This window comes from Neovison vison, chromosome 8, assembly GCF_020171115.1.
Source record: "Neovison vison isolate M4711 chromosome 8, ASM_NN_V1, whole genome shotgun sequence".
Lineage (NCBI taxonomy): Eukaryota > Metazoa > Chordata > Mammalia > Carnivora > Mustelidae > Neogale > Neogale vison.
Genome location: NC_058098.1, coordinates 9,678,350 through 9,922,458, shown reverse-complemented (window position 1 = coordinate 9,922,458; position 244,109 = coordinate 9,678,350). Strand labels below are relative to the sequence as shown.

Below are 244,109 nucleotides of genomic sequence, written 5' to 3'. Positions count from 1 at the left end.
GCATGAACTCACTGCTTTCTCTGTGCTGAGGGTGTCACAGACAGGATCTTTAAACCTCCAAGCCCCCCACCCCCACCATGTGTAAGGATTACTATTACCCACGTTTCAGTTAAGGAAACTAGGCACAGAGTTTACTTCTAAAGTCACACATGCCACCACGGAAATGAGTTTGTCCCACACAAGTCTGATACTCATTACTGAGTCACACTGTTCCTTGGTCATTAGCGAAGGGCGGATTTGCTAAGGGACATTTTGGACCAAGATGAAACGCTGAAAAATGTCTCGTGACTCCCAGTGATAGGAGAGGGTGAAGGAGGGGCCCACATGGGGCATCTAGGCTGGGCTGAAAGGAGGATGTGTCTGAAGTGGTTCCTACTGTTCACAAAATTAATGGCGTCTACCCCGGTGACAGAGACAGGGACCATTCCTGTGGGACCCCTGGGCTCCGAGGAACACAGTATGGGAACCACAAAGGAGAGCACTCTGTGGACTGGAAACCAGCTCTCTCCACCTCCTCGCCCCGCGCTGCTCCCAGCCATCATCATCTCCCACCCGCGCCCCGGCAACAGACACCCATCTGCATTCCGAGCACCTCTTCTTACGTGATACAGGCTGTTCTCCACTTAATGGCCAGTATGAGCCTTTGAAAAGATTAACAAGACCACACCCTGTGCACTTAAAATTCCCCTAGTGCCTCCCATTACCCTGAGAATGAACTTCAGACTGCTCCAGCCCTGACTTGCCTCCCTGATCGCATCCCGCTCCCCCCCAACCCCCCACCGCACCCCACCCCACCCCCCTCCAAATCTGGGTTCCAGCCTCCAGCCATACAGGCTTTCTTGCTGTTCCCTGAATGTTCCAAGCACATCTCTCTCCTTAGGGCCTCCTCCTTCTGCCTGGATGCTCTTTCCCCCAGACATTCTATAGGCAGACACCATGCCATTCAGAGGGCAGTGAAAAAGACATCTCTTTAAAGACAAAGGGGCCATTCAGTCTGAATCAGCAAACCCCACCCTGTGGGTTAAATTGTGTCTTTTCCCAAAAATACATTCAATTCCTAACCCCAGCTACCTGCGAATGTGATCTCATTTGGAAAGAGGGCCTTTGCAGATGTCATCAAGTTAGGATGAACTCATTCAAGCTGAAGGCTGGAATCCAGTGACTGGTATCCTTATAGGAAGAAGAGAGGACATACACACACACACACACACACACACACACACACACACACACACGAGGAAGAAGGCCCTGTGAGAGCAGATGAAGAGACCGGAGGGCTGCATCCACAAGCTAAGGATGGCCAGGAGCCGTCGGAGGTTGGAAGAGATGATAGAGTATCCTCCCCTAGATCCTTCAGAGAGATCACGGCCCTGCTGACACCCTGAGTTCCAAGGTTTAGTCTTCGAAAAAGAGCGAAAATAGATTCCTCGTTTTCAGCCACCCAGTTTGTGGTCACGTGTGACGGCAGTCGTAGGAAATGAACACCCCCACCCACCACATAGGCATGCACACACATGTGTGCACGTGTGTGCATGTACACACATGCACAGTGCACATGTGTGTGCGCATGCATTTATATGCACACATGTGCACAGGTGTACGTGCATGTACATGTGCACAGCATGCATGCATACACATATACACATATACGTGCACACATATACAGTCACACACACATATGCACACACGCATACATACACATATACACACATGCATGCAGGCACGCGTATACACAATATACACATACATGCAGATACATGCAGATACACATACACACACTCCCCCATATCAGTATACACATATGCACATGAATAGACACGCATACACACATGCACATGCATGCACATATATGTGCACACACCTATACGTGTGCATGCTTCTGCATGCATACACTCACAAACCCACACATATATTTACATATATGCACACATGCATGCACAGCACGTGTACACATGTGCACGCGTTTCCATGCGAGTGTGCATACACAAAGCCATTCCCAGCTCCGTTCTCTTATTTGAGTCTCTAGCACTGGATGCCCTTTGAAACTATCTTGGCTATTCCCAGGGTCACTCGCTTGGCTTTTGCCTCCCGAGGGCAGACTCTGTCTCATTCACTGCTCTGTCCCCAGCATCTGGGACGGTAACTTGCACACAGTGAGTGCCCTCACAGTGTTGACGAAAATGAACTAAATGGCCAAGGGAGCCTCTAAGCGGGGGTGAGAATGAGGTGGGCCAGGAGGAAAGGGGTGGCAAGGCTGGCACAGGCCGAGGGAAGGCCCAAATGGCGAGTGTGCGGAGGAGAGGAGTGGGGATACACTGGCTCAAAGAACAGCACCAAAGAAGCATCAGTGGAGCCTCAGCCTCCAAGAGGCTTGAAGGACATGGACCCAAGACAGCCCCAATGTGTGGGAGCAAACCGGAAATGGTAGGGAGGGGGGCTGCCTAAAGTTACTGAGTAGCCCAGAGAGTCAAAGCAGAGGAAGAAGACCCCCGGCCGCCCACTCTTGCTCCCCATGTTGCAGAGGGCGGGGTCCTTTAGCCCCCACCTTCCGCTCACCGCCTTGCTGGGTGGTCCTGCACCTGGAAGCAGGGGACCCAACATCATGGGGCCCTGAAATACCAAGCTTGGGGCATCAGCAGGGTCTGGGCCTGCCCTCGAAATGCCCTGACCACTCCCCAGCTCGGTTTCCTCATCTGTAAGCGGGGATCCTATTCTATACCAGCCTCTTAGGGGGTTTGTGAGAAGCCACTGAGATGATATGGGGAAAGGGCTTGGCCACAGAGAATGTTCAAGAAAGAGAAAACAGGTCCCCTTGGTGTCGATGATCATTCAGCCTCGGGGAGCAACAGGGCAGAGTGGGTTGTGTCCAAGCTCCGTGACTTTGCCGCGTGCCCCTGGGGGGGTGACCGCACCTCCTTTTGCAAGATGGGCGTGGCAGCCGTCCGGCTGGTGTGAGGTTAACAAGGTGGTACAAGGGAGACCCTTAGGACAGTGCCTGGCACGTAGTTGGCAGCCACAAATGGTGGCTGTCATCGTGGTCTTTGGGGCCAGTGTTCTGCAGATGACAGCATGAAAGCACATGTCTGTTGGATGGCCCCAGAGGAATCCTGTTTGGGTCCGTAGCCTTTGGTGGGAAAACGTGGAAGTCAGAGGCCACCGTCATTGTGAAAAGGAGGCCAAAGAGAGTAAACGAAAAAGATGGCACAGTGCTTCAGAGTTTTAAGTCTTAGTTCCACGACCTTCTCAGATCAGATCACCCCCTACTGTGCATCACCCATTCATCCATTCATCTGTCCGAACATGCACTGAACACAAAAAAGTACCGAGGACCTACTAAGGGCCAGGCACTGTTCAAGGCCCTGGGGCCACAGGAGTGAACAAGACAGCTGTGGTTTCTACTTCCTGGAGTTGAAGTCTGAAAGAAGACACAGACGAAGCATGGCCAGTTACCCCAGTGTGACCAGCACAGGATAGGGCAGCACAGGGCGGGGGCCTCCAGGCCGGTCTGGGCGGTCAGAGCCTCATATCCCTGTTCTAACAAAGGAACAAAAATAGAAACCTGCCTGGCTTCTTCCGTGCGAGATGTGAAATACTCAGCCACTCATGTAAGTAGTCAGGGAGATCAATCCAATGCGAAAATGCCAGAGGAAAGCACTTGGTAATTGGTTTTTTAGTCTGGATTTTTCGGGGGTTGGGGGTGGAGAGTAAAGATTGAACTAATGAATTATACAGTAATAAGGACATCAATCATTTATGAAGTGGGTACTTTGAGGGTCATACTATTTATTAAAAGAGTGAAACTCTCCATAGATTAATAAATAATTGCCGTCCTCCCCCTCCAGGGGTCTCTGCTGCCTTTGGACCTTCCCGGCCACTCAGCAAACAAAGGGTTAAAACCTGGCCCAGCAGGGGAGTCTGCTGGGACCCTCGCCCCTGCTGTCCTGACTGATGCTCAGTTAGAACGATTACTCGATTACTCGGCATATTATGACGGTCGTCCTTTTCCACGTGGGGTCATTGAGACCTAGGAAAGCGGAGTTAACCTGCCTACGGTCCTACAGCTAACAAGTGGCAGAGCCAAGATTTGAACTCAAATCACCAGACCTCAAGCTATTAACTTCTCCACTGTAGAAGGGTCCTGGCCCCCATCCTAGACACAGAAGTCGACCTGGCCCTCTCCTCAGGGGGTGTACAATCCAGTTAAGGAAAGTTTGCCATAAAGGTGGTTGGAGGAGCTTCCGGGATAATGAGCGCTTCTCTCTGAAGTTCTAGGGAAAGAAGGAGAGGCCCGGAGGTGTTGCTGGAGGTGGGATGATGTGGGAGCAACAGAAGGGCTCAGCCGGGGGGGGAGTGGGGGGCCTGGAAGGGTCTCTGACCAGTGCAGGCAGAAGGCAGTGCTGGCTTAAGAGCCTCCCGGCCGCTCGGGAACTGTTCTTGTTCTAGTGGAAATGGAAACGTCGTGCCTCCGTTCCCCTGAGCCAAGGCAAGAAGCCCTCCTTGATTCACTCTACTCTTGAAACAAATCAGCTGCTGCCTCAGTTTCCCTGACTCTACGGATGATGCTTGTACCCTTCCCCTCCTTCCACACTGCTCTCTTTCCCTTCCAGGATTCATCAGAGAACACCCTGCCAGAAGAGCCCAGAACCAGGGTCAGGTCTGCCTCCGCGCCCTCATCGGTCAAACGGTGTTATAAAGAATTAAGAGTATATTAATGAGTTCCAGAGACAACAGAGCTTATGGTCAAGAGGCTGGATTCAAAGTATGGCTGCACCACTTCCCTGCCGGGCAGTACCTGGCCAGTTCCCGCACCTCTCTGTGCTTCACTCCCCATGTCCGTGAAGGAGACGGTAATTGTCCTCAACACACACGTTCGCATGCCAGGCACTGTAGGGCCAGCTTGCTGTGTGACTTCAGGCAAAGTAGCTCTCTTGGTCCTAAACTGTCAGGCAGTAATAACATTTAGCATGTTTTACCTCATGTTCAGCACAGAGGTGAGCGTTCCATGAGCGTGATTTCATGGGGCCCTCATAACATCCCCCCGCCCCGAGGCCCTCACCATCATATTCCTTTTTGCAGCTGAGGAAACAGGCTTTAGAAGACATGATCTTGCCCAACCTGTGCCATTGGAAAGCTCCAATTAGTTAAAAGTGTACCTCAAGAGATTTAAAGCACTGCATCTCTTCAAAGAATTTTAGCTGCGACATTCCATTTTTGTCACCATGTTGTTGTCATTTAGCATCTTCAAAGCAACAGGAATCACAGCTAATATTTGCCAAGTGCTGATCTGTGAGCATGAGACCATCGTAGGGGCTTTACCTCTGTTACCTCCCAGAATCTCACAGCAACTTGTAAGGGAGACATTATTACTGGTCCCATTTCACGGATGTGGAAACCGAGGCACAGAGAATTTAAGTCACTTGCCCAAGATCACGCAGTTGCAATGTGGCCAAGCAGGAACTCTAATCCAAGCAGAAGACTGGGAGTTTGGGTCTGGGAGGGAACAGAGCTCACCCTGGGTTTGTTAATTCCTAAAATACTTTCCATCATCCCACTTCAGATAAAACTGAACACACCTCTTTCAGATCTTCAGTTTTTCCCAGGACCTTGACCTGGAGCTGCACAGCAAGGTCAGTATTTTCTTACCATGCAAATATTTCTATTCACTATTGCTGACCCCACCCATCTGCAGGCACACTTCAGGTCTGTTCCTAGGATCACGGCAGCGTTTGAGTTTAAAGGGGCCCTTCGGTTGTTCCCCAGGGAGACCCTGATGCAGGACACAGCTGAAGCCACTCATGCTGTGAAGTGCTGTCTGTCATGCTGAAGCTGTCTGTGGTGTCTAGAATTGTATTCCATGTGCCCGCTGCCTTGGCATGCCAAGTGTGGTTTGCTGGGAACAATGTGGTACCCTGTCTCCCACATGCATACACACATTGGCACACTCATACTACAGCCCCTGCACACACGAGCTTGGCTTGGGGAGGGTAGGCAATGCACGTGCACGTCCAAAATACACACACTTCAAAACCTGGAGGGATGAGCAAGTTCGTAAACCCAGAGGAGAGGTGTAGCCACACCAATAAAATGTGAGGCTTGTGTTAGATCACACCGTAAAACAGAAGCCCAGTTTCTCCTCCAAGCTCTCTCTCCCTTTCTGAATAGAGCTCAATGCTGCATTAGTCTGTCCCCACCCCCACTATCATAAAATCAAACACCATTCTTCAGTACGTGTGACAGTAAAAGCCAATTTGTGTCCATAAGACATCTGTCTGTCGGCTGGCTGAGAGCATCACTTTTATAGATGCTGCCATGTCAGTGATGTCTTGTGACCAGTATTGTCATAGGCTTGACCCCTAGCAGAGGACAGGATAACCTGGTGCCCGTAAAAATGTTCAAAGCATTGGCAGGGTCTTGCTTTCAAAAGCACAACTCAGCTAAAATATATATATATAAGCCATTGAGGTTCACTGTGGCAAAGCACACCATTTACCTAACCCAAGGCAGTTAGCCTCACTTGGGTTTTTAAAAAAAAAAAAAAAAAAAAAAGAGCCCTTCAGGTTTATTTACTGAAATTGTCATTTCTTTTCCCCCAGAACTTTAATCAGCCACACAGAGCACAAAACCTACATTCAACTCCGATTTTATGACACGAGGCTAACTCCTCCTACGCATATTTATTTCACTTAACTCTTGCAGTCCTGCCCGCTGGGCAGTGCCCCCCGCCCCACGCGGGGCTGGCCTCTGGAAAACACATCGCATTGCCTGGTTCCCACTCTTAAAGCCCGCTTCATTAGCGTGCAGCCTAAAGCCCTCTGCAATCCCGGCCAGATGGCTATTTTCATATCATATTCTTATACGTCAAGCCCCTCCCGTAAGATCCCAATAGTGTGATTCCGGCGCTAACTCCAAGAAGGGGGGGAAAGACAGAGACATGGAAAGTAGAGTGTAATCAGATCGCCAAACAAACTGATGGTACATTGCACTTAAAAGAGGAGCCGGAGGACTGGATCCATTAGGCACATCAAAAGGGGGGAAAGAAAGTTGTTCAAATGCCCCAGGGCATCTGCTGCTCTAACTGTTAAAAAGCAAAAATCCTCATTCCTGTATCTATTATATAGTAAAATGTCAAGCGTGTTCCCCTAAAAGAAGAAAAATGTCTAAATGATGAGGACGATGATGATGACAATGACGATGGTGCTGGTGATGATGGTGATGGAGCGGAATGGCATCTGCTGTCAGCAGCCCGGGGCGGGAATGGTTAAGCAGCTGGCGGCGAGCAGCACGAATCTCTCCCACCGTCCCACGGAGGGGACAGTCCTTACGACAGACCTGCCTAGGGAATCCCGCCTTGAGATGCCTCACTGCCCCCGCAAAGTGGCCTCAAGCCGACTCCCCCCCATGCCCAGGTCTCCCCTCCTTGGCCAGGGCGAGGGCACCCCAGCCCCTGCCCCCCCCTACCTGCGCCCCTAGTAGACGGCAGTCCCCGGGCCTCCCCCGCAACCTCAGCCAGGAGCTGAAAGCGCTGCCCGAAAGGAGCAGAAGGGACAGGGCGGCGGTAGAGGAAAAGACTGAACCAGAAGGCGAGTCGCTTACCTTGGTCCACAGACCCCATGATGCGGAGGGGAAGGCAGTGCCCGGGTCTGAACGCAGCCTCTCTCTGCATCTGGAGGGGATGGGGCTCGGTGCGCCGCGGGAGAGGGAGAGCCGCGGGCCCGTCTTCCCTAAAGCATGCTCGCCGGCTGCCCTGGCCCTGGAGCCTGCAAGCAGCCCGGGAGCTGCGCGCCCGCTGCCTCCGGGCTCGGGCTCCCGGCTCCCGGCTCCCCGCTCAGGCTCGGTCTCCGGTTCCCGGCTCCCGGCTCCCGGCTCCCGGCTCCCGCTCCCGGCTCCCGCTCCCGGCTCCCGGCTCCCGGCTCCCGGCTCCCGGCTCCCGCTCCCGGCGCGGCTGGGCGCTCGGGCTTACTCGAGAGGGAACGCGACTTCCTTCCCCGCGCTCCGTGTTTATAGGCTTTCAATGCAGTAAAATAACGGGATTCCCTCACTGTTTCCTCCTGTTTATCCAGCGCCATGGAAACCGCTGGATCCCGGCCATCTCCAAAACTAAGGGCTTTCCTGCAAACTTCACACTCAGGAATCCATGACGTCGCCTCCTCCGCGGCCAGCCAGCTCCGTGGCTCCCTCGGCCGCCAGCACAAGTCCCTGATTGTTCGGGAGAGAAGTCGGGGAGAGGGAGTAGAGGCGGGCAGCGGCGAGCAGAAGTGGGGGGGGGTGCAGGAGCTCGGTGGCTGTCTGCAAGGATGGCCCAGCCACCCCTTCCCCAGCCCACGCAGCTCTTAGCAAACTGTGCCCCCACAACTCTAAAGCCCCCCGCCCCCGTTTTGCAAGCGGGGCCTCTCCCAGAGCGGGTTGCCCAGGGCTCAGAGCGATAGCCCAGGTGGTCAAAACCCCTGGACACTGACCCAGGGGCCCTTGCAGGTCTCTTGGGACCTCTCTGGCTGCCCCGATTTTTTGTGTCCGGGGATGGTGGGGAAGGGGGAGAGCAGGAGGAGGGGGAGGGGAGGAGGGGGAGGAGGGAAAAGAAATAAATAACGGTGCCTTGTGTCAACTCTCCAACTCCAAGATTTTTTTCTCTCGAAGAGTTTATTTTTAGATTCATTTAGAAAACCCAAGGTTTCCAGTGATGCTCAGAGGCTCCAGCAATACTGAAATGGCCAAAGAGACGCGGGAACCAGGCAACCCATGTGTTTACACAGGCTCTGAATAAACAGGAAAATAAAGGGAAGGGATGTCATGAACTTTGCACACTCTCCAGAAGAAGGTCCGTGGGATGCCACGCGTGGCTCCCACCAACGGGCAACGCAGACCCCAGTAGGCCTGAAGGAGGGGGGGGAGGTGCCGCTGTCAAGATGCTCTTTCTCGGTGCAGCCCAGCTAGGCTCTGTCACCTGCAACGCTGGGTGGGAGCCTCCAGGCCCACAGGAAAAAAGTCAGCTCTGAAAGTGGCCACTGCCGATACTGTCGGTCCGACTATGGGTAGCACCAAGGCTCGTGACTCATCTGCTCGCCCACCCCCTCACAGACAGACCACAACTTGAAGAGCAGAGAGGAGCTGGCTCCCTCCGTGGGACCACTCTGTTTTCCAGGCCTCACTGGGCTCTCAGACATGACCACTTCTGCCGCAGGTGCTGTCCCTCCAAGAGCCACTGGGGAAACCCCCCACCTCACCCTAGTGGCCTCCAGCCGTCAGACATATGGGCCACTGTGCGCCCCCAGGAGCAGCCACAGCTGCCCACCTCCTGGACTCCTGACCTTGCACTGCTTTACCTTGACCAGGGGGTCCCTCTCCCCAACCTTCCAAAAGGGAAACTGAGGCACACCAAGGGCAGAAAGACTTACCTCTTGCTTTATATGTCAAATACTGGCGTGCAGCCTGTAAGGCCCAGGAGGAAATTCTTCTCAGTGAGCCTCTTGAGGAAGTCCCATCCCCTGAGGACTATGCACCCCTCGTCAGAGGCAAAAACAGGGTGATCAACCATCCCGGTTTGCCAGGACTGAGCGGGTTCCCAGGACGCAGGACTTTCAGTTTCAGAGCTGGGAGAGTCATAGGCAAGCTGACACAAGCGGGTCCTCCTCGGCACGAATGAAACTCAGCACTCGACTTCCTTTTGCTGCTATCCGGTCATCGGGCAGACGGGGAGCCACTGTCTTCTGAGGATGATCACTCTGCTTAGAAATACTACAGAGAGCAAGCCCTAATTAGACACCTACTGTATGGCAGGCCCTGAGCGAGAGTTCCTAGAGATTCCTGCTCTGGACCTTCTGCAGAATAATACCCTGGCCCTGGGAGGGGTTGGCCCTACTCTGTCCGAGATGGTCGCCACTAGCCACATGCAGCTGTTAAAATGGAAAATAATTAACAAATAAAACATACACCTCAGTTCTTCAGTGCACACACCACATTTCAGGTGCTCCAATGCCACACTATTGGCTACTGTTTGCACACTATGTGCTACCGAGTTGTTCAGCACAGCAGCATGGGTCTCCCTCACTGTAGAAAGTTGTCAGGCAGCACTAGGTCAGATGAGCTGAGAGACAGGATAAAGGACAGTCTCTAGAATTAGGCTCTTGGCTCAGCCACAGATCCTTACCCATTCTATAAAACGGGGACACCATCAATGCCTAACTCAGAGTTGACATAAGAATGTGATGCAAAGAACAGTAAACCGTATGGTAAGTGCTTGAAATGTTTAATAAAACAAAACAAGGGGCGCCTGGGTGGCCTGGTCGGTTAAGCAGCTGCCTTCGGCTCAGGTCATGATCTCAGGGTCCTGGGATCAAATTCCCCATCGGGCTCTCTGCTCAGCAAGGAGTCTGCTTCTCTCCCCTGCCACCCCCCATTTTCCTCTTCCGCATGTGCTCTCTCTCTCTCAAATAAGTAAGTAAGTAAATAAATAAATAAAAACTTAAACAAAATGAAAAACAAAAACAAAACAAAACAAAAAAAAACCTGCCCATGGTCAAGTTGTGAACAATGCTTAAGCCAGGACTGAGGCTGTTCGACCCTGCAGTCTGAGCCCTTGACCTCCAAAAGCCTCCCTTTATTAAACAACTGCGCTGTCCAGGTCATGCAAGAGATTCTTTGCAGGATCTCATTGTTCCTCTCACCTTCCCAGCAGGCTTGATGCCGTATACCCCATTGACAGATGAGCAAACTGAGGCTCGGTGAGTCAACGTTCACATGACCAGCCTAGACTGGAACCCAACTCTGTTTGGCAGCAAAGCCTGTGTTCTTGGCACCACGGTCCCTGCTCCCAGAGGCCCCCCTGGGAGCCGAGGTCTTAGAGGCCAGAAGCAAGGCAGGAAACTAGCACGCTGGGCCCTCTTCTGCCAGACTCATTATCGGGGATAATTTTAGACTCCGTCCCACCCAGGCTCATGCCTCGGAGGCGAGTCCCCATCTCCGCAGGTGCCCAGCGCTGCTGAGAGGGGGCGCCTTTTGGAACTCAGCAGAAGTGGCATTAGCCACATTTTTATGGAACCCACTCTTTGTCACAGTTAAGCATTTTTCCCTTTTAAAGCACTTTCATACGGCAAGGATTGGAGCCGGGGGAGTCGAGGCTGAGTCACCTAATTTGCCCTTATGGGCTGCAGCTTTCGACTTCTTAGTTTAGCTGTTCGGTTCCTCAGACAATTTCTTTCCTCTCCCAGTGCCAGGGCAAGAAATATTTTGTCCTTTTGAACTGAACCACCCACTGTTTTTCACTTCTCTTGAGCACTCTCCCTTTTTTTAAGGGATGCTCCGAGGGGGGTGGGTGGGGAGCTTCCGCCCACTAAATTATCCACGAAAACTCCCAAAATAGAAGCTCTCAGCTGGGGTGGGAACCAGCCAGCATAGGAGGAAAAAGCGAAAAAGAAGCTGAATCAAAGCAAATAGAAGGAGTCCAGGTGGCCATGGGGAGAAAGGCCTGGGGAGACTACAAGGCATCTGGGCTGCAGGAGACCTTGAATCACCGGGGAAGCCTTTTATTAGACTCTCTGCCCCCCAACAGCTCTAAAAATAAGACATGCAGGTATTTGGGCTGAAATACCACTTACTGGTGCAGCCCCAGTGACTGATTCAACACGAGGAATATTTAGGAGGATTTGGGCATTTTCCCTAAAAACAGCTCCCCAGCCCTCCAGCTGCAGTTGGAGCTCAGGTGTCATCTCTCTCTACCAGTCACCTTGACCCTGGCTGAAAGGAAGACAGCAGGGGTGGGAGGGCACCTGGGCTGGACCGCCACAGGTCCCAGGCACTGAGAGCGGGCCGACACCAGGTGTATCGGCGAGGTTTGCGGCTCTCTCCGCCGCCACGGCCATTTACCGGGCACTCCCCCGACGGCAGGAATGAACTCACCAAATAGTCTCCACACCCCTGCGATCGTCATTTCACAGAGGAGGGAGCTGCGGTGCAGAGAGGTTCTGCAGCCTGCTCCGGGCTGCACAGCCAGTAAGTGGCAGGAGGGAGATGTGAACCCCAAACCGCCCGGCTGGAGAGCCTGTGTTCGGACCCACCAGGATGCCTCTCATTTGCTCTGAGAAACTGCCCCCTTACCCCTATTCACCTACCCGCCGACGCCACGCACCTGGTGCCGGTGAGCGGTGGTGGGAATGGGGCGAGGATACAACTCCAGGTCAGGGGCTTTGCCTTGAACTTGACTAAGAAGGCCCCAGCCATGCCAAGGGAGCACTCACCAGGGACTGTCCGAGGGGACGGAGAATGCCGGAGGCCTCACGGATGGAGGTCAGGGGCACTGGTGAGCTTTGCCTGGGTGCGTCCACCTCCCAGCTCCCTCAGCCAGGAACCTGGTGGCCGTCCTCCTTAACTCTGTCCCTCCCTCTGCTGCCACACTTCACCTCCTGCAAAGCTCTTGCATCCGTCCACCTTGCCTCCTCCCCACACTACAGTCCTGCCAGGGCACCCCCTATCTCCCTCCTCACTGCTGTCCCTGCTTCTCTCCTCTGCCTGCTCCCTACTTAAGTCCACGCTCCATGAAGCTTCTACACTCCAGAATCTAAATGGGGCACCATCCCGTCATTCTCCCCTGCTTAAAACCCTCTGTGGGGTTGTAATTCCCTTTTGAATCAAGTCCAGAATCCGATATGTGGCTTAAACACCTAGAAAACCTTCTCCACTCCTTCCAGCCATGGTGCTCACCTCTGAGCCTCCTGAGCCCCGTGTTCCTGCCCCCAGGAAATACTCAAAGCCCCATTCTCCTTTGGTCCTGCCCCAAGGCCCGGCCTTCCAGCATGCCTCTCTTTCTGGGCTCCTGTCCCCTTTCCTCTCTCCACTCAGGTCATTCCACTGGCCTCCAGGGCCTGCCCTGGAGCTGTACCTACCGCTCCCCGCAGCCGGGAGGGTCTGAGGACACCGCGTCTTCTAAGTGCAGGGCCCAGTAACGTAAGCACTCGCTCATTATACTAGAACTATCTTACCACTGCAGACAGCAGCTATAGGAGCTCCCAGATCCACCAAAAATGCCATTTCAGAGGCTCCCCAGCCCCCACCTGGCAGAGGTCCAGGCCAGCCTCCCCGAAGGTCCCAGGGTGCCCGCCTTGGAGAAGGGTTCCTGCCCTCATGCAGTCCCCTCCCGCCCTGTGCCGCTCTGGGATCTTGCCCTGATGGTGGTACGTGGGTGGCTTCCATGGCCAGGTCATAGAGACATGCGGTGTCTGCCTTGCCTCCTGGGTCCCTCCGCTGGGGCAGCCCGCTGCCATGCTGTGGGGACACTCACGCAGCCCCTGGAGAGCCTCCTGCCAATGGCCATGTCTTCAGATGATGGCGCCACATCACCCACCTGGGAAACAGAGATCACTGACACTCATTTTTTAAAGTTTAGAGGGAACGACCGATAGCTAACACAATGGCCTCTAAGACCTGGTCCTACCCACCTGTCCAACCCCATCTACCCCACTGTCCCATCCCAGCCTCCCTGCCCTGGCCCCACTGCGTGGCCCTTGTGCTGGCTTACCCCCTGCCCAGAACCCTCTGTCCCCCAATCCCTCATGGCTAGCTTCTGGCATCTTCTTGGTCCCCTATGAATGTATTCTTCTAAGACCCTGATCTTAGAAGTAGGGTCCAGCTCAACCCCACCCCACAAATCTCAACCCCAACCTCCTCTTGAATTTCTGTACAGTATTCACCACTTACTGTACATTCATCCAAGTCGTGGACATCTCCTCTGCCTCCCACCTAAAATAGGAATTCTACGAGGGCAGGAACTTTGCCTTATCCACTGCGATCTCCTCGGCACCCAGGATGATGCCCGGCATATGATTGGACCTCCCAAAGGTTTGTTGAGTGAATAATGTGCAATTATCTCCTCTGTTTGTTTGCTCTGTTGTGACTCATCTCCCCACTGGACTGGGAGGAGAGGGGCATGCCCAGCGTAAGTGGGGCTCCGAGTGACGTCTGGCACTGGTGGGTGCTCGGGAAACAGTCCCATCTCCTGTCTACAGAGTGAAGTCTACGTACTCACTCAGCGTCCTCACAGCAACCCTGGGGGGATGTAGATGACTATCCTCATTTTGCAGGGAAGGAAACTGAGGCACAGAGACTCCAGGCCACCAGATAGTAAGCATCAGACACTGTGTGAACTTGGACCACAGTGGACGACACCAGAGTCACGCCTCTAGATCCTCTCAGTGTTTGTTCAATGAATGGCAGGGAGGCCTGCCTGTCCGGCCACCTTCTCAGCTGGCCGAGGATCCCCTCACCCCATCACGTGGCCGAGGGGGTGGATGAGATGCTCCGTCGGGGCTGGCAGGGGAGAAGGAACGAGGCGGTGGCTGGACAGCTGGAGAGGCTTTCCCCGTTTCCAAGGGATGGAAAGGTTCACCTCATCTGGAAAGAACTCCCCGTTCTGTGGTCGTGGCAAAGAGCAAGGTGTCTCCCCTGCCTGGTTCATTTCAAAATACATTGTCTTGCTTTTAATAGCCTCTCTGATCTGCTCTTGGAGGCTCTCATGACTGACTGTTCCCAAAATAATACCCAGCTCTGCTTTTTCCAACTCAGAAGTGCTGAATCTTGCTACCTCCCATCAGCCGCTGGCTGCCACCGAGAGTCCTGGTAATCCCAGGGTCCCCCAAGCCGGAATGTGACCCAACAGGGAGGTTTCCAAGACATTTGGAGAGAACCCTGGACATTCCCTGCCAGCTCATCGGCCTGCTGACAACAAGTTTCCAGGGAGAGCCTGCCCCTCTGCGGGGCTCCCTCCACCGCTCCAAGATCGCTGAGCCGGGATGCGGCAGGAGGCCAAAGGCGGCCCTCGGAATGCCCCGGGGGCCCTCAGGGATGGGGAAGATTTTCCTAGAAGCTGGAGAGCTGACGTGGAGTGAGAGGGAATCGGCTTGGCTTGCCTTTCTCCTTCTGCGGGCAGAAGAAAAAGAAAGGGGGAAAAGGAAAGGTTTATCTCGTTTGCATTTTTCTGAGAGCTAAGCTGGAAAGAGTCAGGCCTTCCATTTGTTCAGAGGACTGAGGTGCATACAACTCGAATTTTACTCTTCATCCTTCAAAAACCAAATGGGCTCTCTTGTCGATTTGCTTATTTATTCAACAGACATTGTCACATACCTGCAATCTTCTGGGCACTGGGGATGCAGCTGTGACAAAAGAGAAGCAGAGGCTACCTCTCCAGAGCGCACAGTCCAGGGGGGAGATGGAACGTGAACACGTGAATACCGATGATACCGTTGCATGGCAATACGTGCCAAGAAAAAAACAAAGTCGAACAAGAAGCTAGAAAGGGATGGGGGAAGGGGATGATTTCAGCCAGGATGGTCAGGGAAGGCTTCACTGAAGAGCTGGCACTGAGCAGAGTGAAATGGCAGAACTGGTTATGCAGATAGCTGGGGAAACACACTGACAACAGCAGAAACAGCATGTGCAAAGGCCCTGAGGCAGCATTCTCTATGGCAGGGAGCCTGCTAGCACTGGAAATATTCACTACTTCATGCATTTGACAGGCTTTCTGGGCACCTGCCGTGTGATCGTAAACTTGCTGTTGGGGACACAGTGGGAAAAGAAGACAGAGAGTACGCCTCTTCAGGGAGCTCTCCATCCAGTGGGGGCAAGAGAGGTCAACACACATTACAAAGCAGGTTGCTAGTCCTGCTAAGGGAGAGGCTTGGGGAAACACATGGGAGAGCCATACGACTCATGGGAGAGCCATATAACCTAATCACGTCCGCCTTCACGATCAGTGTCATCTACATGGTGTCAATAACAGTTGCTGAAATTTAAGGTTTATTCTACACTTTGCCTTATTCCAAGTATTTGATATGTATTAACTCATCTAGTCTTTATAATCTCTGAAAGAAGTTCAAATATTTTCCCTTTCCAAAGATGATGAACAAGGTTAAATGGCTTGACCTAAGTCACATGGTAGAAAGGCCTGGAATCAAACTCTTAAAGGGTACCTCTCTATTTCCCCTTCTTCTCTTCCTGCTAAAATGGGGACTTGATGGTAGGTGCTCAAGCAGCCATTTTGGGGCCAAGAGGTTGTGTTAAGACAAAGCTGCCAGCTAGAAGGAGCTCGGGTCCCTGAGGATTGTGGGGCCTCCATATCAACCCTAGATCTCCTAACTGGGTTCTCTTATAAGAGAAAAAAAATATTTAACTTGGTTAGGCCACTGTTATTTGGGGATCTTCAATATAACAACTAAACTTGTCCTAAGCAATGTGGATTCCATTTTAAGAGTACAAAGATCTCGGGGCACCTGGTGGGGTAAGCCTCTGCCTTCGGCTCAGATCATGGTCTCAAGGTCCTGGGATCGAGCCCCCAATTGGGCTCTCTGCTCAGCGGGGAGCCTGCTCCCCCCCCCACCTCCTCCTGCTTCTCTGCCTACTTGTGATCTCTCTCCCTCTGTCAAATAAATAAATAAATAAGAGTACAAAGACCTCAAGTACAGAGACACACCATAACGCTATCACATATGCACTTCAGAAAGATGGTCAGAAGTGGGGTTAAGAGTCAGGCTCCAGAGCCAGCAGGCCTAGGTACCAACCCTAGCTCTGCCTCTCACTAACTCTGTGATCTTAGGGGAGTTACTTCACTCATCTGTACCTCAGTTTCCTCATCCACACAGTGGGGATAGTATTACCCAACTGGAGAGCTGCTGTGGGGCATTAGCACATGTGACGGTATTTAAAATAGCACCTGGCATGGGTCGCCTGGGTGACTCAGTCAGGTAAGTGTCTGACGCTTGGTTTCTGCTTAGGTCACGATCTCAGGGTTGTGGGATCAAGCCCCGTGTCGGGCTCGGCACTCAGCATTGGAGTCTACTTCAGATTCTCTCTCCCTCTTGCTCACTCTTTCCCTCTCAAATAAATAAAATCTTTTAAAATAAAATAAAGCAAATTAACAGTTGGCACATATGAGAGAGAGCTCTCTCCAGGAGAGCTAGAAAAGCATGCTGGAACTTGCAGGCACTGGTAGGCACCTGGGAGCCCCGAGAGATATCTGGAGCCAGCTCTGAGCCTTCATTTACAGTCAAGGGAAACGGAGAGAGAACACTTGGATGGGGGCAGTCACTGGAACAAAGCCGCTGGGCCGTGGGGAGCCGTACCTAGAGTGGGGTGCAGACCGGGCCCCGTTGCAGAAAGCCACCTCAGCACGACCCAGCCCAGGAAGCCATGCCTCGGAGCCTCTTCTGGAAACGGGGGCAGGCCCCGCGCCGGGAGAAGCACGCTGCACGTTCCCCACAGTGGGCTCTGTGGAAGATAAGAAGCCCAAGCTTCCTGAGGATATGCTCTAAACCTTCCCGCTGACTCCTCTGGGCTTGTCAAAATATTTCTTTGTGGAGCCATCCCTGTTTTTCCATTAATAAAAGTATTTTTGGGCTCCTGGCAACAATGAGTGAGTGTTACAAAAGAGGTCGGGCCTTCCAAGGTAAACACAGCTCATCCCAGGCCTGGTTGGTGGCTCTGGGCCACTGAGCAGAGGAGCCGCTGTTCGTGCTCTGGGGCTCCCTGCCTTCTGAGCCATGATTGGGTCCAGGGAGAGCAGACGCTGGGGCTGGCAGCCTCTGCAGGGAAGACAGAGCCTCATGCTAGAGCAGGGGCACAGGGCACTGCGGTTCAGGATCCCTGGCCTTTCCTAGTGCAAAGCACGCCCCGTCTACTTATATGAAATGCTGGCATCATCCAAACCAAACTTGAAGGTGGCAGTCACATCAGCAGCTTGCTGGACACAGCATGGGGGGCGGGGGGGGGCGTCACTGTGAAAGGCAACAGAGACGTTCTGCATTGGCTGATTGAACTGTTCACTTAAAACCTGTGTTTCATCACACACAAATTAAAATTTAGTAAAGCCGACATTAAAAAACAAATGCCAGCTTTCTGACTCAGGGTGCTAAGTCTTCCTGCAATTTCTTTGGTCTAAGTCAGGGGCTGACAAACTATTACCAGATACAGCCCCGCTGCCTGGTTTTATAAATAAAGTTTTATTGGAACGCCTGCATTACTTTCTGGACTGTCTATGGCCGTTGTTCACGATAAAACATCAGAGCGGCACGACTGACTTGCAACACAGACCATATGACCGATGAGATGAAAACGTCTTAAGTCTGGCCCTTCACAAAGTTTGCTGACCCAGCTCTAGAGAAAAACTAGGAGCTGAAGACTCCTTTAGATGCCTCTGTTTTCAGGATCGAACGCACCCAAACTCCCAAAGTCTTTATCCCCAAACCGCTCCAGTCCCCAGCTCACGTGCGTGCCTGGCGACTTCTCCCAGTGGCAGGCAGATGTGGGGAGAGCCAAGTCCTCTGGAAGATCTCTCAGTTTGCCCCATTTGGGAACCATTTGACGTGTCTTTAGAAGCGCCTTCTGCAGCCCAGGCTTTAACGTGCGGGAGCCTGAGCGGGTGAACCAAGCATCAAGAGGACGGTCCTCCCACAGAAGCCGGCCCGTGCAGCAGGAGAGGGCGGTGTGGCAGCACTCCCTGGGGAGGCTTTATATTCCACGAATTACATTTCTCTCTGTCCTTCCTCCCTTCCCCTCCTTCCATCTTTCTCTCCCTCATTCCTTCCTTCTGCAAAGACACTGCAGTCGACCGAATTGTTTACATGGGCCGGAGTCTCTCAAAGTGACTCTTTTTCATGGCACTGACTCACCCTGGAGGCAGGAAGCTGTGTACTATTGCATTGTCCTCGGCTGCAAAAGTAAAAGTAAAATGAAGAAACAAGATAGGGGCTGTGAGCAAAAGAGTCCAGGGAGGGCATGCCTCCCACCGCCCTGTCTCCTCCAGCCTGCAGTCAGACATGGAACGCAGGAGAAGACAATCTCAAGGTCCCCAATCCTGAACACTCCTGAAGCCCTGACTCAGCGGAGGGCGGGGGGATCTGGGGGCGAGAGGGACCTTGTGCCATGGCCTGCTGGGGGATCTTCTGCAGACAGGTCCTTCTAAATACTCACACATTTGCCCCAGCCCCTAATGTCCCTGCCCACTTCTGGAATAAGTACTCCAATTCTTACTGTGGGATCAGACCTTTTTGACTCTATTCCCAGCTCTCGGGGTAGGCAGAGGACCCGGGGCCAGCGAATCAGCATTCGGACCGATTGGCTCAAGTCAGTGAGAATCAGTCCCAGGACTTTAGTTTGAACTGTTAGAAAAGAGAACCCCACTCACGCATACATTCTCTCTTCCCTCCTGAGATGGAAGGATATTTGCCTGGAATCATCATCAGCTGCCTTGATGTCTTGCATTCTATATAGCAAGATGTCAGAGGATATAGGCAACATAGAGAAAGGCCAAGAGATTGAAAGAGATTAAGTGCTGCTGACAACATCTGAGCCCCTGGATCCAGCCATACCTGCAGCCACAAAAAACTTCATTAGCCTCTCATATATAAGAAAACATTTCTCTTTCACTTCAGCCACTTTGAGTTATGTTTTCTGTCATTTGAAACACCTTCTCTTTCATCTATATAGCAGTTTGAAACCGCTATATATCAAACTTCTATATAGAAGTTTGAAACCTGGGAATGGGGCCCCAGTTACTTGCTATCAAGAAAGACAAGGGCAAACTAAGGAAAATGCAGAGAAATGGAACCAGAGCTTTGATCATGCAATTCCTGAAGCCCATCTTGATGATGAGATCACACACTTCCTCTGAAGGCAGTCAGTTTAAGCCAGTTTGAGTCAGGTTTTGCATTACTTGTGGGCAAAAGTGTCCCAGGCAGCATACCCCGTTTTCTTATGTATAAGAAAGAGATGATCATACTTATCTCAACTAGCAGCTGTGAGGAAAGGGAACTCACACGAGGGCTCCAGCCCAGAGCCAACAGATGAAATAGAGGCTCTGTACATGGTTCCCCTCAGTTCCCTGACTTACTTCTTCCCGTCTCTCACAGCTGGCCGCATGCAAGGCACACTGGTGGTCATTGTCATTGCTGACTCTGGCGGGTCGGAGGGGACCCTTGGTGTGCAGTGGTCACGGGTTCCTCAGATGGATCAATGGCAACACTGCCGGGGTGGGGCAGGAGACTTCTGGGAGACCCCGGGTCGTGCATGCCGTTCACCCACCTGCTGACAAAACAGCCCCACACATCTCTCTCTGGCAGTCACCCTTTCCCCTCCCTCATCTGGACACTCAGACGGGCTTCATCCCCAATTGAAAGCTGGGTCACATGCAGACAAGGTGCCAGGCTCGCACGGAGCTGCCGTCAAGGGCTGAGAACCGCTGTGCCTCGAAGCAGATCTGAAAAGCGGTTTCTCATCAAAACCTTGTTTTCATATCACCTGATGAGCATCTCAATTCACCGCAGCAGGAGCGGCTGGGAAAGGGTGAAGTCAAAGAAAATCATCTTGAAACTTTTATCTCCAATCCCAAATGGGGCTTTCTCCTGTGTTTGTCGTAAATCTACATCATCTTCCCTTCGAGGTGCCTGTCCCTGCCCAGCAGAGCTTGCTTTGACATCTGCCGGGGCAGGGACACTGCCCGATCCTGGTGTGACAACACAGATGCACGTGACCACGAGCTGCAACCGGAATGAGATCGGGAACACCTCGGGCAGGAACCCATCGCAGAACAAGCCCGCAGAACGCTCTTTCCTACTAAGCACTGGTGGCGTCCCGGGGGACAGCACCACCGACGTCATCAGAAACTAGATTCTCCAAAAGACAGAGGATATTAAGGTTCTCAGGAATCAGAGAAATGTGATCTCTTGCTTCCTGGGCCACTGAGTGGGGGGAATGTAATGGGTGTCATCGTTATATAGTGAAATAGTAACATATCCTTCCAGGGGTGCCTGGGTGGCTCAGTCGGTTAAGCATCCAACTCTTGATTTCGGGACTCAGGTCAGGATCTCAGGGTCCTGGGATCGAGCCCTGCGTCGGCCTTTGCACGTCATGCCCTCAGCACGGAGTCTGCTTATCCCTCTCCCTCCCCTGCTTGTGTGTGCCCTCTCATGAATAAATACATAAATAAGATCTTAAACAGAAACGAAAAACATCCTCTCATAGACAAACAAAAGAGAGAGGGAAGGAGGAGAGAGGGGCTGGTGACCAAGGCCTAAGTCCATCGGCACCCGGAATTCCCCTGACCATGGGGATTGGTTCAAGGACAAGCATGTGAGCCAGGCCAGGCCGGGGTTCCAGCAGAAGTCTTCAGCTGGGCTCTGGACAGACTCACTCTTTCCTGCTGGAAAGGAAAGTGGAAGGATGTGGCCACCATGGCAACCGGAGGGCCAAGCTGGGGTAGAGTCAGCCCAGTGAAAGCGAAGCCAAGACACAGAGAGAGACCGAATCCCAGTCCCATTGTTTGAACCTCTTCATCCCTCTAGGTCTGAAGTCTGCCCCAGACTTTTCAATAATAAACTCCCTCTTTTTACTTAGACTAGTTTGTAAAGTTGCTCAGGGCATAGGCGAACTTTGAATTTCAGGTAAACAATCATTTTTTAGCATATCTTATGCAATAGTGGGGACATACTTAGGCTAAAAATGTATTCCCTGCTTCTCTGGAATTCAAATTTAATTGAGTGTCCTGGGTTTTATCTGGCAACCCTCCCGAGTTGGACCAGGTTAGCTGAACCCAAGAGGTGAGCTGGGCTTTCACGGAGGCCCAATCTTTAGTAAGACCTCTGAGATGCCCTCGGGCTCTGCCTCCCTCACACAGGCCAGCCCCAGGGCCCAACGGCAGGAGGGCGCAGGGCCCCCAAACTGATTTCCTTGGACTATGATATTCCGTGTGAGCAGGGACATGGCCGGTGAGGTGAAGGCGCATCGCCTGCTCACATTTGGAAATGTCCACTACATACTGAAGGTGAAGGCTGCCCCTGCCTTCTCTTGCGCCCTCCTTCCAGCATGACTCTACGAGGTGGCAAAAGACAGTCCTCATTTTAGAGATGAGTAAGCTGAGGCTCAGAGGTTTGTTTTGGTTTTGGTTTTTTTTAAGATTTTATCTATGTATTTGACAGAGAGAGACACAGCGAGAGAGGGAACGCAGGAGGGAAAGTGAGAGAGGGAGAAGCAGGCTCCCCGCTGGGCAGGAAGCCTGATGCGGGGCTCGATCCCAGGACCCTGGGATCATGACCTGAGCTGAAAGCAGAGGCCTTAACCCACTGAGCCACCCAGGCGCCCCAGGCTCGGAGTTTTGATGACTCTCACGGGGTCACACAGCTGATAAGTGGTGGAGCCATGTTTCCCCCCCAGGCCGTGTTCCAGGAGCTACACCTCCAAGCAAGAGGGACTGGGGCACGAGCTGCTCCCCAAAACTCCTTCAGAGGAAGCCATGGGGCTGCCCTCTGGATGGACTATGGGGGCTGGGGAGGTCTGAGTCACTGGGGCTGGGCTCAGCAGAAAACCGAGAGGGCTTCTTTCCCTTTGGACTTCAGGGCCTGGGCACAGAGAAAGGGGAAGGACACTTAATAAACTGTCCTCACATGGGCAGGGGCGCGCAGGGTGCAGTGAGACACTGGGGGCAAACACCACACCTCCAACTTCTAGCATGCTCTGCCCAGGCTTTCTGGCCCTTCTCCTCAAGGTCTCCTAATGTTCAACTTTGGTTTTGATTTTTTTTCCTCTCTGTTGTTACCACTTTAAAAAAAAAAAAATAAGGAAAGCAAGCAAACCAACAAAGCAAACATCTGGAAAGCTTTGTGGATAATGGCATCTTGGAGGACCCACCCTCCCCAGAGCTGGAGCGCAAATGCCCATGGGATGTGCAACTGGCCCCCAAATGCTCTCAGAGGAGAGACACAGGCCCCTCTGTTCTCCTCCCAAAGCTCTGTCTTCGCCTAGGGTCACATCCTTCCAAAATCACCACCACCTCCAAAGGGTAGCTCCCAACCCCCAGCCCCGACCAAGTGGCCAGCAGGCTGGTGGGGCTCCCTGTCCCTCGCCCGGCACACCCCACCCCAGCGACTTCCCTCCCTCCCACTCGGCTCTCTCCTTCCCACTCCACAGTCACTGCCTCGTCTAAGGCAGGTCTCAGGCCTCCTGCCCCACACAGAAGCCTCCTCCGCATCACCTCACTTCTCTTTCCACTCCCGCTGACCCCTCTCTCACCACCACTGCCAAAGGGTTCTTCAGCCTGGATGGTGCCACTGTTCCCCTGCTCCACGACCTTCACTGGCTCCCATGGCCTCCAAAATAAGTACCAGCTTCCTCCCTGCTGGGCTCAACCCTCCCGTGACGCCTACGTTGCTTTGGTTTCCAACTTCTTCCTCTTCTTTTGGGAATTCTGCTCTCTATTTTCTTGGGGGACAGGGTATGAGTCACAATCTCCCCCTTTGCATCATGTGGTTTGGGACTTCCTTCGGTCCCAGGTCCGGCAGGGGACTGCGCAGCCCAGGCTGGGCTGATGAGTGTGCCACATTCCCCTGAACCCAGGAGTTGGTTCAGGACTGGCCATGTGGCCCAGGGCAGGCCCGTCATGCCACCCCCTGGGCCTGGCTCGAACTACTGAGGTCTCTCTCTCTCTACCTCTGTCTCTCTCTCAGTGTTGCCAGCCTCAGGAGACACGGGCTGGGGCCCCCAGATGGCTCAGTGAAGCGTCCTACTCTTGGTTTCAGCTCAGGTCTTCATCTTGGGGGGGTCATGAGATTGAGTCCCACATCAGGCTCCACACTCTGTGGAGTCTGAGATTCTCTCTCTTCCTCTGCCCCTCCCTCTGATCTCTCTCTCTCAAATAAATAAATAAATAAATAAATTTTTTTTTTTTTTTTTCAAAGGAGAAGAAGGAGGAGAAGGAGAAGATGCTGATGGTGGTGGCGGTGCAGGCCAGGAGCTGCTAAGGGCCATCTTGCCACCATAGGGGAGGGCAGACCTGTGAGACCCAGAAAGAAGTGATCTTTAAAATATCTTTATGTCCCTCGATATAGCTGTGCCTGAAGCCAGTATAGCCATAGCCACTCAGTATATCTGTCTTTTTTTTAGATCTGAAATGGTTTGACGTAAGTTTCTGTCACCGGCAACTCAACGATATGGTTCCAACTTCCTTTGTTAGCTCTGCCGCCACTATTTTCCTGCACATCTCTATGCTTCTGAGAAAAGTACCTCTTGAACAATTAGCAGAATATCCCATGCTCCAGCCCGTGCCCTTGGTCCTGCTGTTCCCTTGACCTGAAACGCCCTTGCCATTCCACTGCGGAGCGGGACACAGATTCTCCTTCAGGCATCTCTCAGGCAGGGGCATCTCTTCCATGAGAATCACACCTGTCACTCCCTGGCCTCTCCAAGGACCCTCAAAGGACCTTTCTGTGCTCTCGAATTTACCACCCACCCCGGACTCCTGGTCACTTCCCTACCTCCTATCCCCTCTCAGAGAGACAGGGACTTAGATGACAAGGACTCAGCCTTGTTCAGCTCTTTCTGAGCACAATGAGTGACAAAGACCAGGAGCTCAGTGAGGTGTATTACACTTGTGATCACCTGGCAGGATACACCAAGAGTCACTCCCTGAAGCCTGGACCTTGGGACAGACATTCTGCCTGCCAGGCAAGTGTTCCTTTGGGGAGCCACTCTACCTCTACTCTTGTTCTGCAGCCTACACAGAACTCACCCCTCCTTTTTGGCTTCAATAACAGCACATGACCCAGAGCCAGCCCACCAGGGCATTCCCAAGCTCCCAGCCACAGAGATTGTCCCAAGTTGGTTGTGTGACCAACCAATGAGATTCAGACCTAGAACTTTTGCTGGATTCATGAGAGGGAGATACTTTGTGGACTGGGATTGGAAACTAGCGGAAAATGATCCTGGGCTGCTGGGGCCATTACATAGAGAGATTCTGCCTTAGAAAGAAGCAAAACAAAGTCAGGAGACAGAGGCAGATGCCTAGTATCATGTTCATCCTAGATCCAGCCATGCCTGAAGTCAGCCCTGGATTTTTAGGTACATGAACCATCAAGTTCCCAATTAATTGGGCTTCTGTCTCTTGCAACCATGAATCTCAGTTGATGCAGCTGTCCAGTTTTCTCTCCATCCTTAGGACTAACCCAGAGCACAAAAAAAAAATCCATAAATACTTAACCATTGACTAAGTGCAGGGCAGGCTTTCTACCCTGTCACAAGCCCGTCTCCATCCCTACCACATTCCCAGCTCTTAATCTAGCTAAGGTCCACCCATCCTTCAAGTCTCTGCTTAACTATGACTCCCAGAAAGATTTTTCTTAATACTCCCACAAATTAATTAAGTCCCCTCGCGGCCTCAAAGCGCTTCTCACCTAGCACTTCTCAGGCCGCTGTCTAACTGTTGGTGGGAGTAATTATTCTGTGACTGTCTCCCCCCGCCCCTCTCCCTGCAAAGCTACAAACTCCACCAGGTCAGACACCGTCTCACCTGCCACTGGGTCCTGGGAGCCTGCACAGAGCCTCGCACTGAGCGAGGGTTTAGTAAATCGACCCTCAACTAACGCCCTGGCACCACTCGGAATCAATGAAAAGAATACGTCCCACATGCTTCTCAACTTCAATAAAGATGGTGGGACCACCTCCTCCATGAGTCCCTTGTCTCTTGAAGAAGGGTTCCTGGGAGAACCGGGTTTGGGGAGGCTCGGAGAGAAACGGCCTCTTTGTGCAAGTCCACGGGGGTAGTTAGCATATTGAACTTGATCAGAGAGCCCAACACAATTTGTGATTCATTACTGCGGACCCTCACCACACCCCGAAGCAAACGTCAAATTTCACAGGTTTAATGAACTCCATACTTGAAATACATAGCCTGTAAAGTCTGATTTACACTGCTGTTAAAATCGCTGGTGCCTCAAAAGGAACGTGAAAAGTATATATTTGTGCACAGAGAAGGGGCTTTTTTTTTTTTTTTTAAAGACACTAATTTACTCCGAGGCATATAAACGTCCCCTAAAGCATTATTTCCATTGCAATATTTCTTTCAGCACCTCCAATTCAGTTACCAGCTTTGAGAAGTGTGGCTGCCTTAGGTCCCCGGAGAGTGGAAAAGTGCCACCATGTAATTGTCAGGTCTCTGGAAGGTAAGCGGAGCTGACAGCTGAGCGGGGGACAGCCCCCGAAAGGCAGAGCAGGGTTCACCTGCCACTATAATTAAACGTCGTTAAGTCAACACTACTGCCTGGCAAGATGACCTTTTTCTTTTCTTTTCTTTTTTTTCCCCCAGTGCAGCCACAAAGCCTTATTTCTCGAGTGCTCCCACCTGGTGTTTCTTTGCTCTCCAGGCCGGCCGCTAGCTTTGGCCCTTGTAGGTATGTTCGATGCCCGCGGCCGCTGAGCTACCTGGTGGGTGACAGATGGCCTCCCCCGCAGGTGTTCCACGGCGCAGGGGCGACACAACCAACCTTCATGGACAGCTTCGGGGTCAAAAAGGACCCCTGACCCTGTTTTCAAGCTTTTAGGGTCTCGGAGAATTCTGTGTGTGGGACAGAAGCCACGACCCCAGGGAGGGAAAACATGGGAGCCCACGCTGGGAGCCCACGCTGGGAGCCCACGCTGGGAGCCCACGCTGGGAGCCCACGCTGGGAGCCCACGCTGGGAGCCCACGCTGGGAGCCCACGCTGGGAGCCCACGCTGGGAGCCCACGCTGGGAGCCCGGATTTCCGGAAGAGGAGGGGTCAAATCTGATTGGTCTCGCTTCACCCCGCCTCTTGCCTGTGATTGGCTCAGGCGTGGGAGTGTGTCCCAGTCCTGGCCAATGGCAGTGTAAGAGGGAAGGCCGGGGAAGGTTCTCCAAGCTCATCAAAGGGATGGCCCAAAAGGCAGGTCCTCATTTTGGTAAAACGCCACCAGAGTGTCTGAGAGCCGCGCTGGTGTGGAAGTCTGCGCTTTCATTGGGCAGAGGAGGAACAGAAGCCTGGAGAGGTGAGGTCTTGAGCAGGAGTTCAGCCACAAAGCCAACACGACTGCCGCGGGGGACATGAATTATCCTTTGACCACCCAGCGTGCATTCGCCCTTGCTTCTTGGGAACACAGCAGCAATCCTTTTGGAGAATCACCTCTTGCCCGAGGCAGGCAGTCTGGAGAAACTGTTGGCCAAAATACCGTTGTGGGACCCGAGCTGAGCTCATGAGACTCTGCCACCAGGACTTTGACTTTTGAGTGATGCAAGATGGAGGGCTGGAGGGATGACAGTGCAGCTGGAGGTGACCCGTCTGGAGGTGCATCAGCTCCTGAGACCACCTCCCCAGCACATCCTGCTTATTGTCCGTTCCAGGCTGAAGTTCCAACCAGCCAGCCGCTCCTCATCCTGGCCTAATCCCCCCTCCCTCTTTCCTGCTTCACGTCTCCAGGACTGACGTCAGCTGGGTGCACGCACAGAGCTGTCCCTGATACAGGATGGCTTTGTATGTCAACGCGCCCTGCCAGGCACTTCCCACTTGTCACCACATCTGTTTCTTCCAACAAGTATTATCAGGGACGGGTCATTCACACACACACAGACCGGTGCCCATTTCACAGATGTAAACCCTCAGGCTCAGAGTGCAACATCTGCCCAGCTTGCTGTGGTTAATGAGTTGCCGGGTCTGGCACTGAAGTTGTTTCTTGCTGTCCCTGTTAGAGGAGTTTAATTTCCCTTCACCCACATGGTTACAATGAGGACTCAGTGAGATAACAGAAGTGGAAGTCACTATGCCATGGCATACATACCCCCATTTGGAAGCCACGTGGCTTGCCAGAGACTCTTTTTTGGGAGGTATTTCCTGAGCCCCGAGGGGGTTCTCTCAAGAATTAGGAGAGTTTTCTCATGGGTTGATCCAGCTACCAAAAGCCACAGCCCTGGACTGGGAGAAAGAATTCAGTCATAGTTGGGGCTGTGTGGTCTGGGGTATGAGCCACTTCCCTTCCCTAACCCCTCTGGCTATGGGAATCCATGAACCCAGGATCTGCAGTCTCTCAACATGACACACAGTGGGTCCACTCTTGAAACTGGCCTGGAAAGGTCAGATGACAGTGAGCTCTGGTATAATGGAGACAGGCAGGATGGGATGGGGGGAGGTAGTGCAGATGCCTTCCTGCACACAGTACTCACTTCCTGACACTTATAAGCCCCAGCTGCCATTGCTCTTCTTTCTATTCCTCAATACACTGAACCCTTTCTGCCACAGGGCATTTGTGCATGCTTTCCTCTGTCCTGAATGCTCTCTCCTCACATCTGTGAATGCTGGTTCCCTGTGTCTTTCAGATTCAAGCTTAAAATCCACCTATTCAGGTGTCTGTGTGGTTCAGTTGGTTAAGCATCTGCCTTCTGCCCAAGTCATGATCCCAGCATCCTGAGATCAAGTCCTGCATCGGGTTCCCTGCTCATTGGGTTCCCTGCTCCCTCTTCCTCTGTGTGAGGGCTCTCTCTCAAATAAATAAGTAAATAAATCTTTTTTAAAATTCCACTTATTCAAGGATACCTGGCCTGACCACCAAGTCTAAAATAGCCACACACACCTCATTCTGGTCAGTCTCCCTAATGGCATCCTGATTTAAATTCATTATGATATTTATCACTGTGAAATACACTTACCCCACTCACTTAATTCCTTTGTTCATCCCACATTTAATGAACACCCACAATGTGCCACCTTTTTTGAGGTTTCCCGAGCAGCATATAAGTCCGAGCCCTGTCCTCGCAGAGCGTACATATCCTCAGGTGGGGCTGGAAACGCTCTTAGAGTCCTAGGCGGCTGAGGACAAATACAGCTGGGTGAGGGGCTGGGGAGTGACGGGGCTGTCACATTAGATGGGGCGGTCAGCAAAGGGATCTCTGAGAAGGGACACGTGAGCAGGGGCCATGAATGTCGCCTCCACAGTGCCTAGAAGCTGCCTGGCGCCTAAGAGGCACTTGATAAAATACACAAACCATGGATATCAAATGGGGCCACCAGACTACTCAGGGGCTCTCTCCCTCCGGGTGATGACGTCTCCACAATGACTCACAGCTCAAGGCCTCTGCCCCCTCCTGGGGCTGACTCTGCTCATAATTAGAAGGTGGGAACAGCCACAATGACAGCAGCTAGAGAATGTGGCAAACCCCTGGGAACTGCCATGTCAGGGATGGAGGGAAGGAGGGTCCTTGGGATGACGAGAGTCAAATCAAGGGAGCTTTCGTTCGTCATCTTTGTTGGCATTTCTCAACCTCTTGTGACATGCCATGAAGGCATGCAGCTGGCTGGGGAGACGTGAAGTGGTTGCTTTCACAGGCGCCTTGAAGCTGAGGGTTGGAGCGGATTGCCTCTCAAAAGAGGCAACTGCTTCTGAGACAACAGGGCGGGGCTCCAATCGGGATCCCACCCGTCACCTAGGAGCTGTGTTAGTTACTGCATCTCTTAAAGCCTTGTTTGTACGAAAGATAACAGGTCTCCCTCTCTTCGAAAAGATTCTGAACGTAAAGCACTATGCATGTAGCAGAGATGCTGTTGACCCAAGACTCTGCAAGCCAGACTAAGAAGTGATGTAATGCAAACTCGAGCCACAGTGAAATATCACCACGCACCGACCAGAGGGGCTAGAATTAGAAACACTGGCAATAAAGAGAAGGAAACGCCGAGCTACAGGTGGTGGCCGGCAGGGCGGGGAGAGTTTCAAATCACATATTCAACAGTATCTTTGTATCCAAAATATATAAAGAACTCTCAGAAATCAACAATAAGAAAGCGACATACTTTTAAAAAGTGGGCAAAAGACATGAACACCTCCCCAAAAAAGGTATGTGGGTGGCAATATTGCACATGCAAAGACGTTCAATGTCATCAGCCACTAGGAACATACAACATACCTAGAAGAGGTAAATCTGCCAGAAAGCCTAAAGTAAAACCAGGGACAATGCCAAGTGCTGACAGAGGTATAGAGTCTGGGCCCCTCATGAGAGCTGGTACAAAATATTGGCAAGTTTGTTTGTTTGTTTTAAACAGTTGTTAAGATATAAGTTACATACTATACAACTCACTCATTTAAAATGTACTGTTTAGGCCCTCTGCTCAGCAGGGAGCCTGCTTCCCTCTCTCTCTCTCTCTCTGCCTGCCTCTCTGCCTACTTGTGATCTCTGTCAAATAAATAAATAAAATTTTTTAAAAATGTACTGTTTAGGATGCCTGGTGGCTCAGTTGGTTAAGTGTCTGCCTTCGGCTCAGGTCATGATCCCGGGGTCCCGGGATTGAGCCCCGCATCGGGTTCCCCACTCTGCATGGAGCCTGCTTCTCCCTCTCCCTCTGCCTGCCACTCCCCCTGCTTGTGCTCTCTCTCTCTCTGACAATGAACAAAATCTTTTTTAAAAATAATAAAGTATTCTGTTTAATGGGTTTTAGTGTATTCTCTGTTGTGCACCTGTGTGTCTAATTTCAGAACGTTTTAATCACCAAAACAAGAAGCTCTCTGCCCATTAGAGGTCACTCCTCGCTCCCCCTTATCTTCCCCAGCCCTAGGCAACAATGAATCTGCCTCCTGTCTCCATAGATGTGCCTCTTCCGGACATGTCACAGAAATGGAGCCAGCCGTATATACGTACAGCATGCGGCCGATGGCACCTGGCTTCTTGCACTGAGTGTTGTGTTTTCACCGTCCACCCATGCCGTGGCATGTGCACACGTCACTCCTTTATATGGTGGAACCATGTCCGTTGTAGGGCTAGGCCACATCTTGTTTAAGTATCCAGCAACTGCTGGACATGTCCACTTCTTTGCCATTGTGAAGAGCACCATTGTGTGGGCGCAATCCGACCTCAACCTCCCTGTGACGTTTTTCTCACCTCCCAAATGGGGATGACAACACCTGCCTCCCAGGATCATACGGGGTCGGTAGGGAAAGCTCTGCACAACTCTAAAACACCACAGGAAGGCAAGACTCACTTTTTTCCGTCAGGTTCCTGAATCTTCCAGAACATTCTCTTAAAACTCAATGACTCGATATCCCTGAGTGAGACATTCCAAAACGGTTCAAATGGTCAATTTTATGTTGTGTATATTTTACCACGATAACAATTAAAAAACAACCTCAGTGTTTACTGGGCCCCAACCATGGGCCCGGCCCTGGGCTGGCTAAAGATAAAACCAGCTGTCCCTTAGATCCGTACAGAGAGGAGCCAGTGAAGGGGCACCGCCTGCCTGGGCACCAGCCATCCCTCCCCCCAACACATCGCCTAGGCCTGTGGTTTCTTTTTTACAACTCAAGCAAAATTTGCCTTTTCCTCTATTACGTTAATGAATTTGCTGTTGTGTAAAGAAAAAATATGTGTTCAATGCCTGGCCAGTGACTTGCCTCCCATCAGCCTCCCAGACCAGAGTCAGTGGAGTCTTTAGGAAGTTTCCTTTCTCCCTTAGCTACATGGCTACCCCCAGCCGCAAAGGGGAGTGCGTGTCCCCAGGGAGGCCCAGGCCAGCCCCACGTGTTGCAGGCAGGTTCGAGTCCCACGAAGGGCACCGCTGGGAGAACAGGACCCGGGGTGGGCATTCAAAGGCAGAGCACCCGCAAGGCCAGTAAAGGTTAGTGGAAGGACTCAGGAGGAGACATTGCCTCTTTGCCCAAGGTCTGAAATCCCCTGTGAACTCTCTCTCCAGTTGGGGGACCTCGCTGTTCGAAGAACACAGGCCCATGAGTCTGGGAGTGAGGCCTTCCCCTACATGTAGCCCACCCTTGGCTCAGAGGTCCCCAGTGGAGGTACAGCGACAACTTCCTCCTCTTCCCCTCACTGCTGAGCCCTTGTTGCAGGTGAGGCACCCAGCTCAGAGAATTGTAGGAATCGGCACACCCCCCCATCGCTCAGCAAATATGGGAATTGGTACTCAAATCCGTCTCCTTTCCAGTTGGGTCCATAGCACGTGTCCCTAAGCTGCCTGTCCCCCAATTCTGGCACCTCGCCTAAAGCGGCATTGCATTCATTTCTATTTCCCCCTCGTATTAGGGCCCAGAGGAAAGGCTTCGGCTTCTCTTGGTGTCTTCTTCAAGCCTGAAGCCGTTTCAGAGCAGAAGTCTCCACGTCTGCACAAGTCAGTCCAGCAAGCAGATTCGTCCTGGTCTGATTTTCGCTAATTCTGGCGGGTGATGAGCAGCCTGAGAAAATGAGGTTAAGTTATGTGCATAGGGAGTAGCATCTTACACTCTAATTATTGGCCCTGTCTCTGAAGAATTCCTGAGCAACTCACCTCTTTCTTTGGGTCTGATTAATCGGTGGGGCCCATGTAAGCCCCCACCCCCCACCCCGCAGAATCAACAGGGCTCTGGATGTCATTAGCTACTCCAATTGCCTTTTTAAAAAATCTGTTTCACATAAAAGGACAAATGAGAATGAATATTTGCCCATCTTTAAGACACTAACTACATTCTTTTCCACAGCCTGTTCTCGTTACTCCTTCTTTCTTCGGGAGGAATCTGAACACAGCCTGGGCTCCCGCACGCAGGCTTCCTCTCCCAAATCAGACCCAAGCGGGCATTTTCTGGAAATGTGGCAACTTCAAAGAATGTGACCCCATTCATTTCTCTCTACCTGTCCTCCCTCCCCCCGACTCAGACTCACCTCCCAATTCTGAGGTGGCCTGCTTTCCAGGACTCGGATGAACCACTGCCAACTGCACCCCAAGCAGAACAGAAAGGCCTTGGTAATATTTGCTGGAAAAGCAAGAACTTCATCCAAGGACCAGCTTCTTCTCCCCTTTATTTAATAGCATCGCTTATGCCAATAAAATCACAAGAAATACCCGGGTGAGAGGGGGTTGATTCCAGTGGAAGGGGTGGGTCTCCCCCGGAGCCCTCTTAGACCACAGAGGTGGAAATGAGAACAGGCAGGGATGGGTCAGTGGGGCATAGTAGATGGCAGTGAAACAGGGCCTCTCAGACACAGTTCAAGTGCAGCAGGCAAACTTGAATGATGCTTGCCCAGTTGTTGGGATAGGGCTCCTTAGTCTGAATTCCATGGTCTGCAGGCCTTAACCTATGTCTCTGCCCTCATCTCCTCCATGCTTCCCCTTGGTCTTAGCACACCAGCCATATGCCCCTCTTTCTGCTCCTCCAAAATACCCAGCCCTGCCAACCCCAGGTCCTTTGCACATCCTACTGCATGAATGCTGCTTCCCCCAGACCTTGCCATGACTCCCTCCTCTTCATCCTTCAGGCTTCTGCTTCAGCGGGCCCACTCCCAAAGGGTGCCTCTCTGACCCTATCACTTTCTCCAGTCTTTCTGCCAGAAAAATACCCTCTGCCCACTGCTCACCCTGTTTTTTTCTTAGGACCCTAGAATCTGTATGTCTCTGTCTCTCGCACATCACACAAGGATGTAATCACTGTGAAGGCAGGGACTTCCCATCTTCTTCTCCACTGTCTTCCAGGCCAGAGAACAGTATCAAATACATTCTAGGTGCTCAGTAAATATTTGATGAATGAATGAACAAAAAAACCTATCCCACATAACCCCTGTCCCCCTTTCTCCTTCAGGATTCTGCAGTTTTCCTTGAAGAAAATTTAAAAACATTCCTGGGCTTATCTGGATTCAATAAAAGAAAAGAAAAGACTTTGCTCTTAAATCTCTTGAAAATGGACCACCGAGGCTTGGAACACCAAGTTCTTAGTGTGAGTAAAACAGAACCTGTAGGCTGAGTTCTAAGAAATGGGGCCTGCCTGGACGTCAGACACAGGTTGTCGAGTGAGTGACCTCACAATATGATTCAATTACCCCAGATCTTAATGGGAATGCACTTCAGAGTCCAAACCTCAACATGGAAGGCTGAGGGGTGGCTTGGCTTTGACGTTCCTAAGAGAAGGCAGGCTGAGAAGACGCTACGTCTTCCCATCCACCAAAGGGGGAGAGGGAGGGAAAGGGAGAAACCCCAGGATCGGGCGTGTTTGTCTGTTAAGGCTTCGGATGGAAACTGATCCGGGCATGCGTGATCCCCCAAAAATCTGCCAGCCCCCAGAGCGCTGCAGTTACCCTCCGACCACAGCCACATGGAGAATGAAATTAAATCCCACGGAAAGAGTTGACTTTTTTTTAACATTATGCAATGTTTGGGTGAAGGAAAGGGGGAGCTATCAGGGGAAAAAAAACCTCCTCTTTTTCCCAGAGTTGAGCAAAGCTATTTCTAGCTTTTAATGATACATTTCACCATCACTGCATGGGGAGTTTTGAGAGGCACGAAGACGGGGCTGTTCTTGTTATGTAACCCGTTTCAAGTAGGAAATTAGCAAGTCCTGAATGAATTCTGTTACTGTGCTCGACTTCTGGAAAGTTTGGAGCGACTACAGTTCTATTTTGAGGTGAGCAAATCCATCATTTATAGATCTCTTCACAAATACCGCCGGGCTTCATGTCACCCTGAAAAGTTTCATAACAAAAACAGTTAAAGTACTTGGGGTGTTGGAACATTTCGTCTCAAAACCTTATTAGCCTGAATAAGGAGTAGGGTAAGGCCTCCCCGTTGCCAAATATTCAAGAATACAAATATCCAAGATCAAATAAATATTCATCTCCCACACCCCCCCCCACCCCTTCAAACCCTAGTTTTTTTGTGCGTTTTTTTTTTTTTTAAAGCGAAGCCCAGCAAAATAGTCTGGTCAACAACATAAAAAGCAATGTCTGTTTTTGACGGAGCCGTTGGCCATGAAATCAGTTCTGAGCTATGAAAGCCGCGTCTTGAACAGAGCAGCTGGACGCGAGGACCTTCCTGGTTGTTGAAAACAGGAAACATAAAGGTCTTTCAATCTCAAGTTCCCCCTAGTGGCGCGAAGGGAGCAGTGTCCGCACGCCCATGGAATTTCACAGCCCAGGCGGCTACTTCGCGAGCACCCCACTAAGGAAAAGTACCGTGGGTCGGTCTACCCCGCTGGAGCCCAGGTCCCAGGGGCTGAGAGCACACGCCTCGGATCCGCTCCGAGAAGCTGCCACGGGACTGAGACGCTGCTGGTTTACGATTCTCTTTTCTATTCGATAAGCGGAGGAAGACCCTTCCAGCCAGTAGGAGGAAACCACCAGCTCACACCTCAAATAGCTCCCAATTAAAACATTGGGCTAGTTGGGTGTGTGCGTAGCTGGTTTCCTGAGATTCGGGCGTTCCCAACGCTGCGATCCTCTGGAAATGAAGAAAGTCTCCTGCAAATGATAACACAGACGCGTGCGGGAGGCAGGGGGATGGGGACCAGGGGGATGGGGATGAGGACTCTCAACCTTGGCACGCCGGACATCTGGTGCCGACTAATTCCATGTTGTGGGGGCTGTCCTGCAGCATCGCTGACTTCTCCCTCATTAGGTCCCTGAGCAGCCCACCCAACGGGACAACCAAAAATGCCTTCTGGCACTACTGTGAGTCCCTTGGGGGACAAAAGCGCCCCTGGCTGAGACGCACTGGGTGAAATGAATAAAACATGTCCTCTGCTTCGTACACAACAGCTTGCAAACCTCTTCTGCCTCAAACTTAGGTGACTGCGTTCCTTTTTTATTATGCTCAGCTAGCCATGGTGTAAGACGTCATTAGCACTGCTACAGCGCTCAGGGATTCATGAGTTGTGTGTATCACCCAGTGTTCGTCACCACACGTGCCCCCCTTAATACCCACAGTGACTGGATAGATTCCTCAATCTATCACCTGATTTAAAAAAAAAAAAAAAGTGGGACACCTGGGTGGCTCAGTGGGTTAAAGCCTCTGCCTTCGGCTCAGGTCATGATCTCAGGGTCCTGGGATTGAGCCTTGCATCGGGCTCTCTGCTCAGCGGGCAGCCTGCTTCCTCCTCTCTCTCTCTGTCTGCCTCTCTGCCTACTTGTGATCTCTGTCGAATAAACAAATAAAATCTTTTAAAAAATACACGAAAAATTTTAAAAATATTTAAAAAAAATTTTTTAAAGGTTTCTGAACTGATCAAGGACCGTGCGTATAAATAAAAAATGAATCTTATAAAATGCTCTTTTTCCTACTTCTATTGATCACTTTTGAAATTACCATGTCACCTTTTGTTACCATGTCTGTAACAGACAACAGTAGAGAATAAACAACAATGCATGGGTTGGGAATGGGATTTTTTTCTTTTTCCTTTTTCTTTTTGCCAAAATCGCAGTTAACTTTAACTGGAGAAAAAAAGCCACTTACACTTTTTGTACCGTGAGTTACACAGAAAACAGCATTATAATAAAAAGCCTTCATTTTGACACCAGAATTCATGGTTCCGCACAAATTAAAATGATCCCCCGGAGGCATAAAGTACACAAGCTTTATTGGGCAACAGCAACGGGCTCGGCTGGCAGACAATGAAAGAACCGCTCGGAGCACGCAGGATCACATGGGTATCGTCACAGGATCGAGAATTTAAATCATCTGGGAGTCCCTGCTGAATTAAAGCATCCTGTTCCAGAGCTGCTCTCTCATGACAAAATACTGTCCTGGTGAGAGTCTGCAAGGCGGATTACCCGTAGGGACCTACTAACGGGACGGCCACGGACTCCCAGGAGAGCTTACAGTTAGCCCCAGAGCGACAAAATCATAATTTAGCCACAGCTTTTTTTGTGCACCACCCCCAATTGCCCCTGCCCCCACCCCCAACAAATGCAGTATTCACTGACGGAACCCAGCGACCTGAACGGACAGCACCCGTGACCATGCGGTGACCAGGACGGGTCCACGGGTACAGCTGCCGCGGATCAAGGAGGTGCTGCGGAGCTCAAGGTCACTGGGGCGCTGCTCACGACATCATCTGCCTCTCCGCTCCATTCAGAAACATACACTTGTCCAAGACGAAATGAACATCATTGATGGAAATATTTCCCCATAAGTATACGCAACAAATTCCTTTACATTAAAGGAAAGGAGGAGAAATAAAATCGGTTGTATTTACAAAGCTCCTTGTAGGTTTCTTAATGAAAACAAAGCTGGGAGTAACGGGATTTTAATGCAAACCAAGCATCTCATCAAAAAACTGGAGATGACACAGTCACATACACACACGCACTTAACACACACAGGAGATTAAAGATAAAAAACAGCTGACAGGTGTTTGCCTTCAATAGGATGGAGCGGAAGCACATGTAGGTCCCATCGGCAATTTTGGCAAAGGTTTAAAATGCTGCCCCATAAAGGCATGAGGGCGTTCCCATCCCCACCCCAGTAAAAACAAAACAAAGTATAAAAGCAAAGTCTGGAGGAAGAATAGGCATTATTGTGTCAATTTCCAATGAGCACAAAACTCAAAATACATTCAAAAGTTGTCAGTGTGACCTTAACTTTCAGCAGAGAACACACCGAGGGAAGGGGTCAGCAGACATTCAAGATTACTAGGACACAAAAGGGCTTCACTTATTAGGGGAAACTGGCCTGGGACCCGGAGAACACGAGCTTCGCAGTGGGGGACATCCCAGCTCTTGGTCTCCCAGCTCCTGGCGGCTACAAACAGGTGGTTTGCCCCGATGTCAGGATGCCCCCGGGGATGCCCTCCAGGGCTCGGGAGCCACGTCTGCCACTCCGAGCAGCCATGGCCAATGCAACTGGCCTGGCCCAGCACCGCGGGCAACACGCACCTGTGCCCACACAGCTGCCAAACAAGGATCCACACTGTCAGGCACCAGAAATCACTGAAGATGGAGAAGCTCGTCTGGTCGTTTTCTTCGAGGAAGGAAGGGGAAAGGAGAAACCACAAACAGATCCCACGGTCCTCACGCACACACAACCATCGCCGCAAGATCAAGCAAAAATCATCATAAAACAAAAGTGCTTACTGGGACACAAACACATAACGGTGTCAGAGGGTCGGGGGGTTGTGATTTCTACTTTAAGGAGAAATATTTGAACAGCACTGATTGCGTGTTGTGGGGCCTCTGGCCTCGAATTAAATCAGCTATCACAGACTTAGGTCCCACTGAGGTCCAGGGTGAGGGGAAGGGGTCAGTGGTGTTTCTTAAATTCTTTCCAGATTGGGAAACCGAGAAAAAGGTCAACAGAATCCTTATGCTTAAGGTTAATGAACTCAGGAGCTTCCTGTAAAGTAGCTCGGGCGTTTGTCCTCCCCCACAACTAAGACAACCCGCGCGTGCCGCACTTCTCTCTGCTGGGATGAGGCGACCTGGGCAGGCGACCATCCTGTACTCTCACCGACTGGAGGCTCCCACCCTTTGGGGGCACACGCGTTCCTGGACACTCGAGGCCCCCCAGCAGGTGGTGTACGCAGGCTGCCCAGTGACGGTGGTCTGGGATCCACTTGGATTTCGGTCCCTCTGGCCCTTGACTGCCTCGACTAGAGTGTGGCTGAGACAACAGAACACGATTTTTCACAGCAAGACAGGCATCCATCAACTTCCGGGGGAAGGTCGGGCTGGAGGGCTTCTTCAGCCTCTCTGGAAAGCTTCCTTCCTGGGAGATGGCAAGCAGCAGTTCAGGTGTGGACTTTAAAAGTCAACTCACACACCTGGATCACTTGGGACTTGAGGGATAAAACCAGAGACCACCTCCCACTATCTGCTGAACGTCTGCCATTTCCTAGCAATGGTTCCTTAAGACCTACCCCAGGAGCCATCCCGTCTGTGCAGAAGGCCAGGATCGGGGTTTACAAACTCAGAACAGAACAACGTAAGACTTATCATCAGCCTTCCAAAAAGACAGAACCAAGTGTGAACCTCTGAGCCCCACACTCCGCTCCCCTCCCTTTGAAACTGGGAAACATCACTCAGGAAGAAGTCAGACGTGTTCGATCTTTCTGAGAGTTTTAGACCAAGGTCCTAGTCCCAAATAACTATTCACCCACTGCAACCTGTATTCTCTGTGGGTCTGTGCGGCAGGAATAGCCGGCATGAGCAGGCAAAGGTGGCTGCAGAAACGCACAGTCTTCACACAGAAGCACGTCAGCAGCCAGCTTACCGGTGCCTGAAACCTGCGGTCATTTTATGACGTTTCAAAGGGGCAGCACCCGTGCAGGAGCGTATGAAGAGTGCTCCCGGGCAAGGGGACCACCGCCTGCTCCGCCCACCCCCAGCTCCCCCAGAGCCGGCTGCCCGGAGGGTAGTGGGTGCCGCCACCAGCCGGAACCCGCAGCCCTGAAGCCCACACAAGCAGAAGGGGCCGAAGAAATTCATCCAAGTCCAAGATCTCGAGCATGGTCAGCTCTGGAAGATCAACGGGCCGAGCCCTGATGGCAGGCGCTGAGGGACTCAAAACCCCGAGGATGCCTTGCCCTGCCTGGTCCAGGCCTTGCACACCCCCTTCCTCCTCTGAAACGAGAAGCCACAGCTTTATGAGAAACACATGGGCGTGTAGTCTATCCCCGTGGGGCGGGGGGGGGGGATCGATACGGCCAGCTGTCTTTAAGTAAGTTCCCTTCGAAAGCCGTAGGCAGTGTGACAGACCCCGGACCCCAGGGCCCTGGAGCGGCAGCCCGGGCCTCCTCCCACGGGGGCTGCCCCCGACGAACGACGCACAGCAACATGGGAGATGCCTCTGCCTTAGTCATTCAGCCTCCTAATGGGAAACAGACCTCTATGGAGCAGAGAGCCCCCCGTCCCTGACCTTGCACTCAGGACTCGGACGGGCCCGGCCACATGTGCAACATTGTCTAAAGAATTAGTGGAGTCTCTTATCCGTCTGTCGACACATTGAGGAGCTGTTCAGTGGCACGTTTCCTGCTGCAACAACTCTGCTGAAAATGTCTGAGGGTGTCCTCAGCCGGCCGCGGGCTTGGTCATCGTTACCAGGTCCGAAGAAAGCAGGAGAACATCTCCGAAAATTCTTTGAGGAGGTGGCAGGTGGAGCTAAGTCGAGGGCTGGAGGTGTTGAGTCCGAGGGAAGAGGCCAGACTGGATTTGTGGCTCCCTCTGTCTCTCTCTCCCGCCTCTCCTTTGCTCTGTGTCACTCTGGGAAGCCGGGCGGCCTCGGAGAGCAGCGCGGCCTCGGACAGGACAAGCCGCATCTCCCCCTCGAGATGACTGCCTGTGTAACTTTCTACCGAAGTCACTGTCTTTCCCCACAAACCTATCCCAAGGGATTTTACATTTCTCCGGAGCCGGCTTTTAAGAGTGAGAAAGATGTAAAGAGTACACACACATGAGGACTGCTGAACACAAAAACAAAAACCCCTCTACGATCGTCAACTAGACAGAAACCCTTATCGCATGACAACAGAAAGCACGTCCTCGGAAGCTTGCCCAGTGACCCACGGATTAATCGTCAGCGGAGCCGCCGGCTTTAACATATGTACATTCGCTGCGGGCTGAACCGTGAGGGGCCCGAGCAGGCCCGCGGGGTCCCCTCCAGGGACCTCCCCGATCGTCCGGCGTCAGGACCCCACGCGGAGCCTCTTCGCGTCAAAACTGCACCTGTTAGCGAGGCCTGCACGACCCACAGGCAGCGGGTAAGAAAAACGCAACTTGAACTCTGCCCGGCAGGAGAGCGCCGAGGCCGCGGCGCCCTGGGTCGGCGCCGCCTACGACGTGAGCTTCGAGTAGCTGGGCGGGGAGAACCGTCTCCGCAGGTACTTGAGAACGTACAGGGGCAGGCAGCTGACCAGAGTGATCACGGACACCTTCCACAAGAACGACAGAGTGGCGATGAAGTACACATCTGCAAGCAAATGGGAAGACCGCGGTGAGTGGGCGGAATGTTCCGGAAGGCCTATGCGGCTCAGAATAGCCGGCACAGCTCTGATGGGGGTAAGTGAGGGCAGAGCTGTCTCTGCATGGGATCCTGTCACCGACACACGGCCTCTGGGCACTGGCCCTTTCCTTCGGCTCAGTCTCTCAGGGCCTGGACTCTCCCCGGCCCGTCCTCTCTCTGACCTGCTTCTGCGGCTGAATTCACGGACAGTCAGTGAAATGCTGTTTCCAGCACCAGGGAAAGAAAACCAGGGGCACAAACGATTCTTACGGGTGTTTCTGATGTGGAATCTGACAGCACGTCCGATTTTCTATATACACCCCACCGCCCAAGAGCAGAAAGGCTTTTCCCCTCATTTCCCTTCATTTTCCCTTTGCCTCTGGGATGATCACCAAAGCTACGGGCAGCCGGGCCTGAGGGCAGTGCCAAGCTGGAAACGGGGGGTAGCCTCCGGGGGCTTCCAGCTAAGGACGGGCGCCCCCATCTGCTGCATGACAGTAAGCCCGCAGTCCAGAGGATTCTGTGAGAGCAGAGCAGGGTTCATGGGCTTCCGCACAGTGGCACACAGGAGGGGGTGGGAGGCAGGTGGCTGGCACTGGCCACAGTCCCGCTGAGTGCCCGGCCGTGGAGCCCACACACAGCTGCCCATCCAGCCCGTGGCAGCTTCCCGAGGGCAGAGCTCACCACCCAAAGCCACAGAGCACACGACAGGTGCTCATGAAACCCATCCGGACGGACTCTCAGGACAAGTGTGAAACTCCTCGAAGATTTCACTTTTCGCAGATGTCCGTCTTCCCTTTACCCGAACCTGAAGGACCGTTTGCTGACTAGCAAGAGACGTCATTGGAGGGGTTATCAGGGAAAGGCGGAGTTTCTCCACCCTGTGATAAGGACACCTCCTGTGGGGCTATCCCTTATTCATGAGCAAGACCTGGACGTCTGACCTCTCCACAGCCCCCCGGAGCCCGGCGCAGTGACCGACTCCCTCGAGAATCCCAGCCAGTCTTTGCTGAACTCAATGGGATCCCTTCGAAGCCAGTTCACACAGTGTGCTTTTCAAAGGAAACCCTACTGACATCAAGCCGGAGAGGCTCTGTTCCAGGAAGCTGAGTCACAGCTGCCACTTGCCCCAAGGGGACGCCAGGAACAACATGGGGATCACTGAGTGCCAAGGCCTGCAGGACAAAGAGCTCAGGACGGGTCCTGGGGAGACCCCGAGACCCCGCGGCCAGGCTGCGGCTGCGGGGGGAGGGGAGGGGCTGGAAGGTGTCTTACCGATGAATTCGTGTAGGAACACCAGGGAGGCGATGTAGCAGGCCAGACTGAGCAGCTCGGCCACCGTCATGAGCCAGTGCCATGTCTGGATGGTCAGGGCCACCATCAGCAGCTCGGTGAGGATCAGCGACGTGAAGGAAATCGCCACGATGTGCACGAACTCGGACTCAAACAGCAGCAGGGCCCCGTACATGATGGTGCTCCCTGCGAAGGCAGAGGAAGCCGGCGTCCCACACGGTCCGGCCCACAGCCGCCACCCTCCCCCTCGACCTCCCCATCCGGGGCTCCCAAGGCTCCCGGGGCCTGCTCCCAAGCAGGGGCTCCTTTGTGTTTGTTTTCTGTTTAGACATGAAAGATGGCACTTGCCAAGTGGTGCTTTATGGAGGTTTGAAAGAGGTACCCTGTCCTGGTTTCCTATTTTCCCATTGGACTTGATATAATAAGGAGTCCAAAACTGTAGGGGAGAGGGAAGAGAGGATGAAGAGAGAGAAAGAGGAAGGAAAGAGAGAGAAGGAGGGAGGGAGGGAGGGAGATGGAGAGAAGAAAAACAGGAGAGACAGGAAAGAGTACATATCCGGGGTGGATGGAACAGGAAAGAGAAATTTAAACTTTATTATTTAAAATGACAGAGGCAAGCGGTCACAAAAAGGCAAATACTGTGGATATTCTACTTCTAGGAGGGATCCAAAGTAGCCACCTCCATAGAAACGAAAGGGAAGCGGGAATGGGGACAGAGCTCCCTCTTGCCGAGATGGAAACGTTCTGGGGCTGTTTTCTTGCAACAGTGTAACACTGTAAATGTACAACGTAACTCACCACCGGGAATACACTGTGTGCTAGCGAACTGTGCCCCTAAGAAGGGTTAAGATGGTGAGTCTTCGGTCATGTGTTATCTTAACCACCCCTCTCCCCCACACACGAAATGACAGAGGTAGCCCAGAGACACTCAGTGTCGTGCCCCTGTAACAAGGCGAGAAAGGAAAGTGGAGGAGGGTACGGGGCCCGTACCTAGCACAGCAGAAACCAAACCGATGATGCAGGGCCAGAGTATTACTGGATGCTAAACCCCAAAACTCCTCACACCACCGCCCACCACGCCAGGGTTCCAGAGGGAGGACTGACACGGCGCTTCCCTGCTCATTGTCTATGAAATTCTATACAGAAAACGTAGCTGCATAATCGATGCACATATTATACTCTGAGAGACTTCTTAAAAATGCCCCCCTCTATTTTTTAATGAAAATGCCCCCCTCTGTTTTTTAATGAAAATTTAACCTCCTGCCAACAAATTCACTGGTTTCTACACCTTCTGGTTGCATGCCCCGTCAGTAAGAGCTCCCAATACACAACGTGCATCTGTAAGTTCTATGTCGGTGCTTGGGCAGACACAGACAGATACCAGGACCATGACATAATTATATGCACATTATAAAACATACATAAATACAGAATTAAACACCAGAAGGGTCTGGATATTTTCTTCTCCTACAAGTCTTCCTACAGGCTCTGCAATCCAGGGGCCCTCTCTGGAGGCCGCTGAGGTAAACACATCTTTCAAAAACTAGAACTTGACCTCAGAAAAAGTATCAGAACATTCCAGAAAGTAACCACTTTTTGTTACGATGGCTTAAGCATCTTGGCAGGTTTTGAGTAGTATCCATTACCTTTTTCTCTGACTTGATCTCATGAGGCAGACGGCACCACCTCTCAGATCTACTGCTCTGCTGAATGTTCTAGTCCTCAGAACATGCTGAGCAGGGCCTCCCCTGGGGCGCACTGTCCCGCTCCTTAACCAAATTTTAGGGTTCCAGCTTCTTCCCTTCATGCTCTACAGACAACAGTCAGGTTGACCCTGAGCACTGCCTTACCTTGATAGATGCTAATCAAAACCCATATTAGGAAGGTCTTGTAGGACAACGGTCTTCCCTAAATGAGGAAGCGAGAAAGAACAGGTTACTACCGCGCTGGGCTCCTCCACTAACGAGGCAATCTGCCTGTTTTCATTTTAAAAAAAGGAGGGGTGGTCTTGCACATATCTGAACTCACTAGAGAAATTACATTTTTTAAAGAGAATTGATAGAAGGTGGAAATAAATCTGCTCTTCAGTAAAATTCCTTGGGGACCAATAAATCATACACCGACACACACCACACACACCACACCACAGGCAGCACGCACACACTTTTTGGAAGCGTACGCAAGGACGTTTCCAGGAGCAGACACCAGCTAAGGCTGGAGGATGGAACCATCAGGCACTTCTTTTTTAAGTTGTTAGTTGGTTTGTTCGCAACACACTGCAATAGTACACATATTGCTGTACTGTTCAATATTCTTTACAAGCGCAAATACTACTTTTTTAAGAAAAATAAAATAAAATTCCACGCCTTCCTCTACGAAACTAGCAGTTCCAGTCAGTGTGTTCAAACCAGATATGGAGGGTCTGTGTGAAATCAATTAGCAGTAGGGAGAGAGGGAGAGAGAAGGGGAAGGGGGGGAAGGAGTGAGGGAGGGAAGGGGGAGTCCAGTGAACCTTGAGGAGATCCTTGTAGAGCTCAGGATACAGCATGGCAACTTCCGACTTGACATCTTTGTCCAGGACCAGAGAAAACACAGGAAACATGGTGTAAATGGTGGAGTACCTGGGGGTGGGGCAAGGGAGGGACGGAAATCACCACAGGCAAGACCCAGCCGAAGGAAAATGAGCAATTCGTTTCTCCAGCTTCTGCAGCCCAATCTCCATCCATTCGTTCCTTCAACAACCACCCACTGCATGCCTGTTCTGTGCCAGGGCTGATTTTAAGCTTGGGAGATTCAGATGAAAAACTGATGGAAACATCTGCCCTCGGAGAGCTTTCATACTAGTCAGTGAGTCAACAGAGTTGGTAAACTACACCGTGTGTTGCAGGTAAGTGCTAAGAAGGAAACTCTAATGGAGGGGAGGGAAGGAGACATAGGGGTGGTGTCATTTTCGAGAGGGTGCCCAAAGGATGTGACATTTGAGTAAACACCCAGAGAAGGTGAGAGGCAGTCAGGCCCAAGTGGAGGGAAGAGCATCGCAGGCAGAGAGGCAGCATGTGCAAAGGCCCTGAGGTGAGAGTGCATCTTGTTTGAAGAACAGCAAGGCAGCCAGTGCAGCTGGCTGTATGAGTGAGAGGGAGAGAGAAGGAAATGGGAACAGAGAGGGACAAGAGGTCCTGTCATGGAAGGCCACATGCAGCCAAGCTCCGGGAGCCCCTGCCTACACTGTGGCATGTTCTTTTGTTTTTCTGGACCTAACAAAAGATGTCCACCCGTCCCATTAGAAGCAAGCAGAATTGCACTGTCCACTGTCAGAGTGAATGGGCCAACATAAAAAGAAGAAGGCAGGCAACTTTGGTAAGATTCTCCCCCAGGCCTAGCCAGCCTTTCTGTGCTCCGGCCCCTTCACGACCAGGAGCATGGCCTACTTGGGTCTCCATCTAGGGCGTGAGATACCCAAATTCCGCCCATCCGGCAATTCAAAGACTGAACACATTCTCCGAAGGATCACAAGACACGTCATGAATTCCAAGTCAGGAAAGGGGTTGGGTTTGAGGGCGGCAAGTGTCCCAAGGACACCCTAGTCTAGCAGGTCAGGGGCACGCAGCAGTGAAGCTCCATCAGGCACGTGCCCCCCCACAAAGAGATCAAGGCTCTGGGCCACCTTAGAGACCCAGCAGCAGAAGGTTCTACTGGGGTCCATGGCAGGGAAGGTACTTTCCAGAGCTCCCCTTTCACTTTTTCTAAGACCACAATGAAATCACCGAGTCTGAACCTTTGCTCTTGCTTTGATTGCTAATCACCGGTCAGCTCAGACTCTCCTGGGCAAGCATTTTTCCATCTCCAGGTCCAAATGGCCAAGGGCTATGAACCACAGACATATCAGACCCCACTTCCTCAATCTGGTTCCAGGCTTGTTAGTCCAAAAAAACTTGTGAGGGGCGCCTGGGTGGTTCAGTGGGTTAAAGCCTCTGCCTTCAGCTCGGGTCATGATCCCAGGGTCCTGGGACCGAGCCCCATGTCGGGCTCTCTGCTCAGCGGGGAGCCTGCTTCCTCCTCTCTCTCTGCCTGCCTCTCTGCCTACTTATGATCTCTGTCAAATAAATAAATAAAATCTTTTTAAAAAAACAAAAACAAAAAAAAAAACACAAAAACTTGTGAATCCGAGAAGATTCTAAAAGGCATCGCTGGCAACTTGGGGACTGAACAGCCTAGACAGTACGTTTCCTCGCTCATTTCTGGCATTTTCGAGAGCTTTCATAACAAATTAATACCCTGCCTAGATTTTCTTACCCAATGATGAGGAATCCTTGATAGAGAGGAACGGAGGCAAAGTAAAACACGGATGAAAAGACCGCCTGTGCCAACAAGAAAGGAGGATGTTAACATAAATTGTGACAAAAATCCCTACACTTATAAAGTAACAGTCAGTGCTTAACACAGCACAAACTTCCCCAGCACAGCTATGAGTGCTTTAAGGAAACCAGCTCATTCCACAATTACAACCACCTCATGAGGTCGGTACTGTTATCATCAACCCCTATTACAGATGACAACAGTAAGGCACAGAGAGGTTAAGGGACTTGCCCAAGATAACACAGCTCGTAAGTGATGGGAGCCAGGAGTCATTCCCAGGTGGTTTAGCACCAGGGACCACTCTCCGCCCCTCTGTGAACACTGACGTTAGAGGACACAGGCTGGACCCAGAAATACCCTGTGCGATCCCCATGAACCCCCAGAACCACCCAAGAGATCCAGTCCTATCTCCTGCATTTCACAGGAGGGGACTCTGAGCAGGTAAAGGGCACTGCGGGGCTCAATCCCAGCTCCATACTCCAGCTCCCCGGGGGCGGGGCAGCAGAGAAGGCACAACCCCTCTTACATGACACATTTTACCGTTTCTGGAAAGTTTTACAAAGAGCCCATAACCTGCTGCCTTTGTTAGACAAGAGCAATAAAGACCTTTCCAAACGCTCCCTGAAATGTCTGCTTCCTGACTTGGAAAACAGGAGCTACTGGCCGTGAAAACCAGGCTGGGGAGAGAAAATCAGACTTGACACTCCGTTACTTCCGTCTCTGGGCATCGACAGGCTCACGGAAGGAAAGTGGCCTCCAAAGCAAATTCCTAGGGGCCGAAAACCAAAAAGAGGCCAGAGACAACGACAAGAGGCTTTTCAAAAGCTGAATACGAGAGACAGCCCGAGCCAGCCTGGCGACTGGAAAGGTCGTGGCACCAGAGGCGTCTCGCCCCCCGATCACCTGCTGTGGGAGTTTGTCGGACACAGAGCTCGGAATGCAGGTGCCACCTGGGGCCAAGGTCGTGGGCAGCCCCAGCTGCACCCTGGTCATATTTCAGAACTGGAAGGTGAAAGCCGCCTTTCAAATGACTTTCCACCCCAGCTGGGCTGCAGCACAGAAAGGATGGTTGTAAAAACGTCAAGAATCTGGTGTTTCATTTTGTAAATCAACGTCAAGAGCCTCCTTGCCCTAAAAGGGCCAGGTGAGCCATAAAGCCTTCGTCGTGGAGAGAACACCTGAGGGGAAAAAACACTACGGCCGCATCTAGCAACGAGACCGACGGCAAGGTGCGGCTCCAAGAGGGACCTGTCCTCAGCCAGCCACTTTCAGCACAGTGGACAGCGAGATTTTTTTTCTACAGCCCCGAAGAACAATTTCCCATCCTGAAGTTTTTTCTAAATTGATGTTGAGAGCGGCAACATACAGGCTTTACAGAAGTCCGCTCGCCCAGCCCGGCTTCTGTGCGCCTGCCCAGCGGCGAGCAGATCAGTCTCCCAGGGACGGATCCAGAGCGCCACCCACGAGCTAACACAGAAGTACAGAGGTGGTCTGAGGAACCGTAACAGCTGTTTGGGTGTAGGTCACGTTGACCAAAAAAATCACTCTAAGGCTCCTATGTTCACAAATGCAATAGATGTTGAAAACCTAAAATGACCCCCAGAAGGTGAGAAAGAGGCCAGGAGAAGGGGAGAGTCTCATGTACACGAACAGCACCACTTCACTTCCTCAGAAAGGGAGGAAGCCTTTTATGTGGCAAGTAAGTGCCTTTCCCACAGATGAAAACATCCCCTCACTGGATACCTCGCCCTGTGGTTTTATGACTAGGGGAAAGGATGCCTTCAGCACCTGACGCCTTACAGAACTCTGCTTCTCCAAGGAGCCTCATCTGAGAGGCGAGGCAGGTCTTATCCTCCCATTTCACGGATGGAAGACTGAGACCCAGAGGACTCTCAAGGTCTCAGAGACATGTAGTGGTGTGGTCAGGAGACGTGGGTTTCAAGTCCCATCATCCCTACGTTCTCACTACTTAATTGGGATATTTTCACCCAACGTCCATGAAGGGGAATCAATCTGTCAATCGATTTTCAACACCTAAAATGTTTTCTTTCCCAACCCTTCGGCCTTCCTCCTAGTGCACACTTAATTGCCACAGACCGATGACGGATGTGAAAGGAGCCAGCGAGAGAGGAGGTGGGGAAAGTGCCCTGGAATTCTTTTGTGAGAAACAAGATGGGAACAAGATGTTACTCCCGAGAAGCTGAACAATGGGGCGGCCCAGCTGGACTCCCACTGTGACATCGGAGGACCCTCAGGGCCACAGGCTCTGCTGCGCCACCTGAGAGCCCACAAGAGCCGAGGCAGCGATCCAGGCCTCCCTGCATCGCAGGCACTCGAGGGGACACTGCGACCGAGAGCATGGGCTCTGGAGTCCCCGCCTGATACAGACTAACCCCCAAGAGACACTGCACGTGTTTCTCAGCCTCATGGAGCCTCAGGCTCCCCATCTGTACAATGGGCGCAGGCGACCATGAGGACCGTACGAGACGCTGCTCTGTGGACATGGAGCCAGGTGCCCGGGGTATCAGAAGAACTGGAGAACACAAGTTCTTCTCCTGCGGTCGTTCTCTGCTGGCCCTTTCGTGAACATCCGGAAAATCCAAGACCCGAGTATTTGCCCGCATCTCACTCTGCACGCTTCCCTCTGGCAAAAAAAATCCTAAGAACTCTGGGCAACAACACACCTCCCTCCTGCCAAGCACTGGCCGCTGCTCATGCTCACAGCCACCCCACCACGGTGAGGACGGCCTGCCCCAGCCACCAGAGGAAGGACCTGAGGCAATCCAAGGTCTGCTGGGCTGGAACGTGGCCCGGCGGGGATTTAAAACGGGTCAGGTGGGAAAATAAAGTCGACCCACCGACCAACCGACCAGGGAGGGTCACAGCTCCAAAGCACGGTCGAGTTCCAGGCCTTCTCCCTGCTAGCCCCAGGGAGGGTGAGCAGAGTCGCGCCGCCTGCCCCCCGCCGCCTGCCTGCCCCCCTCTTTCCGCCCCCCGCCCGCCCCCACCCACCTGCATGGTGCTGATGCAGAGGCTCCGGTGGATGACGAACTGGCTGAGGGCCGCCGAGCGTTTGTAGCTGTTGCGGCCGTGCACCATGAGCAGGCGGCCCAGGTGCTTGAACTGGGTGATGGAGAAGTCGGCCGCCAGGGACGCCTGCTTGCCTTCCTGAAAGCCACACAAAACGGGCACCGTCAGAAGCACCGGAGGTCAAGGCAACCACGTTTTTTGTTTTGTTTTGTTTTGTTTTCCACGGAAAAAGCAAGACACCGTAAGGGGATCTTTGGAAAACTTCAGCGAAGAGCTTCTTTGGTTTCGAGCTGGGCTCAGTAGGTGGTCTGAGTCTACGTGTGATTGAAAAAGAGGAATTTATTTAAATAAAAAACACTCTAAGTCACAGACAGTTATAATGTGGAGGTCAAAGGGATCTAGTATCGTGGGGGTGCGCCCACCCCGCAGTGTGCATCCAGAGCCAAGAATCCTCAGACATAGGCACCTTACGACGGTCTGTTCTCTGAGCGAACAGTAAGGCTGGGGGGCGGGGGCTGAGGGAGGAAAGGACGCAGGAGAGTGGATTCGCCCGATTCATGAGGCCGTGGGACCAAACGCACAGGACGGCATCTCTGGCCCTCACTTGGGGCCTCTGTGCTCCTGTTAAACACAAAGTCCTGACAATCCTGGGAACCCCTCTTCTTGCCTGTCACCATTTAGAAGTCACAAATTAGGACAGAGAGAACAGTAAAAGGCAAGCACAGAGATAATAAGGACACAAAGAGAAAAACTGTTGTAACACACCAACTTTTTAAAAATGCAGCTTTTACTGAGGGGAAGACCGCGCCACATTCTTCTCTGACCCCCAAGACATCAGCAGACAGCGTGATGACGGATGCTTTTACGGACACTGTGATGGCCACGGAAAAGTGACAAGTACATTCACGGTGCCCTGACGATACAGCAAAACACTCTGTTTTTAAGCGTTGGCACACGAAAAATCAGCACTCGTCATCTGTAAGACGGAGTGATGTAGATCCCCGACTCCCACATAACAACCTGACTCCCACATAATAAATAATACCAGGGGATCACGCTTCGTGGTTCCTTGTGCTTCATAATGTGAATCTAGGATTTTCAGAAGCATCAAAGCTATGTTTTGAGGGAAAAAGCAGCTCCAGCTAGCAGAGAAGAGTAGCTCCCAACCCAATACAATGACCTGACACCGTGGCCCCAAGCGGCCGGCAGCGGCCAGCGCCCCCGACGCCCCGCGCCCGCACTCACCTTCCCCTCCACACCCACACCACAGTCGGATTCCTGAATCATGCTGACGTCGTTGCCTCCATCACCTGCGGACCGCATGGACCGGAGAGAAAAGCCACGAAATTAGAGAGCGGCGAGAAACAGGATCCCCACATTTCATTCTTACTTTGAAGCAGTGTAGAAGTCTTTGGCCTTTCACCAAGCGCTTGCTTATTACTACAGCCTTTTCTGCCCCAGTCCATTTAACCACCCCACACCCCACAGCATCTCAGACGGAGCAGCTGAGCGTCAGAGGAACACCAGGTGACAGTGAGAGCCCCAGCCGTGGAGCGGCGGCAGGGGGACCGTGTCCACGCCCCACCCCTGCGTGGGAGGCGCAGAGTGCCACAGCCCATCAGCAGCAGTGACCGACTCGACGCTTACGGAGCCGATACTGTGCCCTGTGGCCAGCACTTTTGAAATCGACCCCTTTTTCGTCCTCATCAGCACCACCTGAGTACTTATGACCCCATTCTACCGACAGGAAGACGGAGGCTCGGATGGGGACAGGCGCCCAGGGGGCCCGGATCTGGCCCCACTGTGTGCAGTCCGCATCCCTCTGTGACGCGGCTTCCTGCCTCCTGAGCAAAGGAAAAGCAAGCTCAGGAGAAAAGCCCTGCAGCGCGCCTATCTCCTCTCACTCAGGGGGAAATACTAAAAATAATATCACAGCCAAGGTCTGTTGGGGGACAAGAGCATGACCTACGTGAAGGGGCCAGGACGCAGCAGCAGAGTCCACCCACCCTCGGAGAGAGGGATCCAGTGCATCCGTGGCCGGGGGAGGGCAGCGGGGGGTGGGCAAGGGGTGGGGACGGGTGTGGGGGGGGCACCTACCTACTGCACAAGTGAGCTTCCCGGTGCGCTCCTGCAGCAGCCGCACGATCTGGGCCTTCTGGGTGGGCGTGCAGCGGCAGCAGACCACGGCCGGGCACTGGCAGGCCAGCTCCATGAACTCGTACTCATAGTACTTGAGGCAGACCTGGGGGGGGGGAGGGGGAGGCGGAGGGGGTGGGTCACCCGAGGTCCCTGCCCCCCGCCCCCCCCACCCAGGGCAGGAAGGGAAGCACACTCCCAGGAGGACCCGGTGGGCGGGGTCCCCGCACCCACCTCCAGGGAGTCTCCAGAGATGACCAGGGCACAGTCATGCTTCCTGCGGAAAGCGTTCAGCTCGAGGTGGGCCTCGCTGCGGTTGGTCACCTGGAAGGGAACGGAGGGGTGGAGGGGGCCGTGCTCTCCGGAGATGGCAGAACAACAAACAGCGGCTTCCTGAAGCCGGGATGTAGACAATGGCCGCCCCAGCCCGGGACCCCCGCCCTGCCCCTGCCACCAGACCCAGAGCCAAATCAAACCGGGTTTGTTATGATTCTGCGGGAAGCGGGAGAGCCGCTATGCCAACTACTACCTTGCATTTCCCCCAGCACGGCTGTGATCCACATAGTAAAAGAAAAAGAGCTAAATGTGACCCCACTTTCATTGTGTGCCAGGCACTATGCTAGGCCCTTTCCATGGATTTTTTTTCCCCGTGTACATCTCCCAACAGCCCTACAAGGTGCGTAGTGGTAACAGCTGTCCTTCTGACGTAAGGAAACGAAGGCACAGCGAGATCCATGAGCCTGCTTCAAGTAACTCGTCTCGCGGACTGGGCAGCAGGCAACAGAAGCCAGGCCTCTAGCCGGGGGGCCAACTTCTCTGTACTGCACCAGACGGTACCCCCTACAGGCCCCGGGGACCCTACAGTGCTGGCCGAAATGACTCGACTCTGCTATCATAACACCACAGCAACCACAGACAACAGGTAAACAAGGGGGCATATCTGTGTCTAAATAAAACTTCCATTTGGGTGCCTGGATGGCTCATTCGGTTAAGCATCTGCCTTCGGCTCAAGTTATGGTCCCAAGATCCTGGGATCAAGTCCCATGACAGGCTCCCTGCTCAGCCAGGAGTCTGCCACTCCTTCTGGCTCTAGCCCTCCCCCCTGCCCCACCCAAGGCAGTTACTACACTCCTCTCTCCCCTCTTTAGGGTCCTGAGGTCACCCCGCGAACTGCAGCATCGTCCCCACGAGGCCCCAGTACAGACAACACTTTACCAGCCGAAAAACGTGGATGTCTTGGTTTCGGGTCACCAGGTGTGCGTTCTTCGCTGTGCACGTAGCCGTCTCCAGCTTGTCCCCCGTCAGCATCCAAACCTGGAACCACAGCAGAGAAGGGCTCTTCTGGGCCACTGTCCAAGGCCAGCCTGCAGCCCATGTTTGCTCAGTTCCCAAGAACATCGAGCTAAACTCCATTTATTCCAACTTTTTAAAAAAAGATTTTATTTATTTATTTGACAGAGAGAAAGACAGTGAGGAGGGAGCACAAACAGAGGGATTAGGAGAGGGAGAAGCAGGCTCTCCACTGAGCAAGGAGTCCAATGTGGGGCTCGATCCCAGGACGCTGGGATCATGACCTGAGTTGAAGGCAGATGCTTAACAACGGAGCCCCCAGGTGCCCCTCATTTATTCTAACTTATCTCGAGGCTCATGGTGTCCCCAACACACTGCAGGAATACCCCGCTCCAAAGGCTTCAGGACCCCAAGTGACCACTGCTGGGGGCAGTGAAAGCTGGTGCAACACTTCTAGAAAACCGTTTGGCCACACGCTTCCACAGACATCATGAGGCTCGGCTTCTGACCTCCTCATACCCCTTCCGGAAATTTTTCTTAAAACAATAAATAATTTCAAAGAAGGGGACAGCAGGATGGGTGAGGGTCACTTCCATGCCCTACAGGAAACATTGGTTTGTCACGTTACATGCGGTCTTTCTAGGTGGTTGGTGAAGCCAACGGCAAAGGTGCCGAGTTCCTCCGCCCTTCCCAACAGATCATTCTGCATCTCGCTGCCGTGGGCTCAGAGAGGGTAGATGACTTGCCCCAAAGCCACACAGCCAGCTCCCGTTCCAAACAGGCCCAGAATCCCCGTGTTCCCAGTCCAAACGGAATGTGCTTCCTGCTCTGCTGGTCTACCCATCAACCCTCTGCTCTCGCTGCCCCCAGCAGGGAAGGGCATGGAGTCACTGTACAAAGGACACGCTGGCAGTGGGGGAGGTATGGGAAAGCAAACGGCATTGGTTTCTAGAGCGTTTGCCGGGCCAGGTGCCCATCAGGTGCCATCCACGTTTGGTGCCTGTGACCCTCACGGTGACGTGCTGAGGGACGAAACAGAGCCCCAAGAAGCCAAGCCACTTGCCAAGGACTGCCGAAGTAGTCAGCGGAGAAACCGGATTCAAACCCAGGCCGTGCGACAGCCAGGACACGGGCACTGGGCCCTTTGGTGGGGGTGGAGGAGGGCCGTGGCTCTGGGCTTGACCCTGATGGGTGTCAGCCTCTTCTCTCAACGCCTCACCTGGCCGTTTAAAAAATGTATTCTTTTTAGTGATCCCAGTTTGGTGCCAGTGTTCAGGGTTTGCTGAAACACCAGGGAAGGAGCTGGGAGGCTCAAGTTCTAGAAAACCATGGGCAGTCACTGGGGCACGACAGTACGGACGCCCCATGTCAGGACAACCGGGGGCACTGCAGGTACGTGCCCAGACCTGAGCCCCAGGCCCAGCAGCACGCCTCCTGCCTTGCTTGGCCTTGGCTGCTGCATCTAGAACGGGGCCGAAGTGGGAATTCCAAACTCCCTCAGCTTCTGGCCTGTGAAGGACCTTACGCGAGGCCTGCCTCCAAACCCGCCCCTCCCCGTCCCTCCCCACCACACTCCCTTCCCCGTCCTGTCTGACCAGGGAAACCAGAAAGAGAAGTCCAGTCCACACTCTGGGATTAGAACAGCTTTTTGGCGGCGCCTGGGTGGCTCCATCACTAAGCGTCTGCCTTCAGCTCAGGTCATGATCCCAGGGTCCTGGGATCAAGTGCCGCATCGGGCTCCCTGCTCAGCAGGAAGCCTGCTTCTCCCTCTCCCGCTCCCCTTGCTTGTGTTCCCTCTCTTGCTGTGTCTCTCTCTGTCAAATAAATAAAGCCTTTAAAAAACAAAAAGAAGAACCCAGCCTTTTGGAGAGAACAGCTTTGAGGAGAAGCTCGGGATGGAGCCAGAAGCAGGAACTGGAAAGGCCCCAACTTAGAGAGACGAGGTCCACGGAAGTTGCCAGCGACAGATCCGAGGACCGTGGCGCAACAGAAGCGAGCCCTTCTGACTTCGGACTGTTTTTCCACAAGGGGGACCTTGCTGACCATTTCCTTGCAACGAACTAGGCCTCTGGCCCGGGGACACAAGACCGTTCACACCGGGGCTGCGCCGGCTGTATCGGCGGTGCGCGCGCCTCTGTCGCCCTCTGCTGGCCTCTCTGGATTAAACGCCGGGGTTTCTTCTCTTTTTTCTTTTTGGCCCCAAACCGTGTGAAGACAGCAGTTTGCTGGAACAGGCGGTCAGTCTGCGGGGCGGCCACTCCTTCCCCCAGAACAACGGGCAGATGGCCGGCCGGTGGCTCAACAAGAATGTGCCGGACACCCCGAGCCGGCAGGAGGGAGGAGGCGCGGCAGGCGGTCCCGCCTTCGTGGAGCCCAGTGCGGGGCGGGGGGAGATGTCCTCCAGAAACAGGACCCGAGGGGCGGGAGGGACACAGTGGCCCATGCCAGCCAGGGCCGTGGTCACTGTCCAAGCCCTCGGGTTCCTCGGTTCCCATCTCTTCCCCGCCCTCCTCTCTCATTTCTACGCTCCGCTGCGGGGACCATCGCGCACCTCAGCAGCTGGGCCCCAGGCCGGGTCAGCCTACCTTGATGCCGGCGTTCCTCAGCGTCTCCAGGGTGGGCCTCACGTCCGCCTGCAGCTGGTCCTCCACCCCCGTCAGGCAGAGCAGCTCCATCTCCATCTCCAGGCTCTCGATCACGGTGGCCACTTTGAGCGAGCGGTCGTGCACGCTCAGCTTGGCCTGGACGTAGCGGGCCTGCGACACAGCGGGAGACGCCGCCACTGCTTAGGGTGGGGAGGGGAACAGCCAGCGGGGGATGAACGGAGACGTCCAGCGTCCTTCCAAGTTCATCGGCCCAGATCTCACACAGGCCTGAGTACCACCCTTTCCTTTATACTTGCCTGCTGTGCAACGTCGAGCGAGTTGCTCAGTGTATCTGATTCTCGACCGTTCTCACCCGTGAAGCCGCAGTAACAGTCCCACCGGCCCCGGGTCATTGCAAGGATCGGAACGACTCGAGATCTCAAAAAGAGAGCACGTTCTCCCGCACACAGCACACACTTTGTGACTAAAAGCCCCTGATCACCCGGTTTTCTGAAGATGAAGTCTCACCTCCAAAGACCATGGACCCAACCCTTCCGTTTAGCCACTTTATAGGGTTAGCGAAGACGTGGAAGAAAAACAAAAATCCCCCAAATGGGTTGTTTCAAACACATGCTTTTAAACTTGGAAGGACAATTATCAGGGCTAGAATTCTTGCTAAATAAAACTCTGCAGAGAACTCAAGCACAAGGAAGAGACAGACTCAGGCATAGCTCCTTTGGGTGGGCCAGGACAAGGACCCCTGAAGCCTGTCCCCAGCCAGACCTCTCTCCCGGTCGGCGATATGCCCATGCACGTGCTAGGCTTTGTGCCAGGCCAGGACCCTCCCCTCAAGAAACACACAATTTATGGGACAAGAGGACAATAAACCACACATATTCATGCTGGAACCCTTGGCCATCAAAGTCAATGATCTAGTTCAACTCTTCACAATGTAAAGAAATGAGGGCCCCAGGGAGGTGAATCATTTTAAATTTTCCAGAGGCTACCCCATGTGTCCATAACTAACAAGTGCTGGGACGTAAGAGTGAACCAAACTGACGGTCGCTGCTCTGAAAAAAATTTTATTCTTCAGAGAAGAATGTTAGATGGAAACACAGAAACAAGGTCATCCTAGGTGGGGACTCCCGCAGTGAAGAAAGTGAGGCAGGAGATGGATGGTGAGCAGTGAGGTGGGGCTGCCTTAGATGGCGAGTCCGGGAAGACTTCTCAGAGGCAGTGGCATTTGAGCGGAGACCCAAAGGAAGCAAGGGAGCAGGCCATGGAGCTCTGTGTGGTAAGAGCGTTCCAGGCAGAGGAAAGAGCAAGTGCAAAGGCCCTGTGGCAGAAGGGAGCCTGGGGAGCTCAGAAAGGACCTCAGTAGGGCTACAGGAGAATGAGCGAGGGGGAGATAAGGGTAGGGCTGCAAAGAACAACAAGAAGGTCCCAGGACCGCTTACCTCAAAGTCCTGATACTGTTCCTCTGCTAGAGACTTTTTCGCCACCACCAGCACCCGCAGACCTTCTCGTGCCATGTTTCCACACTGCAAAGCAGACCACAGTCAGTGGGGAGGTGCACTAAGGGCTCCACCTCCAAGCTCCAGACTCTCATGGAGGAAGGCCGGATGCTACAGTGGACACAGGGGCTGGGGAAAGTGGCAAATCAGACTACGGCTTTCCCCTAAAGCAAACCTTCTCAAGGGAGGCCGCAACATGGCAGTCCATAGGCCACACAGAGGTTGTCTTTGATTGACACAGTGTACATTTCAAAATTTAAGTCAACGCTGTTAAGACTTCACAGGTAAGTCTGAATTTGAACCTCAGACGAAACTGCCCACACCTGCCCAAATAACCACAACCAGCGATGGATGAAAAGCAGCAGCTTCTAGGTCTTCCCAGAAAACAGTTGTCAAGGGAAGAATATTCTAATATGCTTAACATACAAAGTGCGACCCTGCTAGGAAAACACACCCCAGCCTGTTTCTCTTGACTCACCTGCCTGGCCCCCATTGGCATTTGAGTTTGCCACCCTCTAACTGAACACAGAATATTACTGAATGGAAAATGTGCCTTTTCCTACCTGGAGCAGAGAGAGAAAACAAGACCAGCCTGATAAAACTGGAGGGTTTCCTCCCTTCTGGCTGTGGCCAATTCTCCAGACCACGAACCAGAAGAGGCGGCCTGGGACGTGGTCCCCAGTGCTCCCCGCCCTCCTGGGACCGGCCTCCACCCAAAAGCCAGAGAGGAGCTGATTTCCCGCACAGGGCAGCCCGTTGAGCGCGGAAGAGGGTCTTGCCCTGCATGAGCCTTCAGATGAGAGCTGGCCCCAAGCAAACCCTCTGGAGACCCTGAGCAGAGGAGCCAATGAAGCTATGCCAGGATCCCGGCCCACAGAAACCACGAGAAATAGAAGCGTGTTGTTTGACGCTAAGTTCGGGGGCCACCTGTTACGTAGGCACAGGTGACAGGCGGAGCCCCATCTCGCTTTGCCACGCGAGAGGCAGCCTGCAGGCATGCCTCCGCAGCCCGGTTCTCACACCGCACACCCCGCTTACCTCCTCCTCCAGCCAGTCATTGTACTGCACGATGCCAGCCATGACGACATCCGCTCCCTTCATGTAAAACGTGATCTCTCCGGTGGATTCATCCTAGAGAGAGGGCCCGAGGGAATGAATACCCAAGAGGAACACCCATATTCCGCGCCTGTGCCCACTTCCCAGGACAGATGGCGTACAAAGTGTACTCAGCGGACGCCAGTGTTTTCTTACTTGGCTAAAGATAAAAAGCCAGAAAGGGGGGAGGGGCTCACTTTGGGGCAAAGGCCACAAGAAAACAGAAGAAAACTCAAAGCATTTGGAAACACATTAAATGATGAAAGCAAGATCAAAAGGATTTAAGGACTTTGTTTTTAGTTAGTACTATCCCAACAGGAACGGACTCCCACGCTGGAAGCGCATCTTAATTTACAGACGGGACTGCCAGGATCATCAAACTGTGATCTACCTGGAAACCTGGAGAAGTGAGGTCGTTACCCAGAGCGGGGTTCTCAACCTTGGCATCATTCACATACGGGCTGGTGAATTCCCTGCTGCGGGGGCTGACCTGTGCACTGCAGGACCTTTTGAGGCGTCCCCGGGCTGTCCCCACCAGATGCCAGCAGCACCCCATGGGGACAATCCGATGTCTCCAGACATAAATAAACATCCCCTGGGAAGCAAACTGCCTTCCCTGAGAACTGCCAACCCTGGTACTTGCAGACCCTTATGTCTACCCGAGGACCTAGCTAGGGACCAGATTACCCAGGTTTTCGTTCACACTGACCAGATTTTCTGGGGAGTAGGTAACACCATGGCCCCAGCGTCGAATGCTTAGACCCGACACCAGCTTTCAGCTGTGTGCACTTGGACATGCTTCTTCTTTTCTCTAAACCTCAGTTTTCTCATCTGTAAAATAGGAATACTAACAACTCTTAACCACACAGGCTGTTGTGGCTTAAATGATGTCACTTACACAGCCAAGGGCCGGACACAGAGACAGTGTCGGCTCAACGTCATCAGTCCTGCTCGGGGGACGGTAACATGACACACCCCTCGAGCGCGCTGTGTGTGGAGACCAAGGCTTATTAGCCCAGTGGTTCTCAGTGGAGGAGATTTTGCATTTACCCATATCTGGTGATCTTTTTGGTTGTCACAACTCAAGGTTGCGGATGCTACCAGCATCCAGTGGGTAGAGGTCAGGGATGCTGAGAAGCATCTCACAGGGCACAGGGAAGCCCCAGCCAGGAATCATCAGGTCCAAGCATCAAGAGCACCAAGGCTGAGAAATCCTGGCTTTGGAGAACGGCAGTAAAATCCCCGGTTCTTATTCCTTGACATTCCTTCCTTGGCAACCCCCATCACAGGGAGCCCGAAGGCAGGGGAGACGGGCAAGGGAGCGGAGCACGGCCCTTCCTGCCTCCTGCCTCCTGCCTAAATGCCGCCACCCCGGGAAGCCCAGAATGCGTGCCTGTGAACTCTTTACTACACGTGAAATAAATACCCAAAACCAAATTCTCAGTGTAAGTTTCCTGCTTCAAGACAGCTTTCTAATGCCCTGTGGTCACCGACAGTCTTCGAGAACGACACCCTTACTCCGGAAAGCACCTGCCTCTCCGAAGCGGAAACTCTGCGTGGTGCACGTTCCACGGATCACACCTGTGTGTGCCTGAGACTCGGGCCAAAGAGAACGGTGTGAAAGCACCCCAGGGCTCTTCCCCCTTCTCTCTTCACCCAAATGGTGCTTAACAACACAGGGATAGGAAATAGCTGCCCCCCCCCCGGCCGCCCCCAGCTTCCTCTCCTGCCGAGGGTGCTCGGGAGAGCTCGGCCAGCTCGTCCAATACAAACACGCATCCACCGTCTCCTCCCGTTATACTCATTTCCTCCCACCCGGTTCATCACAAGGTTACTTCGCTCTCATACGATGGCAAGACTATGCCGTAAATTCACAGGGAGCTGCTGTGTCGCACGGCATTGTTTTGGGGCCTCATCTTTTTCCACTGTGGTCTGATTCTGGCCCCTGTTCAAAGGCCTCTTTTATGCAAACAATGACAGGGGTATGATCTACAGCAATGATCGGCCTCCATCACTGCACGTGGGATGGCGGGGCGGGCGGGAGGGTGTGCAGTGGAACATCTGTACACAACAAAAACAAAGCAGGCAACGCAGCCTTCCTTCAGAGAGACGCGCACACTGGCCCCAAAGACGGAGATTCACGCCAAGACAAGACTTTGCTTTGTGAGTGCAGGAAGTACCTGCCAAGTACGGGCCATGAGCTTACACGTATTTTTGGTCGGGGGTGCGGGGGGATGAACCCACCAAGAGCACGTTCCTAACGGTCCACAGGCATGAAACCGAGATGTACAGCTGAGCTGACGCTTCCTCCCAGCAGATAATTGGGCTGGTGTCTTTAAATGACAGGAGGCTATCTGGGTGCATCAGACGGGAGCTGCGGGCCCCACACAACGGCCATGCAGAGGGGACCATTCTTTGTCAGAAGGCTGTCCTGGCCTCCACCCACGAGGTGACATCAGTGGCACCACCCTGCATCGGGACAACCCAAAGACTCTCCCAACCATTTTTTTTTTTTGCATGTCCCCTGGAGGCAAAATGGCCCCAGGACAAGAACCCCTTCGTTGGAGGAGTGGGAGAGATCTCTACAGAGTACAGAACCTGCCTACACGCTCTGCAGGCTGGCTTCCACCGTCAGAACCACAGACAGAGAGGGAGACAGGTCAGCAAACAAGAAAACTTAGCAATAATATGCATTTCATTAAAGACAGATGCTCATGGACTGACTTTTAGTAGTGAGAAATGAGAAACGTTAAGTTTTCAAGGAAAGGAATATTCAATGAATCATATTTTTGTTCCACCAAGCACCACGCACACATTAAAATCATAAAAATCACCTTTCACTGATACCAGAAAATGTTCACCATATATACTCTGTTCAATGCGGGGAGAATGTAGAAAGCCTTATGTGACATTCGATCCCAATTTCATAAAAATCTGTGTGGATGTTTATACTCCTATACACATAGAAAAAAAAACTGAGAGAAAATTCTCTGGAAAGGGAAGAGGGTCTCATCGTTCAGTGGGGAAAATAAAGATGATTAGAGCTTGAGGTCTTTCTTCGCATATGTATTTGTTCTGAACGCCTGAACTAAAGGATGGGTTGGTTTGTTTTTTGTAACCTTGGGAGGGTGCGGTGCGGTTTGGAAAATAAGGATTTGTCCACCCAACAAGCACCCCCTAGTGTTCCCGCTGTAAGAACACACGGGGCCACGGCTCATAAACCAGGACGTGGATCTGGGAAGGAGAGCCCTTCGGAGCGAAAGGAAGGATGGAGGAGGTTGCTCACTTATCCTAGAATGGCTGATACTGGGTATCTGGGGATGAGTCAGCCCTCAAATGACTTCAGCAGAGCCCATGGTCCTAGAACTTGAAAACATAAAAGCTGGAACAAAAGTAAATCCGCGGGAGATAATGACTCTGATTCACCAGGAAACACCCACCCACCTGATTTATGCTGCTGCTTCCAGGCCACGGATGTTCTTGACATCAGATGTGTGTTCAAGATACGGTTTAGAAGCCATGGGTCAGGCCAGGTATAGGCCCGTGGGGGAAGCAGCAGCAGCGTGGGACAAAGAGCTCCCTTCCCACCCAAAAGCTGCCAAAAAGATGTGACCTGTTGAGTCTCAAAGTACCTACTGGCATCGGGGACATAAAAACCCCTTGAAATGTGTCAATTTCCAAGCACATTCACACTGCATCACTGGGTCATCAAAATGCAGCTCATGAAGCTGTTTCTTCTACACAGAGAGGGGAGGCGGCTTCTTCAAGGGCTCCCAGTGACCCCCACCCCATGGTATCCATGCCCCGGAGACCTGTTCCCACTGAGCGGGGCGAGAGGGCACAGACCTGGTGACCTGCTTCTAGTTAGCAACGTGGGACTGAACCAATGGACGGCCAGTTCTGAGGTCACATGACAAAGACTGTGCCTTCCACCTTGTTCACAGGCTCCCTCGTCCCCTCCGACGAAGCCCGCTGACCCAGGAGCTGCCCTCCAGAGAAGCCAGTGAATGAGGTGGCCTCCCGGCAAAACAGTGAAGACCTGACGCCCTCAGTGCAGCAAGCGCAAGGGGCCGAGACCTGCCAACAACACTGATTTCATCCGGAAGCAGATCCTGCCCCAGCTGAACGCTGCGAGACCCCACGGGCCACAGGACCCAGTGAAGCTGCACCCAGATTCTTGGCCCAGAAACCCGGTGAGATACCATCTTCTGTTGTTTGAAGCCACTAAGTGTGGGGTGATCGGCTATGCAGCAACACTGACACACTATACCCCAATGTCACTACGGGGGCTCTAGGAGCTGTTCGACGCCCCTTGCACCACACCAGAACTCCCAGGTCCTCGTGGTTAAAGAACATGGACTTGGCAGCCACATGACCGCGGGCCGGGCCCAGCTCCACATTCTCCAGCGAGGCGAACCTTTGGAGACAGCTTGGCCACCCCACACCTCAGTATTCTCCTCTGTCAAGCACCAATCAGAATGGTGCTACCTTGTTGGCTTATGGGAAGAATTAACGAAATTATGCAAATCACTTAGAACAGCATCTGGCACGCAATAAGCATCATTAAGTGTAACCTAGCACTACATTATTTCTGTTCCTACAGCGACTCCTAGTACCTCTGCTACTAAGTACCCTGACCACCAACTACTGTACTACTAATACAGATTTATTATAATGGAATCTACAGCTCTTTGATTTTTTTTAAAAGATTTTATTTATTTATTTGTCTGAGATCACAAGTAGGCAGAAAGGCAGGCAGAGAGAGGAGGAAGTGGGCTCCCCACTGAGCAGAGACCCTGACGTGGGGCTCGATCCCAGGACTCTGAGATCATGACCAGAGCTGAAGGCAGGGTCTTCAACCCACTGAGCCATCCAGGTGCCCCCTTTGATTTTTTTAAGGCATAAAACGCTTAGGTAGATCGGGGCAGAGGGGAGCCTCATTTCTTTTTTTTTTTTTTTTAATTTATTTATTTGACAGAGATCACAAGCAGGCAGAGAGGCAGGCAGAGAGAGAGAGGAGGAAGCAGGCTCCCTGCTGAGCAGAGAGCCCGATGCGGGGCTCGATCCCAGGACCCTGAGATCATGACCTGAGCCGAAGGCAGCGGCTTAACCCACTGAGCCACCGAGGTGCCCCAGAACCTCATTTCTTCTTCTTTTTTTTTTTAATTCCTTTTTATTTTTAAAATTTTATTTAAATTCAATGCCTTGTTTCTTTTAAAAACAAAATTAAAAAGATGAGTCATATCCCAAAGTTGCCCATGATCTGGGCAGAGTTCTCTCCAATCAAGCCAAATGATGTGAAAAACCTTTACAAATGCCAAGGAACTATCCCAATACCAAAACAGGTCCAGATGGGACAGAGTCATCTGTATTTTTAAAGGTCTCTGGGTAATTCTGATGACCAGTCAGGTTTAAGAGTTACTGAACACGGTGGTGTCTGGAACACAGGGTTCCCAGGCTTCCTGGAATGGAGAGTGAGGTTCTCTGAGTAAAAGAACAAATGGTAAAACAAGACGGTGACAATATTTTAAAAGTCTGATGCCATCAAACAGTGGGGAGGATGTGGAGGAACAGTGGGACCAAGATTAGTACAAGGACTTTGGGGAAAAAGGTTGATGATCTCTGGTAGAGGAAAAGATGTATATACTGCCGGGCGCCTGGGTGGCTCAGTTGGTTAAGCGACTGCCTTCGGCTCAGATCATGATCCCAGAGTCCCGGGACTGAGTCCCACATTGGGCTCCCAGCTCCATGGGGAGCCTGCTTCTCCCTCTGACCTTTTCCCCTCGCAGGCTCGCTTTCTCTCTTTCTCAAATGAATAAATAAAATGTTTAAAAAAAAAAAAAAGATGTATATATTGCCAACCCAGCAACGTGACCTCTGAACACACTCCCCAGAGAAACATCAGCACCATGTGCAATGGAGAGCAGGATGGACAAGGACACACGTGGCTGTGCTGTTTCCAATGGCAAAACAAGTGGCAACTATCTAGAGGTGTATCAGCAAGAAACCCCAGCAAGCTGAGGGAAGAGAGGTGTAGGTATACAGTGTAACACTCTAAGGTGTAGGTATACAGTGTAACACTCCATCGTGGCTACAATTAATCACGGAGGGAAAAGAACATACACTCTTTTAAATGTTAAGAACAGGGGTGCCTGGGTGGCTCAGTGGGTTAAAGCCTTTGCCTTCAGCTCAGGTCATGATCCCAGAGTCCTGGGATCAAGCCCTGCATCAGGCTCTCTGCTCAGAGGGGAGCCTGCTTCTTCCTCTCTCTCTGCCTGCCTCTCTGCCTACTTGTGATCTCTGTCAAATAAATAAATAAAACTTTAAAAAAATAAATAAATGTTAAGAACACGAAGGGAGATGATGATGCAATGCCACTATATGAAGAATAAAAATACGCAAAACCATAACACGCATTATTTATATCCAACCATGTCTGATAACAGTATTTTAAAATTCCTTAAAAATTACGAACCTCTGCAGGAATGGAAGGGATGCACATCCAGGAAGGGCAGATGGGCCTTCCACTGAATACACAATGTTTTATTTCTTTAAAAAAAAAAATTTAAACTACAATACCTATAAAAACAGGGATGAATCTTAAAATATAAATTTGAACAAATGAACTCAAACACGAAAATGTACGGCATGATTTCTTTTAGGTAAGGAGAAAGTCTCAAAAAAAGAGATTGACCAGTGGTAGAAATTGGGAGAGTGGTTCTATCCCTGCGGGGAGAGGGATGCAGGTGACCAGGAAGGAGCACAAGGAGGCTGCTGGGGTAGCGAAGGCTGAGATTCTGACCCTTGCTCTGGATGCTGTCGCACGGGTGCCCTAACCATGTAAAACACTTGAGCTGCACACTTACGATGTCTGCACTGCTCTCTGGGGCTGCTGTATTTCAATAAAAATTTCAAAATATAAAAAAACAAAATTCGAAATAAATGCGACAAAAGGATGATGCCCGAAGGATCACTAAGTTTTTTCCCAATAACTTTTGTGATTGTACAAATGAAAACCATTTAAAATACTGAATTACAACAAGGGGGCCAAGACCACTCAACAGAGAAAGAAGACCCTGCAACAAGTGGTGCTGGGACAGCTGCGCACACACCAGCAAAAGAATGAAGTTGAGCCCCCACTTCACGCAGCGTATACAAAATTCATCAAAACACCCAAAATGCATCAATGACTTAAAGAGCTAAAACCACAAAACTCCTAAAAGAAAATACAGGGGTATGGGGCGCCTGGGTGGCTCAGTGGGTTAATAAGCCTCTGCCTCTGGCTTAGATCATGATCTCAGGGTCCTGGGATCGAGCCCCCCATCAGCCCCGTAGCGGGCTCTCTGCTCAGCAGGGGGCCTGCTTCCCACCCCCCCACTCTCTGCCTACTTGTGATCTTTCTCTCTGCCAAATAAATAAATAAAATCTTCTTTTTTTAAAAGGAAAGAAAATAAAGGGGTAAATTTTCTTTCTAAATAAAGGGGTAAATTTCTCTGTCAAATAAGTAAATAAAATCTTTTAAAAATAGGAAAACATAGGGGTAAATTTTCATGACCTTGGATTTAACAATAAATTCTTAGATACGACACTTAAGGGCAACGAAAGAAAAAACAGATAAACTGGGCTTCGTCAAAATCAGTGACTTCTGTGAATCAAAGGAATTTTATCAAGAAAATGAAAAGACAACCTACAGAGTAAAAGAAAATAGTTACCCAGCATCTCCCAGATGACATCCAGACTATGTAAGGAACTCTTACAACTGAACAACAGAAAGACAACCAAATTAAAAGGTGTGCAAAGGCCTTAGATACACATTTCTCCATGGAAGATATAAAACTGGCCAATAAGCACACAAAAAGATACACAACATTAAGTCAATACAAATCATAACCACAATGAAATATCACTTCCCAACCACAACAATGGCTATAATAAAAAAAAAATGGAAAATAAAGTGTTGGTGAGGATGTGGGGAAATTGGAACCTTCCCACGTTAGCGGGTGGGAATGTGAAACGGTGCCGTGTTACAGAAAACCATTTGGCAGTTTCTAAAGATGAAATTATTCAGCAAGTGGGTGATGGACCCAGCATGACCCAGCAATTCCACTCCAAGGTCTCTACCCAAAAGGACTGAGAACAGGTATCCAAATCCTTGCACGGGAGAGCTCACAGCGGCACGACCCACAACAGCCAAAAGTGGAACAACCCAATGTCTATCGACAACCAACGGACAAGCGATGACTCAGCCACACAAAGGAACGGAGCTCTGGTTCGTGCTTCCACATGGATGGATCCAGCACATTCACAGCTGAATGAAAGAAGTCAGACACCGCAGGTCACGTATCATAGGATTCCCGTTACAGGAAGTATCCAGAATCTGTTAACTTCTTGAGACAAAAAGCAGACGGGTGATTTCAGGGACTAGAATGAAGGACCAATGGGGAGTCACTGTATTTAAAGGGCATGAGGGCTCCTTTTGGGGTGATTAAAAATGTTTGGAAACTTGACAGAAAGGGTAGCTGCAGGGCACCTGGGTGGCTCAGTTAGTTAAGTGTTTTGACTCTTGATTTCAGCTCAGGTCATGATCGGGGGGTCGTGAGATCGAGCCCCGCACTGGGCTGGGCAAGGAGCCTGTTTAAGATTCTCTCTCTCTCTCCACTCCAATACCACCCCCCCCCGCGCACCCCGGGGCACGTGAACGCTCTAAAAAAAAGAAAAGAAAAGAAAAAAAACAAGTGGTGGGTGTACAATACTCAATCTACTAAATGCCACTGAATTATACACTTTAAAATGGTTCACGTACGTGAATTTCACCTCAGCAGACAGGTGTTTAAACAAAAGCGTACACAGCGAGGAATGCATTGTATCAAGAATGCCCAGTCCCCGTATGTGAGACCTTTCCTTCTAGAACTAGGTTAACCAGAAGCTGATCCACTATCTGAGGTCTCGTCCACTTCAACGGACCAAGAACATTCTTTCTGTTCAGGCAATTCGACTCTCTCGTTAGTCTGGACAACAGACATCATCGCCAGAAAGACGGTAAGAAAAGGTTAAGAAAGAACGCTGAGCTACGGGACGCACACAGGAGACTTGAGTTTTGGAATCACCTCGAGCCCCGAGTCCCGATGGGGGTAACTCACCCTCACGATGACGCCCATCCGCTTGCTTTCGTAGGTGAAAGGGAAGATCTGTAAGATGGTGAAGTTCAGGATCTGGTCGCCAGGGGTCCTCAGCTGCATGGACGACTGGTCTCGGCCCACCAGCGTTAAGCCCACACTTTCGGTCCACTGGACCAGGGCCACCTAAACGGGACACAGGGTCGAAGATCAGATACACCGCCAAGGGTCCCGGTTCAGAGGTCAAGCAAACGAACACCAAGGTGGGAGGGGTGCCGTGACCGGCAAAGCACCAGCTGTCACTGTGTCCCCGGGGAAGGCTGGGTCTCCCGGTGGGGACAGCATCGGTCGCTCTGGGCCGGCAGGCGCTGCCACTCGCCCAGCCGCCCTCCACACAGTAAGGCTCACCTTCTCTCCCAGACCCCAGAGAGGGTTACATGCTCCCAGGAGAGCACACAGGGTCAAGAGTGCCCCCTTCTGGAGGATTTGCACTGAGCCCACAGCAATAGCAGGGAAAGAGGGAGCAGTGCAGGTGGGGGGAGGGGGAGCCCCATGTTCACACTCTGCTCTAAGCTTCTCCAACACCCAACTAGGCAGGTGTCCACAGCGGGTCCCCACCAGGCAGCTCTGCCCCCTAGGGGACCCAGAGCAACGTGTGGGGACAGTTCTGGTCATCACAACTGGAGAAAGGGGTATGTGCCCCTCACACGTCCTGGTTCCTGCCCCGCAAGATGCTGCTAAACACCTCACAACACAGCCCCCAGGCCCCCAGCCCAGAATGCGGTACTGCCAATGGGGAGATAGATCACTGGTCTACGCAGGTGAGGAAGGTCACTAATTCAGCTGCACAAGGTGATGCTGGCAGGCAGCGGCATGGCCAGGCCAGGTAGGTCCTGGGTTTACCTGGTGCCCAAGCCCGCCTACCACACATGGCACCTCCCAGAGGCAAGGCTTCTATTGCCACCTGGAAGCTTCTAGTAACCTCAGTGAGGCTTGCTTCACTTTGGTCAAAGGCAGGGGGCTTGCGAACTCCAAGACGGGGGCCAGACTGGTCGTGCAAGGGAGTGAAGAGGACTGCGGGGGTGGGGGTGGGAGTAACAGGACCCGCGTCACATCCACAGGGGCAGTGACTCCCGTCACACTGAAGAAGGGCACTGCCCCAAGGGAACACAGCCCAGGAAGAGCCAGAGCTTCCAGCTTCTCAAGAAAAACCAGAGATCGGGACCTGTCCCTGAGATTTCCCTTTAGATGCAATTAATGCGCCTATTTTAAAAGCAGGGGAAGAAAATAAAACCCCGGCCACAGATGAATCCGGCTGAGTGTCCAGGAAGAGAAGGAAGTAAGAGCGGAAAAGGAACGCAATGGTGGGGACAGAGAGGGGAGACGGGGAGGGACAGGACAGTGGCACATGCAACCCCGCTGGCCCTTCCTGCCATTGCCCGGGAAGGAGACACAAGTAAGCAGGACAAGCCCACGGTGCACCCAAGGGGCAGGGTCCACACCCAGGGTCAGCCGGCCCCTCACCAGCCCGCTGAGCTGAGAAGGACCGACTCCACCTGACGGGCGCAGAAACAGGCTCAGAGGCCAGCGTGGCGGGCTGCTCCCGGCCAGCAACGGTGACCAGCTGCTGCTCTCACGGGATCGCCTCCTGGGTCTCAGTGATCCAAGTAAAAAGCCCCAGGGAAACACATCCCAGCTCCTAGCTCCCCCCATGCCTGCCGGCAGAGCACAGGGGCCGTGCATCAGCATACCCTCAGGGGGTGCCTGGCCATAGTCAGGAGGCCAACCCCCATGTCCCCCGCCCTGCCCCTGAGTGGCAAGTTCACAGGGTGTGCGGCAGGCTTGAGTAATGGCCCCAAAGAGGCCCACATCCCAATCCCCAGCCGTGGGAGTCTTGTTACCTGACAGGGCAAAACGGGCTTGGAGGGAAGGAAAAAAAACAAGGGAAGGGGCCCCGGGAGACCATTCTGGATTGTCATAACCACAGGAGTCCTCAAGCGGCAGAACGCTCCCAGCTGTGGCCAGGGTGAAAACTGCGGGCAGAGGGAGGCTCAGGGCGATGAAGGGGTGTTGGTTTTGAAGACGGGGGAAGGAATATAAACCAAGCAATGCGGACGGCATCTAGGAGCTGGGAGAGGCAAGGGCACAGAGCCACCCTGGGGCGTCCGGGAGCAACAGAGGATGCTCTGCCGACACCCTGATCACAGGAGCGTGAGCCCCGGCCCCGACCTCTCACCTACACCACGGGAATCCATCGACTGCTTCAAAACATCAGATTCGCAGCAGCTGGCGACGGCAGTGACAGGAAACACATCCAAGAGTCCAGCAATTTTAATGCCAAACACGCTGCCATGTTATTTTGAGCCAAGTCCAAGAGCATGGGGGGGAGGGGTCTAAAAAAGAAAAAGAACCCCTTTCCCCTTTCTTCCTGGAAGATTTAATCTTTAGGGAAGGAGACAGAGGCAGGTTTTAGGAGAGAGCAGACCTGGGGAGTGACAGAGGGTGACAGAAAAGGAGCGCATGGGAGGTGTCAGTTCTCAGATGTATTATCTTTAAGCCCAGAAGTGGGGACACAGGTGCCCCATATGGTCCTCTGTAACCGTGAGCAATATTCCACAAGGTCCCTGTGGGGGCCAGACGCCGTAAGAGTCACTGTCCTAGGGAACCCACAGATGTCTGCACTTCCACTCAATCGGGGTGCTGAGCACCCCCCTTCCTCCTCCAAGAGACTGCACAAGTGGACACCTGCAGTTTCACGGTTCTTTCTGTTTCCGGGACCCCGAGGCTCTCGTGGGCTGCTATTGCCTGAAGCAGTGGGGAGATCCAACCCGGGATCCGGCCCAGCTCTGCCACCCACCCTCACTCCCTCCTCTCTGCCAAGGGCAGGGCTCCGAGGGGCTTCTTTTCCGTTTCTGTTCCAGCTCGACACCTTCTGCGCACCCATCTTCAGTGGGCTATGCTCGGATACCTAACGAGGTTTCTGCTGTGGACACGGAGGGGGTTTACGCTAGCAAGAGGTTTATGCTCTAGAATGGGAAACTCCACCCTGTTTGAATGATGTCGTAAGAAGGCATCCAGGATTCCGATGAATGGAAGGTGCTGTCACACTGACCTCCACCTCCGCGGAACAGGCTAATCAAGTAATGACGGTTTTCGGTCTTTTTCACTATGAGCCTACGTCAGCCTTTGGAAACCCATTCATTAACTTGTTTAAGTCAATGACTCTGACTTTCAGTAGGGTCTGTTTTATCTGCTAACAATCCTCCCTTAAAGTCTAAAATGAAGGGAAACGGGTATACACAAAATAATCCCGTCTGTACAGAAAATGTGTATCCGGGGCAAGACTTCTGTCTTCTACTTTTTAATCCCTCTGTTACCACTGCAGCATTTTTGTCAAGTCCATGCACTTCTTTCCTTTTTAACTTTAATTAAGGAAACACATATCCCAACACAAGATACCACAAACACGTAAGGACACATGAGCTGAAAAAGTTTACACCTGTACAGACCAATTTTGTAACAAAGAAAAACTTCGCGGGAGGCCTTCGACCACGACTGTTAGTGAAAGGGGTTTTTCCAGTCTTGTTTTCAAGCTGCTGTGACTTCATCCCTTAAAAACCTGTTTCATTGTTCTGAAAAGATGTGAAAAGTTGGTGTTGCTGGGTTTCAAGGAAATACAGTAACTCCCCCAGAGCCTGCTCCACAATCGAGAAAGAATGTGCAACTCCAGACCCGTCTGGGGCTTCTTAGATGGTAAGGCAGTTCTGGCCTTGGCCAGCCCAGCCCCCATGCCGGGGACCTAATGGACCCTACTGGAGGAACAGTTGGGTCTATAAATCTGAAAGGACAAGCAGTAACAAATGCTGACAGGTGAATTACACCTGTAGGCAAACACCTTCTAACTGCACTTTGTTTGGCAGCGAACCTCTCCATGGAGTGAAGGAACCAGCCACCACGATTGCTGGCCCCCACCCTGGGTCCAACTTCCTCATCAAAACTCCCCTGGGTCTCCCTGGGGACTGACATCCCCAGGCCATGAGCCCCATGGTGGGGGTGGAGTGGAGGGGGTCTCTGATTCTCACCTCCCACTCTCTGGCCCACGTTAACCTAAGTCAGAGTTCATTTGAAGCTTGAAATCCCTGAGGTCCTACTGAGAAGAGACTGGTTGGGAACTGGGGTGTTTCCCGACCCTTCATGATTGCAGCGGGGACAAACATTTCAGGGGTCAGGAGAGACAACTGCATTTCTTTCCAAAACAAGATGTATAAAATGAGGCTACTTCTTTCTCATCCTGGTGGGTCCGAGCTCCCATAAAATGCTTATTATTTACAGATACAGAGGAAGACAGTGACATAACAGTAGAGAGCTCTGAAGGACATCACCTCAACCAAGTATCAACGTTAGTACCACCAGAAGCAAGACAAAGCAATGGCTGGCACCCTGGACAGGACACAGAGAAGGGGTGCAAATCATCTCCAAGGTATTCTTGCTGAGAGGCATAAATTCCATCCAATGCAGAGAAAACCTCAGATGAACCAAACTGACAGATGTTCCATCCCAAAAAACTGGCCAGCCCTTTTCTCAAGGACCAAGGTCACGAGAGACCGATGAGTTGTCCCCAGTTAGAGGAGAATAGGATACAGGACAGTTACGTGCAATCTGGGATCCTGGATTGGACTCCAGACCAGAGCAATATGATCTAAGGGAATTAGGAATATACTCTCGAGATTCATGATCATGTGAATGGTAACTTCCTGGTTTAGATGGTTGTGCCATCGTCATTGGAGATGTCACCATGAGCAGAAGCTGAGTGAAGGATGTGGGAAGTCCTTGCACTGTCATTGCTAAGTACTTTGCAACTTTGTTGACTTGAAAGTTATTTCAAAATAAAAAGTTAAAATACAAAAAAAAAAAGAAAAAAAAAAAGAATCATCCCATATCACCCAAGCAGAAAGGATTTCGGGGGTTTTGAGTCTCCCTGTCCTTGACAGCCAGAAGTGGGGTCTCTGGGGCTTTGGATCAGAATATCCAGAGGTTGGAGAAGCAGCAGAAAAAGAAACCCTGTTAAGGTTGAATGAATGAATGAACAAATAAATTAACTCAATCAAATGAAAACCGAGAAGAGACGGAGGGTAGGGAGCTAGGGTCCTGAGTCGCCTGTGTGTTCTGGTTTGGGTCAGGAAATCAAAAGGACGGGTTGCTATGCCCCCTCCCTAAAATGCCCATTTGAAGAATTCATGCCAGAATGATCCATGAAAGGCCTTTTTCATCATTGTGGGTCAGCAATAAACCACCTGTGACAAGTTTTAATAATTTTCCCTTTGTACCTGGGAATATGTGCTTGGGAAAGATGCCAGGTCAGGCTAACGAACCTTGAATTCTTGTCAGGGTCAGGATACACAGTAATCCTAAGAGCACGCGGGAATCTGGTATCTTTGGGGGCATTCAAGAAGATCAACACTCGGGCTCACAAAGACGGGCCAGTCCGCCCTAACCCAGCCTTTCAAGACTATGCATACGTCCAGAGACCTAAGGTAATCTTTACCTAACGAGGAAACTGAGTCAGCAAGGCACTGCTGGGGGCTGGAAAGGCAGCAGACAGGAGGAGGGTGGGCTCCACAGGGGCAGGGGTAAACTGAGGCAGCAGCCACCCAGCCCCACTAACCACTGCCTAGTAGAAACTAGGCCCACCATTCCCAGATCTGATCTTTCTCAAGAAAAGCTGATTCTTGGGTAACATTAAGTGAGTTTTAAAATATTGCAGCAGATATTAAAAAAAAAAAACCAAAAAACAAAACAAAATAAACAAACAAAAAAACCACAGCCTGGAGCAAACAAAATACCACGGGTCTTGCTTAAGAACCTGCCAGCAAGATCGTAGGGTAAAAGGCCACTCCCTGACCCATGTTTCTGTGACCCAGTACTTGGATCAGCTGAATCACTGAATCAGATGAAAATTCATATCTGAAAAGAATGGCGTCATCTCCATAAAAAATTAGCCCTTTAGAAGCTTCTATTCCCTTACGCCCATTCTTGGCCAGCCCAAATAAGAAACAGGACAGAACTTTCTCGCACCTCCTGCCCATGGGGGAACTAACACCAAGGGCAGCTCGTTAGACAGTTTCCTCCCCTGTCCCTCAAACGCTCAGAGAGCTCCCTCTCTTCTGAGCAGCCAAAACTCTGTTCAAGAGTCTTACCCCCCAGGGTTAATAAATAACATTGATGGAGGAGGGTTTTCTCCTTAAGTCCCTGACTCTGTTCTCTGAACACTCCCTCGGGCAGGCGGAGGACCTGGCCCACCGTGCAAGGGCAGAGCCCCACTCACCTCTCAAATCCTTCTCCCTCCCGCCCGCCCCTCTGACTCCTGTCCCCCTGCCTGCAGCACAGGTACAAGGAGGCATTTGGGGAGGGGGGCACACACCCCTGACGGAGAACGTGGTCCTGCAGGGGCTGCCCCACAAGGGCTGAACCTGCGGGACCGGGCCCACCACCCCCATGCTCCTATGCCCCCCACGCCCCAGGTCCCACTGCAAAGCCACAGGCTTGCCTTTCCCCAGTGGTTCTCAGCGTCACTCTGCCACAGGGCTGGGAAAACGCAGAATAAGATAACTGGGACCTTTTACATACACACTTGGGGACGTGCAGAGAGACTGAATCCATCGGGCTATCTGTCGGGATCTTAAAACTCAGGACAGCCAGAAATGGGGGACAGAGTAAACCATCTGGGGCGTACATGAGCAGCAGAAAAGAGTGTAGCCACTAAACACCCTACCATAGACGCTCCGGGGCGGGGATGAGACGATACATCACCAAGGGGACAAATCAAGATGGAATGTGGAACAATGCCAAACATTTAAATTCTAGGCACAGAAGAGAGATGGGAAGGGAAAATACCAATTTTTTTTCTCTAATAGTTCATTTTTTCTATTTCTTTTTTTTTTTTAAGATTTATTTGAGAGAGAGCGTGCAAGCGTGGTGGGGAAGGGCAGAGGGAGAGGGAGAGAACCCAAAGCAGACTCCAGACCGTGTGCAGAGCCCAACTCGGGGCTTGATCTCAGAACCTGAGCTTAAACCAAGAGTCGGATGCTTAACGGATGGGGCCACCCAGGCACCCCTGCTTCCTTTTTCTATAACAAGCTTGTTACTCTTATAATTAGGGGGGGACAACTAAAAATAAAATCTGCTTCTAGGTGAACTTTATCTTCACTATACTTTTCTATCTCCCAGCACGGTGACCTGGACACAGGAACGCCCTCCTGCCACTAAGTCATTGGGGAAAGACCTGTGCACACAGCTCTTTGCTTCTCTCTCGTACATCTGTAAGGGGGCTGTTTCAAGGTTACTGGATACCAGGGGAGAACGCACCCTTGTCGGTTTTCCTTTCCAAGGATAGAATCCTGGAGAAATGAGTGGTGAAGACAAGACAGTGGGAAGGCTTCTGGGGTCTGCTAGAAGGTTTCTTAGCACCAAGCATGGAAGCTGCCCAAAATGAGAAAGGGAAGGGACCAAAAAACATACTTCACTGAGCCTGGGAGGCAAAGGGACCCTGAACGCCAGCTCAGAAAAGGCAAGAATAACCAGACACTGGGAAGGTCACCCAGCATTAGCCCTGAGCTCCCAACACAGGTGCACAGCGCTCAGTAGTCCCTCATGAGTGACAAAGCACATTCAAGCCCTCATCCCATGGGTGGAGAAGCAGTATCGCGGCGTCGCACGGCCAGCCCCAGGACGTGGGCTGCCTCGTTTTAATCCTGCCAGCCACATGGCCTTGGGGACACCTCGGAGCCAACCTACACCTCAGTGGCAAAACAGACATGATCGTAGTACCTGGGTTGCAAGGGCTGCCCAGGGCACAGCGCCTGGCACGGAGAGCAGGTATTCAGCAAGTGGCCACTTCCTACAGCCGTCTGCCCACCGACAATGTGCCTAAAACCACTCCACTAAGGAACCGTCTGGCACTGTTGGTGGAAACTGAGATTGGTGCAGCCCCTGCCGGAAGCGTGCGATGGTTTCTCAAAACGTTAAAAATGGGAGTGCCTGGCTGGCTCAGTCGGTAAAGCAAGCAACTCTCGATCTTGGATCTCGGAGTCTCAGTCCTACGCTAGGCACAGAGATTGCTTTAAAAAAAAATAATAAAAATGGGGTTCCTGGGTGGCTCGGTCAGTTGAGTGTCTGCCTTCAGCTCAGGTCATGATCCAGGGGTCCTGAGACTGAGGCCCGAGTCCAGCTCCTTGCTCGGCAGGGAGCCTGCTTCTCCCTCTCCCTCTGCTGCTCCCTCTCTCTCTGCTTCTCCTTCTCCCTCTGCTGCTCCCCTGCTTGTGCTCACTTGCTCTCTCTCTCTCTGTCCTGTCAAATAAACAAATAAAATCTTTAAAAATAAACAAATAGGGGTGCCTGGGTGGCTCAGTGGGTTAAAGCCTCTTCGGCTCAGGTCATGATCCCAGTATCTTGGGATCGAGCTCCACATCAGGCTCTCTGTTCAGCAGGGAGCCTTCTTCCTCCTCTCTCTCTGCCTGCCTTTCTGCCTACTTGTGATCTCTGTCAAATAAATAAATAAAATCTTTCTAAAAAATAAAATAAATAAATAAATAAAAAATAAACAAATAAAAATAGTAACGAGAGTATTATGTTAAGCGAAATAAGTCAGAGGAAGACAAATGTCCTATGATTTCATTCATATGTGGAATTTAAGAAGTAAAACAGATGAGCATAGGGGAAAGGAAGGAAAAATAAAATAAGATGACAACAGGGAGACAAACCATAAGAGACTCTTAACTCCAGGAAACAAACTGAGGGTGGCTGGAGGGGAGGTGGGCAGGGGGATGGGGTCCCTGGGGGATGGGCATGAAGGAGGCACGTGATGGAATGAGCGCCGGGTGTCATATGCGATTGATAAATCACTAAATTCTCCCTCTGAAACTAATAATATACTATACGTTAATTATATTGAATTTAAGTAAAAAATGTTCAAAATACATAAAATAAAAAGTTAAAACAGAACTACCCTATGAACCAGTAACCACACTACTGGGTATTTACCCAAAAAATAAAACAACGAAGGGATACATGCAGGCCTATGTATTTACTACAGCTGAATTATGGAAGCAGCCCGAGCGTCTGTCGATAAAGGAATGGATAAAGAAGAGGCGATAAACAGATCTACATACGCAGTGCAGATCACCCAGCCACAAGGAAGAACGCCACCTTGCCATGCACGGTGACATGAACGGAACGAGAGGGTTTAACACTATGTGAAAGAAGTCAGTCAGAGAAAGACAAATACCATACGATGTCACTCGTGTGTGGAATATAAAAAACAAACAAACAAACAAATGAGCAAGGGGGAAAAAAAAGAGAGACAAGCCAAGAAAGAGACTCTTAACTGTAGAGCACACACTGATGGTCACCGGAGGGGAGGGGGGGCGGAGGGAGGGGAAACAGGTGAGAGGGATGAAGGGCCCTTGTCAGGAGCGCCGGGTGATGGGCCGAATCATCGGGTTGTTCGCCTGAAATGAATATTACACTGTGTGTTAACTGGACTAAAACGAAAGGACATAAACATTTTTAAAGATTATTTATTTATTTATTTGACAGACGGAGATCACAAGTAGGCAGAGAGGCAGGCGGGGGGGGCGGGGGGAGCAGGTTGCCCGCCAAGCAGAGAGCCTGATGCAGGGCTCGATCCCAGGACCTAAGATCACGACCGGAGCCGAAGGCAGAGGCTTAACCCACTGAGCCACCCAGCCCCCCCCAAATAAATATTTTTTAAATTAAAAAAAATTAAGCAGTAAAATAAAAAGTCAGCATGTGGCAGTTAAACACAGCTGACCACTGCCCTGGGGGAGACGAGAAGCCAGTGTGATGCTCTCACCTGCCATCAAAGTGGACAGGAGGGTCCTGAAATGCCACTGAGACGCTATGAGAACACACAGTACCCCGATATTTTAGTAAATCTCAGGCCTCTGCATACGTCACCACTCAGTGACACTCCAGGCACTGACGCTGAAAGCAAAGGTGCACAACCGAGTCTATAATTTACAACGGCACTTCTACGATTTTAAAATATGTTAATAATGAAGGGGCGAGAAAAATTCTAATCCATGCAAAGAATTATTTCTGCAAGGATACTTCAATACCCATCACAAGGGGTATCTCAGAGGGAGGGAGGAGGTCCCTTGCAGAGCGGGCAAGAGTGAAGGGCTCTGGGTAAGGAGGAGACACGTATTTCACCCTTCGCTGCCAGCATGGGACAGCCTCGAAGAACATCCTAGACATGACCTAGAAGTTGTCATTAATTGCTCTGAAATTAGTGATCCATTCAAGGCGCGGCTGAGGCATCAAGAAACTGTCCATCATATACACATCCCAAGTCCACACGTGGCAGGTGCTCAGAGGGCACACATGTGCACACACACATACTCACATGTCTACATACAGAGAAACACACACACACACACACACACTCATGCACACAGAAACCATACAGGAATAGGACATCGGAGACTTGCTGAAGGGTGTTACTGAACTCACTCCCCGCTGCTTCCTTCCCTGTGCTACAGCAGGATGCTGTACTACGGAAACATGCAATGACGTTTCTCCATATAGGAGCAGACACCTGGGGTAAGTCTATGGCAGAGTATAAACTGTAATAGTGGGGGATAAAATTAATGCTCATCCACTTTTTTCTCGTATCTATAATTTTACTTTTCCTGTAATGAGCACATTAGTACTTGGGATTTTAGATGCCTAAAAAAGTTTTCAATACAAAAAAATTCCTGGAAAAGACAAAAAAAATGAGTCCTAGGGTTGATTCAACCTGGTCTTAGGCGAGCGCCTTCTTGACCATTCACACCAAGAAACAAATACATTAAACATGCATCACAACCACTTCGGCGAGGCCTCCTCCCTCGCCCACTGGCCGGGGCCCCACTTCCCAATGCTGCCGAACATCCAGAAGAGATGGTTTGCCCTCGGGGCTGAGCACTCTGGAGCACCTCTCTCTGGCCAGATTACAATGATTTCATTTCCCCTGGGCGTCACCCTACGGTGGCAAGCAGGACCCAGTGCCCCTCAGGCTGCAATCAATGGCTGAATAAAGCCACTTCAAGGCTTTTTCCCAAGCAGAATGTGCACAGGAAACAAATTTAGGAAATCCTGCTTTCTGTTACAGGAAATGAATCCTCCCCTGACTGGCAGAAATTATTCCGGCAGCTCCAAAGTAAAAGGAAAGCCGGTTTCTATGCATTTTCCAGACACTGACCTTGCCTAGACCGGCAAGGTTTCATTGCTACAGAATATCAAAGGCAGGATTCTAGACCCAGCCAAGTCTAGGTAGAAACCCACAGGGACTTAGAAACAGTACAGCTTTCTGAAAGACTTTGCTGGAACTCGATGTAGCCTCCTTTCTGTCACGTAGTGTTTCCATATACACAGACTGTATTTGCAGTATACATCTTTGGAAATAATTTAGAAGGCAGGTCGCTAAAGTATCAACAGTGGTCATACCTTTAGTTAGCCGGATTACGGTTTGCTTCTTCCTTCTTTTACTTATCTGTGTTTTCACATATTCTGCCATAAACATGAAATAACTATGCAATAATAAATCAATTTGTTGGGAGGGGGAGATACTAGTAAGGTAACACTGACCTGTGTGACGACATCAAAGACCAAAAGAAAATACCTTTCTTTTTTTTTCCCCCAAACACTATTCAAATCTTAGAAAAACATGACAGGGCTGAATCTGAGTGCAATTAATGAACAGGAGCTGAGAAGCACAAAGCATTCCGTGAAACATTTACCCTCGTGGAAAAACTCTGCCCAGTGCTAACACAAATATATCAAAGTTCAATGGGAACCAAGAGTAGGGGACAGGCATTAGAGAACCCCCATACGCGTGTCAATCAATGGCCCGTGTTGGGGGCTCACAGGTAGCAGTGCTGATCAGATCGCCAACGTCTGAAACATGTTCAAATTCAAGTCCCTTCAAACACCCCTCAGCTTCTGGTTCCCAGTGCATAACTACCAAGGATCTGGCCCTTTCACACATCTCCCGTTTAGGGATATTGTTTCCCATTTCCAAATGGAAAAGTGAGCACTGGGGCGCCTGGGTGGCTCAGTGGGTTAAGCCTCTGCCTTCAGCTCAGGTCTTGATCTCAGGGTCCTGGGATCGAGCCCTGCATCGGGCTCTCTGCTCAGCAGGGAGCCTGGTTCCTCCTCTCTCTTTGCCTGCCTCTCGGCCTACTTGTGATCTCTGTCAAATAAATAATTAAAATCTTAAAAAAAAAAAAAGTGAGTGCCAACAGACTAAATTTGGTGGAGAAATGATGACCCATCTGAAGCTTTTGGTTACGACAACACAAGTCCAATTAAATGGGTCAGATTACCCACATCCACCCCCCTTCCCCCTTCTCTTACTCTGCACACAATGCCCATCTCAGAATTTGGCTAAGGGTCTCAACATTTTTCACCCCTAAAAATCCCGGCTGCAATGGTGGTGGACATGGACAGACTGGGCTCAGAGCTGAGCTATGCCACAATCACCAAGCGGACTACAAGGAGTCGCCTCCTCAGAGCCACGATCCAGGGCCCCCAAGAAGGATAAAGAAGGTACCAGTCAGGGAAAGCCACGTCCAAATGTCCTTCCCTTTCTGAACTTTGGAAAGGGTTATCATTACAGCACTCCCCGAACCACCATTCAGCTCTGGCTCCTTAATATTCTCTGATTAGTCCAGACCTTTCCAGCACTCTTTCCTGGAGAAGCCCCCACCCTTCTTCATAAGAACAACAAAAAGTAACCGGATGCTCCTGTAACATTTGTGGAAAAATATAACAGTTTAAAAATAATTCTGGGGACGCCTAGGTGGCTCAGTGGGTTAAAGCCTCTGCCTTCAGCTCAGGTCATGATCTCAGGGTCCTGGGATCGAGCCCCGCATCAGGTTCTCTGCTCAGCGGGGAGCCTGCTTCCCCTTCTCTCTCTCTCTGCCTGCCTCTCTGCCTACTTGTGATCTCTGTCAAATAAATAAAATCTTTAAAAATAATAATAATAATTTTGGGAATTATCCAATCATTTATACCAGGAGCCTTAGAAACACTCCTTCACTGTGACCCACAGGACTGACTGTCCATTAAGGGGCTCACAACAACCCTCTTGTCACAGGGGCACGGAGGCACAGCGAGGAGCGGCCGGCCAGGTGCGGAGCTGGGATCCCAAGACTCATGTGCTCAACGGTCTCACCCCTGCCGCGTCCCTGGGGACAGGAGCTGCCGTCTTGTGAAACACTGACCCCCCACCCCAGTGCCTCGTTCATCACAGGCATTCCAGAATGCCTGCTGAATTAATAAGCCCAGTCACACCAATTCTAGAAATATCAGGTGTAAGCATACTCACAGAAAATGTGTAAAAATGTCAGGCTAAACATGAGAGATAACCCAAGTTCCCACAAGAGGAGAATGGTTAAAGACATTAGTGTGCATATGTAGACAGTAATTATAAAAAGCTGCCTTTCAAGGATACTCAAAAAGTGTGGTAAGCAGGCATGATGGAAGTATCCAGTTTAAAACGGAGAATACAAAACTTTGTTAAAAGTTCCTGGTTTTCTTAGGAAAAAAATTTATGAAAAGATATCGAAGGATCACATGTCAAAAAGTTCTTAGTGGTGGGCGCCTGGGTGGCTCCGTCAGTGAAGTGTCCAGCTCTTGATTTTGGTTCAGGTCACGGTCTCACGGTCGTGAGATCCAGCCCACACCGGGCTCTGTGTTCAGTGGGGAGTCTGCTTGGGATTCTCTCTCTCCCTCTGCCCCTCCCCACATTTGCTCTACATAAATAAATAAATAAATGAAATCTTAGGGGGAAAAAAGTTCTTAGTGGTTTCTGAAAAATAACTAAGTAAAATGACTAAGAGTTTGGGTTGTGACAAGACATTCCCTGGGTTCGAACCCTGGCCCTGTCAGTCAGGGGCTTTATCGTAAGAGTAATTAGCAAGAGAGAACAACAACTTTACCATGAAGAAACCTGGGGACACGACCTGATCCACGTGACCATAAATTAGTATCTTGAAGAGCAGGACACCCCAAGAGCAGGTCTCCCTATAACACATACTGAGGACAGAGCCAAATTTGCAATAAACTGAGTCCTCACCAAATTTTGACGACAAAATGTCATCAAACCAAAACTGAGGGACGTTCCACAACAGCCTTTTTCTTTGAAAGTGTGGGGGCCACGAAAGTCAAGGAAACCTGAGGAACCATTCCACCTTAAAAGAGACAAGAGGTATGAGGGGTGCTTGGGGGGCTCAGTCGGTTAGGCATTTGCCTTCAGCCCAGCTCATGATCTCAGGGTCCTGGAATCGAGCCCCAAGTCAGGCTCCCTGCTCAGAAGGAGTCTGCTTCTCCTTCTTCCCCTCCCCTGATTCGTGCTCCCTAATAAATAAACAAAATCTTAAAAAAAATTTTAAAAAGAGAGAGAGAGAATAGGTGTGGCAACTGAAGATAGCATGTGTTCCTGGGTTGGATTCTGATCTGGGGGGAGGAATATTCGTGTGTGTGTGTGTGTGTGTGTGTGTGTGTGTTTGAAGTAAGTTGTCAGTGGGACAACTGATGACCTCGCAGGATAGAGAACAGTACTGTATCAATGTTAATTTCCTGTTTCTGATAAATGTCCTTGTCTTTTAGGGAAAAAAATAAAATACAAGTGAAAGAAGCTAACTCTTACGGCTAACTCTTCTAAGGTGAGGAATGATAAAGCACGGGTAGAAAATTGGTAACATTTGAGGAATCGGAGTGACGATTTGGTGCTTCGGGAAATCTTGGTACTAATTTTACAACTTCTAAGTCTGAAATTATTTCCAAGACAAAAAGTTAAAAAAAAAAAATCCAGGTGACTTTAGGCTAAATATTTAATCTTTTACTTTTCTTTTCTGAAAACGGGGTCATAATGGGGCCCCTTCATTGCTAGACACATTAAGATGAGATCCTACACAGAAAGCATTTCAAACGGGATCTGACAGGCACCAAAGGCTCAAGGAAAGGGGCCCACTGTCATCTTCCAAGAATGAGACTGCAACTGTCCCATAAAGAACTGATCTTCTTTATGGTTGTCTGAAATGTCCAAATGTTCTACACTGAAAAGTAACGGCTTTCATAATCAGAATACAAGTTTTCCGGAAGGGAAGGAGGAGAAGGAAAAAAGACCAGAAAGTTACCCGCTTGGTGAACGATCCCTGTGTCTGAATCACACTGAAGTCAGGAAGACAAAGAAGATCCTATTTTCATGAAGAGGGCGCTCCCATCACGTGACGCCCCAAGACCCCGGGAGGGAGAACAATCAGGGGCCTGTTACTAAAAACCGTAAAGAGCCATCATGCTAAGAGACCCTTGGTTCTTGAACATGGAATCAAATGAGTCCTGGTTCTAGCCAGAGAATGTGTCACACAGAAACAACCACCTGGAAGTATGTGGCTTATTGGACTTGATCAAAACTAAACACTTTTGGGTTTCAAAGGACATCATCGTGAAATTTAAAAAGACGGCCTTCCTAGTAGGAGAAAATACTTACAAAGCATGTATCCCATAAGAGACTTTTGATCTGGAATGTATAAAAAAAACTCTTTCAACTCAGCAACAAAAAAACACATATTTAAAAGGGGGCAGAGGATCCTGGAGAGAAGATACACAAGTAGCCAATGAGCACATGGAAAGATGCTCAGCACGGGAGCCGCCAAGGAAAATGCACATGAAAACCCCAAGGGAGGTCCTACTTCACACTCACTCGAGTGGCCAGAATACAAAGGACTGACAAGGACCCTGTTGGCAAAGGAGAAGGGAAACTGGAACCCTTACGTGCATCATGGCTCAGGCTGTACAATGATGCAGCCACTTTAGGGAGCGGCATGGTAGTTTTGGGAAGCTCAAACGTGGCACTCATGTGGGACCCAGCAGTTCCACTCCATGAAGATGTACGTCCACCCAAAAACTTGTGCACAAAAGATCCATTATCCATAACAGCAAAAGAAGGAAAGAAAAATAGGAACACTCCAAATGTTCGCCAACCGATGAGCAGATAAACAAAATGTAGTATTACCCAAGCCACGGGCCATCGGTCACCCATGAAAAGGCCTGAGGGACTGATACACTCCACTGCATGGACAAATCTGGAAAACCAATGCTAAGTGAAAGCAGCCAGACATAAAGGTCACATACTGTACAGAATAGGCAGGTCTAGAGAGACAGCAGGGCTGGGGGCGGCCGGGGCTGGGGGGAGGGCAGGAGTCCAGGAGGACACGGAATGGGGCGCTTCCTTTTAGGTGGTGAAAATGTTCTCAACGGATTGTCCTAACAGTTGCAGAACTCTGTGAATACACGAGAAAGAAACACTGAACTGTGCGTGTTAAATGAGTAAGTACAATACGGGCTCCAGCTTCAGAGTGCAGGAGTTTTTTAGCAAAGGGAAGGCGCCACTTAAGCCAGGCCTCGTGTCCACACACTGGCCACCTGAGTCACGAACCAGACCTCTCTCTCTTTGCTTATTTGGGCTCTATCTGGATTCCAAGAGTATTTGTTCTGGAGGGAAGCAAGTCCTGCATCCGAAAATGTGTTTCCCTAGCAGCCCAGTCCCCCCCCCCCGGCTCGTGTCTGTGGACAGGTGGCTCCCTGGGGGAACCCCACGCCCCAGCACGTGGAAAACAGGCACAGACTCTTCTGTGCATCCGACCGTCTCCACCTGGGCTTTACCTCGTCTGGGCTGGACGCCTGGTACACGCGGCAGGAGTCTTCGTACTGTTTCTCGGCCTCGGCCTGGTCAGTCACACCATTGGACTCGTACACGGGAGTCACGTTGTGGCACAGCGCGATGGCCTTCACGGCCTCGTGCACACGGCTGCTCATGGTCCGCCGGACCTTGGTGGTGAGCGTGGGGCCCTTCTGAGCAGGCGGGTCCTGGGATTGCTACAAGAAAGAGTAAGGAACAAGGAAGATGACTGGAGACACAGAAGGGTCTAGAACGTGTGGAAGAACCACCACATGGAGCAGCCCTTAGACGTGAATACACGTCTACAGAGACATTGCAATATACGGCGTGTCCTTTTTATGGACCCAATCATTCATAACTGGCAAAAAAAAAAAAAATGCAAAATAGAGAAAAACATTACAAATCCGTGAATGTGGGTGATTCGACCTCTGAACACATGAATCTGTCCTCCTTTGGGTGGTATCAGGGGCCCCTGACAGAGGGAGGCCTCATACACCACAAGTGAGGCTGGCGTAGGAGGCCAAGGCTTCTCAAGCTGGCATGACTGACCCTTGGGGAGGATAATCCTCTGTTGCAGGGGCTGTCCCGCACTCAGTCTTCAGTAAAACTCAGATGCCCTCTGTGGTCCATACAGCCTACCTGACCAGCCCCTGCCCACCTGTGCAGCCTCCCTTCATGCCGTGGTCCTCCTCCTCCTCTCTGCTCCAGCCACACTGGCCGTTCTATTCTTTGAAAACCACCAAGCTCCTTCCTACCTCAGGGCCTTTGCACCTGCCTTGCCCTCTGCTTGGAACATCATTACCCAGATCTCACAGGGCTGGCTCACTCCTTCTCATCCCTGAGGTCTCAATTCAAATGTTACATACTCAGAGAGGCCCTCTCCGAGTCCCCCAGCTCACAGTCTCCCACACCGGGCATCACACTCCCACACTACAATGTGTGTTGCTGTGTTCAGTCAAAAACGGGCTCGTTCGCCCGAGGATTCTCCCTTTAAGCCATGAGAACAGAACTTGTCCGTGTGTGTTGTTCATCACTACAGGCCTCATACCCAGAGCAGTGCCTGGCACGTGTCGATATTTGCTGAACAGACGAACAAATTAAGACCAGGGGACTCCTCAGGGGATGGTGGGGCATTCTTCCCTGACTTGACTGTTTTTCTATTTCCAGGAAGAAATAAATATCAAACTGACCAACACCGCTTCTAAGTTTTAAATCACAGTTGTGGACAACAGGAACCCCCTGCAAAGGTCTTCCTCCACAGCTAACGGAGTCCCGGAAGTTAGAGACGCCTCTGGACTTACTGGGGTGCTGGACGCCATTAGAAACATATTTTATCCAACAGAAGAGAAGCGGTCCAGTCCCGCAAAATGAATCGTGTTTTATACCCACAAACACATGGTTGCCCCAAAAGAGAGAACAGATGGGTCACGAGAAGTAAGAAAACGACTTTCGTTTCATTTTTTAATACTATTTTTAGCAGTGGCATTAGCCTCCCCAGGTAATTAGACAATTACTAAATTATTCTGGTCATGCAGGCGCACACACTGCTCTAGCTTCCTGCTCTGTTAACCTCTGGTGTCAAGAGGACACGAGTTTCACTTCCAGGCCAAAGGGCACTGTGTGGTTACGGTAATTAGAGCAATGAATCAGAACTACAGTTTAAATGAATCATTATTTGCCAAGTGCTTTTAATTATAAAGAATTTAACTCTAAAATTATAACAAGGACTGAAGATTTACAGAAAGGTTCTCTCCCCTGGAAAGACTACACCCAGAAGGTTCTCCATGAGCTCCGTAATTTACGATCTAGCCTCAGCTGCGTGTCTTCGATTCGCCCACATGCCTCGGCACCTGGACCAAATTATTATTTAACATTTGGGGCAATAACAAGACCTCTGACAACATCATTGCTTTGGCCAGCAAGTTTCAGTAACAGCGGGTTTGAAGGAAAGGACAAGCGAAGGGCATCCTCTCCAAACCTCTGAATTGTATAAGCTATCTGAACTCACGTTTCCAGAAATATTCCCACTAATATTTCAAATGGGGGATAACACTGAGCTCTGGGGCTTTGCATTCCAGGTGAAACCAGCCAAGAGCAAGGCAAAGAGAAACACGGGAGCCCCGGATTTTTTGCAAAGACCTCACTCCCAGACCAGCCGACATCCAATCAGAAGAGAGGGGTGATTAACCCCAACCAACACTGAGGGCCACGGGTGTCATGTCTCCAAGTTCATTTATTTTCTCCTTCAAATTAACACTTATCCCCCTTTCCAACCAAAGACGTTTCAGGGAGGAGGAATAAAACTGTGGATTCTGAAATGGCCTTTTAATTCTCAAAGGAAAAGCTCATGCACCCACCGAAGGGCTGTCCACATGCACCTTGAACGTGCTGGTGATCACCAGGGGCTCGGCCCGCATCAGGAGGAGGGCCCAGTCTTCAAACATCCTCACATTCCCCATATGGAAGAGTTTCACATCGTACCGTGTTTATCTGTGGCCTCCTCCCCACAGGCCTTGAACCTACGCACATTTCTCCTTACTTAAAAAATACCGGGGGAAAACAAAACCAGATGTGGTACCCACAGAGGCGGGCTCCAACTCCTTCTGCCCCGGGGAGAAACCATGGGTCCCCTTGTCGAGGGGCGACCCAACAGCCCCACACGAGGTCAGAAGCTGAAAGAGGAAATCAAGGCCTCCATGGACAAAGGCCCCTGACAAGGGCCCTCGGGTGGCTACCTCACACCAGACACCGCTTCAAGGTCATTCTCCACGTCCCAGCCCCCATGTGAGACACAGGGCTGAAAATGAACACCAGCCCCTCCCACCAGAATGTCGGTGGGTGTCAGAGGGACCACGAATACCGAAATTAAAGGTCGATCCCCCACCAATACCCATTTTCTTCCTAAATGCAATTAAAATATCTCCACGTAGGAGCATTTGTAATAACGGACCCTGGGGGTGGGGTGCAACTGGTAAAAATGCGGTTCCATCAAAGAGGAAGAACGGTTGTGGAAGCCCCACTTCGCCCCCCAAAGAACACTCAAGCTCAGAGCTCAGTACCCGTACAGAGTCACCCCCCGCCCCCCGGCACGGGCTCTGAGCCGCTACTTCCAAATGAGTCAGCTGAGCAATGGGATGAATATGTGACTGAATCAACTCAATGTTGACTACTTCACAGATATCACGAGCACGGCAAAGGCCACATGGAAACTAAACCCCATATTACCCAGGGTTTTTTGCCCCCCCCCATCAGGCAGTGTCCAGAGATATATCTGGTTATCATAACCGAGGGAGGGGGCACCTCAGGCATCCAGGAGGTAGAAGGCAAGGACACTGGGAAGCCCAGCACAGCTCACACGACAATTATATCTCAATTTAAAAAAAATTTTTTTAGGGGCACCTGGGTGGCTCAGTGGGTTAAGCCTCTGCCTTCGGCTCAGGTCATGATCCCAGGGTCCTGGGATCGATCCCCACATCGGGCTCTCTGTTCTGTGGGGAGCCTGCTTTCTCCTCTCTCTCTCTCTCTCTGCCTGTTTGTGATCTCTGTCTGTCAAATAAATAAATAAAATATTTAAAAAAAAATTTTTTAGATTTATTTATTGATTTGAGAGCAAAGTCATGTGCAGGAGGGAGGGGCAGAGGGACAGAGAAATTTCAGTGGACTCCGTGCTGAGTGTGCAGCCCCACGCAGGACTCAACGTGGGGCTCGATCTCATGACCCCGAGATCAAAACCCAAGCCGAAATGAAAAGTTGGATTCTTAACCGACGGCACCACCCAGACACCTCTGTAGCTCAATTTTTTTTTTTAATGTACTAATAAATAAAGAAACCAAAGGAAAAAATCATCCTATCTCCTCAGCCTGTCATGGTTTTTCCTCAAAATGTGTTGGACATTTACAGTTTATTTAGATTTTTATTAATAGTCGGCAGTCTCCCTGCAGAAATCTCTTAAAGTCCCCTCTTTATGAGGTTAATTTAGTGAAATGACATCCATCAAACGGGTCACACGGACACTCATCACCTGCGATCTACATTTCCACGTCCTAAAAATAAACCCCCACAGACCTCTGACTCCTGCCACTCTTCCCACAGGACACCTCAAGGACTGGACTGGACAGACGCTTGTCAGACATACGGATGGACCGAGGGTCCCTGGCTTGATCTCAATGCTCTCGAAATTTAAGATTTAAATTTTGCTCTAAGTTTGAAAATACAAACGCAGAGCAAAGAGACGCCCTAATCTCTTCTTCCGTCTCTCCAACGGGTCATCTTGCAAACCCTGCTGTGGAGTCCGCAGATTGAGACACTGGTTTTCTGGAAAACAGGGAAAGCCTCAGGTTCATGGGAGCTTCTCAAATGCTATTGTACTTTAGAATCACCCGGTTCACTGGCTAAAATTGTAGGTCTAGAGGGTCTGACCATCCCAAGGGATCTAGGAGTTTCAGACAGTGGACTTCATGAAACACTGGCCTAAAATCCCATTATTAAACTCTAAAGTCAAGTCAATGACTGTGGGGAGCTCAGGGGATCTTTCTGGGGTTGCAGCACTGGTTCCACAGCTCTGTAAATTTACTAAAAAAAAAAAAAAAAAAGTCACGGACTTGAACACTTAACAGAGCCGCATTTTATGGTAGGTCAACTACACACCCATCAAGCTGTTTTAAAAACCTGGAAGAGCCCTTGAAAGCCTCATCACAAAAGTATTGCCGTGTTCATGGCAGGGTTTTTGGACGGCGTGGGAGAATGCACACACCTCGCAGGGTGAGCGGGTACCGTAACTCTGAGCTCACACCAGCCTCCAGACGACCTGACCTGTAACACTCAGCGATTTTAACGCCAAGGCCAGGGTGGGTGAGTGCATTTATGAGCTTCCGCTAAGCCAGGGGTCTGGGGCAGTGCTCACGGTAAGAAATGTCTTTCTGGGAATTTTAACACTTTACAAAGTATGTTATCTGTGCTAAAGCAAAATGGACCATAAAAGCTGAACTACACAAATACCCTGAGAAGGGATGGTTTCTGTAAATATCACAAGCTCTTAAAAACCCCACCCCAGTGGGCAAAGGGGTGTCTCCTGCCAGGGGGTGGGGCAGCACCACGACCAGGAAGTTGTCTGGTACAATCACCAGTCGGCCTGCAGTGCCAAAGAGAGGGCTAGAGGGAAGAGGGTTCAGCCAGACGCTGGTGAGTGTGACCACCCACACAGTGGACCCCTCGGGTGGGGCCCGGAAGGCATGTGGGTTCAACGGTTCAGAGGGAAGAGTCTGTTCCAAGACACAGAAACAAGGCAGCTCCCCCTGCCCCCCATGCCAAAGGAGTAAGCGGAGGAGAGAGTGAACGCCACGAGGAAGGGGTGGGGATGCACGCCATACCTGGAGCACACGGAGGTCTCAGCCCCAAGACGGAGTTAACAGAACGAGGGGCACCCCGTGCTCCCGGGAGGGGTTCAAGAGGAGCAGCAGGGAGACTGTGTGGGGCAGGGGGATGTGTGCGGACAGCCAGGCAGGGGAGAGGCAGGTTTGGCCTAGCAGGTGACAAGAGATGAAGACAGAGGCCAAACACATGATTGGGGGAGCAGACCTCACCAAGGGCCTGGGACCAATGGCTGAAGGCAGGTAGGGATGGGGAAGGAAGGGGCATTTCTCAGATCCTGGGATAGAGGAGTGCGGTAGGCAGCGGTAGCACGCACTAGGACAAGAACCTCTGGAAAAGCAGCAAGTGTGTGGGAATATGGGAAGGAAGTCAGGATTGCAGGGACACTGTCCTTAGGCTCTGTAAGCAGCCACGCCAAGCATGCTAGTGTCTTGAGTCTAGAGCTCCAGGTGGGGCTGCAGACAGAGACAGGGGTCATTGCCACCTGCGGGGCGATGGAAGCTCAGACAGGAGGGACCATCTGGAGAGTGACACATGGGGGCCAGTATAGAGCTGCAGACCACCAACGCCACAGAGGGAGATAGAACAAGAGAGAAGGACAGGGGGCTGGACGTGGCTTTTCCTTCCCATCCAACTAAGTCCTCCTGAGTTTTTAAGAGTCCTAAAGTCCATCTTTGAAACTAGTCCAGGGATTCATTTGGAGACAAGCCACAAATGCCCACACAGGCAGCCTAGAAGAATTATAGGTGTTTCACTTACGTGAATCAAATTAACTGTCCTCCGTTTAAAATTCACTCCAACTTGCAAACTATAACCCCTGCTCTGTCATCCTCAGGAAATAACCCTAGAATCCAGGCGTACCTGCCAGTGAATGTTCCGGAAAACTCAACGTCTCATGCAACCATGGCACAAAGCATTCAGGAGTTCTGCCTCTACTCCGTATTGGGAAATACTCCCTTCACATTTCTAACTGGCCTTCTGACAACAAAATTATTATCTATTTTGGCAAATTTAAGCAAAACGTGGCCTCTCTATTCTCATGCCCAGACAAGTGCCACCACGTACCGCTGGCCCATCAGCCCTGATGCATCTCAGAATTACCAAGGGTTTGCCCATGTGTCATCTTACCTCTGAGACACAGCAGCCCAGCCCTGCCCTAATCAGAGTGAGTTGGAATCCTTCACATATGAGGCCCAAGTCAACGTCCTTCCTTTTGTTTTTGTTCTTAAAACATCACTAGCGATTTTGAGTAGCCAAGGTCCTACACCCAAGGGTGTGTGTGTGTGTGTGTGTGTATGTGTGCGCGTGCCCACCACAGGTATAACTTTTTAGGAATATTACAACACTTTCCAGTAATACCTTTCTCTGAAAAAGGACTAGTTTTGTAAAACCTCGCAGAAACAAATGCAGGAGCAGAGAAGCTGCAGGCCATCTCGGATAAATTAATCCCTTCCGTGTAGTCACAGAGTTGAACCCGGACGGGAAACTGAAGCCCACCGGTGCCGACGGTTTTTCCTGAGCAGATCAGTCATGCCTGCTGCTTTGGCTCCTGACCAGGGAAAGGAAGTAAAAGTAACCAGTAGGTGCCCAAAGCTATTTCTGGCACTAGTCACTGGCAGACAAGTCTCTCTTGGGTTTTTCCCAGTATCCAGCAGAGCAGAGTAACTCTGCGAATGAGAAAGATGGCACGGGGGAAGGGGAGGGCTGATTTCAAGGCTGATTTTATTCAAAACATAAAGGACTGACGGTGGCCCTGGGTTTGGAAGGGGGGGAGGGACAGGGACTGATGGCTAATGGGGATAGGGGTCTCTTTTTGGGGGGGGATGAGACAAAACTGATAGCGGTGATAGTCACACAACTCTGGGAATACACCAAGAACCACTGGACAGTACCCGTTCGCTGGGTGAATGGGACAGTATCGGGAATCCTATTTCAATACAGGGGTTAGTACGTGCAGAAGAATTGTTTCCAGTATCAAAGCAGAAGGCATTACCTGGGTATAAACACTAAAAATGTGGCTCTGAACTTCATCCATGGAGTCAAGGCTATAGGCCACGGTGCCCAGGTGCAGCCGTTTGAAAACCATCTCGTTCTGGGTGAGAGTTCCTGCAACACAAGACACATGAGGAACCCCGCCCACCTCCGGGGGCTTCCGGGAACAGGAGGGACGGCTGTCGTTTTCTGAGCATTTACTACTCTACACCCTGCCCTGGTTTCAGCACTGCCCCTGCTCCCCTGCTCGGGAGATGTCTGCGGTGTTGATCTGGTCTGTCCAGAATCGAACTCCTTTTCTTTTGAAAATTGCTTCCTGGATTTCCACAGGGGGAACGATCACCCTCGTTCCCTGGGATGGTCTAGAGGGAGGGTCAGGCAAGGCGGCTGACTCACTCCGGCAGCCCAGACGGTGGCATAGGACTTACACTGGATTCTGTCCAGAAGGGATCTGAATCCTGGGCAGACGGATACGTGGACAGAAGATGAACAGAGTCAGGTTCACCCACTGAGGGAGTCCTACAGCGGCTACCCAGGGGCTCTGAAGCAGACATACCCAGATATTTTCTGGTCCTGTTCCTTCCTGAAACCTCATTTTTCTCTGACGGGGTGAGCCACCAGATCTTTGCAACAGACTCGCTTCTGTCCCACGGTCACTAAGTGGTAGAGAGGAAGCTCAACCCAGGTGTCCCCACTCCCCGTCCTTGCTCTTAGCCACTCTGAAAGCAAACTGCAGGGCAGTGTTCTGGGGTGCGGCGATGAGGACTCGAAGCCTGCTCGGTCACCCTGTGCTTCTCACACGGCAGTCAACCTCCCGTGCCTCGTTTCCTCATCTGTAAAATGGGGCTAAAAATGCCTCCCTCCCAAGATGAGGCTGAAGATTCACTAGACACCCTCTGTGAGCGCCCCGAGAAGTGCTTTGAGCCTAATTAGTACCGGGTAAGGCTTTGCTGCTTGACGGTGAGGACAATCGTCACCAAAAAAATCAACATTCCTCAAACGCTGAAGAGATTAAAACAGCAGCAAGCATCCATCTCTAAGATCTCCAGGAAGAGAATGCAAGCGCCTCCTCTCACTGGGAAGCCCGAGAAGCTCCAGGAAACAGCTCACCTGTCTTGTCTGTGAGTAGGTAAGAAATCCTGCCCAGCTGCTCAGGGATGGTGCTGGAACGAACCACCGTCCCAGGGATTTTCGAGTCCCTCCGAATCACCCAGCTGTACACAATCTTGCCCATGTCCAGGTTCACACGCAGGCTAGTCCGAAAAGCAGAGCAAACAGGTTAACAGGATGTCCGTGAGGCTCCCTGTGTCTCTATCTGCAGACAGCAAGGATTCTAAACGACTCCAAACCCCATCAGTGGGGCTGTAACCTTTGGAAACCCCTCCCCGGGACAGCACAGCCTTGCGGCGGGAGCCACAGAGTCCCCAAGTCCTCTCTCAGCTACCTCACAGAAAAAAATCACCGACTCCACGAAGCTGTTTTGGACTAAAATAAAACAATGAAGGTTTAAAATGCTTTTAAAATACTGAAAAGCGGGGCACGTGGGTGGCTCAGTGGGTTAAGCATCTGCCTTCGGCTCAGGTCATGGTCCCAGGGCCCTGGGATGGAGCCTCTCATTGGGCTCCCTGCTCAGCGGGGAGCCTGCTTCTCCCTTTTCCACTCCCCCTGCTTGTGCTCTCTCTCTTGCTACATCTGTCAAATAAATAAGTAAAATCTTAAAATAAAAAAAAAACCCACATCAGATCAGCAGCAAGTCTGCTCCTCCTCCCCTTTCTCCCCACCCCACAGGCTTTTTCTCTCTCAAATAAATCTCTAAAAAGAGAGAGAGAAACCATTAAGCATGCAGCTCAGTGGTATTAGTTTAATCACACGGTTGTGCAACTACCACGACCATCCCTCTCCAGAACATTCTATCTTCCCCAACTGAAATCCTATGCCCACGACACAACCCCCCACTCTCCCCTTCCTCCAGTCCCTGGCACCCACCACTCTCCTTTCTGTCTCTCTGAACCTGACTGCTCTGGGGACCTCACAGGAGAAGACTCATACAGCACGTGACAGTCTGGGACCAGCTGATGTCACTCAGCATAATGTCTTCAGGGACGTTGTACTGTGGGTCTGAATTTCATTCCTTTTTAAGGCTGAATAATATTCCATTACCTGTATTCTATTCATCTTGAGACATTATGTTATTGTAAAAAATAAAAAGAAATTGTCACATTCATTCCTACTCCTATAAATTAACCAAACTGCCCACTATTTTCCTGGCTAGTCACTGGCCGTAGGAAGAGTCAACTCACTAATTTTCAATCGCACAGTAGACAAAGCTTTAAAGATTACAACGTCACTTAACATTACCTCACAAACACTTTTTTTCCTGGTGATAGAGCAGATGTACTTATTCTTTGAAACCAAGATCCAGACCACACTGGCGAGGGGTCCAATGCCCCTGTTCTAGGAACACTGCGGTACCAAAACTACAATCCCTACCCTCAGGAAAACATGAATTCTAGCTGGGATGACATAAACACCCAAAAGAGCAAGACAAATTACAAGCAACATACCAAGTTTAATATTAGAAGCACTAAAAGTTTCAGGGGGGAAAAAAAAAAACATGATTTATTTTAATAATATTTACTAAACATCAATTATGGGAGACAGTAGAAACAAGTCCCCAACAATACAGAGCTAAACAGTTAAACCCAGAATATACACTAGGGCTGTTCTAAATAAAACACATCGGGGTACCAGTCACCCGTATATCTGATGTCCAAAGTTACTTACAATGCATTTCTCTGAGAAAAAAAAAAAGAAAGAAAAAAAGGTAGATTTTACATACAGCAGAATCTCCCTTTAAAATAGAAAAGAGGCTAGAAAAATATACATGCCAAAATATTAAGAGCACCCATCACTTAGTTGTGAGATTAGAGGTGATTTTGATCTTATTCTCTGGTCACTGGGAATCTTTGTTTTCTCCTACTACGACAATTCCTTGTATTATTTTCTAAGAGTATTTATTCAGCCTCCAAGGAAGGCAAGCCAGCAGCTGGCCCGTGTCACCAGCGCTCATCAGTCCCAATATCTCCCTCTGAGTGTGGATCCACCACCCGGGATCCACCTTAACACAGCCCCCGGCGGCCAGCGCCAGCTCCAGAGCCGGCCCACGAGACGGGCGCTAAGCGGCATCCCTGGCACAAGGCAGGCAGGGCAAAGGCTTCTGAGCAAAGACTGATTCAAGAAAGGCTGGTTCACGGAAGAACCGCCCTTCCCCTGCTGGGGCCCAGAACGGGACTCACGCTCCCAAGTGTGCCCCGTCATCATCTCCAAGGGGACCACAAGAGAAAAAGAAGAAAATGGCCTGGGTCCTTCTCCACTCACCTGATGGGGATGATGTTGGAGAACAGCAGGAGGAAGCGGATGATCTGGAGGTACCAGCGCCCGGCGAAGTGCTGAAGGGCCACCATGACCAGCGACACCACCACCAGAGCGCCGAAGAGGATCTTGGTCAGGCAGTTCACCTCTAGGTCAAACAGGCCGATCTGTGGGACGGAGCAGCAGGGGGAGCTTGTGCTTAGTCAGTGCACCGGAGCCCAGCTGAACAACTGGTCCTTCTCCAGGAGCACCTGCGCCCTAGGTGAGAAACAGTGGGACCCTTCGGTCCCTACGTCTTTGGTTCAGAATACTGGGCTCCAGGGGCTGGGCTTCCTAACACACATCCAAGGGGCCTCAAGGATTTCTGATTGCGTTAATTTTTTTAACAATCAAAAAGACTTAGGGGCACTGGGTGGCTCAGTCAGTGAAGCGTCTGCCTTCGGCTCAGGTCACGATCCGAGGGTCTGGGGATCGAGCCCTGCATCAGGCTCCCTGCTCAGTGGAGGGTCTGTTCCCCCCCACCACCTACCCCTACCCCACCCCCTCAGCTCATACTCTCTCTCTCTCTCAAATAAATAAGTGAAATTTTTAAAATAAAAATAAAATCTTTAAAATAAAAAACAAACAAAACAATCATGAAGACTTAGACTTGGACACACATAAACAGGTCACGGTGCCTTGGGGGCTACGTGCGGGGTGACATACGCCACGATCTGTAAAATGGGCTCAGTCCCCCACTCCTGGAACTGCCCCACACATGGATCCGGGGCTGCCTGACAGCTCAGGGCACACACGCGGGTGGGACCTGATGGCTAAGAGCCACACCCATGAGTGCGATGATTTGAATAATGACAAATCTACTTCAACGTGTCTACAAAAAAAAAAAAAAAAACACGGAGCCAGCAGGCACAGAATCACGGCCCAGCACAAGGCTAGAGCATGGAATAAACGGCTTCTGGTCGTAAGGATGGTCGTGACCGTGGGGAGGCAATAACCAGAGGTGTGGAAACCGCACTCGTTCATGGCATCGACAGAGGAAGTCATTGTACAGCTCTGGCTAAGTCTCGAACTATGGGGGAGGGGTGGGGCCGGGAGGGCGGGTCGTGGTGTGAAACGAGTGAGAACGGGCCCCACCCGGAGGCCACACAGCGGACCTCCCCCCCCCTCACGACGCCACAGCCAGTGTCCTCTGGGGGGTGGATCTGAGCCCGCCCCTTCCCTGCCGGGCAGCGTGAGGCCACGGGGCTTCTCACAGCCACTGCTCAGCTCATGAGCCCATGGAAGCGCCCGGGCTCCCCGGCTGGGGTGGGAGTGGTGGGGAGTAAATGGGGGGGGGCACCTGTGAAGGATGGGGCACCATGCAGGGCACGCAGGAAGTGCTCAACAGTTTGAACTTGAAAGCTTTAAAAATTTTATGAATTCCCACAAATTCACAGGAACGCATGCTCCTGTGTTACACGGATGCGTGTGCACACGCACACACGTGCACAGACACATGAGAAGACAGTACGTCCATATGAATGAAATAACACTGTGAGGTGTTCCTGTCTTTAAATCCAGCTCCTCTGGGGGCCTGGGTGGCTCAGTTGGTTAAGCCAACTGCCTTCAGCTCGGGTCATGATCCTGGAGTCCCGGGATCGAGTCCCGCATGGGGCTCCCGGCTCAGTGACAAATAAATAAATAAATAAATAAATAAATAAAATTTATTTATTTAATAAATAAATAAATAAGAGATCTTTAAATAAATAGAATCAAATAAATAAATAAAATCTTTAAAACAAACAAACACCGAGCTCACCTTACTTCGAGGGTTTGAGGTGTTCATGACACTCCGGAGTTCTCTGCCCGTGTAAAGGACGACACCCACGACGGTACCTGAAGCGAGAAAAGCGCAGCACGGAGAGGCGTGAACACCGACGACGATCCGGGGCCATGAGGACCAGCCCTGCTGCCACTCGCCACAGGCAGCCATTTCGATTTAAATTCACCAGAAATTAATATATCCAGTTCCCCGTCTTTTCGTCGCGTCCGCCACGGTTTCGAGCGCTCGGCGGTCACGGTGAAGACCCAGAGCGCTGTGACTGTTGCTGGAAGGTCTGTGGGGTCCCCTGGGGACCTGGCGGAGTCGGCCCGTCACGCCACCGCCCTCAGCGGCTTCCAGAGGCGCTTATAGGACATTCCTACCCTCAGACACTATGAGAACTTACAGACACGCTCTCATTAGAGCCTTCTTCCCGCTCAGTCTGATTCCTTTAGATACTGTGTCCAACGAGAACACGGGCCAGATGACCCATCTTTCCTGAGAACTTCCCCGCCCCCAGCCCTGTTTATCAATCTTTCTAAAAGTCAGCGACTTATAGAAGAAACGCAAAAGGCCAGTTAACATAAGAAAAGATGCTCAACTTAGTGAGTAATCGAAGAAATGCAAAATAAGCCACTTGTATCCCTCCTGCAACAATAAAAATTCCACAGACTGGTAACACCCAGTGTCTCCGCCAAATGGGCCCTTGTCAGAACACGCTGTTGGCTGGAGTATAAATGGGAACAATCTATTTTGGGGTGAAACTGGTCATATCCATTAACAATCTACCTGTCTCCTCTCCTCAGTGTATGCCGCGGAAATGCTCAACACAGTGGAGAAGACTGACAACGAAGGAGGAAACGAGAAACAGGCAATCACGGACGGTGGCAGGTGCCGTCATGAAAATCAGGCAGAGGAACAGACCAGAAGGAGCTGGAGAAGCCCGCTGGTTGGTACTGGGTGGTCGGAGAAGCAGCCTCTGAGATGAGGACGCCTGAGCAGGAGCCTGAACCCTGAGAAGGGGCCAGCCCTGCCACGCTCTCAGGGAGGCGGCCAGGAACACAAGCAAGCTGGTCTCTGCTGGGAGCGAGAACCACCTCCTCTCTCCTCTCTCAAAGGGAGATGCCAAAACCTCAGAGAGCGTCAGAGCTGGTCAAGGAGCCCCAGCGCAGAGGATGCACTGGGACTGCGTGTCCCCGACAAAGCCCCAGGAGGACACACTGAGGTCCCCCCTCCACGCTTAATGCACACAATGCGGTTCTCTTCCAGGAAGGCTCAGCAGATGGCGGACCGGGCAGAGCTCACTTGCTGGTCCCCTGGCAGATGGCGGCTCCAGTGAACGCAGGCCTGCAGCCACAGCAGATGGTCAGACCAGAGGTGGCCACGCAGCCACTGCACTCGGTCCTGCACAGATGTGGTGGGGGTCAGTCCCCGCGATCGGGGGTTCAAGAGGGTCCTGATGACAAGGACCTCTGAACAGGTCCTGCACTGGGTCCGGCCAACCTTGATGACTGCCAAGGCTGAAATGAAAATGGCCCTTCTCCCCGGTGCCTGCCTCTGCCCAAGGCCAAAACCCCTTCCATAAGATCCAAACGCCAGGCACAGTCGCCCAGAGAGAAACCACACACGTGCACTGGTTTGGTCTATACTGGGCTTTCAAGGTTTTGAATTCACCACCAACTTTTAAATATAGGAACTTTCATATAAAAAATTGAGAATTCTGGCTCCTCCTGGAAACTCAGAAGATCTAGAGACACTGGGTCCGTCCTCCCAGCAGGTGCCAAGCACAGGCACTCCCTTTATCCGGGGGCAGGCTCTCGGCTCATCCTGACCCCCACGCAGCCCAAGCCACCCCTTCAAGACCTCCTGACCCAAGCCTCTCTGCCCCCCGTGTCCTGTGCCATCGGTGCCGATGTCTCCCCACCCCCACCCTCCACAGTGGGCAGAGTGCAGAATCCTCTCCACTCAGCCGGCTGGTTTCTCCAAGTCACACTGCTGTGGTCGGGTGTCAGGCCAACTTCTTCCTAACTCTCCAGGACAGCCCAGTCCTAGGGTCAGGGCCTACTCTGTGACCCCTTTGTCCCTGTCTGCGACAAGATAAATGCTACCCCTTGAGCTTTCGGAAATGTTTACAGCAGTCAGATACCGCTGCGGCATTCAAGCATGTGAGCGCAGGACCAGTGCCACCGGACAGGGTCCAGACCAGCTGGACGCGCTCAAGCTCACGTGCCCATGTGCACAGGCACGACTGCCCGCAGGCTGTGCAAGGGCCACGGACTGATCTGCTGCGGACCGGAGCCGGGGGAGGCAGCCGCACAAGCAACTGGAGAGCCTGAGAAGAACCGGGGTCCCTAGCCCCCCGGGCCACGCCCCATCCCTTCCCTCTCTCAGCCCAGGGACTCCCCAGCCTAGCAGCACGGGGTTGGGTTGCCATGGTGACTGCATCCTCTCCAGGTTGAGGCCAGCAGAGGCAGCTGGACCCTGGCAAGCTTTCTCATTCTTTCAGACTTTCAGGTGGTAACAGCAGAGTGACCGGAACATAGGACTTCGCTTTAAAGAGAACAGAGAAGTGAAATCTCACAGAATCAAGATGACTAACGATGGCGGTTTCTCGGTGGGGTGCACCAGAAGGAAATGGTTTGCATATAACCAGGCTTGCATCAGAATCAGAATGCGGTCAAAGGACCACTCACTGAGAAGCAGGGGAAACTGAGGCCACATAAGGAAATGGTACATGTCCAGCGTCTCGGACTCTGAAACCCACACCCGGTGAAGGGCTCAGCAGGTAACACCACTGGGTCACAGTTCTCACCACTCACTGTCCTCCACATCACCAATCACAAACTTTGAAATCTCTTCTCCCACCTGTTTTCCACTCTCTGCCTCCCAGGAGAGGACCTCCGAGGCTGTGCGACCTCAGGCAAGTTGCTTAACGTCTCTGAGACTCCATTCTTCATTCCATTAAACCCCCCTTTAATGCTGTGAGACCAAAACAAGAGAATGAGGGCATAATGCTTCATAAATATAAAGAGCCTGATAGGGCGCCTGGGTGGCTCAGTGGATTAAGCCTCTGCCTTCGGCTCGGGTCATGATCTCAGGGTCCTGGGGTCGAGTGCCACATCAGGCTCTCTGCTCAATGGACAACCTCCTTCTCCCTCTTCCCCTGCCTGCCGCTCTGCCTACTTATGATCTCTCTCTCTGTCAAATAAATAAATAAAATCTTAAAAAAAATAAAAAGAGCCCAATAAACAAAAAACTCATCACTGTTCATCTCTGAGATGAAGGCTGACAAGTCCCTCCACCTCAGAACTCTCCACATGGCCACTTAAATTGCTTCCCTTTACACTGGTTTCAGAGGGATTTCGGGGACCCGCCCCCATTTCTTCCCATCTCCTCTGTCATTTGTATTAAGTTTAGAGTGAACTAGAAACACCATGAGGATAGAGACGAGGATTTTCCAGCAAGCCACTGCAGCGCCAGGACTGAGCAACAGACGCTCAGGAAAGGTTTTTTTTTGGGGGGGGGGGCGTCTGGCTGCTCAGCCAGATGAAGAGTTTACGACTCTTGAGCTCAGGGTTGTGAGGCTGAGCCTCACACTGGGGAGCAGATTATACTTAAAATGATCCATTAAATTTTTTTTTCCAAAAAATAAAAATAGGGGCGCCTGGGTGGCTCAGTCAGTTAAGCAGCTGCCTTCAGCTCAGGTCATGATCTCAGGGTCTTGGGATGGAGTCCCGCATCGGGCTCCTTGCTCTGTGGAGAGCCTGCTTCTCCCTCTTCCCCTGCCTGCCGCTCTGCCTACTTGTACTCTCTCTGTCAAATAAATAAATAAAATCTTTAAAAAATAAAAATTAAATTAAAATTAAAATTAAAAAATAAGTTTGTTTTGTTTTGTTCTGCTACATGGAAAGAAGCAGGCAGAAAAGAAAATCACCAGAATAAAAACCAGACAGACATGTGAACATGCATTTACTACTAAAATGTCAATATTGTTGAAGCAAGTGGCTAACCAAACAACTCAAAGCTATGAGGAATCAACGCAGCTGTTACCCTTGGGGCGCCTGGGTGGCTCAGTCACTTAAGCATCTGCCTTCAGCTCCAGTTATGATCTAGGGGTCCTGAGATTGAGGGCCTCCCCTCCCACCCATGTATCCAGCTCCCTGCCCAGTGGGGAGCCTGCTTCTCCCCTCCTCAGCCCCTCCCCCATCACCCACCTTCTCGCTAGTTCTGTTCACTCGTTCTCAAATAAATAAATAATCTTTTTATAAAGGTCGCTGTGTGGGGACTGGAAGGCAGCAGGGGGACCGCTGGGGGCTGACAAAACCCCAATTATTGATCGGAACACTGGTGCTATGTTTGGGATTCAGCCACTTTTCCATATATGTGTTATCTTTCAATAAAAGGGAAGGAGAAGGACACCCGCCTGCAAGGAATGATGTGCGGACCACTGGACTTACCACCTGGCAAGCAGATGCCCACATCCCACGTGCCCCTGTGCCCCCAGCTCTGCCTGAGCTGGACACAGCACAACTCAGGAGTTCTACCCCCTCATATCTGATCTCCGTTCACAGCCCCATTCCACCTGCCGTTCTCCATCCCAAAGTGTGCGCTCTCTCCTTTCACACATGTCCAGTCGCCGGGGGCAGTCTCGACACAGGGCCACATGCACAGACTGGGCACAAGGGTCTAGAGCTTCCGGCTGGAGCTCAAGTAAGGCCCTTATGCCAGTAAGTTTTCCTAACATCACTCCATGCATTCAAATATTTTAATATGAAACTATATAAACATTCCAAGAAAACATCAGTGTATTCGTCTCATTTTAAAGCAAGTAAGATTTTCTCAGCATGTCGCAAAAACCAGAAACCATAAAGAAAAAAAAATCAATAGGTTTGAGGGTATAAAAATTTTAAATTTTTGTGCCAAAATACAAAATGAGACCAACTGGGAGACAGTAATTGCAATTAAGGTAAAAAGCAGAAGGATAATATTCTTAGAGTTCTTAGAAATCATTTTTTAAAATTCTTTTAAGATTTATTTATTTGAGAGAGAGAGAGAGACAGCACATGAACAGGGGGAAGGAACAAAGGGAGTAGAAGACTCCCCACTAAGCCAGGAGCCCTGTACAGGATTCAATCTCAGGACCCTGAGATCATGATGTGAATGGAAGGCAGACACTTCACCGACTGAGCCACCCAGGTGCCCTAGGAATCAATTTTTAAAGGAATCCATCAATAGAAAAAAAAATGGGCATTGGCCATAAACTGGCAAATCATATATACATTTTAAAAATGCAAATGAAAAATGCAAATGAAGATAAAACACTTTTAAAAATCCAACTTCACAAATAGCTTTTTTTTTTTCAGATTTTATTTTTGGGACGCCTGAGTGGTACAGTCAGCTAGTATCTGACTCTTGATTTCAGCTCAGGTCATGATCTCAAAGCTGTGAGATGGAGCCCCAAGACCCGCTCTGTGTTCAGTGCAGAGTCTGCTTGGGATTCTCTCTCTCAACGTAAAATGTATCTGCCCTTTACTCTAGGATTCCCGTTTCTATGGAAATGTGGATAACATCAATATTTAGAACTTCTATCTGGAAAAACCAAACAAAGCACATCAAAGACAAAAGCAGAAGCCAAACAATAGACGTTGAAAAGAAGATTTGCATCACATCGAGATGAGTTTGATATTGTCTCTGCTAGGAAGCACGCTCACAAGTCAATATGAAGAAACAGAAAGTAGACCAACCAAAACATTAGGAACTGTCTTATTGTGTAGAAAGAGGTTCCTATATTAATGAAATAAACAAAACAATAACAAGAGAACCTCTATCACAGACAAGAACAGTATAACACTATGAAACTTCTGAGTATCAAATACGCCACAAAACCTTTTCAAAAACCAGAAATGGGGAACTCTCACAAATGAGTAAGAGAACGAGAACGAGAACGAGAAGAAACAGCTAGCGGGCACAAAAAGTAAGGGACACAGGTAGAGACCACACAGACCACAAGGAAAGCCAACTTTCCAGGCAATCCAGGAAATGCAAATCGAAACACCGTCCTTATTTTTCTGCCAAATTATTAAAAGATTAAAAGGAATAATTACTTGTTAATAAATGCATTCAAAGGGGAGGAAAACTGGGAAGGAAGAGTAACCAGTTCTGAGAGACGTGGGTGGACCTGCGGCAGGGGAGAGGCTGGAGGGGAAGGGCTGCAGCAGGGCTGGTGGGTGTGGCCAATGATGTGGGCGTGGTTTGTGGGCGTGGCAGGCAGTTCCTCCTTGCCGGTGCAGAGCCTTAAGGACCCATTTCTCTTCTTTAGCCATCAGGAGGAATTGAGAGACATTCCAGATTAGGCTGCAAATACAGGCAGGGAGTGGAAACGGAAAAATGGCAGAAGACGTAAAAGGAGTGCTCATCTCTATGTGCATTGCGCGGTTCATCTGTGGATGGTGAACAAGGCGGCCCCGCGTTTAGTTTGTGCTGATCTGCACTGGTCATTCCCTTCCTTAGCCACAGAGTATCCTGACTGAGCACCTAAATTATACTAAAGAGCCACAAAGCAGCATCAAGCAGAAGAAAATGGGTTGGTAGGAGGGAGAGGTGCTTGAGAGGGAGAAAGCCGTCATCCAACAGTAGAGACAGGAAGTTGGCAATAGTAAAATCATATGTTAATAATAGTATATACTATTACCTCATATGTGTAATGTAACAAAGTAACAAGAACTACACAATATGTTCTGCTTCTGGAACAAAGTGCCTGGGTTCAAGTCCCAACTTTGCCTTTTACCTCCTGTGTGACCTTGGGCAAGTTCCTTAGCCTCACAGAGCCTCGGTTTCCTCATCTGCAGAATGGGATAATACCGGCACCTCCCCTCACGGTTAACGAAGGGAGGGGTCAGTGCAATGGGTAATGCATGTAAAGGCCTCGCCAAGGTGCCAGACAGATCCGTGGCCCCCCACTGCCACCAACCACCATGACCGTAGACACTGCTCGGCCCCTGGAACCGCTTCTGCTCAGTCTCTCCCCAGTGTTCAAAAACTAAAAGACACCAATTTCCACATCATCTTGGTGTTTTCAACACCAAGGCTCCAACTCAGGCCCATGGCCCTTTCCTGTGCTTGGGGGAGGGACCGCCTAGGACTGGCAGGACGAGCTCAGCAGCCCCCCCAGACACGACCTCCGGCCAGCACATCCAGGCTGGCCCAGTTTCTGGGAGAGATTAGGACGTCAATCTCAGGCGGCAATTAAGAACTATTCCCGGAGTGGATGCTGCCGAAAAAGCGCCGGCCACAACAGCTTCTCTCAGAGGTGTCCACAACCGTCTGAGGGGCAATCAGATGTCAGCGGGACTCCCTGGAGGGGCAGCAGCAAGTGGAAAACACCATGTGACCGCCGGCTAATTTTCCCCACTGACAGATGATTATTCTAATTACACAAGAGGATTTTCTTTCCTTTTCAAATTGCTAACACATTCCCCAGAAAGGGCGCCCTTACCCGACGCGATGACAGTGCCGGCCCAGAGCGTGTTCTCGATGCTCAAGCTCTCGCTGATCGGAGGGTCGCTGTCTTCCTGGAAAAGACCGATGGGCACGCATTTATCCAACAAGGTTCTGGAAGAATCCACAGGCTATTTCCAACCTGCTCGTCCCAAGACAGGAAGAGAGGATGACCCCTATTTGGAAGCCCCCAGCTGAGCCAGGAGAGAAAGGCCAAGCTCCAAAGCCACCGTCCTGGGCGTGCTTTTCATCCCCAGGATCATCCGTGACCAAAGGAGGACAGGCTTCCAACACTGAAGACACATCCAGCAAGGCAAGAACTAAAATGCAGAAGCAAATCAAACAGAAGCAGCCCTCTGCTGGCCCGTCCTATGGCTTCTAGGAAGAGACCATGAATTCCGTGGGGATCCCAGATTCCTCAAATAATTGAAAGCTAAATTTAATTTCTAGCCTTTAGGTAGGATAGTTGGGAAGTGGCTTAAAAATTGTTAACAATGCCAGCCGGGGCTTGTATGAGTAGAAGAGGTCACGGATGTGTCCAAAGCAGACATAAAAAGTACCTGCCTTCCCACCACAGAGTTCACAGTAATTCTAACGCTGCTGGGGTCTACGCGGTCGGGGAAACTCACGCTGTTCAGAGGCCGGGAGAAAAACCCCGCTGTACCAACCTCACTACGTCAGTTATGAAGCTGGGGCTACTTAGGGGAAGCTCACCCCTTCCTGGAGCTCAGCTACCCCCCAACAAAGACCTGCCGACACTTCTCTGCAGCACTGTCCCCAGCACGTGTTCTCAGCAAGGCAGGAGCGCCCGGTCAGCTAAGCCCACTTACTCTGGTGAAAGTTCCCACAAAGTTGTGAATGTCGATGTTTGGCTCTTCCGCGTAGACGTACGACCGAATCTGGAGGAGATCCTGTTCAACAGAGGTAACGTTTCGGAGTTAAAACAAAGTTCAGGATTAAAGAGATCTCAGGTGGGGCGCCTGGGTGGCTCAGTGGGTTAAGCCTCTGCCTTTGGCTCAGGTCATGATCTCAGGGTCCTGGGATCGAGCCCCGCATCGGGCTCTCTGCTCAGTGGGGAGCCTGCTTCCCTCTCTCTCTCTGCTTGCCTCTCTGCCTACTTATGATCTTTCTCTGTCACATAAATAAATAAAATATTAAAAAGTAAATAAATAAAGAGATCTTAGGAGGCCCCCAGAGTTTTTCAAAAGCAACTCTATCCCCCAAACAGCAAGCAGGCTCTCAAAAGTACAGGCGAGGTGGAAAAAGAGAAGAAAAAAAATTCTCTATTAGAAACTACGTTTAGCGTTCGCTCCACATGCTATCCCACAACACCCCGACAGATTCCACAGTGAAGACGCCTGTGGGTCTGTGTTCACCCGGTGCCTCCCAAACTGGCTTACGGCCTAGGTCCCCCTTCTGCTCCACTGCCGGGGCCAAGAGCTGTTGGTACCAACGAAGGTCTGCGCTCAGTCAACGGTGCTTACTTGACCCTGCTCTGTGTAAGGCCTTGGAAAAGGCATAAAAAGGAAACAGAACACCTCACGCCCAGGAGGATGGCAACCGTCCGAAAAGTATGGGCGAGAATGTGGAGGAACCGGAATGTCCGTGGACTGTTGGAAGGAACGTAAAGTGGTGCAGCCACCGCGGAAGACAACATGGCGGTTCCTCAAAAACTTACACGTAGAATTACTGTGATTAGCAAGCCACTCGCAGGGAAGTGACAGCAGGGTCTCAAAGATGCTGTACGGCTGTGATTACGCACCGTCACCAAAAGATGCCAACAACCCACGTATCCACTGACAGGTAAATGGATGAACAAAATGGGATACAGCCATATAATGGAATATTGCCCAGCCTTATAGAGGAAGGGAATCCTGACACAGGCCACCACATTATGCTAAGTGAAATAAATCCATCACTAAAGGACAAATACTGTATGATTCCCTTTAGATCAGGTCCCTAGAACAGTCAAATTCATAGAGACAGAAAGTGCAGTGGTGGATGCGGGGGACTGGGCAATGGGGAACTGGTGTTTGATGGGTCGGAGTTTCTGTTTCACACGGTGAAGAGCTCCGGAGATGGACGGTGGGGACAGCTGCAACACGTGAATGGGCTTACCGCCCCTGAACTGTACATTTTAAAATGATAACGTGGTAAATTTGATGTGTATTTTACCACAATGAAAAAAATTGAGAAAAAAAAAATCTCCAGTCAGGTAGTCGGGCAAATCCAGACCACGACACACCTTGGCTACAGGGACCCAGAGGGGGGGCAGAGGTTACTGGCTGACCCCCGCCCAGGGCCTGTGGCCTCTACTAACTAGTTAGGAGGTCCCACATGCAGATGTGTTTATCCTGTGGCCTCTATGTACTAATAAGAAAAGGTCCTGAGGGGGCGCTTGGGTGACACACTCATTTAAGAGTCAGACTCTTGATTTCAGGGCTCAGGTCGTGATCTCAGGGTCGTAATCTCAGAGTTGTGAGATTGAGCCCCCCATGGGGCTCTGTGCTCAGCGTGGCGTCTGCTTGAATTTTTCTCTCTCCCTCTCCCTTTACCACTCCTCTTTGCTCTCTCTCAAATCAATAAATAAATCTAAAATTAAAAAAACAAAAAACAAAAAAAACCTGGAGATACATTCAAAGTGGACAGGAGCAAAAGTTGCAGAATCTCAAACACAGGGTAATCTCATATATGTGTGCGCTCCCCCCGCCCACCAGCAAGTTCACAGCTGTACCTGTGTAGGGTGGTGTGCTGGCAGAGGTCTGGGAAGATCACCACTGACTCCACAGGATCCCCAGAGGGAAGCAGGTAAGGTCTGGGGCAGAGGCCACAAGCAAGACTTTTCCTTTCTTCCTCCAGGGCTTTCCATACAATTAATTATTTATTCTAACAAGAGCACAGTCTTGTGATGCCCAGGTCATCCCTTCATACGGTTCTTCTGCTAAATCGCTGCTCCCCTCTCGGATCCCTCTAGCCCAGCAAGGAGGAGTCTCCTAACAAGGAGAGCAGCATCTCCTTCTCTGGGCCCCAGCCCAGGCCCAGGGCCAGACGGGGCAGGGCAGGGGCAGAGGATGGGGGAACGGGGAGAGAGGCCAACAGCGGCGTTCCTTAAACTGATGCATCCAAAGCACACACCGACAAAGGCAACTCTGTGCAGCAACAGACCTGCACCTTCGTGACCGACCCGCACCTTCATGATTCTAGGCGCTTCCAGGCCATCTCTTAAAGAGAGTCCTTCAAATCATTATGAGGACCAGAAAGCTTCCCTTGGAGAAATCTTACCAGGAAGTTAAAATGCGTCACCCAGAAAAACCAGAACCCTCTCACTAGACGAACCTCATCTCGGGGCAGGACGGTGTCCCCTCAGGATTCCCAGGGGCTCCCAACCTGTGTTAGAAACTCACTGCTCCAGAATTCTGGTTTAAGAATTAATATTAGTAATGGTGCCACTTCACTTGTCGCTGACCATGAGACATCATTAGGACAGGGGGCACACTTACCGGCCTATTAACATGGAACACTGGCCTGCCCACTCCTTCCTCACAGAACATGGATAAGGAAGAGCATTAATCCATGTCACCACAAGCCCAGGAAAAGCTTTCATGTTCTGCCTAATCCTTTCAGGCCACTGTTGGGGCATGTTGGCCTCCGAGCATTTAAATTACATTTTGTGACTCTTGTCCATGGGCCACATCCAATCCATGTGGCTCTTCCTTAAACTTACTCTTTGGCTCCCTGCCCCTCTCGCTTTACAGATCACGGCCTGAGTAATGTGGGGCTGACAGGGAAGTGTGGGGCTCTGCACACCCTTGAGAGCCTGCTGGTTCTAACTCCTTACGCCACCCCCTGGGAGAGAGCCCGTGGCTGTTCCACACATGGCTCTACATGCTGTTCCTCACACTGTTCCATGCGTAGGGTATTCAGCAGTGCACATTCCAGGCAGAACTCTGCTCTCAGAGATACTGCCTGGAAGGGAGTCGGGTGGGAAGACAAGGGGAGGGTAGTTAGAAAATGCCTCTCACACAAGGAGATCTGTGCACAAAACCCAGGAGGTAGGCTGGAGAGGCCCAGCCAGGCAGCCATTGGAGCACAACTGTCCCCTGCGGAGGAAACAGCAAGGGCAAACGCTGGGACCCAGAGGGAAAGGGCACAGGCAGGCTGAGGTCAGGGTCCTGGCAGGGACACAGACCCCACAGGGCTTGAGGACAACAGCAAGGACGGTAGTCTGGGTTCTCAGGAACGAGAAGCCTCCAGAGGCCCTGAGCAGAGGGACGATATACCTATATGCCTTTCCTTCTAGCTTTATGCAAGGCGCCTTGTCGAGGCATTGTAAGATTCTGGGCTCCCCTCTACAGAGCACCCCAACCCTGCACTTCACTCGGCCGTGTGACTTGAAAAAACAGGTGCTTGGGGAGGCCCCCCAGAACCCCAGCCTGCCCGCCCTCCTTCCCACCTGACGTCCCTCATCAGGCCCTGGAGGGCCTCTGAGTCCCAGAGCCCGACAAGGACACCGGTGCCAGGCTGCGTTTCCGCGGGAAAGCTACTCACGGCCGCGGTGGGGAGCCTCTGCGTGCAGGCCACGGGGAGCCGCAGCTTCCAGTCTGTCTCGCCATCCAGCTGGTCCGTGCGCAGGAAGCAGGAGCCTGTGGAAGGAAGGTGGGCACTGTCTATCCGCTTTCAATTCAAGGATCCCTCCCCCGGCGGCTCTCAGCAGTTCCTGCATTCGCCGTGGTAAAAACCGTCAGTGACCAACCACCAAAAGGGAAAACAAACACCCCATTTCCCACTTCCTCTGTAAGCTCTGGGGTCGGAAGATCTGGGTTCAAATCCTCATTCCAGGGACACCTGGGTGGCTCGGTCGGTGAAGCATCTGATTCGGCTCAGGCCATGATCCCAGCATCTTGGGATCGGGCTCCCTGCTCAGCAAGGGGCCTGCTTCTCCCTCTGCCTGCTCTGCCTGCTGCTCTCTCTGACAAATAAGTAAATTTTTAAAAAGATTTTATTTATTTACTTGACAGAGAAAGAGATCACAAGTAGGCAGAGAGGCAGGCAGAGAGAGAGGGAAAGTAGGCTCCCGCTGAGCAGAGAGCCCGATGCGGGGCTCGATCCCAGGACCCTGGGATCATGACCTGAGCCAAAGGCAGAGGCTTAACCTATACTGAGCCACCCAGGCACCCTGACAAATAAGGTAATTACAAAAAAAAAAAAAAAAAAAAGTCCTCAGTCCACCATCCACTCACAAGAGGAACCTAGGCCAGCTTCTTGACTTTGCTAAACACCAGCAGGCCAGCCTGTGAAATGGGAAGACAGAGCGCGCAGGAGCTTGCTATGGAGACTGGGTGCGAGAGCCCCAGCAGGAAGCTGGCACGGACAGCATTCGAGGCCATTCTGGGCAGGAGATACCTGATCAGGAACCAGACTCCTGGATTCAAGACCAGCTACCCGACTTACTGGCCGCACGTCCTTGGAGACGCTTGGCCTCTCCAAGCCTTGGTTTCCCTGCGTGTAAAAGTGGACAGAACAGCACCCGCAGCGTGGACGCCACAACGGACCCTGGCGGCTGCTCAAATGCAGGAAGCGCTACAAAAGCACGTGCTTGTTCCCCACCCGCCCGCGGAGGCCTCCTTCCGTCCCACGAGCCCGTCCAGCAATGTGTCAGCGGTGGGTTTCATCAGACCCAGAACGCGCTGAATTCCCGGACACCGCAGCTAAGACCTCAGGGCACCACTGAGGAAAAGCATGTCTAATCTCTGGGGGGGTGGGGAAGAGGCAGGGAGGGAAGCATTTCAGGGACCCTAATCCATGACACTCTGTCTTCACAGATAAGGACATAAGAACCCACTGAGGACAAAGCTGAAGACTTGGAAAGAAGATTTTTAATCGAGGGCCTTCCACTCCATCTCTGGATAAATTATTGTTCGTATAAAATTTCACCTGCACTTTTATTTGATTCATAATCAAATAAGTTACAGCAACCCTGAAGGAACAGAAATGTTACTTTTTTCAGATGCTCAGAGATCTGATTGTGCCTGTACTCGGGCGAAAAACAGCTTCGTTTCCTCAAAACAGCTTAAATAACAGAAAAATAAGAAAAGAAGGAGATGAATGTCAACAGATAGGGTTGGGGGTGCAGTGATGTCAGCCACCCCGGGAAAAACCGGGAGAGAGCAGCGTCGGGTAGGAGCCGAGAGCAGCTCGCTCAGGTCCCGGTGGGCTGTGGTAATAAATACATTCAGGGGTGATGGTGGGCGTGGCCTCACGGCTCCTGAGCGAAGGGCCAGAAAGGCCACCTACCTCTCTCCCCAGCTTCTCTAGGGTAACACGTATCTCCTGGCATTTTCTCAGAAGAGAGGGGATTTCTGGGTGCTTCTATCTGTGAAACATGCTTCCTGATCACGCCAAGTCCTACAGCTGAGCTCAACAGCAGCCCAGAAAGGAAAATCATAGCCGCCGTCGGTGGACCCACCAGCTGGCACTTGGCCTGGGTCCAGCTAACGGCATCTTGGTGACGATCAAAATCTATTGACCTGCGAGGACCGAAGACGTTCTGTTTTGTTTTGTTTAAAGACCGCTCTATTAAAAGAGATGTTTCTGATTTGCCTACATGGCTCCAAAATGATCATCTACTTCTGTTCCATTCTCAAATGATTATTTTGCCAAATTACCACTGAAAGGTTAATGGTTATTTTCAAAATTGATCCCAGATGTGTACCGTTTTTTTCTGATGTCCTCAGGAAGATCATGTCAGCAGGGACCCGCTGGTTCTGTGTAATGAAAAGAAAGACTGTTACCGTGAATAGCCATGTGTGGGGTTTCCGTCCACCGCCCCCCACCACCGCAGCCCCCCTCAGCAGGGAGGGGGGAGCAGCCGAAACCCACAGCCTCATTTACGTTTCTGCCTTTGTCACACACAGCTTTGGGGATTTCTTTTGTTTTGAATCTGAAAAGTCTTGCACGCGGCTGTTACTTTACTAATCCCCTTTTGAAGTCTTCTCTCAAAAAGAGAGCTTCTAGTTTTCTGGAGAATCCAACCATTACCTCCCGAAATTCCAGCCAGAAGGGCCCGGGCCAAAAGCCAGCCACCCTCGCTGGCTTTCTTGCAGGCGGTCTGCTGAAACCAAAGACACACGCACACTCGCTCACGCTTTCTGCTCCTGCCAAATCTCTGTCTTGATGTTTGGCTTTGAGTGGAATTTTAATAAGGAGGTCGAGGAGGAAGAAGCGACAAAAGCCATTCTCAAGAAAACATGGGCGTAAGCCAACGGCAGCCCTCGTTTAATTACAGAGAAGTATGTAATAACACAGAGGGTCCGTGGGGTCTCCTGAGCTACTACACAGGGGAGCTTCCCTTCACCTCAAATCAACTTTGAGTTCTTGGATTTAATCCCTTTCAAGGAGCATAGTTCACTTCCTACAGAAACAAGCTAGGATACAATCCTTTTCTAATCAAATATTATTCCAAGCCTCTCCAGGGCCACCCCTAAAACCACGACCTTCCAAAAAGAGACCGGAGTGTTTGCTGAAGTCAAAAACGTATGAATGGCGTTATTTTTAAACAGGCATTTTGGGCCCTTTTTACTATTCTAGTATTACACGTGATCCATGCTCCCCCCAAAACTACAGAAGAACATGATGTTTAAGTAAAAAAAAAAATGCAAGCTAAAATCGCTCAAAATGGTAAATGACATATATTTTTATGTGAAAGCAGGCTTCGAGGAAAGATTTCATGGTAATATTAAAAAAAAAGACAACACCAATAGGAATCAAAACTTGGGTTTGTAAGCAGAAGTTTTGGCTAACCAGCATACATAAACCTTGAAAAATTATTCTATGTGGGTGTCTCATGGCGAAGAAATTTTCCTCCCCAGGCAAAGCTTTAGGAGAGAATCCCAAAAAGCCTACATTCAGTTAGTCTACGGGAGTCAGGATCTATGACGTGGTGGCCATGACTTCCCCCTTAACACACTCACACAGCAACCGGTCACAAACTGTGGGATCCCACCCACCTTTTCCACGATGATAAGATCTCCAACCTGGATGTTGGAGCTTTTCACCTTCACTGTCCCTGCGAAGAAAGAGGTCCAAGATACATCATGTGTGAATGCATTTCAATTCCTCACGCCTTTCTAGCGTGCCCACGAGCCTGCAAAGCCAATACAATACGCCCAGAAGTAATTCCCTTCTGGGCCCTGCCAACCTCATGGGCGTCGCCTGCCTCTCCAGGAAGAGACACCTGCCGCAGAGACTGCTCTGGGAACAAATCGCCACCTCTCAGAGCCCTGCACTAACTCACCCCCTCACAGCAGGTGCCTTCTGTCTTAACGGCACTTCAGCTGCTTTTCTAAATTGGTACCATGAGGTTCATTCAACCTCAAAAGAAGACAAAAAAAAAAAACAGAGAAAAGGGGAAGAAAATTAAGGACCAGATCAATGGACAGGGTAACTCTTTTTTTTTTTTCTTTTTTAGGATTTTATTTATTTGAGAGAGAGAGAGAAAAGGCACGAGTAGGGGGAGAGGGAGAGGGAGAGAACCTCAAGCAGACTCCCCGCTGATCACAGAGCCCAACGTGGGGCTTGATCTCACAATCCCGAGATCATGACCTGCGCCGAAATCACGAGATCATGATTACTCAAAAGATGGAGTCACCCACATGCCCCCTGGAAAATCAGCTTTTAATTTTCAACATCCCTGAAAAGAAAGAAGTCATCCTAACATGACTGATTTTTTTAAAATTTGTCGGTGGGTGGGTGGCTCCATCGGCTAAGCTGGAGTGAGTCCCAAGCTGGGCTCCTGGCTCAGTGTGGGGAGTCTGCTTCTCCCTCTGCCTCTCGCTCACTTCCGCTCTCTCTCTCAAATCAATCTTTAGAAAAAACTTGCGATCGGTACATATTTTATGGGACTCTGATCAGACTACACTACTTGAGCTGGATGTTTACATAGATAAACAGTAACAGCTAACATTAAACGCAAACCTGAACTCAGCACCGTAGAGGCACAGACTTGGTGACGGCTGCCTTTAGTCCTCACAATGGCCTTAAGAAATGGCTATTATCGCCTCAGGAGTTTTCAGACAAGGAAATTAGGCTCAGACCTGCACCATCCCCACCCCACCAGCCTCACTGTTAGAAAGGATCAGAGCCAGGATTCACAACCCCATCTGACTGCAGAGGGAGAATATTAAAAAAAAAAAAAAAAAAAAAAAAAGTGAGTACAGTTCAAGGCCTAAAAAGAACATTTACTGAGTGCTACGTCATGGGAATTCAAAGATGCAAGGCAGTCCCCTTATCCAAGAAAGAAAAGGATCGGGTTCCTTCTGGAGTCCACAAACATGCTGGCGGGGGCCAAGGCAGTGAACAGTTTAGGTTTTGTAGGCCAAGAGGTGAGGTTCCCAACTCTGCCAACAATCGGTCCCATCACCAAAGGGTCAAAACTATTCTTAGCAACCAGACCATCCCAAAAAAAAAAGAAGTAAGAAAAGAAAAAAGGCACCAGGGCTGAATCTGGCTCCAGGGCTATAGTTGCAAACCCACGAGCTAGTAAGAAAGAGAGCCAGACAGATGCGGTTAGTGAGAAATCATGAGAGAAATGATGTAGATGAGTCAGGGGGACTAGGGAACAGAAAGGGGGAAAAATCTCCCCCTTTGGAAGAGGACCCGAACACTGCCCAGCAAACAGAAGGTTCTTGGTCATATTTTCAACGTTCCAGCACCATCTACTGAATGCCTGCTGTATGCCCGCTGATCCAGAGGTGGGGATACACAGAACTCACATTCCAGTGGAGGGAAGGAGGCAACGGGTAAATCAGGAGAGAACGGGGTGGGCTTGGCAGGGAAGGTGAGACCCGAGTTAGCCGGATGAAGGACACTGGTGACCAGTAACCCATGAAAACTCATGAGATGGGAGAAAGCGGTATATGTGAGTCGTCCATGGCTGCGTGTGGCCCAAGGTTGCACCTCCCTCGGCAAGACCAGAAGCCCTGGATGGAAGGCAGGGAACAGCAAGAGAGGAAGGTGGAAGGGCAGGTCGGGGGCTGGTGCTTCTGTGGACAAGCCCAGAGGGGAGGGGGGCCATGATTCTGGTGATGGTCACATTCTTGCAGAAGGGGCAACACCAAGAAATCGTTACATCGCTAGCTTTTCGTAAAAAGCCCATTTAACTTACAAACCTACGGCCGAGAAAGAAAGGAAGTAATAATGACTCTCAATCCTTCTCAATAAAGTGCCCTTTCATCCAGCCGCGAGGGCAAAAGTGGAAAGGGAATCGCGTATCTGCCATTCCCTCCCTGTGGTCACTCATTCCACAAAACCCCAACGTTCACTAAGCACAGGATTTCTAGCTTGAGCTTAAGAACTTAAAGACACTAATGAAATAATCTGAGTGTACAACTCCAGGCTTTTGCAGTTTTTCACAGTATCCTATGCTTTTCACATAATTCGATATGTCTTTTTAATAATTTACCGCTGTTGAGATTTTCCATAGCATTCCAATGATCTTTACTGAACCAGTTTTTCCCAATGGGTTCCACAGAGTTTCATCTTAATTAATTCTTGTACTTAATTAAATTTTGTGCTGGTAACAGTCCGTGGAACTACCACTAGGAGGGAAACCCCCAAACATGAAGAATGACTTCTAGACAGACTACCCAGCAAGCAGGGAACTGAACCAACCCTCGGCTGCTCTGAGGCCTTCTGGATTCTCCCAGTTCGGACATCTCACACTGTGAATGTTCCGTGTGCCTCATTTTCACCAAACACAGGACTAAATTCAATGAGAGCCCCAGAGCCTCAAGGGTTCCTTATGTCAAAATATGTGCAGATGGAATGGAGGACATCCACTGAGCCAGAATGAGAGCATTAGGTATGGGAGAAAAGAGAGATGCCTGGGGGGCTCAACCGGTTAAGCATCTGCCTTCAGCTCCGGTCATGATCCTGGGGTCCTGGGACCCAGCGTTGGGCTCCCTGCTCAATAGGGAGTGTGCTTCTCCCTCTCCCTCTGTTTGCCCCAACCCCTTTCCCACCATTCAGGCTCTCTCTATCACTCTCTCTCAAATAAATAAAATCAGAAAGAAAGGGAGGAAGGAAGAGAGAAAGGGCGGGGAGGAGGAAGGGAGGGAGAAAGGAAAGGAAGAAGAGAAATGCAGAGGGAGGGGGCGCCTGGGTGACTCAGTGGGTTAAAGCCTCTGCCTTCAGCTCAGGTCATGATCCCAGGGTCCTGGGACTGAGTCCCACATCAGTCTCTCTGCTCGGCAGGGAGCCTGCTTCCTCCTCTCTCTCTGCCTGCTTCTGATCTCTGTCTGTCAAATAAATAAATAAAATCTTTAAATTAAAGAAAAATGGGAGGTTTCCCTGCCCGACCATTTCTCCCAGCGCCACTAGGGGGCAACAGGAAAAACATATACACAGCACAGAGGAGCTAGTCTTCCAGGGAGTGTGTCCAGGCGATGCTGGACGGAAGGAAGACGGTAAATTCAGCATGGCCCTCTGTGCCAATGAACTTCTCCTTCACCTGAGCTCGCCTCGGCTTTCCCAGACAAAAATTTACATAGTCTTTGGTTTTATTACTAACATTGAGGCTGGTGGCCTGACCCAAACGATCGTTGGGGCTTGTGTTCCAACCTTCAAGACCTGGTTCCCAGTCTTCTCTCGTATGTAACTCAAAGAGAAATTGGTATTTTCAGTCTTAATCATAACTGCATATGTATGCGTGGGGATGTCGGCAGGACAGACAAAATCCGGAGGATTCAACCGGAGGCCTTGACGGGTGATTCTTCCTGGGGACAAAGGGAGTTTATCCCTTTCTCTGGCACACATACTTTCTAAATTCTTCCCAGTGATTTTTTTTTTTTTTTTTTTTTTTAGTAAGCATGAGGTGTTCTTCTAATAAGAAAGAAGAAGAAGAAATTAAATTAGCTCAAACTTCTAAGTGACCAGACCCAGATCTCTCCCTTCTACCACGGAGCCCTGATTTACGATCCGTTAATGTGAACTCTTGCCTCTCCCTGTCCATCTGCTCTACCTCAACAAAAACCCCTTTTAATCCGCGCGCTTGCCGAGCGGATTCTGACCGAGGCCAGCAGGCCGATCCCCCAGAGAAGGTCTTCTACTGTATCTGTCAGCCAGCCAGCAGGCTCCCTCTCGGGAAGAGGGCAGCGGGAGCCACACAACCAAGAGGCCACTTGCATTTCTTAGCCATGGTTCCTCACTAGCATGTATGTGTGTATTGGCGGGGGCGGGGGGTGTCTCTGCAGCTTGCACAAAGAGATATCTTCAGACTCTCTGCTCTGTCGAGCTGACCCCACGGTCCTGACTATTAATTTGGATTTCCCTTTCCACATTGCCATTTGTTGGCAATCAACAACACGCCGTGCAGGGCTATCTGCAGGGTGTGGGTCTGTGTGTGTGTGTGTGTGTGTGTGTGTGCGTGTGTGCGTGTGTGTGTGTGCGCGCGCGCGCGCGCGTGTGTGTGTGTGTGTGTGTTCTGAATGAGGACAGGCACAAAACCAGAAGAATGAAAACGTGGCAGGAAGAAAAGAGAACGGAAAACAGATACCAGGGTTCCTGTTCCAACGTTGGCTGGGCTTTTCCACCAGCCAGGTACGACAGCCAGCTGTGGACATCTGAACAAAGGCCTTCACATGGGCCTCACGGCTGCCTTGGGCCAGGGTGATGGAGGGAAGCAGAAGAAAAGGGGGACAAAATGAGACTAACTGGCCAGGCATTCCGGGGGCTGGGATTAACCCGCAGAATGAAAAGCACTTCCAACTGTGGAAAGGGCTCTGAGTACCTGCTACTCTGAGTTTTCTACAAATGTTCTTGCCAAAACAAAACAAAAGATAGAGCAAGGTGCAGACGCACTCTGGCAGACCTCCCATCCACCTAACAAAGTAATAGCGAGTATTCAGAGACAGGAGGACGGCTCCCTACTGCCCGGTCTCCGACTAGAAGAAAATACTCTCCAGGCGTCCCCCTGAGAGAAGCCAGCACACACCCGAACACGGCTTCTTCCCTTTTCCCTCTCACTTTCCTTGAGGTTCCTAGAGCGGAAGGAGAGCCGGACCCCTGGGGGTGCAACCCGTGTGTCCACACAAGACCCCCCCCAGCCTCGGGTGAATGACCTGTCATCATCTTAAAATTCTTAGTAACTTTTCCACAAGGTCATTTTGCACAGGGTCCCCCCAAATTACGTAGCTGCCCCTGAACAGAGGCAAAAGCACCCAGTAAGATCTTCAGTACACAGGGCACAGGACAACTTGGCCACCTTCTGAGAACAGAAGGCCACAGCCCTTCCCCCTCCCCAGCCCGCCCTGCTCTCCGGGTTCCTCCAACACCCAGCCTCCAACCTCCAGCCTCTGGGATTTCTAGATCAAGTTGCAGGAACTTTACAGAAGTTTGGCTAAGACATTTTTACAAAGGTTAAGTGGGAAACTGTCTGCTGGCCACATCCTCAATCATCAAATGCCTTCTATAAAGCAAATTTATCCCTTTCAGCTTTCGACACTCTCCCCGAGTCACCCCTGAGCCAGAGTTTATAACAGGGAACAAAATTCCAATTACAAGAGCTGTTTATTTCTGCAGAGAGGGACCCCAAGCCTTTCATAAGCAAAGCTATTGAGCACAAACCATGCTTTTCATGGATGACAGCCTCAGAATAAGAGCAGTTTGTCTCCATTGCAGGGAGAAACCAGATGTTTCCCCGGAGTCGAAACAAGCAAATGACAATTCAGTCAAACTACGGAACAGCCCGCAAGAAAGAAATTTTTTTTTTTTTTAAATTCCGGGGCACCCGTATGTGTGGGCCTCTGTTTTGACCCCGAACACCTCCAGCCCTACTTCTCTTTTTCATTGTGCATGCAGGACACTGATTACTTTTCTAGATCCTGGGCAGCAAACTCTACGCACCAAGGCTGGTTAATGTATTACTCTTGAGCTCACAGTCTGTGACAGTGATGAGTTGTAAATTCTACAGCGTGTGTACATTTCCTGGGGTGGACGTTAAAACGCCTCTGCAGACCTGGCAGAGTTCAGAGGTTTCGCGTTGAAATTTTCATATTCCAGGAGAGCTGTCTTACACTCCCCAGAGCCTAAGAAAAGACTTACTTAAAAACAGGAGAAGGACTGGGAAGTAGTATTGTAAATTCCATAGCCGCATCCTGGGGCTTTTGTTTAAAATAGTGGGAACTTTAAAAGGAAAGCTGAGGTTTAAGGATAGCAAGTTTATACCCAGCAGAAGCTTTTAAAATAAATATATAAATGGTCCTCCCTCCTTCGGGTGCCCAGTGAAGAAACAGACCCATACCCCAGTGGTGGGAGGGGGCAGGGGTGGAGACAGATACAATTTGGGAGAGATAACAATGCAATGGGCATGTGAGATTGTTTTCAGGGTTTTTTTTGGGGGGGGAGGTCTTTTTAAATTAAACAATAGATCAGTTCACCAATGATGTGTAATAAAGTAAAACTGAGTACTTTGAAAAAACAAGGAAATGAAAGAGTCTGAAATAACCTGGCATCCGTCGGAGAATGTATGGGGAAGTGTCTGTCTGGCAAGATCTGTTTTAAACAAGGCTTGTAAAACTAATGCTCTGAATCATAACAAGGGACGCTCGGCAGGGGAAGACTCTGCTTCCTCGACTGCCTTTGAACTCCTCTGTAAAGGACTTTGGCAGTACGTTTGCTGTCGTTAATATTAAAAAGACCATCACTGTAATTCTCTTCTCTAGGAAGTGTAAAACAGAGATGTCCCGCCAGTGTAGGGACATCTTAGTGCTGGGTGCCTTGCCGATTTGATATTTTCTTCTTCTGGACCTGAGGCCTTGGCCACAACCATGTCACACCAGCTCCTGGATCAGGCCGAGAAGCCTAAGAGCTCGATCCCCCCTCTTCCCATTTACTGGAGCGGGAGGTTTTGGAGCAATGCCGTACGCCTTGCACCTGGCACTGTTCAATCAGGATGTCAGCTGGGATGGGAAGAATAACCCGGAAGCCCAGAACAAAATGGGTCCCAGTGATCAATACAAGTTCTACTCCATGAACGTCACACATTCGACATTCTGATAACAAAACTGAAGACAGTCTAGATGTCTTTTTTTTTTTTTCAATAAATTTTATTTATTTGACAGAGAGAGAGAGAGCACAAGCAGGCAGAGTAGCAGGGAGAGGGAGAGGGAGAAACAAGCTTCCCGCTGATCAAGGAGCCCAATGTGGGGCTCGATCTCAGGACTCTGGGATCATGACCTGAGCCAAAAGCAGTTGCTTAACCAACTGAGCCACCCAGGTGTCCCCAATGGCCTACACTTCTAAATGAAATGTTTCGCTAGAAAGGTGAAAGTCTTCCAGAAAGCATCTGCACAGCTTTCCACTTATGCAGGAAATATTTCCCCGCTACAGGCCAAAATCACAGTGAATTGTGTTGGGGTTTGCACTGATTAATAAATATCTGAAACTTTAAAAATGAAATGAAAAAAATTTAAAGTATAAAACATATCATGTCTCTACAGAGTTTATACTTTGAAAACACAAATGGTACTTGTGTTTAAGAATACAGAATTTCAGGCGCTTGGGTGGCTCAGCTGGTTAAGCGACTGCCTTTGGCTCCGGTCATGATCCTGGAGTCCTGGGATCGAGTCCCGCATCGGGCTCCCAACTCAGTGGGAAGTCTGCTTCTCCCTCTGCCCCTCTCCCCTCTCATGCTCTCTGTCTCACTCTCTCTCTCAAGTAAAAGAAGAAAAAAACAAAACAGAATTTCAATTTAATTACGCATGAGCTAAACAATGCCCCATTAGTGAACGCATCTTTCTGACATTATCCTCTCTTCTCCTGATAAACTCCAATGGAATAAAACTGCCAATATCCTTTGCCCTCAACATTCAGTAGGAAACCTCAATCCTAAATCATGGTTCAAAATGGATTTTGAACTGAATTGGAAAAAAAAAAATATATATATATATATATGACTCTTAAGTGGAGGTGAGATCCTGAGATGATTCTGTACCTGGGAAAGGGTGAACAGAGGACCTGGAAGGATGTAGAACTATCTGGAAAGAACTGGGGAAGATTAAACATATCAGCTGGTTTTTACCACCATGCAGTACTCAAAAACTGAAGACAGGAGGATTCTCTCCATCTCACACAGACCTTGGGCCTATGACTTATGGCTCCCAGGGGTGCCCAGATGTCCACAGCGGGGAAGAAGCATCAGCAATTGTGTTCATGGTACCTCTGTTCCCACTTTCAAAGCTAATTACCCGCGTGCTTCACTTAGCCCTTGATCACAGGTTAGTCTGAAAACATTCCTGGTAGGAAGGAAGACCCACGTAATTCCCCCTGGGAACAGGCAAATCCAGCTGCCCTCATCACCTGTGACAATCAAGGCACATCCCTCTACCCCTGGAATGAAACTTTTGGTTTGGGCCAGACATACAGAACGAGAAACAATCCATTTACTGATTACTCTTTCCCTACCCAACCCCAGTCTCTGCAGCAACAAAATGACGTCTCACGGGGTCTGCTGACCCTTCAAGACACTCTCTTCTTTGGCTTTGGTATCTCCAGGGCCTCTGAACACCGTTGGAGCAGTCAGGTCTAGAAAACTCCTAAGGACCTAGGAGCCTCCCTCCAGGCTGATCATGTTACAAATGCAGATTTCAAGGAGGAGAGGGGAGGCTTCTTTGTCTGAAAGCATGATCCCCATAGGGTTGTCGACAACTTTGTCGAAAGGGCAGCTTGTCCACCTCAGAATAAGGATGCTCCGGGCACCTGACTGGCTCAGTCGGTTAAGCCCCCAGCTCGTAATGGAGGCCCCAGTCATGAACTCATGGGTCCTGAAACCAACCCCCAGGTTGAGATTTTCTCTCCTTCTCCCCACTCACTCTTTCCCTCTGTCTCTCTCTAAAATAACTGAATAAATTATTTTTATGGGGCGCCTGGGTGACTCAGTTGTCAACCGACTGCCTCCGGCTCAGGTCATGATCCCAGGGTCCTGGGATCGATCCCCACATTGGGCTCCTTGCTCAGCGGGGAGCCTGCTTCTGCCTCTACCTCTGCGTGCTACTCTGCTGTTTGTGCTCTCTCTTGCTCTCTGTCAAATAAATTAATTAAAAATTTTAAAAAAACAGAATGAAGATGCTGGATTAATAAATTCCTTTGGAATCAGAAACATGCCTTAAAATTATCTAAACCCACCAGCCCTCCTATAGCACACATCTTAAGGCTGAATATCACCACTATAGGTAAGATATTCTGTGTGAAAGTACTGAGCCCAGCTCCCAGCACATGGTAGGTGCCCAGACCTACAGGCTAAAGATGTGCATTCAGACGGGCCAGGGTTCAAGACACAGCCCTGTCCCCTACCTAGCGACACCGTCTGAAACACAGCCCCTTCCCTGAGCCTCTCAGTTCAATCTGTAAAAGGCACCTCCACACGGCTGTTTAAGAAATTACACGCCAGACCTTGCCCGGTACCTGCTGGCTTACGGTGGGTAATCGCTCATCTTTTTCTATGGTTTTCCAATTTCGACAGAATTTCTCAAACATGTCTAATGCCATCTCCTCCCTAGCACACCTTGTACACAGATTCCCAGAGCACAGAACGGACTTTGCCACAGTGTCAACCCTCGTTGGCCTGCACAGTCTTCTCCTCTGTCCTCCCAGGAGGGAGACTCAGGAAACTCAGCCTGAGTGGGAAGAACAAGACGGAGTCCGAACCTGGGGTGCATACCTCACACTCCCAGCCATCATACCCGGGGCCTTTGGGAGACTCCTCCCCAGGGCCACTTCGTGCCTGTGTGCTCTGGGTCCTAGCACGGGGCGCCAAGCTCAGAAGGGTCCTAGACTGGGCTCCATGTGTGCCTGCTGCCATCTTGAAATTCTTAATTTTTGAACAAGGGCCCCCCATGTTCGTTTTGCACCATGCACCACAGATATGCAACCAATCCTGCTCTTTTCCATCCTGTAAGACTTAAGATGAAGGTCACTTCTTCTGAGAAGACCGAGCAGCTCCTCTCTGACTCGCTCCCGTAACCTCCCACAACCCCTGGCTCATACCCCCATTTATTTATCCACCCCCACCAACGTTTAACGGACCACTGTTACAACACCATCACCACTGGCCTTCTTGAACCCACACCAAATCCCAGGCACAGTGTTATGTTATTCTCATCCGAGAGTTATATTTAGAGCACCTCTAAGGTAGGCACTATTACTACCCCAATTTACTGAAAGGTTAAGGACCCGCCCACGGAGCTGGGTTCAGGGGGAAGCAGGACACTTGGGTCCAGGCACGGCACAGGCTCAGGCTCAGAACCGTTTTCTTCAACTGCCAGGTACTGTGCTCAGAACCAGGAATGCAGTGATCAAGAAAAGGACAGTCTTTATGACAGCCACCCCACTCCTACCCCGGACATATAATTATTAGTTGCATTTTTCAACTATGTATTTAAATGTCTGGACACTTCACCCAGAATCCCCAGCCCCTTGGGTTTATCTCTGTAACACGGAAGCCTACTGTAAACTTCAGACGTGTGATTGATAGTCAAAAAAATTCTCAAGAGGGGCACCTGGGTGGCTCAGTGGGTTAAAGCCTCTGCCTTCAGCTCAGGTCATGGTCCCAGGGTCCTGGGATCAAGCCCCACATCGGGCTCTCTGCTCAGCGGGGAGCCTGCTTCCTCCTCTCTCTCTGCCTGCCTCTCTGCCTACTTGTGATCTCTGTCTGTCAAATAAATAAATAAATAATCTAAAAAAAAATTCTCAAGAAAGCAAAGAAAAAGTGGTTTTGACATGACATATTAAAATATTTCAAACATGGGACGCCTCTCCCTCTCCCTCTGCCTGCCACTCTGCCTACTTGCGCTCTGTGAAATAAATAAAATCATTTTTTTAAAAATTTAATAACAAAATAAAATACTTCAAATATTTCCTATTAAACCATGACAATGACATTAAAAACTGATCTAACTGGTGTGTTATTTTAGGTAACAAATTATTTGAATGAAATAAGATGATCTAAATGGAAGTAGCTATTAATCAAAACAAAATACAAAAAAACTATCATCCATTTTTCCTCACAGTGATGAATGCCTTACTGTCAGGATTTTTAGTTGTTTAAAATCCACTTTTTTCTTGAAGTTTGGAATTTTTTTTCAACTTGATTACCATAATGCCTCTAAAACTCTGGCAAAGTCCCAACAAGACTTGTGCCATTGGCCTTCCTAAAACTATATTAACCCTTGCTAAAAAGGCATGTCATGAATCTAATTTTGACACATCAGACAAACACAAGTTGAGGGACAAGCCACAAAGCAACTTTCCTGAAACTGGCCAGTTCTTTTCAAAATGTCAACATCATATCAAAGAAAACCAAGGAGCTATGCTAGGCTAGAGGAAATTAAGGAATAAGGACAATTAAATGCCACTGGGAAAACCCATCCTGATGTCTGTACCAGGAAAAATAACGCTGTTAAAAACAGAATATTTTAGACGCTGGGGGCTCGGGGATGGAAAAAACAAAAACAAAAACACAGGACGTGTTTTCAGGAACAAATGGCAAATTTTGAGTAAGGACTGTAGATTGGATTCATAGTAATGTACCAATGTTGAATTCCCTGATTTTGATCATTGTAGTGTGTTATATGAGAGAAACGCCCTACGAGGAATTAGGCGTGGAAGTATTTAGGAGTAAAGGGGATAATGCCTGCAACTTAATTCTCCAGGGAGAGAAGGACTATTAAAAAAGCAAACATGGAAAAATGTTAACATTTGGTGTTCACCACAGGATTTTTGTAACTTTTTCCTAGTTAGAAATTACTACCCACCCCACCCCCAATTTTTAAAATTTGATCAGCACAAGTCCTGGAAATGATGCAGAATGCAGGTAAACATCATGGCCTGGTATCTAGTGATCAAGGACTCGATATTCTGGTTTCTAAAGGTTTCTGAATTCTAAAAACTGTGTTGGAAAATACATTCGAAGACAGCACGTGATACAAAAGGAACCAGTCCACACTGGGTGGATACATGTATACATGTTTGTTTCATTTCGCACTTAAACTTACTAAATGTGAAAAGCCTCACTCAAGAAAATTAGTAAGTAATTAAACAGTGAGGTCAAAAAAGGCTTCTTTCTCTTCCTCTCTCTGAAATCTTCCATTTGGGGCTTCCTACTCCGGCCCTCCCCCACCCCTTCCCTTCAAGTGTATCAAATAACTAAACTCACCTCGATCACCTTCTGAGCTGACAGTTTCTTCAGTGCTTTTTTGGGGGCTTTCAAAACAAACGGGGGCCGAGCAGGGGCTGGGTTAATATTCAGAACTCCGCTCGGTTTCCCCTACTGTCGCATTGGCATGACAATGGAAACCATGGGCCACAAAAGGAGACCAACAAAGGAAGACAAGTTTTTAATGCTAGAGCCATCTGCCAATTCTCCTTAGGATCTTTCCAAGAACCGAGTGAAGATAAAGCGGGAGCTGAGAAGGGGGTATGCAGGGGAGGGCAGAAAAATCATTCACGGGAAAAGCAATTGCAATATGAAAAGAACCAAAGAAGGTTTGGAGCCTGGATAGATGAATGAATGGAATCCCTCTAAAGAGATCCACCGCACCCTCTCCCCAATGGGGCTTTTGTCGGTTGCCTAGCATTTTAAATGTTATAGTCAGAATATGTTATTAAGGGAGGATTTAATATACACAAACCACAAAAAACACCCTGCAGAGTGGTCTTCTGATTACCCACGTGGAAAGCCCAAGCCACCTGCCTTTGCAAAGATTATGCTGGGCTTTCTTTCTTTACGTAGCAAAATGTCCTAAATACAGTAGTTTAGGGATAATAAAGTATTTTTATACCAACTCTACATCCCTCACTTCTCCAACAGACTTGTTAAGACCACCAACTGTGAAAATCTATTTAAATGCACTAAAACGAAAGACGTTCATGCCCTTGGGAAATTTTTTTTTTTAATTTTTTTTTTTTTTTTTGAGCCTAAAACATATTCCTCCAACATTGTTCCTAGAAGGGAAATTCTGTGCAAAACCCTGAAACCACGTGTGGATGCCTTTTCTTGGGAAGATTAAAACATGCGAAAGCAGTTCACACTCGACTCAGATACACCCTCCCTGAAGCATCTACCTCCTCTTTTTCAGCATTTTAAACAACCTGAAGGTAAAGCACAGATTTTTGCTGCTCCCAAAACATTACTAAGCTCTGAGTGGGATCAGCCATCTTCTGGAACTTTAGGGAACATGCTTTCATTCCTGAACACAGCCTTACAGGTAATCTCCTGTGGAACTTGTACTTGAAACAGAAGTCAACATTGGCTGGGTTGCTTTGTGGGTTTTCATGGGGTGTTTGGGTGTTTTTTTTTTTTTTAATTCCACCAATTTAAAATGCACACATCTTGCAAGGTCTTCAGTGATTAAAGGCAATCTAGTCACTTCTCTTTTGGTCTGACTGTATACACTCCCCACCTTAATTTTCAGGATTTACAAGATGCCTTTCAAGGAAATCTTCACAGATGCAGTGTTTATATAAATCTGGTGCCTATTTAAAAACTAATGTTGCAAAATTGTAGCATGCATTTTGTAATGTTGAAAGAGTATCTTTTACAGCTTATAGGACAGACCTTATAGCCTCCACCTGAACAAGAGGAGCTCCCTCCTTCTCTCCACGGTCAGCCCAGGGAGAGGCAAAGGGACAGGGTTAGCCAGAAGAGGGTGCCCAATGATCAAAGTTTCATTCCAGCCTGATGATGCACAAGTTAGCCCACAGGCCTGGCTCTGACAGAGACGGTGACAGCCCCAGGCACATCCTGGTCTCCCTGGTCCCAGCAACTGAGTGACTGCCCCACACACACTGTCCTGTTTGCACACCCACAGGCCCTGGGCCTTGAACTCTGCTCTCTGACTCTCAGCAGCCCATGAGGAGAGTTGCAACCCTGCGGCCCAAGGTCAGGCGGCAGGAGGTGGCCCGGGCAGAGCCAGGAGGCTGACCTCTTGCTGTGAGCCGGCTGTAGGCCTGGCAGTTGACTTCCCTGTCCCGCACATAGCATCGGGTCTCCTCTACGGCCTCTCGGATGACGGTGACGGCCAGCACGAAGCCCTGCGGAGAGAGCACAGACAGGGTGAGCCCTGCTCAAGGCAACCTTCCTCTCCTGGTGCTGGGGACGGGAAAGGCCAGAGGCCACACCGGAGGGCAGCGGGGCAGGGCCTGCTAATTACCCCAAAAGCACACGCCCCAGCAAGCCCACTTCTTGGCCTCCTTCCTGCACACACGCCCTGGGGAAACACGCCCACACACAGACAGACCTGCAGCCCTATTCACTGCCACCGCAGGGCTTCCAAGAGGAAAAGGTGGTCCGTCCACAGGCAGCGACAGAGGGATGATGTACGTCTGCTAACAGTCCACGTGCTGGGTGCCCTTCCAACGAGGCTACACCCCCATAGCAACCCTCTGCTCATGGCCACTGAGATAGAGGAGCCTCAGAAGCACAGAAAGGCTGAGTCATCTTGCCCAAGGACGGGAAGCTCTAAGTGACCGGCAGGAAATCTGGCTCAGAGTCCTTGCTCCTAACCTGGAAGACCTACCAGCCAGTCAGATGGGGCACCAGGAGACGGTTTAAGAGAAGGCGATCCATCCCGTGCCCTGACCCACCCAGGAGACGAATCAACTTTTCACAACATACAATGTAACAAACACCGTGCATTGACACAACCAGGGACAGCCACCATCCTCTGGGAGGAGTTCCCAGTTTCCTTAACTACCGGCTAGACTCCTCTGCAAGGAAGGCACCGAGAGGGAGGAAGGGGCCAAAGGGGACTTCAGTCTTCTCTGTACAGTGTTACATCCTTATAAAGAGAACACATCCAAGTATTAACTGCGCAAGTAGCAACAAACAAAAAGAACACTGGAAACGGCCCGACCTTTCCGGGGCGAGGTAACCCAACTCTTCAGATTTGGGAGGGACTAGCGTGGGAGTCAGCCATAACCAGAATCTATTTCCATCTAGATCTCTCCTCTCATGTCAATAAAGGCAAGAACATGCATTCATTTTTCTTACAAAACAGCCCTGTCATCTCCTTTTAAAGTCATTTAAAAAAAAAAAAAATACAGAAAGCACCACCACGCTAAAGGTTAGCAGCAGTGACTCTTGGAGCATTTCATTTTCATACCATTTACTCTGTGAAATATATTAACTTCGATTCAAAGGACTTTAAATCTCTTCTGCAAATCTAGCCAGAGATGTGTGGCTTTGTGAAACTCCTCCAAAGCCTCCTTCATCTTTACAATCAAAGGATTACTCCTGTTTCCAATCAGATCGTGCAGTCCTGGCTGCGGCCAGAGCAAAACTGGCACGTTTCAGAATAAAAGCATCCCCAGACCGGGGGCGGGGAGGGGAGACCTGTTCTGGGGGAGCACAGACCCAGGGCGCACAACTCCTCCCCCTCCCAAGCTGCCGGTTTTCTTGTTCTGGGCCAGAACCCAGGTGCTTGCTGTTTGTTTTTTCAGATGTTCCAGTTTCTACTTCTCTCTGCGTGGGCCCAGCTAAACCCCATTGATGGCTGGTGGAACGTGTGTGCTCCCAAAGAGACTGGAGCCTCTGACCAACCCTGCTGCCTCCTGAATTATCGAATCTGCTCTCCCCCGGCCCTACCCCCAAACACACAGTTCCCATCAATCCCAAAGGACAGGCCATCCCTTAGGGTAGAAAATGCCTTCACAAAGAGATACAAATGTAGTCCCGAAATAAATTCCAACTCTGCAGCTAAAGAGGCCCCTCACAGCCACAGATAGTCAGAGAGAGGCTTTAACAGGGAGGCCTGGGGTTGTCTGAGCTTATAAAGGAATTGGAGGCAGTGACAGCCTCTGATGAGAGCCCAGACAAAGCCATTCTGAAGATGGTAAGCCTCCCTTTGTAAAGTTGTGCGTCAAAAATAGATTTACTAAAGCAAAACAAATCTATGAGCTAGAAGTCAGAAAAGCAGTTGCCTCTGGTTCAGGAGGGGGCGACTGGAAAGGGGCATTAGGGAACCAGGGTGATGAAAACGTTCTCTATTTTGACCAAGGTGCTGTTTCCACGGGTGCTGACAGATTTCAACGTTCACCGCATCACGAACACAGTATCTGCACATCTAAGATATTAGTACCATGAAAATGGTATCAAAAGCTAAATCTCGGGGCGGCTGGGTGTCTCAGTCGGTTAAGTGTCTGCCTTCGGTTCAGGTCATGATCCCAGGACCCTGGGGTCCTGGGATCGAAACCCACACTGGGTGCCCTGCTCAGCGGGGGAGCGTGCTCCTCCCCTCCAACCCCCTACCCTGCTCATTCTCCCGCTCTCTCACTCTCTAATGAACAAACAAAAAATCTTAAAAAAAAAAAAAACTTAAACTAATTCTTCATCCAGACAATAAGCAATGTCACTAATGCCAGATGTTTAACATTCCATTGGGAGTATGTCCTGAGAATTTTCTGTCCGTTGGGAGCCAAAGGAGGCTTCTTATTTGTAGTACTTCATTTAATGCATCCAGCAAGCCGAGGAAGTAGACATGATTGTCCCCATTTTACAGATGAAGGAGAGGCCTTTCGAAGTGGGTGGAGACTCCGCACAGAAAAATCTAGGGGAGGGCACCTGGGTAGTTCAGTCGGTTAAGCGTCTGCCTATGGCTCAGGTCATGATCCCAGAGTCCCGGGATGGAGTCGACTCCTCGGGCTCCCTGATCACTGGGGAGTCTGCGTCTCCCTCAACCCCTTTCCCGTGCTTCTGCGCTCTCATGCTCTAATAAATAAATGAGGGGTGCCTGGGTGGCTCAGTCAGTTAGGCGTCTGCCTTCAGCTCAGGTCATGGTCCCAGGGTGCTGGGATCGAGCCCCGCATCAGGCTTCCTGCTCAGCGGGGAGCCTGCTTCCCCCTCTAACCCCGGCTCATGCTGTCTCTTGTGTACGCTCTCTCTCTCTCAAATAAATAAATAAAATCTTTAAAAAAAAAAAAAAAAGGGATTTTCTAAAATATCAAAAAAAAAAAAATAGGGGAAATCTGGTGTAGGCATCTAGAAATAGATGCCATCTACTTTGTCTTTGACCGCAAACCTCCTTCTCTGCAGGCCCTGGGAAGAGGAAAAACTGCCCTCGCAGTCCTGGCCTTCACGGGAAAGGCCAGCTGTAAAACAAGGCACAGATGCAGAAGCAGGAAGCTCAGGGCCACCAGCAGCTGCTGCTCACCTGCCTGGTTTCCACCTGCGGCCACAGTTGAGGGAATCAGGTGCATCAGCGGGGAGACCGGGAGACGGCAGCGGTGGCAGGGGCCACAGTGACCGCGCGCACTGAAGGTCAGATTTCTCCAGGAAACTCTAGGCATCGCTTCAGCGAGGAGACAGAGGCAGGGGCTGGGGCCAGGCCCCCTAATTTAGGTCGGGGGGGGGGACTCTCTAGGCCATTGCAGTCCCCATCACTTGCTCCAGCCCCCCTGGACTAGAAATGAGGGAGATTTTCACCGGGAATGTTTTTATGTTTCATGCACCAAGTGAATGTATCACCTTTCAAATAACTGCACTTCAGAAAGGGAACCATAAAAGGCAATGTGACAAGTTATATTTTCTGCATATTAGAGACTAACTTTTTAAAAATAAGCAACTCAGGGTTTGAGTCTATATAGCTATGTAGTAAACAGTGAAAAAAAAAAAGACAAATAAAATTGGGATATTTCATATAAAACTCTCAAGTTTCTGACTCTGGGGTCTGGCAACTCCAGGCCTACGTCCGCACCTGCAGGAACAGAGCAGTACGTTCCGTATTGTATGGGACAGGAGCTCCCTTGCTCCCCCTTGCTGGATGGTGTCAGCCCAGGCCCTAAGTCTGCAGCGGGCCACTCCCTGGGTAAGGACACAGCGCACAGACCGGAAGGCTTGTCATGCGAGGGAAGGAGGCAAACAGAAGTTGGCTCCCGCTGCCAGAGTCCTGGCTCACCTACAAATGAGAGCAGGACAGAACGGTCCGCACATCCCCAGAGCACCTTTCCTGTCCGCACGGGGAAAAGGACTCCCCTCTCCTTTCTCAGGGCCGGAGCTGCAGGCCGGACTTGTCCGCCAACGCGACACAATGTGGACACCCACGCACTCAGGGATCCCTTAGCAAGTGGCCCCCCTACACTGTGGTAAGTGCCCGGACACCAAATCCTCATCATCTCCTACCTGCCGCTGAAGGAAAAAAAAAAAAAAAGTCTGTTCTTATTTCTTGAAGGAAGGCTTAAATCTTTTCTACTTTAACAGTCTTCTCCCAATTAAAGCTTAAACAATATTCATGTAAAGAGAATCCGAGTTCTCCCCCAAGTCCCACCTAGCTCAGTGGGAAATAAACAGCCGCTATTTGAAGAAGAGCTGTCAGTTCCGCCCTCTCCACCGCCCAGTCACACTGGGCTTCCTTCTGTTCTTCCAGTGCTCTGAGCACATGCCTGCCACGGGGCCTTTGCACGGCTGGTCCCTGTAGTTGGAATACTCCTGCCCTCCTACCCCTCTACCCATCCCTTTCTCAAGAGGCTTTCCAAAGCCACACCAGCTAAGGCTGTCCCCCCACACCTCCTTCCCACACCTTCACCATTCAACAAATATTAAATGTGCCTGGGATTGCCCATCTAGCCTGTGACCTCATTCTATAACCTCTGTGGCACTTCCGACAATTAAAAATCATTTCATTCATCTGTTTACAGTCTATCCCCTCTGAAAACCAGCTCCACGAAGGCAGGGGTTTTTATCAGTTTCATTCGGCGCAGTGTCCCCAGCACCCAGCACAGTGCCTGGCACACAGCTGCTGCTCAATAACCACAAAAGGAGGGAAGGGAGGGAAGGGAGGGGCATTCTGGCCAGTTCCGTCTGACTTCATACACAAAGCACAGAAGCTGGTACTTTTCAAACCGTCACGCCAACAGACTCTACATACACAGAAAATGCGATCTCAGAAAACTGTTTCAGTAGTACAACCCACAGAGGCAGAAACTTCGTCTTTCTTGCTTGCCACCGTGTACCCAGAGTCTAGAAGGGGATGAAAGGCACAATAAGTACGCAATACACAGTAGCTAAAGAAACGAATGACCGAGCAACCGACAGACAGAATGAATCAAGAACACAGGCTTCACCACACTCTGCTCCTGGGGGTGCCTGAATGGGGGCGACCACGTGGGGCTGGAGAGGATCTCCTCTCCGAAAGGGCCTGTTCCAGATGCCTGGGAGACAGAGGCAAAGAAGTGTCTGTTCCCAAAGCCCTGAGGTCACTGAACAAACCAGGCCGACCTACTTACCAGGGGGACCCAGTACGTGTAGAGGGCACCAAGTCTCATCTCAGGGACAAACTGAGAGCAGGCCAGAAGTAAGAAATAGAGGTTGAAGAAGTATTTGAACTGGTTAAACAGCACCTGGAAAGAGGAGAAAGGAGAGAGGGTAGACCGTCAAGCCTTGTCCGGTGGGGTCGGGGGAGGTCTCGCAGGAGGGGAGCCACCGCGGAAAGCATTCCTACCCAAGAACGCGACGCCCACGGTACCTTCTGTGGGAATCTGAAACACTCCTACAGATTGTTCAGGAAAATACACACGGGCAATAAAAATATCCTTGATCTAAGTAAAAATATACATAATGATACACACGGAAATGATAAATTTCAGGAAGAAACCCCTGGGGGCTGCAGGGGAAGGCTTCAACTTTATCTGTTATGACTTATTTCTTAAAAACCATGTGGAGTACAGGCAGGCCCCTCAAAACATGAAGAGGAGGTTTCACTGGAAAATACCTCTACTCTAAGATTGATCAAGAAAATGAGTTAAGGGTGCCTGGGTGGCTCAGTGGGTTAAGCCGCTGCCTTCGGCTCAGGTCATGATCTCAGGGTCCTGGGATCGAGTCCCGCATCGGGCTCTCTGCTCAGCAGGGAGCCTGCCTCCCTCTCTCTCTCTCTGCCTGCCTCTCCGTCTACTTGTGATTTCTCTCTGTCAAATAAAAAAATAAAATCTTTAAAAAAAAAAAAAAAAAAAAAAAAGAAAATGAGTTAAGGGATGCCTGGGTGGTTCAGTGGGTTCAAGCCTCTGCCTTCGGCTCAGGTCATCATCCCAGGGTCCTGGGATCGAGTCCCACATCGGGCTCTCTGCTCAGCAGGGAGCCTGCTTCCTCCTCTCTCTCTCTCTGCCTGCCTCTCTGCCTACTTGTGATCTCTCTCTGTCAAATAAATAAATATAATCTTTTAAAAAAAAAAAAAAAGAAAGAAAGAAAGAAAGAAAAGAAAACGAGGTAAATCATCATCTCCACAATATGATCTCAACACCATACAGTAAATATAGCAGACTCCCATTCCGTGTGGAGGTGGGTCCCGGCAGAGCCCGGCTGAGCCCACGCACCCTGGGCTTGGGACTGGCACTTGCGGGACTTATCTGGGGCTCTAGGTAGACATGATGCATCTCTCTGGGGTGAAGGTAACTAACAGCCCTTTTCTGGCCGTTTCACTCCTGCTCAGTCATGGACACGTGGTTGGCTTCGTAGTCCAGAGACCGCAGTTACAACTCGGAAGGCAGTGGTCCTGACTACACCAGAGCGTCCATCAATGAGAAATAAACTCTTTCTGATTTAAGATACTGAGATACGGGGGGAGTTGAAGGTAGCAATCAGTGTAGTCAGAGTCACCCTAAAACAACATTCCAACTGACCTTAAGCGACAGCATTACACATTCGTGTTTCTTTAATCTCGCTCAATAAATCAAAGAGTCATTATTTTTTTTTTCCTTCCAGCAATGGAACTGATTGCTGCTGCTGCTTCTAAAGTCAGCTGGTGTGTGTTTGGAGGCTCTGCTGGATATAAATAGGTATGCAATTTAAGTATGGGGGGGTGGGGGCGAAGGTTTGTAGATCATCCACGGATGGTCTAAGTTAATGTGGAAATACGGTGACTCCAGTGCATAAAATACCAAGCAAAACAGAAACAATTCATTAGCAAAAATATCCACAGACACTCTCCTTGGATGGCAGGAATGAAACTTACCTCTTAAAAATTTTCTCTATATTTCTATCTCCTGACGTTCCTAGGGTGAATGTGCATTTCATGATGAGGGGGGAGGAGGGGTGTGGAATTTAGGGACTGATGGGTTTTTGGGTTTTTATGGGTTTGGTGGTGTGGGGTTTTTGGAAGATGAACAGCCCGTGGCTAAGGCAGTCTAGAAAACACACAGGCTATTCTGCCATGGGGACCTGGGTCTCCTAAAAATGGCCCCAGCTGTACGTACCCCAGGAAGAAAGGTGAAGAAGTTGTACTTCTGGTTGTTGATGACATTTCGAGGGTACCTCTGGTCCCTCTTCTCGGGATGCCCCAACCACACTGTGCGGGGCCTGGGCTCCCCTCCGCCACAGCATCTCAGCCACTCGCAGCACCTGTGGGAAAGACAGCATCACACTGTCAAGGCCACGTCCACACCCACCCTCTCTGAACATCTGCACTGAGTCAGGACAACAGCCACGAACGGGCTTCATCTGTCTGAGAAGGGAAAGCAGGGTCCAGGTTCTAAAAAGCTGTGATCAAGATAAAGGCTGGTTTGCGCCCAAGTCCAAATTACTTAATTCAAAATGTAAGATTCATTTTTAAAATGAGATTTAGGTTAAAAAAGTAAAGATACAGCAACACATTAGCACTATTACTTTCACATTTTGCTGATGAGAGAGGAAACCTTGAAACAGTTAAATAAGGCACCCAAGGAGGACTGAATTCAGATTTCTACCTCAATTTGTGTCTCCCTAATGGCAATTCTCATTACCCAAAAGAAAGTCTGTTTGCTTTGAAAAAAAATAAAATAAAAAATAAAGCACCCAAGTTTGCCAGGAGGTGAGAAACAGGGGAGTCTGGCCTTGAACCCCCTCCATCTCATTCGAAAACCTAGTATCTTTCCAGCACCCCGTGCTGTCAAGGTTGCTGGTTCTGCCAAGATAACCAGGTAAAGGGGGAGGGGGAGAATCTCCTCTCCATACCCAGATCTCCTTTCCGCAGCACCCCAGAGGAGCCAGCCAGGAAGACAATGGCTCAGGGCCTGGCGTCCTCTGGAGCGGGGCCAGATGCCAGCTGCCAGCCAACTGACCGCCCCGCCCCCACTCCCCCAGCTGTCCAGACTGTCCTGCGAGGTCAGCTCATGCGTGCACCTGCTCCCGGGTGGCCCGCACCAGGCAGAGCAATGCGGGCAGCTCCAGTGGAACAAAGACTCTCTGAAAACACCCCAAAAAGGCAGCTCATCCTTCCGGAAAGCCCGTACACAAAGCACTTCAAGAATCACAAGCCCTCGTAAGCACTGCGATGGAAACACCCCATACCGAATTGTTGGCCTCTGACCGCCCCCCCCAAACACACACAGGCCAGGAGGGAGAAACCCCAATCCTGCCAGCCCCAAGCAGACAGGGAGATTACGACTTACATAAATACTGGTCAACCCACCCTTCACCCCCTCCACCTAAGGACCAGGCAGGTCCTGGTGGGTGGGGTGCTAGGGTACGGATCTGGCAAACACGGTCCCTGGGCATCAGCAAGCTGCCTGCCCAGGTGCTCAGAGCTTCCATGATGAAACACAATGCTCTTTCTTAAAAATAGCATCTTCGTTCCAGTAAACTGGTGCTCGGGTAGAGTATACATGGCAAGGACAGGTTTCACTTCTAGTAACTCATCTGTGCTGGTCCTGTTCTAAGTTGTCCAAAGGCCAGGGACAGAAGCCTCGAGGAGTCCAACTGGTGCCTGTGGATGGGAAGCATCCGTGTGGGCCATCGGGTGACACCAGCTAAGTGCTGAATGAGCACAGGAAGCAGGAAGGAGGGAGGGGGGACTCACGGGACAGGGAGCATGACTCTTATTTGGGGAAGCCATCCTGCTGGTGAATCGGGATCTCCCCATCCTGTAATAATCCTGGAATGATGGCTCCCATAGTTGCAGATTTCTAATGAGAGCTGAAGAACAGATTTCAGAAAACCAAGCATCAGGTCCACTGTTTATCTGCATTTTGTCTGTGTCATTTTAGCAGGCTCTGCACGGCAAGCTATCAGGTTGAGCCAGTCATTACCTAACCTGCAGATCTGCGCACGAGCCCAAAGCAGGTGGACCGTCACTGCAGCCGGCCCTGTGGCAGCAAAAGACTGGAAACAAACCTAACTGACTCATTGGGGGCCGGTCGGTGCTGGTGAAATGAACATGGAACAGCCACAGTAGTCTTAGCAGAGTCAAGGAGAGAGCGTATGCACTAAGTGGCCCATTTTGCAAGGTAAGCTAAAGTGAAAAGCAAGAGGCTAAAAGATGTTTCCAGAATGCCCTTCTTTGCATGAACACAAGGGGATACGCACCCAGACATGCTTCAAGTGCAGGAAATCTCCAGCACTGGTTCCCCCTGGGAAGGAGGGAGCAAGGAGAACTTTGTGCGATGTATTCTTTAGTTACAATGTTTCATATTATCCAGGGACTCAATGCGGTTCCATTCCTCAGAGTAAGCATTATGAAGTATCTAGTTGGTACGAAGTACTACTCCAGGTCCTATGGGGACCGAATGTTCGAACAGGATCCTTGCCTTCCCCTTCCTCGCAATCCCACTGAAAAACAGGGTAAGTGGTCAGCACAGGATAAAATAAAAACTCTGCGTCACTCGAGCCCAGAATATCTGGCCCCAAGGCCATCTCATTTAGCCGATCTGAGGGTCACCGCATTTACTCTCTCCTCACACCAGCCACGCTGTATACCCCGCTACCCCGCGCGCTTCCCATATACAACCAATCAATAAACAGTGTTTATTGAACACCAACAACAAAAATAACGTAAGACAAGTAATCACTGCCTCTTTTTTGTCACCTGTTCATTCACCGGCTAGGTCTCATGCGCTCAGTGTGCCGGGCCCTCCCCTGGCACTTGGGCATTTGGGAGCGAACACAACAGACAGGTCCTCCCTGCTCTGCAGATTATACTCGAGTGCAGGGAGACAGACCGTAAACAACCACCCAAAATAAAACAAGGCCTGGGCAAGAGAGGGCGTGGGGGAGGGGTGTGGCTCAGGAAGACTGGGTGGTCAGGGAGGCTGGTGTGACAGCTGGATGGGGGGACGGGTAGCCACAGCCACACAACCATTCAAGGAAGCAGTCTGGGTACAGTGGAAGGGAGCCCCAAGGGCAAAGATCCAGAGGTGGGAACCAGCCTGGTTACACACCTGCGGAGAAAGACTGATGTTTACCAACCACAGGGGAAAGGGGGAAGGAAAGAGGAAGAAGGAAGAGAGGCCAGAAGACACTGGACCTTGTCTCTAGGGCAGGGAGTCCGGGGTCACTGAAGGGTTACAAGCAGGAGGTGGCGTGATCTGATTGACATTTTTAAAAGTCCTATCTGTGGCTGAGCAGAGAAGACACGGCAGTGGGTTAAGAGCAAAAACAGAGGGGCGTCTGGGTGGCTCAGTGGCTTAAGCCTCTGCCTCCGGCTCAGGTCATGATCTCAGGGTCCTGGGATCAAGCCCTGAATCGGGCTCTCTGATCAGCGGGGAGCCCGCCACCCCCTCTCACTCTCTGCCTGCCTCTCTGCCTGCTTGTGATCCCTCTCTCTGTCAAATAAATAAATAAAATCTTTTTTAAAAAAAGTTTTCTAAAAAATAAAAAGAGTAAAAACAGATCAAGAGGTGTGAGGTTCCTTTCTGGGGAAATGGGCATGCTCGAATATCAATGGTGGCAACGGTTACACAACTGTACGAACGTGCTCAGAACTGCCAATCATACATTTCAGAGAGGGAAACGGCAGGGCATGGGAACTGTGTCTTAATAAACCTTACATTAACCAAAAAAAGTGGAAACAGGGGGGTCATTCAGGAAGCTACTGTCAGAGCAAGGCAGGCAGAGATGGCGGTCCAAAGGAGTGGGGCAGCAGGTACAGATTTCCAAAATGTTACAGACGTAGTAACGCACTGTCTTTAACCAAACATTTAAAAAAAAAAAAAAGGCACTGGGGCGCTGGGTGGCTCAGTCGGTTGAGCATCTGACTCTTTATTTCGGCTCAGGTCATGGTCTCAGCTATAGAATCGAGCCCCGCGTCAGCCTCCACACTAGGCAGGATCTGCTTGGGATTCTGTCTCTCCCTCTCCCCTTACCCCCCCCCCAACTCACCCATGCTCTGTCTCTAAAATGAGTCAATAGGGGCACCTGGGTGGCTCAGTGGGTTAAAGCCTCTGCCTTCAGCTCGGGTCATGATCCTAGAGTCCTGGGATCGAGTCCCACATCGGGCTCTCTGCTCAGCAGGGAGCCTGCTTCCTCCTCTCTCTCTGCCTGCCTCTCTGCCTACTTGTGATCTCTGTCTGTCAAATAAATAAATAAAATCTTTTAATAAATAAATAAATAAATAAATAAATAAAATGAGTCAATAAATAAAATCTTTTTAAAAATAATTTTCAAAAAGAGAAATGCATTATTTCATTTAACATTCACGATAATCCCGCATGGTATATATGAGCGTCGCCCCCATTTTCACAGTGGAGAAACTGAGTCCGAGAGGACTCCGTGATTTGCCAACATCTGTTTGTTCCACGCTGAGTGGGGGAAGCTGGCCTTAAGCCCAGGCCTGTGGGACCCAGATCCTGAGCTGACAGCCTGAGAGCACCGTGCACTGCCATGAACGGCCTCATCAGCACAATTACTTTCCAGCTTTTTTTTTCTCCCCAGGCTCTCATCATCTCATAGCGTCAGAGGGATCTTAAGGGGCCCTGAGAGCAATAGCCGTCATCCCGCGGGCACAGAAGTTCTCCCGCAGGCTCCTCCTCCTGCCGGTTATGAACCCCTCGCCTCTCAGCTCCAGAGCCCGCTTCCCTGCCCGCTCTGGGAAAACGGTCAGAGCTCCCTTCTGCGCTCCTTCACGGCCAACACAACGCTACGCCTTCTCAGTAGAGGACACTGGGGGGACACCACTGGAGGAGAGGGTCTCCTGGGCTTTCCAGGGAGAGACACCCTGTGGATCAGCGGCCTGAGCGGAAGGCCTCCCAATGGAGCTCCGCCCCACCACCCACCCAGGATGCGCAGTCCCTTGGAGGCCTCCAAGCCCCACTGCGGAGACTTTCCTGGGGCTCTTGCAACACGAACATCCTGCCTCCTCCACCACCAGCGTCCTGATCCCTCATGTCCAGGCTTGTCTCCTGAGGTCCTCCTGCCACTGTAGCTCCCGGTGTCCCAATCCCACTGCACATAGATGCGTCAACCGCCAGCGCGGCCCGTCGCCGCACCTGCACCCCCAGATCACGTTCTGCTTGCCCCGTGCCTGCAGACCAACTCTCACCCTGCCTTCCAACAGCCTGAATATTTCATTTTTTTTTAACGATTTTATTTATTTATTTGAGAGATAGCACAAGTAAACAAAGCGGCAGGCAGAGGGAAAGGGATAAGCAGGCTCCCCACTGACCAGGGAACCCGATGCAGGGCTTGATCATGGACCCCAAGATCATGACCTGAGCTGAAGGCAGACGCTTCACCACTGAGCCACCCAGGCGCCCCGGGCAGCCTGAATTAACACCATCTCCAACACATCTGTACCCTCCGCCTTGGGGAAAGGCCACCTCCCAAGTGCATCCTTCCCTGGGTCCGCTCCCTCAGCTTCAACTACCCCAGTGTCCTCCTCTATCCTATAATTACCCTTTATCCTCATGTACTAAGTCACTTCCCTCCATCTCTCCACCTGGGCTAGGCGGGCCAACCCCATCTCAGAGCCCCGGGTGCAGTGAGCGCAAGGATCCGGGCATAGCCGTGGTGATGAGGCCGCGATTATCTCCAGAAACAGTAAGAAAGAAAGTGCCCTTCCCGGTGAGGTGGCAGAGGCAGCACACACGTGAGGGGCTGCAGGTGGCCCCTTTGCTCTTATTTGGGGAAGAGTCGGCCTGATAACGGGCACCACCAGGAAGAAGGCAAAGGTTCCCGAAGCTTTGGGAAGGGTGTGCAGGTCTGCCCGTCGGCCCATTCCCTGGGCTTTTCAGTCTTAGAAATCAATTCATTGGTTTTTACTTTTGCTCAAGCCAATATTAGTTGGGTCTGTGCTAAGCACTGCCCCAAATCTCCCGTCTGAGATTCCTGTCCAAAACCCGGCTGCTCTGTCCTTAAAGACACAACCCTATTGGTTTTGAGTATCTCCGAGTCTAAGCTTCTGAAGAGTGCCGCCAACACCTTCGAGTCCGCACTCCTCCATCCTGACCCCTCGGCTCCGGCTTCGTTAGAGCGGTGCTGCCCAACACGGTGGCATCCATTCCATGGGGCTATTTATGTTTAAATTAATTAAAGTAGAAGAATTCCGCCCCCTGTTCCCACGTGCCACGTTCAGAGTGCTCCACAGCCTCTGCGGCCTGAAGATCCAGAACATTCCAGCACGACAGAAAGCTGTGCCGGACGGCACTGCTTCAGGGCATCCCTTTCAAGACCGCTCCTTCCACCTCATTCTTTATCTGACACCAGCACCAGAGGACACACACGCGAGCATCAGTAAGTGGCCCTCACCACTGGCCGCGCTCAGGCTCAGGATCTGCACATGCGCACAGTATTTCCTCCTGCATCCAACTGCCTCTACCTTCCAACTTCATGGTACTGGCTAAGCCTACTTGCCTTTAACTGTGGGTTCTCACCTAGGTCACTTCCGGTCCCCTCCCTGCCCAGAAGTACCTGGCAACATCTGGAGACCTGTTCCGTTGTCCCACGCAGGACAGCCCCCCAACAAAGAATGTCCAACCCCAAGTACCAGCAGTGCCTGGGGTAGGGAACTCCTGCCCTAGATTTTATTTACATAAATTTTAAAGGGTCACTTTGTGCTACTATCGTAAATGGGAGTGTCACCGCCATCAGCACAAGGTAAACATTCCAACCAGCACAATGGAAAGCAAACAGTGTTACCAGTTTCAGGCCAGAGTCAGCGGCTCCAGCTGGGCTCTTGCTCCTTGCTCCTTGCTCCTTCTTCCGTTTCTAAGGCTCTGACAGCGTTAGAAATGGGGAGGGGGAGTTGAAAAACATGGGAAGTACCTTACTGCATGTCTCGATGTGATTTAGTTGCTGCCCATGAATTACTTGGGATGTTACCACAGCTGCACCTCGAGCCCTCGCCTGCCTGCTTTTGGGGAACTACTGTCCCACTGCAGAAGCTTTCGGCTGGCAAATTTACAAGCAACCAAGACCCCCCCACCACACACACCCCAAACAGAAGAGGGGGCAGCCAGGCTCCCTCTCAACATCTGGACTGACCCCTGCAACTCCCTCTACCACCATACCCAGTCTGTCTAGGGTATAGACTTCCGTCCCCTCGAGGCCTGAGAGGGGCAGCTGCCCAGGGCTGTGTCGTGGCAACTGTCACCCTAGTGTCATCTTTTAAAGATTTTACTTATTTATTTGACACAGAGAGAGAGACAGTGAGAGAGGGAACACAAGTAAGGGGGAGTGGGAGAGAGAAGCAGGCTACCCACTGACCAGGGAGCCTGATGCAGGGATCGAACCCAGGACCCTGAGATCATGACCTGAGCTGAAAGGAGACGCTTTACCGACTGAGCCACCCAGGCGCCCCTCCTGCTATTGTTTCTTAACACCAAACCAAGCTGTCTACCATCTGTCATCACAGTCACTCCTACCTTCTAGATGGGCCAGGGACATGGGCTACAAGACAGAATGAGAAATTAGGGGCACCTGGGTGAAGCGTCTGCCTGGGGCTCAGGTCATGATCTGAAGATCCTGGGATCGAGCCCCGCCTTGGGTTCCCTGCTCAGGGGGGAGCCTGCTTTTCCTTCTCCCTCTGCCCTGTCCCCCCCCACTCCTGCTCACTCGCTCTCTCTCCCATAAATAAATAAAATGTTCTCAAAATGAGAAATTCATGGAGAAACTAAGAAAGAAATAACAGACGAGAGCCACAGGATCGAAACAGCAGGACCATCACGGGTCCAGTAGGAACACCCGCTCCTAAGCCAGAGGGATCACATGCCACACCCAGCTCACTCTACACGGGCTCCATGGCTTTGGGCTCCTCATCTTTTGTGATCCCACCTTTTCTGTCTAAAAAATGACAGTAAGACCTGGCTTGCTAAATCACTATGAGGATAAAGGAATTTATATAGGAAAGGCGTACGACAATATGTAGCACATGACAGGCAGGCAAATAATAGTACCTATATTAATGGGGTTTTTTTCCAGATAAGAAAAGAAAACATAAAACAATGTTCTTACCTATTGATAGCAAGAGCCATTCAATGAAGTTAAGATGTAAGGCCGGGAATAATTTAGTTTACACTGCTTCTAGCTTAGACCACTTAAACAAAGGAAAATCAAAGTAAATTTTCTTATGATTTGACTCTAAAACAAACAAAGGTTTTCACGATGGGCAGCCTGTTGGCCAGATGTGCCATGGTTTCACACAATCTGGCTGAAACGCAAGGGAAAGCAAATATTACAGGGGGAAGCGCCAAGGGAACGATATTTCTGGAAAAGGTAACTATTGTCATAAGGCACTGAGGAAATGATCACCTTGCTCTGGGTGTGACCACCATCAGCCCAGCCATCCGTAAATACTTGCTGAATTGCCCCCACTGTGTGCTGAACTTTCCAGAAGCCAGAGTCCAGGAAGCTATCATCTCTGTGCTGATACTGGGAAGATCCAGGAAGAATTTAAAGAAAAATTAAAAGCAATATGAAAAAAAAAGTCTACGCAGTGGCTCTCAATGGAAGGGGCGGGCTGGTGGGGGGGGGGTGATTTGCCCCCTGCCCTGGGGACACTTGGCAGGGCCTAGAGAGAGATTTGGTTGTCACAACTGCAGGGGCAGGGAGGGACTCCTGGCATCTCCTGGGTAGGGGCCAAACATCCTGTAATGCCCAGGACAGCCCCACACGGAGGATTACCCAGCCCCCGAGTTTAAGAACCCCAGTCTCAAGCAGCGCTGTCGGATACCTTCCTGCAGTGACGGAGATGCTCTCCATCCACGTGGTCTCACACGGCAGCCACAGCCACGTGTGGCTGTTGAGCACTCAAAATGTGAAATTTAAATGTTGTTCCATTAATTAATGAAAATAGCTACACAGCCCTAGCATGTACCATATTGGACAGCAGGTCTAGAAGGATGAAACTCAAGTTGTTAATAAGCCTAGATGCCTGGGGAGGGGCGCCAGAAGGCATGGAAAAGAAGGTATGAGGGACAATTCTTCTCTGTGTTCTAAGAACATCTAGGAGGCTGATTTTTATTTTATTTATTTTTTTAACTAGAGGAATATAAAATCTCGAGTCAGGGGCACCTGGCTGGCTCAGTCGGTAAAGCATGTGACTCCTGCTCTCAGGGTTGGAAGTAACTCTGCACTCACCACGTGGTGGGTATAGAGATTACTTTTAAAAAAATAAATAAATAAAATAAAATCTTTAAAAATTAAAAATAAAAATAAAATCTAAAGTCAGAAAGCATGCAAAAAAGGGAGCTAGTTCGCTGAAGTCTGAACATTATCTCTGGTCACAGCAACACTACCTATTGGTGGAAAAACTGGGCCATATCAAAGAAAAAAGCCAAGTCAAAGTGGAACTTTCTCTTTAAATAGAAACAGGTCCTCTGATCTAGCAAGTCTACCTGGAGGGATGGACTGGGTGAGCCACAGGAAAGGTACAAGGATGTTCCCGGCAGCAAGAAAGCAAAACCCTGGGGCACCTGGGTGGCTGTGTTGGTGAAGCAGCTGCCTTTGGCTCAGGTCACGATCCCAGGGTCCTGGGATCAAGTCCCACGTCGGGCTCCCTGCTCAGAGGGGAGCCTGCTTCTCTTCACTCTGTTGCTGCTCTCCCTGCTTGTGTTCTCTCTCTCTCTCGGGCAAATAAATAAATAAAATCTTAAAAAAAAAAAAAAAAAGAAAGAAAGAAAAGAAAAAGAAAGCAAAACCCTGGAAATGAACAAATGACCGTCAGAGAGGAACCCCCCCCTCACAGTACACCTGCACTTCTTTTTTTTTTTTTTAAGATTTTATTTATTTATTTGAGAGAGAGAGAGAGGATAAGCAGAGAGAGGGGTAGAGGAAGAGGGAGAAGCAGACTCCCCACTGCGCAGGGAACCTGATGCAGGGGCTCAATCCCAGGACCCTGAGATCATGACCTGAGCCCTAGGCAGATACTTAACAGACGAGCCACCCAGGCGCCCTGGACTTGCACTAATTGAGAGAATAAGGCAGATGTACACACTGACAGGGCAAGACCCAAGTGATAAAGGGGGAGGGGAAAAATAAAGTAACAGATATGCAATTTATTATGCTATTTTTTTTTAAAGATTTTATTTATTTATTTGACAGAGAGTGATATCACAAGTAGGCAGAGAGGCAGGCAGAGAGAGAGAGGAGGAAGCAGACTCCCTGCTGAGCAGAAAGCCCAATATGGGGCTCGATCCCAGGACCCTGAGATCATGACCTGAGCTGAAGGCAGAGGCTTTAACCCACTGAGCCACCCAGGCACCCCTATGCTATACTTTAATAAAAATAGCATATGATAATACACACATGGGAAAATAACACTGAGAAACGAACAGGCAGACACACACCCGGACTGTTAATTCTGGTTCTCGGGGGGAAGGGGGCAGTCACGGGTGGCAGGATCTGTCGCCTTTCCTATTTCTCCTGCCAGAAGCCTTTCGCTACTGGTGTCTCGCTGCTCAACAGTGCAGGGCACCCTTACACGAGTATGACTCACGCTGCGTCTTATCCCCACGATGAGTCGATGAATGCAGACTCAAGCCCAAGCCTGTCACCTCTCATCCCCCGTCCTCTGTTATCAAGCCTCCGACTGCGGCCAAGGCAAATGAGCTCCAGGACTCTCCTTTTCTCCAACTTCCAACCCCTCTGGCAAGACTCCGTCACACCAGATTTCCTTGAGCAACCCATTCCCCTTCTTCTACTTCAAAACCCAAATCTGTGCTCTTCACAGAAAAGAAGGTCTTCACCGAAAGCAGGTCTGTTCTCCCTTAGACTGTATTTGCCTGTTTGTTTCTAGAAAACTCAAGTCTATGGAAGCCCAGCAAGCAACATATAAAAATACTGAACAAAAATAAACCCTGGGTCCAGGGGACAGGGCACACTGAGGACCTGTGGGAAGGAAGTGGCCCCTGGGCTGCTCACATACAGACCGTAAGATTCTTTATGACAGAGACAGAAGGGGCACCTGGGTGGCTCAGACGGTTAAACATCTGCCTTCGGCTCAGGTCATGATCCCAGAGTCCTGGAATCGAGCCCCGCCCTGGGCTCTCTGTTCAGCAGAGGGCTGCTTCTCCCTCTCCCTGCTACTCTGCCTACTTGTGCTCTCTATCTCTCTGTCAAATAAATAAATTAAATCTTAAAAAAATAAAAGGACAAAAAAGTACAGATCCTGAAGTGTAAGGCCTCAGTTTTTAAATGCTGGTAACTAACACAATATTTAACTATTATGCAAAACTAATATCACACCGAGGTGTCATTTTTTACATAGCATAACTAACCAAAATCAAAAAGCTTAATAACACCGGCTTTGGTTGGGATGGCCAGACAGACACTTTCCACTGCTGGGAGGGGTTGCGATCAGTACAGCCTTTAGGGAAGGCATCCTGGAGACAGCTCTCAAAATTACCAGTGCAGGGGCGCCTGGGTGGCTCAGTGGGTTAAAGCCTCTGCCTTCGGCTCAGGTCATGATCCCAGGGTCCTGGGATCAAGCCCCACATCGGGCTCTCTGCTCGGTGGGGAGCCTGCTTCCCCCTCTCTGTCTGCCTGCCTCTCTGCCTCCTTGTGATCTCTGACTTATGAACTCTGTCTGACTTGTGATCTCTGTCTGTGAAATAAATAAATAAAATCTTTAAAAAGAAATGACCAATGCATTCACCTGGACCCAATGATTCCCCTTCCAAGTATTATGTACTTTATAACTGGGCACAAAGACTTAGGTTCAACGTCATTCTCCGTAACATTGTTAGTAATAGGTACCATTAGATATAACCCAGGTGTCCATCAGCGGTAGGGTGGTTATATTAAGTATGGTAAGTCTATTCAATGAAATCCTTTAAAGCCATTTTGTTTAAAAAAAAAAAAAAAAAAAGGGATGAAAAAGCTTTCTATGTACTGACATGAAACAAGCCCAGTGTGTACTCTTAAGTGAAAGAAATACGTTGTGTTGCATCGTGTCAACTAACAACAGAATAAAAAAGGTCAAAATCTATGTGTGGGTGTCTAGATAGATAAATATAAAATACATAGGCCTTCTTTTGGAAAACGGTCAAAAATTCTCTAGACGACACAGAAGAAACTAAGGAGTGGTTGCACAGAAGGGCACGGGGTAGCCAACAGGGGACGGAGGGAGGCTACGTTTGCAAAGTACCCACTTCTGTACCTTTTCAGCAGTGAACTATGTGACTGCAAGACTTTTTTTTTCTAATATACAAACAAAACAAAAAACCCCACCGCACCCCCTACACAGCACCCAGCTCTCCATCCGCAGCCTCCAAGCTTGGCCACAAGCCCAGAGGGCAGAACCAGATACTATTCCCCACACACCCCAGATCGGGTATACAGAAGGGGCTCAGATGCCCTGTGCAGGCTGAGGCGCCTCTCTGGGGCTTCTTCCCCACCAGCCACCACCCCACTGCCCCCCGCCCCAGCACGCAGAGACCTGCTGCCTTACCTCGTGTGTTTATACTGTGTCTGCGGCATTGGCTCACAGGTTCCAGGCCAGGTCTGGGGCCACAGCCCAGACAGCCGTGTCACTCCCCTCACTCCTCCCCAGAGTCCTGCAGGCTTGCCCTCCCCCTCCTGGAGAGGAGGAAACCCAGAGCCCAGCACCGGAGCCCAGCGGCAGGTGGGGGCAGAGCCAGCCGGGAGTCCGGCAGGCTGGCCGCGGGGCCCGCCCTCGACCACAGCGCTGCGAGAGCTCACCCTCACCCCACCCTCACCCCACCCTCACCCCACAGAAGGATCGGAGAGCTGCCTCCGGGCTGTCGTTGAGACAGCAGCCTAGGGAGGCTCTTCTTGACAGGGACCCAGCAGGAACGCACCAAGGGTCCCCAGGGGCACCGGCCTGGCTGCCTGGCTCCTCCCTCGGAGCACCGTCAAGGGTAACGGTGGTAACCCTGCTCCTCTCCTCTCCACGGGCCACATGCTTTGGGGGCTAAGCGCGCTGCCCGCCTGACCTCACTCGGCCCTCCAAATGACTTGCACAACCACATGCTCATTTACAGGGACGTGAACTCACTCGCCCAAGGCCATGCAGCCAGTAAGTGGCGGAGCCCGGACTTGCACCAAGACGGTCTTGCTTGAATCCACGCTCTCAGCGCCTCGCGGTCCTCAGCAGCCAACCGTGGCCTTGGGGAGCTGCCCCCTCCTGCCAGGAGCCCTTTCCTTCCCAGCCTCGGCTCCTCCCGGCTCCGGCTCCGGGGGAGAAACTGAGCCGGCTCCACCTCGGGCGTGGCTCTGGCACGGAGACAGCCCCAGGAAGCCCTGGGGGAGGTTTCCGAGGGCGACTGCATGCAGGACGCTGGAGGTCCCCCCCCCCCCCGCCAGACACTTTCAAGGACTTTAGCTCTAGAAGCAGGTGGCGGGGCCGCTGAGGGTCTAGCCCGGGGACTGCTGGACCGCTCGCGGGGGAAGGCCACTCCCCAGGCAGCAAGTTCACACCTCTGCTCCCGTGACCGCGGCGGGTGAGCGTCCCGGGTGAACCTGGGCTCCAGCAGCCGCGCCTCTGACCTCCGCGCTCCGCAGGGAAGCCACACGCTACTGCCCTTGGCCCCGGGCTCCACACAAGCCCTGACATGAGCAACCGTCTTCAGCAAGATTTTCTTGTCGTTGTTCAACAAATACTTATCAAATGCTTGCAGACCCTCAGACGTGCCTTAGAAAACTACCAGACGGACGACTGTGAGCACTCCAGTCCGGCCAGTACACCCACAGAGAATGTGCTGTGCTGGGGAGCGTCTCCCCAGCCGACCACAGGCTCCTTCTGTCTCCACAGGCACCTGTCTCACACATCGATCAACGGGAAGCCCGATTTGTGGTAAACACAGAGAGGAAAACATGTGTTTTTACATCTTTTTCTTTTAACCTTCCCAATCTCACGGACATGCATCAAACAAAAGGCAAAATAAAAACGGTGGGTGGGGCGCCTGGATGGTTCGGTGGGTTAAGCCTCTGCCTTCGGCTGGGGTCATGATCTCAGGGTCCTGGGATCAAGCCCCGCATCGGGCTCTCTGCTCAGCAGGGAGTCGGCTTCCCCCTTTCTCTCTGCCTGCCTCTCTGCCTACTTGGGATCTCTGTCAGATAAATAAATAAAATTTTTAAACAAACAAACAAACAAACAAAAACAAAAAACAACAACAAAAAAAATGGGTGGAAAAGGTCACCACTCATCTCCTGACCTGGAACAGAAGGCAGCTCTGCCATTCTCTGGGCGTAAAACGGCAGAGCCCTTCCAGACAGCCACTCAGTCAGAGCCACATGGTTAGAGCCCTCAGCCGACCACGGATTCCATTTAACCCAGGGAACTGGAGAGTCTAACTTATTAAGATCGTCTAAACGTTGGGGCACCCAGGTGGCTCAGTTGTTAAGCGTCTGCTTTGTACTCAGGTCATGGGATCGAGCCCCATATGGGGCTTCTTGCTCAGCGGGAAGCCTGCTTCTCCCTCTCCCACTTCTCCTGCTTGTGTTCCCTCTCTTGCTGTGTCTCTGTCAAATAAATAAATTAAATCTTTAGGGCGCCTGGGTGGCTCAGTGGGTTGGGCCTCTGCCTTTGGCTCGGGTCATGATCTCAGGGTCCTGGGATGGAGTCCTGCATCGGGCTCTCTGCTCAGCGGGAAGCCTGCTTCTCTTTCTCTCTCTCTCTGCCTGCCTCTCTGCCTACTTGTGATCTCTCTCTGTGTCAAATTAATAAATTAAGAAAATCTTTAAATAAATAAATAAAATCTATTTAAAAATTAAAATAAAATTGTCTAAATGCAGGGGCACGTGGGTGGTTTAGTCAGTTGGGCGTCTGACTCTTGATTTCCGCTCAGGTCATGACCTTAGGGTCGTGGGACAGAGCCCACATCAGTGGGGAGTCTGCTGAAGGTTCTCTCTCTCCCTCTCCCTCTGCCCCTCCCCCCAACACTCACTCTCTCTCTTGTTCTCTCCAGTCCAGCCAGTACAAAAATTTTGTAATTTATTACAAAATAAATAAATGAATCTTTAAAAAAAAAGTTTCCAAGTGTAGGAGAAAGCTTATGCCGCGATATCCTCCCTACGCTGAGCTTTAATTTATAAGAGCAAAATCAAACTGAAATCATGTCACTTAATAGCCACTGGATTAAAACAGAGATCAAAGGAAATACACAGCTGAATGCTGACAATAGCAGATAAGGCTTTAAATAATTTTAAGAACCACATCTTTGACTTTTCTGTAATAGGAATTACTACTTTAATAATGGAAAAAATAGAACCCTAGTGCATAGAAGTGCCACGCAGGGCTCCAGGGCGGGGAAGGTTGCTCAGGCCAGGCTCTGAGCATCTCCTGGGCCTCGCTGGCCACCTCTGGCTTGCCTGTGCACGGGTCCTTCCTACTCTGGCAAGGCCTGGTGCCCAGGCCCCTAGTTCCATCACCTGGCGTGAACCAGCTGATGCTATCCAGGGGGGTGCCAGTGACTACTGACAAAGGCTCAGCCCGGGTTAACGCAATTCCCTGGAAATGCTGTAAGTCTCAGCCATTCTGGAGGAAGCTGCTGGGAGCCAGCGCGGACGGAATCCCCAGCACTGGGGCATCCCCAGCCGAGCAGCAAATGCAGGATCAATTAGAATTCTGTACCCCAGGCCCCTGACAAAGGCCTCTGTGGCTAATTCCTTACAGCAAGGCTACATGAACAAGGAAGGAGGGAGAGAGGAGAGAAAGGAGACAGAGGGAGGCCTGGATCCCCCCTTTCTTCCTGCAAAATGGTTCTGCTGTTTTCCCCCTGTGGGCTCCGATATTCAGCACACACCTTCACAGAAAGCCCCTGTGCCCTGCACACCACATACCCCCGTGATGAATCAGAAATGGGACATCCCTTGGGGAGATGAAGATTTCCAAATAAAACTAAGGGCGTGTGGCTCCTACTCTTCACCCCCTGGCTCAGTCGGTCAGTTAGCACATATTTACTGAGCACCTACTACATGCACCTCGGTACTAAGCAGTGGGACATGCAAACAAGAGAAGTGAGGGCCCTGCCCTGGAGCACCTACTATTTCCCAGGTGGGCAGGTGGCGACAGGAAACAGCAAAAAGTACACACGACATGAACATGTCACTGTGGGGAAGGCGGCTCCTGAGTATGTGGTCTGGGAAGACCTCTCTGAAGGAAGAGACCACCAACCTAGCGCGGAGACAAGAAGGCAGTAGCAGCTTGAGAGCTGGGTGACCCTGGGCTAGTCACCTAACCCCTCCAAGCCCTGGTTTCCCAGGAAACGCAACAACAGCGTCAGCCACAGGACTAGGTGTGAAAGCCACAACACAACCCACCGAAGCCACCGCATGAAAGGACCGTGGTCCTGGTGGCTAAGCAGACAGGGCAGAACAAAATTCATGCAAGCGCAGCCCTTATATGTCCCTGCAGGCGGGGACTCCTGTCTCTTGAGTTTGCTGCTAGATTCCCGGCATTCAAACTGTTCCCTGGGGGCAGAGCAGGTGCTGGGCAAATACCTACGGGGTAAATGAATCGTAACCCTCTGAAATGTCCCACATTCACAGCTATGTTCCTGGTTTTCTGCGGGGTGGTGAGTGCTGCTGTTCTGTGACAGGTCACTGTGCGGACTGGGCTCATCCAGTTCCCAGGAGGTGACGTCGCAAGCCGGGGGGCCGGCGCCTCCCTCAGCTTTCCCTTTCCCTCTCTGTGTCTTTGGGGTGACTCTGCCAGCATCCAGAACAAAATCATAACTTAAAACGTGAAACTAAAGGGCACCTGGGTGGCTCAGCTGGTTGAGCATCTGCCCATGGTTAAGGTCATGGTCCCGGAATCGAGTCCTGCATCAGGCTCCCTGCTCCGCGAGGGGTCTTCCCTCTCTCCCTCTGCCCGCTGCTCCCCCTGCTTGAGTGCACCTACTCCCTCCCTCTCTCTCTCTCTCTCTGTTAAATAAGTAAATAAAATCTTTAAAATTTTTAAGTGAAACTAAAATTAGAAACAACTTGTGAAAATACAAGGCACTGGTTAAAGTAAATTAGCCAACCTACTCCAAGAAATATTATGTTGCCATGAAAAATGTCATTTACAAAGTACCTCATGATACAGAGAGAGCCTTATATTAAAATGTTAAATCAACAACAGGAAATAAAAACACACGGGCTACATGGTTATAATTTATAAAACAAAGTACACACAGAAAGGAGGCTGGGAGAAAAACAGGCTCTCTGTGATGTTCTAAGATAGTCCGTTAAGGAAGTTACCAGCAGTGTTCCGCTCCTCAGCCTTCTCTGTCCTCCCAAGATTTCTGTAGTACAGATGCACTCATTTTACAATGAAAAGAAAATAAATGTTATATATTTTTACCCTTCCCTCATGATAGAAGCTACTAAGAAGAGGGTGCTTGGTCAGAGAGGAAAGCCACTGTGATGTGACCATTTCGCCAAGTCTCACAAACCCTCAGTCCCTTTCCCCTCAACAAAAATCACCTGCTCTGAATGGCTATGACAGAAAATGTCAAATAGTAGATGTCATTAAGACAGGTCGCAAAATGCAATTCACTGCCGGAGCTCAAATTAAAATGAGTCTTTTAAAAAACTGAAATGAGGGCACCCAGGTGGCTCAGTGAGTTAAGGGTTGACTCTTGGTTTTGGCTCAGGTCAGAAGCTCAGGGTTGTGAGATCAAGCCCCAGAGTCGGAGTCAGGCCCTGTGCTCAGCGGGGAGTCTGCTGGAGATTCTCTCTCTACCCTTCTCCCCACTTGCATACACATTCTCTCTCTCAAATAAAGAAATCTTCAAAAAAAAAAAAATTGAGGGGTGCCTGGGTTGCTCAATTCATTAAACATCTGCCTTCAGCTCAGGTCATGATCCCAGGGTCCTGGGAAGGAGCCCCGCATTGGTCTCCTGCTCACTGGGGAGCTCCTTTTCCCTCTGCCTTTGCCCCTCCACCTCCCACTTATGTGCTCTCTAATAAAAAAAAAATCTTTAAGAAATAATAAAAATTGGGGCACCTGGGTGGCTCAGTGGGTTAAGCCTTTACCTTCTGCTCAGGTCATAATCTCAGGGTCCTGGGATCAAGCCCTGCATCTGGCCTCTCTGCTCAGCAGGGAGCCTGCTTCCTCCTCTCTCTCTCTCTCTGCCTGCCTCTCTGCCTACTTGTGACCCCTCTCTCTGTGTCAAATAAATAAATGAAATTTTTTTTTAAAAAAAAGTTAAAAGTTAAAATTAAGAGAAAACTGAAATGAAGTCTTTGTCATTCTAAACCAAAACCACTCTTTTATTTTTTTAAGATTTTTATTTATTTATTTGTCAGAGAGAGAGAGAGAAAGAGGGAGCACAAGCAGGGGGAGCTACAGGCAGAGGGAGAGGGAGAAGCACACTCCCTGATGAGCAGGGAGCGCAAGGGGACCCTGAGATCAGGACCTGAGCCAAAGGCAGATACTTAATCCACTAAGCCACCCAGGCATCCCCAAAACCATTCTCAAAGGAAAAAAACCCTCTGTTCCTCAGTCTCATCATCCGTAAAGCAGGGCTGTCAGGAGGAACAGGATGTGCTTAAAACTCTAGAACACTGCTGGGGCACCTAGGAAGCATGCAGTGGTGGTTAGCAACCATTAAAATCGTCATCAAATTCCTCCAGCACAATCCAAGTGACCAGAACTAGCAACAAACCATACAAAGCACAGCCTGATGTGTGACTGCCGGGAGCTCTTTAAGCCAAAGGAAGTGGCCAGCGCCTCCAGCCCCTCCACCTGGCCGAGCACGTGGTACACGTTTCAGGTTGGGGGGGTGGTGAGGGGGGTCAGCACCAGTCCCCATGACTTTTTTTTTAAAGCTTTTATTTATTCATTTGACAGAGACAGAGCAGGAGAGGGAACACAGCAGAGGAGTGAGAGAGGGAGAAGCAGCCTTCCCCTTGACCAGCGAGCCTGATACGGGGCTCGATCCCAGGACTCTGGGATCATGACCTGAGCTGAAGGCAGACGCTTAACCACTGAGCCCCTCAGGTGCCCTTCCAGTCCCCATGACTTCGCAACATGCTCACAGAGGGTTCTGGAGACAGGACTATCTAAAGAGAACTGCTAAGGAACTCGTCATCAATTTAGAATGAAGGCTTATTAATAACATCAGCAGATACCTCGCTTGCCAAAACGGTCATAAGTAGGATACTTCCAGGATGAGTTTGCTAGGTTCCCATAATCAAGCACCACAGGACGGGTGCCTTAAATAGAACTTTATCTTCTCCCAGTTCTGGAGGCTAGAAGCCCAAGGTCAAGGTATAGCCAAGATGGGTTTCTCCTGGGCCTCTCCCCTTGGTTTGCAGAGGGATGCCCTGCTCCTGGGTCCTCACATGGTCTTTCCTTTCACCCTGGCATCTCACTTGTGTGTCCCTGTTTCCACTTCTCATAAGGACACCGGTCAGACTGGAACAGGGCCCATCCCAACAGCCTCACATCATTCTTAAAGGCTCTATCGCCAAATACAGGAACCACAGTCCGAGGGCCTGGAGGTTAAGGCTTCAACAGAGAATCTGCGCAGGGCTACACCTCAGCCCCTAACACTTCCCAGGGGCTCTCTTCCAACCACTCAGGGCTTCTGTAGCCACTGAATCAGAAAGCTGAACTCAGAGTGAGGAGCAACAGTCCCAACATGAACTTCTTGCCTAACAGGTATTTCCTTAAGAAATAAAAGGGAGAGGGGTGCCTGGGTGGCTCAGTGGGTTAAAGCCTCTGCCTTCAGCTCGGGTCATGATCTTGGGGTCCTGGGATCGAGCCCCATGTCGGGCTCTCTGCTCGGCGAGGAGTCTGCTTCCCTTCCTCTCTCTCTGCCTGCCTCTCTGCCTACATGTGATCTCTGTCAAATAAATAAATAAAAATCTTAAAAAAAAAAAAAAAGAAAAAAAGAAAAGGGAAAGAGGGAGGAAAAGGGAAGGAAGGGGAAGAGGGAGGAAGGAGGGAGACAGAAAGGGGCAGACTTCACAGGACACTAAGGGACACAGCCAAGCATAGTGAATACTCACACCCTTAGCCCAGTGGCTCCTAACAGGTGCAATTTTTGCCCCCACCCCACTCCCCAACCCCTGGCACAGGGGCACCTTGGGCAGTGTCTGCGACATCTCTGGTTGTCATAACTGGTTGGAAGACATTGTTGGCATCCCGTGGGCAGGGGCCCGGGCTACTGTCACACATCCAACAACAGACAGGACAGCCGCCACAAGAGACAACTGTCACACCCCAAATGTCAACAGTGCCGAGGCTGAGAATTGCTGAGGTCCCACCTGGCCAGGTCTGACTTCACCCTGTGTCACAGCAGATGGCCCGGCAGAGGGTGGGAGACCCTGCCAGGCCCCATTCTCCCCTGCCAGGGGAGGGCACTGTCCACGCGCCGCCCTGCTTCCTCCTCGGCGAGGCAGGCCAACGGGCTCCTCCTCCTGGCATCTGGCAAATGCCACAGAGATCTGACTGTGATGAGAAAAGCATCCGGCTGCCCTTCATTTCCCACTGGGAGCCTCGCTCTCCCTGGACCCCTTCCAACTGCCCCTCCCCAAATCCCCCCAGACTGTTTATACAATGATAAAGGCAACATTAAGATCCCAAACTGACCTGGTAAACTAGCCATTGTTTAAAAATCATATTTAAAAAAAAAAATCTTGTCTTTCATGGATAACTTGGCAAAACAAAAAAATGTTTTAATCTATTAGCAAAATCAGATTATCCCATTTCCTCCCCGTTACAGCAATATTACAGTATTCTTAGGCTAAAAGCAACATTTTAGCACACGCGGCCGCTCCCTAAAGATCAGACATGTCTGGGGGCACATCTACAAACTTCACGATCTTTGATGGAATTCATACTGTTCTTTAAGTCAGTTCTCTGTTTTTCATGGAAATATATTCTGAAAGGAAACTCACTATCACTACAACAACAACAAGAAAAGCAAGTATCACTTGGCACAAACAGAAAGAACCATAAAAATAATTGCTAGCCTTTCAGGGTCTGGCCATGGGCCACCCAAAGTGATCTTTGGCGACGTTTCTCCACCAATCTTTCCAAATTACACAAATGAAAGAAAACAGATACAAGCTTAAGAATTGCGCACTGTTCTGGGCGAATAGGCAATGTGGTCCGTGGAGCCTCCAACTCTTGGTTTTGGCTCAGGTCATGATCTCAGGGTCCGGGGATCAAGCCCCGCGTCAGGCTCCTCACTCAGCACGGAGTCGGCTTGAGATCCTCTCTTTCCCTCTGCCTGCCCCCCTGCTTGTTCTGTCGGTCCTTTAAAATAAATAAATAACTCTTTAAAAAAAAAAAAAAAGCAGGGGGTGACATCTGGGCGGCTCAGTTGATTAAGCACCTGCCTTCAGTCAGGTCGATTCTAGTGTCCTGGGATCAAGTCCTGTATGGGGCTCCCCACCAAGCAGGGAGCACATTTCTCCCTCTGCCTGCTGCTCCCCCTGTGTGTGCTCACTTCTACACACTCTCTCTCTCTGACAAATAAATAAATAAAATTAAAAAAAAAAAAAAGAATTCAGCACTGTTCCAGCTCTTTAGGTAAAAGTCATTGCTAAGAACATTGTAAGTAGTCTTTTTTTTTTTTTTAAGATTTTATTTATTTATTTGACAGAGAGAGAGATCACAAGTAGCAGAGAAGCAGGCAGAGAGAGAGGAGGAAGCAGGCTCCCCGCTGAGCAGGGAGCCCCATGTAAGGCTCGATCCCAGGACCCCAAGATCATGCCCAGAGCCACCCAGGAGCCCCACAAGTAGACTCTTTCTTTAGAAATTAAACCAAAGTCCAGTCACTGTCATAAGTGAAGCTGGAGGCACCCCACATCCATTCTCAAAAGTGGCCACAAAATACCACCAGAGTGAATTCAGGACTTTCATTGTTAGCACTTGGGAATGATGCTAAAAGAAAGTTCTGAGAACAGCCAAAAGTCCAAAGATTTCCTCTTCAAGCTTGTTGCATGGGTGCCTTAGGTCAAGGTCAAACGGCCACACTCTCTCTTTGGGACCAGCGTGCAGGGCCTCCAGCCACCGGCCCTCCTCTAGGAAGCCCCTGCAGCAGGGCTCCCACATTCACCTCTACGCTTCCGCATCCCTGCCCGGCTTTATAATTCCAACCCCCTGGCGTCACTGCCTGGTTCTGGGCAGGGAGTCGGGAACAGGAAATTGTTGGCGTAAGTACAGCTGACCGGCTGGCAGAGGACGCGGAGGGCACTTTCCAGTGGGCCGCTGTCCAGGCTTGTCTCAACTATTCTCATCCAAGGGGGCAAAGAGCTGTTTACACAACTCTCCATTCCACCACGGGGAGGGGCAGGGCTGGGGGCTACGGATGTCACCCATCAGCCCACCCCCCTCCTCTGTCCTGTCCCCAAGCACACCTCTGTACCCTGTAGACCTAATACCACCCTCATGGCATCAACACACACACACACACACACACACACACACACACCCCTACATACATCCGATCCTCATTACTTGTGGTTTCTGTATTTGCAAATCCACCCACTACCTAAAATTTATAACCTCAAAATCAATGTTCACAGCATTGATTGTCGTGGTCACTCACAGACACGTGTGGCAAAACATCGTACCACCTCTCACAACTTCCCTAGATGAGGTGGGACAGTGTGACACGTCAGTCCGGCTCCACCCTGTACATGCGGGCCCTTCCCACTGTCTGTTTAGGACCATGCTTTGTGCACTTTGGAGCTTTTTGTTAGTGAATACAGAGTCCTGGCTGCCTGGGTGGCTCAAGGGGTTAAGCCTCTGCCTCCAGCTCAGGTCATGATCTCAGGGTCCTGGGATCAAGTCCCGCATTGGGCTCTCTTCTTAGCAGGGAGCCTGCTTCTTCCTCCTCCTCTCTCTCTGCCTACTTGTGATCTCTGTCAAATATATAAATAAAATCTTTTAAAAAATAAAATAGAGTCTTTAGACCAAAATATACTTTTAAAATAGGTAAAACATGACCAGAAGCTTGCAGAGAACTAACCCTGTGTCTCCCCCAGGAGCAGTGGCTCTGTCTTGGCCAATTCAGGGCTGGCAGGAACCTTCTGGAACATAACCACCGTGAATAACGAGAATCCACCAAACTATGTCTAATACTACCTCCGTCGTGTCAAAAGAGAAAGGGCATCTGAACGCCACAAATTAGGAAGGATGGCTTTAAACCGTTCAGTGGAATAAAGGTCCGCATGGGAAGAGCTCCCTGCACTGGCATTCTTTTTCTTCTGTCACATAAGCAGTGACATCCACATCACCGAGGGACCCGGGTCCTGGCGCGGTGCCGAGGACTGCTGCAAAGGCACACAGAGCCTGCCACAGCCCTGTCACTAGACGCGGTCATGTGGGCTTCTCGTGGCATCAAGCCCTCTGCGGGATATTTTCCAGCTCAAGATCGTACTCAACTAGAGCTCTCCAGAGACCGAGGAAGAAGAGGACACGATGTGGTCCAGTGCGAGAGTCCCACCCTCCAGGCCGGGAGAAGAACGATTTCTAAGGCTCGCCAGCCCTCCTAACACTCCCCTGCACGCCCGAGGGCCGGCCAGCCACGCACCCTCCCCGTGTCCTCCTGTTGCCCAAGAGGGAGCTGAAGCACAAGAGGGGAAAAGACGGTGGTCCGGAGCAACAGAAGCGGGAAAATGGCAAAACTGGTCCGTTCATCGAAGTCTGTGTGGCCCCAGAACCCAAACTCTTTAACGAACAAATCCACAAAGCCGGCAGTCAACTGGGCTGGGTATTTAAAACCACAGCCTAGGGTCGCCTGGGTGGCTCAGTGGGTTAAAGCCTCTGCCTTCAGCTCAGGTCATGATCCCAGGGTCCTGGGATGGAGCCCAGAACTAGGCTCTCTGCTCAGCAGGGAGTGTGCTTCCTCCTCTCTCTCTGCCTGCCTCTCTACCTACTTGTGATCTCTGTCAAATAAATAAATAGAATCTTAAAAAAGAAAAAAAAGTACCAACATCAAAGGGGCACTGTGCAGGGCGGGCAAGAAAACCTTAGCTCAGAGTTAAGACACTGACGACCTCGAGGAAGCATTGCTTCTCCTGTCGGCGGTCAGTGAGCGGGTCACACAACACGTCCGTTTAAATTCTGCACCCTCTGTGACGCCTGGTGACTCAGATGGTTGGACGTCTGCCCTTGGCTCAGGTCATGATCCCAGGGTCCCTGGGATGGGGTCCCTCACCGGGCTCCCTGCTCGGCGGGGTGTCTCCCTCTGCCTCTGCCTGCGGCTCCCCCTGCTTGTGCTCTCTTTCTCTGATAACTAACAAACAAAATAAATAACATTTTAATTAATTCTGCATCCTTAAGCAAAAGGTAAGCATGAGCTCTGGGCCTTGCGATGCCTCTGCTGTACCCAGCAGGCAGGCCTCCCCCGCCCTGGCCCGCCGCCGCAGACCCCCTGGGATGTGAAGCCAGGGCAGGAATGTGCTCCAGGGCTTAGGGGATCCACCGCTCCAGCACGGGTCCCGCTCGCTGCTGTAACCCATCACCGTATGTCTATCGTCTTACGGTTCTAGAGGTCAGGCGTCCACAGCAGGTCTCACCCGCCTCCAATCAAGATGTCAGCAGGGCCGGGTTCCCTCTGGAGGCTGTTTGTTTCCTTGAAGTTTCCCGTTTCCAGATGCCCCCCTCAGCTCCCCCTACCCTGCCCCCTGCACGCGCTCCCTTCTCCATCTCCAAGCCAGCAGTCCCCGTCTTCCAGGTCTTCCAGAGTCTCTTGGGCTCATTCTCCTCAATTTTAAGGGCGCTTGTCATCACACTGGGCCCACCTGGCTAATCCAGGACAGTCTCCCCATCTCAAAACCATTCACTTAATCGCACTGGCAAAGTCCCTTTTGCCTTGGAAGTTCATACACTCCCAGGTCCGGGGGCTGTCATTCTGCCCACCTCGCCCCTGCATGCTGTATCCCCGGTGGCAATCCAGATTCCGTATTCTTTTATTCTTTTCCCTTAAATGCTTGACTACTTACATGAATGGCCTATAAGGTTTTTCACATAAATCATCCACCAAAAAAACTCCTCACTAGAATATGCAGCTTTTATTATTTTTAAAGATTTATTCATTAGGGGCACCTGGGTGGCTCAGTAGGTTAAAGCCTCTGCTTTCGGCTCAGGCCATGATCCCAGGGTCCTGGGATCGAGCCCCGCATTGGGCTCTCTGCTCAGCGGGGAGCCTGCTTCCTCCTCTCTTTCTCTCTGCCTGCCTCTCTGCCTACTTGTGATCTCTGTCTGTCAAATAAATAAATAAAATCTTTAAAAAAAAAAAAAGATTTATTCATTATAGAGAGAATGAGAGAGAGAAAGTATGCACACAGAAGCAGGGGGAGAGGCAGAGGGATAGGGAGAAGCAGACACCCACTGAGCAGGGAGCCCGACGTGGGGCTCCATCCCAGGACATGGAGATGACGACCTGAGCCAAAGGCAGATGCTTAACCATCTGAGCCACCCAGGTGCCCCAAGAGTCTTGTATTTAAAGATGAAAACTCACCTCACAAGCCCAGACACCACCTAAGCTTCTGTCCCTCAGTGGAGGAAAAGAGACAAAGGCAGAGGGAACCCAGGATGTCTTCTCTCTGCCTGACGCTCCCTTCTGGTATTCACACACCCAAGTTTCCCACCCCCACGCTCAAATCATTTTGCCCACCTCGTGTGCCCACCAAGTGTGGTTAAGACTTGGTGCATCCACCAGCGAAGACTGTGGGCCAGAGAGTCACGTCAGAAGGAGTAAGCAGCATTCCGAGAACGCCCAAAGGACTTCTGCCTGGATTATCAAGGTTACCATCCCCCACCCCCAGGAGACCATAAACTGGAGATCAGCTTCAGGCATTCCTTCTCTCAAAAAGGACTTACTGGGGACGCCTGGGTGGCTCAGTGGGTTAAGCTGCTGCCTTCGGCTCAGGTCATGATCCTAGGTCCTGCGATGGAGCCCGCGTTCGGCTCCTTGCTTGGCGGGGAGACCGCTTCTCTCTCTGCCTCTGCCTGCCACTCTGCCTGCTTGTGAGCTCTCTCTCTCTCTGACAAAATAAATAAATAAAATCTTTAAAAAAAAGAAGGACTTACTGGGCACCTACTCTGTGCCAGCCTCTGTGTGATGGTGATTAAGCTGTCACCAACCGGGGCCCCACGGTTCCCAGCTGAATGATCACATGAGCCCGTGTCACACTCCAACTGTGCAAGACAGAAAAGAAGCAGAGAGGCTCTGAGTAGGATCTGATCGCTCATCAGGAACATCAGCAAAGGCGCCCCTGAGGATGGGAGACCCCAGTATGGCTTCATTGACTAGGTGAAGAGGGGAGAGGACATTCCAGGCAGAGAACAGCATGTGCAAAGGTCCTGTGTCCAGAGGGACCTCAGGAGGAGATAGTGAACACAGTGTGGTTACAACAGGGGAAAGGGGCCAGGCTACAGTGTGTGAAGGTGATGATGGAAGGAAGCAGCGGCCACAGCAGAACTTTCAGTGATGGTGGAAATGCATGTGCTTTCATCATCCCACACACAGGCACCGCCCACACGCAGGTTCCGGGGACTGAAAGGTGGCTAGTGCCGCTAAGGTGCTAAATTTTTACCTGTATGTAATTCTAATTATTCTCTGAATGTAAATAGCCACATGAGGCTCATGACCACCATGGGTGGACGGCACGGGTCTCAAGAAATGGAAAGCTACGAGAGGGCTTCGAGCAAACCGTTTTCATGATCAGAGCATCTGGCCACCTCTGCTCTGGCCGCAGGGTGGACCCCTCACTGGCCAGCGGACACCTCGGATGCAGGGAGGTAAGTGACGACGGTGATGGTTGCCTTGAGGGACCTGTGTGCAGACTGCCATGTGCCAGGCAATTTGGAGTGGGGGAGGGAGGCGGAACGTGGGAGGCGGTGGTAAAGGATGAGCCACGGAAGATGAGGGCAAAGGCGGCATCTGGGATGATGCCTGGGTTTCCAGATTGTGCCACTGAGGAGACGGCACCGGCTCTGGGAGCTTGGGAACACCAGAGGAGGGAAGACCAGGCTTGTGGTGGGGGCCAGACCGTGAGTTTGCTTTCGAGCAGGCTGAGGGCAGGAGCCAAGAGGCGGACAGATGACTTGATTCTCTGGTAGGGTGGCCACTGAGGCCATAGGTATGGGTGAGCTCCACCCAGACTTCTATAGGGAAGGAGGTCCAGGACCAAATAAATGGTGAAAGAGGAGGCAGAACCATCCCGTCATGGGGGACACAGGAAACACTGACACACTGCCTCTCTAAAACTCAGGGTAGACAGGAGAAATGAAAGCCTTTGTCCACAAAGAGACTTGAATGTTCTTTATGGTATTAGTTATAATACGCAAAAACCAGAAATAATCCAAATGTCCATCTTGGTAAAAAAAAATAAAAGTAATATACCCATATATAATATATCCTATATAATATATATTATATATAATATATATTATGAGGGTATATAATTATAATAATATATATAATATATGTATGATATGTATTATAAGGTATATAATATACCCTATATTATATACCCTATTAAGCAATAAAAAGGCACTTTGAAACCACTGTGCTGAAAGAAACCAGACACAAGATGACATATTGCATGATTTCATTTACATGAAATTTCCAAAAAATGCAAACGTATGGAAATAGAAACATCAGTGGGACCAAGTGCAAATGGGCATGAGGACGGAAGTGTTTGAAAACCAGACTGTGATGAAAGCTGTACCAACTCTGTAACTTTACTTTTATTATTTTTACCTTCATTTTTAAATAATCTCTACACCCAATGTGGGGCTTGAACTCATAACACAGAGAACTGAATTGTGAGGCACCTGGGTGGGTCAGTCAGTTAAGTTAATCATGAGCTCTGCCTTGATCTCATGGTCCTGGGATCGAGGGTCCTGGGATCCAGCCCCGCTTCCGGCTCCCTGCTCAGTAGGGAGTCTGCCTCTCCTTCTCTCCCTCCTTGTTCATGCTTGCCCTCGCTCTAATAAATAAAATCTTTTAAAGTAAAAAAAATCAACGAACTGTATATTTACTACATAAGTATTTTGTTGTGTAAATTATGCCTCAATAAAATTGTTAAAAAAAATTTAGTAGAGGGCGCCTGGGTGGCTCAATGGGTTAAGCCGCTGCCTTCGGCTCAGGTCATGATCTCAGAGTCCTGGGATCGAGTCCCGTGTCAGGCTCTCTGCTCAGCAGGGAGCCTGCTTCCTCCTCTCTCTCTCTCTCTCCCTGCCTGCCTCTCTGCCTACTTGTGATCTCTCTCTCTGTCAAATAAATAAATAAATAAAAATTTAGTGGGGGGGCGCCTGGGTGGCTCAGTGGGTTAAAGCCTCTGCCTACAGCTCAGGTCATGATCCCAGGGTCCTGGAATCGAGCCCCACATCGGGGCTCTCTGCTCAGCGGGGTGCCAGCTTCCCTTCCTCGGTCTCTGCCTGCCTCTCTGCCTACTTGTGATCTTTGTCAAATAAACAAACAAAATCTTAAAAAAAAAAAAAAAAAAAAGATTTAGTAGAATATGAACCTCATCAGCTCTTCCTAAACCCAGTTCATTGTCTGGAACTTCCTAGTCCAAATACATCAAAAATCAAAGCATCCTGGGACGCCTGGGTGGCTCAGTTGGTTAAGCAGCTGCCTTCGGCTCAGGTCATGATCCCAGCGTCCTGGGATCGAGTCCCACATCGGGCTCCTTGCTCGGCAGGGAGCCTGCTTCTCCCTCTGCCTCTGCCTGCCTCTCTGTCTGCCTGTACTCGCTCTCTCTCCCTCTCTCTCTGACAAATAAATAAATAACATCTTTTAAAAAAAAAAAAAAAATCAAAGCATCCTCATCCAATATGGCCACGAAGTCTTAGTCTGGCCGAGCACAAGCTCTTGCCCTACAATACCCCACCAGCGCCTCCACATATCTGGCTGGAGTAGCTGAAAGAAGATAATCATTTTCCCAGCTTTGATCAGAACAGAGTCATGAGATCCATGGTATTTTTAATGTCCCATTATCGAAGGCCCCTTTCTCTCAACGCAGGCTTCTGGAATGCCCCCAGTAGCAAAACTCATGCAGAGGCCTATTTATTCCCATTCGCCCCAACAAATACTAAGACGTACTGAGTGCTCACTGTTCTAAACCGTACATGGATTAAGTCTCTAACACGACCTCTGAGGTAGCCAGAATTCTTGTTCGTCCCACTTTACAGATGGAAAAACTGAGACCCAGAGAGGTGAAATAATTTTCCCAAAGTCAAATAGTTGGTCAGAGATGGAGCCTGGACTTGAACCAACCTCCTCAACTCTGGAACCCATACTCCTCACAACCAACGTCTGGTCCTTCACTAAGAAGGGAACTCCATTCAAGGAGCCACAAAGCTTGTGAAGTCAGAGAATGGTTTCCAGCAACGCTGTGCGCAAGCCATGTTTCGTACCTGAGCCACTGGGGGAAGTTTCCCAGCATCAGGATGTGGAAACTTAATAGAGAGAGAGAAAGAACATCGGAGCCACAGGATTCCTTCAGCGAATAAACTACATGTCCTGGTAACATACACTGAGTGACCCAGCGTTAATTACCCTCTGTCTCCTGGGACTCACAGCACCTACGTTTTTGATTTAACCATAAAACCCCCAACCATCCTACAGCTTAGAGCCATTTAGATGAAATGAGTCGACAGGGTTCAAATGCACCCCCTACACTGGCTATCTCTGTGACCTCACACTAATGATTTAACATCACTGAATCTTAACTTTCCTTCAGGGAGCTTCGCACCCCTCTGCTTCCAAAGTGTTTCCAAACACCCAGATTCCCCCCTTGATGTGGCTACTCCTAAAAATGCAAATTAAATATGAAAAAATATACACATATGCCTGGCTCTCCTGATAGAGGATCTGAATCTCAATCAGAGTCACTGTTTAGGAAATAAATTAGTTCCAAAGTGGCAAATTCTAAAAGGGAATGTGTTCCTCCACTCCAACACCAAACAAATTTTGTTAACTGTCTGCACCACCCCCTCTGATCCCCATATTAACAGTACATCTCTATCCTGGTAATCATCACTTTTAAATAATTACCTGCATTTCTCTCTCATGCACTGAATCAGGGGTTCTCAACTACCACGGCACAGAAAAATCATACCGGGGGCTTTAAAAAATAAAAGATACCCAGGTCTCACCCCAGATTATTTCAAAGGTTTAACACTGGGGCAGAGATGGTGGTTGTTAAGGTCCTCAGGTGATTTCAATGCACAGCCAGCATCAGGAGGCCTGTGCGAGTTCGAAAGGGCTTGGGTTTTTTTGTGTTTTGGTTTTTTGGGTGTGTGTGTGTGTGTGTGTGTGTGTGTGTGTTAAAGATTTCATTTATTTATTTGAGAGAGAAACAGAAAGAGCGGTGAGGAGGAGCGGGCGAGGGAAGGAGAGAGGGAGGGAGGAAGGGGGGAGAGAGAGAGAGAGAAAGAAAAGCAAACTCCCCGGAGAGCAGGAAGCCCCACGCGGGGCTCAATCCCAGGTCCTGGAGATCATGACCCCAGCCAATGACAGACGCCCAACCCGCTGGGCCACCCAGGCGCCGTTGACAAGGCTTATTTAATTAATCTTTGCATTCCCGTCCCCCTGGCACCGCCCCTGCACCAAGTAGGCAGCTCATAATTGTTTTTAAACGCGAATTGTAACTAGAGGACTTGAGTCCACTGATAACACAAATCCATCGAAGTATTTGCCGAGGGTGTATCTCACACGCAGACACTATCCAGGCACAGAGCTCAAGTTAATCATCATTGTTTAGCCTTGAGTAGTCAGGATTAAAAGACGCGAGAACGGTGAAAGCAGGGATGGAGGGCTGTCTTCGGGCGGAGCGACCCTGAGCGCAGTCTCCATTTCGCAGCATCTCCCCCGCAGTCCTTCACCTCACTGAGCTCCTTTCTCCTCTGTTCTACATCAACAGGGGCCAGCGCAAAACTCAAGGAAGACGGGGACAAAGACCCCACAAAATGGCAGCTAGCGTCACTCTTTTTTTTTTTTAATTCCACGGACACCTGATGGAAGCAAGCAATCCTAAGGGCGCACCCTCCCCGCCTCCTGCACCAAGCAACTGACGCCGCATTCAGCAGCCGCCACAAGGAAATGGCCTGAGAGCGCAGGATGTTAAGGGAAAGGGCGGGTCCAAGGCCGCAGCCCCGCCCAGCTCCCGGCCTCAGCAGTCAGGGGACGTCAACCTCACCTGGGCAGCCTGGGAAAAAGCACATTTCCAGGTTCCACCCCCCACCCCCACCCCCAAGAACTCTGATTGGCGGGCCTGGCCAAGGCCAGGGAATGTGCATTTATTTTAACCATCTCCCCCCGCCCCCCCCATCTATCCTTACCCCCAGGTAAGTCTGTCGCAGGCAGAAGTCCCTCACAATCTCAACAGGTCACTGCCATCCTCCGAACGGAAGGACGGCAGGGCGCAAAATGCCTACCCGTCCTCTCTCTCTAGGAGAAGGAAACACAAGCCTAGGCGGCCCTGGGGTCGGTCAATGCGGGGAACGTACAGCAGGTGGCAACCCCCAGCCCTGCCAGGGGGGCTCCTTCCCTCAAATAGTGGGGAGCGGGAGGTCCTCCCGTGGACCAGGAGGAGCCCCGCCCAGCCTCCTGCGGCTGCGGGTTTCAGATCCACCCAGGCCGGGAAGGCAAGGCGGCGTCCGGAGGCTGGGACCCGGAGGCTCTGATGGGGGACCCCGCGGCGGGTCTGCGGAGGAGGCCGAGCCTCGCCCCACCAGTAAGCTCAGCATATCCGGGCTCCCGAGGGCCGTTCCCAGGCGCGGAGTAAGGTTTGATGTGGACCAGATCGTAATCACAACGACAAGAAGTAATCAGGAAACAATAAAGGGGTGAAAAGGCACGGCTGGTCTTAATTCCGCGCGCGGTACACAGCGCCGGGGCGGGTCCGGCTTCTCGGGGTTTCTAAAGGAAGGTGGGCAGGAGTGCAAGGCAGCCGCGCGCTCGGGCCCAGAAGGGACCGGATCGCCCACGGGGCCCGGGCCCGAGCTGCAGCGGGGATGACCCGCCCGTCTCCCCGGCCAGCCGCCGGCTCATGGCGCCGGCTGCGGCGCGGCCAACCTGTCAGGCCCGGCCAGGCCGCCCCGGCGCCCAACCCCGGCCCGCGCGCACAAAGGCGGCCGCCGTCCCCGGGCCCCGCTCACCCGGCGCGGGGCCTGCTGTCCATCCGCTTCTTCTGGCGCACCGGCTGCAGCGGGATGTTGTCCGTCATGTCGCCCGCGCCGCCCGCCTTGGCCGCCGCGCCCCCAGCGCCGCCTGGGCCGCCGCCCGGTCCGGCCTCCGCGCCGCCGCCCGCCGGCGCCGCGCCGCCCCGGGGGAGGAGGCGGCGGCAGCGGGCGGGCCGGGCCCGCAGCGAGGGGGCGAGCTCGCGAGCGCCGGGCCACGCGCGGAGCCGCCCGCGCGGCCCGACCGACGGACACGGACGCACCATGGGCCCGAGCTCCGCGCTGCGCCCGCTCGCCCCGCGCCGCGCCTGCCACGGGGGGCGGCCGGCTGTGTCCGCGCCGCCGCCGCCGCAGTGTCCCCGCCCCCCGCCCGCGCCGCGCGCCCCCCACGCGCGCCCACCCGGCCACGCGCCCCCCGCCCACGCCTCGCCGTGCGCGCGCGCGCCCGCCGGCCGCCCCCCCAACCCCATCAGCCGCTCTCCCGCAGATGCACACACCGGGCGCACCCCCCGGTCCCACCGGGGGCATTTCCTCTCGTGGTCACGCTGGCACCAACATGCACTGCCACGCTCCAGCCCTGCAGACACGCACTCATTCTCATCCGCTTGGTTCCCTGTGGTCCCCTTTCACAACCACATGCGCACCCTGCCACCTCAGCCCCGACATCCACGATCACGCGCGCACACACACACACGCACACACTCCATCACCTCACCCCCTGACATCCACGATCACACACCTGTACACCCTACCACACTCCCCCGTATTGGTCCCCCTTCTCTCCCCATCCTGAATCTTGGGCCTCATACTTGGGTGGTCCAGGATCACAATCACACACCCCACCTCACTCCACTTTCAGTCCCCCTCGCACACCCTCACTCTCTGGCCTGGATCCCTGGGATTCGCAGTCACACACATGCACACACTCATTGTCACACTCCCTCCCTCAGCTGCCTCTGGGGCTTACACCTGCCCTCCCAGGCCCTCACACACATTCAAGCATGCTGAGACTCTCACACACACGCACACCTGACCCCTCCACCCAGACCCACATCCGCACCTGGGTGTTCACACACTCCCACACAGTCTGTAGGATCCATGAACTTTCAAGGACCTGTTAAAGCCTTGAGAACAGGAAGAAAATGAGTCCTGGTGCCAGAAGTAAAGTCAGAAGGGGGTGGTATTGAAAACCTATATGTAATTGAGGAGCCTCAAAATGTCAAACCCTGTAAACTAGCTTCCTGTGACTAAAGCGAAGTTCTAAGTTAATTACACCTAATATATTTCACACGGCATATGCGTGCCTTTTAATATGTGTGCTAGGAGCCACCAGGTATCTGTGTCTAGGACCCTGCCTAAAGGAAGGCCAATCCCAAACCCAGAAGTGTGACTTATGTCATGTCACTGTGAAGCTCCTCATGAAAAGAAGCAGGCGGTTAGAATGGGGGCATCGTGCCTTCGAAGGGAAAAGAGCACCGTCTGGCTAACAGAGCTGGGTTTGCTTAGCTTTCTCTCCTGCCTCTGCTGAGAGGTGGTGTTGAGCACAGGGGCCAGGCACACAGTCAACACTCAGTGCTCACTGCGTGGAGGAAACGTGAACACCTGGATGTGTTTACTGACTGTGGCCCGAAGGTAGGGCCTTTCCACCCTCTCCTACCTGCTCCCCTGGAGGTGCCCCTTAAGCTCCACCCACCTCACCTCAGCTGCAAACCCGCAGACCCTCCTCTCCACTCCACTCCCACGCAGGCCAACATTAAAGACCAGAGATTGTGACCCCACACATCTGGGGCCCTGCCCAGGCGAGATTTGGTTTTTCCTCACGCACCTAAAATGTGCATAGAGTTCCATATTTAATCCTCCGCCAGCTAGGGCGCTAGCAACCCTGTAAGTGGGGACAGAGCCGGTCAGAGTGACCTGCACAAAGCAATGAGCTTAGGAAGGAACCAGGCTGGGCTCCAGGGCTTGGCTTTTCAGGCTCTCACAGGCAGGACGAAGTTACGACACTTCCAGCCACCTCCCAGTCCCCATTTCCAGATAGTTCCAAGCTCCCTGCGGCCCTTGTGGAATCCATCCGCGGCCACCGCCGTCAGACTGTGCTCTCTTTTTCTGAAAGCTGTAGTAGAACCATGGCCCTGCTATCCTGTATCACTCTCCCGGACAACTTACAAACGGCCAGACCTCAGTGGCTTCATGAATAAAGTGTGGATGGTGCCAGCCTCACAGGATTGTTGGAAGATTTAAATGAGTTCATCGTAAACAGAAAACAATTCCAAGAGTGGCTATGCAGAGGAAGCACTCTGTAAGGCTCGTTATTACAGAGTTGGACGAGTTCAGTGCAGTCATGGGAAAGGGAAGGCCTTAGCACAATCCATGTGCAGGGTCATACTCGGGGAAGCGAAGCGCCTACAATTCCTCCTCCCCCTACTGTTGGTAATATCCTTATGTTTCCCTAATTAAAGAACAAGCACCATAGTACTTATCCATTGGTCCTCTCTGGACAGAAAGATTCTAGATAGATATTTAAAATATGGTTTAATTTATAGACTATTTTGGGGGGTTAGTTTGGGATTTATACAAAATCTGAGCAGATAGGAGAAAGAGCTCCCCCCCCCCAGCCCCATACCTATCTACTCCATGTCGCCCTCAACCCAAACTCAGCAGTTCCCTTGTTATTAACATCTTGCATAAGGCTGGTACATGGATCTTAGTTTCCTTATTTTTAAAAATAGATTTTTTTTTTTAAAGATTTTATTTATTTATTTGACAGAGAGAGATCACAAGTAGACAGAGAGGCAGGCAGAGAGAGAGAGGGAAGCAGGCTCCCTGCTGAGCAGAGAGCCCGATGCGGGACTCGATCCCAGGACCCCGAGATCATGACCTGAGCCGAAGGCAGCGGCTTAACCTACTGAGCCACCCAGGCGCCCCAAAAATAAAATTTTTAATAAAAAATAAAATTTACTCTATTTTTTTCTTTAGTAAACATGTATGACTTTTACAGTGTTTTTACATAATCATTTTTCATTGTATCTTTTTCAAGTTTTTTTTAAAAGATTTTATTTATTTATTTGACAGTGAGAGAGATCACAAGTAGGCAGAACAGAAGGCAGATGGAGGGGAGGAAGCAGGCTCCCCGCTGAGCAGAGAGCCCCCAGGACCCTGAGATCATGACCCAAGCCCAAGGCAGAGGTTTAACCCACTGAGCCACTCAGGCGCCCACCCCCCCTCGGTGGGGCTCAAACTCACAACCCCGAGATTAAGAAGTCTCAGGCTCTTCCAACTGAGCCAGTCAGGTGCACCTAAATGAACAATTTTTTAAAAGACCAAGGGAGCCCCCTCTTTCTCTCCAGAGGTAATATTTTCATGTGAGAAGAGGTATGATTTTTACTGTTTTTGTTTTCCCAAGTTTTGTTTTGTTTTGTTTTTTTCCAGTACACTTTTATAAATAAGCATTGGAAAAGACACTTCTCAAAAGACTTCAGCAAGGCGATCCCTCAGGAAGAGAGGCACTTAAAAGCTTTTATCTCATCTTGACAGCGATCTAGATGCATGGGGCAGGAGAGAGGCCTATGGGGCCTTTGAGAGCCGTGCTGGGGGCCAGGAGAAGAGCAGGGCTAGGACAGGGCAGTGAGGAGGGAGGGGCAGCCGGGGGTCCCACTCAGCAGGACACCACTTCCCTCTTCCTGGCCCGGCCCTGCCTTCTCCCCGCGGTCCTGGGAATGGACACCTCGGGGTTCTGCTTGCAGTCTCTTTGTGACCCTTGGAGCCCTCTCAGCCCAGCAGGCCCTGAATACAGGAAAACTCCCAGTACTGATACCTGGAACAGAAAGGTCTTCAACAGATAAGCCAACCTAGTCCAGTCTCTGCTTTCCAAAAGACAGTGAGGTATGTAGAGGCCACCCAGCCTCAACAACAGATGGTAGGCTGAGGCCATAATCTATTTTGAGATCTCTATACAGCCCACCGGGAAGCCTTGTTTACATGGATCTCCAAGCTGTTTATAGCATATTGGCAGTAAGTAGACAAGAGGTCACGGGTGCTAGCATACATGAAATGGAGGCAGGGAACATGGGAACTCAGAATTATTAATTTTTTAAGATTTATTTATTTATGGAGCACCGGGGTGGCTCAGTCCGTTCAGCCTCTGCCTTCAGCTTGGGTCAGGGTCCCAGGGTCCTGGGATGGAGCCCTGCGTTGGGCTCGAGCCTGCTTCCCCTCTCCCCTCTGCCTGCCTCTCTGCCTACATGCGCTCTGTCAAATAAACACAATTTTTTAAAAAAATTTATTTTAGAGCTAGACAGACAGCAAACTTGAGTGGAGTAGGGACAGAGAGAGAGAGAGACTCTCTAGTAGACTCCCAGCTGAGCGCAGACCCCCACCATGGGGCACGAACCCACAACCCTGAGATCATGCCCTGAGCCAAAGTCAAGAGTCAGACGGACACTTAACCAGCTGAGCCACCCGGGTGCCTTGGGAACTCAGAATTATTACAAATCTTTTGGGCGCTCTCCAGCTGCAGGGAGAGGTGAAGTTCTTTGGGTGCCTGGAATCTTCTTTCTGAATGATTCTGGGTGAAGGCTCTAGGTGCTCCCTACAGCAGAGCAGCTCAACCTGGGTGCTACTGACATGTGGGCTGAATAGTCCTTTATCCTGGCGGCTTTCCTGTGCATTGCAGGATGTTTAGCAGTACCCTGGTTGCTTTCCCCTAGAAGCCAGCAGCAGCTCCCCTCCCCCCTCCGAGCTGTGACAACCACAGATGTCTTCAGTTATTGTGAAATGTCCTAAAGGGCAAAATGTCCTGGAGGGTTGAGACCCACCAGGCCAGAATGGGAGGTGAAATAATTTTTAAATGTCTAGCAAGGCTGTGTCCAACACTAATCTCATCATTCCCCTCCCCCGACACACACCGACCCCCCCCCCTTTTGAAAAATAACTCCTTAAGAACTTTCCAGAAGCAACAGTATCTACTTAGGACTTAGTAATACTATTTGGTTTGTACAGTGTTTTTTTTTTTTTTTAAGATTTTTTATTTATTTGACAGAGAGAGAGATCACAAGTAGGCAGAGAGGCAGGCACAGAGAGGAGGAAGCAGGCTCCCTGCTGAGCAGAGAGCCCATTTTGGGACTCGATCCCAGGACCCCGATCTCATGACCTGAGCTGAAGGCAGTGGCTTAACCCACTGAGTCACCCAGGCGCCCTACAGTGGTGTTTTTACCTCCAAAAAGACATAGGGAGCTTAGGGAAGATGCCACAGAACAGTCATTCATTCAGGGAATCTTCACGGAGGACCTACAGTGTTCCGGGTACTGGGTGCAGAGTACAGGGGAGATACAGTTAACAGACACACAATCCCAGCTCTCTGGTGTTCGGGACTGCGGGCTTCTAGAAGATATTATCCAGGCAACTTGTGCCTTTCTTATTTCACAACTCTGTTGAGAAACTATTAATACACATGACTCTTGCCCATAGAAATGCAGATGAATTTTATCTAGGGGAATGCAAGCATTGCCCTGTGGATCCCACGTGTGCATTTGCTTCCATGGTCCTGACTGCCTGCTTTCCCAGGGGTGTGGGGGCGGGGTTGATTCTTTTGAATCTGCTGTAAATCTGCTCGTGAAATCTTTGACACATGTCCTTTTCTATTTGTAGGAGCCATGATTTTCCTTTTTTAAATATTATATAAGAGTAGACAGCAAATCCACAAGTAAACATTTTGAAAGCCCAAAACGCCATGTGGATGGGAAAGGTATCTGTTGTGCAGTTGCTAATCCTCCTTACTCGATAAAAATAGAACATTAGCCACCCAAGTGGACCCCTCTGATTTCCCCCTTAATTTCACTGCCCTGCATGATCCCAGAAGGTGGTGATCTGAAATTCCTTGAGCGTCCCCTTCTTTGCTCTGGGGTCTTTCCCATGTGAGAAAAATGAAGATGAAGGTATTATTGGTCTCTGTCATGTCAATTACCTCAGGATATTTCGAGAAGTTAGCAGAAATAATTTTTCCCATCAGAGTATCAGCACATGTTAGAAAACAGAAACAAAAGCCCTCAAACGGATTTATGGGAAACCCGGAGGACCACTGGCTTCATGGCTTTTAAGGACCAGTGACCCAGTGGGGATAAAATTAACTTCATCTTTGTTTGGTGCCTCAGTCTTTAGGATGCCCCTATTCCTTTCAACTTAGTTGTTGCTTCAAGTAGTTAAGCTGTTAACAAAAGCCTGGAGGGTGGAAAGAATAGGGGAGGGGACAGTTCTGGAGGCCATTTGGGATATTTCTTCTCCCAAAATGGGCACTTTCAAATATACTTTTTTTTTAAGACTTGGAGAGACAGCACACATGAGAGAGAGAGAGAATATGAGCAGGGAGAGAAGCAGACTCCCTGCAGAGCAGGGAGCCCAACCTAGGACTTGGGATCATGACCTGAGACAAATGCAGACACTTAACCAACTGAGCCACCCAGGTGCCGCCAAATAGATTTTTTTTTTTTTTTTAAGATTTTATTCATTCACTTGACAGAGCGAAATCACAAGTAGATGGAGAGGCAGGCAGAGAGTGAGAGGGAAGCAGGCTCCCCGCCGAGCAGAGAGCCCGATGCGGGACTCGATCCCAGGACCCTGAGATCATGACCCGAGCCGAAGGCAGCGGCTTAACCCACTGAGCCACCCAGGCGCCAAATACACTTTTGACTTTAATAAAACACAGAGCTTGATGCTTCTTCGGAACATTTTTGCAAGGGCTTATCTTAAATACCACAGTTGCAAAGCCCACTTTTGAGAGGTAAATTTACTTCCTTATCCTGATTTTGGCCTAGTTTAACTAAAGCTCTTTATTTCTTTTAATATTCAGGAATAGCTGGAACAGGTTAAAGCTAAATGACACAGACCTAGAATTTTTGTTTTTTGTTTTTTGAATTTTGAGAGAGAGAGAGAGAACACGTGAGACAAAGAGCACAAGCAGAGAACAGCAGGCTGAGGGAGAACCAGGCTCTGTGCTAAGCAGGGAGCCCAACTCGGAACTCCAGCCCAGGACCCCAGGATCATGATCTGAGCCAAAGACAGATGCCCAACCGACTGAGCCACCCAGGTGTCCCTGGCTCCGGATTTTTTCCTTTAGGCATTAAGTCTGGATTTTCATGTGTACTAAGATTGTAAAACCATACACAACAGCCATATTTTACCAAAAACAATGGCTTCTTTGGGCATATCAGAATGATTGCTTTGAAAACCAACCCATTTCCTTTTAATATGGGTTCCTAGGGTGTCTGTGTGGCTCAGTTGCTTAAGCCACTGCCTTCTGCTTAGGTCATGATCCTGGAGTCCTAGGTTCTAGTCCCATATCAGACTTCCCCTTCTCTGAGGGAGCCTGCTTCCCCGTCTCCCTCTGCCTCTCCCCCCACTTGTGCTCTGTCAAATAAAGAAGTAAAACCTTTAATTTAAAAAAAGAAAAAAAAAGGCATTCCAAATCTCTGTGGTCATTTCACAAATGCTGAATCATTATGTCGTACCTGTCACTAATAAATGTGACATATACCCCATTAAAAAAATACAAATTCTGGGGTGCCTGGGAATCTTTAAAAAAAAAAAACATATATATATACAAATTCAGTACAATCATAATTCGTATTTGGGATCATGCCACTTTGCCAGTTACATTTTACAGCAAAACGTACTTTAATTTTCTTTCTAATTTTCTATCCAAACCTTTCCCCAGCTTTCCTGAGAAAATTCACTTCTGCATGTATACATCCTTCAAGACTCATTTACTTTTAGATCCTTCTGGAAGATAAAGGACATTCTCTGCCATTGATGAAATCATGTACTGCCTGTGACTTCAAATAAAATAGATGGCCGAAGAGATGTATTTGTTAGGCAAAAGCAATAAACAGTCTATTTCTTTTTTCAAAAAGGAATGGGTATTCCTGGGGCACCTGGGTGGCTCAGTCAGTTAAGCGTCTGCCTTCAGCTCAAATGGGGAGCCTGCTTCTCTCCCTCCCTCTCCCCCACAACCCGTGTGCACTCTTGCACGGGCCAACTCTATCGCAAATAAACTCTTAAGAGAGAAATGGGCAATCCTTATTTAAACGCTTCATGATTTTGTTTGTAAAGAGAGAACAGAACTGAGGGAACTGGTAGGATCAAGGCTCTACCAAGACCTTCGACTTCCTCCACAGGAAAAAGTGCCTTCTTTCAATGAATACCTTTGGGGGCATCTGTCTTCTCCTTAGGTCGTGATCCCAGGGTCCTGGGATTGAGTCCTATGTCAGAAACACAGGCTTTGAGTCCTGTGTCAGAAACACAGGCTTAGCCAAAATACAGCTTTTTGACAGACCCAGAATGAACTTCTGCCACACCAAGGGATGAGGGTCTAGGAGAGAGCAGTGTCCTGCCACCTTCACTTCCGACCACAGGCATCGGGAGATCTTGGGTTGGGTCAATAGCAGCAGGGCGGGGAAGGTTAAACACACACACAGGAACCAATGAAACGGGATGAACCCTGTTGAAACTCAGTTACTATGTGAAAACCCACCTTAAAAATTACCCCAACTTCGGGCGCCAGGGTGGCTCAGTGGGTTATAGCCTCAGCCTTCTGCTCAGGTCATGATCCCAGGGTCCTGGAATCGAGCCCCGCATCAGACTCTCCGCTCAGCAGGGAGCCTGCTTCCTTTCCTCTCTCTGCCTACTTGTGACCTCTGTCAAATAAAAAAAAAAATCTTAAAATACGAAATTACCCTGACTCAACCTCTATTTCCTCTTGCACCTTTATCCTTCGAAAGCAATCCTTCCAGGAATGATGAAAATACACCATTGCACACACGCAAGGAGCTACGTAACCGTCATCTTCAAGATAAAGGAGGTGCCCACTGCTGGGCATCTCCTGACCCAGGTGACCTCCTCCCTGGGTCTCAACACACTGAATCAGGATCCACCTGCCCCCGGGGTTGGGACAAATCTCCCCAAGGATAGGGTCGACTTTCTGAGCCCAACAAGGGGTACTGCCATCCTGAACGCTCCCTGCGTTCCAGGTTGTTTTCATGCTCTCGCCATTAATCCTACAAAGCAAATAGATTCTCCCCATTTCGCAGATGAGATATCCAAGGTCGTGAGCTCATGAACCCATCCTTTGCGGACCAGATGTGTACCCATGTCACTTAACCCCTGACTTTGTTTCCTGATGTTCTATGGATGTGGACCAGCATTAACTTCCCAGTTGGGGCTCAAGCCACCTACAGCATTGTAAGCAGGTCTTGCAGCTGTGAGGGTTGCCCTTGAAACAACTGAAGGGCTTCCTGTAAACATGCAGGCATTTCCATACTTTCAGAGGTCACCTGGCTCAACCCAGTGCTCCCAGACACAGAGAGGTGAACCGCCACCTTCCTTCCAGACTGCCCTCCCCTTCTGCACAGCTGACAGGCCAGGTGGGCCCATCAACCAAGGCACCATCCCCACCTGGAGCAAGGGGCCGCCTCTAACCTTCCCCAGACCCTCTGTGCCAACATGACTGCAACGAAGCACCAGTTCCTTTCCCAGAACGCTTTTCTGACAGGTTCTAGGGGTGTCAACTGAAGGCAGAGGATCGGGGGAAATACGGAATTTATTCCCACCCCCCCTTCCAGTCTCACTGAGATACAAGTGACAGTTTAAAGTGGGTAAGCGGAGATTTCCTTCGACCTCCCATCAGGTTTCAACAACAGAGTCTGACTACAAGGAACCCATAAATACCAAGAGGTCGGCAGGTCTGAAGTGACCAAGTCTCGTGACACCTGCACTGCTTACACACTGGCTCCTTCAACAGAAACGAGCGAGATTCTACGTGACGCACTCACATCCCAACCTGGAGAATTAGCTTCAAACTTAGGGCAGAGAAAACACACATAGACAAAATGCACACTTACACAAACCACTGCCAACCCATGTTGCTCCATGGGTCCATCTTCGGACCGTCCATCTTCGCCCCATTGATCCCTGCGGTAGGAAGCTCCCCGAGGTCAACTGGCCAGGAGGTACACTATCCCTCAATGATGATCAAGACTGTTTACGAGGGGTGCCTGGGTGGCTCAGTGGGTTAAGCCGCTGCCTTCTGCTCTGGTCATGATCTCAGGGTCCTGGGATCAAGGCCCACATTGCTTTCCCCTCTCTGTCAAATAAGTACTTCCCAGCGTGAGGAGGGTTTATACTTCCATTAACATTATCTAAGGGCTGGGTTAATCTTGCTTTTGGAGTAAATGCAATGCCCACCTCACTCCAAATTTAGACGAGTTGAGGCCAAAGGACGGACAACCCTTGCAGGGAGAGGTCACCCACCTCCCAAGGAGGTAGCCAAGCAGGGCTCACATCAGGTTAAAGGCCACGAGAACGAATCCCCAGCGTCCTCGACAGTCAGGAGAACCCGTTCACTGATGGGGTCGAATCCACATCTGCAAGGGTCTCAAGCCTGACTCCGGTACTTCCCACTGGGTTTGCAAAGAGAAACACTGCAAAAAAAAGGTAAGCAACAGGGTACCTTTCCCAGTAGGACACTAACCTGATCTTGCCCTTGTTCTCTCTCCCTAGTGGATATTTCTTTCACCATCCTCTCATACAATCCTCCCTTGGAATAAAGTGCCAAGTCCTATGCGATTCTCAGCAGTCCGTTCTGGAGGAAATGGTGTCTCTCTCTGCCCAGTGACTCCTACCAGATTAGGATGGGCAGTTACAGGGGAATCTCCTGTATGGTAAGCCTCCTGTGGTCACAAGTAGAAGTTCTCTAGAATAAATTTACTCTAACAGAACTTTTTGGATTAAAAAGAAAGATGCCAAGCAGCAAGCAGTTATCTGTGTACTTGAGAACACGGGGACAGCATGTAGGTAACCAGATGCACATACATCTTCGATTCTAGGACCTGGAGGGTCCTGAGGGCAAAATGATGCTTAAGTGAGAGTTCTCAGGTTTAGAGCAGAAATGAACCAGAAAAACTCATACACACCTGGTAGAGGGGGGAGCGGGGGGGGGGGGGAGAAAAAAAAAAAAAAAAAAAAACCATCCAAAATTTATTCTCCAACAAGACAGCATCAGCAGGTAAAACTACAGGGTTTCTCCAAAGATTATACATTCACAAGGGCATTACTTAACAGTAAGAAAGGCTCTGGCGTGTTCTCTGTAACAATATCCACTTCACAGTGTAAACAGGTTACTAGCATTGTGTTCAACGTACAATTCCAGAAGGAAAGGCACAACGTGGCAAAAAAAAATTTTTGGATCCTAAAAGTCAGGTGCAATAACACAGACAAACTTTTGGTAACGGTCTTGATCTACTTCCCCACAAAGCAGGAGATTTCTCCACTCAGACATTATGGTCTTTCTCCTTCCTTTTTGAACCATGAGAGCACGTTTCATCATTCCATATACAAAAAGGGGAGGGAGTTAAAAAACAAAAACAAAAACAAAAAACAAAAAACCAAAGAATCAAGAAAATATCTTAAATGTCCAGCGGCTCTCACCACATTAATCAACTCAAGGTTTAAGACAGGGCATGAGAACACTTCAGCGGTCAGAAAATAGGAAAATAGACACTATGGCTACAAAAATAAAAAAATAAATGAGGTAGATAAATTAAAGCTTTCACACCCATGACTTGCCTGTTCCAACTTCGTAGCCTTCATGCAACACTCAACAATCTTCATAGTAACTTGGCATTACGATGCACCAAGGACATTTTTGTACAAATTAGTATGAGAACCTATGAGGAACATGCCCTTCTGTGACTTTCTTCTAGAACGAAAACCCAAGTTCTTCAATCGAGTAGGCACTGGCAAACCAAATGAAGTCACCTGAGGGTCCCTGCTCAGCTGCCCACCTCTCCTGGTGGCTCAGGAAGGAGGCATCTGGAAAGCAAGGCAGTCTATTGGCACTCTTGGGGCTCTAACTCAACTGTATTTAAATAAGCAGCAACACACATCGACTCCCTTCGGACTAAACGCAGTCCATTTGAGGGCATCCCATTTAAGGTTCCAAGGTTGAAGGAATTTTGTAATTCTGCAACCTTAGTTTAAAAAAAAAAAAAAAAAAAAAGTACATTCAGGAAAAAAAGGAAGGATAGGCGAAGGAGGCTTGGTGGTCAAACACAGGTCCCTAAACAGAGATGCCAGATCACGTCCATGTACCCGCATACAGTCACCAGGAAGTATCTAGTAACCCCCCCGGAATTAGTCTAACAGTTGTCTTTTCCACTGTAGTTCAGTTCCAACTTGAAATAGGGAGTCTTTGGAAACAGTTACTCTCGGTTGTACAAAGATTTTTATGTATACAGTTTGTCGCCAAGTAACAGAGCTACTTTGCAAGACCCGCTTCTTTCCAAAATTAAAGAAATTCTAGTCTGTATTTGTTTCAGTATGTATTTTCTTTTGGGGGTTTTTTTTTTTTTCATTTTTTTTCTTTTTCAAATTTTTTTTTTCGATTTTTTTCTTTTTTTTTCTTTTTTTTCTTTTTTCTTTTTTTGCAAAGCAGCATACTGACATCTGATTGTAGGACTTGCCTGAGGTTGTGATCACAACTGTAAACATTATTTGCACATCAGTAAGAAACAAACAGGAGGAGATGGGTTCTTTGAAAAAAGGGAGAAAAAAGTACAGTTCCAGAGGTCATTCTGCCTGCGTTTCTCCTTCAATCAGCGTTCCTCTCCTAGAGCTTAGCTGACTGCGATCTTATTTTCTTCAAGGAAGTGAGGGAACTGGTGTTTGGGGACGCCATCAGCAGCACCTGGCTTTTCCACTTCAGCACTGATGGCTGACTGGGAGCCATCTATCTTGGAGATCGTGGTGTTGTTCACAATGGAGCTGGCCCCTAGGGAAACCGGAAGGGTAGGAATCCCTCCGCTCTGGATCACAGAGATTTCATTGGTCTTCATGGCCAGACCTCCATTGAGCATGGTGGTGTACTGGTTCCACACGACGGGGTCCACGTTCACCGAAGGCGCCAGGATTTCTTTGGGAAACATCTCAGGGACTCTCTTCCCATCAGTTCCTAACAGAGCCATGGTGTTCTCGATGGCCAGCTTCCTCCCACGGCGTGCCGAGCTGTTGTTGGCCCCGTGTGTCATGTAATGGACCTATGGGAAGAGCAACAGAAAAGTTTCCGCCAAAACAGAGATTTGATAGCGTGCATATTGGCAAGCTCATCCGTCTGTGGATGGGCTGGAACATTTTCAAAATTCAGTTATCTGTTCTCTGGTGTCGGGGGGGTGCTGGGGGGGTGTTGGGGGTGTTGGAAGGGGGCATGAAAATCAAGATCTAGCAACAATGGGCCCACATTCCTGCCTGGAGGCAAGTCAAGACAACCAAAGCGGGGGACATTTGCTCCCATTCTGTCCCCATAAACAACTACAGGGACCCTTACTGTGTACTAAGCCTTCTCAAGTGCTACAATTAAAATCTGTGAAGAACGAGCCTGCACAGGTAGTAACACTGCACAGAACTTGACACACAGGCACACATGGAGTACAAATAAAATGGGAAAATCCGTAAGACCAGGACATTGCTTCCATGTCAATATCCTGGTTATGTTATTTATTCACATTAGCTTTTTTGCAAAAACCGTGCCATTGGGAAATACTGGACAAAGTGTGTAAGGACGAATTCTCACTGCACATGAGGTCTCCATGCAGCCTGTGTAAAAACCCGAGCTGAAAACTAACTTTTTTTTTTTTTTTTTAAAGATTTTATTTATTTATTTGACAGAGCGAGATCACAAGCAGGCAGAGAGGCAGGCAGAGAGAGAGGAGGAAGCAGGCTCCCTGCTGAGCAGAGAGCCCGATGCGGGCCTCGATCCCAGGACCCTGAGATCATGACCTGAGCCGAAGGCAGCGGCTTAACCCACTGAGCCACCCAGGCGCCCTGAAAACTAACTTTTGAACAGAACAGATGCTGCCCTCGTGGACTGTTCTACAAACACGTGCTTCATCAATGATCATCATCAACGATCGTCATCAGAGAGAAGCAAGCGCCGCTGGGGCAGCTGACAGGAAAGCCACCGTTGGAATGAATGCTGGTCATTCTGGGCTGGCAGACCTCCTGATGACAGAAATCTTACCACCTCCTTCCACTCGGCCCCCTTTCTAAATACGGGTCTTGTCTGGCTTTTGAGTTTCTAAAACCCTTTCAAAAAAAAAATGCGGTGGGCACTAGTTTCTCGGTCACCTCTTTTCTTTTTTTCTTTATTTTAAGATTTTATTTATTTATTTATTTGACACAGAGATACACAGCACAAGCAGGGGGAGTGGGAGAGGGAGAACCAGGCTTCCTGCCAAGCAGGGAGCCCAATGCGGGGCTTGATCCCAGAATCCTGGGATCATGACCAGAGCTGAAGGCAGATGCTTAACCAGTGAGCCTTCCAGGTGCCCCAGGTCACCTCATTTCAACGCACCAACACCCTCAGAAGTTAGTAGCTATCTTGCCAGTGGGCTCAGAAATAACCTGCTCTTCAGCGCTCTATGCTGTTAAGACGTTCCACGCCTAACTGGAAACACATTACGATAGAACTCATTTAATCTCCAGGACAGGGACGCCTGGGTGGCTCAGTTGGTTGGACGACTGCCTTCGGCTCAGGTCATGATCCCGCGGTCCCGGGATCAAGTCCCACGTCGGGCTCCCAGCTCCACGGGGAGTCTGCTTCTCTCTGACCTTCTCACTCATGCTCTCTCACTGTCCCTCTCTCAAATAAATAAATAAAATCTTTTTAAAAAAAATTAAAAAAAAAAAAATCTCCACGGCAACTCTGAAAATTGTCACTACCATTATCCCCATGCCTGCGTACAAGGAGCCATTATCTGCCCAAAGCCATTTGTGCAGCAAAAGGAGCTCCAGACCTTCCCTGGGCAGATCCCGGGTCCTGGGAATTAACTGAAGCCTTGGATTTCTGAAGTTGGTATTACTGCTCCTTCCTTGACATTTTTACCAAGGACAAAATTAAAACACAGCTTGTTTTTGTAGTATGTGTATTTTTTTAAATTAAATGATATATAATCTTACAGCTCTTTAAGGCTATGTATTAAGCCTTGAAGTTTTGGGACGCCTGGGTGGCTCAGTCAGTTAAACATCTGCCTTCAGCTCAGGTCATGGTCCCGGGGCCTGGGATCCAATCCTTCATCAGGCTCCCTGCTCAGCCGCAAGTTTGGTCCTCCCTCCCCTCTACCTGCTGCTCTCCCTTCCTGTGCACGCTTGCTCACTCTCTCTCTCCCTGACAAATAAAATCTTAAAAAAAAAAAAAAGACTTAGTTTTAACCCCTGAGCCACAATGAATTCAAGTCAACTGTCTACCCATGGGAGAGAAATGAAGAAGAAAGCCGAGAACATCTCACCCAAACCACCAGGTGGGGCCAGGAGAAAAAACCCAGGTCCCCAGTTCCCATCCTTTGTTCTTATACATGCCACTTTTAGTCCGTACGTGGGGGAGTCTCCTTGCCATCTCCCCAATCAATTCTGGGTGGAATCTAAGGATGGTCATAGGCCATTCTCTGAAAGGACCCAGCCACAGGGTTTTAACACAACTGATAACCTGGAGACTTGCTATCGGATACACTTCATTCACGGCTCCTTACTTCAACCCAGCAGACCAGGAAAAACAGAAACCAACACACAGGGTCATCTTCGAGTCTGTACGCATACACGATAAATGACTTATCAACACCACATTACACTATGCACCACGTATCCTCGGTCTCCAGGCTGATCTCGCCCAGGTACTGTATGATTGTAGAGAGAGGTCACGGTCTGCCCCAGCATCAGGGAAAAACCACCCTACGTGTAACTACTATGTTATACTGAGACAGAAACATCCAAAGACTTCATGTCCCGTTCCTCAAAAAGCATCCTCTGCAAAATGCATTACTATGTCATGTGCCGCTAAGATGGGGGGGGTGACCAATTTCAGACAGATGGCACAAAATATCCCACTTTGAGCAGCATCGTGATGTGAGAAAACGTACTTTCCGATGCCTATTTTGAGAGCCAGCTATGAGATCTGACTACATGGTATCCCACTGTTTTTGTTTTTGTTTTTATCTGGGGTGCCTGGGTGGCTCAGTGTTAAAGCCTCTGCCTTCAGCTCAGGTCATGATCCTGGGGTCCTGGGATCAAGCCCCACATCGGGCTCTCCGCTCAGCAGGGAGCCTACATCCCTTCCCCTCTCTCTGCCTACTTGAGATCTCTGTCTGTCAAATAAGTAAATAAAACCTTTAATTAAAAAGATTTTATTCATTTATCTGACAGAGCACAAGAAGGCAGAGCGGCAGACTGAGAGGGGGGAAGCAACACCCCGCTGAGCAGAGAGCCCGATGCAGGGCTTGATCCCAGCACCCCAGGATCATGACCTGAGCCCAAGGCTGAGGCTTTAACCCACTGAGCCACTCAGGCGCCCCATCCCACTGTTCTCAACGGAAGAATCCGCCACAGATGGATGAACACCAATGAAGACTTGCTGCTCAACATCCCCCGCCCCCCCGAGACACGCACCTTCAGGTTGCCTTTGGTGGTAAACGCTCGCCCACATATGTTACACACGAAAGGCTTCTCCCCCGTGTGAGTCCGCTCGTGGATCTGCAGGGCGCTCGCCGAGGAGAAGTTCTTCCCACAGCGTGTGCAGCCGTGCTGCTTGGCCTGTCGGCGTGGCTGGGCCGCTAACAAAGGCGTCATGCTTGGGGACATGGTCGTGGGTCCACCAAAGGCGCCAGGGACTTCAACTTTGACATAGGTTGGCTGGGCTCGGATAAATGTCGATGGCAGACTGCTACGACCTAGTATCCAGAGAAAAGAAACCCCAGACTTTTATCATCCCATATTCACGCCTTCTCAAACCACAAAAGAGCTCTGATGACAGCTGCCCACCGAGAGCCTGGAAACCGCTTCTGCGAACAGTGTACCTCGGACGCAGCCTTTCTCTCTGGCACATCGACCTGCCCAGGGAGTAACAGCTCAAGTACTTGGGGGAAGTCACCATGCTGGCGTTAGGGTACAGGCCACACACAAACACCTAAAATTCAAGTTCCTGCATAAAAAGTTATCTTTAAGGCGAGCCTGGCTGGCTCAGAGGGTAGAGGACTGTGACTCTTGTTGATCTCCGGGTTGTGGGTTCCAAACCTATGTTGGGTGTGGGGTGTCGAGTTTACTTAAAAATACATACCTAAAAACTATTTTTTAAGAAAAAGTTATCTTTTATGCCCGGAGGGCAACCTTCTCAGATCCCCTCCTACCTTGGGAGCTTTGTGCTACCACTTTGCTATAGCTCAATCAACTTTTCTTTGCTACCCGCCTCCCCACCATACCGCCCCAACTCCCCCACCGCCCCCGCCAAGCAAAAAAAAAAGGCATGCCCAGACACCAGGTTTATTTCATTCTATCAGCAGCTGTTCCCCCATTTCACCATTAACAACATTAACAGGTACCCCACCCGTTTTGTATGTGCATTTTAAAATGGGTCAGATTCTCCTCCTCACCCCCCGCCCATGTTATTAATCTTTGAACCTTGCAATGGGGAGCAGGACCTCAGAATCAAGGAACTATGGCTTATCTCAGTGGCCAAAAAGCAGCGCTTACTTTCTCAAACACATTCTTCTACTGGATCATTTCCGTAAGATTACCCAATGTCTCCCTGGGGCTCAACCACAAAAGTTAAAAACTGGCAAGTGTGCTGTCCATACCCAAACTGCATTAACCACCATAAACAGAAGGATGTCAGTGCTCGGACAGAGGCAGCTACTAATCCCCTCCACCCAGAAGCACAGAGAGGCTAACTGCCCTACAGAAGAGCTGCTCTGCACACGCCACACTGTCCATTTGCCAAGTTCAACCTAGGTTCCTTTTGGATGACCTTGTGCCCAAAATGGACCTAAGTTAAATCCAAAGCTCTATCACCTTCCATCTCAGTGCGGCTGTTCTCGGAGCCGTCTGCCTTGCCACCAGCATCAGGAGATCTGGACTTGAGGCTTTCTGCCTGGCTATTGGCTGGGGACAGCGCCTGGAAGGACGCCATCTCCAGGACATCTGGACTTCGGCTCTGGTACTCCTGGTCTCCCATCACGGAGGACGACGAGTCGTTGGTCAGGCCATCACTCTCCACCGAGCCGTTCTCTCTGCTGCTCTGCCGCTGCAGGACGAGAGGAGCAGGACCCACCTTCCCCGGGGCATCGAGGGAAGCCGTCGCGGCAAACCCGCGCGGGGGGGACGCCGAGTGGACGCTGGGAAGAGGGACGGGGACCTTCAAGGAGCTCCCGGGGGCATCCTGGGGGCCGACCTCATCCACATCGATGCTTTCGAGAACGTCGTCCTGACAGACAGCCCCCGCGCCGCCGTTTTCACTGACCATCATGGGCTCGGGCCCCGTGAAGTCACAGGGGCTCTCGGGCAGGGGCGTGTTGGGAATCTGGCCGCCCATGTGCATCCGGATGTGCTGCTGCAGCAGGACCGCGTTGGTGAACTTCTTCTGGCAGATGGGGCACGAGTGCTGCGTCTTCACGGACGCGCTGGTTCGGTGGACCCCGAGGTGCGTCTTCAGGTTGCCCTTGGTGGAGAAGGCCCGACCGCAGATCTTACACTGGAACGGCCTCTCCCCGGTGTGCGTGCGGTAATGCATCTTGAGGGAGCTCTGGCAGCTCAAGACCCGGTGGCAGATGAGACACTCGTTGGGGTCGGTGGTGGCCTTGTCGATGTTCTCCACCAGCTGCTGCAATTTCAGGGTCTCGGACCCCGGCTCGGGTGTCCCGCTCCCTTGGAAGCCACCAACCCTCGGGGAACTGTGGTGTGGCCCCACCCCAGGGAGCAGGGATCCATCCTCACTGTCTGGAGAAGGCCCGGGCTGCAGGTCGTGGGGCAGGGGGCCGCCCATGAGGTCCTTGGGGTTAGTCCCTGATGAGAGATTCTGAGGTAGCCCTAGGTTGGGGGTCCCTGTTACAAGGACAGGTTTGCTGTCTAAAGAGAGACTCGCCTCCTCTACGGGGACAGGTACAGAGAGTGCATAGGGAAGGCCATTGCCCACCGCCATTTTGTCGTGGAACTCAGCAAAGAGCTGGGGGTTCGCCTTCACCTGGGGATGTCGATGAAAGTGCACCTTGAGGTTGCCCTTGGTGGTGAACCGGTGGCCACAGACCGAGCACACGAAGGGTCTCTCTCCGGTATGGGAGCGGAGGTGGATCTGCAAGGAGCTATCAGTCCCAAAAACCTTGCTACAGTACTTACACTTGTGCTTGCAGAGGACGGCCTCGTCTTTGGGTTTGACCTCCACGGGGGACACGTTCGGTGGCTTCCCCTTCCCTTTCTTGGACGGGTCTAAGGCCACCGTGGAGAAAGGGCTCTGGAAGAGCACAGAGCCTGGGGCCTGAGGTAGCAAAGCGCCGGGGAGGCGCGACATGACGCCCGGCAGCACCCGCGTCCCGTCCGGCTTCAGGGCGAAGGGCGCCAGCCCGGGGGACGCGGAGCCGGCGCCGGCGGAAGGGACGTTTGCGTGAGGTAGCTTGGCTGGCTTCAAGGCGTCCAGGGACAGGCCCTGGCTTCCGGCTTTCTGGCTGAGCAGCGCCACGGCCGCCGACACCTGCTGGGACATGTGGCTGCCCAAGGTCTTGAGGGCGTCGGCCCCCGCGGCCCCCGCGTGCAGGGCGTGCGACGCCCACATGTTCACCTGCACGCGGATCTGCTCCGTGAGCTGGATCTGCTGCAGCTGCTGCTGCTGGAGGCACAGGATCTGCTCCAGGACCCACGGGATGCTGCTGGCGCCGGGCAGGGGGGCGGGCGGCGCGTCCGCGCTCCGCTGGTTCACGGCCACCTTGGTGCCCCGCAGCGCCTGCAGAGTGACGTTCGTGTTGGCCACTTTGCCTTTGGGTACGTAGCTTATGTCCTGGGATGCGGCCGGCAGGGCGGTCTCGGTCTTCAGGTACACGACAGGCTCCGCGCCCAGCTTCTCCTTCGCCTCCCCCGAGCCGCCGCCGCCGCCGCCGCTGTCCTCCCTGGGCCCCTCCTTGCTGCCCGGACTCAGCCCAGCCCCGGAGAAGTCGTCGGGAGGGACCGGCCCCTCGCTGTCGTTCATGATGAGGACCGGGGGGTTCTTAGTGCAATTTTTCTTGTGTTCGAAGAACTCGGAGAAGCTGAAGAACTCCGCGCAGCATTTCTCGCAGATGTGAGTCTCCTCCCGACGGGTCCGCTTCGAGGTCAGGCCATCCCTGCTGCCTTCACTGCCACTCCCGGGGGGGTTCATGGGAGCACCTGGGTAAGAGAGCACAAGCTAAGAATGGTGCCTAAGAAGGGGCACGGGGGCTCTTTCTAGCAAAGAACCACAACTCACCATACAGACATCTTCCTGTGTCCAAACAGGCTGAAGACTGTAAAAGGGAACTAGGCCTCCAGAGGTCGGAACCAACTAACCACTTGTGTAGTGGGTTAACTGTGCCCACCCCCCTCTACCCCCCCCACCCCACCCCCTGGGCCGCCAAGTATGTCCAAGTCCTTATACCCAGCACCTGTGCATGTGAACTTACTGGGAACAGGATCTTTACAACTCTAACTGGGAGAGTCCCTAACCCATTGCTTGATGTTCTTGAAGAGACAGGGAATGAGAGATGGAACAAATAAGGCCCTAGGAAGGAATTACGGTCGCTCTAAGCCAGAACTGCCAGAAGCCAACAGGAGATAGAAAGGAGGCTTGAAACCCTTTTCCCCTGTCTCCTGAAGGAAGCCACCCTCACCGATACCTCAATTTCAGGTATCCGGCCTCCAGAACCATTCACCTGAATTATGCAATCCAATTTGCAGCAATAGTTTATGGAAACCTTGGGAAATTCATACAACTTCTCTTTATTAAAATAATCCCCTTAGAGCTCTGCACCCCACTCAGAGCGAGCTTGCAAAGGCCAGTGGGTCTCACGCAGTGAATATAAGTGACACTGGGAATGTTCAAATACAGCTGCTCATCCCCACGCCAGGGCTGCTGAAAGGGAACTGCATTATGAGTGCACCTTCCCAGTTCCAAGGTGCCAACACTGAAAATACAGAGAACAGCACGCTGGTCCATTTACACAGGAAGGCCAAGCGGATATTCCAAGGAGTATTTTCTTTTTTAAAAAAGATTTTTACTAAAACAACAACAACAACAAAAAAAAACCCAGACACTAAAAAAGATTTTTACTTATTTATGACAGAGAGAGGTAGCGGAAGAGGGAAACCAAGCACAAGGGAGCTAGACAGAGAGGCAGACTCCCCGCTGAGCAGGGAGCCCAATGCAGGGCTCTATCCCAGCTGTGATCATGACATAAGCCGAGGGCAGAGGCTTCATGACTGAGCCACCCAGGCACCCCATCCTAGGAACATTTTCATGAGACACTGACGGAAGATTTCATGTTCAAAGAAGGCTGTGACCATAGAGAAAAAAAAATTTTGATGATCTTACACATCATGAAAAACTAGAGAAATGCCTTATTGGTCTGGACACTATATTAATAAGCCATTATGTAAAAAGAGAAGCCTGAGAATGGAAAGGGATGGGAATGATGGGTTTCGCTGCAACTTCTACTTGCAACTTCTATTCCTATAATGTATCTGAAATGAAATATACAAAATCAAACACTTTCCTGTTCTGGGCAGTTACATTTGTAAAAAGGATTGGTCTCCGGGTTTCTTTTATAACTGGGTCCTATTCCCTTCAGGGTTAATGGAAGCCTGCATATTAAAATGCCCATCTTGAGACTGTGGCTTTTATCTGGACATCTGGGTCCTAAAAACAGGAAGTCAGGTGAGAAGTCCCCCAACCTACTTTACTGTTCTCATTTCCTGGCTATCCAATTGTAGGTACACTCCCCCACGGAGAAACCAGAGATATACCTCAGAGTCAGGATCTAAACCAACAGATAATTGCACATGTATACAAAGATCCCTGTAAGAACAGTTTTGGTTTGTTTGTTTGTTTTTAAACAGAAATGTTAAATGTTCTGTATTCAGCCATACAGCAGAAATGGCGTTAACTTCTGGATGCTCTCACATGGAGACGAAGTTAGGTGAAAGAAAACAGGCTGCAGAAAAATACATAAATGTGACCACTTTTGTTTAAAATACAACATGTCTGAAATGTACAAATGGATGGAAGAGAGGCCGAGAAGGATACATCTCACGTTTAAATAAATTATTACTTTTTAAAGCAAACTAATATATTTTGCCTCTCAACTCCTTCTTGGGTGATTACAGCCCCTAAAACCATGGGGGTTTGACTGAGGAGTCCCGCACAGTATGGGGGTGGAGGTGATCTTGAAAGAAGTTTATTTCCTTTTTTTTTTTTTTTTTTTAAGATTTTATTTATTTGCGAGAAAGAGAGAGTTGTAAGCACAAGCAGGGCAAGAGGCAGGCTCCCTGCTGAGGAAGGAGTCGATGCGGGATTCATCCCAGGACTCTGGGATCATGACCGAGCTGAAGTCAGACGCTTACCTGACAGCCACGCAGGTGTCCCAGGAAAGTGTGTTTCTCTTGAGAAGATCTACAGATTTCCGACTTTCAAAAAGTAATTCTTTAAAATTTACATAAGCCCATTCTTTATGAATTTCAGACCTGGCGCTACGAAGTTTTGTTAAGGGGTGTGTGGGTTGGCGGTGGGCCAGGGATGAAGAGCCAACAGCCGGTGTAGGGAACATAGGTTAGGGCTGACCCAGCACTTGCCTGTGAACAAGCTGGATATGGAAGCCTTACCCTTCAGGATCTGCCCAAAGCAAGCATAACTGTGACAACCTCATGCGGCAGGTATGCCTGGGTTCAGTGAAGTTTTTAACAAATGTGTAAAATTCTTACTAATGTGCCCGATGCCATCCTGGATGGAATCTGGCAAGAAAGGTGCAGATACTGTGGAGTTCAGTGAACATTATTCTCTACACCATTTTATCTCTCTAGTGGCTCCCATGGTTAGCTGGGAAACTGGGGAACAAAACTTTTCTAACCACCATCACTGAATGCCTAACTCATTCACCAACACATCCCACCTCCTACTGGGCACACCACAGGGCAGCTAGGGATCCGACCGGTGGTGAAATGATGACCATGATGTTCTGTCTGCAGGTCGGACCGGGGACACCTCTAGGTGCCCCCTACTATACTCACCCAATCTATTAAAATTACCTGCCCCACTGACAAACGAGAAACAAACTGAAGGACCGTGCCTTGCTCAAGGCAACACAATTAAAAATTAGTCATAGCTAACTTCTGAGCACTTACTATGTTGCCAGGCATAATTCTAAACAACTCACAGGTTCTAACAACTCTGAGGTAGGGGCCGTTGTATTTCAGAGGGGGAACCGAGGCACAGAGGACATCAGTTTGCCCAAAGTAATACACGTGATAAAGGGCAGGGCCAATATTAAAACCCAGACATGCAGCACCCACACCTTCCCTCCTTCCTACACTTCCTACCATCATGTTTCTTCTGTTGAGACTGCAACTATCTTTCCTCTCAAAGACACCCCAGGAAGGACAGAAAAGCCTGAGGGGTCAGGTTGGCAAGGAAGGGGAAAGGGACGAGGACACATGCTACTACAATCTTTCTAGAACTCCTGGAAGTCACTTGAAAAGTTAGTACACAAGGGCACCTGGGTGGCTCCATCGTTAAGTGTCCGCCTTCAGCTCAGATCATGATCCTAGCATCCCAGGATCAAGCCCTGCACCTGGCCACCTGCTTAGCAGGAAGCCTGCTTCTCCCTCTCCCACTCCCCCTGCTTGTGTCTCTGACTATGTCCCCATCAAATAAACAAATAAATAAAATCTTTAAAAAAAAAAAAAAAAGCACTAGTACAAAACACATCCCTGCTACCCTCCTGGGTGTTCGACAGGTTAAATTCCCAATCCCAGCCATATTTCAAGTCAAGTTAAAAATATTTGTCAATTCCCAGAATACAGTCAGTACTTATCCCCATACTTTCCCAGGACCGGGAGTGAGGTGTTAGAGGCAGTGTTATGTAGCACTCTTTCTGGAAAAGCAATTCTGGCAATTATGTGTCAAGAACTTTAAAAAGGACAACTTTTAACAAGTTTCCCTTGGCAGGGAAATACACTGCCGGGAGGTGCACAGAAAAGAGAAAGATACAGTTCCTTCCGCAGCACTCAGCAACATCATGTTGGTTCCCCCGCATTTCTCCTCTGACCCTTGTTAGGAATTCGCTTTATGAAATAAGGATACATTTCTCTTATTAACAAACAGCAAAAACAAAAACAGGTACACTCTGTGGCCAAGCAGGAAGGCTCCGGTTAAATGAAGTCAGGGCACAGAGAAAAAGGGATTCATCTGTAGCCTACAAAAAAATAAAGCAGATCTCTTACTTGGGGTATTCTAGAGGGCAACCACCCCAGATTTATTTCAAGAGGAGGAAGAGAACAGGGTGTAGATCTGCGGTTCCACTGCCTTTGTGGATAAAGACACAAATATGCACGTGGAAAATCCTCGGTCTATAGTAAGAGAAACTAGGGCTGCGTACTACCTCTTGGGAGTGTGGGCCTGGGGACTGAGGGGGGAGAGAACATTTTACAAGGGTCAACCTTTGTACTATGGTTTCTTTTTCATTAGCATGTTTCAACCCCTAGACTCAACCATTGTTAACTTCTGGAAATCTCCAGTAAAGCCACATGCAAGAATACCATCCAGGTCTGTAAGGGGAACCACCCCACCCTCCAGCAAAACACATGCTCCCTTAACCCATTCATCTCTGCAGCCACATCATTAGACAAGTGTCCTCAGGCCCAATTTGCAGATGTGCAAACTGAGGCTCAGACAGAATTAAGTGGCTCAAGGTAAGAAACTGCTCACCAGGAAAAGACGACCAGGGATTGTATTCTTAAGTACCATCAAGAAGGGCGCTAAACTTAGGGGCCTCATTTATCATTGCTTCTTCTAGAGCAGTTTCTCACTTTTTTTTTTTTTTTAAAATTTCATCCTTCTACAGAGGCTTTTAGAGCTTTCTTTACTACTACTTCTCCTCCCTCGCCATGAAACTTTTTAATACCACAAATATATTGTATATCTGTATGTGCAGTATGGTCCTTCAGGAAGGCCAAAATCCACTGTACATCAAGTTTTCTGTCCCCATCCCCTCAAGAAAATGTTCACACACACCCCCAAAAAATTTTGAAAAGGGGGGACTTGGGATCTGAGCCCCACGTCGGGCTCTCTGCCTAGCGGGGAGCCTGCTTCCCTCTCTGCCTGCCTCTCTGCCTACTTGTGATCTCTCTGTCAAATAAATAAAATCTTAAAAAAAAAAAAAAAGTTCACCCCCTTGGGGACAATATTCCTTCATTGAGAAAGCCGTTTCTAAACCAGCATTTTTAAACTGAAGTCCATGAAATTGGGTAAGAAACAAAAATGAGATCTTTATTTTCACTAATCTCAACTAAAATTTAGTATCTGACTTTCAATGACAAATGTAGGAGAGACACCACAGTGGTACTTGCAGAAGCTGCGACTTGTCACCCACAGAAAGCCAATCTTTTCCTATGATGTTAATGCTGCTGCCTTACTGGAAATTCTGGGTTACCTAACAGCTGTTCTCATCTTTTTAATAAAGAAGCACATTATTCTATCACAAATGTTTTTTGGTTTTGATAACTGTATTTCAGTGCAATCTATTTCCTTGGTGTTTGTGTATTTTACTCTTTGCACTGAAATAGGAGAAGGAAGCTATGGCACAAAAATGGTTAACACACCCACCCCCCCCCACCCCCCCCCCCCCCCCCCCCGGCACTAGAAGGATCTAACAGTTTCCAAGAGTGATTTACAACCTGAATACCAGCTTGCCGTCCCTGTATACACAGGCTGGCCTCTTCTGTGGGCTGGATACAATGCCAGCAACATCCCACTTGAGTCTTAAAACAGAGCAGCTCTGAACCCATGTGCAGTAAAACGGACCTTCTCCATCCAGACCACCACGAGCAAACACCGAAGCCCTATTTGCCGGGGAGTAAGAGGAGTGGGTTATGGACAATTGCCTGCTAAGCTTAAGTTACCCCTTCCCAAAAGGGAAAAAGGCAAAGTTCAGAGAGATTACCGGCAACTCGTACTTCCATCTTTCCACCCCACCCCCACTCCGAATTTTAGGAATGTTATCTCTCAGCATCTAGTTATCCAATAAGTTGGAAGAATGCAGTAAACCCAGCAGGGGTCTTAGATTCAATCACTGCCAAATGGATAGAAAATACTCTTACTATTGTATAGAAGAAAAGCTCATCTACCAGAAGCCAATCAAACTCTGCAAACTCCAAAATGCTTAAAAAATAAAACCAGTATAAGCTTGAGAAAAGCATTCTGCCTCAAGCTTCTTTTCCTCTCCCCCATTTCTATATTAAAAAGAACCACAATGAGTAGATTTACCTAAAGTATACAGTATCTTCTACCCTCCCCCACCCACAGGATAATTGCTTACCAAAAAAACAAAAGGAAAAGAGATGTCCTTTGAACTGGCTGAAAGAAAGTGCCCATTTACCAGTTTAATTTTAAGTCTCAACTCAGAAACCGAGAAACACTAACAAGGCTTTAACTTGATTCACAGATAGCAGATTAAAGCTATACTTAAGTTCTACTTAATGAAAAGCTAAAAACTTGTTTCAGAACAGTGTTGGATCAAAATTCAGAGACTGTGCTAAGAAGGAGAAACAGTAAAAGAATCAAAGGAGGCTGTAACAGCTGTTAATGTGTCTGGGTTCTGCTATTTACACATTAAGAGATAGGTCCTATTTTCCAGAAGAATTGGGAGTTGTTCTTTTAAGCAAACCTGTAAACTCCATGCAGGCAGGGGTTTGTGTTGTCCCTTTCCACAGAGCACCCTCTCCCCTAAACAAAAGACCAACGGTCAAGAAGTTCATTTGAAAAAAAAAGGGGGGGGGAAGGCGGGAGTAACTAGCATTGCATTGCTTGTCTGCATCTACCCTTTTAAAATGGTATAGATGCTTTCTTTTAAAAAAATCAAAAGTACAACAGGTAAAGGGTTGATAAAGGGGGAACTTTTTGAACTCTTTCCCATGACTTTTCCAGGGCACTAAGGCCCAGAGCATGACATGCAAACACTGTTTTTTTTTTTTTTTAATTTCCAAGTCTCCTCCCCAAAGACCCCTTAATCTAAGTCCGAAAAGGCACATCTCAAACATTAAAAGGGAGGAGAGATCGTCAAACTCCACTGACTAAACACTCATCAGGACTCCTTCATCAAAGGAACTGATGGAAAATCCCATCTCAAAACCAACCAGAGTCAGATCATGATAAACAGCTACAAGGATTCGGAGCAAAAGGCTGAAACCAACCACGAGCAAGCCATTTCAACCCGGGGCTACTGTTTACTCTAAAATGAGTGCAAATGAGAATTAAAGATCATGTACGAGAGGTCCCCAGTCACTGGCACTCAGTAGGCTACAGTTAAAAACCACAGAATCATCTCAATGGGCACTTCTGGACAATCTCGATGGAAGAAATAAAACTGAAACACTGTTATGCTGAACAAAATTGATTACAAATCACATTCCCAGCACACAGTGGGTCTCCTGCGGTTGAAATGATCTGAACAGGGCTCTTCACCCCCACTGTATAAAAGAAAAATTCAAAAGCTCAGAGAAATCGAGGTCTCCAGATTGCACAGCTGAAAGTCATACAACCAGACAGGAACGGTCATCTCTAAAACCTTACCAGAACACTAACTTTATTCAAAAAGAGGAAGTCCTAACTCCTTCTCCTGCCTCCCAAGATGGCTCCCCAACTGCCCCCACCCCCCGACCATGAGGAAGCCAGGGGAGGCTGAAATGACCACGTAGGGACTTGTGCAATTTATTTTTAACGGAACAAAAGGGGCTACGGGCAAGCGGGAGCCCCTTTCTCTATCAGAAACTAAGATGGGAACACAGAGGGTCGGCCTGCAACGTTCAAGCCACTATCAGGGAGATTTCCCTCTCTCCCACAATTAAAATAGCAACTTCCAAGGGCCCTCTTCTCAAAATCATTACAGCCAGAGGAGGTCATTTCGGTTTAGAAACTGGGGCTAGGCAGCTGTTTGAAACTTGGGCATCTTAATCGTTGATGGTTGTAATCCAGTTTAGCACAAAGGGCATTCGAAACTCTTTTGAGAAAATGCTAATTTTCCTGTATGTAGCGTGAGTCCACTGCCCACCTGCAGATGTTTTGATCTCCAAACTCCATTTTCCTCAAGAACTACATTTTTTAAAAAGATTTTTATTTATTTATCTGACACAGAGAGAGATCACAAGTAGGAAAGGGGGGGGCGGGCTCCCCGCTGAGCAGAGAGCCTGATGTGGGGCTCCATCCCAGGATCCTGGGATCATGACCTGAGCTGAAGGCAGAGGCTTTAACCTACTGAGCCACCTAGGCGCCCCGAGAACTGCATTCTTTCCAAGAGGATCTCAAATTGGTTTTGCAAAAATAGGACTGGCCCAATCTTAGTAAAAATATTATACATATCTACATATCTATCAGTGTATACATATTTACCTATATAGATCCATGTTTTCTCTCCCTATAGCTACATAGATATAATATACAGATAGGTACACACGTAACAGGCTGCTCAAATGCAAAATGCAGCCGTTAAAACGTACTGCTTGAGGAAACTACCTTCTGTCCCATTGTGGCAACGGAAGATTCTGCAAAAACATTCGAGGACTTAGCAAAGAATAGCAGGTACAGCTAGGGCTCCGGCAAGGAACTGGTCTGAGTCCCCAAGGGCGCCCGTCCTGCGGCCCAGCCCGGCGCTCTCCATCCCCGGCCCCCCCAGCCCGTCCCACCCTTCAGGTGTGAGCCGGTACCTGTGAGGGGACCCGCCTCTCAGCAAAGCGTGCGGCTCCAGGCTGGGCCTCCAGGGGGCGCCCGCGCGCAACTCGGCGGTCCGCTCCAACCCCAGCGATCAATAGCGAACCAACCACCCCTCACCCCCGCCGCCCAAATCGTGGAGGGGGCGCAGTCATGCCCGAGATCCTAAGCCCTGCCCGGGGTAACTGACTGTACACTCCAACCAGCGTAATTTAAGAAGCCGCCGTGTAACAAGCTCCCCGCAAAGGTGCCGAACACCACCAAAAACACCACTTGCGTGCGCCCACCAAAAACCAAGGGGGTACGAGAATGGGGAGGTCAGAGCGAACCAGGGGAGGGGTCAGAGCCCGGAGGTCGCCCCTCCTCTCGGGAGGAAGCGGGCGGGCGGAGGGTTAACCCTTTTGTTCCAGGTGGGCCAGGCGACCGACGAAGCCTCTCCATGCTCAACCCCCCCCCACCCCCCCCAACCCGAGGCACAAAGAGAGTCCATCCTCCTGGGACCTCGGGTACCGGCAGCCCTGACCATCAGACGCCCCGAAAACGCACAGCCGCCCCTCGTCAAGACGATCTCTTTAATTTGCCCTGGAAAAAAAATGTTATTTGCGGGGGGTGGGGGTGGGGTCGCAGGGGTTTACATTAACCTATTACAAATTTGGGCAACATAATGTATTCCCTACCCCCAAAAAGGGGGAGGTAGCAAAAAAGGAGCGCAGCCTTCCTACCAGAGTTACGGCTTGGAGTGTCTGGGACAGCAGTGCACACCCCCATCAGCGGCTGAGAAATTAGAAAGCAGGCGGGGAGAAGAGGGGAAACGATCCACAAGGCCCAAGACGAGGTTAACAACGCCCCCTCCCCCCACGCGTAGCTAAAAACTTATCAGGCGACAATTTGGCGGGCCAGGACGGAGGGGAGATAGAGGGAAATCGACTCGCTCCTACAACCCCCTCGGTTAAGTAACCCGGAGGAGGGGAGTTTGCCCGGCAGCTCCAGGCGGGGTTGGGGTCCCGAACGCCTCCCGACCCCGGAGACGCTCGCCGCGGAAGCGTGGGGCGGGTCAGCCCCGGGAGCTCGCCCTGGCCGCGACCGCCCAGCCCTGGCCCGAACTCTTCCCCCTGGCCCCCGGGGCGCGCTTCTGGAAAGCCGGGCGCCGCAGGAAAGCCCCGCAAAATTCCAGGCTGGTGCACCCCAGAGGAGCTGCCACGCGCCCGCGCCCCCGGCCCCTGGGGGCCTGCACCCCTCCGGCTGGCCGCGGTTATTTTTAGGAAGTCGGAAATCAAAGATGGCTGGAGGTCAGGCCCCGAAAGGTTAGGGCGAAGATCGGCAGGCAGCAAAGACCGAGGAGAAAAAGCCAAAGCCCTAAGGAAATTTTTTTAAAAGGGAAATACTGTGCCCTTCTCCCACACCTCTTCGGGTCCTCCAATCACCTCAGCGGGTGGCCCGCACCCCAGCTCCCGGAGATGGGGAGAGGTCGTGCCCCCTCCCCCCGCTTGGCCCGGGAGGGGCGCGTGCAACAGATCGCCCTCCCCCCCCCGAGGGGGGTCTTCCAGGGGCGCGCCCCTTCAGCCTCCTAAAAGAGCTCCCAAGGGGTGAAGGAAAAGGTGGGGACCCCCGGGGTCTTTCTTTTAAAAGCGGCGCCAGGGAGGGAGGAGGGGAACCTAAGTTACAAGTGGGGGGGAGGTAACTAGCGAGGGGAGTGGAACCAATTAAGAGAGGGGGCAAGGGACGAGTAGGTAACCTTTCAGGAATGAGGGACACGGGGGGGGGTCAATCTTACAACAAGAGGAGCGAGACCTGGGGGTGAAACTTACACAAGAGAGGGAAGAGGTAAAGTGTAGAATTAACAAGGGCGGGGGGGGGGACGACGAGCGTGCCTTCCCTAGAACTGAGACCCCAAATCTTGATTCCAGAATCTGCGCTGAAAGCCGCTAGCTCCCCGAAGCTCGCGCCTTCGAGGGTCCAGCGAACGTCCGGAAAACTGCCCGCCCCCGGCGCGCGCCCCCAGCCCCACTCACCCGGCTCCCCCGCCGCCGGCGCCGCTGGGGCCGCATCTGCAAACTCCGGGGCCGGCTGCTGCGGCTGCTGCTCGCCCTGGTCCTCCTCGGAGTTGATGTGCTGGGGTTTCGCCTGCTTGCGCCTCGACATGGTGCGAGCATCGGGCCGCCTGGAGAGCCGCGGTTATTTGCCCACTCCGCCACAAATTCCTGGAGTTAGGAAATTTACCCCCCTTCGGCCGGAACGCGCATGTCCCAGTAATTATTATTATCAATAATGCATTGCGATTTATCATGAGCCCTGACAGCTGATTGGCCTGGGTCCAAGACCTCAGAGATCATTTAAATAAGCCCTCATTGATCAGGGAGGGGCGAGGCATTCTGGGCTTTGTAGTCCGGCCCTACATGCGACAAAGGCGTGTTCATCGGGGGAGCGCAACTAATTAGCATCCGGGCTCAGATTGGCTGGATCCTGCACGAAATCGGAGGGCACCCATCCTCGCTCGAGCTATCGGAGTCCGTGGAGAGAAGAATAAAAATAATTGTGTGCTTACTAAAAACTAGGAGCGTCCGTCTAAGTTTTGGGACGAGCGCATTTGGTCGTGTGCTTCAAAAATTACTTTTGTAAGGTTGATATCCGCGCAAGCCGGGGTGGGGAGGTAGTTTTCTGGGGAGTAGTTTGGTTCCGAATTTTTACATCTACCCAAAAACCTACAAACAAAAAACTGAGATGGGATACATGTCTCCTTCCATCTTATTTTTGACTGAAATGTTTAAACGGAATTTCGAGATGCCCGAAGAAGAGTGAAAATGGTGGTTTATTCAACCTTCCCAATCCATCTCACCTCTTAAAGTGGCCTTGGAATTTCCGAAATTTCAGATTATCCTCTCACCATGGTTTATTTCCTTTAAATGCTAAATAATAGCCCCAGGGTTCATATTCACAAGGATTGGTTTGTTGTGACCATGCGACTTTGGTTTTTGGTTTGGGGGCTTATTTTTACTCTAAAATGACTGGATACTAAATACAGAAAAAGCAGATTAAAGGCCAGTATAGCCAGAGATAATATCAAAACAGCAAGCAATTGCATTTTTTCCCCCACAAGCCATAAATGTCTGATAACATCCCATTTTATTGCTGAGACAATGCTTTTTTGTATCTCCCATGGAATAGCAGAGTGGTGTCAGGGTGACTGGGTGTCACTAAACTAATCATTATTGGAATTTTGTGCAATACAGACTTCATTATGGAAAAGGGAGAGTTCAAAGTGATTGCATCACCCTGACACGGGGATACCTGGCATTTTCTAAAATTGTGTGTGTGTAATATTACATGCATATGTAGATCGATGCAGTAAATCTCTATACTTAATTCCACTAACTGCCTTGAAAATGTAAATGCTCAATAAATGTTGAATAAATGATGAAATTTTCAGGCTTCTAAGTCTCTGATTGGTGTTTCCGTGACGCCTCTGGGCCTGCCTCTTTATTTGGCATTTACTTCATCGTAAGAGAACTGTAAACCATCCACATTTGTGCCTTGCATTTTCTCGATTAGTTATACATCAGGTTCCCAGCTTGTAAGAGTTTCTTGTAGGCTCATCAGAAATGCAAGCAAAATAGAATGCTGGGCTCATAAATACATTCACCTGGGTGTTTGGACATCCCAAGGCAGAAAATAAATCAGCTTGATAATCTTCTTGATATTCATGGCCGTCAATAAAAGCTTACTGAAAGAAGGTTAACCTCCAGTTTTGAGTCTCTGCTTGAAAATGTTTTGCATTGTTTTATGTAAGTCCCCTAAAGCAAAAAAGATTTGCGGTCAATGGCCAAATTTGGGAAGGTTAAGGATTGGATTTAACAATATATGGAAGCTGTTTAGAATTCTCATACTGAGTAAAAAAACCAATTAACACCTGCCTCCTGACTAATTTACTTATATTCCCAACACCTTTTCTGGTTAACATGGCGAGGCAGGAGATGTAATTGACAGACCTAAATGAATGTACAGCTCAAGGCATCTTAGTGGATTAAGGAGAACCTCATCAAAGATATCGTTTCTTACATTTATTTATTTTAGTTGATAGTTTCATAATTCCTGCTTAGGACCAGGTCGGAAAACTGCCACTTGCATCTCCAAGTGATGATGATGATAATTATTGTTTGAGCCCTTCTTAGGTGCAGCAGACTTGTTAAATGCACACTCTCTTGTTTTCTCTTCCCAGGGAAACTGAGGCTCAGAGAGGTCAAGTGACTTAATTACGAAGTGGCTGAGCTGGTGGTGGATCCCTAAACCTGGCTCCAAAATTTTTATAATATCCCCACACCTGTCATGCCGCTGAAGCTGAATATAGACAAGAAAATAAGAAAAAGAAAAAATGGGGGTAAAAGAAAACATAGGCTAAATTAAGCCTTTCCTGGAAAATCGAGGCTCTGTAGAAGTAAATTCTACAGGTAAAATCAAGGAGAAGTGAAACCTTCCATGAACATCGTATCAATAAAAGAAGGCTGTCGTACACGTTTGGAACCTACCTCCAAGCCCGCAGCCAGGAGCAAAGACCCTAGAGCTGGTGAATGGAGAAGAGAGAACTACCCACAAGTCTCTAAATCAAAGGCATTTTTTTTAAAAAGATTTTATTTATTTATTTGACACAGCGAGAGAGATCACAAGTAGGCAGAGAGGCCGGCAGAGAGAGAGAGGGGGAGGCAGGCTCCCCTTGGAGCAAAAATCTGGACGATGCGGGGCTCGATTCCAGGACCCTGAGATCATGACCTGAGCCAAAGGCAGAGGCTGAACCTACTGAGCCACCCAGGCGCCCCTAAATCAAAGGCATTTCTAAAAATTATTTAATATACTTTGAACAATCAAACGACCCGTGTGGGACCAGAAAGAAAAGGAAAAAAAGATCAAAGTAAAAGATAATATTTAGCTTTTTAATACCTTCTCTGTTAGGTGGCTAGGTTTATATAATGCAATCATTCTCACTCTTTGTCCCAGGCAGAAATTGTTGGGAAATTCATGTCTTGTTCTATCTTTCAGGCCAGTGGTCTATGAAAACTGAGGCTTTACTGTCAATGAAGATACCTGAGATCCTACTTCATCCTCATTAAAATCCTTTTTTTATTCCTTTTTCATGATGGCAAAACAAGGTCGGAGCTCCTGTTGGCACCTTGTAGGTACTCTCAAATTCACGCTCAACGTATGAACTCCGTAACTTTCCAGTTAAAGGGCATAGGTCCCTAGGGCTCTCAGAGCTTCTGCCCATTTCTGCAAAAACCCCCACCTCAGCGTCCCCTGGCTCTTCCCTACTAAATTTCCAGTCTCCGGTTCCGATTTCTCTGCCTGACACCCGCCTTTCCTGATCCAAACCAGGTCTCACCTCTTAGTCTGCTAGAAGCCAATTCTTTCCTTTGATAGCACGGTTCAAAATTTATGATGAAAGATTTTTATTGTATGTCCGTTTATTGCTTGTTTCCACCGTGCAGGCTACGCGAAGGCAGAACACCTTCACCACTGAGTCCCTAGCCCTCCACCACTGCAATGGAACACAGAAGTCGCAATAAATAATAATTGAATGAATCCATCAAAGGGAAATGATTTTGCAGGCCTGAATATAAAATTAAGTATTAAAAGGCAGTTACCGTTGGTGGGAATGTAAATTGCTGCAGCTGCCATGGGAAAAAAAAAAAAAAATCAAGCATTGCGTTACGATAAGATAAAGCATTTTCACTTCTGGGTTTCCGCCCCAAAGAACCAAAAACAGGGACACAAAGAGATATTTGTAGACCCACGTTTGTAGCTGCATTACTCCTAAGAGCTAAAACGTGGTGGCAAACCAAGAGTTCATCCACAGATGAAGGGAGACACAAAATGTGTGTACACACAAAGAAATATTAGTCAGCCTTAAACAGGGAAGAAATTCGGGCACGTGCTGCAATGTGGATGAAGCTTGGGGACATGATGCTAAAGGAAATAAGCTAGCCATGAAAAGACAACGACCAATTGATTTCACTCACATGAGGTACTTGGAAGAAGAGGGAAGGGAAGGGGGAGTTGTTTAACTGGTCTGGAATTTCAGTTTTGCAAGATGGAAAGAGAGCCGGAGAGTGCATGGCAACGTGAATGTTCTTTTTTTTAGATTTTATTTATTTATTTGACAGAGTTCACAAGTAGACAGAGAAGCCGGCGGTGGGGGGAGGGGGAAGCAGGCTCCCCACGGAGCAGAGACCCTGGTGTGGGGTTCCATCCCAGGACCCAGGGATTATAACCTGAGCCATAGGCAGAGGCTTTAACCCATTGAGCCACCCAGGTGCCCCCCCGCCCCCCTTTTTTTAAATTGTGAATGTCCTTAATACCACTGAACAATACACCTAAGAGGGTTAAGATGATAAAGATGGTAAAATTGTATTTCACCACAATTGGGGAAACAAAGCAATTACAAACGGATGGCTGCCCCAATGTATTAATTTATTAAAAACTATCACACTGTACACTTACACGGGTGCATTTTGTGATATGTAAAACATACCTAAATGAAGTTGTTTTTAGGAAGGCAGTTAGATATTTGGTTATCCCTATAATTGAAAGGGCCATTAATATGGGGGTGGGTTTTATTTTTCTTCTTGTGTGAGATTCCCAGCATCACAAGCCTGAAAAGGCTAAAGTGGCAAGGCTGGGGTGTGTGTGTGTGTGTCCATATATCACGATCTGCCCCTGCGAAACTGTGCCTTTTTGGGTCTCTAATTAAAACGGCTACGTGGACAGACGCGGTAACCATTGCCACTTTAATTTGGGAAATGCGAGTTTGGATTCGGGAAGTAGAAAGAGTGGCCTTTTCCTCCGCATGGATCAACCTCTTGGAGGCTATGGACTTGCATCGATCTGCTCTCCGCCTGCCCCATGGAAGGCTTTATTTCTGGAAGGAAGTCTTCAAATTCTAGAGATTTAGAAGTCAAGCTGAAATTGCTTAAGAAATCATGCTTGTAATTCACCAGGAGTGCTTTATTATGGGGCCAAACGTCCACTTTTCTGAGTGTCCTGGCCCGGAGCTCCTCTGTTAGGGTGATTTATGGTTGCAAATCCTGGCTAATTGCAATAATCGCCACTTAACTGATGATTCTCCCCGTCCCTCATTTTGATATCTCAACAAGTTGCCATTTTATCAATCCCAAATTGGTATCGAACAATTTCCTGCCCTAAATTAGTCTTCCTAGTTGCTGCTAATATATGAAAATCTACAAGTGTATACGCAAAAAAAAAAAAAAAAGCAAAACCCAACTATTAATACTCCAGAATTCGTTAGAGCAGGAATGAATGTCAGCAAGAATTTCTCCTGCCGGTTCTTCAATTGAAGACTAGATGGTCAAAGAATGAAAAAATTGATGTGAGGGGCACTTTTGTCCCTCAGCCAAATGACTAGTTCGCTCTAGTCTGGGCCTGCAGGTCTCCAGGTCACTCTGAGGCACTCACGTGCTGTAGAGAATGTTGATTCTCTTCAGTCCACAGCAAAGGTTCTCAATGGGGGGTGGTTTTCTCCCTCCCCAAGCAGCAACGTTTGGCAGGGTCTGGGGCCGGGTTTTGGTTGTCACAACTCAAGAGAGCTACAGTGTATCTTGACAGTAGAGGCCGGGGTTCCTACTAACAGCAGGCAATGCCCAGAATAGCTACCCCACAGAGAGGAATTATCTGACCCAGAATATCAACAGCGCCAGAAGTGAAAAACCAGGACTACAGGCATTATGAGTTCGAGACCATGTTAGCCTCGACCTAATACTTTTTCTAATAGTAAGACATTTTCTAATAAGACTTGAAATACTAAATCACCATCAAATCCTTGTATCTTTCCCAGGGGAACCTTCTTAACCTCCCCCAACCAAAAATCAAACCCCTGCATTCTTACCTTTTCCCCTCAAAGATTGCACAACTGCAATCTTATATTCACTCATGGGATGATTTGAGTAATTTATCTGCTTCCTCTGCAGATCAGAGAAAGATAACATTCTAGTGAATTTTCTTCTAATCTTTCTTCCATGAATATCATACCTTTAACGTAATTGAGATGGATTTGAAAATACAATCTGGCGTTCTGTTTACTTCACCGAACCAGAGGGTCATAAGCCTTTCCCACCACATGAAAAGACCAACACATTGTAAATGGGTTTTATAACGCATTTTTTTTTTCACTCTGGAAACAAACCTTTAATTTGCTTAACCAGCCTTTGTTATACATTCGAGTTGTGTGTCTTTATTATGAATCCTGTTTCAGGGGTTCTCCTAGTCATAGAGCTCTGCTCAAATTTGGATTTCTCTTCTTAAGGACTCCTGTCCTGGGTCGTTCTGAAATGAACGCTGGTGTTTCACAAATTCACAACCCTTCAAGAGCATTTTCCAAATACTATCTTACTCCCTTTGTGGGCTCTTGTGCAAGACGTGAGCCTGGGTAACAGGAGTGATCGCGCTAAATGGTGAGCTGGGTCATAAACACGCTTATCAGGGTGCTCCCATATTTCGTAACCGGACAGAAGAAATATATGGATTTTCAAAAACAAGTCGAAGGTTCAATTGATTGAACAATTTTTCAGCTAAAAATGCTTTCCTTTCATTTCCTTTTTTTTTTTTTTTACCAGTTCTGATAGATTCTTTCTTAAAAGATGTCTGCATTGGCACCCGCAACTTTTTCTAAAGCATTCTCTTGCTTTTTTACCTACCAGACACAAATACTGCCCCCCCCCACCAACCCCGGGAAAAATGCTTATCCTGAACTCTGTCTTAAAAAAAAAAAATCACTGAGAATTCACTTCTGTAAATTTGCCACAAGCGTTCTTTATTACAACAGAACTTTGGAGAACTAAAAGCCCAGCACACAGGCAAGTTTACTGTCATAAATATCTATCTGTCTTCGCAATATAAATTATAATTGAAAATAAACTTGTCAGGGGACTCTCCCCCACACACAAAAAGTGAGTCAGTTGGAGCAAGGCAGTTAAGAATGTTATTTGGCATGGAGAGAAAAGCAAAGGACAGGCATTGTGAAGATCACTGCTCTATAAACACCTAAATGGATTTTGTGAAGGGGAAGAAAGGATCATCTTTTGACCATGAAAGGGAATATAAAATGTTCCTTTCTTTGTTTTAATGTGTGGGGAGATTTTAACTCCCCCCACCCCCACCCAGGCATAAACAAATGGCTTAGTCCCAGTCTGGTTGGGTCACAAAAGAACTGGGGGGGGGGTACCAGAATGGGGGGGGAGCAAAGGCCAAACAAGAGGAGGGAGGAGAAAGCAAATGCTGAAGAAGAAAAATACAGCGGGCTGATGAGTGCAGGGGAATCAATCAAGAGATTTACTCAAAAGAGAATGAATCATATTCCAAGGGAAAAGCACGAGAGTTAATTAAGCACAGGGAAGCACAAGAAAGTTTTCACTCATTTCTCCCCCTTCAGGTGATCTGAAGGTTAATGTCTGAGAGCCCACGAAGCAGACCCCCGTGTGGGGCTTGTCCTTGTAATTTCTGTCCAGGCTGTGTCCCTTTCTCTATGCCCTGTCTTCTTCCCCAGTAAACGCGGAGACTGAACTCTCCGTGAGGCATTGCCTTGAAAATTTGAAATGATTTTTGTCAAGTCTCTAGCACGTGACTGGCGTTCAGGAAACATCTCTCCTTACCAGACCCATTTTTTTCAGGCTACGGCAGGAATATTTATCTAAGGATCTTCATCGTATTAAGTTGACCCCACCACATATGTGAGAGTTCAGGGATCAGAATTATTTGATTTACTAAGTCATTCATTTGTTCGTTCATTCATTCAATGAGTAATTCTTTTGTCCACTGTGTGCCAGGCCTGGAGCCAGGTGCCAGGAATTTTAGAGATGAAAAATGCAAACAGTCATAGTCTAGAATGTGTCACCACTTCATGTCAACGTTGTAGGCTCATGCAAAAATGGTCATATATAGTACAAGGACTCGGCCTAAAAAGGGGCTGGGGTGGGATGAAGTCATGAAAGGCTTAACTGAAGACACATCCCCTTCCAGACGAGACATGCCGTGACAGGGGCCGTGGTCATCACATTCACCATCGCATAAACAAATACCTTTAATATATGTCAAAAGCAAGTGCCACGAAAACAGTTAAAGCAAGGTAAAGGGATAGAGAACGTCAGTAGATGCTTCTTTGCAGGGTGACCAGGAAAGGACTCACTGATAAGAAGACATGTGAGCAGAGACATGAAGGAGGTGAGCCATACAGATAACTATGGGAAGAGCATTCCAGGCAGAGACAACAGACAGTGCAAAGGCCCTGAGGCAGGAACATGTTTGACGTGTTTGAAGAACCTTAAAAAGACCAGTGGAGCTGGAGTAGAGTAAGTGAGAGGTCGTGGGGGTGGAGCTGTATGACTTTAGTGATCTAGGGCTTTTTTTTGTTTTTTTAGTTTTTTTGAAAAATTGTGGTGAAATAGAACATGAAATTTAACATCTTAATCCTTTTTAAAATTGTACAATTTGTGGCATTGAGAACATCCACATTGTCGAGCAATCTCCAAAACTGTTTCTAAGGCGTGTATCTGAAACTCCATTTCTACGCAACAATAACTCTCCATGTTCCCCTCCCCCCAACTAATAGTGCACAGGGTTCCAATTTCTCTGCCCCCTTACTAACACTTGCTATTTTGTGGAGGGTATTTTATTTTATTTTATTTTATGTGATCTCTATAGTCAACAGGGGCTCGAACTCACATGCCCAAGATCAAGAGTCACGTGCTCCTTTGACTGCCAGGTGCCCCTTTTCGGTGTTTTGTTTTTAACAGAAACTATCCAATGGGTGTGAGATAGTATCTCATTATGGTTTTGATTTGCAGTTCCCTAATTATCGGTGATGCTAAGCATCTTTTTCTAGGTTTTATATATGCATATTTCTGCCACACAAAAACCGCTGTTCATTTATTTTAAGTGTCTTCCCACAGTGGTACCTTACCTGGCAGATACCCAAACAACCACGAGGACACGTCAAAGATGTAAAGCATAACTCAAAAGCGGTGACAGGCTTAAGTCTTCATTGTCCTGCGCCAAGGACATCTAAGAGTTGAAATATTTACTAGGCTTCATCTTCATGTCTTAGTGTTAAGACAATAGCAGTAACCTTCCTCCTCCTCCTCCTCCTCCTTCTTTTTCTTCTTTTTTGAGATGCAAACTGTTGGAGGGTTTGAGCAGAGGAGTCCCAAGTTGTCCTTAGGTTTTAGAACTCTGAATGCCATGGTAGACCGTAGCATACGGGGCAGGGGGGACTGGTGGGGGGCTGGGCAGGCAGTTGTGGGAAGGACAGTGAGCCTCCTTCATTAATCCAGGAGGGACAGAATAGAGGATTGGATCAAGGCAGAAGTGGTGGAGGGGGGAGACGCTTGGACTGGGGGAAACATCGTGATTGTGTGGCTGATCGGGCCTTGCGATGGGAAAGGGAGGTCAAGGATGACGCCGAGGTTCTTGCCCTGAGCGCCTGGAACGATGCAAGTGCGGTGTGCGCGCCCAGGGCTGGCCAGGAGACAAGCTGACTTCCTGGTGGGGGAGAAGGGATGCCTGGGAAGAGAGACCTACTGATTTGGGACTCACGTTTGAGAAGCCAATTGGACATTCAATTGGAAAAGTCCTATCAGGAGGAGGCTAGACCCGTCTGGAGTTCAGGGGTGAAGCCCGGGAGTCTGGTGACAGCAGCACGAGATGGTATTTGAAGCCGCAGGACTGGCTGAATTTTCTAGCCAGGGAAGGGAGATAAGGAGGAAACAAGTGCAAAGACGAGGCTTGAAGAGCTCCAGACCTGAACCAAGGGAAGTCGAGGAGAGACCCACAGAGGTGACTAAGAAGGAGCGGCCAGTGACTCAGAAGGACGAAGAAAGAGCCGCCCGGAAGCTGAGAACGGAACGTGCTTCACGAGGGACGGACTGAGCCATTGTCTGTGTCAAGGCAGACAAGCCCTGGGCTGACCGTTGCTCGCGCCACGTAGAGGTGGCCGGTCATCAGGAGCTCTCCAGGGGAGCCACAGGGCAAAAGCTGATTAGAGAGGGTTGAGAAGAATGGGAGGAGGGGTGAGGTGAGGAGGGGCCACTCTTCTGAAGGTGTTTCATGGTGCGTTGGGGGAAGGGGACAGAGCGGGTTGGGAAGGAGAGCGGCACCGGGGATGTAAGCTCAAGGGGGATACCATGGCAGGTGTTGGAGGATGACAGGAAGGATCCAAGGCAAGGCGAGTTATTGATAATGCAGGAGAGAAAAGGAACAACTACAGAGCTAAGATCCTAAGAAGGTGCAAAAGGGTGGGGTGCTGGGCCATGGGACGGTACCACACACTTCGTCCATCACGGCATGGAGGGAAAATATTTGTGTGCACATCTAGGAAAATGGATTGATTTAGCTTGGGAGCATGTGAAGGCCTCCACTAATTGCGTCTATCTGGTCACCCAAGTTAGAAATAAGAGCAAGGGAGGGGAGAGGTTGTTGAGAGAGGAAGGGGTGAAGCTGTCTTCCAGGAGAGCGGAAGCATGAGTGGAAGAGGCATATGGGGCAGGGGGGTGGCTGGGCCCACATGGGTGGGGATACATTTAAAGACAGGTTCTTGGGGTTGGCTGTTTCTTCCCCGATTCTTCAGTTGCTTCCGTGAAGGTGCAAAATAGACTAAAAGTCAGATTAATTTCGGGCTGGGTTAAGCCAGCAGAGAACAAAAAGAGCAAGGGCACTCAGGGTGAAGGTCAGGGGTGTAAAAGACGGACTGTATGTAGAACTTGTACCTCGTAGGACAGGAAGGGGCGAAGGGTAAAACAGTGACAGAGTCAGTAAATGTGGAGGTTCTCGGAAGGTCATGGAACGGGTGGGCTTGGAATACCAAAGGGACTGAGCTAGAAAGATACTGGGACATGGTGGAAGGGAGACATGTTTGAGACTGAGGCGTTCGAGGTCATTATTGGAAATGAGAGGCTGAGCACCAGAGTGTGTGCAAAGCTCTGTAGTGGAGAGCCGGTCCCAGAACTGAGCATCCCCGCTGTGAAAAGGACTCTGTTGCCAGGTCCAGACAACACCAAGAATTATTATTATTTTTTTTTTAAGATTTTATTTATTTATTTGACAGACAGAGATTACAAGTAGGCAGAGAGGCAGGCAGAGAGAGAGAAGGAAGCAGGCTCCTCTCTGAGCAGAGAGCCCGATGCGGGACTCAATCCCAGGACCCTGGGATCATGACCTAAACCAAAGGCAGAGGCTTTAACCCACTGAGCCACTCAGGCGCCCAACACCAAGAATTATTATCTGTGAGCGGTATATTGAGTGACATGACAATATCTTTAAGAAAAGGGGCGGGGGATACCTGGGAGGCTCAGTTGAGCCTCTGACTCTCTCAGGGTCCAGAGATCGAGCCCCGTGGACTCCGTGCTCAGTGGGGAATCTTCTTGGGCTTTTTCCTCTCCCTCTTTCCCCCCACCCCACTCTAAAATAAATAAGCACATCTTTAAAAAAAAAAAAAAAAAAGAACTGAGGGGCAGAACCTCAGAGGTCTGCAGAGGTTGCAGTGGGGAGGGGTTTGGAGGAGGGTGTGTGGATAGGGATATCTGAATTCTAGGCCTCCAACGAGCTGAATGGTTTAAGGGAGAAAAAAAGGGGTGATTGAGGGAATAAGCAAAGAGTTCAGCTAACCTAACTACAGGATAAGGTACGGTGATGTCAGAAGGAATCAGCCACCTGTTGGGAGGGCTGGAGGGGGAACCAAGAGGCAACAAGATAAAAAAGACGTAGGGATGATCAGAGAAGAGGGTGAGCATAAGGGAGATTTTGCCATTAGGGCCCAGAAGACAGTGGGAAAGGGTGGGGTGGAGAATGAGTCAGAGAAGTTGTGGGATTCATGGACTTAGTTCCTTGGGGCCAGGCATGATTCTAACCACTGTGCTTGTGTTTAATCATTTGCTCTCGGCAGGAAGTACTATTCTGATCCTACTCATTTTCCAAGTGAGAACATTAAGATGTGAAAGGTAAGTGACATGACCAAGGTCTCTCACAGTGTTAGCCCAACATTCAGACCTAAGCGACTTCCTGGGACCATATCAGGGATCCAGCAAACCACAGCCTGAAAGCCAAACCCACCTGCCATTTATTTCTGCAGGACCTCCAAGCTAAGAAGGGGCTTTACAGGTGAACATTCGCCATCTCTCTGATGACGAGAAACACTTACTCGGAACCCCACTCAGACAAAATGTTAATCCTCCCAAAGAATTCCATTCTTCTCATGAGTAGACCTGCACTGGAAAAAACTACAATCGATTATTATTATATTTTGTATTGCATCAGTTGAAAATTTGTGAAAATCTATTTTTTTGTCTTTCGTGTAAGCATCTATGTAATATCCTCAGTTTTGCCTCTTGCCTGCAAAATCTAAAATATTTCACCTTGTCTTTACAGGGAAAGTTTGCTGACCTCTGAACTCTATTCAGATATCTCCAGTAGAGGAAATACTCAATAAACGACAATTGTCAGTGTTGACCTCATTGTGATCTCCAGCGCCTCATTCATAGGACTTAAAAACAAGCTGCTGTGAGTCCAGCCCTGTGGTGTCGCCCAAAAAGTATTAGTAAATGTTAGTTGTTTTGTTTTGCTTTTTATTTTATTTATTTATTTTTAAAAGATTTTTATTTATTTATTCGACACAGAGAGATCACAAGGAGGCAGAGAGGCAGCCAGAGAGAGAGGGGAAAGCAGGCTGCCTGCTAAGCAGAGAACCCGATGCGGGGCTTGATCCCAGGACTCTGGGATCATGACCTGAGCCAAAGGCAGTGCTTAACCCACTGAGCCACCCAGGCACCCCTTGTTTCACTTTTTAAAGATTTTATTTAGGGGCACCTGGGTGGCTCAGTGGGTTAAGCCGCTGCCTTCGGCTCAGGTCATGATCTCGGGGTCCTGGGATCGAGCCCCGCATTGGGCTCTCTGCTCAGCAGGGAGCCTGCTTCCTCCTCTCTCTCTGCCTGCCTCTCTGCCTACTTGTGATCTCTGTCTGTCAAATAAATAAATAAAATCTTTTAAAAAATAAGTAAATAAATAAATAAATGAAGATTTTATTTATTCATCAGGGAGAGGGACAAGCAGACTCCCTGCTGAGCACAGAGCCCACTACTACGGGGCTCCATCCCCTAACCCCAAGATCATGACCTGAGTCAATATCAAAAGTCAGACTGAGCCGCCCAGGCACCCCGATAAATGTTAGCTTTTGAATGAATAAGTGGGCAGGAGGAGAGAGGAGATAGGCTTGGGGGTGGTTGAAATTGATAGTGCCTCTCAACATGATAGAGAGCATATCAAGAGGGGGAGAGTCAGAAACAGTGAATTCAGTCTCAGAAATGTTGTCGGAGGGGAGGGCTGATTTGTTCCGCAGAGCTAACTGAATTGAGTGACGTCATTGAATCCGAGCAAATCTGCCGTTGTCCTCCGTATCTGACCCCCGACAGAAAACTCCATAGCTATGCAGAAAGCCCTCCCCATATATCTCTGGGATATTTTCATAGGGAAGATGGGTGGGGTTGGGACCTATGGGAGAAGGTTCTGGAGGGCTGGTCTGGAGAAGAGTTTATTGGGAAAGACCGGTATTTATTGGCTTCAACTAAATTGAAGGCAATGTCCTCAACTGCCCTCACAGCTCCGAGAAATAGATATTAATGATGGATATTATGGTCCCATTTTACAGATGGAGAAACCAAGGATGGGGATAACTGTGACCTGTCCCAGGGCACACACCTTGGACGCAGCAAACCCATGGCTTTGGGTCCGCTTGTCTGACAGCTGGCCATCCGTTTCCTTCCTCATACAACTCGCCAGGCAGGCAAGGTTCCAGACCCCACAATTCAGCAATGGAAGCTCCTGCCTCTTGGAGCTCACGGCCCAAGGCGGGGAAGATGGATCTTAAACAAATAAACCATCCATAAGTAAGTCCAGATTTTTCTGTGGGTCATGAAGGGCATCAACAGGGTACGGTCAACTGAGAGTGACTCAAGGTGAAAGCCACCTGGGTTGGGATGCTCAGAGGTGACCCTCTGAGCTGAGACCTGTAGAACTGAGAGAAGGATGTTCTCGAAAACAGGAAGAGGCCCCCGGCAGGAAGGAGCATGAAGACTTTGAAGATCAGAAATGAGGCAGGTCTAGAAGGTCGAACTGGATGGAGCTGTTCGAGACCCTGGCTCAGCCTTGGAGGAAGTCGGACTCTGGAATGACCCAGCTGGGGGCCAGAGATGGCACCATTTACCAGCTGGGCAGTGGTTGGCACCTCTCTGAGCCTCAGTTTTGACAACCCCTGGAGGGAATGGGAGGAAGAACGGGGTTCTTGCTTCACGGGGATGTTGTGAGGATTAAATGAGATGATGCGTCCTGGTGGGGCCAGTGGGGATGGGGGGATGAGGTGTGCTCATCGGTGATGGCGCTGGTCTACACAGCACTCAACAGGGTGGTGGGGAACGCGGCCTTTCTTTTATTACTTGTACTCCTTCTGTGTCATCTTTCTTCCTACGTTATTGGGGGAGGCAAGATATCACTGGTGATAGGAGAATAATCCATGTGAAAATGAATTGCTCAGCTGTTGGGAAAACATGATACCTGCCTTTTTTTTCCCCCAACATGGTGGCCGAGATTTTGAACACATTCCCTGTGTGAATGAGACCCTGCGTGAAATATAGGGCTGGTGGTCTTTGCGATCCTTGAGTAGGTTCCCTGGGTAATTGGGTTGTCCGACTTTGGATGCCAAATTTGGGGCATTTTTTCTGGGGAGAAGGTTTATAGCTTTCTTTACATTCCCAGAGGAGCTTCCTGCTTGCCTCCCACCGTCCTAAACCTAAACCCAAGATCAGGGTGTCTTCACCTGAGCACTACTGACATCTCCGGGGTGGACGGGCTTTGTTGTGGGGCTGTCCTATGCACGGTGGGATCCTAGGAAGCATCCCTGACCTCTACCCACTGGATGTCTGGAGTGACCTGCCTCCCCACCTCCCCACCAAAGTCTGAGAACCAAAAATGTCTCCAGACAGTGCCCCATGTCCCCTAGAGAACAGGGCAAATCACCCCTGGGCAAGAATCCCTGTTCCAGACGGCCCACTGTCCCTGGGGACACTGAAGCAGGGAGGGTGTCAACAGCTTCCTGTCCTGCATTCTCATGCACCCCATCCCTGCTGTCCTGGAGGGCTGCTCCCACCCCTACCCCAGCCCCAACTTTCAACAAGGCCTCCCCACACCACAGTCCCCAGTGGGGAGATCACGTGACTCTGAAGCGACTAATGCTGACGTCGACCCAACCAAAAACTCTTCGGAGAATCCGTGGGAACCACAGGCAGGTGGCCACTGGGGAGAGCCCTACAGGAATCACAACACACGTCATCATCGCGTATATAAAATATTTCTGTAAATATGATACAAATACAAAACAGCATTCGACCGGATTTCTGACCAGCCCACCACTCCCCGACTAGTTCCTGAGTACCTACTGTGTGCCGGGCACTGAGAGCCACCATGCCAGCCGGCAGGACATGGGTACCCCCGTCACTTGCCGCCCCCACTGACCCTGCTCTGTGGTTTTTAGAAGACATTTCTCACTGTATGATTTTGCATGATTTCCATATTGCTTTGTCACGTCCTCTAGCCCAGCAGAAGCCGGGAGTTTGGACCGTTTCTTTCGTTTCGGAATCCCAGGCTTTCCAGCCAAGGTTTGGCTCATAGTAGGGAAACCCATGGGACTTTTCCAGAAGGTTGTAGGCCCTTGAAGGAGAAGTCTGGCATGGGGCTAGAACTCGGGGGGACACTGGTTTGTGCAAGGTTTGGGATGTGCAGGAGCAGCGGGTGGTCTGGGGAGAGAGCGTTCAGAAGGAAGGGACCAGGTCCTCGGGTGCCTCCCCGAGGAGCCTGGGCAAGGGATGGTGCTTTGGGGCCGTGATCAGAAAGGAGGCCAAGCCCAGAGGGTGAGTGACGGCTCACCGAGGGGCTTTCCCCGGAAGGAAGGCACGACTTGTCTACACTCCACGGTATCTTGATGCTGCTCAGAGATTAAGTTAAGGGCTGGACAAAATGCCTATTGGATTGAGAGATAAGGGCTGGAGGGCGGGGAGAGAGCTCCCGGTGACGCGGGGAACGGCTCTTCCCACAGAGGGCGGAGGCTGAAGTGGGGGCCTTGGACTAAGTGGGGCGCGTGAGGAGAGGAAAGACGGCAGGGGGTAGGGGGCAGTGGAGGGTTTGTTTGTTTGTTTTAAGGTCTTATTTATTTATTTTAGAGAGAGAACATGGGGGGAGGGGCAGAGCACCGAGCGCAGAGCCTGACCTGGGGCTCGATCCCACCACCCCTGAGACCACGACCCCAGCGGCAGTCACGAGTCCCAATCTTAAGCTTGCTCTGCTCTGGTTCATCTACCCGGGCCTCGGGGCTTCGCTCTTCCCTCCACCCGGACCACCTGCTGCAGAGCCCCACGTGGCCCAGCCCCCTCATTCCCCTGGGTCTCTACACTCGTGTCCCTTTTCTTTTCTTTTTTAAAAAATTCTTTCTATCTATCCACTTATTTAATTAGAGAGCATGAGCAGGGGAGGAATCAGGAGCAGATTCCCCACTGAGCACAGAGCCCAGTGGTGGGCTCGATCCCACGACCACGAGTTCACAACCTGAGCCAAATCAAGTCGGGCGCCTAACTGACTGAGCCACCCAGAAGCCCCCCAAGGCCCTTTCCCAGAGACCTTCCCCAAGCGTCCCACTGGTAACAACATCCTCCCGCCTTCACGGTCCCTGTGGTCATGGGCACCTTCCCCCATCCTGCTGGAGTTTCTCTGCGTGGCACCCTCCTGTGCTGTATTAGCTGCTTTCCATTTTGTTCATTCCCTGCCTGTCCTCATACACATTTAGGCTCCATGCCTTTGTGCAGTCCCCCACCCCCGCTGTATTCCTACCTCCGGGCAGACAGGAGATGCTTGAGAATTGTTTGTGGATGAATGAATGGATCCAGGAATAAAGCAGGTTTATATATTGGGGTGGGTAAGTGGGGGCTCCCCCTTCCGATGGAGTCCCCTCCCTGTGTTTCTTGGAGCGCTGGGTGGGGTGGGGACGAGGGGCTCGTCAGATATTTGAGGACCTGTGGCACTAGGGACAGAGAAAGCCAAGAGTGGTCTGATTTAGTTGTGTTTCTGGGGTCAGGGTAGAGGGACTCGGGAGCCATCCCGACAAGAGTGTTGTTGTTCATGAGGAGGGGTCTGGTTTGGCAGTGGCTAGTTTGGCAGAAATACCAGAAAATCCCAGAGCAGGCAAGAAAGCAGGAAGAAGAAGGTGAGCAGTGCCCAACTTTTCTACCTGTTTTCCAGATGAGGAAGCAAAGTCACGGACAGGTCAAGTGACCTTCCCAGGTTCCTGTGGTCTGCATTTGAGCCCGGACCTGCCACATTCCATAGCCCGTCCCATCCACAACAAGCAAGTACCCACTTTTTGCCTCCCCTTTAAGGCATGATCCTAAGCCAGTTGCCTAAAATGATTCTGGTTTCTGAGCCAGAAAATCAAACGGGAAGCATCCCAAGGTGCGGTTTGAGGGGTGTCCCCGCGTGGGGAGAAATCTCTCTCTAGGATTTCTGGACTCTGCGATCTCCTGTGTTATGCCTGTATTCCAATATTCTCAGCATTTCCGCCTCCTCCCCCACGGTCCTCCATTCTTTTGTTCCTTCAGTGTTTTTGCTTGAGGTCTGATGGGTGTGGCTGAGAAAAATCCTAAACTGGAGGCAGAGAAGGTTGTTGCTTAATTATCAGGTGACTTAATATCACCAGTTATTGTGATACAAATACTAGTTTCTCATCAAAGTTTTTGAGCACTTTTCAGGTGTAAATGAAGTTCTTCTTTAAGGCAGTGATTTTTAACAAGGGTCTAAGGTCTGGGGATGGGGCCATGAACCTTTTGCCATATAAAAATTCTGTGCATGCCTTCGTATGCTTCTCCCAGGGAAAGAAGTCACAGCTCCTATAAAATCTGCATGACCTCCTCATTTTGAGCCTCCAAGCCTCCACCAGTTTCTTTTCAGACCTTGTCCCTTACCACAGTGCCTTTGCACCTCCTTGTCTGAAACACTCATACCTTCCCCAATTTTGGGAATGACTCAGACTCAAGCCCTACTTCAGTCCTGTCTCCCCTTCCTCCATGACTAGGGTAGTCCTCACACATGGCCCTTGAAGAGGGGGACAGCTCTCCGCTAGCATTGATCACTTACAATTTTGCTTTATTTGTGAGTTAGTTGACTAAGATCTCTCTCCTTCTCTAGACTGTAAGTGCCATCTGAGTAGGGCCCATATCCATTTGATCCAATCTTGTATCCCTAGTGTCTCGTGTAGTGCCAGATACCTAGTAGATACCCCAAGCTATGGCCTTTGGGCACACTCATGTATCAGAACCATGGCTCGGCCTGAGCTCCACATCTGAAGACTGAGGTTACAAATATACCATTAATGCCCACTTACAGAACACCCAAGTCCATGGGTATTCAAGCCCTTGCCCTAATCTATTTCCCAAGAATATCCTTCATTGCATATGGGGTTAAAAAGGTCCTCTGGAATCAGACTGCCTGGATTTGACTCCCGGCGCTATCTGCCAGCAGTGTGGCCCAGGCAAGTTGACTGATCCACCTCTGGGCTACACATACCCATCTGCAAAATGGGAACAGGCTACAACCATACTTGACACAGGATGTATACTCAAATTAGCTATTTTCATATACTAGATTTTGTGTTAAACTGTTACTGATTTTTACACATATCCCCTAGAAATGATCAGCCCAAATTTTGGGCACACGAGTTTTTATTAACATCTCAGGAAGCTCCCTCCAAAGTGCAGGGATCCTGCCTTGCATTGGCGAAGGGATGCATTTCCAACCGGCCACATCCAGTTTGCAATGCGTAGTAAACACTTGCAAGAGATGATGGCAGGAAGCAAATGAAGAAACAGATACGTTCTCAAGACCTAGTGACAGCCTGGGCATCTTGGGAGCCACGCGGGCCGGGGGATGAATTTATTAGTTTCTATGTCAGATGTTTTGCAGGTCATGAGATTGCCTTTGGTCCCCACACCAGCGAAGAGCGGATCTTGGGCAGGATTTGTCTGTTACGCATTTGCTGAAACATCTTGGCTTCATTACACGTATGAGTTTTAAAAGCATGTAAAATATTTTATGTGGTTCTTACAGAAGAGTAGCAACGTAAGTACCCAGTAGGGACTGGATGGTTTTCAAGAAATGGGGTCTGGCAACTCAACCAGCGATAGCCCTGTAGACATCCGGAGTGGGCAGAATATTCGATGTGCCCTTCCGGATCCACTTTCCATGTTCTCTGCCCTGCTCTGTACCCAGGAGGCTGAGCCACGGGGTCTGCATTCAGTGGCTCCTGTTGCCAGCTTCAGCCCAGAGGGGGCAGGCGCTGGAGATGGTGGGCTGTGGGAGAGTGAGGTTGAGGTCTTGACTCCCCCGCTGGCTGATTTCGCAGTGGCCCTGCCTGTCTACTGAAGCCACAGCTTGTGTGGGGTGGCCCTCTCCTCCGGCCCTTGTAAGGTCACTTCCTGCTGAGGCCCAGAGGAGGTAAGGGCCCCCTGCTGCTGGCAGCCTGAGGACACATCACCACTCCTGCCGGATTCTCCACACCCTGCCTGTGACTGTGCAGAATCTTCTTTATTCAACACTCCTCCCTTAGCCTCCTCGGGTGAGCTTTCTGGTTCTTGCCAGCACCCTGAATGGACCCCCTGCTTTATGTCATATCATGGTTGGAAATCAAAATCTTCCGGGACCTTGAGCCTTTCTGTCATGACGGCTTCCTGTCCCCGTGGAAGCCGATCCTCACGACTGAGAGGTCAAGCTCAAAACTGCAGCCAAACACGAAGTTGATATTAATTAGGTGCCTTAGACCTATCAGTGACTAGAGAGGCAAGCTATATATGGTTTCAGCTGTCCAGAAAACGTCCATTTTAGCAGAGAAGATAGAGAATCCAACAAGAAACCATACTATGAAGAAGAAGACAATTTAGCGGTTCAGAGTGTTGGTGTAAGGGTCTGGTGTTCAGTTTGCTGGGGTTCTTCGAACAGATCGCTTGGGGGCACCTGCGTGGCTCACTGGGTTAAGCCTTTGCCTTCGGCTCAGGTCATGATCTCAGGGTCCTGGGATGGAGCCCCACATAGGGCTCTCTGCTCAGCAGGGAGTCTGCTTCCCTGCCCCTCTGTCTACTTATGATCTCTATCTGTCAAATAAGTAAATAAAATATTTAAGACAAATAAAATAAAATAACAGATTGGATGGCCTCAGCCACAGAAATGGACTGCCTCACACTTGTGGAGACCAGAAGTCCAAGAACAAGGGGTTGGCAGGGGTGGTTCTTGGGGCGGGGGGGGGGGTTGCTGCAAAGGAGGGACCTGTTCCAGGTCTCTCTCCTTGCCTTGTAGGTGCCCATCTTCTCCCCATGTCTCTTCCTTCATATAGTCTTCCCTCTCTCAGGTCTGTCTCTATGTCCACATTTCCCCAAATGCCGTGGGTCACATTGGACAAAGGCCCGCCCTAATGACCTCATTTTTACTTGATTACCTCTGGAAAGACCCTTCTTCCAGATAGGGTCACATTCTGAGGTGCTGGAGAAAGGATGACAAGGTGTCTCTTTGGAGGGTACACAGTTTAACCCACGACAGAGTCCGATATGTAGGAGTTCAAATCCAGTTATTAACCGTTTTCTGGGTTAAAAAAAAAAATTATTAAGTAAACTTCACACCCAACATGGGGCTTGAATTCACCATGCCAATATCAAGAGCCACATGCTCTGCCGGCCCAGCCAACCAGGGGCCCCTAAACTGCTCAGTTTCTAGTTCCTCATCTGAAAAGTGAAGGTAATATTGCCACATTATTCTCAGAGTGATGGCAAGGATACTGTGAAATAACACGGGTGAGAATGCTTCAGAAGCGCCTGGCCTGTGACGGGTGTTGAACCAATCGGGATCTTTCTGTTATTAAAGCTCAAGTATTATATATACCTCAGGGGCGCCTGGCTGGCTCGGTCGGTTCAGCATGTGACTCTTGATCTCAGAGTTGTGGGTTCGAGTCCCACACTGGATGTAGAGATTACTTAAAAATAATAAAAAAAAAAACTTAAAAAAAAATAAAGTGTGATACCCATGTCCATTTGGATGTCTACAGGTGTGTCTACCCAACGGGCTCCTTTCTTGTTGTCACTCATCTACAAAAATGGCACCCCAACCAATCGTTGCTCATTCACCATGATGCCCCCCCCTTTTTAAGATTTTATTTATTTATTTGACAGAGAGAGATCACAAGAAGACGGAGAGGCAGGCAGAGAGAGAGAGAGGGAAGCAGGCTACCCGCTGAGCAGAGAGCCCGATGCGGGACTCGATCCCAGGACCCTGAGATCATGACCCAAGTCAAAGGCAGAGGCTTTAACCCACTGAGCCACCCAGGTGCCCCGCCCCCCCCCTTTTTAAAGATTTATTTTATTTATTTGAAAGAGAGAGAGAGAAGGCAAGAGAAGGGATAGAAGGAGGGGGGAGAGAGAATCCCAAGCAGACTCCCTGCGGAGTATGGAGACCAATGCGGGGCTGGATCCCAGGATCCTGAGATCATGACCTGAGCCAAAATCAAGAATCAGACGCTGGGGGACCTGGGTGGCTGAGTCATTAAGCCGCTGTCTTCAGCTCAGGTCATGATCCCGGGGTCCTGGGATTGAGCCCCACATGAGGCTCCCTGCTGCAGGGAGCCTGCTTCTCCCTCTCTCTCTCCCCACTGCTTGTGTTCCCTCTCTTGCTTTTTCTCTTTCTGTCAAATAAATAAATAAAATCTTTAAAAAAAAAAAAAAAGGATCAGGAGGGGAAAAAAAAAAGCTTAAGTGACTGAGCCACCCAGGCACCCCCGGATTTTCCTCTTTTCTTGTCATCTCCATGTCACACCGTCTGGGAGCCTGACCTGTGTCTCTCCTCAGGCATGTCCCTTCTGAATCCATTTACTTTCTTTCCATCTCTGTGAGTCAGATGTCACAACGAGCCATCATCCTCCCCTCTTGAGCAAATAGTGGCCTCCCAAATTAGTTATTATTTCACTCCCTTACCTACCGGTCATCCTCTATATAGGAGCTAAAGGGAGTTTTTTTTTTTTTAAATAATCTCTACACCCAACGTAGCACTCGAACTCACGACCCCGAGATTAAGAGTTGCATGCTCTGTTAACCGGGCCAGTCAGGCGCTCCCGAAAAGCATGACCTTAAAAGCATGGATCACATCCATCTTTCCTTACTGAAAGCTCCTAGTAGCTTTCCTTGAAACTTAGAACAAAATCTACTGGAATAAAAAAAGACAAAAAAAGAAAAAAAAAATAGAACAAAATCCCTATGCCCTTGCTCTAGTTTCCAAGGCCCTAATAGACAGGTCTCTGTCTGTCCCTCCAGCGTCACTCCCGACTGTCCTCCTGTCACTGCATTCCAGCGGCATGCGTCTTCTTGCTCTTGCAGCGTTAACAAGTGAATCCAGCATGAGGGCCTTTGTACTTGCTGTTCCTTTCACAGAACGCCCTTCCCGGAACTGTGGCTTTTTCCCCACTACACTCGGGTTTCTGCCTGAACTTTACCTCCTTGCAGAGGTCATCCTTGGCCACCGTTTCCTGGATATAATGGCCCTCCTGCTCCCTCTGGTCCTGACTGCCTCATTTTCTTTTTCTTCCTTTCTTTCTAAGATTTTTATTTATTCATTAGAGAGAGAGAGAGAGCACAAGCAGAGGGAGAGGCAGAAGCAGACACCCCGTTGAGCTGAGAGCCTGCCGTGGGGCTCGATCCCAGGACCTGGAGATTATGACCTGAGTGGAAGGCAGACGCTTAACCTTCTGAGCCACTCGGGGTCCCTACTACCTCATTTTCTATTACTGTCCTCACAGTATTGGTCACCCTAAGGAGTCACCATGTTTACGGACTTGCTTGTTTCCCTATGATCTGCCTTGGCCATCAGGATGCACTTTCTCTGACAGCTGAGAACGGCTTTGCTCACTGCAGAATCTCCAGGGCCTACAACTGCGCCTGGCACTTCACAGGCACGGAGGAACTCGAGGCGGGGAGGGGGAGGAGAAACAAATAGCTTCTGTTCTCCCTCTTCCTCCCCCTACCTGCCCAACACCACAGGAAAGAGCCAGATGTCGAAGAGAGCCGCCAAGACCCCGCTTTGGAAAGATGGCTAAGGGCTGGGAATTCAGGACGGATCCAGAGTGGGCAGGCAGGGGCTTGTCCTAATTGTAGTATCCCACCATGGAAGCGTGGGTGGGCTGGGGTAACAGATCCCCCCGGGGTGGGGGGCTCCGGGCACCGCGAGGTGTTTAAGCCTGTCAATAAAAAAAAAAAAAAAAAGTGACCACTGCTTTGTATCTGCAGCTACTCAAGGGAAATAAAGCCCTTTGCTTATAAAGAATTTCCATAAACATTTCTGAGAATGTGTATTAGGGGTAATCTTGGGATGTGCATTAAGCTAAACAGGGTAGTATAAACAACGGAACAGGCTGAAGGAGGGAGAATAAATGGCCCGGGGTTGCCCTGGCCCGATGGCCCTTAGGCAATTTGCACAGCCTGGAGAAACCTCGAGGCTCCGGTCCTCTGGGGAAGGCGGAGGCAAGGAGGGGAAGCCAGAAGCAGCCCCACCACGGGCAGATTCTTGACCCATCTCTGAAATTAAGCCTATTTTTTTTTTCTTTCTCCTAATGTTCAAGGTTTTGGATTCCTGACGTCATCTAGTTTTAAATACTTAGAGGCGGCAACAAGAACCAGAAGAGGTCGCGTCACTGGGAGTCCGCTCTGGGCCAGGACAGGTCCCAGTGCTGCGCATGCGCGATCTCATTTCATCCTCCGTACGCCGCTAGGGGGAGGGAAATGCTACTGTCCCCATTTTACAGATCAAAACACTGAGGCGCCAAGAGGCGTGATGACTTACTGGCGGTCACGGAGCTAAAGGGAGCAGGGGCTGGGCCTGTCAAAGGAAGCCCCAGCCCCACTGACGGTGGACGATGCTCACTGGGATTATGACCTGCATTTTCTCACGGAGCCTTTGGATGGATTTTGAGGAACCTCAGGCACAGAATGGAACCGACCATGCGCCTCCACTCATGCTCTCATCATTGGTTTATGCACTAAGACTCATCTAAAATCTATTGTTTATTTATGCAATCTATACATGAAATGGGTCAGCAAATTTAAATAGTTCTAATGGGTGTAACAGGGAAAGAAGGTCTGCCCCTCCCTATGCCCGGGCCACCCTCTTACTAGGTCCTTCTGAAGGAAATTTCTTTGTGCCTCCTTAAGAGTGGAGTCCCTGTACACACACACTTGCCTTTCTGTTGATGCACTGACTTGCTTTTTGCTTTTTGTCATTCAACAAATATTCCGGCGTTTATTCCATAGCCCACCATGGAGTGACCCCATGATTTTTAATGGCTGCAAAATATTTCACCATACGGATAGACTGATAAATGTGGTCAGAACCCTTAACCTAAACCTAAGTATTTAGGCAGTTTCTAGTATTCTGGGATTAAAAGCAATGCCGTGGGAGGGGATGGCAGAGTGTATCTATAATTTTATACATGCATATGGGTACATCATATGTATGTATATGTATATGAATGTTTAAAAAATTCATATACATATATACATTCCAACCCTATGCTGGGTGTAAAGATTCTTAAAAATAAAATCTTAAAAAAAAAAAAAAAAAAGCAGAGGGGCGCCTGGGTGGCTCAGTGGGTTAAGCCGCTGCCTTCAGCTCAGGTAATGGGATCTCAGGGTCCTGGGATGGAGTCCCGCATTGGGTTCTCTGCTCAGCAGGGAGCCTGCTTCCCCCTCTCTCTCTGCCTGCCTCTCTGCCTATTTGTGATCTCTCTCTGTCAAATAAATAAATAAAATCTTAAAAAAAAAAAGCAGACCCTCCCAATCCATTTTCTATACATGTACGTTTATTCATGCATCTTTAAATACAGCTATGTGTGTATATGTACATATAGTTTTGTTTTGTGTATGTTTAATTTATATAAATAACATGTTATGAAATATTAGAGATTTTTATTTTACTTTTTAAAAGATTTTATCTTTTTTTTTTTAAGATTTTATTTATTTATTTGACAGACAGAGATCACAAGGAGGCAGAGAGACAGGCAGAGAGAGAGGAGGAAGCAGGCTCCCTGCTGAGCAGAGACCCCCCCCCCCATGTGGGGCTCAATCCCAGGACCCTGGCTGGGATCATGACCTGAGCCGAAGGCAGAGGCTTTAACCCACTGAGCCGCCCAGGCGCCCCTAAAAGATTTTATCTTTAAGTGAGCTCTATACCCAACATGGGGCTCGAACTTATAACCCTGAATCAAGAGGCACAGGCTCCACAGACGAGGCCAGCCAGGTGCCCCTCAGATTATTCTAATGTATTTGTGTATGAATGGAAAAGGAATAACCACTGAAATACTAAGAGTGGTAGGTCAAAAACTCCAAAGAGGAAGAACCAGGTCTAAGTTGTTACTGTATCTTGCAGACATAGAGCTGCACTTTACATACATGTGTATCGCTCTCGAATTTTTTTTTTTTTTTTTGGTAACAAGTATGTATTGTTTTAATGAAACAGAAGAGGGAATGAAATCCATCTGCATACATATCTAAGACATTTAGGAGATTCAGATGACATCCAATCTAAACAGCGAAAGAGAGGAAGCAACACACGTATTCGTCAATGGAGGACTGGAGTTTATGGTCGGTTCATGCAGTGGAATAACGTGATTGTTTCAAAGAATGAGGGAACTGAGTCAACTCTACTACAATTAAGAAAAAAACAAAAAAACAAAAACAAAAAAAAAACCAGGGCACCTGACTCTTGATTTCAGCTCAGGTCTTGATTTCCTGGTTGTGAGTTCAAGCCCTGCATTGGGCTCCATGCTTGAAAAAAAAAAAGAGAGAGAGAGAGAGAGAAACGAAAGAAAGAGAAAGCTCCTAGAAACAGATATGAAATGATCTTCAAGGTAGTGGACAAAGAGAAAAAAGCAAGCTGAGGGAGGGAAATGTGTACAGTATGCTATTGTATGTAAAAGAAATGGGAAGTGTATTCGCGTGGAGACCACGGCAAGAATCCACAGAACATGGCCGGGCAGGACGTCGGGAGAGAAGGGGCAAGAGCTGGGGGCATCTTTCCACAAAGCCTATTCTGTCTAGGTTTTTGGATCATGTGAATGTATGACTTATCTGACAATTTGAATTTTTTCCCCAAGACCTTCTGTGGAGATATAAATTTAAAAGTTTAAAAAAATAATAAATGTAAAAAGTTTTTTTTTAACATTCATTTATTAAAGAGAGAGTGAGAAGAGAACACATGAGCAGGTAGAGGGGCAGACCGAGAGGGACGGGCAGACTCCCCACTGAGTGAGGAGTGACCCCAGCACCCTGAGATCATGACCCGAGCTGAAGTCAGATGCTTAACCCACTGAGCCACCCAGGTGCCCCATTGTTTACCATTTACAATAAACAAGAGAAGGGGCGCCTGGCTGGCTCAGTTGGCGGAACATGAGACTCTTGGTCTCGGGATTGTGAGTTCAAGCCCCATGTTGGGTGTAGAGATTACCTAAAAATAAAAAATCTAAATAAAAATAAATAAATAAAGTAAAAAATAAAACAAGCAGGACAAAAACAAAGAAAAGCTTTTGGGAATGCAAAGGCAACATGTCCCAAAGTTTTACAACATCGTAACTTTGCTTCTGATGTGAAGGTCAATTGCAGAACTAAAATTAGTTGGCAAGTAGGTCAGTGTGGGATTAAAACACGGATGGAGTCAGCCCTTCTATTACCTTTTCTAGGTGGAAATTATCTCCATCAACAGTAGCCAATTCTCCCTCCCTCTCTCTCTCCCCCTTTTCTCTCATGGCCTATTTCACAATCCTGGTGCATAAAAAGCAAATAGAGCTCCTTCGGATGTTCTGGCAAGAACTGGAGAAGACCGAGGTGCAAGGTTCCAGAAAGGCTGAATAACAGTATTGTCACCAAAGTTCTGGTGATCACAATGTTTGTTGTCTGGGAGGCAGAGATCAGATGAACTGTCGCCAAATTAGCTAAAGGCTGCTCAAACCTGAGGTCAAAACATCTGGGAGAAAAGTTTCACTCAAACATCTGGTTGTTTCCACATATCTGGATTCATTCATTCAGCAACTGTCTATCAAACACCTGCCGCATGCTAGGCCAGGCTGGAGTCTAGAGTGAGACCAGAGGGGGACTTGGGGCCCAAGCTGGGAGGAACCTCCCTTGTCCCATTCTTGCCCGCCTACCATGACTACAGCAGCAAACAAAACAAATGGAGGGAAAAAAAGGTAAAGCTACAGACATGATCAAGTCTCCACATTTTGGGGCTGGATGTGCAGGTGCTCGGTTGGTTCTAGAGACAGACATTTTTGCCCATCCCTCATCTTACGGTTATTAAATGAGCTCCTTGGCATTCTTGCTCTGCTTGGTTTCTCATTCCGCATCCCCAGGTCATCCTTCCTGGCTCAGGACGCGCTTGCGCAATGGAACAACCCACTTCCCGAATGCTTACCAATGCCTGATGCTATCCACCCCAGAAAAATCTAATCTGTGCAATATCCCTTAGGTGGGACCTTGGATTATCACCATCTCTCCAGGCTGAGGTCATAGTTGATCTGTAACTTGGGGGAGATCCCACACAGAGACGATCTGAATCACCCTGGAGTGGATGCTGTTCACCAGTCTATACTGTTACTTAAGATTGGTTGAGTCTAGTTGAATCTTACTCGCTTCCTTGCGGGTGGGCTGGAGTCAAGATATTGCCTTTGGGGGCCAGGCTGGCTTAGTCTATAGACCGTGGGACTCTTGATCTTCAGGTCGTAAGTTCGAGCCCCACGTTGGGCGTAGAGATTACTTAGAAATAAAATCTTAAAAAAAAAAAGATATTGCCTTGAATATTGCCTTGAAATACAGGCAGGGACTGTTCTTTTTCTCTGTCAAGTGAGAGCCCCAGCAGGACTCAGTTGCCCCACGTGACCTCTGGGTTGCCATCAATACCCATCATCTCACCTTCTGGCCCAGGTACAAAGAAAGGCGCTAGCTTCGCTTTCCGGCCCCTTCCACCACTCCAAACCCATCTATTTGAATTTGTCACCTCCTCCCTCAGCATTCTCACCAAGTTACGTCTGCAACAGTGTCAACAACAGCCACCGTGCCCTGAGTCCTCTCTTCTCCCTTTCTTGGAACGACAAAATGATAACTTGACTACCTGTTACAGCCCAAGCCCTATGTTCAGCCCTGGGACGCAACAACAAGCAGGAGGCGACGCCTTCCCGCCCTCACGGAACCCATGGTCTACAGCAGGGAGATGGAGATCAGCCAAGGACTCATTCCCAAATCCGCAGAGAGACGCCATCACACTCCGGATGGCGGGGAGGAGGTGGGGTTAGTGCAAGGGGGCTTCTCTGAGGCTCTGAGGAGAGGACCTCTGAGCTGAAACCTGTAGGACGAGGTCCCTGGGTGAAGCCGGCAGGAACAGGGTCAGTAAAAGGAACTGAAGTCCTTGGTGCCGGAAGATGCTGAGCAAGAGGGGCCTGGAAAGGAAGACGGTCAGCTACACGGGAAAGGCCTTGAGGCCAGCACATGAGGGGTCTGGGGAGCATCTGGGCAGTCCTGGATGGGGCACCAAGAGGATTCACTCTGGTTCAGTCAGTCTACCCTGGCTGCCATTGGGGAACCCACTGGAGGGAGGGAGAGTGGATGGGAAGACCAGTGAGGACGGTCCCTCCGCTGCACGGATGAGAGACCATGATGGTATCCCACAGACGTGCAGTGGGTAGGTTCGTGAGGGGGTTCGGAAGTTGGTGTTGGAGCCCGAGAGTGGTGAGTGGGAGACTCAGGGAGCCTTGGCCTCTCGCTCCAGCGACTAGATGCTGCGGTGACCCTCCAGGGACCTTCCCGCAGTCACACCATCCGCCCTGCCGCACACAGGTGGGGACGGACCTAGACATCTCTCGGTTGAAGAAAGGACTGTGCGAGGCTCTTTGTTTTTCTCTGTGCTAATGGCAATGCCCCATGGAGACTTGTTTTTGGCCAGTGAAGTGAGTTCCGTGCAGAATCTAGAATCTCTTCTCTTCCTGTCTCTTCGTTGCATTCTCACGGACCCACTGTCGCTCAGTGCCAGGATAGGAGAGCAAACCGGTCACAAACCGTTCTCGTGTCATTTAAAGCTTCATTTTTTCTTTCTTTCTTTCTTTCTTTCTTTCTTTCTTTCTTTTTAAGATTTTATTTAGTTATTTGACAGAGGGAGAGAGAGAGACCACAAGTAGGCAGAAAGGCAGGCAGTAGGGGGTGGGAAGCGGGCTCCCTGCCAAGCAGAGAGCCTGATGTGGGGCTCGATCCCAAGACCCTGAGATCATGACCTGAGCCGAAGGCAGAGGCTTAACCCACTGAGCCACCCAGGAGCCCCTAAAGTTTCATTTCCCCAGAAAATAAAAACTGCTTCTAATACCACTACAGAGCTTTACATTTGTTTAATCAGTCTGGGAAGGCCTCAGAGCCTTGGCAAGCTGAAAATCAATTTAAGCGATTTTTTTTTTTTTTTTTCATAAAAGCTTGTAATATCAGGGATGCCTGGGTGGCTCAGTCGGTGAAGCATTGGCCTTCGGCTCAGGTCATGGTCCCCGGGTCATGGGATCAAGCCCCACGTGGGGCTCTCTGCTCGGCGGGGAGTCCGCTTTCCCCTCTGCTCCTCCCCATTCTCTCTCTCTCCCTCTCTCTCTCCCACTCATTCTCTCTCAAATAATTAAATAAAATCTTAAAGAAAAAAGCTTATAGTATATATAAAAAAAAACCCCAAACGTATAGTATCAATATGTACGTAGCTGCTCAAAAGACTTACAAGCCCTTATCCGTATTATCTTCCCACTCCAGACACAATGAACCCAAACCTGCAATTGAACAAAAATGTTCAGCACATAAAAGTTTTACAAGCATTACTGTAAACTTTTACATTTGCAGACCCACTCAGACACCCATATGCACGTTGTAGCTATCCGTGCATCTATCTAGATATACACAGAAATATGTATATGAATAGAAATAGAAGTGTGTAGAAAGGTCTAGAATCACATGCACTAACTGCCCACAGATGTTAATGTTGAGGTGAATGGCTTTTGAGGAGAATGTGGTGGTGACAGGTAGGGGATTGAGAACTCAAGGGGGGGATTTCCCATTTTACCATCCATCCTTCTGCATTGTTTATTGATTTAATCTACAGGGAGAACCTGGTAATGTATTACTGGGGTAACTTAAACTTAAATATTAAGATCGCGTAAAACGGAAGACATGAAGACACGAAAAGCTCACTTTATGGGGGCGCCTGGCTGGCTCAGTCGGTAGAGCGGGGACTCTTGGTCTCAGGGCTGTAAGTTCAAGCCTCTCTTTGGTTGTGGAGACTACTTAAAAAAACACATCTTGGGCGCCTGGGTGGCTCAGTGGGTTAAACCGCTGCCTTCGGCTCGGGTCATGATCTCAGGGTCCTGGGATCGAGTCCCGTATCGGGCTCTCTGCTCAGCAGGGAGCCTGCTTCCCTCTCTCTCTCTCTGCCTGCCTCTCCGTCTACTTGTGATTTCTCTCTGTCAAATAAATAAATAAAATCTTAAAAAAAATTAAAAAAAAAAAACACATCTTAAAGAAAATAAATAAAAGAAAAGCTCACTTGGCAAATAATGTATGCATGTGTCTCCGTCCTTCCTCTGCGCCAATGGCCAACAACAAAGTCTGATTAAGCAGTTCTCCGTGGAGGGATGTACTCTTCAGAATTGCTTACACATGTGTGAAATAACGTCCAACTAAGGTTAGTCAAGGGAGCATTGTTTGAAAGAGCCAAAGATCAAAGACCATCTAAACGTTCGCCTGCCAGCAGGGAACGGTTACATAGACTAAGGGGAACACTATGCAGCCGTAGAAAAGGTCGGTGGGCTCTGGATGTATGGAGATGGAGCGACAGCCAAGATAAATGGGTAATGCAAGGAGGAAAAGACCATTCTGTAACGTATGTTAACATTATGTAAAAAAAAAAAGTTTCTATTTGCTTATGTATGCACAATCAACCCCCCAATATTATCCTCTACAAAATAAATACAAAATAGTTGGGGGTTGACGGTAAGATATAGGGAAACAGGTGCCTGCAGGCAAGCAAAGAGACTTTTTGCTGCTTGCTCTACTTTGTGATTTTTGAACCACTTAAAAGCATTACCTATTCAAAACTTTACTGAAACAAGAACAAAACAAACCAAACAGAAGCTTCTAGGGTTCTCTTTATTCCTCTGAGAATCCTCACTCATGGGAACTACATCTGGGGAACTCATTGTGAACCTAATAACCCAGGGGCTTGGTTTCCCATGAAAAGAAAGCTGCTTTTCACAGGAGGAGAGGGACATTCTCCATCCTAAGGGGACACGCTTCCCACCCCCCACCCTCCTTGGCGCCTTCATCAGCTTCTCAACCTTTGCTGCTCTCATTTTATGGGGCTTGGCCTTTTTTCTTAAAGGTCTCACCAATTTTCTTTAAAGAGAACTGGAAATAAAAATTTCTGCAATTTTGGTGTTAAAGCATCTCCCCGTCCCATTTTTAAAAAGATTAAAGATCTTCTTCTAGTATAAAAATGATGAAGAGGAAAAAGCCGGTTTCACCGGTTCTCCTCCACCCTGACTACTAAAACAAAACTAAGAAACATGAAAGAGACTAGAAACTGTTGACGAGGAAAATGATGTCAAAATCAGAACATTTCATGTCATTTCCAGGGCTGGCGGGGGGGTGCGCAGAAAACAGGTCCCCTGCAAAAGCCCCCTGTCCCAGGACGCAAGAAACAGAATTTTTCAAAAAATGGCATGTACTTGCCTATACTTTCCAGAGTATAGAAGCCAGAAACACCTTGTTGCTTATGAGTAATTTCCCTGTCCTTCTCACGCTTTCCTGAGATCTGAATTATGCTTGAGAAAAAAAGAAGAAAATAAGGCAGAAAATAAGGCTTGTTTAGGTAAATATAATCGGGCTAGGAAGTCTTCCCAGAAGGAGCATAATTCACTGGTTTCCAGTTTATAGAAGGAATCCCCAAACAAAGGACTTTGGTGAAAGGATCAATCTTGAGCCCACCATAACTTAGCATACAATGGGACAGCTTAGTAAAAGAGGTTTCCAAGGGCCATGATGGTTATCGAGGAGCACCCAGAGAGAGGGAGGGAGGGAGGGAGAGAGAGAAAAGGAATAAACTTTTGGAATGTTCCCAACTATCTTCCTAGTTAGCATTCATTAATGCATAAAAGGTTTCTTATCAGCTTGAGTCCCACCCATTTTTCAAAATCAGAAGCTTCTGCCATCTCTTAAAGAGTCAAGAGAGTTCTTTCCCTTTGGTCTCAATTTATAAATTCATATAAAGACTTTTTCCATGAATGTCTTAAGGAATGTTTTAATGAATGTCTCATTGTTTATGTTAAATGCTCAGGAATAATAAAACAGCCCTTTACACTTTGCTATATTATGTTACTATATAATACATATTGAAGATAGACACACATAAGTTTTGAACATTTCAAAAATTAAGTGTTCAATGATTGATTGTGTTAAAAATTGAATATTCTGCTCTTCAGATGGAAAAACCCCTAAAAACTACATAATTCAGTAGCAGGTGGCAGTTAGCATGATGATACATTTCGTAGTTATTTATAAGTTCTATAGTTTTCTTTGGCTCCTGCAAAACTGGTGGGACCTTGATCCAGTGCCCCAGCAGTCTGTAAAGATAACCCCGAAAGCAACCCTGGGCTTTCTAGTGGAGCTGACCCGCACGTAAATACTCACTTAGGTGTATTTGCTACTCATCGTAAAGCACATTTCTGATTTCTCCTTGTCATTTGTCCACTGTAGCCTCAGGAGGTGAGGGTGAGGCTCAGAAGGGGGGGGGTTGGGTGCAGGTGTGGCAAAGAATCTTCAAGTATTTCTTAATCTTCCACTGAATGCAAATACTTATGTGATAAAAAAAGAAATATAAAACAAAATCCCTTTACGAGATTGCAAACGATCATTGTGGATTAGGTTAGCAGGGTGTATAAGAAAAGATTCCTTAACCCCGAGGCATTATAAGAAAAATGCAAATATAAATTCCTAAGAGATACCTCTTTTTTTTTTTTCATTTATCAGATTAGCAGATACCAAAGTTTGATAACACTGTCTCTGTAAAGTGTGGGGCAACAGTCTCTCTCATACATGGCCTGGGTAGGTGGGAGTTAAAACTGGTTCAACCTCCCTGAGGGGTATTTGGAAACATTTACTAAAATAAAAGATGTTCATATCCTTTGACCTAACAATTAGTCTGCTGGAAACTTATTCTCTAGATCCACACTGAACACATGACAAATGATGTACGAACAAGGAAATACACTGCAACATTGTATGTGAAAGCCAAATAATGGAAACAACCAAAAAGTCCATTAGAGTTAACTGTCAAAATAAGTTACGGTCATCTATAATATGGCATCGAAGTTCTACAGCTGGAGGCAGCTGTTGTACTGATATGGAATATTCTATCAGGGGTAGAGCGAAATGAAAAAAGAAGCCACCACATCGTGTCTTAAAGATGCTACCAAATCAGTTGAGAAGCAAAAAAGTATCAGGTTGAACCATGTGAAAGCGCCAATATTAAACCATTTTTGACATGTACACATAAAAATGTGTTATGATTCAATATTTTATATATATATATATTTACTTAAGCTTTTAATTTTGGGATATGTATAAATTCAAACGCAGTTGTAAGAAATCATACAGAGAGATGATAGCTGGGTGTACTCTACCTAGTTCCCTTAAATGGTAACATTCTACAAAACCAGAGTGCAGTATCACAGGCAGCTGTTGATTTTGATACAATCAAGACACAGGGATCCTTCCTGTTGTCCATTTGTGGCCACACCCACTTTCCTCCCACCCCAGTCTCCCTGAGGCGGGCAGTAGGGGGAGGTGGGGGAGGCTGGAGAAGGGGTGAGGGGGTGAGGGGGTGGGTCAACTGATCTGTTCTACATTTCCATAGTTTTGTCCTTTCTAGGAGTTACATAAATGGAATCATATATTATGTAACTTGTGGGGATTTGCTTTTTTCATGCATATAACTCTCCGGGAGGTTTATTCAGGAGGTCGAGGGGATCAACAGCTTGTTCCTGTCCAGTGTTGAATGGTACTTCACAGTGTGGACACTCCAGTTTCCCCATTCACTCGTGGAGAAACGTCTGTGTTGTTTCCACTCCAGGCCGACAGTGAGTGAAACTGCTAGAAACATTCACATACAGTTTTTTGTGTGACTGTTAGGTTTTCATCTTGCTGGAATAGATGGCCTGAGTGGCTGCTGGTGCCCAAGACCACTGGCCTCAGAGCCAGAAGAACTTTCCAGTATTTTACCCTGAGCGAGCCCCTTTGACACTTTGAACTTTGAGCGAGTGCCTCCTTTGAACAGGGGGCAGCCCCACTCTACGGGGCGGCTGCGAGCACTGGGGGAAGTAAGGGGGTGTGCATGTTGGACTGTTCCTTCCTTCTCTCATATTCCATAGGTTATCAGGGGACCGACGGGGCTGCAGGCAGAGGGAAGGAAGCCCCAAGGTCCAAGGAACTGGCTGGCTTCACCCAGGAGCTGGTCACAGGGGTGAAGGGGGAGCCATCAAGTTGGCTTTGCCAGCAAACCTTAGACAGGAAGGTGTTAGGCTCAGGAACTGTCCACTCGTCTCGGGGTGGGCGGACACAGCTATGACAGCTGGTCACAAAGGCCACCCCAGCCAGGCAGCCTGTCCTCCCAGGGGTTCTGCCAGCGCTGGATGAATCCTGGCCGTTGGTGACAAGACATCCGACAAGGAACGGTGTAGATGTGACAGAGAACACATTTTAACAGCCCCAGAGACGTGGAATTATCACAGAGTGGTGTAAAAGGAGCAAAATTATTTTGGATAAACCATGAAGGAATTTTATTGCCCAGTGACATTATAAATCAAGTTCTCTGTAAATGCAATAAAACAACTGTTTAGTCTGCATGATTCATACCACAAACCTTAGGATTCTGGGTTTTGATCTTATTGCCGCAATAAACTGTCTAGACAGCAATTAACAAACTGTTTTTCCTTCAGATGTTTGGAGCGCCGGTCCAGCGGGAATCGGCACTTAGAAATACAGGGGCTTTTTCCTGGCTCCTATTAATTATCGGGTTGGGGTGAGTGGGAGAAGCTCCAATCTTGTCAGAATGAGTCTCGGAGAGTGGCATCTCTCCAGTGCTGCGTTTCACCGCAGAATGCTGGCATTTGGGTGGGAAATCTTAATATTCAGACTCCTCTACAACCTTGGCTTGTTATTGTAACGTCACTTTTAGAAAAAGGTTGTCTGAATTAGGCTTTTTAAAAAGTTAGCACATGGAGGCACCTGGGTGGCTCAGCGGGTTAAAGCCTCTGCCTACAGCTCAGGTCGTGATCTCGGAGTCCTGGGATTGAGCCCCACATCGAGCCCCACATCAGGCTCTCTGCCCAGCAGGGACCTGCTTTCTCTCTCTGCCTGCCTCTCTGGCTACTTGTGATCTCTGTCTGTCAAATAAATAAATAAAATCTTAAAAAAAAAAAAAAAGGCAGCATGGAAAGTCTAAAGCAGACACCTCAGGTCCTATGCAATGAGAGAGAGACTATTTTAACAGTGACAGGTCTGTATTGATTGAGGGTTCCCTAACGGGCAGGTAGGTGCCTGACACGCAGTTTAAGTCGGTGTTATGAAGGGTGCCTGGAGGCAACCTGAGACTCCGAAAACAAAGTTCCTTTGCCCAGGGTTTCAAAGATGTTGGTAAAAGGCTGGGATTAAAATGAATTATCTTAAGGGCACCTGGGTGGCTCAGTGGGTTAAGCCTCTGCCTTCGGCTCAGGTCATGATCCCAGGGTCCTGGGATCGAGCCCCGAAGATCCAGCCCCGCGTCGGGCTCTCTGCTTAGCGGAGAGCCTGCTTCCCTTCCTCTCTCTCTGCCTACCTATGATCTCTGTCAAATAAATAAATAAAATCTTTTTTTTTTTTTAAATGAATTCTCTTTGGTTCTGCTGCTTTCCCTCTTTCTAGCGGATCACACAGTCTAAATGGAAGGAGAGGGAATTCCTTCTCTTGGTTGATGACTCTGTGTCACATGTCCTTGGCTTTCCGGTAACTGACGGCAGGCTGGATGTCCCTCCATGTGCATGTGGAGTGGCCTGTGGGCTGTAGCAATAACGGTAAGAGAGGAAAACGGGAAACCACCTAAATGTCAATCAATAGGGAATTAAACAATGAAGCGGGGGCGGGGGGGACACCTAAATTACAGAAGTACTCTGGCGTAGCGAAAGAGAAAGAGACGAGTCTCTATGAGCTGACTTTGTAGGTTTCACATATATTACTGAGGGGTCAGAGCGAGTTGTAAGACAAAACACCGAAAACACAAAATAGAGCTGTATGTTGGGCGCCTGCTGCTGCCTTCGGCTCAGGTCATGATCTCAGGGTCCTGGGATTGAGTCCCACATCAGTCTCTCTACTCAGTGGGGAGCCTGCTTCCTCCTCTCTCTCTGCCTGCCTCTCTGTCTACTTGTGATCTCTGTCTGTCAAATAAATTAAAAAAATCTTTTTAAAAAATAGTGCTGTATGTTCTCTGTAAATACATAATTCTGTGTGGACATGCATTGAAAAAAGTTCTGGAAACCCACATTCCAGATTGATGGCTGAGGTTTTAATGGCGGGGAGGGAGGAAAAGAAGTTGGGTCAGTAGGTCGGCAAAGGGGACTTTAGCCGTATTTATGTTTTAGGTTAAGTTTTTTCGTTTGGGGTTTTTTGTTTTTTATTTTTATTTTTTGTTGTTGTTTTTGCAAAGAGAATATATTCATGCATCATTAGTGAGCTTAAAAATTAAAGAAAAGAAGGGGCGCCTAGGTGGCTCAGTGGGTTAAAGCCTCTGCCTTCAGCTCAGGTCATGATCCCGGGGTCCTGGAATGGAGCCCCGCATCAGGCTCTCTGCTCGGCGGGGAGCCTGCTTCCCCATCTCTCTCTGTCTGCCTCTCTGCCTGCTTGTGATCTCTGTCAAATAAATAAATAAAATCTTAAAAAAAAAAGAAAAGAAAAGAAAATTAAAGAAAAGAAGAAAGCCCATCTATGGAAGAATAGCTACATAAATGATAACCCAAACAACCCACAAAACAGAATGCAACATGAAAAATAAGGCAGGGACAGATCCACTCTACTGAAATCCCTCCAATTCCCATTATCAAGCGAAAAGTGCAAGTTCAGAAATGCTTTATATGGAATGATTGTATTTATGTAGAAGAAATTCTAGAAGGACATATATGATAATTTTATTCTAGAATACATGTCATTTTAAAAAAAGAAGAAACAGAATTACCTATGTATTTTCATATTTGAATGAATATTAGAAACAAAAAAAATTTTTTTTAAACCAACACCTGGCATTGAATTGAGGTTACTGGAGGCCGACACTGTGACAACACTTCCCAACAGCCCTTCGGGGTGTAAAGAATTTCTGGTCTAAATTTACATAGGAGGAAACAGAGGTGCAGAGGTTCAGTCTGAAGCCACACAGCGTCAGAATCAGAGGCCCAGGCTGATCGAATCCGGAGCCCACAGGCATCATCATGCTGTTTGCTGCGTCTTGGCTCAGAAGGAACTCCAGCTGGTCCTGGTCAAGGGTAAGTGCAAATCCAGAGCAGATCAGGGTCTAGAAGGGACATTCATGATCATCCCACCTACTGAATGGACTGACAGAATGCTGAGGTCTGCAGTCTATGTGAGTTCTATGGTAGGTTACACAGGGACAACGAGGGGCAGAATCCAGTTTCTACCTAGGCTCTACCTTTTTATGGTCAAAGGCCCCAAACTAATTTATAAGTGGAACCCCTTTGAACACCCATACAATGGTCTGTTGTTGTTTCGTTTTGTTTTGTTTTAATTCTCCAGACTCCAAACATACGGTGTTTGGTTTGCAAAACAATGGGAGGAGAACATCCAGATTTGCTCCCAGCAAAGGTAACACTGAAGACATCAGATGTGTTTTGTTCCTCTTTAGCTCTTGTACATACTTTGGGAAAAAATCTGTTTACAGACAAATCTTTCATTCATTTACTCATCATTCATTTCAGCATTAGCACATAATGGCTTAGCACGTTCACTTAGGAGTCAGCAGAATCTAGCGTCATCTGGGGCTTGTGATTAAACCTTCTTAAAGTTTCTTTTCCATATATGGAAAAATGGTGGGATGATTAAATCAAATGATCTGTGTGAGCTGTCTGGCACATTATAAGGGCTCAAAAAATGTTCACTAGTATTATCTATCATTCATGCATTCATCATGCAGTATACTCACTGACCATACCTCCCTCCCTCCCTCCATCCATCCATCCACATTTCCTCCTTCCTTTTATGCATTCGTCCACTCATCAAACCACATTTCCTTCATTTCTTTCCGCTCTCCTTCCTCCAAATGCATCCATCCATGCATCCATCCATCTATCCCTCCATCCATCCATCCATCTGTGCATCCATCCATCCATGCATCCCTCCATCCATGCATCCATCCATCCGTGCATCCATCCATCTATCCATGCATCCATCCATCCCTCCATCCCTCCATCCATGCATCCATGCATCCATGCATCCATCCATGCATCCATCATCCATGCATCCGTCCATGCATCCATCCATCCATGCATCCGTCCATCCATGCATGCATGCATCCATCCATCTGTCCATGCATCCATCCATCCATGCACCCGTCCATCCATGCATCCGTCCATGCATTCATCCATCCATGCATGCGTCCATCCATCCATCTATCCATGCATGCATCCATCCATCCATGCATCCATGCATCCATCCATGCATCCACCCATGCATCCGTCCATGCATCCATCCATCCATGCATGCGTCCATCCATCCATCTATCCATGCATCCATCCATCCATCCATGCATGCATGCATCCATCCATCCATCCATGCATGCATGCATCCATCCATCCATCTGTCCATGCATCCATCCATCCATGCACCCGTCCATCCATGCATCCGTCCATGCATTCATCCACCCATGCATGCGTCCATCCATCCATCTATCCATGCATGCATCCATCCATCCATCCATGCATCCATCCATGCATCCATCCACGCATCCATCCATCTATCCATCCATCCATCTATCCATCCATGCATCCATCATCCATCCATCCATCCATCCACACATTCACCCACCCACCCACTCACTTATTGATGATTTCCTTGCCTGGTGCTGACTGCCAGATCGCTGAGATTACAGAAACAAATAGAACATAACTTCTGACTCCACAGAGACCCCAGTTTAGATGCAAATGCAGAATTAGGCCTCTGGCTCTAGGGAGCATTCAGTCCTGAAGGGAATGGAGAGAGAAAACCTGGGAAAGTGTTTATTTCTACTCTTTTGACTCCGAGTCCAGGGAGCTGCTGTATTTTTATCCTGGCCCTAAACTAGACATGGACATTGGTCACCAGCCCTGTCCTTATGAGGATAGATGCCTGTCAGGAGAGACCAAGAAAGCGACTGAGGAGACGGGGGCAGGAAGAGCTGCTCTTCAGAGGGTGTAAAGTTTTTGTTATACAGGACGAAAAAGTTCCAGAGACCTGCTATACAACGTTGTGCTTACAGTTAATAGAACTGGACTTGTACTTAAAGATGTATTAAGAGAGTAGATCTCATGTTATTATTTTCAACCACCACAAAAAGAAATTACCAAAACCCCCCACAAAACCCTTCTAGGCTGCAGGTATGGCTGAATCCAGGGTCTCGGACTGGGTCATCAGGTTCTGACCTCTTAATTTCTGGATCTGCTTTTCTGGCTCCTTCCAGCCAACTCAGGAGGAGCCCCTTGAAGGGTCAGCTCGCAGGCTGTGCACTATGTAATCCCAGAAGACATGAAGGAGATTCTCTTTCCCTTGAGCTTCACCAGAAAGGTCAGGATTGCCCTCTTGGGGCCCAAGTCCATCCCTAAATGGCTTGACCTCTCGCAGGGGCTGCTGCTGATGAGGGGTGGGCCCACCACAGCCACAGCTTGTTTCTGGACAACTTGTGCTCTAAGAGTGGTTTCTGCATCTCTAAATGGTTGGAAAAAGAATCAGAAGATTCTATCTCATGACCCCTGAAAATAGGATATTCAGATTTCAGTGTCCCTAAGTACAGTTTTATTGGAACATATTTCTGCCTCTTTCCCCTGGGGCGTGGGGCTGCTCTGGCGCCCCAGCAGCAGAGTGGGGTAGTTGCGACAGAGGCTTCCTGGGCCTCACAGCCTGGAATATTTGCCATCCAGCCCGTGACAAAAACCTTTTGCCGACTCCTGCAGAGAGAGACCCACTTGGCCCGGTCAAAGGTCTGGTACAGTGGCGCGGTGGGGTGAGGTCAGGGGACTCCAGGTCAGATGCAGGGACCAGCCAGGGTCCGACACCCGGTGCCACTGTGTTGTTATTAGTTGCGGGTGTAGGTATGACTGCTGTGACAGGGACACACAGGAAGTGAGGCTGGAACTAGAGCGTAAGGAATGGTTTTCTGCACTAATCGTCCAGACCTGGGGTGGCATCTCCACTACCTGGGTCCCGCCTTCCGTCTTGCTGCTCTACCTGGGGCCATGCCTTGTCGCCAGGTCTGGTGGGCTGTCCTCCACATCCCCACTCCCACCAATAGGAAGGGAAGAAGGGGAAGGGAGGGTAGCCCCAGGAGAAGTTGCCCTGGACGCTTCTCAGGCACACCCACACATCTCCCTGACCTGAATCTAGCCACTGGACCACAGGGGTCTGTGCGCTTCACGGAGGACGGCTCGGGCTCCTCTCTACTACCTCTAAGATGTGGGGGAAGAACTAGCAGACTCTGTCACAGCCTTCTCTGGGCTTGATGCCACCCCACGTCCCATTGTGTGGATGCATGAGTCCCTCGTTTTCCCTGCTTTCCTGCTGCTGGGAGGGCAGCTCCAAGGCTGCAAAAGGCTGGGCTGGTGGTACACGGGGGGGTCTCTGGGATGACCTTCTGCTTCTCTAGCCTGGAGGAGGTGGGTCCCTGGGGAGAAGTGTGGGAAGACCCAGGGTGGCCTCTTCACATGACCACTTCTGGGTCTGAGACCTTGGATCCAGTAAGGAAAAACCCCAGAAGTCCATCTCCCAGAAAATCAGACTCCTCGGGACAGGCAGGGAATACTGCCTTGACCCCAAACCAACGCCCCTGGTTCCAGCTGGATTCTCTTGCCTCCAGCTCTCCCCCCAAGCTCTCCCTGGAATGCTCTCTTCTGACTTATTCTCTCCCCCCACTTTTATCTCAGTGACAGCAAGCCCCCCACTGACAGGAGTGCTCAAGCCGAGGCAGACAAGTTCCCGTAACACAGAGGTGAGATGACCTTTAACGTCATTTCCAACTCTGAGATTCAGTGGTCCAGCGAGTCTGGTGTCCACAAAGTCAACACATTCATTCCCACTCCCCCATGGATAGGTATTGTTGAGTTTAACTGGAGAAGCTTGGGACAATGAGCTCCAGTAGGAAATAAGACCCGACAAATGGGGTTGAGACTATGCAGTAGACCTTACTGGAACGTACAGATTGCCAGGACTCCCAAAGTTCTTGTCTTCGCCATCATACCCTCCATCAGTGGTTCTCAACCCTGGGAGGATGCACTTTAGAAGGACCAGAGAAACTTCTCAAAATCCTTATGCCTGAGCCTCATCCCTACACCAATTAAATTAGAATCCCTGGGGTGGGGCGCACCCATCAGTATTTCTGATGCCCCCACCCCCACCTGGGTGGTCCCAAATCATAGCCAAAGCTGACATCCACTGCCTAGTGGTCTTATCCATCTCTACAGGCTCAAAATGCAGATGATGTCAGCATCACCAACATCCTCATCATCACCATTCAAATGCGTCATAGACATCTCCTCCTGCAAGATTAATGAACGAACGTGCCCCGACCTGCCTCTCCCCAGTGGGCTCCATCTCAGGGACCAGCATCACCGGTCACTCCCTGGTTTCAGGGCAAATGCTGAGCCATTTCCTTGATTCTTCTCTTCATCTCACCACACATAGCCCACCTGTTAGGAACTCCTGCTCTCTGTATCTCAAATTGTACCCCTGTTGGAATCCCTCCTCGCCCTCTCCCCAGCTAGCTTTCTAAGAGCTCCCCACTTCCTCTTCTGAACCTTTCTAGTCTGTTCTCTACCAGCAGCCACAGTGAAATCTAGTAAAAATGAAACTCGGCTTGAAAAGATGCTCGGCATGATTTAGTCACTGGGGAGTGATTAAACCACGAGGAGATGTCACCGTAGACCCACCCACTAGAACGACTAAAATAAAAAAGATGGATCGCACCCCACATTGGAGAGTCGCATGTAGCATCTGAAAGCCTCAGGTGCAAGAATGGCTAGAATAAAAAGACTGACACTATCAAATGTCAATAAGGATGTGGAGTAACTGGAACGCTCATACATGGGTGGGGGGGGCGAAAAGGGGCAAACATGTTGGATAAATGTTTAGACGTTTCTTAGGATGTGAAATGTACATCTACCTTATAACCTTAGCAGTTCTCCCCCTAGATGCTTACTCAAAGAAACGAAAAATGTTTCCATGAGATGTTCATAGCAGTTTGGCTCTAATGTCCCCAACCAAAACCCACGCCAATACCCATCAGCAGGAAAATAGATGAACCAGCAGAAGTATGTTCACGCATTGGAATATTCCTCATCAACACAAGAAATGAATTACTGGTATAAGCAACGATGGGAATGAATCTTACAGACATTCTGCTGAGTGAAAGAAGTTGGACATATGGGATGGTTTCATTTATATGAAATGAGTTTCTGGAAAAGGCAAAACTAATCCATGATGGTGTAATTTAGAAACAAGTGCTGGTGGGAGGGTGAAGGGGGAAATGGTTGGAAAGGAGCATCAGGGAACTTTCTGGAATGATGGAAAAAAAATCTATATCTTGTTTTAGGTGGTGAGTATAAAAGTTTAAGTTAATTGAACTATTATTGTATAATAATATTGTATAATTTTATCTTATGTCAATTATACCTTGAAAAGGTAACGCAGGGCCCCTCACTCCTCTGCTTAACGCCCTCCAGGGACTTCCTTTCACTCTCAGAACAAAATCCAGAGCACCTGCTCTGGTCTTCAAAACCCTGTACAGGCTGGCCTCCCCTTTCTGACACTGTCTCTGTCACTCTGCCCTGTGCTTATTCTCATCTGTTGCACTGGCTCTCTTGAATTTTCTTTCTTTGTTTCTTTCTTTTTTTTTTTTAAGATTTTATTTATTTATTTGACAGAGAGCGAGAACACAAGTAGGCAGAGCAGAAGGGAGAGAAAGGGGACGGGGGGGGGGACGGGGGAAGCAGGCTCCAGGCTGACCAGAGAGCCCGATACGGGACTCGATCCCAGGACCCTGAGATCATGACCTGAGCCGAAGGCAGAGGCTTAACCCACTGAGCCACCCAGGTGCCCCTCTCTTGAATTTTCTTGCACAAGCCAAACTTACGCCTACCTCAGGGCCTTTGCACTTGCTATCATTCTGAAAAGGCTCTGGCTAGGTATTTCTAGATATGTCTCTAGAGGAACCTTCCTTGACCAGCCAGTCAACATATCCTTCCCTCCCCACTACTCTATCTCCTTATGTGAGTTTATACCAAGATATTTTTCCCATTCAGTTATTCATTTCTTTAATGTCCTTCTCACCCTAGTGGAATGTCTGCTCCCTGAGGGCAGTGGCTTTGTCTCTGCTGGTCACTGCTGTGTCTCCAGAGCTTAGAGCTGGACCTGGTTTTCAGTAAGCATGTGTTGTGTGCGCAGACTGGATGAATGAGTAACTCTTGAGTAGACATGGGCATATATAGCCTTGACAATCAGATGAGAAGTCTGGAGGAGAAATCTGGTTGGCATCATGACCACATTGGGGGGATAGGGTTATTCATTTATCGAGATCAGTCAACATGAGCAGACACACAGAAGAAGCTCGAGACACATGAACAAGACATAAGTGAGCTTTCAAAGAGCCCAGACTTTTGTCGTCACTTGCATCCTCACGAAGCATGTGTGATTCTTATCCCCGCTTTGGGATGAGGAAATGTAAGACACAACCCACATCTGTTTGTTGCTGAAGCCAGTGTCCTCAACCACTATGCTACTTTTTCTCTTTCAGATATAAACATTTTGGGACGCCTGAGTGGCTCAGTTGGTTCAGTGTCTACCTTCAGCTCGGGTCATGATCCCAGGGTGCTGGGCTCGAGTCCTGCATCTGGCTCCCTGCTCAGCAGGAAGCCCGCTTCTCCCTCTGCCTGCTCTGCCTACTGGTCCCCCTGGTTGTGCTCTCTCTCTGACAAATAAATATTTTTTAAATTTTATTTATTTATTTGACAGAGAGAGAAATATCATGAGTAGGCGGTGGGGGGGGAGCAGGCTCCCTGCTGAGCAGAGAGCCCAATGTGGGGCTTGATCCCAGGACCCTGAGATCGTGAACTGAGTTGAAGGCAGAGGCTTAACCCACTGAGCCACCCAGGTGTCCCAATAAATACAGTCTTAAGAGAAAAAATAAAAACATTTTATTTCATTTTTTAAAAAGATTTTATTTATTTATTTAAGAGAGAAAGAGAAGCCCATGAGTGGGGAGAGGGACAGAGGGACAGAGGGAGAGGGACAAGCAGACCCTCCACTGAGTGGGGAGCCTGACAGGGATCACGATCCCAGGACCCCAGGATCATGACCTGAGCTGAAGGCAGATGCTCAATTGACTGAGCCACCCAGGTTCCCCTTAAATACTAAAATTTTGAAAAGTATCTTTTAGGAAGTCACATCTAAAGGGTTAAGAAATCAGGTTTGTAGTCAAAGGCTCACCTTTTTTTTTTTTCCTCACCAATTTTCCACCTTTATTGAGATAAAACTGACGGATAACATTGTGTAAGTTTGAGTTACGTGATGTGTTGATTTGATACAGTTTGCAAAATGATTACCTCCATAGTGTCAGCTTAAATTCACTAATTAACATTTTGCCACATTTGCTTTATCTTCTCCCTTTCTTTTTATTCTATGACAGTTGCTCTGCATAATGCAGAGCATTCCTATTTTATTGTATTAAAAGATTTTAATTACTTATTTATTTGTTTATGAAGATTTTATTATTTATTTGAGAGAGAGAGAGAGAGAGAGAGAGAGAGCAAGAGCCTGGAGGGAGGAAGAAGAAGCCGACTTCCCACTGAGCAGGGAGCCTGATGCGGCACTTGATCCCAGGACCCTGAGATCATTACCTGAACTCAAGGCAGAGACTTTTTTTCTTTTTTTTCTAAAACAGACTCTTAACGACTGAGCTACCCAGGTGCCGCAAGCATTTTTTTTTTTTTAAGATTTTGTTTATTTATTTGACAGACAGAGATCACAAGTAGGCAGAGAGGCAGGCAGAGAGAGAGAAGGAAGCAGGCTCCCTGCTGAGCAGAGAGCCCGATGCAGGGCTCCATCTTAGGGCCCTGAGACCATGACCTGAGCCAAAGGCAGAGGCTTAACCCACTGAGCCACCCAGGCCCCCCACCCCAAGCACTCCTATTTTAAAGTTGGAAAAGTTAGAGTTTAGGGAGGTAAATAATTGCCTGGTGCTCTCAGTTTATTATAAAGGAGGGAGCTGGGATTTGAACCCAGCTCTATTACCTGGAAAACAAACAAACACCATTTTTAAAAACTTGAAACTTAAATATATGAAAAAAATCTTTAAGAGATATGATGAGTAGAAAGAATCACAATCATCACAATCCTACAACTGCTTATCTACCTACCGCCCTGTGGTAGAAATGAAACATCGCCATGGACTCTTCCAAATCTTACCCCCTAGCCTCTCTTCCAAAACCATCTGTGCATTGAATTTTAGATCTTTTATTGCCTTGATTTTTTTTTTTAATAGTATGACTGCATAGACACACATCACTAAGCAATTATTCTTTTTAGTTTTTTGCATACTTTTTTGGAAACATACTACATGCATTCCTTTTTTTTTTTAAAAGGTTTTTTTTTTTTTTTTTAAGACTTTATTCATCTATTTGACAGAGAGGGAACACAAGTAGGGGGAGTGGGAGAGGGAGAGGCACGCTCCCCGCTGAGCGGAGAGCCCAATGTGGGGCTCCATCCCAGGATCCTGGGATCATGACCTGAGCCAAAGGCAGGCACTTCATCGCTGAGCTACCGGGGTGCCCCTTAAGATTATTATTTATTTCTGGGACGCCTGGGTGGCGCAGTTGGTTGGACGACTGCCTCCGGCTCAGGGCGTGATCCTGGAGTCCCGGGATCGAGTCCCACATCAGGCTCCCAGCTCCATGGGGAGTCTGCTTCGCTCTCTGACCTTCTCCTCGCTCATTCTCTCTCTCACTGTCTCTCTCTCTCAAATAAAAAAAAAAAAAAATCTTTAAAGATTATTATTTATTTCTTCAAGAGAGAGGGAATGAGAGAGAGAGAGACCATGAGACAGGCGAGGGTTAGAGGGAGAAGCCGGCTCCCCGCTGATCAGGGAGCCCAATGGATCCTGGGACTCCAGAATCATGACCTGAGCTGAAAGCAGCCACCCAGCCAACTGAGCCACGCAGGTGCCCGTCTACGTGCATTGTTCTGAATGTCCTGGAGCTTCAGTGAGAACATGATTAATTTTCACTGCCGTGTCGTATTCTCATGTATGGCTCTCACATAATTTATTTACCCATTTTCTCATGAAGAACCATTTGTGTTGTTTCCAGATTTTTGGCTGTTTCTCACATTGTTGCCAGGAACATGCTTGTACCTAGCGCCTGCCGCATATATGCAATAAATTTTTAGGGTACATTACCTAAAGGTAGAATTGCTTGGTCATAGGCTATGTGCATCTTCAGATTTACCTGATATTTCAACATTATTTTTCAAAAAGATTATAGCAGTTACACTTTTCTGTTTTACACCAACAGTGTAAAACAGTTTTGGTTGTCCTATATCCTGATGTAGGACATCCTGACTGCTACTGATGCTCTCAAATTTATGAGTTTTTACTAATCTGGTGATTTTAATTGGCATCTTCTTGGTACAAGTATTAATTATTATATAATTATCATTAGTTATTATTGAGGTTGATAATTACCTGCACATTTGCTGGGCATTCGTGTTTCCTCCACTGTGAAATACCTATTCAACTATTTTGTTCATTTTCTATTAAAGTCTTTGTCTTCTTCTTATTGATTTACAGAAGCTCTTTACATATTCCAGATAATCTTCTAATAACTGTAAATATATTTTTCTCCCACATACTAGCTCATTTTTTCAATATCTTGGTGGTATCCCCTGATATAGCTGTATTTATCAATTTATTATATTTTAATGTAGTTGTATTATCAAATTTTTTCCTTTATGTTTGTGTATTCTGTGTCTTATGTAAGAAATCATTTCAGGGGCACCTGGCTGGCTCAGTCCGTAGACTGTGGGACTCTTGCTCTCAAGGTTGTGATTTTGAGTCCAATGCTGTGAGTAGAGATCACTGAAAAATGAAATCTTAAAAAAAAAAAAGATTTATTTACTTATTTGACAGTGAGAGAGGGAACACAAGCAAAGGGAATGGGAGAGGGAGAAGCAGGCTCCCCATTAAGCAGGGAGCACGATGTGGGGCTTGATCCCAGGACCTTGGGATCATGACCTGCACAGAAGGCAGATGCTTAATGACTGAGGCACCCAGACATCCCAAAAATAATACTTAAAAGAAAAAAGAAGTCATTTTATAACTCAAGTATATAAAAACATTTTCCTATATTATATCTTCCACATTTGCCTTCCTCTTTTAAGTCTTTGATCACCCAGAATAGCTTTTGCTTTTGAGATATCATTCACATACCATAAAATGCACCCTTTAGAATTAATTTTTATGTATGATATGAGGGTGAAATCTAATTTTATTTTTCTCCTTGGGGGTAAATAATTATCTTGCATAATATATTTATTTTATTTTATAATTATTATTTTTTCCAGTGTATTGAACATCAACTCCAGCTTCAGGCTGGGGGTTTTCTCTGGGGAAGGGTGTAGGGAAATGAGATCATATAAGACGGGTGGGCCAGTAGCTTTCTCTGTGATGACTTTTTTCCTCTTAAACACTGTATGAAAAGAGATTTGAAACTAATTTGGTAGAGATCTACCATGCCTTATTGGAAACTCTTGGGGCCAGATGTATTTCAAAGTTAGAACTTTCTAGACTTTAAGGGAGGTAATATGGTGCATATGGCTGCATTATATAATGCTCCCATTGGGACCTAGGGATACCCCTGGAATCAAACACACTGATAAGATTTGCAATA

General features: G+C 49.6%; 2 protein-coding genes across 4 annotated transcripts; both read right to left on the bottom strand.

Moving 5' to 3' along the window:
* Positions 1-36,103: 36,103 nt before the first annotated feature.
* On the bottom strand, positions 36,104-165,005 carry ATP9A (ATPase phospholipid transporting 9A (putative)). 2 transcript variants are annotated; one of them, XM_044262821.1, is made up of 29 exons: positions 164,914-164,987; positions 134,988-135,230; positions 132,902-133,046; positions 130,940-131,053; positions 125,644-125,752; positions 111,676-111,734; positions 110,382-110,433; positions 108,218-108,312; positions 104,500-104,580; positions 103,668-103,743; positions 96,170-96,246; positions 94,378-94,538; positions 92,110-92,252; positions 91,001-91,113; positions 83,622-83,834; positions 66,918-67,079; positions 57,721-57,813; positions 56,626-56,709; positions 55,169-55,339; positions 52,509-52,607; positions 51,528-51,617; positions 51,255-51,399; positions 50,403-50,467; positions 49,140-49,295; positions 46,065-46,129; positions 44,284-44,392; positions 43,622-43,679; positions 41,754-41,957; positions 36,104-40,445 (listed from the first exon to the last, which is right to left on the bottom strand). In XM_044262821.1, the coding sequence occupies exons 2-29, from the start codon at positions 134,993-134,995 to the stop codon at positions 40,309-40,311; spliced, it is 3,084 nt and encodes a 1,027-aa protein (XP_044118756.1). In that variant the 5' UTR covers positions 134,996-135,230; positions 164,914-164,987; the 3' UTR covers positions 36,104-40,308. The 2 variants fall into 2 exon arrangements, with proteins under 2 accessions (XP_044118756.1, XP_044118755.1); XM_044262820.1 differs by lacking the exon at positions 134,988-135,230 and having other exon boundaries at positions 164,914-165,005.
* A 12,343-nt stretch (positions 165,006-177,348) lies between these two features.
* SALL4 (spalt like transcription factor 4) lies at positions 177,349-196,099 on the bottom strand. 2 transcript variants are annotated; one of them, XM_044262819.1, is made up of 4 exons: positions 195,730-196,099; positions 184,135-185,154; positions 181,417-181,697; positions 177,349-178,016 (listed from the first exon to the last, which is right to left on the bottom strand). In XM_044262819.1, the coding sequence occupies exons 1-4, from the start codon at positions 195,857-195,859 to the stop codon at positions 177,597-177,599; spliced, it is 1,851 nt and encodes a 616-aa protein (XP_044118754.1). In that variant the 5' UTR covers positions 195,860-196,099; the 3' UTR covers positions 177,349-177,596. The 2 variants fall into 2 exon arrangements, with proteins under 2 accessions (XP_044118754.1, XP_044118752.1); XM_044262817.1 differs by having other exon boundaries at positions 177,350-178,016; positions 182,815-185,154.
* Between the last annotated feature and the right edge of the window lie 48,010 nt (positions 196,100-244,109).

Excerpts from the sequence above, each read along its gene's own strand:
- ATP9A (XM_044262820.1), bottom strand. The coding sequence starts at position 164,981 with ATGACGGACAACATCCCGCTGCAGCCGGTGCGCCAGAAGAAGCGGATG. Across the intron at positions 94,539-96,169 it reads CCTCAAACCCTCGAAGTAAG|ATCGGCCTGTTTGACCTAGA; the intron begins GTGAGCTCGGTG and ends TCCGTCCCACAG. Across the intron at positions 55,340-56,625 it reads AACAGTATCAGGACTTTGAG|GCCCGCTACGTCCAGGCCAA; the intron begins GTAAGCGGTCCT and ends GCTGTGTCGCAG.
- SALL4 (XM_044262817.1), bottom strand. The coding sequence starts at position 195,859 with ATGTCGAGGCGCAAGCAGGCGAAACCCCAGCACATCAACTCCGAGGAG. Across the intron at positions 185,155-195,729 it reads GCCGGCGGCGGGGGAGCCGG|GTGCTCCCATGAACCCCCCC; the intron begins GTGAGTGGGGCT and ends TCTCTTACCCAG. Across the intron at positions 181,698-182,814 it reads CAGCCGCACTGAGATGGAAG|GTCGTAGCAGTCTGCCATCG; the intron begins GTGATAGAGCTT and ends TCTGGATACTAG.